Source organism: Aspergillus alliaceus (assembly GCF_009176365.1).
Source record: "Aspergillus alliaceus strain CBS 536.65 unplaced genomic scaffold BDW43scaffold_52, whole genome shotgun sequence".
NCBI classification, from domain to species: Eukaryota; Fungi; Ascomycota; class Eurotiomycetes; order Eurotiales; family Aspergillaceae; genus Aspergillus; species Aspergillus alliaceus.
Genome location: NW_022474735.1, coordinates 1 through 263,027, shown reverse-complemented (window position 1 = coordinate 263,027; position 263,027 = coordinate 1). Strand labels below are relative to the sequence as shown.

Here is a 263,027-nt window from a genome sequence, read left to right as displayed (position 1 = left end):
GCACCGTCAGTGTGGGAAAGGTATATGACGCTCTCTACATGTGGATGTTCGATAGGGCCAAAGATGCCGGCGAAGATTATGGCCAAATCTTGGAAAACCTTGGCATCCCCGTGGTCGGGGAAACTCTAGACTGCATATTGAGCGATATTACCCGATCGGCGGTGGAGAAGTCCCATGTGTATCAGGCGCTTGAACAAGCGATCCATAATCCACAGGTTCTGGAAGGCTCACATGGAGGAGGGACCGGCATGCGCTGTCATGCGTACAAAGGTGGGACTGGAACTTCATCGCGAATCGTCCCCGGAGAAACCAAAGACTACACGCTCGGAGTCCTTGTCCAGGCCAACTACGGGTGGCAGACTGATCTGCAGATCGGTGGAGTACCGGTCGGGCGAATCCTGAAGGAGGAGTTGCCCACGAAGCCTGTCCCGAGTACGTCTGGTGAAGGCAGTATCATTGTCCTTATTTTGTAAGCTTAATTTTCCTTTCGTCGAGAAAACTGCTGATAACCAAGTTCAGTACCGATGCGCCGATGCTACCACATCAGCTGCGTCGCCTTGCACAGAGAGCCACTGTCGGTATGGCTCAAGTTGGGGGCCATGGAACCGGCCGTAACTATTCTGGGGACATGTTTTTAGCGATCTCAACTGGCAATGTTCCACAGGAGCACCTGAAGTTAGGGGATCCGGGATACCGGCCTCGGGTGGAATACTTCGGGGTCGATACCATTCGGAATGATTGCATAGACAGCTTGTTCTATGCAGCGGCTGAGGCAACCGAGGAAGCGATATTAAACGCTCTTGTGGGCGCCAGAGAAGGCCTCACAGGGTTCCAAGGGAATAGAGCTGAAGGACTACCGGTAGAGAGAGTGGCAGAACTGCTGAAGACATATCGTGTCGCTCGGACTTGACAACTTACTTTTAGTCGTTAACACCCCTCCAGTCCCATGTGCCTATTCTAAGCTAGAAAGAGACCTGATAATCGTAAGTATAGATCAATCCCATGGTCCACGGTGTGTACTCCATGAAAGCTCAAAGTATATCAGTCCGTAAGATTCCATGTCACTCCATACGTACACTCACCCAGTCCAAGGGTTTGTTTACCCATCATCAAGGACGTTTGTTTCTTATCCTTAAATTTTCTGTCTTCCTCAGGCACATTCAAGCAAACACATTCAAAAATTTCGCCGAGCACTAGAGCCTCCAGATCAAAGCTACAGTTCCAGCAATTGCCCTTCGGTAAATCCATTTCTACTAGAGTTGTCAGGGACTAGTTATCATAAACAAAGGAAACAAAGGATATATACTGCTTTTCTGCAATTAATTTTTCACCATCAGTTGAATCCCAGTCAATACATTTGTTCAAGTCCAATCTTGTATAGCGAGGGAAATCTCCATCCGGCACGCGGCAAAATGTGGGCAACACTTGAACAGATGGTAGGTGGGCCGGATCCAGTCGCTCGCAAGTTCCCGGATACACCTGTGGTGTTGCACCTCTCAAGAAGCGGAACGTTTCCCATGCTCTTTTTAGGGGTTGTCAAGGCATCTTTACTCACAGCCGACGCTATGAGATATAGAATCGGGACGACCAGAACCCGACACATAGCTACAGGCTAGAGATGGAAAAGCATTTCGAGGATAGAGTCGTTTGGGAAAGGAACGAGCCTGCTAGTAGGATTGCACTGCTGAGGCCTCCAGAGAGTTGGTTTATTTGGACTCCAGGTGCCTTTATGAATGCTGGTGTAGATGACACAGTTGGAACCGCTCGTGAGATATGAAGTATCTATCTTTACTCTTTGTCTTTGTCAAGCTCGGCCGGGGCGCTGGGAAAATAGGCCAAAGGATAAATCCTGTCTTTCATTCAATACTGAGAAAGGGGTCTAAACGGGATAACAACACGAGCGGAGGGCTCTCGACTCAGGCTCAAGTCAGAAAGTGGCCTTAATACTGATAGGCAAACCATACAAATATATCCAAACACGAGGGCGTGCGATCGAATAGGAAGAGTCAACTCCATACAGACGTCCAGCTCAAACTTGAATCGCAGTATCAGCTTACCAGCGGTCTCCGTAGCTGGGTCTGCCACTTCTTTTCTTCTTCTCCCCCTTGTTAGCCATGCCAAGGCTCTGTCCTTTGGTCCAAAAGCAACCCAGACGCCCATCGCTCAGGACTCCTACAACACTGGCTAAAGTACAGGAGTTAAAAAGTCGTCTTACAGTCATTGTGGAGGATGACTTACGCAAGTTAAATGTTAGCTGACCTCCCTTTTGTTCGTTCGGTGTGCGGTCAGGCCTTCCTTTGAGTCCTCTCTCCAGAAATCCCCTACCCTTTCCTTTCTCCGTATCGTTGTTCCGGGTGGTTTTGCGGTCATATCTAAGTTCGTCACGTCCCAAGTGATACATATCGTAATTGGCCTTCTCTTGAGTAAGGCCGGTACCACAGGTATAGTCAACCATAAAACTTAACATAGAACAGGGTTAGATAGCTATCGCTGAACATACTGTGGCTGTGGAATAAGTTCTATCCGGTTCCAACCAATACAATTATTCAGGCCTAGGATGGAAATATGCCTAACCGACCGATCATAGTGAGGGTTGCATCTTCCTCGACACAGCTGCGGTGCTGGCGAGCCTGGCCGAGGTGGTCTTCAACGATTTCGAGTTTCGAGCCATATTTTCCCAAGTTGCGATCGATGTCGACCTACATTCCTCTAGCGTAAATCTCAGTCACATCATGGCCAGCAGCCAGAGAGGCCAGGAACGAAACAATAATAATGAAAATCTGATAAATTTTCGTAGTCACCAGTCACCAGGGCTAGAATCAGAAGCCTGATAGAACGGTAATGAGAAGTGATAGCAAGGATTGACGACGTATGTTGTTGAAATCTTTTTTTTTTTGCCGGATGGATGAGCAGTTTATAAATTCCCTGTCCTTCATGTTCTATAGACCTGCCAATTAACACGGCCGCTGCATGAATTTTTTTATAGTCTGTATTATCATTCTTCACTCATCAAGTCGGGTTTAGACGACAGTTCTTTCACGGATAAAAGGGCCTGAACATCGGGTCTGGAGCATCCTTGAGATGAAAGAAGCCAGAACGGCCGATACAACAGAACATCAACCCGATGACCATGGCTTCAATATTCGACATTAGCAGAGAATTGGTTGTCGTTTTTTGTAGGTTCCCATCGTCCGGTAGTTGCGTGGAATTCAGGTGGTGCCGTAATTGTGTAACTTATTTTGATGTTATGAAGGACATGGGAACTTTGCTTTCTCAAATTGACGGGATGGATGAGTGAAATAGAAAGTCTAGGCTTTGGTGATAGAAATAGAATATAGGAAATTCTTTGGTACCAAATGAGGTTATTTAGGAACGGGGCAAACGGTTGGAAGTCAACAGGAAACGCCCAGACAGAGTACGGCGGAAGCAGGTTAGACTACATGCGACCAATCTCCGGAAGGGTCAGATAGCATTGCCAGAAGGAAGCCCGGATCAACACCGATGTCGTTGTCTGTGTGTCCTGGTTGATCTTCAAAAGCAGTAAGCTCCGTTTCGTGTCGCTCTGACGTACTGCTGTGCTCTGCATGAAGTCGAACTGCGTCACGAGCATGGGGAACGTGCGACACAGGGTCTTCTCCACCGTTTAGAGTCCCCAGATATGGTTGTGTGTGAGACCCCACTATTCTATCACCTTGTGAAAGAGTAGCCAAGGCATTCACAGTAGTGGATTCGGGCTCTGCAAGGCGGTGCATACTGTCATGGAGGTCTTGGAACTCCTCTCGTCCCAGATGTGGGAAATTCTGCCCTTCAGTCTTGAGACGTGTAAAAATTCCCGCAAGCTCGCTCAGCATTTCATGCCAACGCTTCGCAACTTTCCACTTTTCACTGGCACTCTGCAGCCAGTCAAAACTCCATTGGTATTTTTCCTTGGCATTTTCTAACCCGGGTGCCATGTATGGCCAAGTGTCTGCATACACAAGTGCGGCTGCGGCACTAAATATACAAAAGGCCGAAAATGGGGTTTGGAACTGCACATTTCGTATCTCAAGATCTTGCATCAGCTGAACTAGAGTTGAGGCGGCCTCGAACAGTTCCCGTGAACTAAGATGCCACCAATCGGGGGGAGGTGGTTCCTCCAGGAAAGGGGGGTCGATTGGGCCGCATGGACATGAAACCCTATGTGGAAAGAAAGGGATGTATTCCCGGTGTAAGAACAAGATACTCACGTAGTATAACAGATTTAATACGGTAAATCGTTCGACTTGGCTGTGCAGCATATGGGCTTGCAGCTGTCCAGCGGTTCGTGCGTAGACTAATCTAGCTGAATGGGTCGCTCTCCAGGCCTTCACCATGACCATAGAGCGGTTCCATAGAGAGGTGTCCTTCCAGGGAGGCTCCATGGCTTGGGAAGATGGATATCTTCTGCCGCCCCTGCATATCCAAGTAGACAGGGTGGAGAATATGCCAAACCCCTCGATTATGAGGGAAAGCATCTGCTGAGATCCCCATCTTTCCTTATCATTACCTATCAGTAAGGATGAGCCCCCTGACCCTAACTGTCTTAGAAAGTGAGAGCTCGGGGCCGTCTCCGTTCCAAATTCGAAGTCGTCTTCGTTCATTGGCAGCGGAATGTCAGGCGTCTCTATTTCAGTGCCTTGCGGGCCATACCTTCCGCAACGCAGAATACAGTCGAGCACAAAGCAGGCCCAGGCGGTCCTGATGACTATTTCTTGCTTTGTGAAGTTTAAGGACGAAGCATCCTTTGCGTTTGCCTTCATTTGTGAATGTATACCTTGGGCCAATCTTGTAGCCATTCCTAGAAGCCTCGTTAGCATGTCTCGCTTACCCACGGCATGGTTCGCACCACATACCTGTATATATCCATGCCTGAAATCCATTACCCTCTCCCCACTCGTACAAACTGAGCAAAATCAAGGCATGAGCGGCATCAATCCCAGGATACTGGGCCATGTAACTCATGATATTCTCACGAACAACATTGGCGAAGTGTCCAAATATATTCGATAACTCGGGAAGATATCGAGAGCACAGAGCCAGGATTGCGCATAGCTTGATGCTAGGAATCTCATCCTGCAGGCCGTGCTCAAAGAATGTCGGCTTATGCACAAATCCAAATTCTGGAAATTGCTTTACAAATATTCGACTTGCATGAGTGACTAGCTCCGAGTTTACATTAACTAGAGCGTATTCAGGTGATAAAGGAGCTGCCACTTGCTGCGGTGCGACTTGGCTTTGCATTTCGCCACTGGTGGTAACACCGTCGACAGCGTCGGAAGTTGAACCATCCTTTTGCGGGCGTCGGTCTTGCTGATCAGCATGCACCTTGTCTGTCCTGTCGGGGGCCGAGGTTTCTGATATATGATATGTGCGAGTTTTGCTTGTCGGGGGAGGATAAGGAGCGTTTCTTTCCTTCCTCCGTAGGACTGGGGTGCTCAGGACACATTCTCTGCCCGGATTAGCCCTACATAACTGGCACGGAGGGGCTCCATTGTGATGGCATTTAATTTTTGACTTCCTAGTTAGAGCAAGCGTCAGGAACCAATCCACCAAAAGCATTTGGCCATCGTAGGACTCCAAGTTCTAGAAACTAGTAGCATATACGACACGAGGCAAAGAAGGTTCAAATATTAGGACTCTCATATCCAAGGTATCCGACTTACCGACACCACTGGCATGCTAATGTGGTCCTCATCCTTAAGAAAACATCCGGTATCATCCGTTGCTCAAACTACTACTGTGGTTTGAAGCTCATCGTCGGGGAATACGAACAGTTGGTGCCATCAAGTTCAGGCCGAAACCCGAAGCGCCTAATTTATTGGCCAATGAGAGGTCACCTACAAGTAAATCCTATCAAGAAAGGCGGTCCGGTCCGCCTTTGGCAGACCTCAAGAATCCCCGACCGTGGAAATTGGTTTTGTTGCTGGCATACTGGGATGCCGATATCTCGACTAAAATATATTATGTACTCCTTGAAAGTGTCCTGAGAGATGCAAAAGTGCATATCTGCTCTCTAGAGTTTTTTCGGTGATTTAAGATCGCTTTTGGTCACATTCTGAACCTGAGTTCTCGATCCTACAAAAGATGCACGATTAAATGGACCCGTTCAAAAAATGTTCAAAACATTCTTAATTCTTCTCTAGTCCTCTGTCTGTAGAATAGAGCGAGATAACTCGCTAGAAGAAGGCCCTTTATCCTTAAGCTTTATAAATCGTGTTAAAATAATAACCAAAGATTAACAGATATTCTATGTAGATTTAATATCAGAAATGCGGCATTCCGTATTAGTTACCTAGTAAGTAAATCTACCGCTGAATCCGAAGGCATACAATCATAAAATGAAGAGGTCTGATATCTAATCCAATGATAAAATGAGCAATATTTATAGGCCTAAAATGATCATTCAAAGTACCTGGTTTTCGCATCTCAGCATTCGCATCTCGCCAACCCTTCTATCACAACTATATCAACATCTAAAACCCCTTCAGCCAAAAGTGGATGGCTCCAAATGTTGGGTTCGATTTCCGATATCAACGACTGAAACGGTCCAAGAAACGACTAAGTCATAAATGGAATAACTATATATTTTCTGAATATCACAAAGCACCTCTTACCAACGCTACTGCAATCCTATACGCTTTGGTCACGGCCAAAACGATCTCCCGAATCTCTTTCTCTTGCACTGTGAATGGAGGCGCAATAAGAATGTGATCACCTTTGCTTCCATCTACCGTTCCCATACCAGGATAGATAGCAACACCAAGCTTGTGCGCCTGCTTCTGCACTACCAGTCCAAATTGGACCTTCGGGTCGAAAGACTTCTTCTCGATTTTGTCTTGCACGAACTCAACGGCATAAAACAGCCCCCGCCCACGAATATCACCCACATAGTCCTCGTTCCCCAGGTATTCCCACAGGTAACCTCCAAGAACATTCCCCATCCGGGCGCAGTGCTCGACGAGTTTCTGTCGCTGGACGACTTTTTGCACAGCAAGAGCTGCTGCGCAACTGATGGGATGTGCCTGGAATGTATGGCCGTGGTTGAAAGAGCCAGAGCCTTCCTCCAGTACAGTAACTACTTTCTCGTGGATGAGTAATCCTGAGATGGGGACATATCCACCACCTAAACCCTTGCCAATAGTCATAATATCAGGAACAACGGGTTCCCCAGCTGCATTTTTCTCCTGTTCCCAAGCAAACAATGTCCCAGTACGCCCCATTCCGCACATGATTTCGTCGAGAACAAGTAGCGCCCCATGCTTCTTGCAAACAGCTTGCATTGCCGCCAGATATCCAGGTACAGGAGGAACACACCCGCTCGTTGCGCCCACCACCGTCTCCGCCACAAACGCGATAACGCTATCTGATCCAACTCTCTGAAATTCTGCGTCTAACTCCATCGCCAGGCGAGCAACATAGCCATCGGTAGTCTCGTCACTCGTTTGGTACTGATACTGGTAGCACGGACTCACATGGCTAACGTATGGAAGCAGGATGTCACGGTATGGTTCCAGGCGAGACAGGTTGCTTGATATGGACATGCTACCGAAGGTGTTCCCATGGTAGCCTTGCCTTCTGGAGATGAAATGCTTCCGCTGCACTTCTCCCCTCTCGTAGAAATACTGCCGTGCTAGCTTCATGGCGCCGTCAACTGCCTCGCTACCACTCCCCACGAAAAATGCTTTACTCAATCCATAGGGTTTGTGTCCCACCAATAAGTCCGCTAGCTGCTCTGCAGCCGAGGTCGTGTATGTTCCTGTGTGGACGTACGAAATCGACTGCGCCTGCTCTGCGATGGCGGAAATGACCTCTTGGTTTCCATGGCCGATGATTGCGACCGCAGCACCTCCGCATGCATCAAGGATCTCTGATCCGTCTTCTAGAATGATTTTATGGCCCGAGGCGGACCTTGCCAGCAGAGGCTTCTCGCGAAGAGAGCGATGTAAAAGGGATGGCTATAGATGCTTGGTCCAACAAGTCTAGCCTGCTGAGGACATCTGCATGTCGATCCCAGATCCTGTCACGAAATGCGATGGCATGTTGTCGATACGTGACTATGTTGAAAGACGAAAAGGCCATTTGAAGCGAAGCTCAGATAAATAAACAACGTTGCAAAAACAATTCTAACCCGGGAGTTGTACGCAATGGATCCGGATCCCGCATTTCGCATTTCGGGTTCCGCGTATAACGGTGGCCAACAATGTTTCAGCATGGCAAGATTGTGTCTTCTACTCATGTGTAGCTCCGGCTCCTTTAATGTACTATTCAAAGAGGGAAAAAAAGAAAAAAGAAAAAGAAAAAGAAAAACAGACATATGTGATATCTGTTGTGCGGGATTACGACTGAATGCCTCAGGCGCCTGACGCCGACTCTTCCCAGACCGCAATCCAAGGCTGCCGCGGGCGTCTTGACGTGTTAACGGTCAACCTCTGGTTTTACTAAGTGGCGTGCTGAACCATTTCACGCTCGGTAGGCTATGCTATTATTATCTGACCAATAGGTACGGAGTCTGTGAGGCTCTGGCATCGTCGAAATAATAAAACAGGGCCAATATATAAATAAAATATAATATTAATATAATATAAATTAGCGTTAAGTGCCTTGGGGGCCAGATTGAGGGTCTTCAAGTATGCCGTCTTACGGCCCAGCCAGTGAGAATCTCCTATTTCTGCTCATCCTAGCACAATGGCAACACGGAGGAAATCAAACGGTCCAAGGTCTCGCTCTGGCTGCATCACTTGCAAGTGTGTCTTTCTACCCCGAACCATGCGTTGCCCAATAACAAGGCTCTAACTAATGTCTTCGTCCCCAGGTTACGACACGTCAAATGTGACGAAGCGAAGCCCTCATGCTCTCGATGCCAACGAACGGGACTCAAATGTGACGGCTACGACAACGCCTCTCAGTCCCAACTCCGTCAGAGGATGGAAGCTATCCAGCACCAACCGCGCAGGCCGCCCATTAGCGCGGACCATCAGATCATTCTGCGGCCGGAAACGCGGGAAGAGCGTCGGTGCGCGGATTTCTTCCACGCGGAGACGACGCAGGCCTTTTCCGGGTTCTTCGACTCCACTCTGTGGTCTTATTTGATTCCCCAGATTAGCGAAGGGGAACCGATGATCCGGCACGCGATGATAGCTATCGGTGCCTTCCATGCAGGCTTTGAAGATCGCGCACTCGTTGATACATCATTCGCCTTGCAGCAATACAACAAGGCGATTCGGCATTTAATAGATCGCAAGTCCGTGCCTAGTAGCCAGGACTGGGAGCTGGCGTTGGCTGCCTGCTGCCTTTTTATCGGCTTGGAGATCCTTCGAGGGAACAAGAAACAGGCATTAGATCACATAGACGCGGGGTTGAAAATGCTCTGCCAACATGAACTGAAAGGGGCCGCGGTTGGCCGCACCACGGAAGTGTATGGGGAGCTACGCCAGCTGCTCTCGAGATTGAACCTACAGGCTTCGTTCATGGGCCGCCTCTTGTATCCCTTAGAGTGTTCATCCCAGGATGCAGCGGCTACTGGGCCGACGTTAGCCAATCTGTCGCAGGCTAGAAGGCACCTCGATCGATTAATGAACAAAGGGCTTATGTTCATCCGATCAACCGACTCTAACAGAAACCCGCAAGATGTGCAGCTACGGCAAAAACAAGTGATAGAACAGCGAGAGCTTTGTCTTGAGTTTGATAACTGGCTGGCGGCGCTGAACAAGCTAGTCCAGAAGATGGGACCATGGATCCAACAAAAGGACCTTCGCGCATCGCTGGTTCTAAGGATCTACCACCGTGTCGCACTAATTTGGATACGTACAGTCTTAGCACCAGATGAAGGGATCTTCGATCTGTACATTCCGGACTTCGATGTACTTACTGGCTATGCGGAAAGGGCAATCCAACTCACCACGGCTATTGAGAAACAGACTAACAATCAATCGAGGTTTAGCCTCGAGGGTGAGCTTATTGCCACCCTTTACTTTTCGGCCGTTAGGTGTCGCAACCCCGGTATCCGACGGAGGGCCATTGACCTGCTGTCCCGCTATGGAAAGATAGAGGGCATGTGGAACGCGAAGCGATATGCAGCGGTAGCAACATATGTAATGGAGACGGAGGAGGGCGCATGCTCGGGAATTGTAAAGACTGAGAAAGATGTGGGGGTTCGTGCTCGTATCTACGAGTGTATCCAACCCTCAGGGATGGAACAGAACCCCTGCCAGGTAATACTGCTGTTCAAGCTGGATGGGGGCGGCCATGACTTCCAACGGCGCATAGGATTTGTCCATTGGTAGAGCTTATTTATGCGCGATAGTTATGGATATAGTATACGAGGACCCAGAATCTACCAGATATTTCGACTATTTTACACTGGCGTTGCAATTTCTGCCCGGTTTTGGATAGTGGATTTTTTTTTTTTTTAAAAAAAAAAAAAAAAAAAAAAAAAAAGGGCTATAGAACTGCAGTACAGCGTAGGCCTTATCGTCCATACTAATACAATATCATATCTGGCTTAATTTCCTTACTACTCGAGAGTCCCAACACGCCCTGTACATAACAGCCATTAAATTAAGTATTGGGGCTCATAGCAACGGTTAATTTAGTACACTTTGTGGCTTGGGTTCCTCTGGGAGCGCTAAATAGAGTAACGCTACTGCCTAAACCAATGCCTCCATACTAACCCACTAATCTCTAACTCGACGATGCCTAATTACTAGGCTATGTTGTCGATCCCCTTGTCTACACAGTTGAGGACAGAATCCCTGATTGGCTGGGAGCGCACGCTAACGTCCATGAATTACGGAGGAGCCAATCACGGCCCGATTCCTTCGAAGCCTTATGAATCTGGCCTTCAAACGGGTGAAGAACTGGAGTAAATAGATCAATTGCTACATATTACACCCAGGATGGAAAGATGACAAGGATGTTTGATGTTGGTACTCAATGCCGGTATGGATCTCTCATTGGCTGTTCCGTAAGTATACTTAGGATCCTGAAATCTATACAAAGACTTTAATAACAGAAGCATGGATATAAATCCAGGGCGAAGGTCCTTCAAGTAAACTATTAAAAAAAGCACTCCTCAGACTCAAACAAGACAGCATAATGCGGTCTTTCAATTTATTTCTATTTTCTATTATTTCGCCCCTTGCCCTGGGAAAACTGTGCCCAATTCTAGGGCCTGCGTTCCCAGCACCCACGGACGTTGCCAACAGTCCGTCATTCACAAAGGCCAAGCACCAACTGCTCAGCTATATCAACAAAGCGATTCATGCATCCAACACTTCGGAAACTTCGGGGGTCAACCCTGATACGGTATCGTTTGCTATCCAGGTCTTTAACACAAAGACAGACCAGCCGCTTCTTGAATACTACCATACAGCACCGTCGATTCAGAATAGCACGGTAGGGGTGACAAAAGTTGACGCTGACACCGTATTCCGAATTGGTAGTGTTTCCAAGCTGTGGACTGTTTTGCTTCTCTTAATCGAGAAGGGAGATACGTCGTTTAGTGAACCTGTCACAAAATACGTCCCTGAGCTGCGGGATGCTGCAAAAGAGCTTCGGGTTAACTCTACTGTTCGGAATGATGAGGTTGATCATCTCCGCTGGGATGAAGTCACGATTGGAGAGCTAGCAAGCCATATGACTGGTGTCATTAGAGAGTGTAGGATGCCCTTTTTGGTTCCTCTGCTATGAGGATTATTCGTCTAACTTCCATAGATGGGTCTATCGATATAGCAGCCGTTTCTTCCTCAACACCCCAGGGGTTCCCAGAGCTTCCCAAGTCGAATATCCCACCATGTGGAACAGTAGTTGCATGCACTCGCTCTGGTAAGCTCAACCCTCAATAACTGGCCGAAGTCCAATAATAACCCTCGAATTCTCCAGAATTCTTTGACGGCGTTCTGAAAAGCCACCCAATACTTCACACCAGCTCGACCCCTATCTACTCCAACCCCAGTTTCCAGATCCTAGCATATGCTCTAGAAGCCATGACAAACCAGACGTACCCATCTCTCCTCCAAAAGGACCTAGTAAAACCTCTAGGCCTGACACGCTCAAGCTGGGACAAGCCAGAAGACAACGTCTCCATCATCCCCGGACCCGCCATGACCAGCTTCTACGGCGTAGACGCCGCCGGTGAGACACCGTGAGTCCCCCAACCATATTCCCCCATTCCATAGCAACTGCAAACTGACACCCCTCAGCGCCGGAGGCCTCTACTCCTCAACCAGGGACATGACAACTGTCGGCCGCGCAATCCTCAACAACACCCTCCTCCACCCCTCCCTAACAAGACGATGGATGAAGCCCCACGCCCACACCTCCAGTCTCGACTTTTCCGTCGGTGCACCATGGGAAATCGTCACGCTATCTTCTCCCCGACTCATAGATATCTACACCAAATCCGGAGACCTAGGAATGTACTCCTCCATGCTCGCCCTATCCCCAGACCACGGAGTGGGCTTCTCGATCCTCGCCGCCGGAAACTCTACAACCGAAGCTGTCGCCCTCCTCACTGACCTTACCATCGCCTCTATTATTCCCGCCCTAGAAGCCGCAGGCAGAGAAGAAGCCGCGAAACAGTTCGCAGGCGAATATACCTCCGCGAATGCCTCGATCAAAATCACCACCGATGACGAACCAGGCCTTAAAGTAACCGAGTGGTCCAACGAGTCTGTGGATATGATGCAGTTTTTGGTGGCTAAATTGGGGTTAAAGAGGGCTTCTGATCTCAGTGCTCGGTTGTATCCCTCTGGACTTACGAGTGCGGGACGGGTTGGCTTCAGGGCTGTGTTCCGGGATGCGTCGCAGGGGGAGGAGGGCATTGGGCCTGTTACGAGGGCTTGTCAGACTTGGTTTTCTGCTAGTGGTATTGTTTATGGGAATGTGGGGGTTGATGAGTTCGTGTTCGAGGTTGGGGGGGATGGGAGGGCGGTTACGGTTTCGCCTAGGGCTTTGCGGGCTGAGATGGTGAGGAAGGGGGTGTAGGGGGGCTTTTGCTATGAAATTTGGCTTGTGGGGGGTTATTTTCTTGGGTATATTTCCTATATGTGTACAATTTTTTGTTCTTTTTATCTTTATCTTCCCGGCACCCCCGTAGCACTCACCTTATCCACCAACCCATCATGATCCCAAGAAAAGTCATCGGATAAAGCTACGGTCAAATTCAAATTGTAGATGCAGACTTGAGCACGTTTTCGACTCCATTAATCGCAATGGTGAGGTTGGCCAATTAATGGAAGGATCCATAGCTGGCTGTGTCTCCGTGCAGTCATGAATCATCTGAACCTGTTAGATATGTGTTTGAGGCGTCGCTAGTATAACTGACTACCATGCAAGATTCAATCGCCTTTTAACCCTTTCGTTCGGTCTCTATTTTTGCATCTCAGCCTACACGGCTACGCTGCATCATGCTTCTCCTCTACTGGGCAATTCACGGATAAATTTCCTGCGGGGAAGCTGTAGTTATGCCGGCTAGTTTAATTAATTGTATTGGGTTGATCTACGGACTTGCCAACAACATCCGATTCAATTGCACCAGTTACAGATATTCCTTTGGGTGGAGATCTGATCAACGCCGGATTTCCTCATAAACTGTGGGGATGGTTCTTCCAATGAAAGGTGTTCGACAAATAGTACAGCCTGCTCGTACTTCAGCGGTTCAGTTAATATGAATGATCTACTCCAGTCTCATAGATTCCAGTTCTGCGTATATAGTAAATTATTCTAGGAAGATGATTACTGCGCCTTCCGTCAGGCGTTTGATGCCTTAGGGTATGAGCTACCTTGCTTACTCGCAACTGTTCATGAATACGATGGATGATACATGATATTCTAGCGCCCACTTTAAGTCACCATCCCCATTGATGCACTCCATAGAGACTCCTTGTATTCGGGGACCGGTAGATGGTTCATGCGCGGAATTTCGACCATCGGTTCGGTCGCAAAAACGTATTCCGACTTGAGATGCAACTCCGGTCATGCCACATTTTGAACCCTAACTTGTAGGTATAGGTTGAGGCGACGTCTTCTGACATCCTATGATAGGCCTTCTCCATACGAATTGAGAGCTTCCCTAGCAATGCTGTATTGGAAACATGTATTTGTCAACACACAGGTGCACACCATCGATGTCTCAAGTTACACCGACAGAAATTTCAGGAGTTGAAATAGAGGAATACCATACCATGAGTTTTTTCGAGCATAGCATATGGCTTTCAGGGGCTCGTTCTTCCAGGCTGGAGACATGTTTATATGTACCCTCTCATACAGTACGATGCATCCAGGATTCTAGATGGTTGGATAGACCGATCTACAAGGCCTTAAACTAAGTAGGAACCACATGAGTGCTACCACTTAGTTTCCATTAGTAGTAGTTCTTGGTCTCAAAGCCCACAGCTGCAGAACCTATGAGCTGCCCCCACCTCTTTATATTAGAGACTTTTAGAATGTGATGCCAATGTGCTTACCCGGCGATATTCCGGCATCGAGAAGAGTCCTCCACGGCCCCTGCAAGGGATATCTAATAAAATGGCTGGAGTTCTGCGTGCTCTTATTGGCCGCCTAGCCCACTCTCCGATGATCGCCACGGTTAAGCCCGATTTATAAAGAACAACCATGCCCTACATTCCATCCTGACTCAGATGCCTCTTGGTCGGCATAATGGCGCCCAAAGACGGCGATAATTCAACTCCAGTGGTCCAGGATGCTCCCTCGGCACCTCACAGCATCTTTGACAGGAAGCAAAAGGGACTCATTGTCCTGTTGGTGTCCACTGCTGCGACTTGTGAGCTCTTAGCCTTCTCCAAGGACACCGATAAGTCTCTAATGTTCCCTAAGTTTCCACATTAGCATCGAACATTTATTTTCCAGCAATCACAACTATCGCTCACGATCTCAATGTTTCAGTGCAACTCGTCAACCTCACCATCACCTCGTTCCTCATATTTCAAGGTATCACGCCTAGCCTATGGGGTCCTATATCCGATGTCAAGGGACGTCGGACGGCATACGCATGCACCTTTATCGTTTCCGTCGGTGCCTGTATTGGCCTCGCGGAGACGAAGAACTATGCAACGCTAATTATTCTGCGATGTTTGCAGAGTGCAGGTAGTGCCAGCACGATCGCCATTGGATCTGGTGTGATCGGTGATATCACCACTCGCGCGGACCGTGGCAGCTACATGGGCTTCTTCCAAGGCGGATTCATTGTTCCTTTCGCAGTAGGCCCAGTGATCGGTGGTGCTCTCGCTGGCACTCTTGGCTGGCGATCTATTTTTTGGTTCCTAACGATCTACAGTATTGTTTTACTGTTACTCTTGGTTTTTCTGCTTCCCGAGACTCTCCGATCAATTGTTGCCAATGGAGGCTTGCTCCCACCGAACAGACTCGGAGTATACCCCCTCAACCTCTACCAACGCTTCACCAAGGTGATCTGGAACGCAGAGACAGCGCCCGAGCAACTAGCGCCCCGAAAGCGGATCGACGTGTTTGGTCCATTTCGCATCCTCACTAAACGATATGCGTTCCCCATCATCATCTTCTTCGCCATCTACTTCGCCGTTTGGCAAATGTGCAACACCGCCATGTCGACGCTGTTCAAAGAACACTACGGCCTCACCGAGATCCAAGCTGGCCTGACATTCCTCGCCAACGGTATGGGCTCCATTATCGGCACCATCGTCAGCGGTAGAGTCCTCGACATGGACTATCGTCGGATGCAAGCCAAACGCGACATGCAATCCCCGATTGAAGCGGAAAGGGGGCATTCGTCGACGGCCGACGACGATTTTCCGCTCGAAAAAGCGCGGCTCCGTCTACTTCCCATCTTCCTGTTGATGCAGTGTATGTCAGTGCTGGTTTTCGGCTGGACGATCCATTATTCCGTTCATATCGCGGCGCCTATTGTGGCGACTTTTGTCACGGGTTGGACCGCTGTGTCTACCCAGTCTATTGTTACGACGTATCTGGTTGATATCTTTCCGGATCAGAGTGCCGCGGCTACTGCGAGTCTCAACCTTGCGCGGTGTTTGTCCGCGGCTGGTGGTGCGAGCTTTGTAATGCCGCTGATCGACCGTGTTGGGACTGGGGTGGCCTTCACGATCTGTGTTGCGGTGCAAGTGGTCACAGCTGCTGCCTTGGCGGTGCAGTGGAAGTATGCCGGGGCTTGGAGGAAGATATCGAAGCAAGCGGAAGCTGGTCAGTAGATCGTGTCACAGAGGTTGTGGGTTGTGGTGAGTTCAAGGTGAATTTATGGTTACAGACTGTTCGTTGATAATCTCTTGAAGAGATATTCTTGGTCTGACAGTTCATCCTGCCTACTGCCGAAAAGTCCGTGCTTATTGTTCCTCTAGATTCCATATAGACAGCTTTCTCGATAGATAATATACCATTTTCTTCTCGAACATTCTACCAAGTCCTGAGGTTGTCGTACCCTGGCCCATTCCTCTATCTTGAACGTATACAGCCATCAAAATCTCGCCGAGGATGAACACGATATCCTACCCTCATCATACAAACCCAGTACATGTACAGTCACAATTAGTCAATTTTTTATATCTGTCCCTTAGTCAAGGGTAAAATCCCCGTGTTAATCCTGTTCTAATAACTGCGAGGTGCCAGGCAGGAGGAAGTACAGGCATAACATAAACGCAGTATGTGCTATACAACCGACATACCCTAACAAACAGCACCCCAGCGCCAAAACCCCAGCATATAAAATAATTGTATCTCAAAACGCCATCCCCAGCACACCCTGAACTAACTGGCAAATCAACATCCAAACCACATATCCCTCAGTAAATGATAGCATACTAGTAATACCTCCACTCGAAGAAAACAAGAAAAAGCACCCATCTGATTGGCCACCCGAACATCATCACACCGGGAAGCCCGCAATTTCAGGCCAGATTGATTTACGATAAGAGACACTGAATAGTAATACCCCTCGCTCGCTCACCTCGAACCACCACTCAATAACCCCCTCCCTTCCTCCCTCGACTATAAAATCAACGTCTAACTAACCCATCCAAGAAAAAATGGAGTGGGATCCCACGCAATTTTTCCGCGACGATCACACTACCCACCCGTTCGCCCTCTTAATCCTCAACCAACCAATCAATGAAAGGGCGTTCCGCGTCTTAAGAAAACATGGTATGTTCTACTATCACAACAATCTATACAACATGTCTCATAGACACAGGAAAGGGAAAAAAAGAAAAAGAAAGACTAATAAAATAGTCCAGCAAACCTAATAATCTGCGCCGACGGCGGCGCAAACCGCTTCTACGACATGATGAAAACGCACGACCAAGAATCAACCGACGTATGTTCCCTAAGCCCCTAAGTCCCTAAATGCCTTCTCCTCTGTCCCCCTAGAAAAAACCAGTAGTGTCGTTCTAATCCAATCTAACGCTGTAAAAAGCTCCCAAACCTCATAATAGGCGACCTAGACTCCATCGCCCCGTCTGTCAGAGCCCACTACTCCAATCTGGGTGTAACGGTCATCGAGGACGAAGACCAGAACTCGACGGATTTCACTAAGTGTTTGAATTATCTGCGGGATCATGTTGGGGAGGTTATTTCCCCTCCTCCTTCTTCTTCTTCTTCTTCTCCTGGTTCTTCTGAGGGAGCAGTGAAAGGGGGAGAAACGAAGCTAGATGTGCTTATTATGGGGGGTCTGGGCGGGAGGGTCGACCAGGCTTTTTCGCAGATTCACCATTTGTTTCTTATGACGAGGTCGTTTGCTGCTGCTTCTTCTGGGCGGAAAGAAGAGGCGGTAGGGAATCTGTATCTCATTTCCGAGGAGAGTATTACGTTTATTCTACGGCCGGGGGAGAATGTGATTTGGACTCCGGGGACGAATCGGCCTGATCTTCGGGATCAAGGGACGGGGATGGGGCCGGGGACGGAGTCGTTCCTGCTGGAGGAGAATGTGGGGATTGTGCCGTTGACAGGGCCGGCGCGGATTACGACCAGAGGGCTGGAGTGGGATGTGGAGGATTGGAGGACAGAGATTGGGGGGCGACTGAGTACGAGTAATCATATCCGGAGTGAGGTTATCACCGTGGAGTGTGCGGTGCCGGTGCTTTTTACCGTCGAGTTGGCCTCGAGGTTGAAGAGGGCGAGATAGGTTTAGACAGGTTTAGAAGAGTTGGATAACGTATAGACACAGAGATTGATGGTATTTGTATTGGATCCCCCTATATCGGTTTTCAATATCAATATTACATCCAGCAAAGGAGGAAAACAACCACAAAGGCCACGCCACAGCGCCTCCTGGCCAAAGAAAGAGATCAATTCAAAGCAACTGCGATAGAAACCAACCACACCGTTCTCACGCCTGAATCCAAAGAAAGGAGAGACAAGAAACCAAAAATAGTTTAACATGGTAAATTCCCGAAGCACCCTCGACCGACTATTATCCAGAAATAGATCCTTTCAAACCCTCTAGGCGATAGGAAAACCGCTCCCAACTCCTCCTCCTCCTCCTCCTGACACTCGCAGGCCTATCCCCTGCAGGCAAAACCCCAAGCTCGTCCTCCTCCTCGAACTGCGTCCAACCAGCGGCTCTGCCGAAAACAACGCATTCACATATGTACACCGCGTATTTACTTCCGGAGGATGGCCTCATAAAGAGTTCCGATCAGCCCAATCGCCGACCCCGTCACCAAGCCCGCCCACTGACCAGGAAGAGCGGCATTCACCTTGGCGATCGAGAGCCGGCTGTACAGGTCCCAGAAGTCGAATTGCTTAGCATACACCAGGTATGCGAGCCCCGCCTTGGCGATGTTATAGCTCAGCGGATCGAAGTTCGCTTGAGCGGCGCGGCTTCGACGCGCCCCGCCGCTACCTTGCGCGATATTCAGGCTGATATTGAAGAAATATGCGACCGTCAACGGCAGGATAATGCTGGTAAACAGCCAGAGCGAGAACGGGGCCCAGAATGCGCCGTCTACCAGGATAAAGACGTCGGGGACCTTCACTGGAATCTCCACCAATGGGTCGATAAATAACGGAATGGTGGTCACGAATCGCATCGGCATAGTTTCGTAAATGAGACATGCTCCTTCGAGGAGCAAGAACAAGACTTGGACCGCCTTCACGCTGCTTAGAATCGAGCGCACCTCATTCCGTCTCTCCTCCACCCCTAATCTAGCCCAGAAACTGCCCACACAATTGCCAAACGCGCTCGCCCCGCGGTCGATAGCATTCGCGACAACAGCCGGCGATGCCGGCAACGCCTGTTCGAAGTTCAGCGAGGGGCGTCCAGGAGTCTCGAAGACGGGCGGTGGGGACTCGCTAGATTCATCTCTGTAGCTATGAATCGGTCAGTCTATATCGTCGTGATTACAGAGGATGCGCATCGTCGCGCGCCAACTGCGCATCAAGTATCCATGCGCGCGACATCATCCGAGCACAATAGATTTACGGAGGGGACCGGACATACGTCAGTTCAGCTTTCTCCTTTGCCTCCTCCTTAGGCTTATCCTCTCTGGACGCGCTCTCTCTCAGTTCTTCCTCCTTGGCTCTCGTCTGCCTGCGGCGTGCAGATCGCGGCGCAAGAGGCGTCACTTCAACCTTGGGCTCTCTCTTGATCGGCGACCCCTTGCGCGGGGTCTGCGTCAGGCGTCGGTAATACTCGGCGAGTCGCGCATCGCTGGCGAAAATAGACTGATGGGCTTGCAGATGCTCATCCAGCGCCACCGCGAGTTCGGGTTTATTGAGCTCTTCGTAGCTGTCAAGTGTGAGCAGACATTGTTATCGGGGGGGTCGGTGGGGCGATAAACAACCGCACCGAAGAACTGACTTACTCGTGAAGATCAGTAGCTTCCGCCCAGTCCGTCAGTTGGGGCTTGCGCAGCTTCTGTAACCAAGGCAATGCGGCAGACATAACGATGCGCGGAAGGGGACCATGCAACGGTGATGCGATTGAGTATGAGGAATTTGGGGGGTGTTTGTTGTGGGGAGAGGAGGTAGAAGAGATCAGACGATACAGTAGGATTAACTGAAGGACCGGAGAAAATAAAACCAAATATGAGAGGAAAGAGGGAAAAACAATCATTTAATCATAATAATAAAGATCAGTAGGAGGGGAGAAATACCTGCGGGAGCCAATCAGAAGGTGAGAAGGGCGTGGGGCGTGACCGCATCCGTTTGTTTACATTTTCAGCCAAAACAACCACTTGACGTGTCGCCTCGTCGTGACGGTGGGAATAGAAGAGCGAAAGATCCATTTAGTCATGTTCCATTGTTGATTTGGTCTATCCATTTTATAATATAATGTACATCTTTGCGTGATTAGCCATGTCTAAAAGGTCTATGTAAGCCATCCAGGTCCGGAGCAGGGGTGTATGAACATGACAAGATGCGGCCATGCCCCAGACCCATCAAGGCGAATGGGTGATAATAGAAGAGAGAGAGATCATGTAACATCCTTGTACCAGAACGCCAAACACCCCACGTAGTCCCCAATGCCACGATAATACAATATTATCCACAAGTGTCGCCAAGACACTTCCCCTTCGTTGCGGCCGCGTATATGCAACAAAGAAGCCCGGCCGATTAAAGGGGGTTCATCTCGCCCATGTTCTGGTACGACTCCAGCTTTTTCAACAGGTACTGATACATGACCAGCATCGTCCCACTCTGAATGCTAGTCCATACTCCTCGTGGTCCGACTCCGCGGAACCAACCGGCAATACCCTCCGCTTGATAGATCATCTTGAGGCCTGTGAAGAACGACGATGTGTCCAGGCGAGGTGCGCCGGGCGGTGCCACCGAGGTCGAAGCGCCGCCAGTGGAAATGGGCCGCGAGTGCGTTCGCAGACTCGATGGCGTCTGGGTTGATGTGTGCTGTCGGGGGCTTTCCTTGATCGACGCATGTTCCGCGGCCGGTTTTGACGAAGCAGAACCCTTTTTGTCCGGGTTCTGCTGGGTCTGGATGCGGGTCTTCACAACATCCATAGGACACGTTATTACACCAGCCATTCCACCGGCAGTTGCCGCGGTCAAGATCTCCAAACCGAGACCAATGTCTCGGGATCCGACCCACTCCTTTGCCAGTCGGTGTTCCTGTTCGTAGAAGGCGAATTGCAAGGCAGAAAAGGGAAGGTCGCGGTAGATGGTAGCTCGGTATCCATAGAAGAGCGCGGAGAATCCTTCCTGTCGGACGATCGTGCGAAGAGCATCCCGAGTGGAGCGGTAGTTATATCCAGAAATAAAATGAGGGTTGTTATAGCGCCCCTGGAGTTGCAGTCGCGTCTTCAGGACCTCCGAAGGGACATAGACAATAGAAGCGGCCAGGTCCGCAAAGAAACCTAAGGATCCGTATCAGCGCATTGTGCACGCCACCACAGGTCGGCAGGGAAAATCGATAACGCTCTTACCTCCAGACAAATAGGCCAGATTTGCATTGATGCCGGCATCAATCATCTGTCGCTTGGTGAACTCGTACACACCGAAGAAGATCAAAGTGCCGGGAAAGGAGCCGAAAAATGCAGGGACCGCTCCACCGTAAAGACCTCGCAGAAGACCTTCCTGTCGATAAATGGTCGCATATGATGAGGTCATCGACGTATATCTAGGGGGAAAGGTTGGATCGCCTTGCTGCCTCGTCTTGACCGTATCTAGGGAATGCATAAGCATATCGCCACAAGTACCACCCGTACCTCCGGCCAGCATGGCCTACGTGAGACGATCCATGTCAGCTTGAGACAAGAAATTTCTGGGCACCGTGCGGCGAGTCCGCAACACGATCCGAATGTCCATTCACGACGTACATGTAGATACGGCGGTCGAGGCTCTTCCTCATCTTCTGACGGGGTACTCTGTACACGGTCGGAGCCTGCCCTTATCGGGCCAGTCGCATGGTAGACATGGTCGCTGGTGCTGGCGGTTTTCGAATATGAAACGGTCGGCGGGGAGTCCGAGGAGGTTGTCTCTGTCGGGGTAAACAGGCCAAACACGCGCGAGGTCAAGCTCATGGCAAGAATACCGCAACCCACCAAATCGTGGTGCGGACCAGACCACGGGGGGTTGGGATGCGGCGGCGAGGTTTACCGTACGGATGCCACCCCAGTGGAGGATGACGGTGGGGAAAGAAAGGGGAGGAAGGGAAAAATGGAGAAAAAAAGAAAAAAAGAAAAAAAAGTCTAGATTACAGAGAAAACAAAGAAGGTCGGACGGTAGGGAGTAGGAGCATGGCACCTTTAACAGTCGAGAGTTTACAAAACAAGAAAAAAAAGAGGTGCCAGTGCTCTCTCAAATGGAGCCCAAAATTTTGGTCGGGTTTTCCGCTTTCTCCGCGTCCGAGGCTGACCCTCCGCCTCAGGCACCTCCTTTACTCGGCTCCAGATGAGGGATTAAATCAATATATGAGACTCTTTTGCCACAAATAGGGGATCGAGGTCAGACACCAGGTGGTAACTCAACGAGTAATCTAGACTTGAGAGAATATTCCCATTAATAATCTCGCGCAAAATACAGAATGCAATGGAATTTATGCGGGCAAAACATCGCATCGGGAGCCCAGCATGTGCAGAACTTCCCGATTGGGCTCTGCCCAATATTGAACTAAAGAAATATGGCAATACGATGATTATATGAATACGACTCTCCACCCATTCTTCTCCGCGCTCCCTTCCTCCTCGTTCAATCAATCTTTCGCTTATCGTAAAAGGGCCACACCCCAACTCAACGGTGGGGACCAATGGCACATTATTCGTTATACGCTCATCACTTTACAACGAGAGCCCACATTGTAGAATACCTCCGTCGATAACCCTTCGGCAAATGGTCTTCGTCCGTTAAGGTCTTGTCCCACCTGTCTCAGGCCGTGGTCGCCCATTCGTGTCGCGGCCATTTATTGCGGCTTCTTGCCCGGGGCTCCAGCAGTCAAACGGCTCATATCCGTGTTCTCATAAGCCTGGCGAATAACGCCCTTGAAGGTCTCCCATCCTTGGCGCACCGCGGGGGGAGTGCTTTGGTGGGAAACCGAAGCATCCACCCGGGCAGTGAAATGGCGAACGGCCTGCTGAACAAACGAGCTCTGGGTGTATCTCGCGCGGAAGAAAGCCACGTAGATAAAGAAGAGGACAATGGCTCCCTTGGAGAAGGTGAGAATTCCCACAGCCAAGCGGAACAACAGCGCCATCTCGAGTCCAGCGACAAGATCCATGCTAGCATCATAGTACTGCTTGACAAATCTTCCAATGGTGTCCGCCAGAGGGCTGGAAGCGGGTTTGGCAGAGCCAGGAGAGGAGGGCGACGCAGGTCCGGCAGCGCCCTGAGCGGGAGGCTGCAAGGTAGGGATCAAGTGGGCGCGAGAGTATGTCGCAACATGGAATATCGAGTAAACACTGAAGGGAAGGAGGGCCAGCGGGACCTGACGGGAATAGAGCCAGACAATTGCCATGCCTGGTGTTTTTTTCGGTAAGCCTTGTGGCAATTTGACTTGATCGGAAAAACTACTAACCCAGATACTGAACATTTTCATCCCCGGCGAGCTTCACCACAATGCTGGGAACGCTGCCCTGAAGGCGGCCACGGGCGATATGTCCCTTGTACACCACGATACCATATGTCGCAGCAGCCGAAAGGAATGCAAGGCGGTAGGCCACCTGTGCCGACGAAGAATAGTAGTTAAAGGTGATCCACGACAGCGAATAACGGAAGACGGAGAGCAGTAATGTGACGTGTCTACGGACAGTCAGCGGGGTTGCCTTCAATCATTCTCGTAATTCTCGTAATGCGAATGGCGAGGGGATGGGGGGGGGGAGAGAATCGGGGAAGTGTTGACGCCGCAGATTGCAGCAAACACGGTTGACCGGACTCCGGGGGGCCGAGGATGCACCCTCAATCACAAAGGAACCTACCCAGCAAACCAAGCAAATCTATAAAACAGGCCAGATAGTCAATATTCAGCGTTCAGTCTCGGAGAAGGACAACGAGGCACTTACTGCAACGTCTGGGCCAAGGCCTTCAGCCTCTCGGCCAAAGGCAAGTTCGACGCAGGTGGAGCCATGTGAACGGTAAGATAAGGTGTGTGTAAAGGTAGTCAGAATGGAAGCGAGAGCGGACGCAGAGGCACAGCTATGCGCTAAGTGGGAAGAAGAAAACAGGAGAGAGAGATCGAAAAGTGCTGGAAGGGGACCGAATTGAGCGGTGGAGGTCGGCGGGCCTGCACTATTTGGGGAGGCTGGGCGGGGAGGGCGGTAATGGTGTTAGTGGTAGTGGGAGTGGGAGTGGTAGTGGGTTTTTTTCCTTTTCGGCGATGGGCCTTTTCTTGGGCGAAGTACCACTCTTTAATAATGCACTGTAGTCCTAGGACTTAGGAGATAGGTAGGCAGGGAATGAGAAACCTGAGGCAGACCTAGGTTGTCTTTCAGTGACGTTGAAAGCACAATACTCGGCATGATGCAAGTGGCCGAGAAGCTCGTCCTCCCGCACACCCGGCTAGGTGCTATTTTAACTATAATACTGGGTCCGTATTTATTATATTGATGAATTCATTTTTTTTTTTTTTTGGATTTTCTTATTTCAATTCTTTCCATGAATTTATTTCTCTATGCTGTTCAGTCGGATTGTTACCAGCATTGTTTCTACGTCACTCGATACACACACACACACACCCTCACATACACTCATTTGGGACTTTTTTTCAAGAACATCTGAGATTGACAACTAACGCACAAGAATCTGCAATAAAGTAGAATAGGAAGGGGAAAAAAAAAAAAGGAAAAGCGTCCTGAAATGATGGTCGGAGGGTGGGAGAGAGCTCACTAAAATGTGTAGAAGTTGGCAAAAGTGCACAGAGATAAGAAGGAATATGAGAATAGGCCACACAGGGGAATAGCAAACAGGCGGGAACGAGGTATAGCGTAGGCAAAAAGTACATGAACAAGAAGCGAAAAGAGGACATGAGGAGGGCCACCGCATATCATCTTGCAGAACCAAGGGCCAACCCACTCGAGCGAGCAAGCAGACCACCCGACTCTGCTCTGGTGTCCCAGCACATTCTCCTAGTCAAAAGCCCCCAACTGGTGTTGTTCCGACTCAGAAAGAAACAAAACGAGACATTTCTTTTCCTTCGGTCCACCCAATCAGCAAACAGAGTCATTACTGGCAACAGATACGAGATAGAAGAGATTGAGAGAGCGTGGGAGAAGACGAATAAACACAGAAATAAAAGGGCAGGCGAAAAGAGCGCTCGGTCAATCAACAGTCGTGGAGAATCCAACTCAGAACCACCAACGTGCCTCCATCGCCCATACATTACCTGGGGAGTCCATGTCATTGGGTTCCAGTCATTTGGGCGTGTGCTTAACGAAGGGAGAAGCCCTTTCGCTTGCCCTTCTCTTCGATCGGTCGTCCACTTTCGAGGCGACTCTTCTTGTCTTCCAGCTCCTGGCGTTGCCGCTCCAGTTGATCCTTCATCTCGCGATGTCGAGCGTATAGTTCGTCTTCGCTCTGTTTCAGCTTGCTCTCCTTCTCGGCCACCTTCTGTTGGAAGACCATCTTCATCTCCGTCTCCATCTTGGCGAGCTTCTGCTCGTGCAGGGCGCGTTCCTCCTCCTGCTTGACGGCCGGGTTGACCTCCTTGAAGACGCTCGGGTCCTGGGCGACACCCATCTGGGTCAGCTTGTCGGAACGGTAGTTCTCGTACAGGGAGTTGTTGGTGTGTTCCTTGAGCTCCTCCATGTGGGTGCGGATCAGCATCTGGCGCAGCTTGACGAAGTCGCAGTGCTCCTCGTTGTCGACCTCGATGATACCCCATGGGTAGCTACGGCCACGGACCTTGCGGCCATCGGCCGTGGCGACCTCGCTGTTTGCACCGACCACGGCGAAAGGGACCTTCGACATAATCTCCTGGTTCTCGGCAATGGTTTCTTCGTCATCAAGCTCGTAGCGGGGGCCCTCGAAGATCTGGATGGAGTGGTGTTGGATATCGGCAAGGATCTAGAAACAACGTTAGCGTCGGATTAGGGGCGCGCCAGTCCAGACAGGTTGCATACTCTCTGCTTGAAAAGAGAAATCTCCTCATCCGTCAAGGTATCAGCCTTCGCGATCACGGGGATCAGGTTGACCTTGGTGTGCAACCGGCGCATCACCTCAATGTCCAATGGCTTGAGGGAGTGACCGGTGGGCTGAATGAAGTAGACGCAGGCGTGGATACGGTTGTCAACGATGTTAGTCCGGTTGACCTTGTTCTCAGCCTCCAGGTAGGCATCGTATCTCTGCTCAATGTTCTCAACGATGGGGCGCCACGAATCATCGTTGTTCACGAAATCACCGAATCCGGGAGTGTCGACCACGGTTAGGCGGAGACGAACGCCATTCTCTTCAATGTCTGCGGAGATAGATTGAATCGACACGGTCTTCGGGATGATGTCGTGGCTGGGGCCCGTACGCTCCTTAGGCGGGTAGAGGGAGGTGTTGAAAAGAGTATTCACAAGAGTCGACTTTCCGAGACCAGATTCACCTAGAACACTTGTCAACTACGCCAATCGAACCCCCCTTGTCCTTCCAAGCGGGGGGGAGACTCACCAACAACCATCACGTTGAAGTTGAATCCCTTGCGAACACTCTTGCGGTGCCACTGGTTTGGCAGATTGGCAAACCCGACGTAGCCGGTCAACTTCCGGCGAACAACGTTCTTCATGTCGGTGGCGGCCTGGGCCACAGCCTTCGGGTCCTTGGAGCTGACGGTTTGGGCGTTTCCTGATCCCATGGGGTTGCTGCGCTCAACAAAAGGAGAACTGGGCTTGCTGCTGGCGGGAGACTCCACGGCCGGGGTGGGGGAGCCGTTGGTGGGGGGTGGTGAAGCTACAGCAGGCAAAGTAGAGTCAGTAACTGGTTCAGCATCGGGTTGGTTTTCGGTAGACAGAGTTCCCCGAATTGGCGAACATGACGCATGGCTCTCGGATCGGTGATGTTTCAAAACAGGAGAAGCACTTATTCTCCTCGAGTCCATCTGTGAGCGACCCTCCGCACTCCGATGTCTAGGATGTGCCATGGTGCTGTTCACCACGCGCAAGAGCTTGGGGCGGTACACGAATGGGTTGTCCGCCGAATTGAAGAGTGGAAAGAGAGTTGGCTGATGGAAATGGGATGTGGCCAGCAGCGATGAGCTTACCCATTGTGAATGCTAAGGATTTCGTTCAGGAAGCGAGCGTGGAGGGTGAAAAAAAAAAAAAAGTCGACGTAGCGAGCGTTGATGAGGAAGTTCCCCTGAGCAGATCGCACCTACTTCGTTAGCACAGAACACCCTTGCAGAGAGGAAGATCCAGGCGAGGGGTGGGAAATAGAATCAGGAAAGCATCTGGAACAAGACTATTTTCTTCCAAGGGGGAAGGTGGGTGAAGTGTGATATGTGAAACTGAGGGAAGGAGGGCCGGGAGGTGCCAACCATACCTTGAATCCCGTACACCTGGAAAAGGGTGAGGATCAGATGGTCAAACAATACGGCAGGGGGGCAAAGCTCTCGGAAACCACCAGTTCAATAGAAACCCGGTGCAAGAGGTCTAAGGTGTAAAAAAAAAAAAATACAACAAGAAGTAGAAGAAAAAAGGATGCCGAAAGAGAGAAAAAGAATAATGAAGTGAGGAAGACAGGGGAAGGCGAGAACGATTGGGCCTGCGGAGTGATTTGGGGTGGAGAGTCAAGTGGTGAAAGAGCCAAACCACTTCTCTGGCGGAAAAGAAAGGGGGCTCTTCATTCAATGGGAAGCTAACTCTTAGTAGGGATTAGTCCGGGCGACAACAGTAAATGGGAACAATTGATGATCTTGATTTAATCTAACACCTATAAAATCAAATTTCTTATGGAAAAGAAAGAATTGAAAGCTGAGCAGAGATTTGGTTCTTTTCTTTTCTTTTCTTTTCTGTTTTTGGATTTTTTAAATTAAAGAAATTCAAGTCATTATTATTTCACCTCCCACTCCCTCTCAGCCAGGCCAAGCATCAGGTAGGTTCTTACATTAATCATCCCATTGGACATGTCAAACCCATAAGGCGGCGATCCTAGGGAGAAACAAAAGAAAAAAAAAAAAAAAAAAAAAAAAAAAAAAAAAAAAAAAAAAAAAAAAAAAAAAAAAAAAAAAAAAAAAAAAAAAAAAAAGAGGGAGAGGAGATGAAGAGAGGGAGGGGGAAAGGATAAACGAAAGTAAATACATATAAAAGGGAAAACATGACGGATTTCCACATACAATTCGCATTGACTTCAAATGAAAAATCAAGAGGATATCATCCCTGAAGTCACATAATGTCCAATCTGGGACCATTAATTGACCTGTTACCCGAACGTCCATCCATGGATCCCACCTGACCCTGATCCAATATTTAATACATGGAGCTGTATCTTAAAACGCATGGCGTTTCCAGAAGTAGAGAGAGAATAAAACATTGCCCAATTTGCAGCCTGATTACTTTTCCAACGAAATACTCAGTTTTGGCGATAGGATTACCTTCTGATCAAACATCAATCCCGGTCACCCATTCTTCGCATGATTGCTATATAAGTCAAATGTGCCGCTTCAACCATATTTCCAGGGAATCCCTCATCATCCCAGGTATGTGCTGTAGTACATCTCTGGGGTAATACGAGCACCGTTACCTGTGGAATGTGCACTTGGCAGATAAGATGTACTGTGCTCTGGTACTCCGTACTTAATCTGTTTCTGTTTCTCTGGGTAAGACAGAATCAGTCAGGGGGGGGAAGGCAAGAAACGGATACTTACTTACTACTCCGCTTCCCAAACAGAAGAAAGAAGAGGTACTGGATATTTACCACTAGTAACAGGGTTACCCGTATGCTGCCACCGGTACTGAAAAGCGGAAACCAACTGCTGTCCCGTCGTTGCCGATACACCAACTGACCCATGGACGAGAGAATCAAGGGAATGAATTCCAGGATCGAACTCAATGATCACAACATGAGTCAGTATTCTAATTCCGGGCCAATTATTCTCATAAAAAGGGCGCCCTGCAAGCCCGATGCAGGGAGGAGATGAATCTCACTTCCCATCTACTCCCTACCTTGCCTAAGCTTCGCATCAAGTTCAACCCGCCATTGGGTGCTGTATCTAAATATAACTCTCCCTCTTCCCGATGGAAGAAGATAGAGTACCTTTGCGCCGGAAGCCAGGTAATCTCCATGCATTAGTACTCTCCCCAGGACAAGAATAGTGACATTCCACAGGGAATTAAACGAAACACCCGCTACCGAGGCATGCACGACAATAGCCATTGGTTTGGTTTGACATTCGCATGTAGACCAAGTTCGAGACAGGCTGTAATACCCTCAATACAAGCCAACCATGATTCTCAGAAAGAGGGCTGGAGCCCTTAGTAGTTGCTGACTGTCCAACTAATAATGCATGAGGATCTGCAATTGTCTGTGGAATCGGACTCTGTTGAGAAATTATCAGTCTGGTATGATATCCTTTTCTTTCTTCCTAGCCAGAGGGGCTTTTCTTTTCTTTTTTTTTTTTTTTTTTTCGCTCTTTCAATTCCCATGATCTGATCTTCAACCCTACCAACACCGTATATGCATATTAGGTCAACAGGAGTCCGCTAACGACGCCAGAATGAAGGATGCAAATGCAGGCGGGGCTCGATAGTGCTGTCAATAGCAAAGTCAATTCAACTGACGTGTCCATCATATGATGCGTCAGAATGCCCGAGGGTTGTCTGGGTTTTTTCCCGGCTGCATGTTCGCCGGTAGCAAACCATCAGGCCAATGATTAGAGGCATATTAGAGATTTTTTGGAAGAAAAACAAATATCTTAGAAGCTTTCAAAATAAAATGAGCAGAGTGAGAACCCAAACGTGGAGGAAACATGAAGTGGAATGTCGTTACACGGATTATCACTATGTGAGAAAACCCAATGATATCACGTTGGTCCGAGTCTTATTCATTATACAACCATAACTATTATGTCGGAGATGGCGCAAGCTTCCTTTCCCCTAGCTAAGGAATTTTTTAAGGCATTTTATTTCCCAGTCTTCGACTTTTTCTTCGGCCGCTCGGCTTCAGACATGTCCGCATCTCCGTCGTCATCGTCGCCCCCGTCAGAAGCATCACCCATTTCGGCGTCGCTACCACTGCCACTGCTTTCGTGGGCCGAGTCGTATTCTTCCGCAACATCCGATTCAGATTCTGCCATGAAGTCTTCATCAATAGATTCTTCATCCTCATCCGCTGAACCCCTATCAGCGCGTACACCCTCATCGTCGCTAGAGCCCATGTCTTCGTTGTTAAGGGCGGCAGCAAGAAGGGTCGAGGCCTAACGAAAGCGGTCAGTTTGAATTCGAAGTTATCAGCAAGTGTGAAGTAGACGTACATCGTCCGACATCTCATTCTTGAATCGAATGTTCTTCGCTTTGAAGAATTCCTCAAGAGGTTGTTGCTCCTCACTGCAGGCAGTTAGCAGTGATACATTGTCTTAGGTCATCCGGCTGGGACAACGTACCGGTTAATGTTACTAAATTGATGTTCTCCTAGTCCAGCCTTCAGGCTAACGGTGATGTCAAAAGTTCTACTGGCTGACACAGCACCACCGACACGGGACATTGTAATGATGGCGATATTCTCGACCTGAATATACGTGGCAGGCTTCGGGACGAAGATCAAGCTCTTATCCAAGAAGTATAGAAGACCTTCGTTGGCCTTGATTGAGCATTTGACTCCGCTGTGACCGTGATGGCTATGGAAAGTGTCAGCGACATTTCGTGTCGTCATCATGGGCCGAAGATAGATTATGACAAACCTGACAAAGTCTTTCGATGGCATGATGACCTTCTTGCCTGAAAGGCCGCGGAAGATCTTCGTTACGACCTGGTGGATCGGCTCCTCATAACGGGGCTCCAGCTTATCCTTGTAGCGAGTTTCCATCAATTCACTGGGTGCCGTGTTAGATAGCATCACGGGAGAAATTATCCTCACGCATCACTCACTCTGTCATGTTGACCTCCAAGCTGATTTCTTCATCAAGCTTCAACTGCATAACCAGGAATGGATACCGAGTCTGACCCTGTCGCAGAGGGGGGTCGAGTCCGAGAACAATGAGTGTGTGTGTGTCGTCATTCTTAGGAAGCAAGAAGAACTTCTTGATAGAAGAGTACTGAATCTTGTAATCGTATGTTTTGCCGCGTAGCCGGAACGAAGACTCGTACATGTCGATATCGAAACGACCTCTAAAACACTGGTTAATTCCGCACTTCGAAAATACGAACTGATGCATGCGTACCTGGGCGTAAGATGAAGAACATCCAAGAAAGTAGCGAATGTATCGCCAGCCACATCTCCAATCTCTGCCTTGTCCATAAGCATCTCGTAGAAAAGATTGGCTGCGTTCTGTTCTTCGCCCTCCGCTTCTTCTCCTTCTTCCCCATTTTCTTCTTCTCCATCCTCCTCTTTGATTCCCTTCTCTGTCTTCAATACCGTTCCGGGAATGTAAAAGCGCATCTCGACCAATTCATCGGGACCCGAAGCGGCCTTCCGACCACGGTTCTTGGTGCTACCTGCAGACTGGGCATTTGCATCGGAGCCATCGGCGTTCAGGGCGAATTCAACAGCGACTTCATTCTTTCCCGCCAGGTTGGTGTTGGAGATTTCGGAATAAGGAACTTCAAACGCAGGCCGGTTTTGGACGTTGAAAGATAGCTCAGCCTTAGTGAATTCTGCCTTGCCCCAGTTCCAGCCTCGAAGGGCATGCTCCCTGCTGTCCACGTTTATGCCGTACCAAATCCTAAAGGCCTTGCTCAATCGTTCGTAGTCCTGGTGAATACCGGATAAAAGTCAGGCAATAATCCTCTTGGAAATATAACACGGGACGCACCTCTTGATCGAATCCGTCGAGTTGGATGACGCCCGATGAGCGCGACAGAATTTTCAGCTCGAATCCCTTTGCTGCTCGACTCCATTGAGCCGCACCGATATTGCTGCTATCAAGGGTGAAAGTCTCGCCTGCACCAGAAGGTTTCCATCCCAGACCACTTTCTGCAAGCTTGCACTTTCCGGGCTGCTTGGAGAGGTCGAGGTAGATGTTATCGAAGCTCTCCCTGAGAAGAAGGTCAGAGTAATAGACAAATGGCATTTATCGCAGATGGGGGGCTCACATTTTGGAGAAGCTTTCAGGACGTCCAGTTAGGGGTACCCTGTATGAGCTTCGATGGTGGTACAGGGCTTATTCGGATGCAGCGACAAAAGTAAGATGGATTATATATGTGAGATTGTACGGTGATGGTGTTTTGCCTGGCGACGGAGTGGCAGGAGGCTATCTATAACCTTTTTTTTCTGGAGTCTCGCGTTGCGCGCGGCTGTCGATAGTTCACACGCGGTGCGGCAAGAGACTAGTTCCAGAGAAGTAAAGTACATTACCGCCCACGACCGCAATGGGTTACTGCCTGCCTCAGGCAATAAGGTCCCTCCACTGAGTTTTATGTGACTTTGAATGCTCCACAACGCCGTCTACTTATAATCTACAAAGAATATAAAATGAACTCATGATAGCGGATGTGCGGCATCTTATTTTATATAAATATATTTTGAGGTAATATGGACTGTCAATGTCTAGAAGGACAAACAGCCTATTCTATTCATAATACGTATGTGTGTATATTATATATATATATACATATGCGCTTTACCCTACTTTGGGATTATACTCTAGCAATATACTTCCTTCTTAGACCAAATTTGCTTTAGTGTCTACTCGAACACCTAATTTCCATTCCAAAAGCATTTTTATTGTATCTTTAGACCACCAACTCATACACAGGGCTAACACAACATAACATTAAGCTGCCGCGAATTGAAGATGAATTCAGGTGCAAATATTCGGAGAGCATAATCCATTCTGGACCTCACCATCTCATGACCTGTTCAAATTCGGGCATAAACACTCGTTAGGGAAGTCTCAGACGAAGTGATGATAAAGAACATGATCATGACGAATGAATGGGGGTGCACAAGGCTAGCCAAATCGGGGCTAGCTCAAATGGAGACTCCATACAGACCAGGGCACTAGACCAATATAGGCTAGCATTCCGCGGTAACTCTCTCACAGCTTCAATTATATGGAGTAGTATCATACCTCTTCTCATGTCTGATGAAGGAGGCTTCTATGGCTCGACTCTCACCCTTGAGCCCCTCGGACCAATTTTTCGGACTCGGAGATAGATGTGATCCTCAATGGCCAAAGGCACAATGTTCTTGTCTAGTTCAACTATAAAAGCATGGCATGTTTCAGCTTCAGGTCTAATCTATCCTCACCCATCTCAACCAACTTTATAGACCTACAGACATAAATCACACATCTCGAACTCACCTTCCTGCACGCTGTCCGACTTTTCGTTGGCTATAACTACATTTGTCATCAGATAGCCACCATGAGCACCCCCACCAACGCTGCTGCGTGGCTTACCACAGCCGAGGGTTACCCTTTCGAAGTCAAGGAAGCACCTGTGTGGAAGCCCGAAGAAAATGAGATTCTGATACGGAATCATGCTGTTGCTATCAACCCGGTCGACGGTAGCCTCCAGACTAAAGCCTGGTGACCTATGAATATCCCACGATTCTGGGACAAGACGTGGCTGGCGAAGTGATTGCGGTCGGACCAAATGTGGCACACTTTAAGCCTGGAGATCGCGTCGTGGGCCATACGGTTGGCATGGCCACTAAGCGCAATCAGGACAATGCATTCCAGAACTATACAATCTTACAGGTAAACATGGCCAGCAAACTACCTGACCATATTTCCTACCAAAATGCCGCGGTCATCCCTCAGGGGTTCTCAGCCGCAGCCTCGGGCCTGTTTCAGGATACCTTTCTGAAGCTGCAGCTTCCGACGAAGCCCAGCAACCAGCATACTGGGAAGACTCTTTTAGTCTGTGGCGGTGCATCCAGCGTTGGCAGCAATGCAATACAACTTGATGTTGCTGCTGGGTACGAAGTGATCGCCACCGCATCGGCCAAGAACTTTGACTATGTGAAGAAACTGGGTTCTAGTCAGGTATTCGACTACCACAGCCCAACTGTTGGCGAAGATCTCATCCAGGTCCTGAGAGGTAAAACCCTTGCTGGTGCCATGGACTGCATTGGCTTCTCTGCAACTCCTATCTGCATGGATGTGGTGCATAAATCCGAAGGAAACAAGTCCGTGATCACCGTTAAAGGTGGCTTTCCGACTCCCCCAGTCGGTGTTTCCGTGAAGAATGTCTTCGGTACCACAATCAAGGATAACTTTGTCGGTAAAGCTGTGCATGTAGACTTTCTTCCCTTGACATTGGCGGTGGGAAGTTTTGTCCCTTCTCTTTAGGCGTTGGTTGCAAGCAAAGGACTGGAGGGTGTTCAGGCAGAGGTTGATCTTCATGCTGCTAGGGGAATATCTGCGCAGAAAGTGGTTGTTATGCTGTGAAGCGGGGATGTACTGTATCTAATGTTATTCTGAAATTTTTGTCGATTGTCTTTGGTGAAGGTCCATGGGATACCTAGTTGTATCGTGATAAGCGTTATTCCATGGGACTTCTATATAACTAGCAATATCTATAGGTAGTATCGGAATTGATTGAGGGTTCGAGACTAATTACAAGATCAGATTGGTCATAATTTCTCCACATGTTCTTAGTCTGACATGACAAGCTTCATGCTCGGACCTCAGGGTCAAAGAGTGTAACTTCTAATTTTATACCGATTACTTTTTTCTTGGAACCTTAAATGAATAGAAAGCACGGTCACGTGGAGTGTTTGGGGGGGCCATTTCCACCCAGTGCCGCCAATCTCACTGATATGCTAATTTCAGATCTATCCCAACCTAGGGGATATTAGCTTAACAAAGGAAGCGATGAGGCCCGATGGTCTATTGTGGTCCCTCTTGTGCTTGTGAAACATGTAAGTTGCGGAAGAAAAAGGTCTGTCTCACCCGCTCATTAAAGACCCAAGCTAACACAGTATCTTGTAGTGTGACGAAACTCGCCCGGCATGTAAAATAACGTTAGTTTTGCTATTAGTTAGCTTTTGGTACAACGGATTGCGACCATGATGTATCCCAATCAGTGCTCTTCAGTCCACTCCCCTCTCTTATACATGTTGATCTAATGCGTTGCAAACCAGTCGTGTATACGATGTCTCAAATCCAATCGGACATGCAAAGGCTATGAGGTCCAAGCCAACACCAACCTCACATTTTGACAAGCTAAGGTGAAGGACAGCCTCGGTCTCCCACTCCAACCGCCGCTTGGATCTCTGGCGCGCAAGTGTAGTTTACCTGCTCGTGATCCGGCTCCTGGTACTGATGCCTTACCGGACGATGCGCATCCAAAGGAGGTTACCGGTGAGGTTGTCGAAGAATCGGGCCTGCGGGCATTCTTCTATGATTATTGTGTGGTTTCAACCCATCGTTCCCTATCCCGGGGTTTCTTTCATAAGCTCGGGGGAATGGTGCGCTTCACAGGGTTCCGATCAGACCTTGCCAAGGCATGTAAGGTAGTGGAATTTGGAGGCCATGGTCTTAAGCTAAACTGACCCTCTCTCTCTCGCATGGCAGAGATGTTGTATCAAGAACTCCTCAATTCCTTCGCTCAAACTATCGGGGAACGCTCGGTGGAGTCAGCCGGATTTCTGACGACAGTGAAGGTCCTGCTCTCTACGAGTGGAGTTTTTTTTTTTTTTTTTTTTTTTTTTTTTTTTTGGCTAGCTTATATCATGCTATATGGTAAAGATAGTCTTGGTTGGTGAGATACACCTTGGCTACCACAATGTGCACGCTGGCGCCATGGCGGCAGCATTGCAAATCTAGAACTCACCCCTGAGCCTTTTGGGAGCGGTACAGTCAGATCATCCGCTGCTTTGCAGCGGCATGCCGAAGGTAAAGTGATTCAGCAAGCACACGTCCCCAATAATTAAATTCTAACGTATTTAGAACCCAGCTATCTTTTCTTCACCGTCCATTGACTATACACACCAAAGGTTAGACCATCTGTTGCTCGCTCTAGGCCCTCTTTGGGAAAAGGCAAAAGTTTTTATTTTAGCCCAGATTCTATTAACCTGGACTATTTGCGCTTAATCCAGCAAGAAGCTATCAACCTCAATGAGCGCCTCACCGGTTGGCAGGATACTCTCACCGGCTGATTTTGAGCCTACAACTGTCGGCCAGATAGTTCCAGAGGCCAATGCTGCAATTCCTGGGGTCGGTTATTGGCCAGGGAGAGTGGGCATGTATTTTGACTTTTATGTTGCGGTAGTTTGGAACACCTCGCGTGTTGCTCGGTGTTTGCTCCTTGACCTAATCTTGAATGTGGCGAGTATACTTAATTACGGTAACAGGGACCACACCCGGAAGCAGCGAGATGCCCTTTGTCTTCTTGAACAAATCGTTTGTTCAATGCCATATCATCTGGCTGAAGACCTGCCAGACCTTCTTCGCAATCATGGAAACAGTACCAAGATCACGACTCCCGCAAGAGCTGCCGGGGGCTTACTCATGCATCCAATCTACACCACTTCCCAGCTATCCATTGTACCGTTCAACATGCAAGGACACTGAAGAAATGCCTAGCATAGATTGGAACACACATGGGTATTGGACAAGCCTTGATCTTTGCCAAGGTGAATTCTTTTATTCTTTCTAGCAGCTGGAGGCTGGTTCTCACTGACCGTTTGGTCTAGGCCGCGGAGGTTCATCCCCAGGATCTCGCTGGTGGCTGAATGATTGATTGGGCAGTGTTGCTCGGGTTGGGGGGTTTTTTTTTTTTGGCACCGAACGCTTGTAGTGACTGACACCCTCTTCAATTCTTCGATGAGAGGGAAGGCGAGCGATTGTGAGTCGTTATACTCCGTCGGTGCCAACGATCTATGATTCTTCGTCGGGGTTGGTGGAGTAGTGGATTGCTTGCGTGGCAATGGCTATGACTTTTTTGGAGGTGGATACTACTACTACGTATGTCTATCACATTCCCGACCTCCCTAGTAATGTACATATATTCGCCCCGTAGTTCCTGGGAGACTTAATTTTCTAAATGATTAAGGACGAATGCTAGTTGGTCTCGCGGCACTCTTGCATTAACCTTGTCAAGTGTTGGTTGGCTATACGATATGGAGTGGCAGGTTGCTGGAGGTAGCAAGAGAGTACATACAGTATACACATAAAGGGGCGTGGTGAACATGCCATGTACGACCCTTTGTTTTGGTGAATCTCCCTGGTTAGTCGAGGAATTACAGGACCTCCTTCAAAATGACACCCAAAATTGGGACATCCAATAGAATGTTACATTTCCGGTATTCGTGCTGTTTCCACCATTATATTATTGAGGTCTGCTATTGGTAGGAGCCCTGGTATAAGTATCCGAGTCCCATCATGGAAAAATCCAAACAAAAGGAATGTTCTCCTTACTCCCCCCAAATACATCTATTAATATATCCAGACATAATATGATGTCAGGGGAGAGTCCTGTTCTCTACTCCAGAAGTCACTCGAAAGAATCTCTCCCCCAGTTTTTCGGTATAAGCTAAGACTTGAAAAGGGCCTAGACTATCTTATTGAATGTTAGTGCTTAGGCTCAACTCATCCTTTCCTTAGTTTAGTGTTGACATTTTTAACTTCAGTCTTCGCTGGTCATTAGTAGAGCTTGGCTTGACAATCATGGCGAAAGGAAACAAATTAAGTTAGATGAATCGTTCAGGGTATCTTATCGATTCCAATTTTAATTCCAATTCCAGCCAGATCCAGATCCATCTGGGAAAATATGAGACATGACTTGGTGCTAGAGGGTGGAGAAGGTTATCAGGCAGAATCCAATCTCTTGACTATTAATAACCCCCCACTAGTGGGAATTAAACACCACGCACCTCCCGTGTCATTTCCCGTAGTCTGTGAAAAAATACCGTTCCCGTAAGTAAGCTTGAAGGTACAGTAAGTAACTTTGGGAAAGCTGCAAGGAGAAAACAAACAACCAATCGCTCCTGCCATGTCACTCTTCATCCACCCTCACTCAGTCATTCGTTAATTATCAGTCATTCTTTTTCTTCCCTCTTTTCCTTCGCTCGCTGCCCATTCGGTCCTCTTCGTATTTATAACGAAGTGCGCTTCATTCACTCCTTTACCCTTCCCTGTTGCCGAATTTTTGTCTTAATGTTTTTGGCTTTTCGGTGTTCTCAGACCACATTCCTTTCTCACCAACTCCTTTTCCAGCATTATTCGCGTACCTCGTGTTGATACATCGACTGATCCAATAATACCATCGATCATCGTCCAATCCTTTTGCTCCCCTCCGCTTCTTTCACCACCTTTGACCAAGGATAAAATTCAACCCCTAACCATCTAGCGACCCTTTACATTGCGGCCTGTCGTCGCGTACCTGGACAATGAGGACCTCCTCACTGTTTAGGCCTGCGACGGCTGGCGTATCGACTGTCCTCTACCTAGGCGCTCTACTCCAATCGTGTTCCGCCTCTGGACTCTCGTTTACACCGGTCGCACAACCAGACTTAGATCTGAAGCCCCTCGGACAGGTCGCTTTCACCGGAGACTTCGATGCGGTCTCGTTTTACTCGTTCAAGGAACAGTCGGAAACGGCCTCGGTCAAGAACGGCTCCCAATCGATCCTTACGCCCCTCCCCAATGGCATCATCACGACGCTGTCAACCTCCGATGGCTATATTCAGGCCATGTGCCCATTCACCCAGAAGGATGGAACGTATGCGGGAATCTTTGTGGGAGGAAACTTTACCAGCCTGGGAGGAGTGGAGACCCAGGGCGCAGCGTTGTTCAATCCCGACACCAAAAGGGTGACGGCATTGCCAGGTCTCTCAGGGTCGGTCTCCGCGGTATTGTGCGACAAGGAAACGAACCGCGTGTACGTGGGCGGCGAATTCAAATATGAGAATACATCGAACGCCGTCGCGTGGGTTGGCAATGAAGGCTGGAAGAGCTTGGTTTTCGGTGGATTCAACGGACCCGTCACCACGATATCGAAGTCCACCGACGACCACGTTATATTTGGCGGCTCGTTTGATGGCATTGGCAATTCGACATCGTCTAAGAAGAATCAGCAAACCGTCAATATACAAAACGCTACCATTACTTCCGACGCCGTCTCTTCCAAGAGTGGCTATAGTGATCCTCGAAATATCATCTGTCAGACGAGTGGGGATGATGGTGAAGGGAAGACATGGCTTTTGGCGGATAACTCTCCGGGCTACTGGCGTGCGGACATGCGGTTCGGATACAACCCAACAAAAATTCGTCTGTATAACACCCACCTGGACGGAAGGGGTACAAAGAACTTTTTGCTCAGGAGGCTACCGGACAATGGCATTATGAACCTCACCTACACTGACCCAGATACTGCAGAAGACGTCTACTGCGACCAGAACTGTTTGCTCTCCGATAAGAAAGACGAGAAATATCGGGAATTCAAGTTCGTGAACAGCGTCGGCATGAAGGGCTTCCAGATAGAAGTCCTGACCTGGTACGGAGACGGTGCTGGTCTTAATGGAATCGAACTTCTGCAAGATGGTAAGTTGATATATTGAACTCAGGACTGTTGACCTTGCTGACTGTCGATCAAGACATCTTTGCTTATGCTATCAACGATTTCAACGAGCCGACATGTGCCGACCTCAAGTACCCGTCCAAGGCGACGCACTCGGGTTCGTGGACTTCGACTGAGTCCGATCAGAGCCAATCCGACTACCTAACGGCGAAGGTCAGCGACTCCACAGCGTCTGATACTTCCGTTGTCTTCGAGCCAGACGTTAAGCAGTCTGGAAATTATTCCGTGGTTGTTTATACGCCCGGTTGTACCCAGGATGGCACCTGCGGTTCGCGCGGTATTGTCAACGTTACCGCGACTCTGAAGAGCAACAGTAAATCGGCAGAGCCTATCCAAAAAACAATTCACCAGACCAATTTGAACGATAAATATGACACCCTCTACACGGGCCATGTGGATTCCAGCGATGGTTCTTTCCGACCCAGCGTAACCATAACTCCAGTAGCAGGCCAGGGGGACGTAACTATTGTTGCTTCTAGGGTTAAGTTTGCGCTTATTCGGGCGTCAGATGGCCTGGATGGAGAGTTGAACGGCCTCTATGACTTTGACCCCGCCGCGAAAAGCACCAATGCCAATTTTACCCAGTCCGCGGTTAATCGCGCTGGGCTGCAATTGGACGAAAATGCCACTGTAAGGAGCCTAGTATTCCATGACGGTGTGATGTACGCAGGCGGAAATTTCTCGAGCTCGGGGATTAAGAATATCCTGGCTTTGAAGGACGAGGGAAACGCAACGGCTATGCAGCAAGGTGGGTTGAACTCGGAAGTGGCTTCGATGACCGTGTTGGACGATCTTTTGTACGTTGGAGGAAACTTCACAGATACTTCTGACCGTAGTAACAGCGATTTGAAACATGTTGCAGCCTATTCGTTTGGCTCTAAAACTTGGTCAGCGTTGGGAGGAGGTGTCAATGGGCCTGTCTATAAGGTTACTTCGCTTACGCTTAACATCTCCACGGAACTCAATGAGACGACGATCGCCGTGAGCGGCGACTTCAACCAGTTACTTGCCTTCGATGACAACCCGCTCACTAACGTCACTGGCTTCGCCGTTTGGGTGCCGTCCCGGAAGAATTGGCTGCCAAATTTGAATGTCACCCAGATGGCCTTCACCGGTCAGTTGTCGGCTTGCACCAAAGTGGACAACACGACTGTTATTGCCGGGACTCTGTCTTCAGCAGGAATTGCTGCGGCAGGTGCCGCGAACCTACTTCATGAGGGTCCACTGAACATCAAGCCACTGTTCGCCAATGCGAACTTTTCGGGGCAGACTTACGCTGGGGTTTATGATACGAGCTCCAAACGTAACCTCACCATTTTGGGAGGCCACTTTACAACTACTGGGAGTGACGGGTCTTCCGTGAAGAACCTTGCTCTGGTTGATGGCAAGGCAGGTACGATCAAGGGTCTTGGGCCAGGAGCGGACAGCAACTCTACGTTCCTGGCCTTGACTGTCTGGAAAGATAAACTATACGCAGGAGGAAACGTCACTGGTACTGTAGGCGACTCTAATTTAAACGGATTCATCATATACGACCTCCAAAATGGAACCATCGCGCAGAAACAACCTCCGCGGTTCACAGGGGGCACAGTGACCGTTAATTCCATCGCCGCTCGTCCTGACTCGAATGAGATCTATTTCGGGGGCCAGTTCGAAAAAGCTGGAGCTCTTCCTTGCCCAGGTGTTTGCCTTTACGACGCCGCGGAACACCAGTGGAACAGACCCGGTGCGACTCTAGCTGGCGATGTTTTAGCACTGAAGTGGATGTCCAATAAAAAGCTACTCGCCGTCGGTAATCTCACCATTGAGGGCAATAGTTCGGTAATTGCGACGTACACTCCGAAAAAGCAGAGTTGGGAATCCTGGACAATTGCCTCTGAAATCCCGGGAACTGTGACTGCATTCACCCCTGCCAGTGTGGATGTGTCCAACTTCTGGCTGGCAGGAGCTTCCACCAACGGCTCCGGCTTTCTTGCCAACTATGATGGGTCGAAGTTCCAATATGCCGGGGATATCTTTGGCAAGGGCACTACGATTCGCAGCCTTGAAGTTCTTCCCCTCTCGAAGGATCATTCCGACGTTAGCTTTCTGCACGACGACCAGATCCTCTTGGTTACCGGTCAACTGGTGATCCCTAACTTTGGCAACGCGTCCGCAGCACTCTTCAACGGAACCGACTTAACTCCTTTCATGCTTAGCTTGGATGCCGACGGTCAACCGGGCAGCATGGCCCAATTATTCTACGAGAAAGAGAATCCTTACAGCAGCGAAGGTGAGTGTTGACCAATACCTGTCCCAGACATTTGGAAGGCTTGTGTGTACTAACTTCTCGTAGTCGGTAAACATCGCTCCAATGGGATCGTTGTCTTGATTTCATTCTGCTGTGCACTTGGCGCGGTGTTCTTGATTGTCATCGCCGGGGTGATTTTCAATAAGATCCAGCGACGCCGTCAAGGCTACATGCCGGGACCGCAGGCGTACGGGACCGATCGGCCGTCCAGCATGCGGCGACTACCTCCGGAGTACCTGTTTAGCACTCTGAAATCACCAAACCCGGGCACCCCGGCGATATGAACGCCTGAACATCGTATCTAAATTGGGATTTGATTTGGACATGTCAGAACGGCGTTGGGAAGAAAACCGTCTTATACCCGTAATCTAATTCGTTTTATCTGCTTTACATCTCTCTCTGCTATTCTTGTGGCCGGGAGTTACCCCTGGCGCTTTCTTCTGCCTCGGGGCCATCCTTTTAGTGTGTTTGTTCATCTACGTTTGACCGGATAAGGACTTGTGGATAGATCTCCTTGGCGGTCCCGTCGTATCTTTTATGAGCTGTTTTGTTGTTATTGATGTGTGTACTGTACTATAGTCCTGGACCCGGGAGGCTTTTACCCTGTTTCGAAGGGTTGCTCGGCGGACATGTACATAACTTGCGCGAGGTCGCGGTAACGACCATAATGTTAAGTAGTGATCTTCTTTTCTTTCTCTTTTCCTCTTTTTCTCTGAATTCTTTCTTTTTTCCCTCCCAAGACCAGCTGGAGCTACTAAGAGTGGATCTTTCTTGACCGTTGGCTGTAGTGTGAGATGGTATTGGTGGGAAGACGCACAGTCATGACAACCGTGCTCATGATCTTAAATTAACCCACCATGCCATGGCCGATCGGTGAGGTCATGCTGCATACACCAATTGTTGGGGGCTATTTCCAGTACTAGTTGTAGTAAGTGAACCCGGAGAACAAGCCGATTAAGCGAAACGAACACGAATGGTAAAATCCGAGGGTTGGTACGACAGCGGTCAGGCCATAGTGGAATCATAAGTCGGTGGGAAAGGGAAGGGGGAAAGGGAAAAAGTAAAGGTCGAAATTCAAAGATGGAGCAGGTGAGTGGCTCTCCGAATCTAATTTAATTACTTACACAAGCAAACACAAAGAACTGACTGGGATGTATGTTCTGTACCCGGGTATGTACATGCATACCGCAGAATAGTAGTAATAGTGTACGTCTGTATGACTGTCCATACGGTGGTGGTGGTAGGTAAGCAATTAATTCCCCAGCCAACAAAACCCCAGAACCTCTCCCCGCAAGGACAACACGAATAAGACCGGAGGAACACTATCTCCGCCCTTCCTGCCCATCTGACTCGCTGGGTTGGTTTTTGTTTAAACCCATTCCTGCCTAGCCTGGACCCCAATTTGGCCCTCAATGGCTCATCCCATCATTTCAATCCCCGCTTTCTCTCTCTTTTTTTTCAATGAATCCTTTCCTTTCCGCTTCGCTTGTCGCCAAGTCGCAAACAAAAATTCCGTTACGGAATGACTCTCCTTTTTTGGCTTTCTGCGACCCTTTGCCGGCCGTCGATTCTCCCGTCCTTCTTTCCCAACTTCCCTCGCCTCTGTTTCCCTCCCCTGCGCATCCCTTTCAGATTGATATCCCCTTTCCGACCTAGTATCTATTCCCTTAGATCGGTTTGGGACTAGTTACTTTGTTCGATCAACCGACCCTTTTTTACCCCAGTTATCTTATTGGTCCACACCCGCTATTCGGATGCTGCACCTTAACCGTCAACCTTAGCATCCGGTATGCGATCCCGCACAGGCTGGTACGTTATCCCCAATATACCCTATCCTCTTCGATTACTTGAGAGACGACGACGGAAAACCTACTACGACTTCTACTGTGCCTACGCAACCATGTCGCCTCCCACCCGTCTTTCTCTTTTTTTTTCCTTTCTTCCTTTTTTTTTTTTTTTTTTTTTTTTTTTTTCTCTTTTCCTTTCCTTTTTTGCGGTTCCGACGGAGGGAAAAGAATGATCAGCGACTGACTTTGTCCCGGTGCCGTGCAGTTTGACGTGTCGTACTCGAAAATTAAAGTGTACGTTTTTCCGCGCCTCATAGCCATCCCGTTGATGATTATTGAAGACGAAAGACTAAGAGAAAGTCATGGATAGGTGATGAGCAAAAGCCTGAGTGTTCGCAGTGTCGCAAAGGCGGCCGGGAATGCCGCCCGAGTGAAGGGATCGTTTTCCGTCATCAGCAAAATGCCTCGATGAATAAGGACCTCGACGATCCTACGGGTGGGCGGGGAACCCTGAAAGGCTTCTACTCGTACAAGAACACCTTTGATGAAGATAGCGTATGGCTGGATATTCCGAAACATGGTACGAGCAACCCCCTCCGGCTAGTGGAGAGTGGACCTGCCGATTATGCGCACAGCGCTGCGTCAGAGAGAGTGTCTGACTGATGGCCCGTTTTTCTTTAGTGATCTTTGTCGACAACTCGGACCCATATGTAGAAGACCTCGAGGCGGCCTTAGGGGAATCTGAGGCTGCTCTCCTCGCCGCCAATGCACAGAATCGAGAGTGGAGCGACCACCGGACCTTATCGGTGGACGGAGAGACCCCTGGCCTGAAAGCGCCATCCGCTGCGGCCGTCCACGACCGATTACCCTATACTCCCCTATCCATCGACCCGCAGCCTCTGCCAACTCCCGATAGTGGCGTATCGTTCAATGCATCGACTGTGACTACTGGCCCCTCTCCGAATCAGGCGTGCAATGTGATCCCGGGCCAACCATCTCCATCAGTCTCTATGTCGCCTTCTAACAGCACCAATAATAATATCAACTTCCTTCTTAATCCTTCTCAGTCGCTTTCCCCACAAATGGACCCTAATATGCAGCATGCAACGGCGCGTAGAAGCTCTTCACTGACATCGAGGTCGATCGCCTCGCGAGCCGCGGGTGCTGGTGATCCCAAGTCCGATGTACCGGTGGAGACAGACCATGAAATTATGTTTCTTCTTAGACATTTCTCCGAGTCGCCGGGGCTTTGGTAAGTCCGGGAGGGATTGCCCTATCTTGTGCGACGACCATTAATATATATATATTAGGATGGATTTGTTTGATCTAGGAACGTATTTCGCATCATACGTCCCGGTAAAGGCGCGGACAAATCCCCTACTGAGATACGCCGCCTGTGCGTACGCCGCGAAGCAGTTGGGCCGCGTCAAAAAGACGAATCCCACGGCCTGCGAGGCCTTCACGCTGGCTCTCATGAGACGATGGCCGGAGGCGAAAAACGTAGACTGGATCTGGCGTGGCGCCAAGTATTATGAGAAAGCGATCCAACTTCTCATGAAGGAATTGCAGCCCAACAAAGGTCCCCCACCCCTAAGCACCCCCGAAGCATTTGGTCAGTGGCAGGCGGCGGAGCTAAGTGAAGGCAACGATCCTAATAACCCACGAAAGCGTAGAAGGCGTTACTCAGAGAGCCGATTTTCAAATGGGGTTCGCTCGGACGAAGTTCTTGCTGCAACGGCCATTCTGTCGGTGTATGAGTTTCTCGATGCTACGGGTCCCGCATGGAATCGACATCTGAGTGGCGTCAAATCCTTGTTGGATGTGGCAGAGGTTGGCATGATGCCCCTTGAGCAACACCCTTCTCCTGGAGAAGCCCTACCACAACCATTGAAGAGACCCGGTCTCTCTAAGGCGAGAAGAGCCACATTTTGGAATTTTGCTCGGCAAGATTATCTGGCTGCTTGTAAGTATATCGAGTGATCCTCTGTGATGTTGAGATGCTGACCAGAATGTTGTAGTCATCAATGAATGTAACACGAGGTTGAATACCGATGACCTGGTACTCTGGACTGAAGCTGGCCTTCAAATAGATAATATGGGCTTCATAGTTCCTAGTAATACATACGCACCTGGTTACCCTGAAGGCGAGGATGCGATGAAAGAAGATCTTATCGGAAATGGCCTCATATGGATTCTTTCCAAAATTATCAATTTCATCAGCGCGGGTGATAAGGTACAGTTGGAGACCGGCCCGGTCAACACGGGCCCTCTGGGCCTCTCACAGCAGGTTCTGCTTGAGCGATGGTATCGCCTGGAAACCGAGCTAGACGTTTGGTACAACGGCCTCCCAGACACCTTCCGGCCCTGTGCCCGGCTGGAGCACCCTTTGCGCCAAGATGGCGATGGTGACAGCGGCTCTTTGTCAGAGATCTGGTACAGTATTCCCGTGTGCTCGTCAGCTATGCAACATTACCACATGGCCCGTATTCTTCTTCTCATCAATAAGCCGCATGAGTCCACGAGTATGCGGAGTACGATCTCCAACAGACTCAATTCATATCGTTCCATCGAGAGCGAGATCCGATTTCATAGTCGTGAAATTGTAGGCATCTCAATGGCTCACCCGGAAGGCTCGGTGCGAATCAACTCTCTTCAGCCGTTGTTTGTTAGCGGCCAATGTCTCACCGACCCTGGCGAACGCCAGATGGCCCTGCAATTGTTGCGAGGCATTGAGCTTGACCTTGGCTGGGCGACCGAGTATCGCGTAAAGCAACTACTCCGGGAGTGGGGTTGGAACGAGCAACCTGATGTTGGAGTTCCTTGATATCCCCTTGGCTCTTGTTGCTCATTCAATCTCCAGCTCTATCGAGACCCAAGAGGGGTTGCGAGCCTTGGGTATTATCGATCGGGCCCTGCGCTGCCACTGATCACAATTGATGATCATATATGCGGCTTTAGATCGGTCGTCCACCGACAACACCCCGCCCGGCCGTCTATCTGGATGATGCTTGTTAGGGCATAATCGGGACGACTACGACCGCGTCCGCCCTCGGGGGTGATGCCAAGGCTACTTTCACGTCAGTGTGATCGCCTTAAATGTTAATGTCGATGATTCCATGATACCACTGTATATGTATATCTGCGTTAATTTTCGTCCTGATTCGTTTGTGTTTGGGTCGTGCGTTTTGGATGAATCCCCTGGCATGAGACCAAGAGTGAATAATGATATCCCTCCTTTCTTCCGTTCCTTTTTATCAGTTTTTGAGACTGTTTTATGTTGTTAGTGATGTCTGTTCGGGTGGAGCCCCATTAATTCCCCTCAGGTGTTAAGAAATGGACAGATGAGTCGCAAACTGTATATATTAGCATTGAAGCATTTGGCAGCAATAGATGAAGAGAGAAAGTCAAGATTTTCCATCGAGAAGAAAATCTGTCGGGACCCTCTTTTTTTTTTTTTTGAAAAAAAAAGTATTTTTCGTTACTCAAACGGCCGCCGTGCATGATCTTCATAATTGAGACTGGGGGGTTCTATGACCGGTTTTTGTTGTCTTTGAACTCGGCTGAGTTGCCTGAGGATCATCAAATCACACGTGCTCTGATACCGTTTAAGTTTCCACGCCAATAACTTGGCATTAGCCCTATCCAACGGGAATGAATAGACTCTCTCGGCTTTTCTCCCAGATCTCTGTGAGATGTGTTGGATTATGCCGGCGAGGAAACTTTTTTCTCGCCCACTGATAGGGGTTTCATAGCGTCGAAGCGTTTATGCACTAACCTCGGCCTTATCGTCATCTCGAGCCTGCTGCAGAACAACATCTCTCATTTCCATGGAAGGTCTTCCGATCAGTGCCCCGCCACCTTGCCCTGACCGAAAAATTTGGTTCTGCTTCTGGTTCTGTTGACTGCATATCGTCATTAACCCACACTGATCTTCAGGATCGTGAGGATCTTCCTTAATTCCCTCCCGTTTCGGGCGGCTAGGCGGGTTTCCCCATCCGATCATCCCAGTTTCACTGTTCCTCGAACTTGACGAGTTTGACTCAACGTCCAGGAAAGTAACCCGATTGAGGGAATCTTTCTTGAGACCGCGGCTGTGTGTTTCCCCGATGCAACGGAAACTGCTCTGCAAGTGTATGAGACTAATCGAGCCCGACCGCTGGGGTTGCGATCCTCTGTCCCCTGTCGGACATGGACACAGCTAAGGAACTTGAAGGGGCTGATTTGCGGGTGAGATTTGCCAATATATGAGGCACCGGATCCCAGCGGACGAAAGCGCACACAAGTTGTGCTTGTTTCCACAATTTTCCTGCTTGTTGGGGCTGTCGGTCTAACCACCCTGAGGTTCCTTGTTCGTCTGCAGAAGTACCCACAGGTGGGCCTTGAGGCCATTGCAACCGAGGATGTAAGAGATGTGGAGTGTGACGTATGTTGACAATCTGTGCATTGAATACTGTGTACTCCTGAGAAAGCGAGCACCTACCTACATGTGTTCGAATGATGCTGAGTGCTCAAATTTACATTGCTTTCTCCGTATCCCCGACTGAAGTGAAGCTCTCCGTAACCCGCACGGAAATTATGCGAAAATTAATGGCGTCCTGTCGGCCTGGTGCACATCCGTCCCATTCGATCCCCACTGGTAAATGCCTGATGGGGCTTCTGCCTCTAGTATATGAGTTGTCACGATTGATCCTCGGCTACCTTACCCAGCCCATGGCGGATCTGGGGGTGGCTTACGGCTATCCTATGGGTCGCCGGCCCTCCACCAGATGACGATCCTCAGTGACGAAACTTCAACCGTCTACACAGTAAACCGAATAGCTCGTTCAGCTGATGTCTGAGAATCTACCCTGCTCATAAGTCATCCGTATCTTCAGCATCGTGTGAATTAAGATATCAGTCTACAGAAAGCTATCTTCAATACGGGTGTTGTCGACAGTCTAAACTTTTAGATAAGCTATGGGGGCCAATTTTCGCTTTTGTGGCCCTGGAAACTCTAAGAGTTCCGTTCCATTTAATGAGATTTAGGGCTAGATAATAGACGACAATGAATGTTTCCTGCATAACCTTTCTTGCAATTTTTGAATACTTGAAGATGGTATTCAGGGCGAAGCGGATGTACCGAGCTGGGGATTAATACCATTATGATCGGCATGGGAGAAGTTGTGCGCTATGGGCTCGTAAGTATGTCTTTTAATTATTAACAGAGCTGTTCTATTAACAGCTACACACAGATGTCGTGACTAGAAATTTATTGGCGAAGATTGAGTAAGGAGAATTCTAGAAGCTGGGGATCCAATTTCTCGAGGGGGACTAAAATTGCAGTAATCTTTAATACGCTTTTCCTGTTCAATAGATATAGAGCAGAGGTACAACTGACTACTGGAATGGCTCTGCTGAATCTAACCTGTCGCGGGGACTACAAAATGCAGTGTAGAAGCACAGCCGTTCGTGCCTTGTTACACATTAATGCCGTCTATGAAGCCTTATAGTTCAGAATCTAGTAATATGCACTCTGCCTTCGAGGGGGTAAGATGGCAAAATAGCCCAGGGGAGACTGAAATTGCAGTACGGTAAGTCATCGACCGTAAATTGCGAGGCTGAAAGCTGCACTACGCCTCCGACATAGAAACTGACCTGGATTCGTCTGCTTTGGTACTGTAGTTGATCTCTTGTAATATTACCATATTACTGGATGGTCTCTTTAAATTCCATCTCTATTTAGCAGTTCTGGACTGTACAGGCTGGAAATCTAACACCCTAGGTATTGATCTGTATCCACCGGCCGGTCGAATCGGCTTACTTTGAGATATAGCTTATAGCAGAGACTTAAAATGTAGTTGGTGTCCTTTATCAACATATTATACCAATTTGTAAAGTATGGTACGAAGCATGTATTATAATCCAAGTTTAAGTTATATAGAATTACTATTTTATATGCAAGAAAAGCTGACACTGTCTCTAGGGAACATAAATCGCATTGCTAGACACCAATGGGCAAGGATGTAGTCGAAGCTCGAAGTGATGGTGGTGGCTTCGTGGCTGATGGTGCTAGCTGAACTAGGAAAGCAAATAAATTTGTTTTCTATACTAGCTGGCTGCCTGGTAAACCACCTTTTCCTTTCCTTTCTTTTCTTGTAGTTCTATTTTTGGGTCAAGCAGCTCAGCCTTCTGACTGAACAAAAATAGCCAATGATGTCTGACCAAGTCAGGAAGTAATTCCATGGAAGCAATAGGTGTACATCGTAAATTGGCGCTTCATTCCTGGAGTTGTCTCTGTAGTGGTATCGTTTGTGACGCCTGTGTATAAGGCCCCTCTGCTGACCATGATAAACCTCAGGGATTGACCGAGAGCGGCTGATGAGCATTCGAAAGCGATGGTTGCTCTAGGTAAGGAGAAACTCAACCAGGAGTAGGGAATCAGCGTAAGCTAACAATGCCTCTGGTGGGACTAGATTTGCAGTGCTGATGATGGCACGTCACGGTGAGGCTCACCGAGGCATATCCGATTCTTGACTGAATTGGTCTGCCATGGAATTGTAACTGATACATATTAGACGCTCTCTCCAAAGCCCATGTCTCTATTGACCAGGTCTATTCTTCAGGCTAGGTATCATAGGCGTATGAAGCGGCTTATTTTGGGCGAGTATATCCAAAGCCAGCGATTGTCTGATAGCAGTAGCAGAGTTAGGCATCTTGTATCTGGGGAGAATTATTTGTTACACTGACTGGTCTGTATACTATAGAGGTAGCCTATAATTGCTTAGAAGACATAAACCTAATATCAAGCTTGTAATATACAAGGGATAACTTCTCCCAATAGAGGGAATCTACTAGAGCTAGTCTTTTATTTGTGCATAACTTGTCTAGCAGACATAATTACAAACGGGACCTCAAGTCGTAGTCGTACTTTGTATGTACTGTACGCATGCAGATGCTTGAGCAAGAGTGAGAAGCGCACGCACCGCAAGCCCAAGGTGCCGCGAATTGGTACAGCTCTAGAGCTGACACTGTTTCGAGGGGGCTCAAATTGCAGTGCAATCACGCGGGCTGTTCCAGACCTACGACGCTCCCTGTTGGACCAATAGTTAGCTAGGAAGAGATATGGCTGATGTAGAGGTTGACTTGTCAAGATAGCCGTCCCTCGCATTCCGCGATATTATATACACGAAATTAAATGCGGGTGCGCCTGTGACGACGCCGTCGAAGTCATGAGGGTATTTCTGAGTGGATTCGAAACGCTGACGGCCACCTGTAGAACAACCAAGATGATAAGGTTTGTTGAGTCCCTGTTCATAAAAGAGCTTCGTGAGCTGTTTCCCGACCACAACTCCAGTATGATTTGAACCATAAGCAAAATCTTTGTTAACATCGGGGTTATGGTAGAAAGGTTCACCAGACGTTCCATTGTTCCCATTATTTGCTCCTACTGTTGCGAATCCCAAGCCAGAAGTATAAGCAAGATCATAATACTGAATACCTAAAAATAGTCAATATTGTTTCACATGGGGAGAGTTATAGATACCCAGCAGAACATACATCCAGAATGGCCGCTGTTGTGATCTCAGGAGAAAGATGGGCAGAATGATGCTGTATCAGCTACACGTACGTAGCCTACTGAGGACCGGATGCCATTCGGATAGATACTCAATTCTATGGACGACTATATCAACTATCTTGAGCGCTTTTTCTCTTCAATCAACTACTTAATGGGTAAAGCCTTCAGGGGCTGAAGGAGTGGGTGATCCGGCCAAGCCGCTAGGCAATCACATGTCTCCTATAGATTCATATCACTCTCCTTCGTTCAATACCCCGAAATGAATGAAATGAAGCTATTATAGCTTCCTAAATAGGAAATAAAGCAAAAATATAGAACTGGTATATAGGGGTGTTAAACACCTTTATCTTATTAGTCTGAGGATCTTGATGTTATATTATAGAACCTTATTTCAACTCCAGCTACAGTATTCTGATCAATTACTTTAAGCTATCAGCCTTAATTGCCTTGGTCAGCCTATCTGCAGCCATCTCAGATGTAGGGACGTAGAACGGTTTGATATTGCCATACTTAATGAAATCATAAATAGCATAATATCGTACATGTATGTGCTTACTGTGTAGGTGATTGACTGGGTTAGATACTAACACCAAAGCACCTTGATTGTTGATTCCCAATCAGGTTGGTAATTCGCTGTCAATCCCTATATTGGTTGGCTCTTTGGGACACTTCTGGATAGCTGCTAGGAAATATCTGATCCAGATAGCCTGCTTTGATGCCTCTGCAGCTGTGATATATTCCGCTTCAGTAGTAGACATAGCAGTGATAGATTACTTCCTGCTACACTAACTAATCAGTCTGCCTGCCATCATGAATACATAAGCACTTGTTGAGCGATAGTTTGTAGTATTCCTGTATAATAAATCTGAATAGTCCACTAGCTCATCACTCTTCTTTACACTGTACATGATGCCATAGATAATGATTTCCTTAACATAGCACAAGAGTTATTTTGAAGCTCTGAGATAAACATCTTAAGGATCTGCAAGATACTGACTTAATCAGTTAACAGTAAACTATATATCCAGTCTAGTATCACCAGCAAGATATATAAATTATCTGATAATCTTCCTGAACTTACTATATAGATCACGGGTAAGCTTCCTAGATAATCTATTATCCAGATTAATACTAGGGCTAAGTGGAATAGCTTGGAATATTAATTCAGTTATTCTAAATTCTTCTAAAATAGATTATATATAGAACTCTTGGTTGAGCTGTATAGAGCCCTTATTCCAGATAATCTATATTTCCAGTATCTTTTGGGCAAGTTCTTGGTCCTTTATAGGGTAAAAGTGCTTCAATTAATCCTTTATAGACTTAATATCTTTAGTATCCTTGCCAAAGATAAGGATATTATCTATATAGAGCGCTATAATGACTCCCTGGTCATTAATAAAGACTCCAGGATCTGCAGTGCTTTATCTGAATCTAATTAAGGTAATATATCTCTTGACCTTCTGATTCCAGAGATAGGCTGATTGTCAGAGACTGTACAATGACTGTAGGATCTTATATATATTATTTTGATTATGGGAACTGGGACTAATACCTTCCGGGATCTCTATATAGATCTGCTTATTAATTCTTGATCTAATATAGGCATTTGTTATATCAAGTAAATATACTTTTAGACTATAGGTTACTGCTAAAGCAAATAGGATTCAGAGACTTTCTAATCAGATAACTGGAATAAATATATCTTTATAGTCTAATCCTTCCTGTTAAGAGAAGTCTTGTGCCATTAGTCAAGCTTTAAATCAATCGATTTATCTGTTAGCTGAGTATTTAATATTAAAAACCTATTTAGTTAATACCACAGCTTAATCTTTAGGTCTTTTGATATATCTCCAGGTTCCAAATTAAATTAGATTATTCAGCTTCAGCTTGATTACTTCTTTTTATTTAGCTCTATAAGTGGGATTATTAACTGCCTCTTTATAAGTCTTTAGAATAGAGATAGTATGTCTATTAAACTTCTCATTAGCTTTGGCCTTAAAAGTATCCTGATCACTGAGGTAAAGCTCTAGTACTATAGCTAAATTAGTTACTTTATTAATTCACTGCTGCTCTACAGTAAGCTATAGAGAAGGATCCTTATCTGTCTCCCTCTCTTCTCTACAGTGCTGGGCTCGTGGCTTTTGCCTATATATAGCCTCTGTCTGTTTTGACTTAATAACTGCCTGAGTAGGCTTTTAAATTCGGCTTGGTTATGGTGTATCAGAGGATTTAATTGATATCGGGAATGGTGGTGGTGAAATTGGCCTTATTAGGCTTAGTTAAATAGGTCTGTCAGATCGGCTTATCAGTGATTTAATCTCTGGATCCTGATTAGTTAAATCAGAACTCTGACTGTCTTCAGATCTTATTCTGCTGCTTTCAACTTCAGTTTCATTATCAATATCACGCTCACTAACAGTACCTCCAGCGCTTATATTGACTACACTGTTAATACTTCTATCTTTATTACTTACACTATTTCCTGCACTCTCTATAGGCACCTCAATAATGCCTTCCCCAGTTCCTATACTAGGAATCTCTAAATTTCTTTAAATTACAGGTTTATCCCTGATATCTTGAACTCCTGGTTCCTTACTAATAAAACCTTGCTTATTTTCAAGGAATATAGAATTTATTACCCAGTAGATCTTTTAATCTTTCTTTGCCATGACCAGATAATGATTTTTACTTAATTTATATCCTATAAATACTTCCTTAATAGCTTATAACTCTATCTTATTATTAGTTTTTCTATGGAACCATACTCTAGAGAACAGAATTTAAAGCTTTAATATATCTAGAAAATATCTTATCTATATCTTAAAGAGTGTTTTCTTGGTATCTTGCACCCGGACTGTTTAATTTCTAAGATAGATGGCTATTCTAATTATATACAGCCAATACTTCTTAGGAATATTTATATCTATTAGAATTACTTATGTTATCTCTAGAAGATATCTATTTAATCTCTCAGCCATACTATTCTGCTGAAATATATCAGACTCTATAAATTTAATTATAATGTCTTTCTTTAAGATTCATAGCTTTAATACTTTGAATTCCTTTGCATTGTTAGTCTGAATGACAAGCAGTTTAATACCTTTCTTATATTCTGCCTAAGCTAACCATTTCTCTAAGATAGCTCTTACTGTAGCAGCTTTCTAATTCTTTATTAGATAGATCTATGAGAACTGTATACAGTTATTAGTCAGGGAGAGATAGTATCTCTACTTCTTATAAGTCTTTGCCTTACTATATAGATTCTAAAAATCTATATAGACTCGCTTCAAGGGCCTTAATGCCCTAGGGACTGTCTGATAGTTCTGTTTCTTTATACTCTTTGCCTGTATATATATCTTACAGGTCTTCAGTTTCTCTATTACTTCTTTCTCAGGAATAAGTCCCATTCTCTTTACTATATACTTAAACCTGGCCTTTTCTGGATAGCCTAATCATTAATAAAGTAGTTCCTAATCTATCTACTTTACAAGCCTTACAGATTCTCTTTCTGACTTCTCAAGTCTCATGACTAATATATTCTTACTTTCTACCTAATTTAGATAGCTTATATAATTAATATTATATTCTTTTGCTAGAATATCTTCTCTTCTCTTAAAGAATCGGTATTTCTTTCTTATATACTTATTCTATATACCCGTATTCTGCAGTACTTGGATTAATAGGAGAGTCTGTCTTATCCTAGGCATGTATAATATATTTAAAATCTTTATTACTTTCCTACTGCTCAATGAGATTCTTATTATATCTCTACCGGTAATTTCTATAGATTTCCCAGCTGTTCCTAAGCTGTCTCTATATCTCTGATCTAATGACTTAAATAGATTAATCTTGCCGCTGCAGGTGCTTGTTACTCTGCTGTCAATAATAGGATTATTGCTCTTCTTTATTCAGTAGGCTTTTTCATTGCTTTTATCTCTAAGTAAGTGTTCAAATCAATTACTGATTTATTCTTTTAATTAAACTCAGTAGGTACTTTTATATGCTCTATATGCTCTTTTTCTATAAACTTAATGAGTACTATCACTGGCAGAACTCCTGTTGCTATCACTTAAGCTACTATTAATATCAGATCCTTTATTTACTGTACAGGCCTTGTCTCTCTGATATTCTCTATAGTCTCTATAGCTTCTGCGTCACTTATCTCTGCTCTTTCTCTATAATTTCTCTTTAAATCTTAGTTCTTTTATCTATTTGTTTTATCTTGCTCCTGATCTCTCTTAGAAGCCTTACAGTCTCTTGCAAAGTGACCTATCTTACTATAATTAAAGCATGTCCTCTGCTTCACGCGATTTACAGTCTCTTCAATATTTCTAGTCTCTTTAGCAGTTTCTATCATGCTCTCTTGCTGCTGAAGATATGACAATACTACTCTACAGGTCAGATTCTCCTGTGCTAGAAGTGAAAACTTTATAGAATTATATCCTGATAGTAATCTATCCAGGAAGAAGATAATAATAATTATACTATTAAACTTCACCTTTTTGCTGCTAATATCTTCTAACTCTGTATAGTATTGATCCAGTTACTATATTGTCTTCTCAAGGCTTATCTTTAGATCCATTTGCCAACATATCATCTTTCTGATTGTATTGGTGATATTAACTTAAGATCTTCTTTCATACTTCTCGAGCAGGTATGCCCACATGTCCCTGGATAATCTTAGGCTCTATACTGAAGCTTTATTCTCTTGCTTCAGGTTCTGCAGAATATAGAGCTTGGCAGTTGTATCAGATATTTTCTATCCTGGATTCTCCAATAGTCTTATGACCCTTGCTGTATTTCCTCGCCAATTATATATATGCTTTACTACCCTCCAGTAATCTTGTATCTCCAGGAAGATCTTATACTGTGCCTTCCAGCTGCTTACATTTGTCCGGTCCAGCTTCTCTATACTGAATATGGCAAGCTTCTGCAGTGTCACTGCTATATAGGCAGGAATCTCTGATTCTTCCAGCATCGCGGATATCAATTCTCCCTGTAACTGTCTATTAGGGTCTTCCTCAGGCGTCTCTACCCTCCCTAGGGATCCACCTGGCAATATCTCTATCAATTCAGATCTCAGATCAATTATCTTAACTGTCTTGTCTGTCTCGGCCGTCTTGTTTACGGTTGCCTCATCCGTCTTAGTTAGCTCAGGTGTCTCCAGCGTCTCCAGCAGGTCTTCTTATCAATTATCGGTCTTGAATGTCCCTGGCACTATACTCAGCTCTCGGGTGTTCTCACGGCTCAATATATATCTCCCTGTTCTAGGATCTTGCTCACGCGGCATCCAACCTATTCAGCTTTCAAGACATAGTGGTTCGATAGCCTGATCAGGGGTAGATAGGCAGGTTGTACGGGCCTGGCTATCTTCAACAAGATCAAGGATCAACACGCTGCGTACAGCTTCAAATCTGCTGGATTAGGCAAGGTAGTTGGTCTTACGTAATCCCCCAAGGTGCTAGGCCTGTTGGTCAGACACGACATAGCAGCCCGGGCTCATAACCTATGTTGTGATCTCAGGAGAAAGATGGGCAGAATGATGCTGTATCAGCTACACATACATAGCCTACTGAGGACCGGATGCCATTCAGATAGATACTCAATTCTATGGACGACTATATCAACTATCTTGAGCGCTTTTTCTCTTCAATCAACTACTTAATGGGTAAAGCCTTCAGGGGCTGAAGGAGTGGGTGATCCGGCCAAGCCGCTAGGCGATCACGTGTCTCCTATAGATTCATATCAGCCGCCATTGCCAGTACTTAAAAAGCGGCCGTTGTAGTCACGTGGGAGCCAGGCTTTTAAAGTGTTTTCGTCGAAGTTTGAGGTTGCGACACTCATTGTGACTCGACATAAGTCCAGTCACCGGTTGAAAACTAGAGCCACAGCTAGGTGCGTTATCCACGAGGGAGAGGTTCGTGCTGCCCGCCTGACGAAATTTACATTAACATCAGGCAGATGGGCATTGTGAGCAAAGTTAGTACATTTATCTTGGAAACTCTCCACGTGCGAGGACGCCGAAACCAAACGTGAATATGGGCGCAATAAGGCGGATATTGACCATTGTGATTGTGGTATCTCGGTCTTGCTGTAGTCAGCTCAAAAGTTCATCCTGCTCTCTGAGAACCCCGTCAAGCTATATAATCATTCTAGTTGCCTAGACTTGCAGTGGGTGTCATTCCAACAGATCTTCCTATGTGAAGTACGTGCTGGGATCAGGAACTGTGGGATAGGGTCCTGTGGAACTCATTGTGGCTTCTCCGAAATAACACCGGAGATTGTTCAGGGCCAGGAGACGTGCAGTTAAGAAGCAGCTTGGATACGGAGTGCTGCAGGGATCAGCTCTGGATCATCACCCGCCTCCACCATTGGGAAAGCAGGGTCTTGTCTTTCAAGGCTTAATCCTCCACTGACTGCTACTTCTCCCCTCTCTCCTCCTTTTGACAATCACGGCGGCATAAAGACGTAATCCCCCGACGCAATTCTCCACAGCTCGTTGATTATCTGTTTTACACTTCTGTTCAACGAGACCAGAAGAGGGAAAACTACGGTACTTCGGGGCTGGACTCTGAATTCTACTTTCTATGGGCCCTATGTACTAATGACTTCCACAACCAAGCTCCAAAGTAGCCTTGATAGGACCACACTGTAGCGTAAAGACTGCTGGGTCATGCACAAAGATGGAACTCACTGCGCTAAATAATGACCTAATGCAGGAGGACAATGTTGCTTAGGTAGGGAAGCATCATCAAAACTGGGTCGTCTTACCAACCAATGGTGGACTAGCTAGATGACACTAGACGGCCTGTCAGCATTTCATAGTGAAACCGGAGAAGCTTAAGTCCCCGGCGGAATGCAATCCTCGTCTTTGTAGACCGCGTTAATGTACCTATGAACTCACTCGGTACATGGCTAAATGGAAACCGCGGCATGCTCGTGGGCTCTAGCTGTGCGGTTTCAAGTTGTCAGAACACTTTTTATCTGACCTCTACCTTAAACTGAGCTCGCCTGGAAGAGACCTACTGCAGCCCAATTGCATCCTATCATACGCGCCATACTATATCATGCTGGCTACTTCTTTGGACGTCCCAGCTGACCCGGCTCCTAGTTGGAAAGCCACATCTCCCACTCTGCCCTCTTCTTTCCGGCAACCAGTCTCACGTCTCTGCTCTGCTTGTGATGCTTGTCGCCGGTCTCGTGCCAAGTGCAGCGGAAGCAGGCCATGTCAACGCTGCGGAAATAATGGCACGCTCTGTCACTACAGCGTCTCTTTGCGGAATGGAAGATTGAAAGCAAATAGAGAACAGAACGCTTCTGCCCGATCACAACTATCTTTCAACGCTACTCCTACCCTCGACCCTGGAGACTCAAGTGACACAAACGTGGACAGGGGACTTAACTCAAGGTCTATTTATGGGCCTTACCATGGTAAGGAGATGGATGCAATCAATGCACATCAGACAGGGCCATTAATGTTTTTATAGCTCACATTTACTGGTGTCGTTGTCTTGGCCAATAATGTGGCTCGGGTCACTACTGACCCGATCATCCATGAAAAGCCCGCGACACTATATATTGAAGATCTGGTGGTCTGGGGGAACAAGATGCTCCAGATACAAGTCATACGACAACGCTTTCTTATCCTGCCGACAGAGAAATAACACCTATCAATCAATTCTGGCCTTAACGGACTGGAGAAAACTCGTTTAATATATTTCAAAAATATTTCCTACATCGAAAATAGATTGGCCAGTAGAAGCGAGAGCGTGTAGCATATGTATTTAGCTTGCCCCCCCAAAAGACGACTGTTATAGCCTGAACTTAGACCTTTGGCAGCAAGAACAACTAGTTTATATAAAATAGCGGTAACATAAATGGCGGAATAGGGTCAAGAAACGTGCGACTAGTGCACTAGCTTAATACTACTGGTAATCCCATGCTTCCCTTTCTTGTCTCATTCATGTTCCCTTCCTACCGGCCTTCCTAGATTAGTGTCAGTTGCTCAGGTGGATGTGAGCAGTTGAGCGGAGTATCCTCGGAAGAATGCAGGTTCATGGCATGCGGCGGGACCTTTGCTACTACAATGAATGGGCCAAACCCGTCCGTTGACCCTGGACGGGTTCCACTTTTCCATAGGGTGTCCTGTTGTTAAGTTGAAATAGTACCTTGTACAGTTCCAATTGCCCTCGACCTATAGTGCAGCTGCAATTGTGCTCCACCATACCCACCGGGAACTGGATGCAAACTAGCCTCAGACCCATAGGAAATAGAAGGGGCAAAATCGGCCTGACGGCCCTATATAAAACTTATAAAGGGATAAGAAGGCCTTAACGGCAACTCGCAGTGTTTCTTATCTATCTTTCGCAGACTCTCTTTTCCCGAAAGGAGCTATCAGTAAACAAAATGCATTTACGTTTGTAAATATGTATTCACTATAGCTCGACGATCCTATTGAACAATATGACATTATATTGGAAGATAAAATAAACACGCAGAGTATGAATCTACCATATTTAATCCTATATAGCTCTGGCCATAATTATACAATGGATTTGCTGTATGCTTGGCCATGCAGTTAAAGGCTGGCAAGCTCGAGGCATAGGTGAGGTTAGGGCCTCGTCGGAGCCCTTCACAGTACGTGGAAATATCTACGCCCCCTTATGATTACCTTACTCTATTGACGGTTTGCAGCCAGCGTTCTAAATATGCTGATATAGAACCGCGAAGAGAATCCGAAGATTTCGCTCATATGTAGTATGAGAACTTGAAAAACTGTCGAACTATGCTATTGCTAACCTGAAAGATGGCTCAACTGCGCGTTAACTAATGTCTCCAAGGCTCCTGCTATTCAGTTTATCATAGATATATCTCTCTTGTGGACACCATGTATGATGAACGTACTCGACCTGCGCTGGCAATTGTTGAGCCATTGGGTTTATAGGTGACCACTGATGTTCTGGCTAATATCTCGCCTTGATCTATCATAGTTATGAATGGAATTGAGTCCCTCAATGAAGAAATCTAAACAATGATACATCTGAGGTTGAAATCAGAACGCTGGCACAAGAAATAAGTTACAGTATAACATGACGTGGATACTACAATGGATGAAAGAGGTGATGACCAGTAGTGCCATATGCTGCTCCTTGCGACGCACCCAAGAAGGCCTTATACCTCTCTAAGAACGGATGATCTCCCCCGTGGAGGCTGCTTAGGAGGAGGAGAAAGTCCTTCGCCATTGCTGGACTGTCAATGGCAGCACCTGTCTCCGACGATCCCTTGAAGCCTTCAGGTTGCGAAACTCCTGGGTTTGAGACCGCCTCCACAGGGGACACTAATGGAGGTTTATGCTGGAAAGAACACTGGGCATTGGATAGCATACTGATTGCGCTGATAGCGATATCATACAACTTCTCAACCTACTTAAGTTAATGCAGTCAGTAGATTTCCAGCAACGTTTGACACAACTTACCATGCCTATGCCGTGTACTTCAATAGAGTCGGGGCGCAGTGACCGGCATAATCTGAGGGCATCCTTCGCAACTGACATACAGTAGTTGGAAGAAAGTTCATGGTGATCTGACATTGGTTTCACCAGTCCGTGGTTTAAGCATAGAATCCATACCCGATTTTGGAGCCACTTCTTTGTGATAAAGATATCGGCATATTGAGTTTCTCGCAGCTCGCTTGCAGGCCAGTTTATACGGCTGTCCCCCGTGTACGTCATATATTCAGACCAGATATAGGCTTTGCACCATTCAGACATACTGACATTGTTGAGATTCTTGAGGATAATCAAGGCCTTTTCTTCTGTAAGCGTGCCACAATAGCCGGAATCAATGCCGCATTGCCGATCCCAACATGTAACAAAATCTTCATCAACGTTCAAAAATAGTTGCATCAGAAGGACCAGGCCCAGTATTTCATTGGCATCCTTCTTTCTGCAAATGGTGATCCTGGATACAGGGACATGGTTTGTATTACCAATAAGGCTATGCATAGGGCGCATGATGAACGCGGGAGGACCCGTTATCAAATGCCTATATTGCAAAGTATATGCTCTGTTTTCCAATGTGGTCAGCAGAGGATAAACGGGTATTACTAGAAACCATTGCATTCTTACTCAACGGCACTCCATGGGTCGTACCTTTCAGTAATAAATAAAACCAAGTAGATTCGTAGACGCTGGCCCTTCTCATCATCTCTTGATAGATCGTGATGTGGGCTAGGGTCGTTTATGCCCAATGTGGCAGCGAGGTCCAACGCATCCTTCAGATAGGACCAGGCAGATTCATGTTCATTGATGCCGAAAAGGCTGCAAAAGAGGAAGAAGCTGGTTAAGACAGCTTCGATTGTCGGGTTTACCCAGGTGTTAGAAAGGGACCGCATTGTAATAGCTTCATGTATCATCAGTCTAGCCTGAGTCGCTCGGGACTGTAGAGTCGTTCGCTCGTATATCCCAACGGGCTGAGTGAGAGAGAAGGCAGTCAGTGACAACAGCATCGAGCCAAACTGGGGGTTTTGGCGATGCTCCTGGTATAGCATTTGGGTATATAGAGAGGATCGATTTAATACTGGTAGATCCGGCTGTAATCGATCAAAGAAAACATCAATCCATGGGACTATATGTGATTCAGGAACCGAAAAGGGCCATATATCTTTTTCACCGATCTCTGACACTGGTGTTAAAGTATTCCTTCCTTGCAGTGGGATGCCCAGTGGCTCCGAATGGTGCCATAACTGCGGGGTTGGCGTACCGATCCTGCTTTGGGTGCTCGGTGGAAGAGAAGATCTTAGATATGTCCCAGCGCCAGGTGTATTCGTTGTGGGAATCTGCGCCCCTGGACTGTCGGACTTCCAATACCCCATACCCCGGCAGAGAGAGAGCCTGACTGTTTGCGTTCGGTGAAGCGGCTCCTATTCGATAAGCTAAAGGTTGTGTCAAGGTACTGAAGTCTGGGTGGGCTTGAGGGCTGTTGTTTAAGCCTTGGGCTTGCAGCTGGTGGATTTGCGACTCTCGGCTGTTCGAACGATCAGTTATGATAATATCTTCGTAGTCATCCATCAATGTTGGATGGGGAACGGAACGGAGAGGTGGAAAACAAGATGATGGGGCGGCCCTGGACTGGATTAAAGACAGAAGGCTGAAATACATTAAGGAAAGACTCAACTTACAGCTCAGTCGGGCCGCGCTTCTCCTGGAGTTGCGAGAAGGTGCAGTTAAAGTCCACACGAAGGCAAATCCTGCGTGGTCGCGATAGGCTACACTGTACAGTATAAAATCATGTTAGCATGGCCATCCCTGGCTCTTGATTTTTGGCTCCAAGAGAAGAGTAAGGAGGGACAAATGCATAGATGGGATATTGATTGCCTTGATCTTTCGGATCCTGCACTGGTCGCAGGCCCTTTTCGCGGATCTCTTCCTTTGGGACTCCATCCGGTGGCTTCCGGCGACCGGAGTCGTCATGGGATATTCTCGGCGTGAGCAGTGGTAGCAGAGCAGAGAAACAGTGACGTTAATGGCAAGAATTGCTCGCGATGGACCACCCAAGTGCAAAATGATCGAGATCGTGGCCTCTTATAGGGTGCAGCCATGACAACTCGACGCAGTGATCATAGTTCTACCATTGTGTATATGTTCTCCGCGAGTTCCTAATGCGTTTGGTTGTACTCTAATTAACTGCTTTTCGACATTTTGGAGATCTGCAAAAGGTCCGCATAAGCTTTGGGGCTTGGGCATCCGACGGCACTCTACTCTTACCCCTGAATGGGATTTTCCGCTGACATCCCGACGATGGGGACGGCTTCAGTCGGTACAGCCCGTACTAGACTAGTCTTCATTTATGGAGCATTCGGCCAGCGGCATGGTTAATCACCTCGTAGCCAAGAGCATATCTTTACCGACACCCTAGGTTTGGTGTAGTGGACTAGGCTGAGTGGCCGGTCATATGTAGAGGCCCAAGGGTTGAGGATATCATAATGTGTTTCAGCCAGGTTACCGTGCCAAGATCAACCGTTTTCTGCCCACAATTGTCTAGTTTCTTTCATACCTCACCTCCAGGTCAAGTCAAAAACGGATGCCGTGGGTGGTGTGGTGTGGTAGATCTCCCTCGCTTGAGATCCTCTGATTATGATCATCCGCGCGAACGAATCAGGTCCCAGCCGGCGGATACGTTTTTAGACAACGAGAGTTGGCAAAGTCATTTCTAAGCCACACATACGTCGTTATCTTCCGGCTTCCTGGAGAAATTCTTAAGGGGGCGGTGGGCCTTGGGCTGCATGCAGGATTGCCTTGGTGCGTCCTCTGTACCGGTTGTGTCTTGGCGATTCGATTCTGTCCGAAAACTTACTCTGGTAAAGAAATGTATCTCGGCTTTTTAGTTTGTATGGCTCTTTTTATTTTAACTTATATCTTAATTCTACAACTGCTGCAACTTTTATAAAAGAGAGAAGTAATTAAAACTGTTACTTATACTTTCTCGTAAGAGTTAAAGAAGTTAAATAAATCCTAAATCTCTCTGTATTGCCCAAAAGAAATCTGAAGCTCAGGATATATTAATTGTAGAGATAGTATAACACTGACTAGCTTTTCATAAGAGTCTTCAAATATTAGTTACTCAGATATCCTTTAAAGATAACTGTCAAGAATATCTACTATTCAGGGTAGAAGACCTGTCAACTAGGTAAGGATACGTTGGCCGAAAGAGATAGGAAGATCAAAAGCAGGCAGTAGATACTATTCCAACAGGAGACTGATTCTTGCTCCCCTACTACTACTAACGATTCGCTAAATTATAGTCGAAGGCTCTACGCCTAAAGGGTTCAGAATTCCCATTGAAGACCAAACCGTTGCCTGGCCTGATGTTCGTCATCGGCGATCGATTGTCCATGCCCATGCACCTGGGCCAGGGTATCCTGTACGGTCATCAGGCCGAATCGCTATTCGATCTGTGACAATTTTTATAGACTAAATTTACTTCTCTTCTTACTTTCTTTGCTTGTTGTCGGTATAATGCTGTTACTAATTCTGCAGCAGCTGACAGAGCGTTTTTGTAGTTGAATCTATATTATATAAAAACTCAGAATTACCTTAAGACCCACCGCGTTGAGAAGTTGCTCTATATACAGATTAGCAAGAGACAGTTTCGCACAATCCCACCTATAATTACTCAAGGGATACTTATTAAGAAAGAAAATAAGGAAATTAAGAGAATTCTACAGTAATAGTATATACAGGATTACGTGTTAACTACTTTTGACAGTCTAGATTTAACAGCAAATTTAGTATTAAATTTAGCTATAGTCCCTACTGTTTCTACTATTCCGGTTGTCCCTACTGTCCCTACAGCTCCAAAAATTTCTTTATATTCCACGTCAAACCCTCCAGCAATTACAACTGCGATAGAGACAAATAGTGGGATTACACTTAGAAGCCATAATAAGAGAGGGAAGCGCCCATCCGAGTTAGCTTATGGTATTGCAGAGCACTCCCAGAAGCGAACTCGGTAGCAAGCAGATCCAAAAACCTAGGAATTTACACAAATTCTCCCCCCCAAGAGATAGATTTTTTGGCTTTAATCTTACTTTATATTTTATATTGTAGACCTGATTGTAATGACAGAACCGTTGTAGAGACTTTAACTAAATTAAAAAGGTGTTAAATCCTGAAGTAGCCTACCGGCCCTATCCTGTTTTTCCCTTTTTTGAAATTTCAATTACTAAATAACCCTAATAGACAAGCTATGTACATGCAGCGCAAATACCAGCGAGTTTGTCACAGTTTCTCTCTCTCCCTAACCTGGTAATTCAGAAACAGTCGCACGAATGGGGAGTTGGTGCCTCCCGTCCTGTCCATCTAAATCGTGTCTTTGTTAACGGCCGCTTCCTCATGGGGATCTTTGTGATAGCCGTAAAGGCTACGACTGTTATACTGAAGGTTATTGTAGATAGCACGAATGGCAGGTTTCACAGAGACTGGAGACAGTAATATCAAATGTTTACCAAGGTTTTCCTGCAGGGTGATCTTACTAGGTCTTACATGATTGTTTGCTAATCATCTGTCAAGAAATAGTCTAATTAAATAGGCCGTGCCGTATACAAGGCAATTAGGTAAGAATTGATCATGACCGTATAATCGATATGAAATTAATTGGCCAAGAAGTGACTAGAGCGCTGTAGATGTAGTTTGTTACTTTCCAGGAATAGTATAGATTAAATCGAATTTTCAGGTACAAAAGGGTCGGGAGATCGCAATGTCCTTGTACTCGATCTTTCCCACGCACTTGGGAGTCATATGTTAACAATGTTCATCCTTCGAAGCCTGAGCCTTGGGCTCTATGCCATGACTTTGACCATTATCACCCCAATACTAGCACTGCCTTATGCCCCAAGGACAACAGGCTCCCCCGTATCGGTCACGTTTCAGTTCAATAGGAACGGCACATGGCTTGAGAACCTTGCCGTCCGACCCAACGGAGAGCTCCTCGTCACCCGCCTCGATGTCCCCGAACTTTGGCTGGTCAACCCAGCCACCAACAACGCAAAAGAAGCCGGCTCACTACTATACAGCTTCCCGAACGCCACCAGCCTCCTCGGCATCACTGAAATAGACACCGATGTCTACGCAGTAGTCGTCGGCAATTTCTCTATCTCAACGGTCACCAGCACACAGGGCTCCTACTCCATCTGGAGCATTGACCTCTCCAGCTCAAAACCTACCGCGAAAGTCCTGGCCCCGATCCCGGAAGCCAAATTTCCCAATGGCATCGTGCGCTTTGGACAGGACCTCCTCCTCATCACCGACTCCGCCAAGGGCGTCATCTGGCGTCTGAGTCTGTCAACGGGAGAATTTTCGCAGGCCCTGTCTGACACAACAATGCTCCCTGCAGAGGGTCAGCCAAATGCTGTGGGAGTCAATGGAATTGATGTGCGCGGGAAATATGTTTATTACACAAGCACTACGCAGATGCTATACGCGCGGGTTCCTGTTGATGAGAAGGCGACTGCGACTGGGCCCGTCGAGATCATCGCTAGTAGCTTCACGCCAGACGACTTTATGCTGACACGTGATGGATCGGCGTATATCTCTACCAACCCGCAGAATGGGGTGGTGAAGGTTGACCCCCACGGCAGAGTGAAGCTGCTGGCTGGGAATGCATTTAAGATTGAGGTCGGGGGTTCCACTGCGGTTGCTAGTAGCAGAGATGGTTCAGTTCTCTATGTTACTACTAGTGGGGCGCAATTCTCGCCTATCTTGGGCAAGACGATTGAACCAGCTAAGGTTGTGGCTGTCCGTGTTTAGGGAAGTTGCATGTATACGGTATATGTGGTTATACGTGGTGGAATAGGCGGGGTTTGGGAGGATTATAGATCAACAAACGTAGATCGATGTCATCACAGAAATTGGAGGCTAATTTAAGGACGGGCTTGCATGGCAACTAGTACCAACGAGATAGAAAGGAATACGAGGTGGCTATCATCTAGTCCAAGTAGTTGTGGGCCATTTGTAATGATTTGTAAGAATTACTCTAAAGATGACTAGAATGTTTCATAATCGTGACAATCTGTGGATTAGGGTTAGACGTTAGCTCTTTCACCAAGCTATACCACATTGATTCGCATTGTATAGCAAGGAAATCAGAGAAGACCTCCTTCGAAATGCTTGATCCTGTGACAAAGATGGAGATCATATATGCTACTCGCTTACTTCTTCTGGGACAGAGCGAGAATAGCCTCGTTACCATATGCGGCAGCAACATCCTATAGAACGTTAGTATGGATTTGATCAAAAGAAGAAAATACCTCACCACAGTAGTCCGTTGCTTGTTATCCTCTTGAAACGGATCCAAACCCAACTCCATTAGATATTTAAAAGGGTCGACGTAACGCTCGTCGCCTGCAAAGATGGATGGGAAGCCAACATGGGAACACTGTAGCTTGGCTGCGACATGTAACAAGTTCTCGCCCTCATTATTCTGCGTAAATAGGTTTGCCCCACCCTCCAGGAAGCTTTTTATCACGGCGCCATCCGCTTTCCTACCGTACGATGAAACGGGAAGCGAGGTTTCATAAGACCCTGCGCCAACATAGCTGAATAATGGAGATTCGCCAGCCTTGTTCTTTGCGTTTATGTCTACTCCCAGGCGGAGGAAACTATCGATGATTGATGCTGTATGTCCTACACGATCCTTTTGTATAGCAATAGCGAGATGATGAAGCACAGGGTTGCCATCTGGTTCTACCTCTCGAGAATTTGCCCCTGCGCCCAGCAACGGTTGGAGCATACCGATAATTCGTCCTTTGGCGGCGAGATGGAAGGGTTCATAGCCATAGATTCTGGCATTGGCTAGCAAAGTGCGACACCAGAGACGCATTTTCTGCGTGGTCATATTTGTCACTTCCGGAAATGAGAACATGCCTGCAGGATATTATTTCCTTTCATGTCCACAGCAGACAGATCAGCACCCATACGACACAGCTGACGGATAACCTGCGGTCTACGAACGGAAGGCAGTGGATACTTCTCAAGATTATCGAATCGCTTGACAAACCAAGCAGTTCGGTTCTCCTCCTGGCAAGCCGCCAGTAGCAGTGTCCGTCCCTGCTCATTCCGGTACTCGAGATTGAGGTCCGGTAGGTCCAGAAGTGGTTCTAGAATACCTCCTTGATGTATGACATTATGAATTATCGTCGTCCCTTCTTGACAGGAAAGAAAAGGGCTGCATGCTTGAGCGAGAAGGAGCTCCACAATAGCCACAGCCTTGTATCTCTCAGCCGCATTATTGAACCTGGAACTACACGCGAAATGGAGAGGTCGAGATAGCAAATCATTGCGGTCGCCTTCCTCTTTTTGCCTTCGCATACTACGCGGCTTAGACCCCCGGCTAAAGCGACCTCTCCCTAGGTCATCATCGCTGTCGTCTTCGTCAAGGAGCTCTGGAAGATGCTCTTTGAATGGTTTCTGACAGTCGAAGCCCGCCTCAATAATGACACGAACAGTCTCAACGTCCTGGCTTAGGATGGCAGTGTATAGTACAGGATGCTCTCCCAACGCAGGGTCAGCCCCATACTGGACAAGCAGCAGGACCATTTGGCTATTTTGAACAGCCCGATTGACAGGGATAAATCCTTCGTAGTCTAATACATTTGGATTGGCTCCATGTTCCAGTAGAAGCTGGACCATACCAAATTGCCGATATCCCTCCCCCTTTTACCGCAATGTGCAATGGGGTTTCGCCCTTAGGATTCCGTATGTCGAGGTTCGCACCACGCTGGAGCAGAAACCGCATGGCATCCGTATTCCACCAATGTTGCCCTTCTGCTAACGTGTGTAGTGCACTGCGAATCGGCTGATTGTCGCGGTACTGGCCACGCGTGTAGGTGTTCTTGTACACTTGGATATTAATGTCGGCGTGGAAGGTGTCTACCACAACTCGTAACATCTCTAAATTAGGTAGCTTGCGATCCACAACTTTCAGAATAATGGGCACAGGAGCAGAATGATATGAGTATGTCGATACACAGCCATTGATCCAACTGGTTCCTTCTCTCATTTTCCCGATTGACTCAAAGAGATCCGTAAACCCCCAGCGGGCAAGTAGGTGTAAAATATCTTCCTGGGCTTTGCTACCTTTTGGATTTACCGTCAAACCCCGGGTACGTGCGGCTAGCTGTTCGACTATTTTGTACGATCCTAGCTTGAGGAGCCAGTGGCACGCTTTAACGATATCCGCCTTGCCGTCCAATAATTGATCCACAATTGAGTTGACAGAGTCGTTATGGCTCATCCAGTACAACCGGCCAGGAAGATAATATGCGGGGCTGGTGTTGGGTTGAGGGGGTTAGCTGTATCAACGTGCAGCGCTGCAATCATCTCCTGGTTTCCATTGTCCACAGCGAGCTCGAATGGGGTATTGCCTGCTTGATCACTCTTGAGAGTGTCAGCTCCGTGGGCACGCAGAAGTTGAATGATCTCTGTCATCCGCAAGGTGTCGTCGTCACCGATGAGATGGTGCCAACCTGGGGGATCGCAGCGGTTATGGTCCTTCTCGGGCCGGATAATTATCTTTCTGAATGCTGCACACACATATAACGGTGTTCTACCGTCATAGTAGGTAATTACCGGATTGGCTCCTGCGTTCAACAAAAGAAAAACACTCTCCAGTCGCCCAGAGAGACACGCATAATGCAGAGGAGTGCAACCCGTCCGATCCGGTTGATTGACAATCATCTCTCTCTGGGAGTCATAGTAGCTCTCAAGTAGCAAACCAACTGTATTACTATCTTTCGCAGACGCCGCAATGTGAAGTGGATTGGCTCCTTTGTAGGTCGTCGCAGTGAGATCCATCCCTTTGTCGATCAGCCAACCCACGAGGTACTCGGACTTAGCGGCTGCTTCGTAAATGGTCGCAAACCTTGATTGTCACTCATTTCCAACATGCTATTGACCTCTGATGTAGGAAGATGATTGACGGGATTTTCTATCGCTTCAACTAACTTTCCTGGGAATGATGGTACCACGCTCCACAAGGTATGTAGAAGCGTTTGCCCTTTGTGGTTCCTTGCGGTCAGAGGAATGCCCGTTTTCAGGAGCATGTATGTGATGGATATGAGTGACTTGTAAGTGAAAACGTCTTGCATCAAAGCAATGGAATAGGATATCCCCATTATTGTTAACACGTAAGGGATCAGTTCAATCTCTCGGCAATTCCGTACGTAATAACATATTCATCTCCTCTTATCTCTTTTGTTATTTCCTGTGCAAGAGGGTTGTATGCCTTAGAAGGCATCTGCGTCTTAAACTCATGTGTACTGGGGAATGGCATATCTTGGAATTTGGGTGCCCGTGGACTACCAAGTGACGACGGCACCTCATCCTAACCATGTCTAATTGCGGTAGACCTATAAGCGATTTAGTCCCCCACAACCCAACAAGGTGGGATGTCCACTGAAACAGGGGATGAAGTAAGAGTTTCACTGAAACTAGTATGACTGGATCGCTATGTCGGAGGTTGGGGGAAGTGGCAATAAATCTCGAAGAAGAGATCGAGTTGAAACAACCAGTTGTGTAGCTTCACTAGTGAAGCTCAGTGTCTACAGGCAAAGATGCATGACGGGCGGCACTACGTAGGAACGGCTCTTGCCGCGGCTCTAACCAGCTACGGAGTCGGGGTTGTTGACTCTCAGAGGACATTCTCAATTTAGGCTGTGGCATTGTTGGCAATCGACTGGCATTTCGGCAACCATCTAAATCGAATCTTCGGCACACAAAGTTATGCATCAAGGAGAGTGCCTACAAACTGTAGGTAGTGCATCAAGCAAGAACGGGTCTTGTTTCAATCTATCAACTCATCTATGAACACTCCTGTATTGCAGTACTATTCCGACCCTGATAGGCCATGGGACGTAGCAACTACAAGCCCGCCATACTGGGTATGGAATCATGATACACATTCCACATCTCGAGGGAATGAATATACATTTCTTCAGGACAGAATAGTCTAGTCTACGCAATTAACAGTGTGAGATGAAAATTTACAAATATTTGAAGGCTTACGCCTCTATGCGGCGTTGGATGACAACAGGAAAAAAAAAAAAAAAAAAAGAACCAGAAAAACGCATCTGTCCGGAATTCCAAAGCCGAAGTCGTGAGAACTTTCCAGTTAGGGGCACGCAGTGTTGAATGGCAAAAGGCCTCGCTTTCCAACCGAAAGAATGGATCTGGAATGCTGTGTAGGGGGATATGAATATCGACATGCAACATTGCCGTGAGACATGCCCAATCAAAATCAACAGTCCCTTCTCACAGATGAACATAAATACCACCCTGGCGTGGAGCGATAATGTAGCAGGCAATGCAAGGTCTACTCAGTCAAATCTTCAGTTTAGCGTCAGGATGGGCCGCTTGAACCTTCTATTCACAGCTCTATTGAGCGCTTCTGCACTTTCCTCTACTTCAGCTTATGATGAGCCTATTTTAACACCCCTTCAGCAGCCCGAGGCCCATGACGCGACGACTGGACCTTCCAGAGGTCCACTTCCCTGGGGAAAGATCAACTTTATCCACACTACTGATACTCACGGATGGCTCGAGGGCCATATGAACGAGCCTAGCAGTGGCGGGGACTGGGGGGACTTTGTCTCGTTTGTAAATCGCATGCGTGACAAGGCGAATGACTTGAAGGTTGATCTTCTGGTTGTTGACACTGGCATGTAGTAACACCATGGTAGAGTGGGTACTAAGCTAATATGACTTTCTGTAGGTGATCTACACGATGGAAACGGTCTCAGCGATATATCGAAGCCCAAAGGCGCCATTTCCGATAGCATATTCGCCAATGTGGAGTACGACTTACTCACAATCGGAAACCATGGCGTTCAGCAACTGGACGAAGCGAGAAATATTCAGGCCAATATTTCGAAGGTATTCGCTGACCGATACTTGACTAGCAATGTCTACATCAAGGAGGAATCAGAGGAGCCAATCGGTGAACCATACCGATACTTCACGACGAAGAATGGAATAAGAATCATGGCATTCGGCGTATTGTACGACGACAAGAAGAACGATCAGAAGATCCAGATTGACAGTGCCGCGCAGATGATGCAGCGGTCCTGGTTCACCGACGCTATGGCAAAAGAGGTTGATCTGTATATCCTCATTGGACACGGCTCACTGCGAAGGACTCGCAAAAATCCAAAGGGAAGCGATGCTTTCTTAGATTTCGAGGACGAACTTCGAAAGAAACTCAAGTCGGCGAATAAGAACATTCCCATCCAGGTGATTGGTGGCCACACACATATACGCGACTTTAGATGCTTCGACGAATTGACCTCAGGCCTGCAATCAGGGAAGTACGGAGATACAGTGGGATGGCTTGCTCTTGACAACATTGAAATCAAGAACTGGAAAGGGGCCACAACCCTGACAGGTGTTCCCACGCCGACCAGAACGTGCCCTCCTACGTCAATGATGACCTTCAGTGCAGAGCCTACGTCCTCCAAAGTGCCTCACCTCGATCGCCGATACTTAGACTGGAATGTTCGGACATTTATGTATCATGCAACGGGCCCTAATGAAACAGACAAGGGCAAGTTTGACACCCCACTCGGCAGAAAGGTCACTCACGATATTACCTTCGCGCGCCATGCCCTCAACCTTACATACGTGTTGGGATGCGCTAAGCAAACGTGGTGTTTGTGGTGCGTCAATGAGACAGACAAGGGCAACATTATGACATTGGCAAAGCCAGCTTGGAAAGATACTGTGGTGAATTCTAAGCGTCGCAACAATCCACGAGCTGCCATAATAACCGGCACCACATTTCGGTATGACCTCTTCAAGGGCCCTTTTACCGTCGGGGATGCCCTGGCTGTAGTTCCATATACAGACACTTTCTACTATGCGGAAGTCGACTTTCAGACCTACTTAAGAGTTCTGACCGAACTAAAAATTACACGGTCATCTACGGGCAGCACTGATGAGCCGTTGCAGGATAACGAAGAGTCCGACTGGGATCCAACTCTTATGCTGCAGGGAAGCCATTCTAAACAGCATGCTCTATTGTCAAACGTCCTAGGCGAGCCTCCATTGACTCCTGGGTATGTCACAGTTGATGACTTTGGTGCCTACGGGGATGACACCAACCACACCAAGTTTAAGAGTATAGGTCCGAATTTAAACTTGACATACGTTGAGGCCAACTTCCCTCCGCAATGGTCCCCGGGTCAAAAGCTTGACCTGGTGGTTACAGCACATATGGAGAAAAAGATCCGACCAATCGTGCAGCCTAATAAGCCAAACGATCGTCTCCCCTTGTACATGGACGACAAATTTACAACGGGGGATATCTTGCCCGAGTATGCGAGGCGTAACTGGAACTCTAATACAACCCAGAGTTGTCCAATTGGTAGGTAGAACTCCCAGTGTGGAAGGTGGTAACAATCACAATTTATGGTTGTATCTAGCTTTACATCATGTAGAAGCCCAATTCGATGAAGTGGAGGCATATTGGGACAGTCCGTTGAGTTAATTGATAATGATAAAAGTGGCTTGTAGGAATTGCGGGTTAATCGAACAAGCTTATTCGAAAGTTGGCGGCGCTCCCAATGATTAATTATCGCGGCGCCATTGCATGTCAAGTAGGCTTGCACCGTCGTATACCTCAAATGCAAAATTCCAAAGAGATATGTGCCAAACATTTAGAGTGTGCTGTTTGCCAGGCGTACTCTGGGCATCCCTTGTTGGCTATTCCATCCCTGCTGGTTCTAGAGAATGGTAGAGAAATGTAGACATTGCTTCCATCCTCAACGTCCCCTTTGTAACGTAGATCGCTGTGAATACGACCGTATTGACCGTGATATATAGAATTCCCGGCCAGCGAAGTTGCAAGACTACAGTCAAATAATCCCACCCCCTATCCTAATTCTTATAACGTGACCCACGACCGAGCCGGCAGGCTCTCTCTACACCTACCATCGAACATCATTCAGCGCGTCTTTTCTTCTCCACTACTATATATGATACCGCTTTCTTATGCAAATAGAATACAGATGGCTAATCTGCATATAAAAGCAAAAATGCCAATCTCAATTTAAAGCTGCAGGTATCTTTGGAGTACGTAGAAGCACCCTTCAAGACCGGCTACGCGGTGTCAATTCACGATCAGAAATACGCGCTAATGAGCATGAATTGATTATTTCTGAAGAGGAAGTTCTTGTAAAACAGCTGCTGGATATAGATCCAGGTGGTTTTTCTATTTGACCGGAATTCCTATGTGGGACGGCACAGATTTCATTTCGTGGACGACTACAAGATCAGTATCCAACAAACAACCCATAAGGATCAGGTATGTAAACCACTACAAGAGCTTGAAAGCCTGGGGCTGCAGGAGCTTTTCCTAAATCAGGGCTATGGTCTCCTTGGACTACACCCAGGAGGGTGACATGTCAGAAATTTCAGCCCTAAAATGGCCGGAATGGTGCGGGATGTCGGTCAGATCAAATTGGGCCCATTCCTTATCTTTATATGTAGTATCCTTAAATATATTATGGCTCTCCAGATCTCAGTAGTAAACTACTTCTTAACAGTGTGTTTACTAACTTGAACGCTTGTTTGTGTCCACGAGTCACGATCAGGCCGTGCGGACGAGGCTATAAGTCCTTGTCATCATACCCATGTCTTGTAGAACCACACTTCGTGAAGGGGATCTTTCTCATGAGGTATGTCTTTCCTTTTTGTCAGGCTACCTTGGCACGGATAGGCTCACTACATCAGTAATATTGATTTACCATACTGCCTTGCCTGAACGATGGTTCTTAGGGCCTGTTGTTCTAGTAACTCTATTGTGAAATGTCTAAACCTGTTAGACCCAAGTGGTATCCGAAAGGAATATTAAACTACCCTGGTCTTCCCTTCATTGAGGTTCTTAAGCTGTGTGTAACATTGTAGTGAAGGTGTATAGGGGACCTAGATTGGCAATAGGGCTTTATGGCATAGCAACCTACCTATAGACCCCGTTTGGCGAGACTCTGTTTTAGTAAAGTAGCGTAGGGAGCATCAATAGTAGAAATTGCTATGGCGTAGCCTTCAATATACCAAATAGAAAAGTTGATACCCATCGACAGTACAGCACAAGATGACGTACAACACTTGCATTGATATTTTGTTCGGCTAGAAGGCAGATGTATAGTTAGCACCGCTAGGTGTCTATATATTGCTAATGAACACTATTATACACTAAATCTCAAACTACCAACTAAAGGATTCCTCAACCAGAGACAACTTCACTGTCGGGTTCTCTCCCATCAATCTTGTCACGATATTTCGCACCTCATCCGCCATCTTGGGGGGACCACTGACGACCACCGCAACCTCTGTTCCCGCACACTTTGAAACCTCCTCGCGAAGGATTCGAGAAATATCCATGCGGCAATCATGGAACACCTCTGCATTTAGTCGACCAAACCTGTCTGCACCGAGCGAGGACGCCATGGACTCAACCAACGGCTTGCTACGCACCGCCCAGAAAAGCCTATGCCACCCATCATGGCCTAGGAGCATAGGCGTCAAGGCCGTGACGCCAACACCTCCCGCAATCGCGATGATATTGGTCGTATTTGACGCGTTAGTTTTGAACAGAGATACAGGATGGTACGCTGACTCAACGAGGACCGGCAATTGCAAACGTGGACCTCGGAGAAATTTGGTGATGCCTGAGTGCGTTCGGATATATATTAACAGCGATCGTTGGTAACGTGCACGATCCGCTTCAGCCAGGAACACTTTTTCCGGGGTGAATGGTGCATCCGTTGAAACTATGGTGACTCTAGCCCTGTCGTCCTTGAGCATGGTAGTGGGGGCCTCCAAATCGGCGTGACCCCTCAGATCCGTCATGACTGAGAAAGGATGGTTCTCCCAGACTCTCCACGTCAGAGTTGGGAAATAGAGATAGACATGACCCTGGGCTTCTACACCGGGGATCTCCATCTTGATATAATCATCATCAACAACGCAAATGTGAGCAGTCCGGATCCCGTATCGTGCGATTCGTAGGATGCGGAACACTCGCTCAAAGCCCCATATCGCCAATGCCATGTAGATCCAGTTCTGGTACCCCCACTGAAAGGTATACCGATAGTAGATATGCATAATGCATCCCGCTAGGGCCAGGAGAAAGAATACCACGTGCCATGCAAGGAATAGCTCATAGAACCTCTGGCGGATCGGTAGGATAGACGCAGGGATTATGATTGCCATCGCCAGCGTCGCAATAACACCCCAGTACCAGTATGGAAGCTTGCTTTCTGTGACATATTCTCCTTTGGAATCGTATATTTGTAAGTAGATTACGGAGTGGAGGCAGGCTTCAAGGACGCAGATAGCAGCGACCCAGCGGTGGAGTAGTAGGAAGGTGGAATGAGACCAGTCGGTCAGCCAAAGGAGGAAATTGTTACGGCTCGAATAGAGAACTAGCAGCGGGATATTGGCAAAGCTTAGAATACCAGCACGGTTGCTGACGTATGTGACGACCTCGCGCTGGTTGGAATCATACCACGTACTAGGACGAGCAGCCTCGATGCCGACGGCGCACAGGACCACGTTGATGACGATCAGGTAGGCTATAAACAGAGCCTGCCCTCTTGTGGGCATGAGAAAGGTGTTGAAGAATGGGACCTGGTGTCGGTTGCCTATCAGTGGAGGGGCGATCATGTATGCCTCAAAGCCCGCCTTCCATCTTGCGGGGACTGGAACGAAGCGGATAAGCGAGAGCCCGATTGGGATGATCGCGCCGGTGAGGAGGAGAACGAGACTGGATCATTTCAGAGGTTTATATTAGCAAGGCACAATCATCCCCCCGGTGGTCAGAACCTACCCATATCTTTCGTGTGAACTTTCTACCTTCTCAAACACCGACAGTGTCCGATAATTGAGAGTGTAGAGATCTTGGGATACAAGCGAAGCTGAGTCTAACACGATAGATGAGTTTACCGTGATATTTGGCGCAAAGCCTATACTTAGAAGGGCCTCGTGGTAGGATGCTTTCGGTTGCGGTTGGTCTTGCTCGTTCCCGACGACGTACTTTTCCCAATATCTTTGCAGGCTGGAGTTTGCCGAGGTGTGACAATGTGAGTATATGCAGTACGCCAGGGTCTGTAAGAAGGCATCGTTTTCCGCGTAGCATTCTGGGCTTGGAGTCTCCTCGGTCATCCATGACATGCGCATGCCATCATCCGAGCTCATGGAGCAATTCAGGGGGTTTGTTATTGATGAGCGGCAGGCATGCGCACATGGGGGCTGATACATCGAGATTCCATACCCAACAAACCCGTGCCCTGGCCCTTCTGTCATTTTAGAGCAAACTGTGCCAGCAAGCGTCAGTAGCACAATACTGGTGGCGCGAAAACAGCTTTGATGGGACATCATGTCGGTAAACTATGGGTACGCATCTGCCCTCTTCTCGGCCTGCGAGTTTTGCAGACAGCTTCGCAGAGGGAAGACGCATTACGGGTCAAATATATCACGAATTTCGTTAGATTACTCTACACATGTTGAAACAAACGCATCGAAAAAAAATTCCCCGCTTGCAAGCCAAGGCTTGATGCCTCGTTCTTGGCGAAAAGAGCTGGTGCGTCAAGATTTGATGCAGGAGCACGACAAATCCTCATTTCTAAGAGTATGATTAGGCGATATGTGAGTGTACTCATGAAGAAAGCCCCATTTTCTTAGGGCTTCATACGTTTGGAGAAAGGACGAAACCAATTGAGCGCAAATGAGCACATTTTCTCCCAAGTCCAAGTGGGTCAATGACTGAGCGGGTTTATAAATCTGTAACCTTACTCAAATATTTGCTCAAATTCTACGATAAATTGTCCTAACACTATTCATTCCCAAACGTGGGCTATAATCTGCCTTATTCCAATGGTATCAACATGCTCTCACCTCTACTGATACTCGGCCTAAGTCCAATGACCGGCAACAAACCTAGTGTGGTCTGGGACCCGACCCACTGCATTCAGTGTTTACAGCATTATCTGCAGTTCCCTGTAAAATTCCCCTCTTATGAAAGGTATCTTAGACCAGTTCGGTCTTCTAATATCGCCAATGACTCCACTATATGGCCTGAGGTACCTGCTCAGTGGGGTGGCCTCCTCATATCCCGTATGCATTTCGGTATTTTATAACGTAAATCATTTTTCACCCTTTCGCGGTCCCACATATTAATATTAATCCCTGGTTGCGAGGGCTGTGTGTCATTAGACTGAAAAGACTAACTATTTTGTTGTGCCTGCTCAGTATCTTGAGCATCTAAAGCATATACTATCCTCATTAGCTATTCGATATCTATTCGAGTGTTTGTTACCTGCTTTTCCACCATGACTCATTTCAGTGACAAGGACAATATCGTCGATTTCTTGAACCCCCCCCCCCCCCGGCCCCCCAACAAGAAAAAGAAACAATTTGATCATAAGCAGCCACTTATTAACTGCCCTTTGACGCGTGAAAACAAGCATATTCTCTCCCTCACTTAGCCGCTAGGGCGCATGCACCAATCTACCTATGTATATAAATAGGTATTGCAAGGCCTAACCTCAATAGATCAACCATTCTTTGTCCGGTCTCTAACGAGCAAACAATAACACCCATCTTCGGATATCATAACATTCACGTACAACGTCTCTGAGTGGGTGTCGACATCTAGTGCGCATTACGGCCGGAAAGCTTTCAAGGTCCGAGTCGCAAGAGAGAGTGTCAGTATTGTTTCGGGGTAATACTACAGTAAGGCAATGGCGACGGATCAACAGTTTCGCTTCCAGACAGAATGCTATAGAACCCCCGGTCGCCTGCAATGACCACGATACCTTAGACCGTAATTTAGTTTTCCGACCCTGTGCACCGGTAATCCACCCGACACAATATCCAAGCAAGCTCTACTTCTGTCTGGGGCTCGCTGTTTAGTCGGCATTGTGAGAACAGGGCCTTCTCTCTCAATTATTTGCAATGGCAATGCGCTGTCTAGGCAATTTCATGTTCTGTATATTCTTTCCAGAGTCTAATGAAATAGGTTTTCATTCCCTGTCCGGGTTGTCAGTCTTCGTGTGCAGAGTATGGTCCATGATTGCCACAGAGGTATCGAACAACGGCGTCCGGCACCTTTTATTTTCCGGGCTGGGTGAACCATCAAAGTGTTAAGTAATTATTGGTGCCTTGTGAGACTATACGTTAGAAGTGGTCTGTGTTTATCTCAACAAAGCTAAAGTTGACTTGGTGGGCTAGCGGAGTTGTATAAATCGCCAACCAGGATGGATGACTGGTTGACTAGTTCCTGATATCTCGTTAACTCAAAATATATATAATAATAAACATCAGATATGTAGAGCGCATATTGTTTCCCATCCTACCTTAGCTATCTTGAGAATTGCCTCGACTATTCGCAGCAAAACTCCAAATATAAGATGCTTGACGTACTAGTTATATATATTTTGTCTGAAATCGACTTCAACGTGATCAGTGATCACGCCGGATGTCAATGCAGGGCTTACTGCTCGTGGTAGATGATCTGCAGATGGAGCGGGACTAGCTAGAGTTCAGGGACATTAGGGTCCAATCCACTAAATTATTAGAGTAAACAGTGCAGGAGACAAGCACACTCCCATCGCCGAAGTTTGGCGAAGTCATAAGTGCGAGTTCCATGGGACAGGCCTGTCGCTGGTCTGAACCTCATCGTGTAGAGGGTAGAGATTGGTATTTAGGCTACTATGCTTATTTATGAAATCCTCAAAAGAGGATAAGGGGTACTATCGAATCAACCTATAACGTATTTCACCACCGAGTCGGCCACGTCACGCGTTTTGACCGTGGTCGGAAACCTCACTCAATTCAACCACCAACCATGCCTCCAAAAGCGCATCAAAATTCAAGAAATTCAGCTGAGAAAGAGGAAGGATTATACTTGCTATCTCTGTTTTAAAAAATCAGGAAATCTGTAATATTCGCGAAGCAGCGCGTGTTTATAATGTGCCTTGCTCTACTTTACAAGATTGATTACGCGGAAAGACATATCGCTCAGAAACACGCGCCAACAGTTATAAAATAACCCAAAATAAAGAGAAATCGCTTGTACAATGGATTCTATCACTAGATTGATGTGGAGCGCCTCCCCGACCATCCTATATACAAGAAATGACCAATATTCTTCTTACTGCGCGCAGTGATACATCTATTCAGACAGTTGGAGAGAACTGGGTCTCTAAGTTTATTAAACAACGAGATAAACTAAAAACCTGCTATAGTTGACACTATAATTATTAACGTGCTAAATGCGAAGATTCTAAAGCTATTAGAGAGTGATTTAACTGTGTACAAATTACTATAATACAATATGGGATCGCGCAGGAAGATATCTATAATTTTGATAAAACTAGCTTTACTATGGGCCTAGTAGCTACTGCACAAGTAGTTACTAGAGCTAATTACTATAGAAAAGCACTTCTTGTACAGCCAGGCAATCGGGAATGGATTACTTCAATCAAATATATTAACTCTACTGGTTAGGTGCTTCCACTATGTATTATCTTTAAAGAAAAGGTCCACATAGAGGGTTGGTATCAAGATCTAAAGCTTCTACCTGATAGCAGAATTGAAGTTAGTCCTAATAAATAGACTACTAATAAGATAGGCCTTTACTGGCTTAAGAATCTCTTTATTCCTGCTACTACTAGCTGTACAACTGGGAAATACTGTCTTCTGGTTCTTGATAGCCATGGTAGCCATCTTATGTCTTAATTTAATCAGATATACAGTGAGAATAATATTATTCCTATCTGTATGCCTGCGCATTCTTCTAATAAGCTGCAGTCTTTAGATATAGGCTGTTTTCGCTCTTTAAAAAATATATATAGAAGCTTAGTAGAGCAGAGAGCACGTCTTGGTATCAATTATATTAATAAGCTTGATTTCTTAAAGATCTTTACAGAGGCTCGCAAAAGCGTCTTTATAGTAGAGAATATTCAGAATAGCTTTACAGGTACTAGTCTTGTTCCATTTGATCCTGATAGAGTACTTAGCAAGTTAGATATCCAACTAAAGACCCCTATATCACCAGACAGTCAGTCAATTAATTCAGTATCTAAAACACCTTATACTACTAGGCAGCTGGAGAAGCAAGCATCTACAGTAAGAAAATTACTCAGGAACTATATTCAAAGCCCTTCATCTTCACTAGAAAAGCAATTAAACAAGATTATTAAAGGTTATAAATTAATACTTAATAAGCTTGTTCTTGCACGGGAAGAAATATATAAACATCGCGCTAATAACGAATAGAAACGTCAAAAGCAAAAGCAATCTACTAGACAGCTAGCTATTGCAGAGGGGATAGCTGTTCAGGATAGTGTAGAGTAATTCCAGCGCGAGAATAAGGTTGATGAAGCTCAAGATACACTTTCTATAGATCTTGCACTTTCTGCAGTTGGGCCGCGCGTACGAGCCCCCCCAACATGTTCTAATTGTCATCTTCAAGGGCATACTAGGGTTATATGTCCTAATCCACTTAGTAATTAGTTTTCATTTAGAAATGCAATTGTTTGGTTGATAAAGGCCCTCATATTTAGCCCGCGGGCAGGAATTGGTAAACGGTGGCCGACTCGGTGGTGAAATACGTTAATAGCACTTGTCATGAATAAGACAGCACTCACGTGATGAGACGTTTCTCATCGCCACGTTCCCTTAGGCTTGACATCATGGGTCTTTTTCCTGTCCACCACAAGGATTTTTGAGATATCCACTGTAAGAAGCACAATCGCTCTGACTCTGTTCATTTAAAACAAAGCCTTCGAGATAACTAACTCACTGGCAGGACAGCTACCGTTGCACCTCGACAAGCCCAAAGCCAAGAATTGAATGAATGTGGTTGGTCAATTTAAATCACTCACGTTATATCAATACTTGATTCACGTTTGCGCCTCTGCTTCCCAAATATCTGAGCTCTAGTAGCCGGGTTATTCGCTATTCGGAACTTGCATATCGCCAAATGGTGCGGTAACATCTTCAGTCAACCACGAAACTGAAGGCCCGCAGGGGAACGTGACACCCGTGTGGCCGACTTATCAGGCAGCCAGGCTTCCGCTCAAGGGTTACAATAAGAACCACCAGACAACCTCGGTTCAACCTCACAACCCTAATTTTATTTCGGAATATGGGAGGTTTTGTGAGCACCGTGTCCGTTTACGTACCGACCCCTTCTGGTAAATAGTCTATATCTTGTTCATCTCAAGTCACGCGCTAATACAGGTATAGTTCTCCCCACCAACCATTTCACCCCCTTCCGCTTCTGCCAACTAGGCGACATCCAACTAGGATTCGGCGAAGATGGCTGGCGCAATGATGTGCACAGAATGCAAGTCGCCGCGCAGCAAGTCAATTCCGAGAATTTCGACTTCTGCATCGCCGTCGGCGACCTAACACACAACCGGTAAGTGCACTACATCCACACCCTAGCAACCAACGAACCGCCATCAAAGTACCAACCCAATCCAGACACCCGCACGAGATCACCGCCTTCCAACAAACCTACAGCAACTTCACAGTCCCAGTCCACCTCCTTCCGGGAAACCATGACATAAACAGCCTCTCCACCCTAACCCAATTCACCCACGACTTCAACACCACCGACCACAGCACCTTCGCCCACAACGGCTACCGCTTCATCCTCCTCAACTCCATCACAATGATCACCGACAAGCCTGAATTTAAAAACCACACAAGCAACGAATGGACCTGGTTCGAGCACCAGCTCAAAACCGCCGCGTGCGCAGGCGAGCGCATCGTCGTCGCGCACCACCATCTCCCCTTCGAGAGAGCCGAGGACGAGCCGGACTCGAACTGGACTTTTCCGAAGCGCGTGCGCGCCAAGTATCTGAAGCTGATTCGGGAGTATGCTGTCCGGCATATTCTTGTTGGGCATCGGCATGAGACGAAGAATATTTATCCCGGAGATCGATTTTATACGATCTATGTGGTTGCGGGGACGGCGAGGGTCTTTGATGGGAATGGGTTTGGGATTAATTATTTTAATGTGTCGTCGAAGGATTCGGCCCGGCATGTCTTGCAGGAGTATGTGCACCTTAAAGGTGTTACGCATATGAAGAGGTCGGTTGGGGAGCCGACGGGTTGTCCAGAGATTTTTCAGCATCAGGAATGAGGTATTTCGGTCTTGGGAGGTGCGGTTATGATGGTATTTTCCGCTGGGCTGGCGTGTTGGGTAATGTTAGTGCTTATGAGTTCAACAATATATGCAATGCAGATACGAGTTAGAGATGCTTAAAGAAGATATGACTCTTTCAGCAAAAACGCGATATTGCTTGATCTCATGAGGGGAACTGTTCTACTAGTTAGTTTGACTGCTCGTATAAGGATTCTTATAGCCACCGATCTCAGCATCGGGCTGCTGTCGACAATACTATATGGCAATGGAATTCCTGTTGAGCTGGTCCCCAGGCAGGCAGCATCGGTGTCAACAGGCATGATCATGACTTGGCGCGTTTGATATGTTTGCCACTTTATCTGACAAGCTTCGCAAAGTCTAACGTTAGTTCTTCGACGCCATCATCATTTAGCGATATCGCTAGGGCTAGCTACCCCAACGGCAGCACGTGGTCCATCGATCGTCACGATGCAAGCGAGTGGCTCTTATAGTATTCTTTGTCCCACCAGGTATCCATTTCCGAGATGTAAACGAAGATATAGATCTAAAGAGTAAATTCGCTGCGCCCATTTCGCTGGTATTAGGAGCGGAATATCGTCGTCATCGCTATGAAGCCCCTCATTATGCGTCCACGTTAGAGGGTAAAGTTGTTTGTAGTTCAGTATGCAAGTAGGATGTTGAGATGGGACTGAGTCGGCGAGTTCATTCCGCCGAAAAATTGAAGTTCAGCGTATCCTTCAAATGTATAGGTACCATTTTCAACCAACTTCATCTGTCATAACAAAACAAGTCCTGTTGGTTTCTGGAATCTGTTGCCGGAGGTCTTCGATGTTGGCTATAGCTCCGGCCCCCGAGCTCGTTGGCGGACACAATAGCGATTGGTACGACTAACCGAAGACAGTAGTAGTCTATCATAGCACCAACGTCTCAATACTAAGGCGTGATCAAGGGTGTAAGAACCGCGGTAATGTGATGAGAGAGTCCTACGAGTATATCTACTCGTGACAGTGTGTTCACGTGATCAGAGATCCTCCTGTGCTAGGATCAGCACTGAGCATATTAGGTAGTCGCACCGGTGAGTCTATTAAACACTTTGATGGTCTTGTTTATGAGCCTTGCCGTAGGTATCAAGACTATGTCATGTTCATGTCTCAGTGCTTTCCATCTGCATTGATGGTGGTATCAAACTGGCAGGAGAGATTGGATTCCATAGGTATTCTGCAGCATTATTGCCAGGTGTAATGCAGACCGTGAAGCCTGGGGGCTCTGGCTGCTCTGCCGGATTGGTAATAGCGTCCCAGTGGGGCCGAAATATATCTTCGCCTTGCAATGTCTCCAACCAGAGGACGCTCTTGATGCGGGCGAGAGCGTCGCTCCAATTATTCAGCTGCAGAGAAGTAGCCACGGTGCGTGCCCTCCTCATAAACCAGTGATATTGTGGTGTGCCGGTCGAGGCTGTCATTCCAATTGCCAGACACCAGACATTAAGTGAATCATAAATACGCGGTGTCGATTCGAGCTGCTTGAGATGTTCCATGAATCGATTAACAATGGTGTTTAGTATGACGGCATGCGAGTAATAAGTTGGCCCCTGGGTGATAAACATATAGAGTACGATTCCGTAGCGAATGCATTCAGTGATGGGCGACGATTCCGAGTCTTCTGTAATTGACGCTGAGAGTAAAAGCCTATGTATGACAAAGCATGTGAGGTCATGAAGTCGTGCTGGCGGAAAGGGAATCTGTTGCGCGATCTGGAAGGCGTTGCGGAGACGGATGAAGACATTCCAGACTGCAAAGTCGATATCCATACTGCTGAACTCGGGCAAATTATCATGAGGGGTGCCCAAGTCTAACTGCCACTCTGGAATTGGAGGTATGCCGTCTCCAATGCCGGCGTCATCTTGGGTCTCAAACTGAGGGTGACCCTTGACAATCATCGATACCCTATGAGGCATGTGAATGGACTTCACTCTTGGTAATATAAGTGTGACCTACCAGCTAATCATTCTCGCAGTAAGTGGGCTTGTCTGCCGTACTGAATTGATCCCACCTCTCATGCTTACGAGCTTTTTCACTCCATTAACATGCATTTCGCTAACGTCAATATTGCCTTTACCGAACTAGGTAGTGAGAGATCAGCGATGTGCTAGAAGGATGAGAGAAATGGCGATAAAGGATCTCACTTCGATAGCTGCTAAGGTAATGACTGAGTTCATCGTTCCATCTTGTACAGCAAGAGATGTATCCTCAACTTTGCGCCGGAGTAACGACACTGAGTCAGCCATGAGAATTTCGGAAGCTTGGAAGCCCCTCTGGGCCAACAACTCTTCGTCAAGACATGCTGTCTGCAGCGAGACGTGAAATAATGCCGGGTCACCCAAAGCCAGTGGCCACCACGAGATGAGAAACGGATTCGAGGTTGGGCTCAGGTCTAGAGGGTAATATTGGAAAGCGATCTTGTGGACAACTATATTGGTAAGCAAAACTTTTGGTCCGCAGCGTCGATCACCAAGGTACATACAGCTATGGATGAGGCGTTGAACTCGTTCTCGAGGAAGTCGTGTCTGAGGATACGAGTCGAATGGATCGAGAGAGCCAAACCTGTAGCTGGTTAAAGTGCCGGGTCCTTCGAGGGGTGTTAGTGATCCGCCATCGTCCCGCCCGGGAGCTGCCGGCGCCGTCCAAGGCTCATTCGCATACACGCATTGGACTTGGCGCTTAATACAACGAGAGCAGCGCGGTATGCGGAGGTCGCAACTATGTTTGGATTTGGCACATGCAGCACACGACCGACGAAGCGTTTGGCGCATTTTTTTTACGAGAGAGTAGTCGAGTTCAGGTGCGGTTCCGTGGAATTGAGGAGTGTGTGGGTGGAGATAACCGTCTGACATACATTAGAGCCGCGCCAAGACGATACTATCGATAGTATCTCGGCTTACTTAAGATCTCCTCTTTGGCTTGATTCTGTCTATTAACGGGTAGAACTAGTAGATTCTGTAGAAATATACCGTAGAGTGCCATTTTACCTTCTACTATACGCTAGAGGCATTTTTTTTATATTGAGCTACTGGACCCCCAGGCACCACTATCATCGATATCATATATTATCTCTCCCCACGTGAACTTTCCCACTTCCGTAGCCCTTCGCAGCTTGGGGTACTCATCATAGTATGTAGCAGTAAATTTCTCTTGAAGAAGCGCAAGATACATCCGTACACTGTTTCTTCGATTATTAAACAATCCGAGTCAGATCTTTAAAGGTAGACACGCGTCAATTGGCCAGGATGCTGGGCCAGGGGCGCTTCGACACTACTGGGAATATTCTCTTGGTAATAAATAACCTCCGGCTGACACATCAGAGGACTGGCTAATCGGGGCTTCACGAGAGTTATTTGAGGAATGGATGAAGCGTGACTGGCACTCTTTTACTGGGGGGAAATTGAGGGTTTTATCCACAAGCCCTAACCATAAGAGAACTAGATCCAAAGAAGACTAGACCCCGTTGCCAGGAATTCGAACGTCCTTCGGAGTCTAGTCCTCATGCGGTATAGCGTGGATATATACCCATGCGAGGGCAATCACATATCATGATTCGTGTCATTGGCCAAGCACGACATTTCGAAGGACTGGCAACCAATTTGTTCCTGGCAGTAGTTCGAGGATCCTTGTCTCTTCCCCTATCCTCAAGAGTGCTGGCCCTCTAATTGGCCGAGTCAGAACCTTTGGAGACAGAAGATGGCGTACAAAGACCCGACCCATGCCCGGGTTGTTGCCTCTTTATTAATTAGATCGTTCCACCCACGTTGTCGCAAGACCTTATAAAAGAAGCGTAAAGTACCCATTTCTTATTGACCTGGACGTTTCGACGCCTGCCTCGACCATTAAAGACTCTAATATGGAGATTGTGAATGCCACCGGCGCTCAGCCTGGGCTGCAACAGACATGGCCTGCCAGCACCTCGCAGTTGCAAGGCGTTCTGCCAGGATTTCTGGGGGGCTGGTCCACCTGGCAATACATAGTGACCGTTCTGGTGGGAATGGTGGTCTATGACCAAGGTAATAAGGAGGGTCAAACCTATGCAAGATTTTATTCAACTGATATTGTCGCCAGTGATGTACCTCTTGCGAAAGGGCCCCATCGCGGGACCTCCTTTCAAGATTCCGTTCATGGGTCCGTTTCTTCAAGCGATTAATCCCAAGTTCGAAGGATATCTGGCACAGTGGTCAAGTGGTCCTCTCAGCTGTGTATCCGTCTTCCACAAGTACGTGCTTCTAGGTTTCCGTGTACACGCCTGTGCTTACCCTATTGCATCACAGATTCGTTGTCCTCGCCTCCGATCGAGACCTAGCTCACAAGGTGTTCAAGTCGCCGACGTACGCCGAACCATGCATAGTACCGATCGCAAAAGACCTCCTCGGCCACAAGGCCTGGGTGTTTCTTCAGGGGAAGGCCCACACCGAGTACCGGAGGGGATTGGCTCCTCTATTCACCAACAAGGCTATGGCTACCTACCTTCCCGTCCACCAACGAGTATTGGACGACTATTTCAGCAAGTTTGTTGCCATTAGCGAGGCGAATCAAGGGAAGCCAGTACCTTTTATGTCCATGTTCCGTGAAATTAATTGTGCTCTTTCTTGCCGCACTTTCTTCGGCGACTACATATCCCAGGAGGCAGTCAAGAAGATTGCAGATGATTTCTACTTGGCTACGGCGGCGATGGAGCTGGTCAACGTCCCTCTGTCAATGTACATCCCCTTCACCAAGCAATGGTTAGGGAAGCGGACGTGCGATGCAGTCCACGCCGAATTCGCGAAATGTGCCGCGGCGTGCAAGGCAAAGATGACAATCGGCGCAACCCCCACATGCATCGTGGACCACTGGGTTCTCCACATGTTCGAGTCCAACCGCTATCGCGAAAGGATCGCAGCGGGGGAGACAAACGTAGAGAAACCATCAAATCTGATCCGCGAGTTCACCAACGAGGAGATCTCGGAAACTCTCTTCACCTTCCTATTTGCATCCCAGGATGCGTCCAGCAGTGCCACCATTTGGTTGTTCCAAATCCTCGCCCAGCGGCCCGATATCCTCGACCGCATGCGAGAAGAGAACTTGGCGGCGCGGGGCGGTGATCGAAACAAACCCTTCGATCTGCCCATGTTGGAGTCACTCACCTACACCAACGCCGTCATCAAAGAGCTCCTCCGCTACCGGCCGCCCGTCATCTTCGTACCCTACCTTGCGACTAAGAACTTCCCGGTCACATCCCACTACACCGTTCCCAAGGGCTCCATGATCATCCCGTCCTGCTGGCCGGCTCTACATGACCCGGATGTTTACCCCAACCCCGATTCCTTCGAGCCGGAGCGCTGGATTTCCGGGGACGCCGAGTCCAAGAACAAAAATTGGCTTGTTTTCGGTGCTGGTCCACACGACTGTCTGGCGAGGAGATATGTGCCCCTTTACCTGGCAGGTATGATTGGCAAAGCCTCACTGGACATCGATTGGAAGCACCATGCGACGGACAAGTCGGAGGAGATCCGGGTGTTTGCTACTCTTTTCCCCATGGTAAGTTCCTGCTATTAATCTTTGTTATTCATATCTTTCATCGAGTCGTTTATGCTAATTGCCAATCTAGGATGGGTGCCCCTTAGTTTTCACGAAACGCCCCTAGACGTTGCACTGTTGTAAGTTGGGCCGTAATGTGTAATATGATGAGAGCCAGATATTCTTATAGATAAGAGATTAATGCACAAAATTGTCAAATTTAGCCAGCTAGGGTAGAGTGCTGCTAACTACACAGTCACTCCCGAAAGATATATTGTACCCTCGAGAATCACAGACTGCCTTGAGATATTTGTATCTAGGATGTCCGTTAAAGGTAGGTTGCTATTGCCTGTCGTTTCTACCCGGAATTCCGCTATTTAGAGGTGGAGTAGTTGCTATTGGACTTACAAAGAACCCGACATTTGCTGAAGGTTGTAAACACACGAAACTACATTTTGCAATGGGTGGTCCTCATTGTAGTGGATCAATCTTGAAAAAATTCTTACTGGCAACTTGTCGGGTACTCGTACCCGGAGTATTGCAACAGGTCAAAACATTTTGAATGACCACCATCGATTTCCTCTTTATTTCCCCCACGTATTTCTTTACACTATAGGCAAGTTGGAATGGAGCTCTCTTGCTGGAGGGGGCTGAGGCGTCATTTTTAACTGTCTCCACAAATTTGCCACTGGAATAAGGAAGACCTGGTCCTGGCACCGGGTGTTCCTTCACCTACAGTTGGTTAAAGCTGTCCTTTCCAAGCCTAATCTTCGGGAACACATTATTGATCCATACGTCTATGCATAGAAAGTATTCTTTAACATTTGGTGACCTGATCACCCCATCTCAGGATAAGTAGATCCTCAAAGGGCGTATCTGCGATGTGAGAATGCGACCTTGGTAAATCTACGGTGGGCCTATATGTTACTCGGGCATCGCCTTAGGACACAGTCTACGAGAACTAACATGAATGATTGTGGGCTCTCTCTACTGCCGCATAGTGTACCAAGTAGCATATATGACTGACTCGGGAGCATGTACCCGAATGTGGAGAACTATCCGGAATCACCAGAAGTATCAAGGATCAAGAATACACAGCTTTCCGTCTTCGAGTGGGGTATGAAAAGCTTTTCAAAGCTATGAAATGGAACATAAGGAGAGATCTATCAGGAGAGAAAAATCCTTTCCTTTTAAAAGGTTCATGGTTGCCCTTGCCAGACACGTTTATACCCTGTTCGCAGTCGCACGCGCATAGTCTACAGTCTATCCAGAATCTACAGCAAGATGACATCGAGTTCAACCACCTCCCACAATCGCCACCAGCGAGGTGGACGTTCCGGTCCCAAGATATCAATTGAATTTTCCAACTCTTGCCAACGATATACCACATGGGAGCCAATAGAGGGAACAGTGACAATTGGTGTGGATATTGAAACTATTATCACCAATGTTGACATAAGCCTGAAAGGTGCGTTCATCATCCCAGCTGTCGATTTTCGGTCTCAAAATGACTTGGGACGTTTCTAGGGGCATCTCATGTGACGTTATTACAACCAATATCTACTTGCCTAGAGGCCGGTGCTTCTCATATATTTTTAACGCGACGTCAACGTATTGACGCCGAAAATCTACCCCCATCTGGTGGTTTTAGACCGGGAATATCTTATCAATTTCCCTTCAAATTCCTCATTCCTGACCAGCTGCGTTTGAGATGCTGTAATGATGAAACAAGCCACAAGGATATCAAACACTCACACAGAGGAGCCCTCCCTACGCTAAGCTTGGGGACCTTGTCACAACAGTTGTGCGACATAACATATTTTGTTCATGTTACTATATCTCGGCAAAGTTCCAACAAAACAAATGCGAAGGAGATAATCGCGGATGAGAGAAGAGCCATTCATTTTATACCAACTAACGGGGAACGAGCATCTATCAGCAAATTAAGAACGTCCTACGCTTGTCGGCCCCGTACTCAACAAACAATACACAGCTTTTGGACAAAGCGAGCATCAGGGAGACTTGAAATGGTGACTTCAACATTACAGCCGATTCGAGTTCTATATCCGCCATACTTATCTACAAATGAAAGAGACACGCACGTTGAATTGCACCTACGGTTCGATCCCGTTAGGGAGGCTCAGCCACCTTTACTTGCAGAGATATGCTCTTTTCTAAAGCAGTCGACAGTCTTCAGCACAAAACCACAAAAGAGTCATCTCATGATTGAGAACGTTCTCACAGACCAAAGATCGCGTGGAGCATACGTGAAACTCAGTTCGCTTCCGCCACTAAATGTTTCATCTGTCAAATGGACAAAGCATGCGTTGCTCCATGATTCTTCCAGATCCGAGCAATATTACTACACAACATCGGTAGTCATTCCACTCACTATGCCGAGAAATCTCGACTTAGTGCCGACGTTTCACTCATGCCTTATTTCGCGCACTTACTCTCTCGAGCTCCGTCTTTCGTACCGTACGCCAGATGCGAAATTCCTAAAGCAGACAATAATATCAGAAGTCCCTGTTGATGTTGTCGGTGTGTCGACGCGTGATGGAAGCACTAGTGGTCTTCCTCGTCCCAACTCAAACATATCTGACACCAAAGGTATGTGACTACCAATTACGGCAGACGAACAATGCCCACCGCCAAGATATGACTATGCTTCCGCAAAATGAGTAGAGTGCTCTTAGTCACTCCTTGTGGTTTCAATTGGTCTGTAGCCTGTATATCTTTCACCTACTCCGGAGTAGGCGAGTGGGTCAAATAGTAAGGTTATGTAGGGCATAGCCCGAGTTACTATAGTAAGTTCTTCATTATGCTTGTCGTTCAAGAGGCTCAATCTCGGGAAAGTTCATGTATTTAAGTTAATTCAAGAATTTATGCTGAATATATTAGCTCAAAATATATTTAAACAAAATTTTAGTCTAGATATCCGAAATCCCTGCCTCAAGAAATCATATTAAAAAGAACCTCTACATCCATTGCATATCTCGCTGACGGGACTTCCCTGAAGATATACCTTCACCACATCCGACCAGTCCAATAGGAGATCATATAGCTCCAACGAGAATACAACTAGAACAAATGTGAAGTCACACACTAGTTTTCTCCAGTCGGAGCTACCTTAGGGGCGCTCTTTAGACTGTGCGCCAGTGCCAAGGAAATCGAGCCTGATCATGGGTGGCGATACCGGGGGACACTCTACTTCCAGAGGTCAACCGTTCGCCATGGCCTTGGATTGGAAACCATAAATAAGTATGAAGAGGTGTCGGTCTTAGCACCCGCCAGGAAGAGTGATGAGGACACGCTAAAATGGTGCATACGAGTCAGTCTCGCCCAAACTGAACTTACTCCAGAGTAGTTACAGCTAGTAAGCCATATTTAGACTATTTCTCATCCTTCGCCCCCACAAAACAGGAGCTATGAGATGGCGCTACCAGGGAGGACACCGGCTCCTCACCAGAGAGGGTCCCATTTCGCCCATCAATGGTCTTGATAGGCTACCTGGAAGTTGAGAGCCAATGTCAGCGCCATGTCAGTAGATAAGGTGGATTAGCAAAAGTTAGTAATACGAGCTTAGCCTATCAAGAAGGATTACAAGCTACCAACAAGTCAGAAAACATTAAAGAAAATGGGTATGTTGCTGTGGTTGTCCCATATGTGCATGTAAGCTAGGCGTCCTATCATTCCTTCAGCTCAAGATACTATGTTCGATGAAGAATCGTATGCTTATCTTTCCAAAGACTAAGTTGCGTGCGTGTGTCTGACATTGAGTAAACTATTTACGGTTCTCAGATAATACCAACACTTCAGCCTGAAGCAAGTGGAATGCGATTTGTACTTGGTGACATGTGCAATGTCCACTTGCCGGCCCACTGTTCTCTGATGCTGACTTGGAGCCGGACATCGCGCTTTGGATTCAACACTGTGATAGGGTCATTGAAGTCCAAGGTGGGATTATTGTCCCAAGCGCCACTACCAGGCCGTAGATTGGCTCGCATGGCTAGAAGGGCAACCAGAATGAGAATCTCAGTCGCAGCAAACTGTCGTGCAGGACACAGATGTGGTGGTGCGCCCCATGCCAGAAAGGCACTGGCACCACATTTGGCCGAACTTCTGCCCTGAACAAATCTATAAGGGTCAAAGTCAAATGCAGATGGACCCCAGACGTTGGTGTTGTAATGGATTAAATTTCCTGGCATTTGAAGGTAATTTCCTGCCTTCAGCAGGTATTTGCCGTCCAATAGGGTATCCTCCATTACCTTGCGAATAGCGGCGTGGATGTGACGAACTCGCTGTGTTTCTTGGAACACCGAGAGTAAAAGTGGGCACTTGGTTTTGAGGGCTCCGATGTCAAGAGCAAATTCGCCATCTTGTTCGACCACAGCCTGTGCTTCCAGCTCTTCTCGGACGTGACTGAGAATATCCTCTCGGGAAAATAGTTCCCAGATGGTCCAGTAAAAGGTAGGTACGGTATTGCTTAACATACCAATAGGCAGCGTCGCCTGTTGCTTGACACAGTCCATCTCCGAAATGCCGGCTTCACGCAAGACGCGCCACCGGTCTTTAAACAGTAGTGACGCATCTTGAGGGATATTTTTGCAGTACTTTATATGCGCCTCGAAGACCTTTTGGCGTGCCGCGTAGCCACTCCCAAGTAGATCAAAATTCAATCCCGAGATGTGTGCGGATAGGTGGGCGTGCCAGTTCCTGAGCACCGCATACACATTAGCGGTCTTATATTCTCTACAAGAAAGCTCCATAAATCCGGGAACACATACCAAAAGGCCTTTTCAACTTCTAGGTCACGAAATGGGTGTTCTGTTCCATACACACCACAGCTCGATGCCTGAGTGACAGCGTGCCGAGCCCAATCTAACAACTTGATTTGGCAGCCTTGCTTCTTGGTGTCCAAGCCATTCAACAATATATCAATTTCTAGCAAAGCCCTATTTCCCATTCTCTCATTCTGTTCGTCAAGGTGGGGTCCAGGTGCGAGACTCAATCTCATAGCGTGGCTGAAATCGGCTACTAGATGTGGGCCGCCAAAGATGTGGTCAGTCTCGTCACTCGCGTCTCCCCATCGCCGAGCGACATGCTGGAGCATCGGTCGGAATGACAAAGTCTTGGAATGCCTTTGAATAGCGGGTAGGAGCCGGGTGGAAATGGAAGTGTAGAGCTTCAACTTGAAAATTCCAAGGGTGTATATTTCCGCATCGGTGACATTTCTGTAGTTCATTTCAGGCAGATGAATTTTTTCTCATTCTTTCCATATCCACAATTCTCTCCGGAAACAATTGGCATACCTCAGCTTGCTATGGTACGATGTACCGCTTGTTAGAAGCCCAAGGACATGGCCGATCAACGGCACCTTCGATGGTAGGCGAGGCGGCTCTCGGGGGTCATCTTCGAGGCTGAAGGCATACTCCGTCGCATAGGCAAGCAAAGCTAGTGCCACGAGTCCGTACATCAACTCTTGAAGCATCATTACAAAATAAAGGGTACTTCTATCCTAGGATCAAGAAATAGACTTATCACACATTCGCCAAAGGGGAAGTTGATCAACCGAGCGTGAGAGGCTACCAGAATAAATGATCTAGGGAGAGAATCCTGCCAAGTTTCCTGTATATCCCACCATACTAATCGAGGTCAATTTCTCCACTGTACCCTACACTAGGCCAGAGGCTGATGGGGCCTGTTTGCATTGACCTCCCTTGGGCCAAGTACGGGTCTCGAACTCACTGACAGCAGATTTGATAGAACTCAACACTCTTCACGAGAAGGATACTTGTAATAATCGCCAAGCCTTCACTGGATGCATATCGCTACATTTTAGATTTACTACTAGTGCTGACATCAGAAAACGATAATATCTTCCACCAACGGTAGATATGGACATGATGTCTACTATCTGCCGGCATTAGCTCCACGCCACTTTGACACACTGAAGGATGTCTGTCGTATTTCTCCTAGATGTCAGCCTCCAAGTCCACTTCCACTGACAATTTGCCAGTGTCCACTTAATTTAAATGCCTTGGTGAATCGTACATACAACTCTAGTCATATGAATGGGTCTACTAGCTCTCACGTAAGGTTGGCTGGGCTGTCCACTAATCCATACCCCCACACCCTGGAAACGTGGTTGACAACTGCACGCCTAAATGAAACGAGATGACTGGCATCAAGCCAGGCTCGTATCCATGTGTCTGAGAGAAGTGGCTAACGTTTCAAAGTTTGCTGGTAATTCTAAGTGAAGAGCGAACCAGATGGAAGTACCAAGGGAAGTCATTGATATGGTAGGATGGTAGATATATAATTCCGCCGGTCGCCTCAATCGTGGAAGCCATAAGACCTGGCTACACACCACACAATACAACACACACCGTGACAAAAAAAAAAAAAAAAAGCTCTATATTCCAGCATGTACAATTTCACCTTACACCTGCCTGCTGCCAATACTACCGAGACGGCTGGGGATCCCACTATCTTGCACACTTTATTCTACTCATCCCCAACATTCACTGCCGTCATAGGGATCCTGTTAATAGGATGGTATCTAAAGACGATCGACACCAAAGATTCCCCTAACATCTACGGTAACTACAATTTCGATGCGCCAATAGTAGGGTACAAAAACAGGGTTCTAGCAAGGTGGCAGTTCTTTCGAAACGGCCCAGCCCTAATCCGCGAGGGGTACGAAAAGTATAGAGACACCTTTTTCAAAGTGTCGGGTAACGACCTCCTTATCGTCCCCAATAAATACCTAGCCGAGCTGGCAAGCATGCCACCTGAGAAGCTCAGTCTCAACACGGCCATTGTGGATGCATTTCAGCGGCTCCACTCCATCACTGCCGTTATCACCGATCACAGCCTACAATCGCGGATGCTCACATCACGACTGACACCCAAGCTCGGTTTGCATGTCCCGTTAGTCCAAGAGCAATTCCGCAAATACCTCCCACAAGAGCTGCCTGCAACCGAGAAGGAATGGACAGGCGTTAACGCGTTACACTTGTCCCGTCGCATGGTCCACAGAGGAGTGGCTACGCAGTTCGTTACTGAGCTAGCGGAAGACGAAGAGTACCTGTTGACAGCGATCAGTTACTCGGAGAACGGCTTTAGGCATAACTTTCTCCTGCGCGTTTTCCCTGATTTGGTCAAACCAATCGTTGCTCGCCTTCTCCCAACGAGCTGGGGTGTGGACCGAGCCCTTAGGAAGGCAAAGCGTATGGTCATCCCTATCATACACGAACGTCGTCGACGGGAGCAAGATGACCCTCTCTACGAAAAGCCTGATGACTTCCTCCAGCATCTCATGGATGGAGGCCTGGAACTTCACGATGATGTCGAGACAACTGTCCAGCGTTTGATGGTGACGTATCTTGGCTCTGGCCCCTCGACCATTATTGCCGTAGCGCAAGTCTTGTTCGATCTCTGTGCACATCCGGAATATGTCGAGCCACTGAGGCAGGAGGCACTGGAGGCCCTACACAAGGGAGGCTATACCAAACAAGCCTTGGCCGACATGAAGAAGATGGACAGCTTCATGCGAGAGTCCCAGCGGCTGAGTCCACCTACACTACGTCAGTTCAACCTATCCTCTGCTACTTGTTACGTTCCATGATGATATTAACTACCTCAGCAGTGGGTTTCAACGCCATTGTGCGCCAACCGCTAACTCTACACGACGGGACCATCCTCCCGGAGGGTGCCCATATCCAGATGGCAACCTACGCGATCGGCGTCGATCCCGAGCGAGTCCCCAATGCGGACAAATTTGACGGTCTACGCCAGTATAATAACCGGAGACGACCTGGCGAGAGTAATTGGCACCGTATGTACCTATTGAGAACCTAACTATAGAGTGAACACTGACACCTGACTATAGAGTTTACTACCACAAGCGAGAATAACCTGCACTTCGGTCATGGCAAGATTGTATGCCCGGGCCGTTTCTTTGCGGACCACTCCATGAAGATGATCGTTTCCAACATCCTCTTGAGATACCATATTCGCTTTCCAGGGGGATCCACGCAAAGACCGTCGAACTCAAGCATTTATGATGTGGTGGTTCCTGATTTGAGCACCTGCGTCGAGTTCAAGTTGAGAGAAGATGCATCTCAATGTGTTTTCTAGGTTAGAAACATTTGTTCATTTCGTTATGCTGTGGCATGGATATAGGATCAAGAAGATATAGATAAGTAACAGCAACATTTCATAAGGATTATCGCACTAAAAGGATTGTTACACATTCGATATGAGATTTAAGAAGAAACACAGAATCAGGAACAAATACATCCCAGAACCAAAACTCGTCACTACGAAAGATAAAACTATTGTTTTGGGCCTCATCCACAATCACTGATCCGGCTCTCGATGAAGGAGATGTACCGCTTACTCACGTACGTCCGGGAATTGCTTCATTTGGCATGATCCAACTCATCTACGAATTTTTCTAGTAGTGGCACCTCGATCGTAGTGGCCTCATCGTCGCCTTGATCTAGCTCCTCGTCAGAACCATCTCGTTATCTTTCGAGTCCTGTAGGTTCGGACGATTCCTCTTCGAAGAGTCGCTGTACCCGGGTTGGGTCGTCCTCTGGCCGCAGGCACTATAGGCCATGATACTGATAGGGGTGGTGCGGCGGTTGGTTGGTCGGGATCACTAATGTTGTGCTTCTTGGACTTCTTATCATCAGGGCAGGTAGCCGTTTCTGCGACCTGATCAGCTCTCGCCGCCCTGGGACGTTTGGATTCCTTAGGTGGCCTCGTGAAGTCAAGAATATGTGATAAGGTATGTGGTGTAGGAATAGCAAGCGTGTAAGAGGCAGACAATAGGAGTAGGATAAGATGATAGACAGGGGAAGGGGTGAGACGAAAGTAGAAAGCTACAAAACGTGAGAGTAGGGAGAATGTCAAGCTATCAACAACAGTCAGCTTTACTGCCATGGAAAAATAATGAGATCAAAGGGGCGTTTAAAATGAGCGTTAGTTTCTAGTCATTATGCTCCCCATTAGAGCGGCTCGTGCAGTGGATCAGAGACAAGGCTTGTATTGTCTTCCCGAGGTAATCATCTGGAATCATGGACGAATACCTTTTATATCACCTGGAATTCAGCCTCGGGGACTGTGATGGAATGATTTGGGTTAACGCCAGAAGGGGAGGACGGACATGCTGTCCAATATCAGTTGGATCGGCAGGTGCAGAAGTGTTACGTGGGTCTAGCTATTGCTCTGGCTGTCATAGTCTGAGAATCTTATCGTAACTGGTTTAGTCTTTCTAAAGAGCCAATTTCAATAACAAAAGATAGGTGATCCTAATAACCTCTAGTTTCCGGAGAGTACAAACCATCTACTTCTTTTGGAACGCCACTCAGAAGCTCACATCGGCCCAATTTGTAACTTTTCAACGGCGGGAGTCTGATCCCCGACCAACACATATTTGGATGATAGAAATGTTTGTTTAACGAGAGTTCTGTCTGTACTATATGGGAATCCACTAACTATTCAATGTAAGAATTCACAGAGAGTGTATGGATATAAAAATGCTGAAAACTGTGACAGGGTACCTACGGAAAAGGGGCTCTTCACCGTTCAACATATTCATCGAGTGCTCCCAGCTTTCAACCATTCAGGCAATTGTATACCACAACTGCTGCAAGAGGAAACCGCCTGGACAGCGTAGACGAGCCTCCACTGAGCGGTAACTCTTTCTCGAAGGACTGCATACAATCAAAGACACCAGAAACATAAAGCGATAGAGGGGGACTGAAAGAGCCCCGAGGGACCATTTAGAGGCAGTGTCCTAAGCCAGTGCCTAGGCACATGTGTCTGCCATAGCCAACTGCTCGATACGGACGTTAAACTTGATTAATAATAACAATAATAAAGACACCAAAAGACATTCCAGAAGGCCTCACATTTTCATTGAATAAGACCTGTTTCAAACGTTAAGGTTTCGTCATTCTTCATGAGAACCCAAATGTATATACGATATACAAGATATGGATGTTTTATTCACGTAAGCAGTAGCCCTAGTAAATTACAGTAAAACCTGCCCGGGAAGGTTCATCTCCACCTTTCCAATTGCACCGTTGCCAGTCACCCAAATGGTTTCAAAATTGCTCCCTGTCCATATGAAATTCTGAGCATTGAAACTAGTCTGTACCCGAAGGATCAGCTGTCCTGTCTGGTCAATAACATCCAGACCAGCTCCAGTCGCTGTCACGATATATCCGTTCCGGGCACAGCGAACACCATCCGTAGCACCATTTCCAGCGGTATAAAGCGGCCGTTTGCTGACTGGATATGTGTAATCTTCCGATAGCTTGTACTCATAGATTGTCCGCTCTCCAGCAGAGTTCCATGTATCTTTCTTCCCGCGGTCCGCCGGCGCGTCGGAACCGGAGTATGCGCCTAGGCGGGAGTTGAGACTTGAATGGGTCTATTTTCGGGTCTGCACTTACCGCTGTCTCCGATATACAGGATCTTTCCATCAGGACTAAACCCGATGCCATCAGGTTGATGAAGCGAATCGTCAACTATATGAGTTGCTCTAGTCTTAGGGTTGAAACGCCAGGTGGCCGTCTTCAGCTGAGGAGCGGTGTCTGAAGTACCAGTGTACCACGAGTAGTCTTTATGACGGTTTGTCAGTCATGGCAAGTAAAAGCGTAGGGCTGTAAGCTACTTACTCGGATCAGTGAACCAGACATCACCTGTTATTGGGTGCACGACTAAATCATCGATCGTGTTGAAATAATACCCGAAGTAGTTATTGAGCCAGACTTGGCTTTCGTTCGTCTCGGGATCCCAGGTCTGTAGGGACGGCTTGAACTCCTTGCCAGAGGTGTGATTGCCCCCGGAGGCGCCAAACCATACCAGGCCATCCTTGAAATAAGCACCGTTGGGAACGTAAATGGGAGGATCCGGCAGGAAGTGTTCTAATACAGGAGGATGTCGATTTAAATCGACAGAAAGCAGCGGTAGATGTCCGACAGCTAGTTCGGCAAAGACCAGCCGGTTTTGTGAAGGGATATAGACTGGAGCTTCGTGGACGTCATCGCTGACGTTGAACATAATTTCGACGGAAGGACTAGGCCCGAGGATCTCTAGTCCGCGCTCTCTGTCAAATACCACAAACGAGGCATCCTTGATAAGGTCCCATGAGTGGCCCGAGTCGCTGTTAATCGCTACTGCACCCAATGATTGGCCTGCGCCTTCAGCCGATGAACGTTCAAAATGATATCTACAATTGGTTAGAGGTCAAACTTCCTTAGCTGAGTGGGCCATTAAAACACATACGGAAGAGCCGAGGCATAGTCACTCACGCATACTACACCCGTAGGGCCGCATCTCTCAACCAGGGGTTTTCCCTCTAGCGCGAGCCTCCCAAGTAATGCTTGAGTGGTGAAGAAGATTGATTTGATGTTTGTAGTACGCACCATGGCAACGTCAGTGCTTCCAGGAGGTATGGGGTGCTGCCGCTTAAAGTAATAGAACTAAATATAACAACCGAAAGCGATGCTTTATCTATTTTATTTGGTTGGGTTAGTGGTTGAACCAGTGTCTTTGGGTGAGGGGGAAAGCTTCAATTACCAAATTCGGTAATTCAATCTTCCTCCCCGCCACATCTTGATATCCACTGAATTGACGTAAAGGCTAACGCAGCTGGATCTTAACTTAGATTTGATAAACTATCCACGGATCCCAAACCTGTTCCCCCTCCAAACTTGAAGCTCCTGCCGCAAACGTTGTACGAATGTTTTTACAGCTTCCAATTCTTTGGATGCTTTTGCCATTAGTGTCTTGATAACTAGCTGAGAAACAGCAAAAATGCCAGTTGCCTGCTATGGGAGCGTGGCCGGGGACATCCATGATCAAGATGATGCAGAGCTTGAGGCAACTGGATATCAGAGAGAGATGCCTCGGCAGTACTCCATGATGTCACTCCTCGCATTGGCATACGCGCTTATATGTACCTGGAATGGGTTTGGAAGGTGGGTTCAAGTCGTCCACAGAGTAGCTGAGTCTCGGAAATGTTTTGACCATTTCCTTAAATTATACAGTGCATTGGGGACTGGCCTGAGAACAGCCTCAACCGCGGGGAGCATTTTCATGCTTCTACCAGCGGCAGGTTTCATTGGTGTAGTCTCTCTCGGAATGGCAGAGCTTACTTCTGCGTACCCAGTAGCCTCGGGTCAGTTCTACTGGGTTTATGCTCTCTCCCCGCCAGAATGGGCCCCATTTGCATCATATATGTTCGTTCTTACTCTGGATCTATTAAGGCACTGGCTAACCGCCAGGATTCCCAGGACTGGTGTTATTAGCGTGATTGGCCTTTGGCTTGGAGGAGCCAGCACTTACAACTTTATTTCGGGGATGACACTTTCCATAGCACAATTCATACACTCCGACTATGAGATTGAGGCATGGCACAAGTATCTTGTCTATGTCGCAGTAGTTTGGCTGTCTGCGGGGATTAATATCTTTGGGTCCCGCGCGCTCCCCAGTTTTAACAAATTTATATGTGAGCCATGACCGTGTCTCCCAATTCACAAGAATGTGGACAAACAAATGCTTACATACTTGGTGGGATAGTTTCCTTTTCTCTAGCAACTTTTATAATCAGTGTGGCTGCTATGCTGGCGGGATCGTACCCAAATTATCGGCCTGCAAGATGGGTGTTCACGGACGTTACAGACTCAACTGGATGGGGTGGCAACGGCGTTTCGTTGATTTTCTGTTTTATAAACGCCCTCTATGGCTTTCTAGGGACCGACGCCGGTGTTCATATGACAGAGGAGATCCCCAATCCATCAGTGAATGGGCCAAAAGTTATCGTGTGTGGCCCCTTCGTGTACTGTATGACTGCAACGTGTTCAACTAACTCGATGAAAGCTATATCCAGTATTGATTGGCTTAATGACTGGTGAGCCTAGGGCAATTGAGGCTCGCTTTGCCAGACGATGGGCTAACATCTAAATTCAGTTGTCCCCTTCGCCTGCACTTGCATGTTTGTAATTAAGGACATGGATGCGATCCTCCACGCACCGAGCGGTCTCCCACTTATTCAGGTTTATTACCAAGCTACTCAAAGCTCTACTACCACTGTCCTCCTGATGGTCGCTTTTACCGTTTGTTTCTTTGCGTGCGGTGTTGCAAATATGACTGGGGCTTCCCGTCAGATATGGTCTGCAGCCCGGGACGAATGCTTTCCACTATCAGAGTACTGGAAGAAAATCAATCCGACTTACCAAATGCCGCTAAATGCGGTGCTCGTTCAAGCTGTCTTCAATACCGTATGTTATTCATCTCGCCAATGACGAGTTTCCCTAGATTGATCTGAGATTGACGTTGCATTCAGGCATACGGACTTATCTTCCTTGGATCCCAAGTAGCCTTTTCGTTGATGGTTAGCGCCTCCATCATCTTTCTTGTCGGCTCTTATGTTATACCCCAGGCTATACTCACGTTCAGGAACCGGGAAAGGCTACTGCCTCCGCGTGCTTTTGATCTTGGGCGGTGGGGATATATCGTGAACATGATGTCCACTGTTTGGACTCTGTTTCTTTGTATCGCCTGTTGTATTCCTACGGAGCTTCCAATTACCAAGAGTAATATGAATTATAATAGGTGTGCTACTCCAAAACCTTACATCCCCTCTCTGGATTGCTCCCTCTATGGTTACTTTTCGATAAACTAATTCATTCCGGTGAACTTTGCAGTGTCGTGGCCCTGTCGCTCCTTGCACTTGCTTATGCAGGTTGGATCTACTCAAGGAAAGGGGTGTTTAAAGGTCCCAAAATTGATACACAATTGTTATACAATGCCAGGGTAAAGGCTTTGCAGGCTACGGACGAACAGATCGATGAGCGGACCTATCTTATACAACACAATTCCGCCTATGTTGATTTTTAGCAGAGCTCTGTATGCCATGGCTTAACCAGGTCTGTTGTCCACTGATGTATGTTATGTGTAGAAGGCAATATCTCTCATAGTAGATTTAGAAGAATGGACGATATGTCAAATGGGCCGAATGAACTTAAACGAACCGCGCATTTTGTAGCGTCGGGTGTGGGAGTTAGTTGACTACACTTGACCACAAAGAATCTAGTTAAGAGTAAAAATATTATTACTCATCAGGTTTTATTAGTTCTAGGCTGAAAGGAATTACTCAAGATGGGATATATTAGAAGTGGGGCCTGACATCTCGTATATTCTCTTGTTTCATCCCACCCTAATATATCTCCCTGATTCGACCATTCCGCCTTGTCCCATACCTCGCTAAGAATGGAACCATCCTACGGGTGGCATCATTCCCGCCGGAGCGAAGATGCTGGGTGTTCACGTCCCACGGAAAGACATATTCAGATGACGCGCCGGATAAATGCCCCACCCAGAGGCCGTTACAGCCCAGAGACCAGTATAGGTCGATTTAAAACTGCTTAATGAGATTCTCGAAGGACATCACAGACAGCACACCCAGATCTTTACTACCATACATATCAGACAACTACGACATCAGCTACGCGAGTGTTTCCCTCATCTTCGTTGCGAATGGACTCGGCCATCTTGTTGCCACGCCCCAGGCTTATTTTGTAGTCCAGAAAGTAGGCAGGATAGGGGGGCGTACATAATTTTTTAAGCCCTCATGGCTATGAGTTTCTTGATTCTGGCCTGCCATCGTGGTTTCCCTGTTACCGTTGTCGCATTTTGGTTCGTTGGAATTGGCGAAGCCCTCAACCTGGCTCTCAATAATGTCTACTGTGCTACGCTCCAGGGCAGAATATCGGCCTTTAGGGCTTCTCCACGACAGCTATGGTGCAGGAGGAACCCTTCGTCTATTTCTGGCTATGTCCATGGTGTACCGTGGACCCAATTTTACTGTGTTACTTTGGCATGCACAGTAGTAAACGGCATTACCTCATCGGCACTTTTTCGCGAACACAAGTCAGGCGAGAAGGATTCAGAATGTGAGCCTCTGCCAAGTGAGGATGTAGAATCTCGACAAATAACCAAAGCTCTGCGGATTTCCAAGCATCCCTCAGCCTGATAGCCCAGGCCTATTACAAGTTGTCATCCCAAACCGCACCACACTTCTCGGGTAAATTTTATCTTCGCCTATCAGGGAGTCGAAGTGTCCATGTTAGGCTGGATGATCGAATTCTGATCACGTACCGCGCGGGAGATCCTGCAGCAGTTGGCTATATCACCGTCGGATTCTGGGCCGGGATATCACTCGGATGTCTCTTTATCTCCCCCTTCGCCCACCGCTTTGGATAGAAGCGTTCGGTGTTGTATTTCATCGTGGGATGTATCTTGCTCCAAGTACTCGTTTGGTGTGCATGGACTATCATAGGAAACGGGATCGCGACGGCCGGGATTGGCCTCCTGCTTGGACCGGTCTATCCGTGCGCAGTATCCTCTTCGGTCGCGTCCTTCCCCATGAGTTGCACATTACGAGCCTCTTGTGGTATCAGTGCCATGGGGAGTAGTGGTCGTGCCGTAGTTCCCCTTAAGGTAGGCTTCGTAGCGCAGAGGTTTGGCACGGTCATTCTTCATCCACTGTATGAGATAATGTATGGCATAATGCTCACAAGTTGGGTGATGTTACCCAATTCTACGGAAGCGGATGAGAACTAAATATAAGCAATGGGACGTAGACTGATGTCTGCCATGTTCTATGCGAGGATCTGTTTTCGGACAGTGGTAATGGTGTGAAATAATAGGCCTATTGTTAGGACACACTAGATGATTTTTTTTCTCTCCTACATTCTATTGCTTTTGCATTGTATATATTGCTGCAACACTCCAGCTCCTACGTACAAATTCTTAGCGAAGATATGAGTATTCCATCTGGCACGTGTTTTTAACTATTTATTATGAACAATTTGTCGCCACGAGCGGAAAAATTACCCTATTTGGTAATTCTGGATTACTGCAGAATGATTCATGATATTTGAGGTTATTTATTCGGCTGATCAACGCTATTATTGCAATTTAGTATTCAAATGAACACAATTCAGCCTATGTATCTGGACCTTTCCTATTCAAACCCAAAAATACCTTTGCCACAATGGCGTCGTCAATGGGAGAAATATTTACCGGCTACGAGACCCGGCTAGCCACACTGAAGGCAAGCAACAACCCGTTTTCCAACGGAGTCGCCTGGGTAGAAGGCCAGCTCACCCCACTATCAGAAGCTCGGATCCCATTACTCGACCAGGGGTTTCTGCGGAGCGATTTAACCTACGACGTGCCAGCGGTATGGGATGGACGCTTCTTCCGCCTCGACGACCACCTCACCCGTCTCGAGGAAAGCTGCCATAAAATGCGAATGCGACTTCCTCTGCCGCGCGAGACAATCAAGCAAATACTAATTAACATGGTTTCTCAAAGCGGTATTCGCGACGCCTTTGTCGAACTGATCGTGACCCGAGGCTTTAGATTTGTCCGTGGGGCCAAACCCGAGGAGCTCCTCAATAACAACATCTACATGTTCATCCAACCTTATGTCTGGGTTATGGATCCAGCCCTCCAACAGACGGGAGGTAAGGCTATTGTTGCGAGGACCGTTCGACGGATCCCACCCGGGTCTATCGACCCTACCATCAAGAACCTGCAATGGGGCGACCTGATCCGGGCCCTGTTTGAAGCTTCGGATCGTCATGCGACATATCCCTTCCTAACAGATGGAGATACCTACCTTACTGAGGGCGCTGGTTTCAATATTTTTATTGTCAAGGATGGGGTACTTTATACTCCGGACCGTGGTGCACTACTAGGAATTACCCGTAAGAGTGTGATTGAGGTTGCTTCTGCCCGTGGGGTCGAGGTCCGAATCGAGCCTGTTCCCGTGGAAATGGCATACCATGCGGATGAAATCTTCATGTCGACTACGGCTGGAGGAGTTATGCCTATTACTACACTTGATGAGGGTCCTGTCGGTGATGGAAACGTGGGTCCTATTACTAAGGCTGTTTGGGATGGATACTGGGCGATGCACTATAATCCGTTGTACACTGTGGAAATTGACTATGGGCAAGAGAATGGTTTCGAAAGATGTGAAAGATCAGTTTTGTGATTGGTGTCTACTACTTTACCTTGTTGTTGCCGCTTAGTTGGCATATTCTCTTCTGTTTTATTAGCCCAGAAGGCTAGAAAGAGTTCGTCCTAATACTAGATGGCCATAAGAATCACGGAGGATTTATCTGAGATTGCTGCAAAGAGTAATTTGAGTGGCCAAATTACCCGTCTAGAAAGGCAAAGGAAAGACCTGAGGTCCTTGGTAGGAGTAGGGTTGCTGGTTGTCATTTGACGTAATTCGCCTTCTATACATCAGGTCTGGTTCGGGGCGGGGAAGACTTAACCAGAATTGTATGTACATTGCGGGGTTGAAACCCATTTAAAAGTGAGTATAACGTATTACAGGTTGCTGTATCAATGTCGTATTTTACATATACTTGCACTAGCTTTATGAGAATTGGTAAGTGATGCTTTGTATAGACTTATAAGATATTGAATAGGTTACAAGCAGAATATTCACATCACTTGACCCGTTTTCCCACAAGAATATATACAATAAATTTAAGCGGGGTAAGGTGACCTAGAGTCACAAGACCAGGAGATGCCCCCAGGCAAGGTTCTTTCGGTACCTGATAATAATACTCCTCTACTCGCCACACTGCCGTATCGTCACCTGGAATGGGAGGCCTGAATCCCTAGCGATCCGTCCCGGTTGCAATACAACTAAATCTATGTCTAATACAGTAAACAGCTATGGTGAAAGAAGAACAGAAGCCTGGGGCCGGGGCCTTTCGCTTCGTTAACCCTCGGCCCCGGAAGAAAAGACGACCGAATCCTTTCTGGGCTAACCAATATAATACGAAACAACATGGAGTCCCCGGGAGACATAGTCCGGGCGCAACAGAGGATTCGTATACTTCTCGCCCGAGCAATGCCATGAACAGAGGGATCTTATCACCGGAAAATGAAAATAGTCCCACGGAGACGAGGGACTGTGTCTATCAGGAGCAGCATCGGCGATCGAGCATAACCCCAGTTGACATAGGAATGTCAGCGCCATGCGACTCCAGCGCCGAATTGCCGGATCATTTGATAGATACGTTGGACACCGAGACTCTTTGGGATATAATGGACGTAAGAATGTCAGATAACTGGCACAATCACCATGACTTGTCCACATCCCATCTTGCCCTTCCGTCTCCTATGCCGTCTGGTCCCTCATGTCTCGATGAGACGCTAGCTCTGGAAGACCATGACACATATGGTAGGACTGGACTCCACGAGAAACTCAGCCCTGACAACAGTTCAAACCGGCTCTCTTTGACTCCTGTTCCGGATACATTTCCCGGCACTGGAGCCATAGAGCAATGCCCGAATCCATCCCAAAGAACTACACACTCTCTATTCAATTTAGGGCCGTGGCCGCGGAAAAGTTCGCCTCTCGCCTTTTCCATGCAGCCAAAGTCTCCAGATGTAAGTGTGCAGACTCTTATTGACAGATGTAAGTGGAAGCTGGTCCTGGGCATAGATAACAAGATAGAAAAACTTACCAATCGCGTAGACAACCGCCAGTTCTGTGCTCTACCCATAACGTCAGACTTTCCCTATAATCCATTCCGTTGCCAAACGAGGGGCTTGGATACCTCAACTGGCCTTCTCCACGCCTTTCTAGCCATAGCGTATTACCACATAGATCGTGAAAGCCCACATGTGGAGTACAGCGCGGAGATGAACTTTCACAAGGGCGCCGCAAGGAAGCTCTGTGAAACTGAGCTGAAAGACAAGACTCTCCTTCGGCCTATCTCAAGCTTCAGTAATTTGATAAATACAATTGCTGTGTTATTCACATTTGAGGTGAGCAAGGACATTCTCTAATATGATATATCTCACAAATGAGTATGGTAGGCAGCTCAGTCGGCCATAGGCAGGTGGTCGCACCACCTAACATGCATTCATGATATCCTTGAACATTCTGGGGGGGCGTCTGCCTTATCCCGCTCCCCAAAGCTGCAAACACAAGTTATCATATGTCTCTGGTGAGTAACCGCGAATAAAGAATTACTCGGGACTTACTGTGTGAGATGTACTAACAATTTTGCGTAGGTGGGACGTGACTGTGGCGATGACTTCACGTGAGGCCCCTGTCTTTCCCTACAGCTATTTCAATGAGCTCCTCTCGTTGGAAGAAGAGTCCCTTTGGACTTTCTTCGACATGACAGGCTGCCCACGTGGACTACTCGTGGCCCTGGTTCAGCTTGCGCACATGGCTGCGGAACGAGAGAGGGTCCTTGGCATGCGGTTTGCATGCTTTAACTTGAAATTAGTTGATGATATCGAGGATTCAATATACAATTGGTCCCCTTCTTCCCACGAAGAACCACTGGACTGGAAAGATGAAGAGGAGATGCACCTTGAGCAAGATCGGATTCATTGTTTTGAGGCGTGGCGGTTTGCCCTACTCCTGTATATCCAGCGCGTGTTTCGGTGGAACAGGAAAACTGCCCCGTGGGGTAGAATTAAATTCCTGGCCCGCAAAGTTGTGGACCATATCCAGTCATGTCGACTCTCGTCTTTCGTATCAAAACAGGTTCTCATGCCAGTGTTTCTCGCTGGCGCTGAGCTACAGAATCAGGATTGCCATGATACAGTGCTTCGGTATTGCCATGAATGGCACAAAAAGAGTGGATATAAACCGTTTGGAGATACTAGATCCTTGTTGGAGGAGATCTGGAAGGAGCAGGAGGAAAGCGATTCGCAGTTGGTCTGGTGGGGGTCGGTTATAGATGCAAAACATAAGAATTTCGAGTCATGCGAGCGCTATAAACTGGGATGATAAATTTAACGGATAGCATTTTGCTTCAAGAATGATGTTTGGATAGCCATGAGCTGTCATAATCTTCATCGGACTCCGAAGGTATTATTTCTTGAATTAATTCTAGAGTAATTGCATTTAGTAGGCTTGTTTCCCTGCTTGGAGTGGTTATTGCTTGACAAACCATCCATAGCGATATTGAGGGATGTACTCCACCGAAATAGGAACGCCAGTCAGCAAACCGACCCTATCCTAGGCTCCGGTGATGATAGGTTTTACGTTTGTAAACAAGATGGCCACCAACTCAATTACTGGCCGATTTGAGATCCTATAAATATCAGACAAGGAAAATGCCAAGCTTTGGCGAGTGAAAAGGACAGAACCTAGAAGAATTAATTACTAGGGCCAGTTGTATCAAAAGGCTTCTCATTGCTCTATATACCAACCACCAAATACCCCTCTAATCCTAGACCTATAAATCCAATATATATCTTCTATAGCCGTGCTTAATCGTGATACCGCCCTGGCGCCAGATCGTAGGTGATCACGCGCTCATCACAACGCTGAAAGTTAATACGTGTGAGTTTCTTGCTGCAGACGGATATTCAATCATTTTGGAAGGTATAACACTTGAGATATGGAACATACACTCAGATGACAATATGCAGATGTAGCCTTCCTTGAAGCGGGGCACAACTGGCATTTCAGTATTTGACGGCAAGGCCGAGATGTTTCCAGACCTGAGGACGGCGCTTAGATGCTACTCGACATGCGAACGGCTGCACATAGATGGTCTTCGTGACAACCCCGAGTATCAGGCCTTTACAAGTGCCTTTGGACAAACGCACTCAATGCTAGACAGCGCTAGGCAAGGCCGTGAAGAAAGCGGGACGTGCTCTACCCTGTGACTGATTATGGCCAATATGATCTGAGAACTTGGTTAATATTTTCTGGTCAAACGTTTCTGGAGTTGGTGTCTGGGCCACTATGTCGCACTTGCAAAATTCGGTATGGGTACCGTAATGTTTGATATGATATGGATTACAATCGTACAATGTGTCCCTGACTTTATAACTCGTGTTTTAGCTGCAGGGTGCCGAACAGGCCCACTGATGTTCCAATGATGAATCTTTCTTACTTTCATGTAATGCGTCCACACTACAGTGCCATTGCGAAGCCAATAGCAGGAAAGTACGGTAGCCGATAACTTAAGATGCCCTCCAATTTGTCATGAAAGTGAGGTCACTCTGTGTGCATATCAAATCATGGTTTATGCTCAAGGGCTTTCTCAGGGTATTTATCAACATTGAATGCCCGGCTTGTGTTGGTCAGTAGACATTGTCAGTAGACATAAAAACCATACTTGCGAAGCTCGGATCAAGGCTGGTATAAAAGCTGTACATCCGTCTCATTCGAAACGACTTTGCCATCATAAGTGCAGTATAATGTCCGTAGCCCTTGTTCCATTAAGCTGTCGTCGATATCAGAGGACATTACGGTAGAATATATGGTGGAGCTGACCGAGCATGATTGGGCTATTTGGCGTCAGTATTGGCCCAATACTGACCACGAATATACATTGGAAGATACATTTCCAGTCTAGAGTATTAGAAAACAATGAAAACGGGTTCAATATAGCTACAGGGCACATAGAATATCATACTTATGATTTATCACAACTGAGGGAATATTGCCGATTACGTTAAAATGCCGCATTCCAGGCCACTTGCCCACATCCACATATATCGAGGTCCGGGAAGTCAATCAACCTAATCTCTATGCACGTCTTTATACCAACTACTCAGCATGTCGTGCAGCAATTGTCCCTCTGATAATGGAAAAGTCTCCCCGCCCTATGTTGACGACAAGAGTCTCTCAGTACCTGAGGGATCTGCTTTATTGTCGTCGTCTTGTTGCTGTTACCGGTATACCTCCCCAATTGATCATAATTATTCCATGCATTCTAAGTTGTGCTAGGCTGTCTTTGATCTTCTCTTTGCGGGCTCAGTTACTACCGCTGGCATTGAAAGACTACGCCATGTTTTGTTCGCCATCTCGATCTTAACCCTCGTGTAGAGCATTTTGCGTGAAGGCTTCAATCGCAGTATGCAAGGCCGAGCGGTGATTTGTGCTGGTCTGATAGCGTGGGAGCAGTATAACCGGAGAGTTCACGCTGCACAGGAGCATCACAGCTGCCACTGACTCTAATTAGTTTCGGGTTGAAAGTAGCGACGCGAGGAGTATCATTTGAAAGCTGGTTTCCATGTGAACAGTGTGATCGTATCCAACCTGGGTTTCAACTGAATTTCGCTTTTGCAGCCCAAAAGAGGTGGAGGGATGGTGTCAACCAAAATTACCACTAAAGCTCTGCCATCAGCCACCACTGCTCCATTCAAATTAGTGCCTTGATCACCATCTAGGCCACGATTCCACCATACCGCCATGAAATCGTATTGTTCAATGAACATTTTGAGGCCTATAAGTATTGCTCGTTTCATCATTAGATCAGAAATCAGACCTTTGCATTTTCATCTCTGCATGCCTTTGGATTCAGCGGTAGATTAGTAGGCAATACGGAATTCCACATTCTGATAAATGGGAAATTAGACAAGGAAAGGTAGTGACCACCATTACATATTCGGATTATGTATATTGGCCTCATTTCTGGCTGATATTTGATTTCAACCTACAGGAGCCCCTTCTACTGCCGTCTAGTTCGCTGTTGGGCTTCTCACAAGTCCTGCCATTATCTGGGTAAGTTCGCTTCGTAGGGGAATAGGTCACTTGCTATCTGAGGAAGTAATTCTAGTGTCCATGGTATGATGGGGAGTATAGAGTATGTAAAATATCTGACTTCGATGGATCCCTTCAAGCTCTCCTCCGCCGTTTTGCAATAGACGACATACTACAGTCTAATAATTGGAAATTCCCATCTTTCACCACAAGCAAAGCCCACATTTCTCAAGCCTCCTAGCTCCATACCGACGGGAGAGGTTTGTAGCTCACTCATTTTCACCTTCATCTGATTCCAGAACACTGCCCCCGTGCCCCCAATTCACTCTTGCCAAAGATCTTTGAAATCTGTCTATTCCACTGGTAAGGGTAGGATCGCTCTCAATGCAAAACTCCCTACTCTCTCCAGGTTCGGTAAACGATGACGGCGCTGTCACAAACAACTCGTGTGTCCGGTTTTCGTCGGCTGAGCCCTCATCCTTAAGCAGTGAAGATGCTCCATAGTCTTTATGGCTATCGCTTTTTGATGCCTCTGTCGCAAAAAGTCTTCCTGGAGTTGTACCGCCTGAAAAAAGGCTCCCACCGAGGGAGTCGGAAACCTTCGATAAATCAAGAGAATGTGCTGCCATCAGAGAAGCTAGGCGATTTGAAATTTCATCGTCACAGGGTTCAGTCTCTGTATTTTCCAATTTCATCAACGCCAATTCTGATAGTTCAGGAATACTCCCTTCTAGCAAAACACTACTGGAGACTTCAACTTGTTCGCGCAGAACCATTGCAAAGGTTCCGCAAGCAGCTGGGTGGTTTATTGATAGAGACTCAATCAGTGCCTCTGGGAGGTGCTTTGAGTAACTTATATGCCTTTCATTTATATCACAAGGCACGACCACTTGCAGATGCCCAGTTGAGTAGTCCATGTGTAATCTACCAGGTGTTTTGATAGATGTAATTAAACCAGAAGGCAGCTGCAAACTACGCACTTCTGTAATATCGTCACTGGTATAGACGGTTGCATACCTGGATATTCGGTGCAACTTCTGGGTGGCCTCATTGTTTGTTGCACCAACATAATGTACGGCACATCTACTATAAGTTAGTTGGGTTCGCAGATTATAATAAAGGCGTTTAAGGTGTGGCTCACGAACCGACACAATACTGTGGCTTTTTGCTGGAACTCTCGAGTAAGATCCGGAGAGAAAACGGCGCAAACAACGGATGTTTTGCTCGTGGCGGCGGTAGATACAAATCGACCGCTTAACCCTAGAGCTTCCAGGAACGGCCTCAACTCTTGGGCTTCTTTGGGTGTAAGTTGAAGCGTTGGCGCCTTTTCACGGAATAGAAGTGGCCAACCATCACGATCAATGATAAGAAAGTCGTCCCTGGTTGAGCCATAGTGAAAGTTTCCGTCTGGCGTAACTATCGGTAGAAGCTTGACATCCCTGAGTGATTCAAGGGCGGACTCTATGGGTTTATATTTGCTTATATGACGGATTGCTTCGATAACCATATCGGCAGGGATGTTGTCTTGAGTAGACAAGTACTCGATCTGCGATATGTAGGTGTTCATTGACGGTCGTTGTACACCCATCTTGATGAAAAATTTTTTCAAATCTGGGTATATTTCGCTTATCCCGATTTTTTCGCCTACTGATGTTGCAATCCATATACAACCCTTGGGTGAATACCATTTCTTCGAGGCCGGCTCGTACAGTAACCCGTAGTTATCAAATTGGTTGCTAGTCATTATAGTGTGCGATTAGCGTCTATATTTTCTCTGCTCCTCCCGAGTACTTACCGCAAGCTCTTCCAATCCTCGTCACCTTTTGCATCGTGAAGGATAGCCTTGTACACGTTGTAGATCTGTTCGAGGCTCCCGGCGCTGGTAAGTTTCAAGAAGACCAAATCGTCGAGGTAAGTTTGCAAGTCAGCATCTCTAACCCCAAGTAGGGTTTGGAAAAGATGCTTCACTTTCGCGTTTTGGGAATACTCAGAAAATGAGGCAAGGGCATATGAGGCATGTAGCCACGGAGGTCCGTTCCACATGCACTTTTCCAGCTTAACGAGTAACCCCTCTTTGCTTCCGGCCGGGATGTATACAGCTGCTTCAGTATTTAAAAAGACCCTGTGATAGTCAGTCCGAAGACCCCTCACTGGCTTTAAGTACCTATACATACCGTATTTCCTCACTCCAGTTATCTTTCATTACTTTGTATAGTGAAAAAAAAGCCCTTTTTCGATCACTCGGTGTCATGCCTGTCGCCTCCGCCACAATCTCCTTCAAGAATGGCACTGTAACATTTCCAGTTGAGCCAAATATACCCAGGAAGCACGCTTCCTTTTCAATATACGGCCCCCAGTTCTCGGGTTCAGCTAGGTAAGGAAACCTATATCCCAGGCCAAGTACTTGATTAGATATCCTGCGAAGTTGTGGCAGGGGGATGTAAGTCTGATCAAGCCTTCTGTCACCGGCACCTGTTGGAACAACTGCTTGCTTTAATGCAGATACAACTGACGGCGTCATCTCCTTCTCGTAGGTTTTCCAATGTGTCTTGAGGATTCCCAGTATGATATCTGGGCAATGGCTCACAATTGCCTCAAAGAAATTGGAGAGTCTATTGGGAGCTTGCGGATTTGTTAAGCGTGGGATTTGACGAATTAATGCTACATCCTCGAGCCATTGTATCCACGGATCAGAGACGCCATGTGTCGTAGTTTCTATCGAGTCATAGTAATCTGGGTGAAGGAAGCGGACATATTTCTCGTAGGATGATCCTTTCAACTTTTGTAAGATGTTTTTGAGTCCGTAGGCACCCTCCGTCTGAAAGTAGACGTCGTCGGTCTCATAATTGAATAGGGTACAATTTCTCCTGAATGGAGTCATGGCCTGATCAAGGAGCAATAAGCAGGGGCATTTCCCATTCGCGCCGGTGAGTCGCGTTTTATACATATACTTCAGGATTTTGACGGAGTCAGTAACAGGTACCCTGCAGGATATTCTGTGGTTAAACGCTACTATCATATCCATGACAACTTTTCGATCCGGATATTCAACACCAAGTAAGTGAAACACTTCTTTTCTCTCCATAATACGCACCGCTTCAGGGGTGATCACATGAGAAAGGACGCAAGTCGGAATAGCGTTGCCATCAGTATCGATCGGAAAATAAACCTTTTGTGTGATGCTATTTGTATGCTGACCTTGTGACACCAAGTTCGTTCCGAATGGTTCTTTTAATAAGGGAAGAAGGGGTAGGTCTCTAACTTTAGCTATCAGGGTAGGATCCGATGTTGTGGTCAACCATGATATCAGAAGTCGGGCAACGCACGTATGCCAATGATCGTTTTTCGTGCAATTTTGATATCTGGGTGCTATGCCATTCATACATGGCCTGAATCTTTCTAATAGTTCATGATTCGATATCTCTTGGAGACCTAGAGATTTCAGGTAGTCGAGATATTGTGTGTATTGAGTCGAAAGATACACGTCTTGGTCTAGATCATCAAATAGAGGCTTATTATCATTGGTACAGTGGCTGGGCAATAGGTATCGAAGAGATAGAAGGTCTTTTTGACTTCCTTTCTCTGTTATGAAAATTTTGCACTCCCGAAGCCTTTCGCATAACCTCTTGAACATGTCCCGCCAGAGTCGCGAGGCGATATTCGTGTTGGGAATATACTGAACCCAACAATATTTCATACTCTTTCTCAGAGCATTGCCGGTAAACGCGTGGTATACAGCGTCAGATATAACGTCCAAGATACCTTCAGCGAAAAAAGCCTTCTGGCCGTTGCCTCGAAACTCAAACGCCCAGCAAATCGCGAACTATAGAATTAGACCTTTGCTGTATATATTGTACAAGCACTGTTTAGAATACTCACATTAAAGCCGACGGAACCAAGAGGGATTCCACAGCTTCCAGACAGGTGATAAACATCTTCAGTGGAGAGAGAAGGTTTCGACTCCTCATCAATGGGAAAGCATAAATACACGGAGTGAAAAATTGGAGGGTACTTATGTACGAGGAAACGCTTATAGGACATCCCCTTGCTGGTGTCGGTAGACCAAGATATAATGTCTTCATTCAATTGAATTTGATGATGTATCCGGCTTGGGGCTTCATGAGGTGGATTTAGCTTAAGGAAGAAGTTGCTGCATCGAGGCTGGAACATCATGAACCCCTTGAGCAGAATTCCGCTTATTCCTTTAGCTATATCGGCAGACAATTCGGGTCGATAGAGGAATAGTGTAATCCTGGTTCGGACATTCTCTGGAAGAGACTCCTTGGCCTCGTTAAAGGGGGTCATCAGACCCGGGCGTTGAAAGGCAAAGCTAAACGGGCCTGATTGGATGTGCACTTTCCATGCAATATGGAACGCATTTTTCAGAAACTTGCCCTGGATCCAGTTCACGCCCCTCGATACAGAGTGTTCAATATCACAGAGTATCCTTACATCTCCTTCAGTGCATCCGTCGTCATTAGAGTCAACCACGATACGATCTGAAAGCACCGCAAACTCAAGAAATGGTTCAATCTCTGGAGTTACACGAGAATAGTGGAACCTCTCCGTGCTAGCAATCAAATCATAGACAAATTCGGTGTTTGTGTTACCGGTGATGGAAGAGTCTTTGGAAACCAAGAACATGCTCAGCTGCCTGTGAACATTCTCCAACGCTTCTAAGACTCCCACAGGCGTTGCAGCTCTCTCTTCGTCAGTTATTCCACCATTCCGATGCCGGATATCATCCACGATCTGACCTGCTTTCTCGGGTGTAATTTCTGCCATGGTGCAGAACCTGGGGTACTGATCCGTGTGTAGCGAGTTGAATGCACAGGAAAAGGAAAACATGAAAGAAAAGGGGGAACAGCTGATCGACCATCGCAGACGGGTAAAACCAAAGGAAATGCAGGGGTAATGAGGGGAGGCACTAGCATGAGAGACGGACTCTCCGACAACCCTGGTCTGTATATCGCTCATAGGCTCTCGACCCCGGCGCCAACTACCCCCTGGCCAGTTTAGTATATTTCTGCGCTGTAGAGGTACTTATGACTTGTTGCGCCTTACTCCCCGCAAGACTTAACGAATAAACCCCGATTGTTCCCATCTTTTACTCCTGAAGCTAACCTGGTCTAGCCATAGGTATCTAATTAGATAACCTGTAACTTCCGTAGCAGTCATATAAGTACTACGACAGACACGTAGACAATCAGCAGAGGCTCCGAGGCATAACTGCTAGATAACCTAAATCCCAAACGTTTTCCTTGCCTATAAGTCTGCATATCTGACCAATATAATATTTCCGGACTTAATTATGTTCACTGGATCGCACCTCGATCATTCAACTTCATCATGCGAACCTGTCTAGGACTCTTACGTATGTATAGTGAATCCACCAAAGATATCTTGAAACTATGTTAGCACTCCTTTTCCCCTCCCTCTTGCTGTACATCCTCCGGCCACAGCATCCTCCGCGTCCATACAGCCCATATCGTCCCCAAACCTACCATCAGCCATGCCACAACCTGCAGAACTGTCAAAATCGAAGCAAGCCACAGAATCGCTTCGGACTGCAACACCTGCCCAATTCTAATCGTCGCAATCACGAACCCAGTGTTAGGAAACACCATACTCCAGTACGGAAGTGACATGCCCGGTGCCCCAGGACCTCCAAATATTCGGCACGGCGCCAGGACACTGATAGTCGCAATGCAAAGACAGAAGAAAGCTATCGCCCACAAGAATATTCCAGCCAGGGCCGCAACAACAAGTGCGATGTCACCCGTCGTCACCGTGATCGTCTCGCTTGATGAAGAATCCGCATACGATATTATATACCGTGAAGGAAACTGCTCAACCGCAGCATTTGCCATTCCAATTAATGCAATAGCCGTGAAACTCCATGGGCCGACGGCGATGAACATTTCCGGTCTTTCAGCTGGCTTTGGGAGACCGCTTTTGTTAACCCTGTAGAAATACTCGCTATAGATGAAAAGCGACATCAGGAAGCCGAACCCTTGCAATGTTGTCCCGCCTATGATGATAGGTAAGGCGTGCTTTTGGGGTTGCTTAGATGCAAGGACCGATGCGATGGTACCGGAAAGCATGGCTGGGAATGAAGGCAAGAGTCTCACAAGAGCAAATGGTTGCCGACTGGCCATGCCGTGGTGATACAAGTACCAATTGTGGAAGATAGCCTCAATAATGGAGATCGTGACATAGATCCAGAACACAGTGCGCAGGGCAACTTGGAGCCATGGACCGCACGAGCTTGAACCGTAACTCTCTGCTCCGATGATGATAGTTGCAAATGCTAGAAGGCATGTACCTCCAAAGTGGGTCTCATTGGGGTGTTGAAAGGATTGTTTCAAGGCCGATGACTTGCGCAGAAAACGGACGCTCAGGCAAAGTGTGATTAAGACAAAAAGGACCAAATTGAAGATGTATACAATCTTTCCGATCGTTTCGAGGCCGGAGAATTGATGTGGCGTGTTATATAGCAGAACTGCAATGCCGCCTGTAGCCATGGACATAGAGTACCATCCCCAGGTAACTCGACATAGTCGATCTCTAATGCATACCTTTCCACCTCTTCGAGATATCGTGTCCATTTTAGTGTCGGATTATATGTAAGAGCTCAACAGACGGAACCTTCATACCTCGCAAGGAAGGATCCCCTGCGGATACATATTTAAAACAGTTAAATAACATTGTAAGCATTTCTTAGCGTGGCTCCACCGTCTATTATATCATAGCCCTTCCTTGGATGGGATTTTGGCGTCATATGTGGGTCCCATCGGGATAAACAAGGCCATTCCCGAGTACACAAAATCGGGCCGACAGTTAATGATACCTTCTTTACGCCGATGCCGTGCCTTGTTTGTGTATAAAGTCTATGTACGTGTACTTTGCATCCGAAATGAACTATATGTAGAAATTCTGGCACTCATCGCAATATATTTTTGGCTGATATTCATGACTGGTAAATATGGACACAGGGATTTATCACTCATAGTAATACGATCATGGTTGTCTCGAATTTACTAGCGGACCCTTCTCAAAATGCATGAAATTACTGAGTTGCTTTGGTTCATTCAGATTGCAGTAGGTGAGGTCAGTAAAGGCAGTAAAGGTTTTCATCGACTGGATGGTTTTTCAATGCTTCACCGTTCATTAACCCGTGGCAGTAGCACTCGCCAATAAATCACTGATATTCGCGTGACCCTCGGACGATATATGGAACGTTCCCTCCAAATAACACACAGATCTCATCTCCGGGAACGGTACTAGCAGGCCCAAGACCAACATAACCATTTTCAGTCATTATGAGTTTTCTCGCCGTGCTTGCTCCTTGGAAGCGGCTCCTACTCGACGTAAACTTAGCTACAATAATCCCAGTGAAATTTACTATCATCAAGCTGTTGTTTACCTTATCCTAGCAAGCTGTATGAGACGGTCAAATCCAGACCCCTGCGGGAATGGCACGTCAAGTCCTTCTTCGTTTTCCTCATCTAGGTCCGCCACCATGGTCTTGCAGATCGCCTCAAGGTAGGTTTCATTAGGGCCAAAATATGAAGACCACCATCGGACGCCTAGTAGGTTCGAGATGTGAGCAGGATTTGTCGCACAACCAAGAATATCTGTATCGAGGTTCAGTACTGCTTTGATCTCGGAGATGTGTACCCCTTTTAGCCTGAGCTCAGTCGGTTTTCCAACAAATGACATGGATAGAGGCTTGCCACCCGCAGCCTGAAAGCCTCGTTGATTGTTCTCAATGGGCCCATATGAAATGTCGTTTGTGAAATCAAGGAGCTGCACTCGCCGCCTCAAGAATGACCCAGCCCCTGCTATGTTCCGAGGGTCTGAGCGAGTTGATGTGCGATATATAATAGGAGGAGCCACCCATGGCCTGCGCCAATCTGGAGCCCAAGATGGAATATCCGAGTTCGGATTGAAATGCTGCACAGCACTTAGAATCCGCAGGTCTTTGCGGGATTCAATCACAAACCTAGCCACATTCGTGAGGACCTCCGTTTCTGAAAGGCTATAGTCGGCGAAGAGACGGCCACTCTGACCTTCTGTCGACAGCCCAAGAACAGCGTAAACTTTGTCTACTGGTACTGAGCTTTGGCAGTCTCGCCTGCTCTCTAGAAGAGAAAGCAAATCTAGACCTGTACTTCTGGATATTAAATACGCACTCCGTCCTCTTACTAGAGGTCCAACTCGGCTAGTAAAAGAGCCAAGGCGGTCGTACTGCCCCATCCGTCTCTCGCCGAGAAAGTTGTAGTATCTGGATAAAGTATCCCAAGGAATGGAATATGTTATTTTAATGTCAGTCTCAGAGGTGCCACTGTATATGGTGGCTGAACTGGCGCTGACAACCTCCTGGTAGATCCATGCACGTTCGAAGTATACGTTCTCCAGGAAGTCGGCTATTTTAGGATTCCATCTCACGTAGTCTTGGACATCCCCGCTCTCAATTATCTCCTCCATCTCTTTATTCAGCTGCTGCATTATACTAAATGTAGGTCCTAGCTCATTGTTCAGCCCAAGCCAGATCAAAACACAGGATGCCCTAGAGTATATTGCGGTCATGTTTTGTACTTGAAGGTTCCGCTCAGGCATATTGTCCTGGTCAATGCAAATGGCATCAACCCATAGCACCCTGGGGGTTTCCCGATGCCGAAGATGCCGAAGCCCCCAAAATAAGTTCCTGCGCACGAATACTCTCTGTCCTGAGATTCTAATTTCCTCGGAGGGACTATCTGTTCCCCAAACATAGGACAGAGCCTCATATCTGCAGTGATAGGATTTGAAATTAATCAACTCTAGAGAGCAATGTATTTCGTCGTGGAACTGACCTGGTTGGAGGACTAAAATCCGTGTACTGCGGGTACCAGGCAACGGTATATAGGTGAGGTGTGAAGATGGGGATGATGTACGAATGCTTTCCGCTTGAATGAGGAGCAGTTGTTTTCTTCGTTCTTCCGACAGGAGATGAACAACTCGATCCTGTCCGTGCGCCTTGGCCAAGCCCCACACCGAGCGTTCATTACGATCCGCAAGATCTATATTAGCTCCAGCGTCAAGGAGCAGTTCCACCACGGTGACATGTCCATTCATCGCCGCCAGGGCTAATGGCGTGTTTCCATTTTTATCTTTAGACTCGAGATCGCCACCGCCTTCTACCAACAATTCTACTGCTTTGGCATGGCCATTCTCGGCCGCCAACGATAGTGGGCTTTTCCCGCTGTTATTGGTAGCTTTTATATTAGCCCGCATGTCGAGGACTGTTTCAATCACCTCATCTCTGCCACCAGCCGCTGATAATGCCAATGGTGTATTACCATCGTTGTCCTTGACCTCAAGTCCCGGGTTCCCGAGAGAAGAGCCTTGCTTCAAAAGGTATAGAACCATATCTCGGCTGCCGGAGAGGGAAGCAGTAGCTGCCAAGGCCAGTGGAGTTTGGCCGTGTTTATCGGCGATCACCAACGCCGACGGAGCAACCCGTAGAAGGTATTGAGCATGTTCAATCCTGCAATAGAGCGCTGTCAGCGCCAGTGGAGTACACCCACTATCATCTTGGGCTATTACACTAGCACCCGCCTCTACCAACTGTTCCATTACTTGTATAGATGCACGCCCTTTAGCCGCCAAACCAAGAGATGTGCACCCTTGGTTATCTCTGGCGTGGACATCAGCTCCTGCCTTCAGCAGAAGTCGAACCACTTCCGGTTTGTCCTCCTTGGTGCACGCCTGGCCCAATGCTGTTCGCCCATCATTGGCCTTTGCGTTTATATCCGCACCACTGTTCAACAGAAGCTGCACTGTTTCCCGCCTTCCACTGTAAGCTGCAAGTATTAAGGCAGTTTCACCAAGAGATGATCTAGCATTCACCTCGGCACCGTTTTGTAGCAATATTCCCACATGGTCCACGGTTGACATCAGCGCTGCGATGTGCAAAGGGGTTCGCCCATATGGCTCAGCTGTGGTTGCAACATCTGCACCTCTGTCAACCAATATTTGGATTGCACTGGACCGACGCCATCCACTTGCCGCATAATGCAAAGCTGTCCAGGATCCGGGTCGCTTTTGCCAGGTTACATCTGCCCCTTCATCGACGAGCTGCCGTATTGCATTCAAATTGTTTAGCTCCGCTGCCCAGCTCAAAGCGTCTTGAATGCCAAATTGTTCACCATTATCGTCAACACCTCTCTCCAGTAGTTTATCCATTTTGTATAGGGCATTTGATTCTCGGATGCTTTCACTATCACTTTCTATCTCCATCTCGTCGTCCCCTTCGTCTTCCTCATATCGGTCGAAGGTTGGATACGGTATATGATCCATCTTTAAAAGGGTATAGTGTCACAACGCATCAGTCCTACCCATCATATGACGATTAGTCTCCCTGGTGCCGTTTTCTGTAACTAGGATAATCAAGCCTTTCTAGTCTCGGCGTCTGAAGCTTTCGGCTATTTATTATTTTAGACTTGTTAATCGAAATGACATTGTTAGATCCGTTTATCACTCGCTAGACGACCCCTCTCTTAGCTCCGGGGCTTAACCATTGCTGACACGAGACGCCACATTTGTACCCAACGCGCCATATATCGATGGAAGTCTTCCCAAAATTGGCTAGCCACCTGGTGGCTTACTCATCACAGTCAAAACACCAAATGTACTGGCTAAGAGGAACCGATGAAGAGATTACTAGTAGAGGGAAAGCAATAACTGTCTGCATGCAACCGATTCGCTGCTTAATATCACAGATGAAAGACACAAATCAAGCAATTATAAACAAATATCCACCGCGTAATAATAACGGCCCTCCAACTCAAAAGCCCATGAGTTAGGTTCGTGTTTCCTCGCTCGAGCCGCCTACCTGCGCCAGAGCCTTTGGGCTATGCCCTCCTCAGTATTCATAGCTTGCTGGGCCTTATCTAGGCGTGTCTAGATTGCCCTTTCTAATATTCTTTCTCTCTACTCTCTGCTTCTTTTACCAGCTCCTAGGCCCCAAAGATTATCTCTAGAGGCTCTATCTATCTCCCTAGCTGTCTTCCCTAGGGAGCAGCCGAGATATGTTGTTGCCAGGAAGGTCATTAGGTCCTTTATAGCACTCTGATCTTCAAAGAGACAGTATTCTGGGGCTGTTTCTTCCTATCCAGGCGGTAGACGAAGTGAGGAGAAGCGGCCGATCCTTGGCCTTATCCTTGAGTTTAATCAGGCAAAGGCGCTTGAGGATGCAACTGTTGAGACAGTTCGCCTTGCTCTTTCTACAAATGTTACTGAAGTCCGCGATAATGCGGAAATTTGAAGGACCCCAGTTTGCACAAAGAATCCGTCCTCCATTGAGTTACCCGTATCATACTGTATAACCCCCGATATATACCTGTCGGCTGGCTTACCACCAGGTTGCTAAGGCGAATATCGTAGGCTTTAGAAGGAGCGACCCCAGTTTATATACGACAGCAATGCTATAATATTCAGTGTGGGGGGAGGAGAGATATAATTTATATCTTTGCTGCTATTCGGGAAGTGTAAGTTTTATCATTCCAAGCTGTGGCTTGCCAACGCATTTGAGGTGTAGCGGTGTGCATATAACGAGCCTAGTTCAAAGTGCATAAGCTTAGAATTTTTATAAAAAAAAAACTCCACAAACGTGATTAGGTGCTTGTGCTTCAAGTTCAAATGTCAACCTCGGCGGCAAAACAATGCCAAGAGTTTCTATTATTTCCCAATGCACGACTTTTCTCCCGATTTTGGCAAGGGATGTGCCCTGATTAGGACAAGCGCCACCCGCCGCTACCCTGATAAGCCCAAGCGGGAAACTTCGGGATGATAAGTGTCTTGGAGTAGAGTTGGTGCTGTTCATGGATATATAATGGCTATATAGCGAACCTATTTCCAGGAGGTGGCGGATACCAAATATCACCATGGCAGACTTACTAGCAGAACAATTCGGGACATCCTTATTATCCTTTTTATCTTTCGGCGCTTTCTCTTATATCGGCCGCCATTTATTATATGCTATGCTTGACATGTTCCCGATCTACTGATCAAAACAGTCAAAGCATCATCAGATATTCTACCAGGGAAGGAGGGGAACAGAAGCAATCATGCGGAGAAAGAGACCTGAAATCGAGTCGATCGAGTCGTGTGGGGTTTTATCGCGGCCATGTGAGCTCCATTCGAAAAGCTTCCTTACCCTACATAGCTCAATGATCAACAACAACTCTACCACATATCTGAGCTTGAAAGCTCTATCGTTCGATATGCCCGTTATTCTCTCGTCGGAAAAGATAGCCGCGGGAAGGCCGGGATGTGGACCGAAAACTTAGAAAGGCTGAGGGTTAATATATACGTGGACGCCGAGCATTCCCAGCGGGTACCATGGATTCTCGATTTAATCGATTAATCGAACCGGGGTTTACTCTCGCGGGGAACCAGTCTGATCTCTTTACTACCCATAATGTCGGATATTAATTTTCAGAACTTGTAACCTGGTCAACCCTAGGGCTATTGACAAGTGCATGACGTGGTGTCTCAGTCGTCTCTTGCTGAACACAACTCGACGAAAAGCCACAAACAAACCTAGATCAAGTTTCATTTACTTCATATATCATATAGTACAATATATGACATGGTGGGTCTTGCCCAGACCGGCTTTACGGCGCATCTAGACTCTCAGTCAAAAGTTCCCATCGCCCAATCACACGTCAGGCTCCAATGGATAATCGATGTCGAGAACTCTCATAGATCTAAAAGGGAAACTTATAGCTGCTTGTTCCCTCATTCTAAACCTCTTCCATGAGAGATGAGCATACTCTATACATTCAACCGCAATACCCCCAGAAGCTTGGAGCCCTCTGTATATGAGCCATTCTCGAAGATTGGTGTCAAATTCTGCATTGATACTTGATTAATTGTCGACCTTACGGCGTGTGTGAAAGTTATATTTTAGTAAAGAGTAATGAGTCGACTAAGTCACGACTCTATACCAGACCCGAGTCAGCCGGCCACAGTTACCGTACAGGGACTAGAAGCTGATTATTGTCTCATTCTATAGGTACTACACAAGGCTTGAATTCCAAAATGTCTAGACTGAAACTGTGCTGTGCAAAGGATGTCACGACTAATGCTAATCGCGGGCGAGAAGGGCCTCAAGTATCGCGGTGGTAGCTTGTGACAGGATACTTAAGAAGGGTGTCGGTTCTCCCCGTCGGCCTTTTTGATCAACTCATCCTCATCGCCTCTTCTCCTCTAGCACCCACCAAGGCTCTTAACAGTCAAAAGCCCTAAAATGAACTTTTCCACTTTTCTTCTTAACGTCTGTTACATAATAGATCCGAAGACTTTAAAAGCAATAAAAACAATACGCCAAATATACTCTTTGTTCCTGAGTGCCCATGATATTTTTGTCTCTTTGACTTCCACTAGTCCCAGAAAATTGGCTAGCCTTGCCGTATGCCTCCAGAGACTCCTGCTCCTTCAAGGACCTGGTCCAGACATGCTTATTCTCCGCCATTTTAACCGAACCTGGATCCAGGGAGGCCTCACCGCCCCTCGGTGAGGCAATAGCAAGCTCTACTTATCATGTAATACCCCCCAGAAATCCACAAATTCCGGCTATTAGCATATTAGACACTTATGCGTAGTGTACCGAGACTGTCCACATCTGTTTTGCACATACCAGAAACCACCCTGTTGGATAGCCATTGGCGGGAATCTTCTCTCGTAAAGAACGACGAGGACTTTCGCAGGCAATTTACAATATAAATGCGCTATTATAGCCTGCTATGGATGGGACCTGACACAACCACCCGTAGTCCGCTCTATATACAATCTTCTTAGAAAGGAGGGAGAGATTTTACAACCACTTTTCAATTGGTCTCATTTTGTTTTAATAATTCTATTAACGAATTTGACGGAAGTTCATCCGAAGCCATTGGATTGAGAGTCAAGTTAACAGGGCCTTGTCATCGCTCTGCGCAATCACTAAGCCCCATAGCAACCAAAAGGGACTATATGTGCTACGTGACTTTGAAAGGAACCTTGACGAAGTATTTGGAAAGCAACGGACACGGATGACATTCCATGTCGTAACTGTTTAGTTAAGTTGGAATCGGGCAAAGAGTGGAGTAGGACACTTTGCATCAAATGGCGTATGACATATACGCGTCATATAACCAATTTATGTGGTGTTAGATAAATGTTCCATTTTATTCGTCACTTGATACAATTCTATAGTATCGAACAGCACTACCCTACTACAACCGGCGCACTTACAAATCCGCTGTATCAAAAAAGTGAATAATCAAAATCAGAACGTGTTGGGGGGAGGGGGGGTGAGAGGGTGGGAACAGATTGCTGCGTCTCAGGGAGTTTTTGGATGATCATACCGCAGAGGCGCAGGAAGACACAGCTGGCGATCGCTGCGGCAACTGTAGCTCCCATTCTGGGTACTTCCGGCTTCCAGATGAAGACTCTGAGGTAATGATGTGCCGTGCAATGTCGATCAGAACCTAGCCGTACCTGAGTTTATTGATGCCACGGGCCGCTATTTTGGGGCGGGTTCTAGAATTTGGACCTCGAACACGACTCGTTAGCAATACTATTGATAATAACGTTTCTTAGTAGTTTCTTAGAGTTAACTACTAAGGGTCTTAAGATAGATCTTAGTAAAATTATATAGATTAGGCTTCATTCGATTTAAATCTGAGTTGAACCTAATAGAACTGTAATCTGACTCTGGGGTCAAAAACTTGGAACCTGCGAATCTCTGGTTCAGATTCAAGGTCCCGGAACTTTAGAACGTGAGTCGGACCATTTCAAGGCCTAGCTCGCTATCCTACATCTGGAAATGTTGGGTCTAGGATTGGGGTCCCAAAGTACCCCAAGGAAATCCTGGGGTTTTGGCCAGAACCCTATCCCACTAAAAGAGCCAATTGCTTGCCATGTGGCACAATGCTAGGATTGCCGAGAATGGGGGCCGTTCTACTTAGCCCTGATTAGGCCATTGTATTGCTCGTGTTCCTCATGCACAGCGACTAGCATGGGCACTAGTGTCCACACTGTCTGGTGGATACGATAACAAGTCGGAATATACTTAGCGTCCGTATGCCGTAGTGGTTTAGCAAGGCAGCGTAGTACATTCACCAGTTATAATAGGCATCTTTCCCATAAGCACTTTCTCAGCATAAACAGGTGTGTGGGGCCTAGCCAGTTTAATTGCCATATCAGGAGTTCCCTTGTAATAGGCCATGCCGCACGTTTAGCCAGGGAAGCAAAGATATACTTCCCCTTGCCCACTCTACGCGTTTACGATCTGCTTTCATTCCGTTTGCTTGTCTATGACCGGAGAGAGTTGGCCAATAATTCTGTGGGGACTGGGTAGCAGGTCAGACATCCTGCGAAAATCATGGGTGACGCCTGCTGCCGTGCATCGCAACCTCATAGGCTCATATTGTATAGAGGCCTACCTACCTTGGCGGCCTTGATCCTTGGCGTTTCAGGGTTGCATGATGGGAGGCTATGGGTGGCATGAGACATGCATACAGACTGCATCTACATCTGCATGAAGGCCACACCCCAACGCAACCCAAGAGCCACTGTTCCCCGCATGTAATTTGGTTATTGAGGTGTATTCCTACTTGAATACTTGTAAACAGTGTAAATTACTAACGTGGCTCAGAGTTTCCAGCCCGTAACCAACTCCAGCACTAATCGATTCTGGGAGTGGAAAATAGGAACACTAGTCTGCAAGGATGCCCCTGAGAAGAATCTTTTATGAGATTGAGAGTCAGCCGGTTAGGGCCCCGTCTCGATAGCCGATGATATGCCACGAGGCACTACGGCTCACGCACTGCATGATCCGCCTTGATAAATGGATCCTTCGTTGCAGAGCTTATAATATAAGGAAGTGAAGGATTGTGGAAGAAGGAATGCAAGGTGGTATTGTATTATATATTGTCTTAATCCATACTTTCTCATTCAACATGGAGAGTCCTCGCGAAACTACTCCAAAGAAAAGGCTGGCGTGCGATAGATGTCACGCCCGGAAACTACGGTGCTCCAGGGACCCAACTGGATGTTTGCGCTGTATTCGCGACGGATCCACTTGTATCTATAGCCCAGCGCTTAAGGTCGGACGGCCAAGCAAAGCATCTATGGCCGCGAAGGATGTGCAGTCAGGCCCCTCCCGGACGATCGCAGATGCTGCGCTCTTTACCCTTCCGGGTACCGAGTCCGTCAGTACAGATTCTGGCATATCGCTCTGCACACCTCAGTCACACATGCGGGGTGAATTGATCCCAGGTAGCTAAGCCACATCTATACCGTACGGTTAGACACATTATTGACTCTATTTAGGGAGCAGTTCATTTTTCTTTGACTGTTTGGATTTGACGAATCATTCCAGCGCTGGTGATGATAACCAAGAATTCTCTAGTATTACAAACCACGACGAGGTTTGGACGACCTTCGCTAGCCCTACGCTCAATCCACATGAGGCCATTCTTGACCCTCGTCTGGGATGCACCTCCCCTACTAAAGAACCTAGCAATGTGACGAATGCTATCGAGAGATTGTCCCACCTGCAGCAGGAGCTATTACGCACTAGGATGGCCGCCCCCCAGTCAGGAGATACTTCTATAGGCAGGAAATCTGTAGAAGCAGCTTTGAAACCAGGACAAGAGACGTTGGATGTTGTGAGGGACCTATTACATCAGGCCCCGCGAGATAATGGCCGTAACTCGAATTTAGCGTGTTCAGATTGGCAGACGGCCCTCCATCTCGTCTTAACCCCTCTCTCCCTGCTTCTGTCCACATACAATGAAATAGTCCGCGAGATCCAGACTGCAGTCATATTTACCACCCAGGGCTCCTTATCCGGAAGCCCGTATTCCGGTCTCTTCGACGCAATGGATCTACGACTAGGAGACTTACGGCTGGATCGGCAACTACGCTTAATACTCCTAGCCACGGTCATTGAATACCAGTTGAACCAACTACATCATACCCTGCGGCTATTCCAAAATAAACATATGCAGTCGGAGATGAGCATGGCAGAGGGTATGCAATCGTCAGCAATGACGGAGTTACAGTCTACAATTCGAACGTTGTTGTTACTGATACGAAAGATATTGCAGCAATCGCCGGAAATATAGTTTTTGTCGGCGAGGCATTCTCGAAAGGCTGGAGAAGAAGTGCTGGATACGAGGAAGACATATATTAGTCGTGTTTTGGCTGGCCTGAAGACGAAGTTTGAATTATAACAACGTGATACATCTAAGCTGCTGTACAATAGTGTATATCTTGAAGGAAAATAATTCTTTAGTATCCATACAACAACATACTTCGACATACCTGGCGTCATCATTGTTGTCCAGTTGACATGATTCCCAATTCCAGGACTACGCGTCTTGAGCCTCCTTTCGCAACGCAGCTGGCAATATCTTCGATTTTAGGGCAATGTCTCCTGCCAATGCCATCACTGACCCTTTGCCGAGCACCTCAAACACGGCCACGTCAGCCTTGGCCTCGCGGAATAGCCAGTTGCGTAATTCCACCGCAACTAGTGAATCCAGCCCGTACGCCGCCATAGATTGCGATGAATCGATAGACTCCGCTGGGACTCCGAGCATCTTTGCCATCTTTCCAACGATCGCATCGCAGATTATATGGGTTGCCTCGTTTAGTGATTCGGCTGCTGGGATGGCTTCGATCAGGCGCATCCCACGGTCTGAATCCTCTTCTTTTGTTTGTTTGCGGCCCATCTGAAGTAGATGTGAGAACTTTGCATCATGGAACCAGAAGGGAACCTCGTCGGCGCTGGTGTCTCCACCTGCCTCGACCATTCCTTGAGTCCCTAAGCCGGTAATCACTTGACAGTCGGTCTGCGACCGTTTGGGCTGCAAAATGGCCTGCTTGATCATGGAGAAGAATTCGGCTTGGGCAATGGTGAGATAGCCCCAGCGCTCGAGATTCACAACGTAGTCTTGGTTTTCTGCTACAAAGCCAACGTCATCGATACTACCGAGATCGAGCGTGACGGCTGGAAGTCCTTTAGTTGTGCGGTAGTGTGCAAAGGCGTCCTGGAAAGCGCCTCCGGCAGCGTAGTTGCCTTGGCTAGAGTTGCCCACGATGCCGGCTGCTGAAGACAGCATGATGAAGAAATCTAGATCCTTCGAGGTAGTAAGCCTGTGGAGGTTCTTAGTTCCGGTAACTTTGGGCCGGAGAGCATCTTGGAACTGCTCGTAGGTCATAGCTTCGAAAATGGAATCCTAGTAAACAGTCAGCAATTAAATCTTCGGCCTCTGCAGTCACTCCACATTAGGATCGATTTCGGGGAAACATACATTCAAAACCATGCCGCCATGGATGACACCGCGGATCGGGGGCATTGCGGTCTCTGCCTGCTGGACAGCAGCAGACAGCTTATCATAGTCAGAAACGTCACATTGGAGGACGGCAACCTCCACTCCGGCTTTCTGAAGCCGCTCAACTAATGCCGCTGCTTCGGGCTTAGCTGTTCCAGACCGAGAGACAAAGATAAGATTCTTCGCCCCATGCTCCGCCATCCACACAGAGGTCGCACGTCCTAAGCCTCCAAGACCACCAACGAGCAGGTAGGATGCATCCGGACGCAGCTGAAGCGTCTCTTCGCGTTTGGGTAGTGCCTTCACAAGATCAGTGGGACTGGTGGTGATGATAAGTTTGCCCAGATGCTTGCCCGCCTGCATCATTCGGAAGGCATCCTCGATCTGTGACACAGGGAACGTCGTAATGGGGTCAATCTCATGAACCTTACGTTCGCGCAGCAAGTCCATCACGGCATTGAGTGCAGCCGCACCGAGTGGCTTCCGGTGTCGGAAGATGACCGTCAAGTCCACGGAAGCAAACGTGACATTGCGGATGAAGGGGGACATCTCCAGCTTAGTATTAATCTCGATGTCTCGCTTGCCGATCTCAATGAATCGGCCAAACATAGAAATACAATGCCATGTTTCTCGCAATAGCTCTCCGGCTAGCGAGTTCAGCACAACATCAACTCCCTTGCCCTTGGTCATCCGTCGAACTCCGTCCGCGAAAGAGCTGTCTCGACTAGAGAATATGTGGTCGTCGGGAATTCCGTACTTCTCCTGGAGGAACCGGCGTTTCTCTACAGTTCCAACGGTGGCATAAATTTCTGCGCCGATCATTTGCGCCAGCATAATAGCTGCCTGGCCGACACCACCTGCTGCGGCGTGAATAAGAACACTCTCGCCCTTCTGCAGCCGAGCAGTGTCCACGATCGCAAAGTAAGCGGTACAGTATACGATTGGCAAGGATGCGGCAACCTCATATGACATGTCGTCGGGAATCACTTGCACCAAGGCTTCCGGATTCCGCACGTAGGTGCTGTAACAGCCCAGCGTCCAAGTGCATACGCGGTCTCCTGGCTTGAGTCGGGTAACATTCCGACCGACCTGGGTAATCACACCACTGCATTCGCAACCTAGGAAATTATCGACCAGCTGTCCCATGGACACCATGATATCGCGAAAGTTAACACCGGATGCAGCGACATCTATATCGACCTCGTCATCTCCGATCGGTGACAAAAACGTCGGATCGTCGACGAACCGGAGTGTATCTAGCAAACCGGGAATGCCAATTTCTAGCTTCAATGGCCGGCCAGGCTGCTTGAAAGGCTGCAGTTCAGGGGTCGCTTCCTTAGTCTCCCGTGCGATGAACTGATTTGCGACTACATCCTCAATCATACGTGGGATTTGGAGACGACCATCACGTTCACGTAATTCCCAGTCTCCTTTTTGGCCTTCCTCCTCGTTTCTAAAAGAGCATTGGAAGACATGGAAAATTGAGGTTGCAGCTTCTGTAGCAGACAACGGGCGCTCGCCATCCAGATCAAGGGTGATCAAGCGCTTGCTTTGATCTTCGGAGCGGATGGATCGAGCCAAACCGGCAATCAAGCTGGCATTAGGCACGTCATCATTTGTAGCTGCACTGCGGACGACCCAAAGAAGGCCTTTGCTAGATGAAATTGCTTTACGGACTTGGTAAAACCGTTCGGCATCCATCTGGTGAATGAGGCTCTGTGAGGTCTCATCAAGACAGAGGCAGACCTTGCCCAATAAGTCTGCTGAGGCACAGCCCTCAAGAGTATAGATCTCGGGCTCAACGGAAGTTAGATTTGCTAGGGCCTGGCTCAATTGCTTTGTGGCCACCGACTGGGTTCCAAAGGAATCAATAATCACTGCCGGGGGATAAGAGCTGTCTTGGCCCCCTTCTGCCGTGCTGACCATAACACTATACATGTAGTCTTCCTGGTCAGGGAAGTCCCTAAGACAGATATCAAGACCCGAGAATCCTGTATCACACAGGAGCTCACCCCAAGAATCTTCGGTAAGTGTTGGCCCATGCGTACGACCTTCCTCCGCGCCCAGCCACCATCCAGGGAGATTACCGAAGATGACTGAACCGCGCAGCAGAAGACGAGTGACCTCCATTAGGATCAACTTCCCACCAGGCTTCAGCAGCTTCCGAACATTCTGCATGGTCTTTTTCATTGTCTTCGTCGCATGTAGCACGTTTGCGGCGACAATCACGTCGTACTGGCCTTCCCCAAAGTCTTGATTCGCGACGTCTTCCTCGATATCGAGACGCTTGTATGATACGAGGCCCGCCCACGCCTTGAAATTCTCCTGGGCCTTTTCAAAGAAACCATTCGAGATATCAGTAAAGTCATAGTGCAAGAATCGAGGGTAATTATCTCCCTGTCCGCCCAGCGTCTCGAGGATTGGTTTTGTAGCTCCGCCGGTGCCAGCACCGATTTCTAGCACTTTCAGATCCGGCCGCTTGTGCGACAGCTTCTGCATGATCCTAGACATCTGCTCGTAACAGCGGTCTGTACCCAAGGCTGTTCGGTACAGATCATACAACAGATCGTTCTTCAACATAAGCTCCAGCGGGTCAACCTCCTGACGCAATATTGGCACCAAGTTCTCACCCATACGGCACACCATCTCTCCTTCCGCACCGAAGGATGCAACCATTTGGGTCAGTGCCGAGTGTTCTGAATCTGAGCAAGCCATCAATAATGATGATTGGCGTGCGAGTGCCTTGGCCTCTTCCCGTTGACAAATGTCTTGCATTGAAGCATAAAACAAGCGATGGTGACTGGACAATTTGTCAATATCTTCGGGCGTGAGCGTGTCCACCGCCTGCTTCATATACAAGTATCCTGCTGTTTCCATCATCTCGATTTGTCTCGAGAGTTCAGCATTGCGGCAGCTTGGTGGTAGCACCTTTGGAATATTGCTTGGCTGCAGCAGATCGAGGTCGTCATCCCATACCATATTAAAACACAGCTTCCGACTATCAGCTGCCGTGTCGGAGGTAACCATGTGCGCAATAGTGGAACACCGCAGGCCTTCTATCTCGACCACTGCCCCTATATCCTTTCTGGAAGTGTCCGTAACTGTGACCTCGGCATCAGCATGCCGGAAGCCCTTCCACAAGGCAGACGAGGCGACTTCTAGAACCTGTCCCAGGGAGGTACATGGGTAATTAGCAATATTGATCCGTCGAATAAAGGTCGGTACTAAGGGGCTCGTGAGATCCTTCCCACCAGCTGTGAGTGCCGGAAAGATCGTTTGCAAGATAGTGTCTAGGGTCGCTGGATGTAAAAGGTGTGGGTACTCGAATTTATGCGGCATCAGCTGCGCGGTGTCGGGGACAGCAACACTGGCAAATACGAGATGATCTTTCTCTGCACTTCTCAAACTTGCCAGATTCTGGAATGAAGGGCCGTAACTCAGTCCAACATGTGTCAAGTCTTCGTACATGCGCCGTACATTGACATTAGAAGTGCATACTTCTCTGTGGTGGTTGATGAGCTGCTGCGCTGCTTCCACACGTAGCTTGGACTCTTGCGCGCTTCCCAGCTCCCTAGGGCCCGTTGGCTTAACAGCGGCAATACATCCACGGCAATGCTCGCTCCAACCCTCGCTCTCCGTGACTGAAAACAGCCGAAACTCATACCAGTAGGTCGACGACCCAACAGATGATGTGTTCCAAGGTCGCAGTGCGAACATAGTTTCGATATCTTCTCCTCCCTCATTGACCATGATTGCCTTCCCGATTTGGATATCCCGGAGCTCGAATCCAGTAATGTCGTCAGAAGGCGTGATCTGGCGCATAGCTTCGACTGCCATCAAGATCATACCAGCAGCAGGATATAGGATCTTGCCTTCCACCTGATGGTCCTTGATCCAGGGGAGCTCTGACATACGGATAAACCCACGCCACCGTGGCTCACTTGGATTAAAGTCTGATACTGGAGCACCAAGTAGGTCTCTCCGAGGCTGAGATCGCAAGCGGTAGTTCTTGCTAATGCGGGACTCGTGCCAATACCGATTGGTGTGATTCCATGCATAAGGGGGCAAATCGGGCAAAGCTTGGGGACGTGGGCCATCCACTGGCTCATTGATACGGGAGAAGTTGACTGGATAACCATTGACGAACATATCGCCCGCAGCTTTAAGTATAGTTGAAACAGAATCATCATTGCGGACGAGGCAGGATGTATAGGGAACCTGGGAACCGCTTCTAAACGATGGGTCTTTGAGAATGTTCTTGATGGGACCAGCGAGAGCCGAGTGTGGGCCAACCTCCAACAGCATCTGCACGTTGAGTTTGTTTCCGCGGACAATACGTTTGCCGTCCTGCTTGATGCCCAGGCACATACTGCGCATAGAGGAAGAGAATAGAACAGGGGAAACCATGTTTTGTACCCAATAGTCAGCGCCTAACTCAGAGTTTGAGATAAAGCTGCCTGTGACGGAGGAGTAAAACTGCACTTGTTCGTCGTTTGCAGTAGCGTCCGGCTGGGGAAGGTTCTGCAGCGCGGCACGATAACTGTCTGCAATCTGTTGCATGTGGTGAGAATGGTATGCCACAGTGACCTTCAAGCGACGGAAGAACACGTCTGATCCTTGCAGTGCAGACTCGAGCTCGTCCATAGCAGCAATGTCCCCAGATACAGTGACATTTTTAGGCGAGTTATAACACGCGATACAGAGCTTTCCAGTCGTCAGTTTGGCCAAGTATTCTTCAACTTCAACTGGAGACAGGCCAACAGAGGCCATGCATCCTGCAGTATTAGAATCAGCAGCAAGCTGAGAAGAAAGCAAACCACGATAATAGGCAGCCATCATAGCTGCTTCGTGTGTCAGGGCACCGGCAGCGTATGCAGCAGCGATTTCACCGCTGGAGTGGCCAGTGACTGCTAACGGCTGGATACCCCATGACCTGAGTAGGTCAACAAGCGCAACTTGCAATGCGGTGCAAAGAGGTTGACTGTAAAGAGGCTCATTAATGAGGGTGCAGCTCGAATCTTTGAGAAGTTCCTCTGTGTCCCCGACATTAGTTGGTGTTCTGTATATACCTTTTTAGCGGGTTACGCCTACCTCTAAGATTCCAAGCACACCCCAGCCCCTTCAATGTTCGGCTCGCACGATGTACGCTATCTGCAAAAACAGGGTATTGGTCCAGGAGCGCAGCGCCCATCTGTGCCGACTGGGCTCCTTGACCTGTGAAGACGAGGCCTAGTCGTGGAGCCCTCAACGACTTCCGGATTTGAATTTGTCCATTCTCCAGGGCATCGGTTAGTTCTCCGACAGAGGAAGCGGAGACAGCCAGTCGATAAGCGAGTTGGGAACGACGTTGCGACAGGGTAAACGCTAAATCTCGCAGCGTGGCCGTCTCGATCGGACTAGGAATATCCCGCAAATAGGAAGCCATACGCTTGATAAGTGAAGTTGCCGCAGTTTCATCGCTTGCTGTAAAAACAAAAACTCGAGGCCCAGAATTGGAATCGCCACCATTTGCCAGAGGATGGCCAACTTCAGTCCGCGACGTGTTATACCCATCAAGGACCACGTGGGCATTTGTGCCCCCATACCCAAAGCTATTGACAGACGCTCGTCGAAGAATTTCAGTTGGCCATGGCGTGAGTTCCGTTGGGATCTAATTGTCAGTCAGCTTTAGGCCCACAAAGGTCGCAGGTGACACAAACCTTCAAGTTCCACTTTTCCAAGTCAAGGCGCTCATTAGGCTTCTCGTAATTGATATTAGGCGGAATTAGTCCCTTTTCTAGACACAAGATTGCCTTGACCACACCAGCCAGCCCACTGGCACCTTCTAGATGGCCAATGTTTGTTTTAATTGAGCCTACATATAATGGTTGGGAGCGCTTGCAATTGGCTGTGAAAACACGATGGATAGCGCCTGCTTCCATTGGGTCACCAGCCTGAGTGCCTGTTCCATGCGCTTCAAAATAACCGGTGTCGACAGGATCAAGTTTGGCATTTCTGTATACCTCGCGAATCAGAGCCTCTTGTGCATCGCCGTTCGGGAGAGTAATGCCCGCAGTTCGGCCATCGGAGTTCACCCCAGTGCCGCGGATTACAGCCCGAATGGGATCACCGTCACGCATAGCCTTGTGTAGTGGCTTCAAGACGAGGGTAGCAACACCTTCACCCCGGGCATAACCTTTAGCTCTATGATCGAATGCATATGATCTTCCGTCAGGAGACAGAAATCCGAGCAAACTCATGGCGACCATGATATCCGGACTGAATATCAAGTTAGTACCTCCCACCACAGCCTGCTCGGCCTCGCCAGTCCGAAGGCCCTGACAGGCAAGGTGAAGGCCGACTAAACTGGATGAGCACGCCGTGTCCACGGTAATACTTGGCCCTTTCAGATTAAAAAAGTATGATATACGATTCGAGAGGATCGATTGCCCATTGCCCGTCGCTTGATATAAGGGGCCAGTTTCAGGGTCGCGACCCATGATGTCAGCATAATCTTTATTGAAGACTCCTATGTATACTGATGTCCTTGTCCCTGCGGCCTGTTCAATGGGGATGCCAGCTGATACACGTCAGATATTTGTCAAATATGCGGGCGAGATACCGACCATTTTCAAATGCTTCATATGCGGATTCTAACTGCAGTCGCTGCTGCGGGTCCATGGCCTGCTGTTGTATCAGCATCTTCATTGTTGAAGGGTTTACCGGAACAGCTCACCTTCGCTTCATTCGGGCTGATGCCGAAGAATGGAGCATCGAAGCATGCGATATCATCTTCTAGGAAATGCCCACCGGTGACATTCATCTGGCCAGGTCAGTGCATGTCAGAAAATATCAGGTACAGGATACATACAGTGCCATTGCGATCTGGATCAGGATGGTAGAATGAATCTAGTGCAAATCGGTCCTCCGGGACTTTTGACCAAGCACTCTTTCCCTTCGAGATCATCTTCCAGAGTGCTTCCGGGCTGTCAGCTCCTCCGGGGAACCGGGTGCTAATACCGATGACTGCAATTGGCATATTGGGATCAGGGAGGTCATGTTCGACCCCGTTTGCTTTCCCGTTTGTACCATTGTTCTGAGCAGTTCTGTGAGATCCATTTCCGTTGGCGCTCATCTTGGATTACAGGATCTCGTTTCGACCTCGGTTCTGCACCAAAAAAGATAATGTAACAAATGTAATTGAAGATTAATATGAGGATGTGGTGTCTGTCTGTCTTTCCATATTGCATACAGAGCGGCGTATGTCATTATATCAATGCCCGGTCAGATTAAGATGTATAGATCTAGACTCTCGGGCCTGGCCAACATCATTGGTTAGGCCATGCTTCCGCTCTAAACCGTTAATGGCATGATGCAGATCTGGGCTAGGGCTGAGTGAACTGAATGAATCTCCCGTCAGCATCCTCGGACAATTTCCTTTTGGACTTAGCTTCGGAGGTTTTCTTTCTTGTCCGAGGATCTCGTGATCTCAATTGCCCGACGTTCTTTCATTTCATTTCATTTTCGCCAGGCTGAGGGAGTCAGCCTAGAACAAGCTGCGCATTCTCCAGTCTAATTACTCAACCAGATAAACTTTTTTTGATCCTTCTTCTCGTATTCAGTCTCGTTATCTTTGCGACCATGAGTAGCCACAACCCACCACGTAAGATCCTCATGGTAGTGACCGTGGGCGGTTTTACTCACGCTGGTAAGCGCTCCAACCATAGGACGAGATTTGCTCGTGCGAAAGCTGATGTAGTCTTTCAGCCCCCGTACTCGAAGTGGGAAAAGTCCTTTCTACTCGTGGACATATTGTTGATTTCGCCACACTCGAAGGCCAGGAAAACTGGACAAAAGGTTACGAATATGTGAACCAGCTTCATTTGATGGGCCCCGGTCCCTCTCACGAGACGCTTGAAGCGCATTATTTGCGCATGCGGCAATGGGATGCCTCAAAGGGCTTTGCCGGCGTGATGGATTCGAAATACCTATTCGACTCGTTCTGGACACAGACCTATAAACACCTCAAACAGATAGTGGACGACCCTGCAACGAGGCCTGACTTGCTTCTGGTAGACTTCTTTGTTGATGCTGCGAAGGACATCCTCTATCAATACAACCTTCCCATCGCGATAATGTACCCGCAAATGCCGGCCTTGATATGCCCTTGCTCATATATTCCGGGCCAACCGGGCTTCCAGATTGATGGCACGCTTACCTCAGAGCACGCGTCAATCTGGTCGCGTATCAGAAATGAGCTAGTTATGGTACACGCGTTGCCGTCAGTTCTGCGCTGGATAAAGTGGACTAAGAAGATGCGACAAGCGGCAGGTGTTACCTATAAACTGCCGACGCCCAGCAAGCCCAACCACCTGGTGTTGATCAACTCCTTCTTTGGCCTTGAGGTGCCTAAAGACCTACCGCCGCTTGTCGCAGCGGTCGGACCCATTCTCGCCGATGAGTACCCAGCGTTAGAAGAGCCCTATGAATCTTTCTTGGCTCAACACTCGAAGACGCTCTACCTGGCACTCGGCACCCATATTATTCTCTCTAATACAGACGCGGTCAAGCTCGTCAAGGGCTTGTTAGCAGCTATAGCTCGGGGGTATATTGACGGGGTGATCTGGTCCGTTTCTCGAAATGGTCGCCGGGATATTGATCTTGAAGAAAGATTCACTGACAAATTCGGTAAATCTATCACCTTCGCCTCCTTAATCAATGGAGAGGATTCCAACTTTCTCTTTACAACTTTTGCACCTCAACGGGCCATCCTCGATCATCCGCATACGCGCATCTACCTAACTCACGGGGGCGGCTCCAGCGCCAACGAAGGCCTGTACCATGGAAAAGCAATGTTAGCCATGGGATTCTTCTTTGACCAACTATCCAACGTGCCGCGGCTTGTCGCAAGCGGAACCTCCGAATCCCTAGATAAGTTCCGATTCACGCCAGACGAGGTCTGTCGTAAAATTGGCCTCCTCTCTGAGGATACAAATGGGGAGTATAAGCGGAACTGCGAGCGAATGCAGCGTATCGCGCACATCGCCTGTCGCCGAAAGGAACTAGGCGCCGATCTCATTGAGGAACTGATCTATGATACCGAGGCACGATATGACGGGGGCCGGGAGCTGAGACCTATGCACCTTCAAACGGCCGATATGCGAATGTCGGCATTCAAAGCCAAGAACTGGGATCTGTGGCTTATTAGTCTGCTTACACTTGGCCTCGTACCCTTGGCTTCAATTGCGGCAGGGAGGTGGGCGTGGGCTGAAAGGAGGGCTTTAAGAGAATGGGCTGGTGCGGTCGCCAATATGTGGAAGTAGATGTAAACTACGAGTAGAATACTTTAAATCTATTACCAATGGTGTCTCAAAACCTCTTTCGTACCGTTATACCCAAAACTGTCTTGTCCTTTAGTTCTCTACTTCTATATAAATTACATATGTATCACCGTACACTACTAAATCCAACTCTGCAGGCATCTCACTTATCGGCCTTCCATTCTTCACACCAAGCTGACGGTAGAAGTAACCCGTCGATCCCGCGAGCTAAACCCAGCACTAATTACTATCTCGCCGCTCGGAATCTTCCAGTCCTGGGCAACAACATCCCAGTAACTCATATCACGGCGTGTCAATGCGAAAGAGACTTTCTTTGTCTCTCCAGGTACAAGCTCGACCTTTTCGAATCCACGAAGTACGCGAACTGGAGTGCCAGCCGGAACATTACCTTCAGGCAGAGAGATGTATAACTGGACTACTGTAGCCCCTGTGAGATGGCCAGTGTTGGTTACCTCAGTTGAGCACACCACTAGTGTCTTCCAGAGACTCGGGTTTCCACCCAATGCAAGCGTTCCGTTTGTCACTGGTGGACGTGCAGGAACCTTCGACGTCGGCGCGGAGATTGTCAGATCGGATACCAGGTCAAAGGTCGTATAGCTCAGTCCAAACCCGAATTCGTAAAGTGGAGTAGTGTTCTTTTGATCGAAGTGCCGATAGTCAATAAAGAGCCCTTCCGTGAAATCACTTTGCCACGCTGACGAGTCTTCAGCCTCAGGCCCTGTGATATTCACTATGGGGGTATTATAGTCTGCTTCCTCAGCAGCAATCGTATATGGGAGTTTCCCAGAGGGATTCACCCTCCCGGTCAGTATATCCATAATGGAGTTTCCAGATTCTTGGCCGGGGTAATGTGCCGCAATGATTGCACTGACATTAGGGTTCGTCGCCCATGGCATAATGTCTGGCCCTCCGGAGTGAGTGATCACGATAGTCCTACCAGGGCATAGTGAGGCAATCTTATTCACGGCACTTGCCGAGTTGTCGTCCGGCACTAGGGTGCTGCGGTCGACACCCTCTGATGCCCAAGATTTCAAGAACATAAGGCAGACTTCGGGCAAGGGATATAGACCCGTGAGACTTCCCGTTACGATGGCAGTATTATTTGTGACGTACTGCACCCGTGCCCCAATCCCTTGTGCATAGACTCTGACTGCATCCAGAGGGCTGACAATATAGCTGGGCCGGCCACCGCCGGATCCTCCTCCCACGATGACCGTCCCAATTTCTGCTCCATCGGTCTTGGGATACAAAAGCCCCATCGTTGGATCGGCTGCATCGTTGCCGAAGACACCTATGTTCGTCAATGATTTATTTAGGGGAAGGATAGAGTTCTCATTCTTCAAGAGAACTGTCCCCGCTGCAGCTATATTGCGTATGAGAGTGGAGTGATTCCCTCGGACATCGCGACCTGCTGGTGTGAACCCGCCTGGAACGGGATATCCAAAGCTATTGTACAGAAGTGGGCCAGATGATGGGTCAATGGCTGGATAGTCTTTGTCTTGACCTAGGTAGAGATAAGGAGTAAGAACCCGACGGACCATGTCATCTAGTCTTGCCTCCGCTAAAGTGCCATTTTCCACAGCGGCCGCAAGGTTCCTTCCCCAGTAGGTCTCAGTCAATGGCAGCAGAGATGCTGGCCCAGGTTGGTTCATATCCAGTCCCGCTTTAATGGGGTCGACACCGTGAGGTGTAGCAAGGAAATCAGACATAACATATCCCTGGAACCCCAGCTCATCCTTCAGAATTTTGTTCATAAGATGCGCATTCTCGCAGCTGTAGGACCCATTAACCCGGTTATATCCACACATCACTGACGCTACTCCCGCATGGACGGCGTCTGCAAAGGGCCACAAATACAGCTCATGTAGAGTGCGATCGTCAATATTGGAGGATACTGAGTCAACCATCTTTCCATTGATCATGGTAGGCTTTCGCATTGTCTCCTGTTCGTTACCGATAAAATGCTTTGCAGTAGCCTGGACGCCTCCGTCCTGAATTGCTCGGATTGTGTAGTCCATGGCTGCACCGGTCAAGTAAGGGTCTGGCGAGAATCCCTCCCAATTACGGCCGCCCCAAGGGCTTCGTCCAAGGGCGCCTCCGGCTGGACTACAGATTGTTAGTTTTTTTTTTCAAAAAAAAAAAAAAAAAAAAAAAAGGACTGAAAGGTAGTACACACCCAAGTAAAACGTGTGCACCTTTTGCTCTGAACTCAGAAGCCATGGCTGACCCTCGCTGATACATCAACTCTTTGTCCCATGTTGCCGCCGTAGTCACTCCAGCGGGAAAGACGCTGGCCAGATCAGCAAGACGAATACCGGCTGGACCATCTTGGAGGCATAAGCCTGAAAACCCAATACTCTTAATTGGTGCTATATCCTCAATGCAAGTCCCTGAGAATGTACCAGTCACAACGAATGCTTTCTCGGTCGTATCCATTGCTGCTATCCATGAATCGACCTTGGCACGCGCGGCGAGCCATTGTGTGGTGTTTATGAAGGCTGTAAACGTAGCTTTTAGCGACAAAGTTATGAAAAGAACTACCGGGTCAACTTACTATGAGACAAATCCTGGGGGTTTGTTTCGTCGCTTTGAACAGCGTTCGCCGCGATGGGTAACAGAGTTGTGGACAGAGCCGTCAGGAGATACCAGTACATTATCACGTCCCTGTTCTACTGCGATTTGGTCCTGCCTTGTCTGAGGCGACACGGATAGCCCTGGGCTACATTGTGTACGGCTATATATTCTCCCCCACTCCAGTAGCAGGGACTATGCTCAGGCAACGTCGACAGAAATTCCCCGAGACGGGCCCATATTTGACCAAGGATCTCTTGGCAGGGAAAAGTAAATTGCATTGGCTACGGTACCTAATCACCTGCCGCCCACCCTCCCCCTGCTGCCTGATTTCCTAGGGAAACCAGATTTTGATATGAAGCTCTAGTACTATAAAATTAATATTTTTATAAGGTATTTCTACAGTTTTCCTAATATATCTAGATAGAATCTAAAGAGCTATTTTAATAGTTTTAAAGATACTCAAACAGGCAGAATATCGTAATAGTTTAGTATAAAAAAACATCTTTATAGTATTAATAGGGTTATATTATTTAAATAATAATAATAATAAAAAGTCAGTATATATCAAACAATCGGGTACCAGGTACGGCCGGGCGTCAGGTGATAAGATACAGTACTGGCTGCTACAGTAAACAAGGAGCCCTGGGGCTCTCTCCTTTAATGGCCGAGACGTAGTTTCTGCTCTAGTCAGCCTTTTGTGCGCTCGTTAGCCATGCGAGCCGACAAAACTTCATCTTCACCAGAAATACTCTGCAAATCCTTCATCTATATCTGATGTAACCCCCTCCACCAAGGAAGTTGCCTTGCCTCTTGGTACCGCTACTTGAGCCTCATATGCGAACCTCAAGTCGTCACTCCCTTGGTGGTCGTTTGCGCGGTAAATCATACACCAGTTCCTAACTGGTAAATTTTCCACCTCCAATGGCTGACAAAACAAATCTTGGTGGAGGCCAAAATCTACTGATTCCACTGAAATTTTCGTCCAGTCGTTGACATACAAGGTATCCGGGTCAAATGCAGGAGTGAGCATCATCAGACCGTTGGCCGACTGGATCGCCTGGATCCAGTCATCCCCTGCTCTCAGAGCCTCTGGTGATAACGATAGGATCCCGTCTCTAACCGCGAGAGCTATCTCAGCTAGTGACTTCGATGCTGGTAGATACGGTGTATCTACAGCAGTAATGCAATTCCCGAAATATGTCTTGGATACTTCGCGCACCTTCCTTGCATCTACAATTGTGACTATACGAGTAATGCGTGGGAGGGCTGTGAGACCATTGTAGACAAAACGATTCAGGGCCTTCAGAAGATATGCCTTGAAGGCGTCTTGAGTTGAACAGGTTGCTGGCAATAGTCGAGACTGCACCTTCTCTGATAGTATGGCTAGGTCACTTGATGATATGCGGAATCTTGCGTATTCAAGCGTTTTAAAGACGACTGCGTAAGCCAGCGGACCGTATGCCTTAACTTTGCTTAACATTTTCGGGGCAAATCGCTGTGAGCGGCGCGGCAGTCGTTGTGGGATTTTGTCAACTGGCGTCGGTATAGCTACTGCTTCGGTGGAGAACCTTATTCGCTCCAGAGCCGGAGGACTGTTCAGCATCGTACCAGTGGTGTATATGTCCGACCATGCCTTAAGAAAGGAGCAGAGAGATGACGCATCTCCTAGAAGATGACAGAAACTCACACCTATGACTGACTGCGACGTATCTGGTAAATGCGTCACTGTCACTTGTAGCAATGGTGTGCCTTGGCCCTTGATAATTCTGCTGGTAGAAACACTTTTCACAAAGGATTTCCAGTTGTAGCGGCGAAAAGCAGACTTTGAATCTGGGAGCCAGAAGATCGGGACGGAGTTGTAGAGTTGTAGTCTCAGCTCTCCTTGCGTGGTTTGGGAGGGCCGTTGAAAACGGCCACATACTGGGTAGTAAAAAGACAGGGTTTCAGATAATGATTGGCAAAAGCGGTCTCGATCCAGGTTGCCTCGGAGTACGAGAATAAGATCGATAGGCATAAAATATGTGTCTAAGAAGCTTAGGGGAAAGTCACCGTCAGGACCCCCATTCTTGCTAGGTCGGATGTGAATACACTGCGTCATTGATTATGAATGGATTGATTGTCTTTCAGTGTCTACAATATTGTAACACGCATCGAAGCACATATTAAACATACAGTCAAATCGGGCGAAAATCAAATAAGACGTTATGGTATCCTTGACCCCACATCTGGACTACTGTGCCCTAGACATATCGGCCTATTTTCGTGAGAAATACGCCGCTTGGCCCCCAAAGCAACAATGCCAACAGTCCGATGGCCATAAGGAGCATTTTGGCCGAGATGCTGCTGGTGAGCCAAAGATTGGCGACCTCCATTCCATAGTCTCGCAGGGCAGCACGGAAGGTGGTCGTGCCGAAGAAACAGATGTTCATGACAAATGCGCTGCGTTTCCTCTCCTTTAGCCGTCTTTCCCGCATAGTATTAACATACTGTCGCAGCATGAGTCGGCGGTCCTGAGCCGTTGCTTGAGGCAGACCTATTATTGTCTTGGCTAGGTCTATAGCATCCATCATAGCACAAGCGGCGCCTTTGCCTAGAAATGGGGCCATGCTGGCATGTGTGAGTCTCCTGGACGAAGGATTTTCATCGGCCGGTATGTACTCACTTGAAGGCCGCATCTCCTGCAAGTGTGACTCTATCCGAGTCCCAGGCCCTCGGAACATCAACCATCCTGAAGATATTCGTATAACATGAGTCCGTAACTATGAGCTCTACCAATGCCTTGATAGAAGAGTGGGTCGGGTGTTCATGGACTCTCGCAATGCACTCCTCCTTAAGCTCACTCGAACTCATCTCAGTCGGTGGTTTTGACCGATTGATAAAACTATCTAGTCGGCTTCCAAATCCGACCATGACATAGGAAGTTTCCGGTTCAATATGCTCCGGGTCAAGTCCCTTCGCATACGGCTGCTCCGGATTCTGCCACGTCATAATCGTGATTTCCTGGCCATTCGGGTACAGGACCTTATTGTTTAGCATCAACACCTTTTCGGGGGAAGACTCCACCTACTAGGCAACCAGTCTTATACGGGATCATACTTTCCACCTCCCGGGTGTACGGCACCTTGAAGTAAATGATGGCCATATCAGTTTGCACTGTTTTTATGTGCGGTAAAAGCTTGCGTCGCACGCGCGATGATATGCCATCAGCACCAATAAGAAGGTCGCAAACACAACTACTTCCATCCGTAAAATGAGCTCTCACTAGCCCATCTTCCAACTCTTCGTACCCAGAGAATTTCTTTCCCAACCGCAAGAACTTGGCGGACCCATGTAGTAGCCCCTTCCGCAGCCTCAGCCGTGAAACTGCTGCAGTAGATCGAAACTCGTCTGGCAAATACGTGTAGAAAATATGCCCGTCGGGTCGCATGAAACAGGAATGGTAGTACCCTTCTTTCGGAGTCTTACCAACGCTAGGTAGAACTCTGTCCCAAGTTTCGACAGGCAAGTGGGTCTTCAACAGTTCGAGCGTTTCTAGACTCAGTTGTATCCGATACCCGGCTAGGCGATCCTCGCTTTCATTGTTCCGCTCATAGACTTGCGCTTCGATGTCAGGGCTAGCCGAGAGTAATTGTCCGAGTATGAGACCTGCAATGCCCCCTCCAATAATCGCTACACGGAATCGCTTCGGTCTGTTGGTCATTTTGGGTGTTCAAAATATTTGCAATTATGCTAGCTCGCTAGGATGAAGTAAACAAGTGTCCAATAGCAGGTTTTTATATGTTGATACGCTAGTGCTACAGCCTCAGTATTGTGTGCTGCCTCGGAGAATTTCCAACCCCTAAAATCCCCTTTGACCACCGACCCGGTGTTGCCCACAACCTCACCCCATCCTCTGCCGTATGCGTACTAAATACTCACCAGATTTGATATACAGAACGCTATGATGCCGGAATTCTATATTCTGATCCGGTACAAGAGAGATGTGAAATCGGCGTAGTAGAGTGGCCAGAATTAGCCGAACTTCTTTTAACGCGAATCTGGGACGAAATTAGCCCTGATGATTAGATTTTGACTGTAGGGTATGGGGTCCCACTGTTTTCCAATGCATGTCCTGGAGCCTGCCGAGAATGGGTACCAGTTCCTCTCTGAGGCCCGCACGCCTTTATGACCATCGATCCAGCGTTCTGGGATGAAAGCATCAGGATCCGGCCACACGCGCGGGTCTCGGTGGAGGGTTGTAGTGTCTGCTGTTACCAGGGTCTAGTTCACGTTAATCAGCGACCTTATACGAAGACAGACGTCTTTGATACTTACTCCCTCTGGAAGAGCGTAGTCTTGTAAGACAATCGGTGTGGAAACTTGTCTAGCAAACCCTACACGGGACTCAGTCATACAAGAGATAATACAACTAGTGCTTGAGTGTGGTGCTTACCTCCGGCTGCAGGAGGAAGGAGTCGAAGTGTTTCGTAAATGACTGCATTTAAATAGGGCAAATTCCGAGACCTCTCATCCACGATCAGATCGTTACGACCAGGCAGAAGAGTTTCCAACTCTTGTACTAGAGTCCGATGGGTAGTAGGATTCTCGAGCAGTTTCATAAGACAGAACGTTGCTGTGGCAGCAGACGTGTCACTCCCGGCAAGACTTCCAAATCATCAGCATAAAAATGTGTGGAAATCTAAAAAGGGATGGAGGCATCTATGTATAAGAAAGTGAGATGATGGTAAGAACTTACAGAAAAACAAACATCTCTGCTTTGATATGTTCCTGGCTCAGTGTATCCGGGCTCTCGGCGCTGGCCTCCAGCAGGATCTGGAGAAGGTCCTTCCGTCCGTCCAATTTCTCGCTATGCAGTCGTTTGTCAAGGATAGACTGGACAGTAGCATCCAATTCTTCGTCTCGCGGCGTAGAAACAAGGTTCAACAAGGGGATCGTTTGGAACAAAGCTGCTTTTTTCATGTAGTTCGTGATTCTGGTCTTCAGTGGGTGGTGTCCGTGTCTGACGAGTCCGAATGAGCCTCCAAAGGATGATTCACTCATTATGTCCTGCACATTGCTATTAGTTTGTATCTATTTGGTAGCGTTCACTGCAGAGTTTTAGTTACAGATGCGAGACTGCTGATTAAGTCATAGATGTTCACGACGGCCGCACCGTCCTCGACTGAACAGCGCTCTTCCAGGACATCTTGCAATACCTGGATGCAATCCAGCATCAACGGCTCAAGGGCTTTTAGATAGCTTATCGAAAATCCGTTGGATAGTAGTCTCCGCTAATAAATGTTAGCCTGTTAAAAACCCTCGGGGTTATCCTTTTAGCTCATCAACCTTACCCGGACCCTGTACTTTGCCTTATCACGTTCCGTAAACAATGTGGCAATATGAGGTTTTTGTCTATATTTCTCATATAAAGGGCTCTTTTGCAGGTCCAACTCGGAAAGAACTTTATGTACGGAACTGGCGTCTGACACCAGAACTAAGTTTGGTGCTATGCGAATGTCAATTATCGCTTACCCACGGTCGGTATGGACAACTCACCTACTCGCACAATGTCACCGTATTTCCTGTGTAGGTCTTGAGCCAGAAGAAATGCAGTTCCCCGGAGAAATTCCACACGCCACGGCACGGGCGATATCTTGTTCCAAAAGGGGCCAGGGACCTTGGACAGGGGTCCGGTGAACCCTATAGTCAACACTTTATACAGACGCCGGAACAGCTCTGCGCAAACAACTAGGAAAACAAGTCTGATATACGGAGAGTCTAGCATGATAACCTATAGCACCTCAAAATACAGTGGCTGCTGAACACATTCATAGTACTTTAACTGCCATGCCGGAAAGGGTTCATATGTACTAAGACCTCCAGACGGGCGGTCTGCCCTTTATAAACCCACCGAGCCGGAGTCGAGAAAATAAAACTTGCCGAGTTCACACCACCCGGGTTTCTACGCAAATGGTCTGAAAGAATATCATATACAAACGGATCCAGAAATAACGCACTAGATTTCTGTCTTGGATTGATAACATACTAGCGCAGTCAGGAAAATGTCACAAGTCCTTACTGGCTCGCAAGATGACCCTATGCCGACCATACGCCTGGAAGGATACAAGTTACATCTTTCCGTGCTAGGGTAGAGAAACAGTAAGAGCTTTTTTCTATTTGATCCGTACTAACCATATGTCTAACGGTAGATTGGCTCTCGCACTTTTCTTATCCGCCCTCGAGACTACTATCGTTGCCACGGCCCTCAGCACCATCGCCGAGCATTTCGATGATTTTCGCCGGTACACCTGGATAGTAACGGCATATATGGTAGCTTTCAATGGTGGGGAGAAATCTGTGATAGTTCTTTGTTCAACAATATGCACTACGCACAGATTGCTGAGCCGTTGGTAGGCTTTTTACTACTACACGCCAGGCTTAGCGACATTTTTGGCCGGTTCGCAGTCTTCTACAGCTGTTTAGCCACCTTTGCTCTTTTTTCTGGCCTATGCGGAGCCGCGCAGTCCATGGTACAACTGTATTCATACCTTTTCAATAATTATAGGCAGGATTTAAAACCTAACGCGGCATAGGATCATCTTTCGTGCCCTCCAGGGCGTCGGCGCCTCCGGGCTCTTCTCCTTGACCATGGTGATTGTACCTGACATCACACCTGACCGCTGGTTAGGAGTATACTCCGGCCTCATTAGCTCCGTTTTTGCTCTATCGAGTATTCTAGGGCCTTTGCTTGGCGGTCTGATTGCTCAGCATTCCACATGGAGATGGGTATTTCTCCTGAAGTATGAACCATAATATGACTATTCTTCCCCGTGCCTATTCTTATTCTAATATCACACTTCATTATCAGTGTACCAGGTTCTGCCATATGTGCGTTTATGGTAGCGCCTGCCGTACGATCTCACAACGCGTTCAAGTCAATTAGAGGAAAATGGAAGCAGATTGATATACCTGGCTCCATTTTCTTCTTAGCAGGGACCATACTTTTAATATACTCTCTACAAAGCGCAAATTCGTCCGGTAGCAATTTTGGTTGGTCGAGTAGAGTCATCATCGGCTGTCTAGTCGGATCCGGTGTCTCGCTTATATCTTTCATCATCTACGAGTTGATTATGCAGCGATATTTCTCAATATCTCCTTTATTCCCACTTTCGTTGCTGCTTAGGTTGGATATTGCTTTGCTTATGGCGTGGGTACTCCCACCGAAAGATATACCTGTCACATCTGTTTGATTGTACTCACTCAGTCTCAGATCAGCCTTTTTCATGGGCAGTTCGTTCTATTCGACCATCATTCAGCTACCTCAGCGATTACAGCAGGTGAATTCCAAAAGCCCAACTACATCGGGCGTGCTTCTTCTCCCGGTACTACTACCTTCAGCGGCGTTCTCTGCCCTCTCCGGGGGGCTTTATCGCAAGTTTCCAACTTCTGCAACATTGCTACTGACTCTCGGAGGCTGCCTACAAGTCATTGGTGTTGGGCTTTTATCCACTTTGTCCATTAAGCAATCCGTGCCGGCTAGACAATATGGTTTCGAGGTGGTAACAGGTGTAGGCTTCGGACTCATGCTTCCGTCATTTATGATTCTGGCAAGGGACTGGGTTTCGAAAGAAGAATACGGTTAGTAGCCCTTTAATATTATTCTGAACAGCAAAATCGTGCTAAACTTCAAATAGCTACAGCAATGGGTCTTGTGAATACCTTCCGCACATTGGGAGGTTGTGTTTCTATTGCGGTCAATAATGCAATAATGAACGAAGAACTTCCGAAGAAAGCTGCCTTCTTAAGCTCAAAGCAGCTTGAAACTATAAAAACGTCATCTTTGACACTACTACATCTCTCACCGGACGAGGTTCTCAAGGTTCGTGCAGCTTACGGTGAAGTGTACAATCAACAATTTTTTGTGACAGCTATGCTTTCAATTGTATCCGCTATAGCGGCAAGTGTACTTCTGGCTAGACAGTACAAAACACCGAGACAAGTTCACGCTAGTGTTGGAAGTCGCCAAGAATAATAAAAGGCGGGGACAATATTGCTCCTTTGTGGTTGGTGTCGGTGGGTTTCTAGTCTGGACACGAAGAAATTGTCCGAGGGGACTCACCAATCAGTTGCGTGGCATATTATCAGATTCGGATGAAAAGAACTGGGTTGAATATTATAATGATTATATTAGAGCAGGTGTATAGATCCTTACAATCTTACTACTCTTTATCCCAGCTCAACGAATCAGGTACCAACGTACAACAATATGAGGCTACTTTATCTTCACGGTGCCGGGACCAACTCTGATATACGTGTGTATAAACTACACAAAAGCTAACATGACTATACTAATAACTCTAAGTATAGATCTTCAAAATACAATTAGGTAAGATTCGATCTTCTCACCCTTTCTGGCATAAATCCGCTACTAAATTACTTAGGACCACTCATCCACCATCTTCTCAAAGAAGACTCCACATATTCATTTGAATTTGTGGATGCAGAGGTAGATTGTCCTCCAGCCGAGGGTAATTCCTCTCATACCCGCCCTCTACAGTATAACGTCTAACCCTGAGAAGGCATTGAGGCACTCTATCTAGGCCCATTTCGAGAATGGTACACGTGGGACTTCGTCAAGCGAGTACCTCCAGGAGAAACGGTCACCGACGCAATAGAAGGTATACTCTCCATAATTGAGGAAGACGGCCCATTTGACGGCTTGATTGGCTTCTCTCAAGGCTGTGCAGTCGCCTCTGCTCTCTTAGCACACTATTCTACTCTGCACCCATATGAACCTCAGACTAATTTGTTCAAATTTGCGGTGTTTATATGCGGCTCTCGTCCTTTTAACTACGATGGGTCTGAGTTGTTGGATGCCTCGGTACATGGGCAGGTTATTCAGATTCCTACAGCGCATGTTGTTGGTAGGAACGATCCGTGGCATAAGGAGAGTTTGGGACTCTATTCGTTGTGTGACGGTCAGTCGGCCAAATTGTATGACCATGGTCAGGGGCATTTACTCCCTGTGAATCAGAACACCACAACCATTGTCGCAGATATGCTAAAATACACAGCATCGAGAGCTTTCCTGACTTGTTAGCACTCTTAGATAAGAGTGAATCTAACATGATATGAAAGTGGGGGGAATTTTCCTCATTATTGGATTGTTTTACTTGAATTTCAAAAGTCGGGGCTAGTCTGCACAGAAAGTATAGAACACGAGGTTGAGAGTTATAATTCATAGAATAAGCAAGCTTATTGTTACTAGCAGATTAGAACGACGTAGGATAGAGTAAGTCCTGCTAAGGATCAAGTAGACATGGACGCGCATACTACTTCGGATTAGCCTGACTACCCTATTGACACAATTCTAGCGAAGAATTGATTACAGTGCTCTGTTCCAGAGAAACACGCATATCACTTTCATACTCTTGTATTGCGTTATCTCCTCGAGGACAGGAGAGATACAGGACAATATGCGCCCACAGTCAGGGACACGAATTTAATAATTAAGCTTAAATACTAATTTTTTTAATAGACAGGGTTCAGGGTTACTGCAGTTGGAGGTGTTAATTAACAAAAGAAATTAAAATATAGACTAAAAGTCGGCTGTGGCCGCGCCGACGATGACACCATCGCAAGCATATCTGAAGCCATACATTAGCAATACTTCGGCCAACCACCGACTACCTATCATACCCCTTCAGTCATAAATCATGTGGGATGCTCTAAGCTTTCCCGGCTTGGTGCGGCTTAACTATGTAATATCTTACTCGTCACGCAATTGCATGGCATTTCGTCTCATTGTGGGTAAAGTTAGGCTACTCCTATATAAATGCAAAACAGACGCGACCCGAAGAATCCGTGAAAAGTTAGAGGACAACTTGCGCCTGCAAAGTGACGAGAATGGGGCAAGGCGATAACACAATAACTTGGGGTAAGTTGAAGTCAACCTACCAGAAACGAATATCTGCTCATTTTCTATCCATAGTTCATTCACGGAATGAAGACACCGACCATGACGACCTCAAAGTGCAGGACTCCTTGAAAGTGATCGAATCGCATATACTTCAAGAGAGGCAAATTGGTGTATTCGGGGCTATTTCACTAATTGTGAACAAAATTGTTGGCGCTGGGTATGTCCATGCTTCGGTGTCTTCAACGAAACTCCAGTCTAACTTGTTCTCACAGAATATTCTCAACGCCAGCAACAATTTTCAAACTCAGTGGGAGTGTCGGCATGTCTTTGATGCTATGGATTGTTGCAGGCATGATCTCTACATGCGGCGCTTTGGTAATGTTGGAGTTTGGTACCGGCATTCCGCGATCTGGAGGCATTAAGATCTACCTTGAACGATCATTTTCTCCAAAACTCCTACAAACTTGCATCTATCTGTTCTACTGCGTTTTCCTCCGTGAGTGACATATCCCGAAGCCTTAAAGGGCCTTCCCACTTACAGAATTATTGGATAGAGGTTTCCGCAAGTAACGCCATCACGTCCTCCTCCTACCTTCTTTTAGCCGGAGGAGTCGAGTCAACCACCTGGAAATTGCGAGGCGTGGCTATTGCTGCTGCTGCCTTTGCAGTAAGTATCCATACAGTTGTACCAAGGGTAGGAAGAGGATTGCAAGATCTCCTGAGCGCAGTCAAGCTCTTCACATTACTTTTTATCGTATGCACTGGATTTGCTGCTCTTGCCGGTCATCGCAGAGTCCCTGATCCGCGGAACTTCGATGTCAGCACTTCTTTCAAAGGCACATCTAACAATGGCTACAATATTGGTACTGCGCTATTAGATGCGATCTTCTCTTTTCAAGGTTATGATAATGTCAATGCGGTATGAACCACCCTAGCCGCCGTTTGACGTCCTTCGGCCTTCTAACTGGGTACTCTACTTGTTTAGGTTCTGTCGGAGGTGAAGAATCCCAAGAAGACCCTTCGTATTGCCCTGCCATCGGCGATGGGTATAATTACCGTTCTCTATGTTCTAGCAAATGTAGCCTATGTACGTCTTTATCTCCATGCTCTTTCAAGAAGCCCCGTACTGATTACATTATGGGGACAGTTCGCCGCAGTGCCAAAAGAGGAGTTCACCAACTCCAATATTACGATCGCAGCATCACTATTCAAAAATGTTTTCGGAGACTCGGCCGGATCTAAGGCTCTTCCTGCCCTTGTTGCCATCTCTGCCATTGGCCATCTCCTCGGTATTGCATATACAGTCCGTAAGTGTGTCTATGCATACAGCATCTTCGGACGCCGCGAAACTAAAATGTTCGACGAATAGCCCGTGTCCTGCAGGAACTTGCTAAAGACGGCATCACACCCTTCCCTAATATCATGATGCAGAACCGCCCATTCCGGACACCCATTATCGCACTGGCTGTTCATCTAGGCATCACAGTGCTATTCATCTGTGCACCACCAGCAGGAGACGCCTTCAACTTTATCGTCAGCCTTAGTTCGTACCCTACTACCTTCCTCTTGACAGCCATCACAGTGGGTCTAGTCAAGCTTCGCCTATCCAAGCATGAAAATTGGACCTCCGCATTCACCGCTCCATGGGTGGTGATTGGATTCTATCTCGCGGGTAATATCGTATGTGCACCACGCCCTTAAATCATCTGTCTCTGGTATACATCTTTTCTAACATTGCCAAGTTCCTAATCATCATGCCTTTTATCCCGCCGCCCAACGGAAAGGGAAACACCAATCTTCCCTACTGGCTGAGCCCGGTTGTTGCTCTGGGCATATTGTCATTGGGTATCATCTATTATTTTCTGCGGTTTGTCTTGTTTCCTTGGGTCTTTAGGTACGCATTGCAGCCTGTTGCTGTGGAACTCAGCGATGGGTCACAGGTCACTAGGTATAGGATTCGGAAGATAGGTGATTCCAGTTAGACATAGCGATGGCTTAATATATATATATTTTGAAGCATTTCACACTTATAAGGTTCTACTATATGCGTATACACTCTAGTATCTTCACTAATAGAGCAAGATATCAACTCTGATTAAGAGAGGAAGTGAAAGAAGAAAAGATACAGAGCAACAACAATTACAAGTCAACCATCTCACACTCTTCAACTGGCCGAAGGCCAAACGTCTTCAGACCACCTTGCCAACTCCTTCCAACAGCCATCTTCGCAAACTCCCTCATCTCACTCTCATAACTACCAATAACCTTCGGATCAACCTTGTCAACACCACCAGCCTCAACAATCTTCCTCGCTAGTTCCGCTGAATCCCTAAGGGCAGTGACCAGACCCATCGCCCCGGTCGGTGGCATAACATGAATCGCATCACCGAGCAGCGTCACCCGCGGCGAAACCCCCCAGGCAGGAATCTCCAACGGAGCGGACGAGATCCGCAGAGTCGACGTCTGCTCTGCCCCCTGCATATCAAAAATAGCCCGCAGCCCAGGACTCCAATCCTTCGTAAGCTCGACCGCCAAATCCGCAGCTTCCTCATTATCAAGGTACAAAAACTTCTCATCCGGAACCTGTATTGTCGAAGAATGCGCCCCAAGAACCCAGTACACATACGGACTAGGGAGTTCCGGCTCCGAAACCCCATCCAGATTCGGAAACCACGTAGCCTCAAAAAGCATAGTCTTCTGCTGCCCCGGAACACGCTCATCAATGACAATATTCATGCCCCGCTGGTACTCCTGCGGAAACCGCTCGAGAAACTCCGGCGTCATGGGCGTCTTCCCGTACAATGAGCGCATGCCGGTATCAATGACCTTGAAACCGGGGATAAGTTGCTTGCGAACGCGCGATCCCACACCATCTGCACCAACTAGTAGCGCGCCGTGCTCGACACTCCCGTCTGTGAAATGGGCTGAGACACCATCATTGTGGAGCGTGTAGTGATCAAGTGCCTTGCCGAAAAACACGTCGTCTTTTAGCCCCGTGAGAAGGACCTTCCGGAATGTCGTCCGGTCGACTGTATATGGCTTAGGGCCCTTCAGGGGAGGGGGCCCTATACGGGTTGTATCGTCCACGAGTGACCCGTCTGCTTTGACCTGGACGCCGAATGCGATAGCGGCGGCGCAAGTTTGCTCGAAGAGGGTATATAGTTCTGGTGTTAGGGCATACTGGAGGGCGTAGATACCGTGTTCCATGACGCGGAGTCTGTACCCTTGAGGGCGGAAGTCGATTTCTGCATCTTTTTCGAAGAGCTTGAAGTGGATGTTGTGCTTTTTGAGGGCTTGGGCGAGGCAGAGGCCTCCTAGCCCGCCGCCGATGATTAGGATTGGGCGTGACATTTTATACTTATTTAAGGGCTTTAGTTCTTTACTTGATGCCGCAGTATATCCAATGCTCAATAGTATGTATATATGTGTTTGCTATATAGCTCAATCGCAAGAGCGCAGCCTAGCTTTATATCCTCGAGATCCATACTCCTTGAAAACTATGGCTTCATCGAGGCACATATGGGGCTGACGACCTCCGTGCCTCCGATCTAGATATTAAACATAATGGCCGTAGGCGGCCAATGATGGCTCCCGATCGCATGATTGCATCGGGGTGTTTGTAGCCGAGTGTCCGACATTTCTTAAGGTGGGTCAGTTCTGGGCGCAACATTCATGTGTGGTTTTCGTGCAGGTAAAGTGCCAAAAATCGCTCGACAGGGGCAACATGAGATTCTTAAAGACTAGGAGCAGTATGATTATATAGTAATCAGAATTCTGCCAGATTGTTACTCGGAATTCATTGTTTTAGAGATCTATTGTCATTTCATCTAGAAACCTCCACTATTATGTACACTGCGTCATGATCAGCCCTACTTAACGGAAGCGCCACCTGATTCGCGGAAAGATCGCCCTTCAGTGTCCAGTCCAGTCCAACATTTCATTGGTTGGCTGTTACAAGAGTCGAAAGCTGTATGTCTACTAGGAAAGCATCATATACCCGTGGAATTTAACCACTAACTGCCCTACCAGATCGCTGGCTCTAGGGTTATTCCTCATTGGACTTGCCCTTCAAGAACTAACCGCGAATAGTATCAAAGAAAATGATGGCTGTGCTCTGCGCCCGACGCGGAACAAGCCGCTAGGCCCGTATTATCCCAGAAGCAGTTTTGAGATAACTGCACTTGCCGTGATTCCCTCAAGAACAGACGATGAAGAGCCTCCTCAAGGGTTGCAAGACCCTCGTGACCATTGGATATCACGTGGCGATGGCCATGGATAAATTGTCAGCCTTACATCTGACGTGCATATCACCTTCTAATAATTCAATTCTTCTAATCGTTTCTCACTCATACCGAGAACAGAAGTATTGAATATACAATTTCCAACCAATATGTCCAAGGCAGAATTTACGACTTACGAGGAGGACATCCCTTCCTACGAAGAAAGCATTCGCTCACCCCCCACAGAGAAGCCACTCTCCACCATCACACCCAACATAGCAACATCCCTCCATCGCCATCTCGATACAAGTCGAGTTCGACGCGTCCACTCTATCCTCTCCCAGTATGTGGATCCACTCCTAGCTCAGCAAGCATCGTCAGGCCTGTACAAAACTACCTTCATTCTCATCCCCTCCAATGTCACATCACTACATCCCAGAACGCAGAATAGCTACTCCACTCCGAAAGAGCCCGAGCCGGTCGGATTCCCGACCTCGACGGTAGTAAAGCTCGTCCAACTAGAGGGAGAGGAACATACGATCGAGTTCTGGCGACAGCCTGCCGTGTTGCGGGAACTAGAGTCGTCGCTTCGAGCTAGGCTTGCGGCGAGTGGTCACAAGATTGAGGGGCAGGGTGCGCTCCCTGTATCTATCGGGGAGCCGCAGTCGCCGAGCTCAAAAGATGAGAGTAAGTCTAAGCGGAGGCGGTCGCTATGGTCAAGACTCACGCAGGGCCCGTCGGATGCGGTGATTGTGGATCGGAAGTTGGGTTGGCGTGCCGATCACGAGGAAGCAACCGGTCGCAAATTGCCGAGGGATCAGGTCAGGGTTTCTGTTGAGTGGAAGGAGGTTTGCCTGCGCGTAGAGAATGACATGGGTCTATACGAGAATTGCTATGCGCCGGGGATCTGTCTCTCAGTAGAGGTGGGAGAATAGAGCGATCAGAAGTACTTACGCTTCAATACTCTGCATGGTATCTTTTTGCAGAAATTATGAGGAGCCACAGAGGACGGTATATGGTTGTTTAGTGTCATCGATATTTAGACAGTCTAGTTTCGAACCTAGACATGGGTGCGTCGACAGATCCCTAGTGCAGCCGCAGCCATTCTCCAGGATATGGGTAAGCCTTAGCCTATTCAATGGGAAGATACACGAGACCGTTTCGGTGGAATATGATCGGAGAATAAGGCATACTATCTACCTCATTGTTTATACATCCAGCTTTGGGTGTTGTGTAATGCATTATTCTGCCACCGCGGGGCCACTGTATTCTACGGCTGTGGTTGAAGTTCCATCGCCTGCACCTTGTCCTCCGCTAACTTGTGCGAGGAGTTCTTGAATTACAGATGCGGCCGCTTTAGCATCCCACAGCCCGTCTCGGCTGGGCAAGTTAGGATGTTGCAGGAGAGAAATCGCCGTCTCCAACGTTTGCTTACTGGTCGTTTTGAGGCAAACATGCAGCAGTCCCCCAACAAGCTGGGTTGAGAGAGTGAAAGGTCGGTTGTAGCTCGTAGTAGATCCCGGGGGGGTATCAAGAAGTGTCGATATCTCTGAGAGGGCAGTGTCCAGCCAGTGGTCGCTAATTTGCCGGTGAATAACTGAGGTCGAGGACGATCCCCGATCAGCGGTAACGGACAATGCTTCCGTACACGGCCAGGGAAAGCGCTGTAGAAGGACGCCGTAGTACATTCGTGCTTGTATACGCAGTAGCAATATGCGCTTAGCAAATCTTTCCTCGCTGGCCTCATATAGCTCCTCTATCGCAGTCATAAAGCGTTCGAACTGCATCTCAAGAACCTCTCGCTCGTGTAGTACCTCTAGGGGTATCTGTGCTAGTGGTTTATGCTTGACATCGGCATAAATTTTGAGGTGACGCGTGAACCAATTCTCAAGTTTTAGAAGCACAGCCTCACCCTGGGCAATGTTTTGCAAGGCCTCGGGGACAACATGGTACACGCCGTGGACCTCGTTCGATGAGACCAGGCTGAGCATCGGAGGACCTCGACTAAGATCATAGACACTAGCTTGGATGTCCAGACACGAGAACAAAGCTGTGATATGAGGAACAATATCATCAGGCCTAGACATGTGTGAAGAGGGTGAGTCCTTTTGGCACCGCTGCAAGAGTTTCAGACCAAGGTCAAGATGTCTTATCGCTTGCTGAGGATTGCCAATGAGAGTCTCGAAGGCATAGAATACGGTGCTACATGTAAGCGCGACTTCTGGCGAAGCACCAGCCGTGGAAAGATAGGACCTCAACTGTCGATGACACTTCGCGATACGCTGTAAAACTCTCGGCGGCGGGGGGCTGGCGGTATTGTAACGAGATAATTCCCCCGATAGATGATCCTGATATAGTGAACTTAGCGTCACTAGTGCATGACGGATGACGGGCTCATGGTAGCTTCTCTGCAGGATCAGAGTGGTCCACAACGTCGGATCAGTATAACTCGATAAGCTCTCGGCAGCCTGGCAACAGTAGAAGTGTAACAGCTGCCTATCAGCCTGGCTACCCGGGACTTTGAATGGGATGCTATACGAGGTTATGGGAACGGATCTCCCAACTTGGGTCTGCACCGCAATTGAGTTCGAGAGAGAGTATCCATCGCAATTGCGGCCGGTGCTGGTACATCGGTGGCAATGAGGTTTCTGCTCGTCACATTTTACCCGACGAATCCTTGGTATTTTATAGCCTCAGTTAGACAACAACTCATGCAGTGGGGAATATGTTGTCGATCCCTTACTTGCACGTAAGACAACCCGTCTTGACTTTTGGCGCACTTCGTCGAGGCTTCTTCATCACTTCCGGCATTTTACTATAATTCCTTGCAACCCATAATTTGAGTAACATGGATTAGAAAAGGAAGATCACGTTTACAGGGTTTCGTCATCTTTTGGGGCCAAAAGAAATCCGAGGCTAAAAATAAAACTCTGGCCACTTTACTCTTCTTGGCCACGTGCATCCAGAATGTCAGGGCTAAGTTATACAGTAGTTGAGTTATTGACAATACACCACCCTATTTTAGTCTACTTGAAGCGTGACAAATTGATGTCATCCTCTCTGGCAAGCAGTGGGTTAATAGAAGAAACAATTGCAAAGACCCTGTGTGCGGGAAATGCCCCACCAAGGCATATATAATAATGTCTTAAGAGTATTGCTCCATACTACATACCGAAGAGGCGTGCGATGAATAGCCGGAAGAGGAATTCTGTCCCAGGGTGTAACACCGTGAAACTGAATCAGAACAACCTCAAGTGTATATTTTACTTCAAACCGTCTACTCCTGTGCAACAATCATCTACAAGAAGATCCACTTCGTCGTGGATCAGATAAATAGCGTGATTATCGACCATCCATTAAGATAAACAGCAAATGTCTTGGCACCAAAGTATCGCCACCAAAGGGTATCGAGGGTATAAAGATCCTTCAACTTGAACACACAGCATCCGGAATAAAATTAACAGCAATCAGCACAACAGAAGCAACCCGTTGGGAAACTTGAATATTATGTCGTTAGTGGGATTATTCCAGGAGAACGAGAGGCAAAGGCAAAAACTATTAATAGTATTACTAACCATGAAGAGCCATGTTTTACATCGTCTTCCCCCTTCTTGTGGACCAGTTCATTTTCTATGGCTTGTATGGCCCTCTCATAATGTGGATCGTTTTCCTCCTTCAGGATATCTTTCGCCTGACGTAACTCGGACTCTTTCATCCATGTCAAGAGAAACTGTCCCAGGCGTGGTCTGTGGAGGTCAATAGCATCTTCCATTGGCCCTAGGGGACTCCTTTAGTACACACTGAAGATTGGAGATCTTCCCAGAGAACTATAAGTAAACCTGGAGGGGACAAAAGGAAGGAATATAAGAAGGAGAGAAATCTAACGTACTGTCTACAGTTTTCATCTGCCGGAATGACTTCCAGATCTTCATCTGTTCTTCTTCCTTGGTATGCAGAAAGACCTGGAACTTAAATTTCTTTTTTCCGACGCGTAAGTTCTGCCACCAGAAGTACTCGTCGCACGAGAGGTATTGTTCCAACACGTCGCCTAAAATGTACCTGGCGAGACCATCATCTGGGTATCCGAACCGATATGGTCCGAGACTGCGGTCCATAGCGGGTTTCTGTGAAAAGGGGGTAGAATATACACCGAAAGTGATTTACAGAGAGGCGTGTTTGATCTTGACCTTTGGGGGAGGATAAATGGTAATATGTGACGTCGTTTGAACAAGCTCATCCCCTTAAACTATTAGACTTAAGGGATCCCCCTGAGAGAGGAAAAAGAGAATATACGTATGGGGAGGGGGCTGGTCAATTCTCCAGGTCGGGTGCCAAGCCCTAGTACCTGACTAAGAAAGGTCAAACCGTACTCGTTTATCATAGCTTTTTATTCCGTCTTGTACGCGGCAGGGTCCCACTGATCGTCTACATGGCTACTGGACTTGGCTTGAACCCTAGAGCTTAGTTCTGCTGGCCCCTCCTTTGTGCCCGGTTTGTTTCTTTTTTTGAGTAATTGTTCCCAGGGACCCTGCTCGACACAGCCTTCTCTCCTACACCAATCATGACTCCAACCCAACCTTTAACATGCGGCACACAGCCCCCGTTTCACTTGGCCCGTATTCCCCTAGAATAATTTGGTTGACTGATCTGGATTCTATATTCAAATTCAAACAATTAAAAAAAAAGTCAATGCTTTTCATGTCCCACTCGTTTCAAGTTACAAATGGTGTTCCCGCCAACCGTTGGGTGATATCAAAAAACTAGAAACATGGCCTCCATTCCCAGGGCGATGCCGTTCCCACTCGTGGGAAGCTAAGACCAAGAGAGACACTGTAATACAACATCGTCGCACCGAGAAGCGTGAAGACAAAGCGCAGGGCCCAAAGGGGGAGGCGTAAGATTCTGCCCGTCTCTCTCTGATTCAGGAGATGAAGACTGCAAATCCCAGCGGAGAGGGACCTGTTCATCGGAATGGCTGGGAGAGACGATCGTAGTCCCACCTAGCATACGTCAACCTAAATCTCTTTTAATGTGAGCTGAGGTAAACTTCTCGCCCCAGACTCCGCGAAAGTGACCTCAAACGATCTCATCGCTCGTGCAGTCGACACAAATGACCGATTCTTCCCCAGGAAATTCATTCTTTTTCGTGCTTTGATTTCGTACTGGTTCCTTTTTATTTTTTTCCTATTCTCTTTGTCAGTTCTCAGTAGACATGCTTCTAATATCAATATTGTCAGTACTCACTTTTCTTTGCTCGGTGCCTGTCTCGGCTTCGCGAGTGATCAAATCCAACTCCCTAGACCTATGTACCGACAACAAGAACTTCACCGCAACCTTTTTCAATGTAACGTTTACGCCTGATGACCGACTCCTGTCCGTGGGCTTCAACGGCACGGTAGCCATCTCCGGAAATGTTGTCGCGGACCTCTCGTTGACGGCCTACGGCAAAAAGGTCATCACGAAGACACTGGACCCGTGCAAGATGAAGGAACAACGCCTGTGTCCCATGAACATCGGCAAGCTGGAAATCCCGGCGATCCAGACGACTTTGCCGCAAAGCGTTATCAATCAAGTGCCGAGTAAGAATGATCCGCTCACGCCTCTCGTCCAACGCAGACTGACACATGTATCCCGCTAGACGTTGCATACACCGTACCTGATCTCGATGCATCGGTTCGCGTCTATATCAATTCCACGGATACGGGGGCCCCGATTGCCTGCATGGAAGCAAGCCTCTCCAATAGTAAAACCGTATACCAACAGGCGGTGGGGTGGGTTCTTGCATTGTGTATCGGGCTGGGCCTGGCTTCATCGGGGATTGCATCAGTTCTTGGTTATTCCCATGCCGCGTTGCATGTCGCAGCTAAAACCCTTGCGCTCTTTGGCTTTGTGCAGTCCCAAGCCATCCTCGGAATGACCAGCGTCCATATGCCCCCGATCGTCGAGTCCTGGACTCAGAACTTCCAGTGGAGCATGGGCATCATGCATTTAGGCTTCATCGAGATAATCGCCACTTGGTACCTTCGGGCCACAGGTGGTACCTCGTCAAATCTGCTGTCTGACCTGGAAAATACGTCGGTCAATGTGCTCAAACGGAAGCGATCGTTAGGTGTTAGCGCCGGCGCGTTGATGAAGCGAGGCTCCAGTGACGAAGGCGCACCCGACGGATCCAAAACCATATACGGCATCGATCGTGTTGGGTTCAAAGCCGGCATTGAACGAACTAACATTTTCATGACCGGGTTCATCTTCGTCATTATCTTCATTGGATTTACGATGCTAATCGTAGGGCTCGTCCGACTTATCTCTGGTCTTCTTGCAAAATCCGGAAAGGCCGACAGTACCAAGATGGACAGCAACACATGGGCGGTTAGTATGAAGGGCATTCTGCTTCGCCTGATCCTCCTGTGCTATCCCGCAGTGTGTATTCTCTGCCTCTGGGAATTTACTACCCATGATTCTGTCGCCGAGGTGATCCTCGCCGTTGTCATGCTTCTATCGATGACCGCTATATTAGTCATGGCAGCTGCACGAATCATCCTCAAAGCAAGGCGCTCGGTCGAGATCTACAAGAGCCCTGCCTTCATGCTGCAGAATGATACGGTGTTCATGAACAAATGGGGCTTCCTATATGCACACCACCACCCGCAGGCGTATTACTTTGTCGCGCTTATGGTTGTGTACATCTTTGTCAAGGGCGTCTTCGTCGGGCTATGTCAAGTATCGTCAGCCGCTCAAATAGCAGCCTTGTTCGTCATCGAGCTTCTCATGCTGGTCGCCGTCTGCGTCATCCGACCATGGATGGACAAGAAGACCAATATCATGAACATCACCATCGCATCCATCAACACCCTTAACATCCTCCTACTCCTGATCTTCAACTTCCGCGAGCGCGACATGGCAACCAGTATCATGGGCGTCATCCTCTTTGTCTACAACGCCATTCTCACTCTCGCCCTCCTCATCGTCATCTTAATCGCCTCGATCATGGCCCTGGTCTCCAAAAACCCAGACAACAAGTACCAGCCCATGAAAGACGATGGCTCCTCCATCATGTCCCGTACGCATATGACAGAACTGGACGCCTTAGGTGCCGCAGCGCGAGGCTCTCCGGACCCAGGCCAAAAGCAAAACCCCTTCGCTCATAACGAAATTCCTCCGAACAACGCCCCTGGCCTCTACCCCTCAAATCCAAACTCTCCGAACCATATGACCGGTGCAGCTCACTCCCCGTCCTCTCCCCTCGACCCATCCGTCCCTCTCTTCCCCTCCAGCGACACCCGGAGTGGTTCACCCTACCAGTCTGGCGACCATAGCCTCAGCCCGTCTGACTACAGCCAGCCCAGCGCCTCGCCAGTCAATCGGGGATACAATGTCTCGCCCGTTCGCACACCCTCGCCGCATGCATACAGGACAGCCAACAACGCCAGTCCATGGCAACGAGGAGCCGGATACGAACACTGAGATCCTATCCTGTATAACAAACAAGCACATAGCCCTCGCGTATCCTCGCGTGGTCTTTGCCGTGGATACGTTAGACACGTACGAACGACAATTGTCTATATAGACAACTGGCGATTTGCCTGGATGGGTCCCCCGATCACCGGTGAGATTCGCCATCTGTACAAACATTGTTTTCTTCGCACTCGGACATACTTCTTAGAGATATATATAGCATATCAGCAATTGACTCGCTGGACAACAGTACTTGGAAATCTTGATATGAGTTTAATCATGGAAATTTGGCTAGGAGTTATGGTGTACATAGCAGGTATTATAGATCTTGTCAATGATTACTACTTGAGTAATTCGAACCTTGTGCTCGAAGCAAACAGTTGCCTTTGGGAAGAGGCTCCTTCCACTCTTCAATTAGGCAGTGTTCACGGCCAACACACTATTCCCGACCTTGTACGGCCTAAATACGGCAGAACCCTACGTAAAAATTTAAAATTCGAGACCCCGACGTCGAACCGTCATTCAATACAGTGAAGGAACCTAACGATGCAAGATTGAATTACAAAACTCGATACAGGCAACAACTCAGGGTGGTGTACCTAGTCTAAGTGGGAAACGCGAAGGAGCTAGATCCCAGTATACCACTAATCCTGCGATCCACTGTTGATTAAGGAAAAAAAAAATAGATATCGGTCTTAGAAGGCGGCAATTTCTCCTCCACGGTAAAGTGTGCCTAGCGGTGAATTGTCAACCGGTAGTACATTGATTCTATTAAACCGCTATTATTATATACTGCTCAGAAACGTTATTTTCAACAACTGGCCGAGTGGCGCAATGGTAGCGCGTTGGTTTCCGGTACCAAAGGTTTGCGAGTTCGAGTCTCGTCTCGGTCGGATTCTTCTTTTTGTCTTTTTTGTATTTTGCCGGGGATGGAAATTTTTGGGGTATCTTTTCGCTGTTCTTTTTAGTCTGTATTTGAGATTGTTTTATAGACGTGAAACGATATCAGATAGAGAGGTAAGGGTTGTAATGCCAATGTATTGGGTTGGGCTGTGGTTGACGAACACAGCCGATAGAAATATATAGCGACAGATGATGCAGTCAACCCTACTTTCGGCATACCAATAACCAATAACCAACTACGCATTCCCTTTTCAAGTTACAAATCGTATACATATCATCTGAAAATCACCCAGAACCCCGGGACGAGACCATACTAACCAAGAGGAGGATCACTGGAGAATTGTCAATGTATGTGCGGCTTGTCGGTCAGCGAGTAACATCTACGGCATGGAGAAGTCGAGACCACGCTCCCGCAACTGGAATGCGGTCTAAGGAGCGAATCGGCATGAGAATAGTATACAACTAAGACTTCCTGTCTCCTTTCGGACAGTGGACTTGCTATCCAACACCTGTACATTTAATGTCCGAAGATCTCCCATTAATCTATACGAAACGCAAACAAATAAAGTGAACTAAAGCTAAGCGTCACAGACCCACTTCTCCGTACGCTGAGGCAGCCACCCGCTTGTTCTAGGCAGTGAAGTCTGCCGGCGGTTATCACCGACGGGGATACCCATGCCGAGCAGAAGATTCTCATCCATGCGGCACTGGTCCTCGTAAAAAGTCCACTGGACACAATTCTCCCAAGCCACGCAGGCAGCCTCGCAGGCATCCACCGACTCCCAAGCCTTGTGCCAGATCTCCTTGGGCACTTTCTCGGGTGGCTGCGCGTCGGCGACATTGTCCGACCGGAGCTCGTACCTCGAGGACTGATTGTCCCACCATTCCACCCGACGACGCATATACGGCTCGACCATCGCCTTGAAGAAATCGCGAAACCTCATCTGGCCCTTCTTGGCATAATCCCAGCTCAGCTCCAGATTATACAGCCGCGCTACATCCTTACTGTGCATATGATGCCAACTGTAAACGGGATGACACCAGCTCGCCCGCCGGAACCAACCCCCCCAGTGCGGCTCGGGGTTAAACCCCCATGAATACTCCGACTTCCCATGCGTCTGCCCGAAATTAATCCCGTAGTCCTGCATAACATGCCCCAGCACATGGTCCCCGCACCCATGCGCCTCCGTAAACGCCGCATACTTGCCCACCATATCCTCCTCCTTCCCGAAGCTCTGCTCCCACGCGCCCCGCGAAAGCACAAACCCCGCGCCGCCGTGCGCGAAATAGTCGCCGTGCTTCCACGCCAGCCCGCCGAAGTACCACGGCTCCTGCGACGAGAACTTCTCCAGGTGCAGGAGCAGGTTGGGGAGGAAGATGTACCCGTCGTCCTCGAGGTAGATGTACCATTTTGCGTCGGGCTTGGCGCGCCCCGCGTGCTGGATTAGGGGCAGGAATTTGTACTTGTCGAGTTTCCAGCCGCCGGCGGGACCGTTGCCGTCGCCCTCTACGTTGGCCGCTTCGGCGTAGACTTGGCGCGCTTCGTGGTCTGCTTGGGCGCGGTAGGGTTCGTAGTTGTCGGATTGGCGGACTGTTTCGGTTGAGTTTTCGAGGACGTCGATTACCTGCCAGGGGCCGATTGTTTCGGGGTAGTCGGAGTATATGAGGATGTTGTTGGCGGAGATACGGCTTGGCGCGAAGGTTGTGGATAGGTGGATGGGTAGGCGTCTCCAGAGCACGGAGGCGCCGGTTTTGAAGAGCAGGACAACATCGTCTGGGCTTAACTGTCCCGGTTGCTTCGGTTGCTCTTTTGGTTGTTCTTTTGGGCGCTGTTGTTGTTGTTGCTGCTGCTGGGCGGGTTTCCGGTCGTCAGAAGTTGGAACCTGAGCGGCTACAGGGACAGCAGAGGGAGAAGGTTGGGCAGAGGGCAGTGGCTGTTGCTTCGATTGCTCTCTGAGTGGTGATTGCCGGGAAGAGAGATCTTTAGGAAGATCAGGAAGGCCGTTAATCGACGGCTCGGTGTGTTCCAGATCCAAATGGTAGAAGAATAGGAACAGGACAAACAGCATAATCCCCAGAGGGACTATACGGTTCTCTCTATGGAATAAAACCCGCGCCATCTTGTGATTGCCGGACCTTTTCAGCCAGCATGGTCTGGAGGAAGGAAAGAAATAGCGCGCTGCTGGTGGACCTTTCAGAAGGAAGCGGCACGAGACTCATGCTGAGTGACGGCCATATTATTAGAACGAGCTCTTAATGCTCATGTTTCGGTCGATTGAGGCTGAGAGAGGCATGAGGTATCACGCTTAGACCCCTATTTTTTTTTCTTTTGGTAATCCTTTCTAATGTGAATAGTGGAGCCGATTGGAAGTGGAGCATCAAGGAAATGAGCAATTTCCTGACTTTCCAATAGTTAGCGGGTGATTAACTTTTCTGTTGGTCTAACTAAGCGATAAGCCGTTAGTTGACCTCGTGAAATGAACTTCTAAGGTTCTTACGGCCCCATAACCTCAATTCAAGTGAGTCAACTTCGCTAGTAGTTCAACGCCATTGAATAGACCACTGAGACACAATGTAACATTTTCTTTCACGTGGGTCATCCTGAAGAATGTGAACTATGGCGATTGGTCGGAAAAGCATTGTCAACCAAGGTTTCCAATCCTCAGTTAGGGCAAGGGCCCTCCGACAGCCTCCGACAGAGCCTCGTTTTTGACTACAATCGGATGGACAATATGGTATGTCACTCGATGATTTGGGATGTGATGCCTCTTTAGGAGATGGGTCTAAACTTCTCTTGGCTTTCAGCGGCGCTTGGTTCCCTTTCTAGTGGTGGATTTTAGTGTTAGTTTTTGTTTTTCTTTTCTGTTCCTTTTTTTTTTTTTTTTTTTTTCTCTTCTCCTCTCCTGACTCTAAGTTGGGGCTGAAAATAAGACCCTAATTTAAGACACGTAGGTTTTGCATGCGCTATAATTAGTTATGAATAGAAGGTCATGTCCACCTGTATGCTGCGTCCCCGGGATTGAAAAATATCTCATCGGTTACCGCGAAGGGTTCTTCCAGCCCATTCTCTCTCCGTAGCGATGGAGTGGACGACAGAGAAACTCTCTACGAAATTGCCCATCTTCCAGCAGCGGGGACCTGATGTGCCCGTCTGGAGACAATTCCTCAACTTCGTGGGTTGCGCATTGATCCTCCCCGTGTACTACTTTATCACCGGCTACAGTCGCCATCCCTTGACCCTCGACATCTTGATTAGCATATTCGTGGCCGAACTCAACAGATATGCCAACGAAGGGCGGCGACGCCGGCTGTACGGTCTCGATGCGCCGACAAAAGCTAAGGAAGACCCCGAAAAGGCCCTCATATCTCCCATCCCGCATATGGGCCCCGAATGTTTGGCGGTGGTGGTAGGCTACCGCGAAGACCCAGAACTCTTCCGTCGTGCGTTGGACAGCTACAAACATGCCGACAGTTGTCGGTTCATTCTAGTCGGCGTGGACGGTGACGACAAACCCGACATGGATATGGTTCGAGTCTTCCAAGAAGCTTATCCGGAGGACTCAGCCATCGTTCGGATCGAGGAACCATTTGGCGAGATTGCCATGCGCACGTACAAGAAAATCTCCGATACTTGCTACGAGACTCCGGAGCGCTGTCAGGAGATGACGATCGCCCACTGCTGCCAGCTGGCGCGGGAGATAATCGACGAACAGGACCTCGGACTGGGTGAACTGGGAGGAGTCAGCCGTCTGTGCTTGTACCAACCGCATATGCACAAGAAGGGGATTATGTTCACCTCGTTCATCTTCTCGATAGTGATCTCGGACATTCTCGGCATCGAATACATGTGGTCGTCCGATTCGGATACCATCGTTTTCCCGGATTCTGTCCGTCGGACGATTGAGACCATCGCCGGAGATCCTACCGCCGGCGGAGGCAGTTCGGGATTGGTGGTGCACAATGAAAACGACTCGCTGACGACGAAGCTCGGAAGCGCAGTATACTGGTGCGAGCTGTACATGACGAGATCAACCTCTGCATGCTCCGGCACAAGCGACTGCCAAAGTGGTCCAAGTACCGCATTCCGAGTATCGGCACTGCCCGCAATCTTATACCCCTGGTACACACAGACAGTTCTAGGTCGTCGAATGGTCAGTTCATTTCCCAGATCCCTCATGCCGTATTCAGCCATCCAACTAACAAATCCCCAGATCGTCAACGAAGACCGCCACCTCACCACCAACCTCCTCCTCCGTGGCTGGACAGTAACCTACGTCTCCGACACATTAACAGCAACCGACACACCCACGACATTCAGCCGCTGGCTCCTCCAGCAAGTCCGCTGGGGCCGAGCTACTCACATCGAAACCTTCCAACAGCCAAAAGTCTACCTCCTCAACCACCCCATCTTCTTCTGGGCCGCTATGAAAAAAGAAGTCGGCCCGCTCCTCGTCTTCCTCTGCATCCTCTACTACCTCATCACTGGCACTCGCTTCGCCTACTTCTCCGCCAACGACGCTTTCCTCCGCGTCGCCTACACAATCGGCTACAACTGGCTGCGCAACCCAGACCGCGGCCCACGCAACGCCTGGGTCTGGATCGCCCCCGCCCTGGTCTTCTACAATATTCCCCTCCCCAGCATCCATCTCTGGAGTATGTTAACAGTATTCGAGCGAGGATGGGGTACCACGATGCGGTCGAATGCCGAGTTGTCCAAGCGAGAGCAGTTCTGGAAACGCGCGTATGATCTGGGCTTCTTTGTCGTGTGGATGGGTATTGTTGGAGGTACCGCGGCACGGATAGTGTCTGGGTATGCCGGCTGGGATGCGGCGGGGACGGCGAAGGCGATCCTCTTGGGTGTTGTTGTTCCGTCTGCTGTCTCATTCTACGGGCTGCTGGTTAAGGAATGATCCCTTTTCCGGTATATATTTAATTTAATAATAGATTTATTTTGGTCGGGAGACCAGTTGAGATATATTCTACCTCTTGTTGGGCTTAATTTCTAATGCTTGATGTTGACCTGAATAGTACTGGTATATGAGAGAGTGCTACATCACACACAATCACCTCTGCTTGGCAACTCCCACTCAGTTCTGATACAACATGAGCGTTCCCTAAGATATAGTACATGTTCCCAGCTAGGGGTTGAAGGTAGGTATATATGATAACTCTGATCTGCCTTGCATTGCATCATGTCTCTGCCAAGGTCTTTTAATATGTAGAGCCTTGACAATGATATTGTTTGGGTTCTTTTTTGTCTTTCAGTATATATACCGCACAAATTGATATCAGTTAGAGGTTGAAAGCAATGAAGAATCTGCAATTAATTGGAATTTTAAGTCATTTCGCGCGGAGAAAGACCTTCTATAGAAATAAAGATCCCGGCTGTAAATGAGACAGACATTCCCATCTGATATGCTCAATATGTGATATCGTACTGCAGGAACATGCGCTCCAGGGGGTTAATTTGCGAGGTGAGAATATACCCTTGCAGATGGTATAAGCAGGGTAGATCCACCATAGCAGATACGCACGAGATCCACTGGTCTAAATTTGGATAAGCCAACTGCTGTAACTTGTTTTATTCCTAGTCTAACCTTCCTCTTACTCTGCATTGTCTATACTGTCCTTTGTAGAAGCTGGAGAGCTTCCAAGGCTGTCCTAGATGGTCTTCACACGTGTCGATTGCTATTCATCACGTTGATATTTCCTTGTGTCTTGCTGGGAGGATAGTTTATTTAATCATCATAAAAACCGTTATCTGTAGATCCTATTGAGCTATCATCGAAGCTAGGGACCTCATAGGGCTGAAACGTCGAGTTATGCACATTATCATAAGCAACGCATGCACAGCATAACTGACTAAGCGAGCTATCAGACCAGACCAGGTGATTTATCAGTAAATCACGTGCACCATCCCGCTGATAACGCCCAAAATTTTTGGAACCAAAATTCCCACGGAGACAAAATATCCCGCTCGAATTGCGCAGAGAAAATGGGAAAAATCGCACGGTCGAAGAAGAACAGCGGTGCCAAGTCGCCATACCAGAAGCCTGACCAGGGCCCACTGGGAAAGGCATCGTCCGCGATCTTCAAGTTCAATACCGATCTCGGTCAACACATTCTCAAGAATGGAGCGATCGCCGACGCCATCGTCGACAAGGCGAATGTGCAGCAGAGCCAGACGGTCCTTGAAGTCGGACCCGGACCTGGTGTGCTAACGAATCGGATTCTTGCGAAGGCGAAGAAGGTGGTGGCGGTTGAAGTGGATCCTCGAATGGCTGCTGAGCTCACGAAGAGTGTACAAGGGACGCCGGCGGAGAAGCGACTTCAGATTGTTCTCGGTGACTTCATTAAGATCGATTTGAATCAATTGCCGCCGTTTCAGATTTGCATTAGCAATACCCCGTATCAGGTATGTGTCTTTTGCGTCTGGGGATAGTGATTTGGGTTGGATGTGGATTGGAGAGCTAACGGTTGCTTTGATAGATTTCCTCCCCGCTTGTTTTCAAACTCCTCTCCATGCCTAATCCTCCGAAAATGTGCGTTCTGATGGTACAGCGCGAATTTGCCCTCCGTCTTATTGCCCGGCCCGGGGATTCCTTATACTCTCGACTGTCTGTGAACGTGCAGTTCTTCGCGCGCGTCTCGCATATCATGAAGGTCGGCAAGAATAACTTCCGCCCCCCGCCACAGGTCGAGTCCAGTGTGGTGCGAGTTGAGCCCAAGGCCGATCGCCCGGCGATCAGCTGGGACGAGTGGGATGGTATGCTTCGGATTTGCTTCGTGCGCAAGAACAAGACCCTGCGGGCGGGCTTCATGGGAAACAAGGTGCGCGCGTTGATTGAAAGAAACTGGATCACTTTTGCCACCATGTACCCGGAGAAAGTGTCGCAGGTAGATATAGATTTTATGCTGGGCAATGGGGAACCCGAGCCCATGGAGGACGTGGAAATGGACACTAACAACGATGTTGAAGACACCCCATTGATGGATGAGGATGACGTTTACATGGATGACATGGCATTCGAGAAGAAGAACGTTCCGGAGATTCCCAAGGGAGCTTTGCTGACCATCGGCAACCATAAGGTGTCTCGGGCCATGGTGACCAAGTTAATACACACGAAACTCCAGCGGGTTTTGGATCAGACTGACCTGTCCACTGCTCGTGCGCAGAAGTGTGACGAGAATGATTTCCTTCGCCTTCTTCATGCCTTCAACAAGGAGGGCATCCATTTCTCATAGTCAGGTGATGCGCAGTGATAATTTGTTTTCGACGAGCAACGAGATTCGTGTGTGGGACGCGCACTCTGTTACGGGATAGCAGTCGGTTAGCGAGCAAGTTTTATAGATGTTAATGATATCCTAAAAGTTCTTTTTTGCGCTATTGATACTATTTTTTATTTCGCCTGGTGCAATAACGACGGTAGAGCTGTGACGCACACGTGACTGTTTGTCCCTATTCGTAAATGACAGACATCAGATTAACCTTGCTTTAGCTTTTCCTCATTCTTGTTCATGTGCTACACACAGTGAGAAATAAATTAGAATGGCAAGGGTTATGTGTTCCTGGCTGGTGGCTTGCATAATTCCGGGACTAATGTAGTTTCCATATGTACACCCTCAAAACAAGGCAACGTAGCATCCTCATGCAAGTGAGAGCGAGAGTCCCTTGGCACTTCCCAGGTAAAGCTTCCTGGACGAAAGGAATGTATGAGAAGGATCAATTGACCCCTACTATCGTATAAAGTATTGCCATTGGGACCCCTGTCAAGAAGTATACTCATAAAACCTGATAGAAGTGGATTTGCTGATAACACGAACAGGCTTGAGGGTGGCCTGCTGTAGGTGGCAACATACGCACTCCAAGGAGCATCAGGAAGCTCAGTTCAAGTGCCTTGACCTGTATTGAGGAACTTTCCTACGTATTTGGAGGGAGTAACTAGCGAGGCCTCGTTTAGTCATGCATGGTAGTCATGAAGCTCTCATGGCTGAAGTCAAATCCACGTATATTTCCATCGCTGATTCATAGACATCTATTATGTGATTTACAGCGCATACGGCCTTACGTGGAAATTACATCGCCTGTGTTGTTCTCACTACTATAAAATCTGGGTCACCCTCTAAGCCATTGTGCTTGTAGGTAAAGAAGTAACATTTCCTGTTGAAATGCAAGATATGGACCCTCTACAGTATGACAAGATAGGACCCCTGCTTCGATGGCTTTACAAACATCCCTAGTTTCTGGTTGCAACTGGACCTCTTGATGACACATATTGGTCCGGTCAACCGACTCGACGTACTGGACCTAGGCTGTGGAACGGGATATTGGCCCAGAAAGATCCTCGACTTGGGGCGCGAAAAAAGTTGTCGGCCAGGATATTTCCAAGACCATGTTAGACAATGCACGATCCCAGACCCGGGCAGATGATCAGTCGGGGTTCCATGTGGTAGACAGCACCAAGCCATTCAACGAGGGAACGTTTGACCTCGTACTCGCTGCCTGGCTTCTTAACTACGCCGCAAACAAAGAGGAGTTATTAGCGTTGTGGCAGAACATTTTTCACAGCCTGAAGCCCGGAGGGCGGTTTATTGGCGTCATTCCCAGTTCCGGAATACTGCAGACCCCTTCCTCTGCACGGAGATATTATTTCGAAGGAGTCAGCGCCGAAGCGCTAGAATGCGTGGCTGAAGGGATTCGAACTAAAATTACTCTTCACGCCACCGAGCCGATTACCTTTAGCTGTTACGTACTGGAACACAGGCTGTATAAGAAATGTGCGTGGCAGGCTGGGATCCGCGACTTGAAATGGGAACCGCTTCCAAATGATCTCCGCATGGATAGCGTGGATTGTGGAGGTTATGAATGTCTTCCTTCTTTCCAAATTGTTTCTGCTTCACGCCCTAAGATGAGCGTCAGGGACGGTGTATCTCTATGACTGGTAGGTATGAAGAGAGACACATCAGTATTCTCCAATTGTTTGAGGTACCTACACTCGGCACAGCAATATAAGCCAAGTGGTTTTCTTCCTTTTACCTCTCTTTTCTTTTCAAAAATCTCCTATCCATGGGATATTAATCGAAAAGGGCGAGATGAGCATGATGATATCAAGGAATTGTTCCGTGCGTGAATTATTGATCGTGGCATAGTGTTCGGAAGAAGGAATTATTGGGTGTACTAGTCTTCAGCACCTCTATCCATTCTACGTAGTATCTCCTTACTATGTCATGTAAGTACCTGCATCGAGTCCAAAGGGTCTTTCATGTTCATTATTAAGCAGAATCTGTTAACTAAACATAGATGAAACCGAGGGACCCAGAACTACAATGCGAGCCTCGCGAGTTCTACTAGTTTCATTCAGGCTTGATGCATGTAGCGCGCTAGCTGGCCTGGATGAGCATGTATTAGTGGTACATCTTGTCATCGTATTTAGCCTATTAACATTGAAAATCTTACCAAAAGTCCCGGTTGAGCCTGCTTCATCCGGCCTTGTATGGTTTAGGGTTTCTGTCAACTACTGGAGGAGTGATTATAGGGTTGTATTGGGTCTAAAATCACTGTACGGCTGGTCATCCCGACCACTTGGTGCAGAAATGAGTATGTTCCAGTTCCTCGCCCAGAGGGCCTTAACCTCCGCGGCATACCGAAGATATATTGCGGAGTAATGGCTGATATACTATGGTTGAGGCTTTTTCAGCCGTTGGTGAGGAATTATCAAGGACGCTACCAGGCTAGGCTTTTTCTGTTGAGGTGTTATGAACAATGATGATATCAGAACTACCGAGGGGTAATTTTAGAGATATAAATACATTCATTGAGACATAGCCTGTGGAACAAAGAACTTGTTGAACCCAATTATCTGCACACCCCCCCTCTCTATGACAACCTATTCTATCTCCTCTCACTACCACTGTATTTCTTGACACCGCTTCTCCCCAAACACACAGTCCTCTTTGGCATTATCCAAATACTCTTCATCATGGAGAATAAGGAGCTATTCGATGGCTCTTTTATTGGAAAGATTGTCTCCTTCTAGAACCCAAATTCCCAGTGAAAGCTGACGAAGAAGCGCCATGCATGAACGACCAGATCGATCCTGAATTGTTGAAAGAATACCCCATGCGATAAGTGGTGCATACGGGTCCGTCCTATGCGAAAATGTGGATACTCCAGGCCAGAAGAATATAATGAGAATCGTCACGCAGTGCGTCGGAATCTACTCGTTCTTATGCCTACATAACGAACTCACTAATACATTTGCATTTAGTCACTTACGCAGGTTCTGAGATCGCAACCCACGCTGAGCGAGCTTGCTAAGCTTTTGACACCCTGCCTCGTTATGGCCAAGAGATGTTGGAAGCTTATATCACTTTGACTGAGAAAGGTTGTATATCAGCTCCCCGGCTTTTGAATGACTAAAGGGAAAAGCAGGGCGATAAAGAAATGGTACCCGGTGGACCTATTGTCTTTCTCCTTGAAAAGCTACCGGGAAGGCAGCTGGGGCTTTGGCTCTGGAGGTTGAGGCTAGACGAGCGGGAAACAATTCGTCAAGCTTTCAAGGGTGCATGGAAGTTAGTTTTCCAGATCTCTTTTCGACTTTAGAGACCTGAATCTCGGTCCAAGTTACTGATTCAGTACTCAGCGAGTGCGTGAGCATTGGGTCCAGACTAATTACTCTCTCTTTAGGTTGTTCTGGCATGCTCCTTCCGCCACAATGGAGGTTTTTCTCTCTGCGTGATATAAGCTAGGTTGTTCCTCACAGGCTAATTGGAGAAGTGCCTTCTATAACTTCCTACCGGCGTACAAGTGTGACCCGGACAAACCGTGGACAGATGCTCTGTGGATTGGCTGTGGTCTAGCCGTCGCACCTTTGGGATATTACTGGATTGAAGAAACTGCGGGACACCCAAACATGTATGGCTGGAGACTTTGATGATTGTAATTGGCAGCTCAAGCTCTACTCTGGTTCCTGACGAAGGTCCAATGAAATGATTGTTACATGATCCGACTCTATTATGCTCACTATTAGAATTTGTGATATTGTTTATTCTCCAGACACCTGTACACAAAGCTTCGTACAGATTAGACCCGTCGAATGAACTTTGAAATATTGCCCTGAAGTCACACACCTAAAACCTCTCGAACTTTAGAAAGACAGGCCTGTCACCAAGCAACCTTGTCAGTGGCGAACCTCAAGCCTCGCGCGTAGTCCCCAAGTCGCAGTTCCTGATGTCAAATTATTAGCCACAGCTTCCGCATCGAGGCCGCACATACCACGCAATACCAGAATGCGGAGAGATGGGGGTAGACGCGATAAAATGAACTGACTAACCTCGGGAGAATATTTACTAAAGCCACGGATGAAACAAATGTGATGATACTTGTCAAACAATTCGTCTAAAGGCGGGTCGCCAGAGACGATGATTCTTGCCACGGACAACAACGATTAGAAACATGCTCGGTCCGTGTGCCTGGAGACTTAATTCGTCCTACCGGTGGAGTCCCTCCGTGGCTGGAGGTTTTCCGGGGTCGTATTTGGCAGTGGTATCTCTGGACACAAAAAGGCTGGGACCATCGGCGGTTTGACCGAGCGTCCCAAACAAACCCTGTTCTGTCCCTGCTGAGGGTTTAGTGGCATCTGCTTTAGAGAACGGCTTCGTGGTATCTCTGGACCCAAAAGGGCTGGAACCACGGACGGTTTGGCCGAAGCTGGGTGTCCCAAACAAACCCTGTTCTGTCCCTGCTGAGGGTTTAGTGACATCTGCTTTAGAGAACGGCTTCGTGGTATCTCTGGACCCAAAAGGGCTGGAACCACGGACGGGTTGGCCGAAGCTGGGTGTCCTAAAAAATCCCTGTCCTGTTCCTACCGAGGGCTTAGCGGCATCTGCTTTAGAGAACGGTGATGAGCCGAATAATCCTTCTGAGGGTCTGGGAGTATCCGTTGTGAGAGAATCCCCGAAACCAAATAGAGACTTTTCATTGTTGGCATTTTTAGCATTGGAATCATCTCCAGTGCCAGAGCTTCCGCTGAACAGATGACCGGTACTGTTGGAGGAGGGTGTTCCGAATGTTGGGCCTAGATTATGTGTTGAAAAAGCTGTAGTGTTACTGTTGCTGTTGCCGCCTGACGCCACAGGCGGAGGAGGACCGCTCTTTGTAGGAACCGAGTGTGCTGCTTGATAGGTTAGCACGGACTATAATTTGGCTTGGGTCTAGGAGATTTACGTTTGGAGTTTGGCTTGCTCTTCCTGCGTAGAGCAATTGGATCCAGGCTTGGGAAAAGAGATGGCAGGCCTAAGGCCGGCTTCTCAAATATAGGCGGTGGCTGTAATGTGGAGCTCTCAGTGCTGAAGATGTTGAAAGTGTTCAAACCTGCCTGTAGCCTGTTCAACTCTTGATTCAGACGTTGTCGCTCTTGCTGAACATGTGGCGGCTCTTCGGCAAGCTCGCGAATCTGCTGGTCCTCCATGTTATTGACAGTTTGGCTGGTGAATATTCGTTCTAATGGTCCGAGAAGGCAATTCTCAATGGCAAGGGTTGCAATGTTGTCTACGAAGGTGACAATGCTCGTCTATCCAAAGTGGCTTGTTAGAGTAGCTATTAGGATGTCTATGCGTCGAACTTACATCGTAGTATGCCTGCATCTGGTCGATGATCTCTGCGGCTGCGAATTGATCGCTGGACGATCGAAGCTCGGAGGCAGCCCTATCTAGATCATCGGCATCGAATGACTCAGGACTATCCTTTCGTGCATAAGCTGGATGAGAAAGGCCTAGGCCCTTCCTCAGCGCCGCAATCTGGCGGTGCGTTCGGGCCGCTTGGATTTTAGACAAAAAGCTCTTTCCAACGGGCAAGGGATGGCCGCGCTTCGTATAGGCTGTCAGCTCCCCCAGCTTGTTTAACAAACCATCCTTCATCCGCTCCAGCTGGGGGGCAAGAACCGTGCCCACCAGTAGTGTGTATGTAGGTTCATTTGTAAGGTGCCGGAGGAGAAGGCAAACAAAGTACTTCACCGACTCCCAGGTATTCAATAAGTGTAACCGAGCGATTTCCTCCCACGGCTTGGACTGATCCCGGAACAAGCTGCCTACAAGTAACTGGTTTGCACTTCCTGGCAGCTCGATTCCACGGTTCTTGCGTGCCTGTTCGCCTATTTCCTTCTCAAGTGCTTCACGAGTGATGTATTCTGGTGACCAGTTTTCCATGTACATTTTTTGCTTCTTCTGTTCTAAGTCATAGCCCTGGTCAAACCACCCCTTAAAAATCCGACGAGAACCACGAGTGTTCATGGCGTCGGCAAAGCATTCATTCAGCTCCCGGATAACTGCTCGGAGCCGACGGAAGTCCTGAGAATCCTGCGCATCATCGCCAAATTCACCAAAGAATTCGTCCGCATACATTCCATTCAGGGCTTGACTCGTGATGCGTTCAAAACTGCTGCTTATACCAAGGAGAAAGCCTCGTTGCTGCTGGAGGGTCGACCGTGCAGCTCCCAGCTTCGCCAACCTCCGCTGCCGGTCGGCAATCTTATCCTGGATATCAGCGATCAGACCTGGAAGATTGCGACGAACGTGCTGCAGTAAAACGCTGCTCAGCCGGCGTCGGAGACTATCGACTCCCACGCAGTCGCGCGAAAGTGACGCCCACCGGCCCTGCTCGAAGAATATCCTTTCCCTCTCATCTCGCGAATCGTCGGAGATGTCGCGTGTTTCAAAGGACCGGTTACGCAGCGTATGCCATCCGAGGCGCAAGTCTATCTTCTCGTTTCGCATGAACTGCAGGTAATTGCTTTCCTCCTCCGAGTCGGCTTCGAGAATGTCCGGCTGCGTGATAATACCCAGCGTCCGCTCGCGTTTGCTGTCAAATCGCTCTGCTATGTTCAGTACTTCCTGCAGATGATAATCCGTTTTCGCACTGATTACCGCAAGGATGATGGTGCGCGTATTCTTCATGTACTTCTCCGTCAAATCTCGGACGATCTTGATCCCCCTTGCCCCCTGATCACGACTAGTTGAGTAGTATAGCCCGGGCAGGTCAACAAGAGTCAACTCCGGTTTATCGGGGCCTGAGATTGCGACCTTCAACACGTCATCGCTAAACCCGGAGTTGACTGTGTCTTCATCACTGATGCCCATGCATTCCTTCGCTTGTTCAATGAGCCTAGGCAGATCCACACTGCTGGAAAACGCCTCGGGCGCGAAGTTGCGGAGTTTCTGGCGTTCTGCTTCGTTTGTTCTCGACTCGCCCGGTTCGATCGAGACCTTGATTTTTGGCTGTTTGCCGCGACGAAGAATAACCTCGGTCGCAAAACGCGTGCAGACGTTACTCTTTGCCGGGAAGCGTACTCGCGAGATCGCCTCGAGAACCGAACTCTTCCCACTGGATTGGTTGCCACAGACAATCAATTGTGGCAATTCGACGAGACCGCCGACTCCGATAGTGCGGAGTTCGTCGATTTTGTCCAGTAATTTGGATTGTTGTGACTGCAGTTGATGCATTGCTTGGTCTTCTCGCGACGGCGACATTGTGGCGAGGGTGAATTGGTCTGTACAAGTGATTGATTCAGAAACACAGAAAAGAGGAAAGAAAAGGAAGAAGAGGGGAAGCGCATTCAAGTAGGAGATCAATTTCCTTCCACAGCAAGCCCTGGTTTTTATAAGATCCAGTAAATGGCTGGAGGCCATGGTGCGGCGCAGTTGCCTTGCATTAGTGGCGGGTATTTATAGCATCACGACGATTTAGTAAAGGACAAGATACTCATTCACTCCCCGATCAATTGACTCTTGTTCTGTTGTCTAGTTATGGTACAGAGACCCTCACAATTTATAAGTCGCTAAGCGTGTATCATTAAATGGCACAATAGTGGTGCGAAGGATAGGCTGTTCATTCGACCATTGCCCAATTCAGTAGTGCAGTATTAGATAGCTCCCTAACTAACGCGCGGGGGAATTATTAGCCTATAATCCTCTATTATGTAGTATACCCAAATGCATCTTCGCCTACTACTATAGTAAACCTAGAAGCGAAGCTATACTCTCGTACTTTTCGTAAATCTTCTCACCCAACAGCGCTTAAGATACCTTCTGGTAAGGCAATTCGACCCAGGAAGGCAACTCGCTCGCCAATCCCTAACCTCCTAGTGCGGCCGTACCATACTATCTCGAATGCCTTCCATGAACTAGACTTTGTTGGCTCGCTGGCTCGCTGACCCGAATTCATGAAAGACGTGCGGAAGCACACTGATGATACAAATTGGAAACGCCACCGCCAACCTGTGCTCTCATATGGGCCAATGCAGGAAGACCCGGGCCACCATAATCTGTGCATTGAGCAGATCTTCGTAGAAGATGAAATGAGGATATTGGGCGGCTTTCTGTCCATATATGCGTGGACCATATTTCTTCGCCAGGAACTTGTCAACGGCGAATGGCGGTTGGAACATAGCCCGCCCATTGCCCACTCCGATGAGGCGAGTAAGGAATTGGGGACTGTTACTATGAGGTAGGCATTCTGGTTCATAGCGGGAAAGGCTATAGGGGGCGATGCCCGCCATTAATACTGTGGTGATGCCTAATTGGATCGCGAGGGCTTAAGCGGGTTACGGCTATTATCATGTCTATTAATGAGCTTAAAATGTCAGATGGAGCACTGCCTTGATATCCAATACGAGGCATTTTGCAAGTGAGAGAGAGAGAAAGAAAGAGCATAAATTCTTTTTGCGAGAACCGCTGTGTTGAGCGCGTGTACCTCCCTCTATGTTAAACTAAGCGCTGGAGAGAATGGATACAACCAGTAACCTTAACCAGGGCGGAATAACTGAAGAGAGTGCCAGATTGATACGACAGCTACTTGAAATCGAGACAGACGCAGCCGAGGGAAGCAATTACACAACTAGAAGCGTAAGAGGAGATAATCAGGGTTGCTCGCCAGGGCCTTATCTTTCTCGAGTCATTCGAATGCACGGTATCAAGGGCGCCACAAATTACCCAGGCCATGTTCTCACCAAAGGAGCCTACCCTTGTCGTGTCCAGCGGGGCGATCGCGTCGTTACTTCATGTGTCACCTATGGATGAACAACGGCCGCCTAGCCACCTGCACGGCATGGCCCAAGGCTCTGCATTTTCGGGAGATCTATTGGCATTGGAGCCACCAACCGCGGAGATACAAGGTGCCGGGCATGATGAGCAGTCCATGTTGCAATACCCTAGATCTAGCCAAGATGGCATCACTCTGCAGCGGAGTGCAGGGATCTCTGCCATCGCGGCCGGCATCAATGACTGGGCTTCCCAAGGCATCGACATGGCATTCTTCAATAGCTTAATGAAAGGGACGTCCTGCGTCGATGCTGCAGGTTCAGAGCAGTTAGTGGGCTGAGGATTCGCTGGCTTTGTACTGATTTTATAGTGGCACTACAATTTCTATTTTTTTTTCTTACTGGCACTGCTGACCTAGATAGGTACCTTCACTCCTTAAAGCGTATAGAAGAGCCAAACTCGGTTTACAATTTTCTTGGAAAAGTATCAATTTGCTAATATACGGGATTCTTTCTTTCACAAAAGCCATGATTGAACATAACCTAACGGCCCAACAACAACCTCACACTGACCTGCGACAATTCTCTTGAACGTCGAATAGATGAAGGGCTATACAACGCATTGGTATATTGGGGGTCACTGTGGGGAAAGTCATCATCCAACAATGACTGGGTATTTCTCGAGCCCCGCGGTGTCAAATTGAATAAGCTAACTTCTGGTTGTTGAAGATATGGTGTATAGCCGGTGTATAGCTGGTGTATAGCTAGCGCCTTGGTAAGCGTGTGGGGTTTTAACCCCTGAGAATCTCTCCTTCCTGTGTCTATTCAGGCAAGATACTGCTCAATTTACGTCTCGTCTCCTTTCAAATGCCATCTCTCCGTGAAATCGCAACACTGGTATTGTATACTCAATTATCCTTATCTTATACAGTGGCCAATTGAATATAATTCTATTATATATAATACCACTCACGAAATAGCATAGATAGTAGTAATCTTTATATTCAAATATAGAAGACTTTTTGCAATGCAGTTACTCGACTTCGCCGACACGTCGCTGGCGTTCTACCTCACTATGTAGCCTTATATCCCTGGAAATATATTATAGATAATCATAGGGCGTGAGGAGCAGGGCTTTATATCCGTTTAGCTAAACGTAAGCCTTTTAATAAAGTTAATTCTGTTAAGTTGGAGGCCATAGATCTATCACCCCAGCGCAATAAGGGTTTTGCAGTCCCTAAGGAACATGGGGGTTTCTAGACGTGTACCCTTTCATACTTTGGTACTGAGATCGGACACCGTGACAACCACTAAACAACGCCTTCTCGCTCCCCCATGTAGAAACGATGATCCCACGATGAAACTGGTTGTATTTGACTAATCTTGACTTCGTTGATTGTATGTAGACTAGTTGGGGGGTATGGATAGGAAGAAGACGAGTGGAGGCGGTTTCAAGGGGCGGCCAATTTAATTGCCTGACAGTACTACGTGAACTTAATTCTGGGTCTACAATGTAACCTTTGTAGGGTTTAACAGACCAAATTGCGACCAGTGGGTTCTGCTATACGGACTCGTAGATTCGTTACGAGATGAACAACGCCCCGGATTTATATACTCCGTAAGGAGCACAACTGGTACAGGGCAAATGGAAAGGTGCGATATCTACTGACCTACTATACGAGCTTTATAGTCTTCGTCTCTGCATTTGCCCTGGAATTGTAGGGCACTATTTGCACCCCAAGCTGGTTCCCATTCTGGGGTTGTTTAGCAACGCCCAGCGGTAGCTGAGGATGACTCGGCCAGACCGTTAACATATGGCGTCGCCCACCTCCGTTGCCCATTCGGCTGGTAGTCGGTACTCATGAAACGGAGAGGTTATGGACTGGCATGTTTTGGGGGGCTTTCCTCGGGGAGGTATATATAGCGACAGGTATGCCTTCGCTCTTACCGTTTCATTGCTCCGCTCAAACGGCTGGTACGTTCACTAGTCTTTGGTGGTGAAAGAGTATAGTCATCGTCGTCTTGTAGACAAGCAAACCGCTGTCGTCGGCCTCTTCTTCCAGCTCACAGTACTCGACGGATCCGTTACCCCCTTCGAATCTATTTTCTCTCAGCTTGATGATATCGCCCATGCCGGCGCCAGGACTGTGACTGGTGAACTGGACTTCCAGGTGCTTACCACCCACCTCGCCCACTTTAGAGTCATTCAGTACACCGGCTCGCTTACTACTCCTCCTTGCACCGAGGGCGTTGCCTGGCATCTCAGTGGCGGCCTTTGCCGCTCGACGTGAAGAGTTACAGTACGGTAAAAAAAAAAATCATCAAGTACAACGCGCGGTATACCCAGAATGCTCCGGGCCAGGACAACCTGTTGAAGGTTGCTGCTCAGCAGCAGAGAGCTTCGAATGAATGAGAGGGGGTCATGCGTACGGCGGACTTGCTAGCATACATGGGAGTATAGATTTCGGGCAATGTGGTGCTTTTTGTTTGATAGCGGTATGACAGTGAAGGCGTTTGCAATTGCATCTTGTAGGATAGATGATAAAGGTACCGTGATCCTTTAATACTCTTCACAGCCTAGGTACGAAGCCCTTCCTGACCAGATCAAACCTGTAGAATGCTTTTATCGAGTCCGCAGTGAGTGCAAAAGGCCATCACCTCGTTATGCTTTAAGAGATCTTCGAGCAACCTCATGATTTCTTTGCCACCATAAGGCTACTCGAGTTATGTCATGGTTCTGATTCGTGTATCATTCAGCTTGTCCACTCACTGGAAGCCGCGATTTGGTGTTCTTGGCCGTCTGACGACGGGAATTGCGGTGATACAGAGGCCGAATCCAACCTCAAAGAGATGTAGCTGGAAAAAAAAAAAAAGAAAAAAGAAAAGAAAAGAGAGAGAGAGACCGAGAGAAAAAAGAAACTATATAACTTTGTAACAAACCGCTGCACCTTGCGCCGAAAGATTTTTGAAATCCCTTTTAGGGCTCTTCACTTGAGGATAGAATTCGAATGCCAAATAGAAAATCCATCGGTTCCCAGGACTGAAGACTCCTTTAGCACAGCTGGCTGAGGAGAAACCTAGGCGGAGGGGCAGGTTTCAAATAAATAGAATTTATATGGAATAGTGTAGTTATTGAGAACCAATGGTCAAACTAGGAATACTATTATTCCACTAATGAAACTAGTTCGAATTGATCAAGAGTTGAATTCCAAGCCATACTTGGTATGACAACCATCAGATGTTGTTGTTTCAACTATAGTTCGCAAGCAAGCCGGATCAATCTAGTGCTTAATTTCCGCCGTTAAACTATGTTATCAAGCTTCTCATGAAGAGCCGAGTAGATAATAAATGTGGAACAAGCTTCACCCTCCCTTGTTTCAGTATAATATTGACAGGACCCACTCCCTTCAATCGTACTTTTAAAGATGCCAAAGCCCACAATCCCAACGTCTCCCCAACTGTGCCGGTCGCATTGTCCTGCCGTTTACATTCATTTTATTTCTACTTCTCACTATGCAGTCACTCATTACTCTTCTCGCTCTTCCTGCTTCCACGCTGGCTGGATCCGTGCTGTGGAGCGGTATCTCCGATTCTTCGCTTACCGTCGACGACATTGACAAATGTACATAAACCTCCATCTTCTAACAAGGTCTTCACTGACAGCTCTAGGGTCTTGGTCTAATCAGGTCGGTGCATGGCAATGGTACATTCACGGCTCTGGCAAAACGTCCGAGTATTTGGGCGTTTCCTCCGACTTCAAGAACCCAGCGGCTAGCGACGCCCAGGGACTGCGGATCACTATCGTGGGTCAATCCAAGCTTGTACATTTTCCTGCTTCAGTTAACCATGGCCCTTAGGATGGAACATCTTTCTGGAATGGGCAGACCATGGAACGCTCCGAGCTCATCCCTCAGACTAAGGCTAATCTTGGCTCGGGCCACTTGTATTATCACTTCTCTCTTTCCACCAAGGAGACTAACCGCCCCAACCCCTCGTTCGAGCACCAGATTGCATTCTTCGAGAGTCACTTCACTGAGCTGAAGTATGGCGCATCTGGCTCTTCCGACAATACCCTGAGCTGGAACGCAGACGGCAAAACACATTGGTCGGTCCAGCTGGAGGCAGGTAACTGGTACAACTTCGCCTATGACATTGACTTCGACTCCAAGAAGGTTGGCCTGTGGGCATCCAACGGTTCCGAGCCCTTGACTCAGGTTGTCGCGCCCGTTAGTGCCTCTACCTCCTCCAACTCCGCTGACTGGCATGTCGGCCAGCTGCGTCTGCCTGGCAGTAAGTCCGATGACGCGGCGGAAGACTGGTTCTGGTCCGGCGTCTACGTTGAGGAGGGCCCTATTACTACTGAGATCGGCTCTGGAAGCTCCTCCGGCTCTTCAAGCTCCGCTGGCTCTTCTAGTGCCGCCACCTCTGCGACTGCTTCTGCCTCTTCTACCGCGCAGTCCGCTGCCCCTACCGAAAGAACAGCAACTACTGCGACCAGTGCGGGCCCGACTACGGCTGCCACACAAAGCCCTTTTTCGACTGCAGCATCCTCGAGCGTTACCTCTTCCACCTCGACTGCGGTTATTGTCCCCGCGTCGACCGCCCAGGATGGGACATCGACTGCAGCTCCCACCGAGAGCACTGAGGTGGCCACGCCCACTTCCTCTGCGGCTGCCTTCGCCAGCCCTACATCCGCAGCGGAGCTCTTGACTGATATCCGGTCCCTTTTGAAGGTCCTCCTGTCCCGTTCGGGAAGCGTGCATGCGCGCGACTTCGCCCCCCGTAGATGAGTTCGTACAGATGTAGCAAGCCGCTTTGAATGTATCATCACATATACTATGACAGCAAAATAGACAAGAATCAGGAACAGTCTATATTAGAGTACCTTATCGTCACTATTTATGTTTATAATTATTGCAAAAATGGTCATAATAGTTCACATATCTTTCCTTAATCGTTTAAAACTTAGACAACTATATCTAGCACTAGATGGTACTGTCAAGCATAAAGTAGACTGCCCCAGTCACCGCCCGTCTTGATCATCTCTTTTGACTGTTTTCCTTCTTATTTTTCTACTAGTATAACAACAAAGTCAAGTCTAATTAAATTGACTAATTCCATCAATGAATCGTTGCCCTTTATTAGGGAAGGCAACTAGGAGGTGTAGAGACAAGAATTAACCAACTCTAGAATCAGAGATCTTATTTAGTGAACAATACAGAGAGTAGGACTGCCTGTAGAACTATTCTATAGTCTATAAGAGCTATTTTTATTACCATTTATCTCTCTTTGTTTATCTTTTTTTCCGTTCTGTCTCCCTTTTTATCAGTTTCTTAGATCCTATCAATTAGAGTGGCAAACTGGAAGGGGAGGTGAGGTTAATGGGTGAAGCTTCACCACCCGCAGCGGCTATGGTGAAGGTATGAAAATATATATATCTGCAGCGGTTAACCTCTCAGGCACCAAGGCTGTAGGGACCCTAGCTGAACCAATGAGTTGATTAGGTAGTCTGAGCTCCTGTGACGTGTTGGCAAAGTGGCGATAGAAAGCACACCTGATAAGGCTGCATATATATGCCTGTGCCGACACGGGGCTGAACCTGCAACCTCGAGTGAGCTTTAAAAACCCACAGCAAGAGTTAGTGCAAAAAATGAGTACTCACGATAAGCATATGAAGGAAAACGGGCAGCACAGACTTACTACTTTGCGAGGGGAAAAAATATAACAGGATCAAGTGACAAGGGAAGGCCCGAGGCTGCTATCAAAGCAACTGCTCCATTGAATAGAGCTGTATGTCCCGAAGAAGTTGCGGATCCTATCGTGTTCCTGTGCAGCTCAGTGGCAAGTTACATGAATGAGCCACACTGATTATCGATAGTGGAATGGCACTCACCATACCCCGAACCAGTTTGTAAAGCTTTCTCGGAAAGGTTATGCTGCTGATCTTTACATTATCTTATCCATCTGGCTTCTTTCGTGTACTTAGACAGAAGATAGATATATTAGTCCATAGTACGAGTCAAAGCCTGTCTTTTTCAAAACGCTACAATCGCTTTGCAAGAGCTTTTCTATGCAAATTCTTTGAAACAACATTACACAGCTGTCCCTGCTCTTTACACTCGGCGAGGCGGAATTTGCTGTTATGTGAGTGTGTTCCTGAATGGGGATGCTGAATATGGAGTATGTTATCCACCTTGCCTAAGCTCGCACCTGATAGGTGACAAGTTTGGACTGCCGGACAGGTCATTGGCTTAATCCATGACATTCCTACCTGTTCCCGGTTGCTTCCTAGCATAGAGCAGGCGGCATTGAGAACGATGGACGGCACCTGCTTGATTTACGCCCCTCAGAGCCAGGTTGAAAAGTTCTATATTCCGGTATTGTTTTTATTGTCCTGTCAATTACACGTCTTTGTACTATGCAACACCTGGATGGCTAAAGGACGTACTTGTAACCAAACGGGAATGTGCACAGCTAGAGTTGAAACTTGCTATCACCGTTTCCCGGGGTCTTGACTTTTACTGGTGTACGCGATACGTGGATTATACCTACGTGTGTCGAGCTATTACAGGGCACGTTTATCCGGGCTCAACGTCCTATGCTTGTCCTCACATTGAAGCGTCATTCATCCTTGATGTAACCGAGATATAGTGATGTTAGGAAGTAGACCACGCACGACTGTTGGCGCCTGTCCCAGTGTATTTGTAGTCAAAATGTACTATGGAACCTTAGTCAAAAGTTTTCCATCCAGCCAGGCAGTAGACCTCTCGCATTAAATGCCACAACATCTATATCTATGTACTCCGCGGTTTGGACTATTTGTATAAACGTATTCTTAAATTGTCTTACTCAAAGTAAAATAGAAGATCGTATAGCAATCTAACTCCCTTCAACAAGCTCCGCGTATATTCCTGCTACAACGACGGAAAGTATGCAAACACGTAATCCCTGACTACCGCAATTTCCATCATATAACCACCCCTTGCATGTTGATAATCTTGTCGCGTAGCATAAGTGTAGAGAACCTTCTTATGCGGTATCCACGACGCATAGATAAATCTTAGCAAATAATGACTACAAAATGTAGTTAGTGTGTGACCCATTGGCATAACAGAAATCAGCACATACTTCTCCCTAGTTCTTTGAAGGGCAATTGTTCAGGGCCACACAGCCAGACTCTCTTGCAACCAGAGCTTCTCTCTTTTCGGGACATGTGTTCAGAATGATACAGCCTGCCTCTGGTTCAGACAGGCCGTTGAAAAGTGCCCGCTTTTCAGGACATGTTCCAAGAATGATGCAGCCGGTGTCCCTCTCAGACAAACCAGTTGCCTCTGCTCTCTTACCAGGGCAGTTGTTCAGCGCCACACAGCCAGACTCTCTCTTATCAGGACAAGTACCCAGAATAATGCACCCTGCTTCCCTCTCAGAGAGACCAGCAAGCGCTTCCCTCTTTTCCGGACAGTTGTTCAGAACGATGCAGCCGGCTTCCTTCTCAGAGATGCCTTCCAAAAGCTCCCTCTTACCCGGGCAATTGTTTAGGGCAACACAGCCGGACTCCCTCTTATCTGCCGGAAGGGCAAGGACGAGGGGAGTTACTACTGCAAGAAGTGTAAGGAGACGCATAGCTAAGCGGAAGTAAAGGGGATATGATAGTCCGACTGAATGGAAAGTATTTGAGTAGCTGGTTTTTCTAGTGTGTGACAGTGCACTTGGTGGTCAATTTATATGTTCGAGCGGAAGGTGCTTTCTCCGAACCCTGATTGAGCACAGATAAATGATGCAAATAAGCTTCCAACAAGCCCTGTTCAAGCAATCCAACCTAATCTCCGCACTTCAAGTTAAACACCATTGGCTCAAAACTTGCGAAGGAAGGATCTCGCAGGCGAGTCACTCCGGGCCAAAGCAGTGTGAAGTCTTTGCCTGGCGACCTGCTGAATCGGACTTTATTTTGCACCCGCTCCGGTGGTGATCAGCATCGCGGCCTTGGAAGGATCTATTTGTTTCCCATCAGGGGAGATAAAGGGATGTAACATCGGCACTATGAATTATTATGGCCATCGTGCTGTAGTCGGTGCAGATAGTGTTATTAAGCTCCCTCTATAAAAAGCATATTAGAGACAATGATATTCAGCTGAGCCGCCACACCGGGTAGATACAACCGGCCCGGTGATTGTACCCTAGGAAATTGTGCCAATTGGTAATTGATCCAATGGTTTGAATCCTTAGCGACCGAAAACCAGTATTAGGCTAAATCAATATCAGCTAAAACATGGGTGATGTGGTCCTTGAGATGGACAAGTGCAAGAAGTTGCTCAACAAATCCGTCGATGATTGTGATGTGGGTGGTTAAATCACAGTGTAGATGACTGGATCCCAAAGTGAATTTCATAAGAGATACAGGATACTGATGTTTATTATAGCTGCAGACAGTATTGTAAAATACTTCCAAGTATAGCCCTAAATGTTACTGTTTATTGCATAATATCTGGCGCTAAATGAGGAGACAAGTCTACTTCATATAACACCGCGTTGTGATTATAACAACTACTTAGTCTGATGTTAGATTAATAGGATCTCCCAACACCGAGAACGCACAATAAACGATAAATCAGTTATAACGCGTGTGCTTGCGCTTTTGTATGCGTCATGTTAGCATTGGAACATCGGCATTGGGGTCAGGCAGCGGTTGAAGACAACGTCAAGCGCGTTGACCAGCGACGTACAGGAAAAGAGAAAATGAACAGCAGCAACGTTGCATATAGACACGGCATATGAAATAGATAAAGAGCAATAAGCCCCATGTAAGATCACGCCCCGTTGTAAATACTAGTTGAATACCAAAGCTCCACGTTCACTGTCACTCGAGATACAAAGCCCAAGGTTAGCACAAGGCTAGCTGAGGTTGGTTGTACTCTTGTTAATGGATTTTCTAGAAACGTATAAGCCCGAGCCATACTAATGAACCATGTCAACCTCCTAAGTAGGCCACGTGTGACGTAAGGAAAAAGGATGCGTACAATGGTAAAAGGATGATCAGTATGATATTGGTAATAGTTAGCACGGTTTTGGCAAGTGTAGAAAGCTAATGGCGTCTGACTAGGGGGTTATTTTTTCACAATACCAAAAGGCTAACATTATTCTCAGTTGGCTGCGAACACCCCTAAACCCATATATAAGTAGCGCACAGAGGTAGAACGGATCCAGGTGAGCAGCTGCGATACGTACACCGCCTTTATTCAGATAGAGCCCAGAAACAGCGGAAAGTATATATAAAGAGCAACAAGAATCCAACAAGGTATAGAGCAAAAAAGAGAGAAAAACATACAACAGGCGGGATTCGCTGGTGGTCACCCACCCAACTACTAACCGGCCGGCGTGTGGCTTAAGTACGGCTGAGCGGACGGGAAGCCCTGTTCTCCACACCTTGTGGTCGTATGTGCTTGGTTTATTGACAATATGGAATATTTGCGACGCTTGTTGAATGCACTTAGCTATAGAACCATCTATTTTAGTTTGTGTAAGAAAATGTTGAGTATACACAGTGGGGCTACAAATAACTGTAGATGTAAATTTCAATTTCATGTCTTCATTGACCCCATAAATATCTCCCCAAACGATAGCAAGATAAACAACGACATGCAGCATGTGTCTAAAGCCTCGGTTCCTGACCTACAACATGCTGAGACACAGGGTACTACCCCTTCTTGTCCTTCCGAACATGCCGATCTTAAAACTTATATATATATCAGTACAATTCGCAAGCCCTTGTTAAGATCACAGTACAAGACTTACCAACCACATTCTCAGCTCAACACCAGAAATTTCCGCGGTAGGTAATCTGGGTGCATTGGCACGGTACATTACCACCACAGCAATTGTACGTCACTTCTGAGCCAGGCTCAACGGGTACATCTAAGTCGTATGACCCGTGAGGGGTGTCATAATGCAGCTTTCCAGGCTGATGTCTCCAATCGGTGGTCGTTGTCCATTTGGCCCGATAGCCATCACTACAGCTTGCGTCACAGGTGGTGGTGACAGCATTGCAGTTAAAGCTGCAGGTTTGGGTCCCGTCGTCCTTCAACTGGACGTTCCAAGAGGTTGAATGGGAGACGAAAAGAGTGCCGGTGACTTCGAGGCATGCTTGAGCGCATGGGAGGAAGATGGCACAGAGAGGGAGGAAGGCTTTGGGAAGCATCTTGATGGCTCGGAAGTGGGCTTGTAGATCGTATTGTGAGAGATAGAATGGAGACTTGATGCTTTGCTTTAGGTGAAGAGGACTTTTGCCGGGTTTAAATAGGTTTGCTGAATCTTTTCAATTCCGGAGCTATCCTTCTGAGGGGTTATGTCTGAACCTACATCAACGCTTCAAGCTTTGCAGGGTTGCATTGTGGGAAGGGCTTGTAGAGATCTATACCGAACCTATGGCTCTACGACATTCCTGAAATGGAAAGACTGAGTTCTGAGGACCCGAGTTACCCCAGATTTAGCGGAGGGAAGTAAATTCCGATGGGCTTCGGTTAGACTTTCGTATGCTAAACTATTACTTTTGGCTCTTATTGGAGAAAATGCGTGGATCTTTGACGCTAGGGGCTCGGTTGTGGTAAGCGAGGTTGTGGATTTTCTTAATACCCAGATGAGTGAAGTCAAAGAGGCAAGAAATGCAGCTTGCATCATCTCATGTGGAGGACGGCACTTCTTTACTCTGTGTCTTTATTTCTTTCCCGTTTTCACGCCACCCTATTCCACCTTAATTCTTGGCCGCTGTCGATCCCTCGTTTTATTCCCTCAAGGTTGGTTAAAGATCGGCAAGTTGCCGATGCTATCGGCTTTTCCGATGAGAAGGTGAGATGAGATGTCCTACTCAAAATATTGATAATCTGCGAAATAGTAACATTTGCTGAAAGCTACATTGGATCTTTCGTAGACATCAGTTTATATTCTAGGGGAAAAGTATTTCGCAAAGACACAGCGAAAGAACACGACGTATGAACAGGTGTTGGTCTCCTTTAGCTCCCCTAGGCCTAACAAGATTGATTCAGAAGGGCTATGAGAGGTTTCACACACATGCAGGCTATCAATGCTGAACATTAAGCTCATAGAAGTGCACCTCCGAAGCCGAGTCCCCCTGATTGTAGTTCCCAGCCTTGAAGTACGATTTGGGCGAGTCCAACTCATAAGTGTCCAATTTTTGCGGCGACCCGCCATCGATGCTGACACTCAGCTCGTCCGACTCATAGCGAATCTCGTAGGAGAACTTCTTTCCAACAGGAGCATTGCCCACCTTAGTGAAGATACTCTTGCCCCCCTTGCGCGTCTTTTCAACTCCCATGACAAGGTCGCCCTCTGTGCTGTAATAGAGCTCGCACACCGGTTTGGTGGAGATGGTATCATCGATATGGATCTGGCCGATGACAGTGCCATGGGAGCCATCGTCCGGCTTGGGTACGGTGACCGTGGCACTTAGCCGGTTCTTCGACGCAGAAGGACTCCAGCTAGCCTTACTACTGCCATCAGAATTGAGCTCGCGCAGCTCGGTACGGCAGTGTCTGCTATTAGGCGTTGTCACGCAGGCACCAGAGGAAGGGGAGCCAGGAACTTTCATCACTAGAGCACCATCTTTTCGTCGGTGTAGAAGACACTGGAATCTTGATACCCTTTGCAACCTTTAAGTTTCGATGCAGTGATGGTCGTGGGATGCCCGCTTTCGCCAGTGGGGAGCTGGAGATTCCAGTACGACAGATCAAAGTTGCCCCCAGGAGCACATTTAGGGTCGAGGGCCATGGCCCTTTCAAGAGTGAGGCACAAGGCAGATAAAAGAGTTGGCTTGAGTATCATTTTGCTAGGTGATGCTTGGTGATATCTAATTACTAGTTGACAAGAAATCTAATGCCGTTGATCCCTGATGAGAATGCTTAGATATATAGATCAATGATTGTGGAACCGCCGTACGCTTCTGCTTCAAATAGTAAGCTGAGTTCCTCCTCATGGTGGGGCCGTATTGGACCAAGGTGGGAAGATCGTCGTGGCGCTGAGAGGCGTCTGCACCATTTTCTACATTAGGCGTGTCGGGTCTTACTTCGCATCCGAGTGCCGATAATGAACGAAGTATTGATTTATGGAATCCCACCATGGTTTAAGCTGGTTACATTGCATGTGCTAGCACGCCGAACGGAGACAGATATACAGCTTTCCCCTTATCAATTTATACACAAGCCCTCAGTTACAATAAGCCTAATGAAGCCGCTTGTGCTAATTTACAAAGTTGTGGTTGGTCCAAAGAAGCCGTCACCAGTGCTCTAAGCCTTGAGGCCAGCAACCAGTTTATCTCCCAGCTCCTTGATACTCTCCTCGAAGTCCTCTGTCTTGCTTGCCTTCCAGTTGGCGCTCTTCCCAGCTACCGCCTCTTTACCAGTGAAGCCAATGTAGAGAACGTCATTCTCCTCATGACCACTATCCCCAGAGGGTTCCTCTTCAGGGAAGCAAAGCTCCGCCATTGAAAGCGAGGCTTCTCCAGTTGCAGTATGGCCATTGGTATCGCCCCAGATACCATAGAACTGTGCAATAAAGTATTAGACCCATACTTGCCCATGGGGCGTTTCAAACAGCACTTACCAGTTTTCCATTGCATACAACGGCCATCACACTCAATGGTTCCATTCCAAATTCCCGAGGATCGAACTTGGGATCATCACCATCGTCATTCTCATTTCCGAAGACCACGTAAGGATGGATGTTAGCGTCCAGGTCATCAATGCCGAATTTCTGAACGTCATCCTTCCAGCGTGTTTCGCCCTGACCAGAGTGGTCATCAGAACACCTGCCTTCGTGTCTATTCGCTCCATCACAGTCAATATCCATGTCGGCGTACTGGCCTCCATGTTTCGACGAGTGCAGATAAATCGCGTTGGGGATGTCGCCGCAGTACGAGAAGGACTTTCCATCCTTGGAATGGCCATTGTCATAGCCCCCTTTCAGTTCCTTGGAACACTTTCCGCTCTGGATTGGACAGTCGTGTTACTCAGAGTGACAATTGGTTATGTGCAAGCGGTTACGCAACTTACCTTGTGCTTCTCGTAGATCTGCTTTAGGTTGTCTGGCAGGTCATAGGCGGCGGCACCAGCGGCCAGGGCAACGGTGGCGATTCCCAAAAAATGCATATTTGCTCAGGTCGAGAATATATCAAGGGTGTACTGCTTGTAATCGAAGATAAATAGTAATTGATTCTATGATGTATACTGGCATTGCTTGACCCCTTTTATACATTGGCCTCATCCACTTGAGCCGAGGCTTTGGAATACTCGTCTCTAGTGTCCAGGCATATAGTTCCCCCCCCCCCCCCCCCCCCCCCCTTACCATGTGCGCCCCTACGTTACATTGTGATATGCAGGACTAGCAGGAGACAATTCCATTTTCGAGCAACATATCCACATTCCTAGTGCAGGGTGAGATTCCCCTGAAGAAGATGTATTGGTCCTTAGTATTGTTTCTGGGATGTAGGTCTTTCCTGCTGGCCAACCGGCCCGGTGCAGACCAATAAGAGCATGGACGTTTAGATGATTGATAGTGATCGTCCAAATTCGCCCTGAAGAGTGCTTAGCCACCGGGTACTCCGGTGATCCTGCACGACGGCTAGTTCATGTTGAATCAGCCCACAATGAAACTCACAGACTTGGCGCAGGATCCGGGGTACGGATTACCTTAGCCCATTGGCCCTGGTGGAGCTGTTGTTCAAAGGACAGGGAAGGCCTGATATATTGGTGATGGCATAGGTCAGCTATCTGACTACCATGACTGTCATAATCGCTACTCTACTTTCACTGGGGAGTCATACCTCTTGAGTTGCCCGAGGGCGAAAGAACTCAGGAGAGTCCTTTTGTATGTAAAAGAAATGGGCGCCATAATAGGGCCTCATGACCCCACACGTGATCACTATATGTGTTAGTAAGGTACAGCGCAAATAAGACTGTTCTTCTTAATAAATGCCAAAGGTCTATTGAGAAGCTTTGATGGCCTTATGAATTTTGAAACGCTCGCGTCGGGACTAATCCTGCATATCTTCAACAGACTGCTGAAAAGGGAGGTCATCGGTATTTGCCGACGGTCCAGGTATCTCCCAATTGCTCAAGTGGTGTTCGGCATCTACCCGAAGATATCGGTTCTGCCGATGGGGGCTAAATCCGGGGGTGGACCAAAAGTGGAGGTAAGCGATGGACTTTGTGTTCTCACTCTCTGAACCCTTAGTAGATACACGAACGCGCTAATATTGAACTCCATAGTGGGAACAGGGGCATGCTGATCGACAGGGGGTTCTTCCTTCAGCGACATGGAAGGACTGCGAAAAGCAATTGCTCTGCCCTAAGTACACCTCCCAGAGTCCATTCCATGTCGCTGTTGGCCATAGTCCTTTAGACCTTTGAGTTACTGTATGTATATATTCGAACTGCAATTATAGTACGTAGTAATTCTGCAGCCATCCTCCATCGTGCAAGTGGGCCCGATGCTGGACTGGACTAGCGGCTTGCTAACGAAGTATTCCTCCATGCTCGTGTATCATATTCCCACATCGCGTCCTTGTTGTCCATTCCGTTTCCCCACCACGAGAAGCCCTCTTTTGGGAAAGAAGATTCAGAATCAAAGGATATCTGCCTCCTCTGCTTCCCTATCATTCAATTGAATGAAGTTGTCGTTTTATTGTCTGGTCACCTCTCAACATGACGCGGACCTGCATATCATGATTAAGTTTTGCCTTCCGAGGAAAATATTGTTCTGTCCCCTAACAGTTGCGCAGGATCCTGCAATCGGATGTCGTTCAATTTTGCGTTGGTAAAGACCAGAAGCGATTCTCAATTTACCAGAAATTAGAGAGTTCTTTTCCAAGAAAGGCTCTTGAGCCAGCGATGATTTAGGATATTGATGAGGAAATTTTTGGCCGTTGTTGTGAGTATGTGTACTCTGGGGATTCTTCTAGTCCATGTCCTCTTCCCGAAGTGTGATATCTCGCAGCCTGCGGGCCACGAAACACAATGCCACCAAGGTGCGAAAAAAAATGGGATCCTTCCAACTTAGATTGGAACCTTTTCCACCCGAACGGGCTTTCGCGTAATTATGAAATCCTGCTAGCAGAACTTGGTCATACTCCGCAACCGGGAGCCGAAAAGGATCTTAGCAACGACCCTAATACAAGCTATGCAGCAGTGTTTCTGAGCCACGCTGAAATCCATCGTTTCGCAGCCAGAACTGGCTGGCTTTCTCTTGACCTCCTCTCTTTATATCGGTTACTACGATTGCTTGAGACGGTTACTCTATTTGAAGAACGAACGGGGGACATTGTTCAGTTATTGGTATCTGTTTTCGAGGAAAGTGAGCACATGAAGAACTTGGGAAAAAATGCTGTGCGACTACATGGTCTGGAATGTGGAGATGTTGATGCACAATGCCGAGTTCAAAAGTTTTCTTGAGCGAAACCCGCCATTAGAAAACATTGTCTTTCGTTCAATGTGGGACTAAAGTAAGTTCAGATCAGATTCTACTGCAATCGGTCTTTTCGAGAGATTTGACTTCCGGAAAATAAATGGCAAACTCCGCAGGAAAAGATTATACCACCGTTCCCATCCCGGATTGATGATTCACCGCGTGCTTAGATGTCGGAACCAAATTGCCAAGATAGTTACAATACGGAAACACCTCGGAGGAGATGGAAGGATGAATAGGATTTTGATCGTTATTTTGTTCTTGGTAGGCTTTTTATGTCTATCAAGTGCTTGAGATCCTCCCGTTATATTAAACCTAAAGCTGTCTGTATGAGTTTCGTGACAAGGTGCCGAAGACCATTGAAGAACTTCGTTAATCGTAACTCGTGACTTACGAACAAATGAGATTGCAATTTACTAAATGTATCTACCATGCCATGGCCCGTCTCTTTCCACATATGGCTTTTAGGGTCCAGTGACTCTTGCGCGGAAGAGAGCGATAAGTCGACCCAATCAACCCAAATTCAGCTTGCTGGGCCTTTGAATGGTGGTGTCCTAAGAGTTTCTCGTAGCCTTCAAAAGCCCGCTTATAAAGATTTTGAGCCTTCCTATGTTTACCAAGTGCTTGATATAAAGCCCCGAAGTTGTTGGCCATATCCAAAGAGGAGATATCCTTAGGGCCAATAGTTTTCTCGCGTCCTGTCATAGCCCGCTTGTACATATGCTTTGCTTTTATCGGTTGACCCATGCCTTCATAGAGACACCCGAGATTGTTGAGAGTGTCAAGAACGACCATGTGGTCTGGACCAAAAGCTTTCAGTCCCGCTGTCAAAGCTTGTTGATACGTAGCCTCAGCTTGCTCCAGCGCACCCTGCCGGCGATGGATGATTCCAAGATTATTCATTGTCATCAGGGTGGATACATGCTCAGTACCCAGGGATTTTATTTCACATTGCCTGATAAGACGAGACGATACAGCATTTCTGCATCATCTGTTTTCACCCTGGTCGGCGTAGAATTTTCCGATGTTATGTGCCGTCATGAGCGTGGAACGGTGTTCAGGGCCGAAGACCTTCAGCTTGCTCTCAAGAGCTGAAAATAACATCCTTCTAGCTTCATCGGGTTTATTTGCTGCGGAATATATGATTCCAAGACTATCCAAGGTTTCCAGCGAGGAGACGGCATACTGCCCCAAGGCACCACGATAGCCCTGCAACGCGTGCTGGTACAAGACCTCGGCCTCTGCCAGCTTCCCCCGGTCAGCATACCAGTTGCCAAGTTCGATTATACTATCAATGGTGGAGACGTGGTTTGGTCCAGACATTAGCTTGGATCGGTTTTGACAAAGAAGCTCAAAGATGCTAATGGCCGGGCCATCTTGGGTTGAACATTGGAGGGTTGAGTTCATGGTTCCGATGCTGAAATAAGATATAGCAACAAAACAGCGAAATTTTGATTCGATACTGAAGTGAACAGATGAAAAGATCGAGGAAGGGGGGGATCAGCTGCGTCGCTAGGATCTGTTGCTGGTACAGAAAACAAACGGCCAGGACCAGATTGGAGTCACTAGCTAGAAAAGTCAATGGTGACCAAAAAGCATGTCGCAGCAATAATTGGATGGATGTTACTATTGCATGCCAGTTTGAGAGCGAATGAGCCGACAGCCGTGCTTGCACCGTACACGATAAATGGGGTCGGTTTCACTGAAGGTACCCATGGGGGTGGGAAGCGATGGTGCGCGTACAAGGAAATAGCAGCAGTCAAGGCTGCAAGGGGGATCGTTGCAGCTTCTGTTTATCTTGATCAGATATATACCGATCCAAAAATAGGTATCTCGACCGTACCTTCAAACGACGTATGTTTAGGCAAATGGAAAGTTGTATGACTCCAGGCTATTGCATACTCAGCATACGAGCCACCGGGCGTACACATTTCGTGGAACGCTGCGACACGGTCGCCTGTCTTGATAAGAGGTCAGCTTATAGCAATATAAGTCTGGTTAGGCGGCTCACCTTGAATTCGACTACATTCGATCCGACTTTTACCATCACGCCGGCAATATCATCTCCTTGGTTCAGACCCTTCTTGGCCTCAAGCATCATTCTAAACTTGGTGTCTCAGTACAATATCTGACAACTGCTACGAATTTCTGCGTAATATAGAATCAAGGCTTCCTCCTCACCGCTACAAATCATCTAAATTGTGAATAAATGTAACCACAGTTCTTCATTATCCGCAGGCGTTACCTGAGACAGAACATGGTTACATGGGACATGCATCAATTCATTTCTGCTTCTTGCAAACCGCCATAAAAGGCGAGGACAAAGCCCCGAGGAATAGTTGGCCTGAAACAGGGTCATATACTGCGCTCGTCGTAGTCGGTAGGATCCGTGCCTCCTTATCTTCCACAACTTTGATAACCTCATGTGCTCCTTTCAACAAAGATGCCTCTTTACTCTTTCTGATCATCATGACCGTCGAGGGTGAATTCGTGCCGTAAGGGTCATGGAACGCCCGAATAAGTTGTTGAACATCAGGTATAGTAGCAGCAAAGATGTTCCCATCCGTATCGATCGACAAATTGTCAATTGCCATAGATAATGATATTTCATCAATCTCGACGAGCTGCTCATCGTCCGCCAGCCGATGAACGGTAACGTCACCCCGGGCTGGTTGCGCGACGTAAATGAGGCCTGATGACGGGTCCCTTGTGATGCCATTGGGCGAGGAGAGGTTCTCTGCGACAAAATGACAATTTCCCGTAGCAGTGCGACAATAGGCGATATTTCCGCTTATCTCGCTGTCGCGGAAAGGGCCGACTTTGGTGCTATGGTCATTGGTGAGCAGAAAGTCTCCTCTATCTTCATTGTCATCGATGACAACTAGATTGTTCGGTGAGATGATCCTCGGGCTCACGATGGTCTTGACGTGAGCCAGTTCAGTCCCGTGAGGTAGTTCAAGGTCATACACATCGACTGTCGAATTAGCCCCGATCTTGGTCGCATCTAAAAGCGGTTCTCCGGTCGATGTATTCAGCGGTGGCCGGTGGTTGATCAGCCAGAACCGCAGCCGTCGGCCCTTGTCAATCACGCGGGCGTCGAACCCATGCATATCCAGCTCCTGAATATTGCCTTCGCTGTCGCGGAATTTCAATGCTCGCACACCATATAAGCCATCAGCTCCTGGACGATCGACATCCAGCACTGTTATATGATCGATTCCACCACCGCCTGCTGCCCGCTTCTGGATATCGTAGCTGTTCGCAGCTGGACACCAGGCTAGGCGAGCCAGCGGGTTGGCGCAAGCGGCATAAAGCTTACGGCCGCTAGGATCAAACCAGACATCCTCACAGCTCTCTAAGAGTGGGTGTCGCATTCGGCGACACTGATACTCAGGGAAATCCTCGAGAGGTTGGATGATCCTCTTAACGCCTTGGAAGAGCTCCACCGCATCGTGAATATAAACTTTGTAAAGACCGAGGGCAATCGCCAGGAGAGCAATGAGGACGGCTTTAATAGTAGGGGCCATAGTTGACAATGATTTTTGATGTATGTCTAAGGTGAAGAAAGAAATGGAGCTGACGGAGGACAGCCCCCAAGTCAATAAAAGCAGCCTTCCCATTACCATCCGACCTAGTACCCACCGGCATCCCACCGGCATCCCACCCCAGTATCATCTTTTCGGTAGCTCGGGTAGCGTAATAAGACCCGCAAAAAAATCGACTATATGGTACGGTTCCGGGGACAAATACACCTCTAGTTATCATGTCATTAATGGGTCTTCCAAAGTCTCCCTTAATAACACCGAGTAACACAAGACACAAGTCACCGCCACAAAATGACTCTTTCGTCCCAGCAGGTCCAGTTGGGCGATGTGCTCCAAGCTCTGCCCCTCAAGACGGCGGGATCAACGCTGAGTACGGCGCATAGTTACTGCGTCTCTAGTCATCAAAAGAACGAACGATCTAATCGACCCACCCCACCTCTAGTTATGCTGTAAGGTTCAGTAAGATAGTAACGCTGTTACGGCCATTTGAAAGAAAAAATGCCGGTGGTGGGATACCGGTGGAAAACTCAATGGGGGTTGAAACACACGGAGTTCCGGGGCATCACTCGGAATGACAAATCGTGATATAATGATGTATTCCGTAACTGAATGGGCCACGTAAATGACTGGGTCGCTGATACACCCTTTCATGAGAAAGCATTGTGTCAGCAAAATAGACCGGAGAACGGAGATAGAAAGATCCTGGTCAAAATTTCAATTATAACTATTATGAAATAATACGTGTTCAGATGGTGCTGACGAGCGCATCTCCGGAGACCATCAATCTGAGGACCTGCTTTCTAGTTGCACGCTTTCTAGTTGCACGATACCGGTTGAATCTTAGGGCTCCAAATGGAAGGAACTGCGAATATATGAATCCATATATGACTTTCCTTGTGTTTAGGACCAGCCCAATTTAGCTAACTTCTACCACATCTCGCGGTCTCCACATGTACAGAATTCTATGCACCGCATAACTTAGGGGACGGGAAAGCGGGGCGGAATACGGGAGTATTTGATCACCCTCTGTCTAGGCTGTAATAACTACTCAGCTTAGTGTGACGTGGTGGAGAGGTGCACGGAGTGCCGGATACTCAGATATCAGTTAGACGGAGGACAACCTAGATAGTCTACATAAATCCGTACATTTCGGGAGTCTCGGCACAAATCTTTATGCAATGGAATTCTGTCCACCGGAGCAAACGGGTACCTAGTTGATCAGTTCACACAGGATACAGTCAACCACCGTACGGATCAATGGGAAAAGAGTATTGAGAACCCCCCGGTCCCGGTTCGCAGTGGAGGTTGTCAAAACCATTGTGGATGCGGCAGGTGCCCAGCGCACCGTGGTGCGCTTGAGTCCATGCTCTACTTACCACGGGATCGGTAAGCTGAGTTTAGCTTATGTCCATGCCCTGGAGGTAAAGATTTTGGGCGCCGCGGACGTCACTTGTCGCTGATGGAGACGAACAGACTCTTGACTTTTTCCTTGAGATTTACAAGGTTTTAGGTGGCGGGCCCGTCATCACCGGTGGCTACATGGGACAGTCGGCGAAAGAAGCTGTCGAGGGCCGATATAAAGGGTACGATGTTGTGGTTGGGGTTGGGCTGCCGTGGACGGCGAACCTGGATCCGGGTGTTTAGGATCAACGAAGATTTGCCCCTGCGGCCTTACGAGTTGGGGCATTGCTATCCAGTGTGTGTGAGACAAGAGGATACGCTGATTACAAGTTCCATGAAGAGTACAGAGCTACCATTGCTCCAGCTGCAGCAGCTTGAACTTCATGGTATTTCGTGGTTTTCAACTGGTTACATAAGCTGAGGACGTCGAGCAAGAGCAATAGCTAGCAATTTCACTTAACAGAGTAAGAGGGCAGAGTTTCAGTATCCATGATTATAAATCGACCTTCCTCACTCCCAGAGGGCGTACCTGAGCTCTGAATGCCAGTCGTCGTGAAGAAAGGCACTACGTCATTACCGGCATGTCCACTGGCGATCAGAGCGCCGGTAGTGGGATACCGGTAGGTAATGGCAAACAATCATCAGTTTGGAGGGCGGGCATCCTGTGGTATTCTGTGACATTCTTCGGGTGGTGAGTCATGATATAATGAACAGATGAATCCAATTGTCAAGCCTTTTTCGTGTATTTATAGAGAGGGAAAGCTGGATAAGTCAATGCTTACTTGTTCGATCTATTTTTCTTTATCATTAAACCATCACCAAGGACTTAATTCGCATTGGTATAATTGGCCTTTCACCTGGTGCATGGGCAGCTAATGCTCATTTACCCTATCTGCAGAGCCCCGATTCAAAGTTCAAAATTGTGGCTGTTTGTAATTCATCTGTGGAAAGTGCTGCGAGGAGCGTCAAAGAACTCAAGCTTCCAAGTGACGTAAGAACATATGGAAATGTGCAAGGCAAGTAACAAAAGTTCTCTCCCTCTGTGTATTCCCGTCAGTAGAGTCAAATATCTAACTCCTATGACTAGATATCGCTGATGACAAAGACATCGACCTTGTTGTTTGCGCTACGCGAGGAGATCGCCATTATAAGTCCATTCTTCCTTCTCTAAACGCAGGCAAGAATGTCTTTGTCGAGTGACCACTTGGAGGTAGCCTTAAGGAAGCAAAGGAGCTTCTCGGTGTCGCAGAAGAAAGCAATGTCAAGCTCGCTGCAGTTGGCCTTCAGGGCCGGTTTGACGCCACTGTCGAAACTTTGAAAGGTGTCTTGGCAGAAGGAAGGCTTGGCAAAGTACTAAGCACTGCAATTACTAGTCAAGGATTGATTGCAGGACAGACGGAGCTTGAAAGTCAAACTTACCTAGTTGACCGTGAAAGTGGAGGCTCTTTGCTCTAAATTCCAGCTTTACATTTGCTCGACACCGTTCAGGAAGGTCTGTCTTAGGGCCCAACACTTTAGGGAACTTGTCATCAGTTGCTAATCGATCGCAGCCCTTGGCGAATTCTCAAGCTTTCAATCTCTCCTTTCAAACCGACGACCAGTGGCTAAAACTGTCAAATCCGATGGCTCTGTGGCCAAAGAGAACGCCAAGAAGACAACTCCGGATCATGTAATGATTCAGGGTTCGCTTAAGTCAGGTGCCGTCCTTTCAGCTATGATTAGAGGTGGAGCACCATTCAAAGGATCCCCTGGACTTGAGTGGAGCATCTATGGCGAGGAAGGAGAGATTAAAATCACAGGCCCCAGTGCCTTCATCGAGATTGTCGGTACAAACAGCATTCAGCTTCACGACTTTGCCAGTGACGAAGTTGTGGAAATTGCGCTTAAGAACGGGGCCCGATGCTGGACTAGCGGCTTGCTAACAAAGTATTCCTCCATGCTCATGTATCATATTCCCACATCGCGTCCTTGTTGTCCATTCCGTTTCCCCACCCGAGTCAGAGTAAGAGAAAAGGTGCTGCTCGGCGTTTGGACAGCTATACTGCGTAATCTGACTCGAGTCGGCATCCAAGCGACTAATTGTAGAAATATGGGCATCCCCAAAACTTGAATGCATTTCTAGATGGACTATATGAGATATAGTATAGTCGTGTGGCAGTGACCACAAGACAGCAACGCTTCGTCCCATGAACGAGAATGAAGGGGGATATGCTGCTTGAGAATTTCATTACTCGTAAAGCTAGGTACTGGAATTCCTCACCCACCAAGACGGAAATTATAATACAAGTGAATTATTTGGGAGTGTATCAACTGGGTATCAAAAAGGAAAGACGCGTGTGGATACCGTCAAGTATGACCTCCATGTCCCAGAGAAGCCCTAGATAGCATAGAAGCTGTCAATACCAAAGGAACCCATAGGATACTCAAACCGGTCGTGTGTCCGGACGTGCCATTCATCATTATTGTTTCGGGACATGGTTATGTGCGACACGATAGAACATCTGTCTAGTCAGAGAGACGTAAGCGAGGACTGTGCCAAGACCCAGCCAAAACAGTTATGGTGCTCGAAGACAAAGTTGCCCTGGCTAAGCGTCTTAAGCCTTGAGAAATGAAGGCCAAAGAGGAGCCAGCCACTGGCGGTGCAGGTACCGTTCAAACACCCGGATTGCAATACGATATGTATCCCCAGTCGGGTCCGGCTCTTCATACTCATCTACTACCATGAGATGCAGAGCGTCGATGCCCTTCGTGGCTCCTCTGAAGAGCTCCGACGATGTGAACTCTGGTAGCGGAGCATTTTGCAGGTTCTCAAGTCAATGAGCGGATGGGATGCGTGCCGATTTTGTTACTTGGTCGCGTCTGTATTGCCTTGAAGATGGATTCGAGAGTATCTTGGCATCTGAAGATATCTTCGACAACCTCATCGCGGTGAAAGTTTGCTTCTGTCCCGCCGCAGTGTCTGGAAAGCCGGAGATGCAGCGTGTTGATGCTGTCCAGTTCGGCGAAGCAGCCTATAGATATGTTGCAGATTGTCACGCCGATCTGAGAAAGCACTTGTTCTCTCGACCAGTTGACCTATTATAAGGCTCAAGGTTTCTAGCGGTAGGTCTTGCAACCCCATGATAACCGTGTCGATGAATGAAGTCAAAAAGCAATATAGTATAACGCCAAGAATTCCAAATTCAATGTCATTTTGCCCAAGTGGTTGATTCAGTCTCCTGTACTACCTACGCGTTTTCAGGAGACGCGCTCAATTTACAACAACATCGATATTGTAAATTATATCAGCATGGTGTACCTCTCCTCCGAACTCGTGTTAGAAATCCTGAAGTATGCAGAACCCAATATAGCTCCTTTTCTGCGAATAAACTCCCAATGGTTTTTCTGTGGGATTTCCCTTGTATGGCGACATGTATGGTCCGGGGTCCTTCACCGAGTCCCAAAGAACCGAAGACAGATTTATACCTCCGAGATTCGAGGATTTCGCATTTATCCGGAGGCCACCAAGTATCTGGGAGAACTCAGTCATCTTCCCTGGCCGAAGTTAGAAATGCTGTATATCGACTTTGGATACGATGACAAGCTCGGACAGTCCGTGGCTCTAACAGATAATCCGTATTTGAAATGCTACATGCACCGGGGGCTTACCGGTATTCATCTCCAAGGAGCATTTGACCCCGAGTTACTTCGCCTTTCTCAAGTTTCCTGCCCTCGTATCCAGAGATTTTCGATTAGCACATCGGGCACTCGTATTACGCCAGAAGTCTTCCTTGAATATCTCCAGGAAAGTCCATCGTTAACAGACATATCTATTAACTCCGAAGAATTGGTAACTCGTGAGATACTCAATCATCTAGCGGGTCGCGATGGTCTACAACACCTTTATCTTGAGGGTATTATCGACATAGACGCCATCAAAGCTTTGAACATATCATCTCCTTTCAAGACCCTGCAACACCTCACTGTGTCAGCCACGGAAGCAGCACTTCCATTGCTGGTCGGCGTGATCGGATCGGTCCGGAGCGTCCACCTAACCCTAGATGGGCCACGCGACCCCCTCCGTGACGTGACGTTTGACAGTGTTGCTCTTAAACATATTTCCAACTTGGTCGAACTACGGGTCCTGAATCTGTTCGTCTGGGGTAATATGAGGATCAGGAATGAGGATATGGTATCCCTCAAAAGTCTGACGCAATTGAGACGCCTGAGCATCAGCGGGGCCTGCGCAACTTCTCTTATAGCGCCGAGACTCCAAGACGCTGATTTTGAAGAGCTGTTCAGGAACCTCGGCCAACTGGAATCCCTCAATTTTGATGTCTTTCGCTCTGACATAACCACCGACTCCCTAAAGAGTCTGGGCAGATGTTGCCCGTCACTTCAACGCTGCGAGATCATGGGTATCTATGACATGGCGGCTTTCAGATATGAAAAGGCACCCTTGTTTCCGACACTCGTGCTTCTCTCCATCGGGGCTTTTACTAACCTTGAACGAATGATGTCGTCGAGGTAACAAAATTTTTACTGTACGCTGTGTCAACAGGTTCGCTGACTTCATATCCCAGGCGACCATATGAACACGTCCGACAAATTGAGAAACACTTCCCAAATCTACAGGAACTCGATTGTACGTTCCGTACATTTCCCATTGTGCAGGATGAATTCCCCGAAAAGGTCTTGCGTACATGGTGGAAGAGGCAAGAGGCTAGAAAAACCAAACCATGAACGGTAGTCCAAACCACCGTAACTACGAACTATGTAAAATGTTGACCTAGTCACTACTATACCTATGCTACGACCAAAGCATAAAGGACGAGACTAAGGCAACAAAAGCTTCGAGGCGGGGTTTACGGCTGGCCTACACAATTCGCAATCGCTACGGTGGCTATTGCAGCTTTGATCTTCCTTATTTTAACCACAGCGCCTATCTCAGCAGGGCTCTTCCTCAGAAAGAATTTGAATGCCGCGTAACTTGGGTTTGCAGTATGGATAGCGTATTCCTTTAAGGTTATAACAGCTTAGATTGAAATTGATAAGATTCCCAAAATATAAATAAAATGAATATCACACAAACGACTTGGCTGGGAAGATTTGCAAAGATTTTTTCACAAGCCTCCCATTCAGTCAATCACTTCCAGAATGGCAAAGTTTTGTCTCATCCAGTCCATAATATCCATTCACAAACGTACATTGCCACTGATAAAAGTAAAAGTATCTGTTTGCGGAAGGATATATTAAACCAATAGATGAACAACTAATGTTGTCAAATACTAATTCAACTATTATATAAGCTTGTGACGGCGCGGCTTATACAGATCACTGAACAGAAAATAATACATAGAATTTATCATATTATCCTTCGATCTCCCGCCCCTCTTTTCTTTAGATACTAGATCAGATTACAGAGATATGTATATGATTTTTCTCTTTTAAACATCCCTCTTTAATATAAGGTATCTAGATAGTCTTTGGGTCCGTTACGTTTGGGTCCTCTGGTTAGGGTACGTTCAAAGTTGCAGCCTTAGCGCTGGTTTTGACATTACGTTGTTGATAGGTTGAAGCTATGCTTTACCTTCTGTTTGTAGACCTAAGAGCCTTCTCTGCAGCTATCTTAGCAGATTGATCGAACTTCATTTCCTAGCGTACCCTGATGTCCTGGGACTTATTGGACAGTGATTTGATATCCTTATTTCTCAAGTCTTCGGGCTATATCTTGGGATGAATTGCTGAATCTTGCTCTAGGCCAGTTCTATTGTCTTGTAGCCGAGCTATAGCTGCCTGGGAGTTTAATGGAACCCTGATAGGGCCTTTATATCCTAGCTACTCAACTCTTTCAAGTGCTTTATAAGTACCTGCTAGCTCTGCATCAAAGACCTCTTTCCCCTGCTCTAGAGATACCCCCTTGATCCTCTAGGTGCCTGAGGGCTCTAGCCATGCAATGCCTAAGCCAGTCTATCCATTCTCTAGGCATGACCTATCTGACCATATTACTAGGCCTTTACAGGGTCTAACTGCCTACTAGAGTGCTTCTTCCCCTATAGGCACTAGTATAGTGCCTGGAAATGCCTTAGAAAAAGCCTCTATTATATCTTTAAATTCTGCTGAGGGATCTCTCTTTAAGATATTTGCTATCTTAGCTGCGAGATACTGATCTAAACTCTATAGGCCTCAGGTCTTAGGGTCTTCCGTCCTTAGTCGGTTATCTATAGACTATATCTCAGTCTGTGTGTAGCAATCTTCCTTGCGAAAGCTAATAGATAGGTTCCCCTTAGCTAAATGGCCCTTAGGTAACCCTAGTAGTCTTAGGATATATTACCTCTGGCATCCATCTAGCAGGGGTTCTGCTAGGTATAGGGCTGCTTCCTTGATGAGTGACCCAATTGTGATAGTTTTATGTATACCTGTAATTGAGAGTGTCTGTTGATTGACTATGTATTAAAAACGTCTCGCCCAGTTCTTTTGACCCTGCCACCAGAGTTCTGCTCCATATTGAGCCTCTGTCTGTATAGCAGCTACTTGAATACGTTGTACTAGGCCTGGTGATAAGCCTTGCTATCGGCATAGTGCTTGCATCTACACAAGGCCCGCAGGGTCGAAGTGTAGGTATACATGGTGGGCTTTTAAGATTAGGCCATTACCCTACCCCTAACATCGTATGGCCTCGTAATTGAAATAAACCCCATGTCTTTCTACCTAGATTTCAGCCTGTTAAATGTCAAGCTGGATTGCCTGTTGCCTGCCTTGCTCGATAGCTATACTGGCAGGCTTGTTGTACTGAGCTAGCCAATATTAGAAGACCTATATTATCTGTATATGATAAAGCTCTGATACTAGGAAGTGTTTGCTCTATAGTTTGTAAGAACCCGCCAGGTTGATGGTGAAAACAATTGGGAATCCTGGCGAGCCCTGTAGAGCCCCTGATTCTATCGGGTTATTTTGTGGACACCTAAATAGCCCCCATACTAACACCAATTGGAAATAAGCAAAGTCTATGTCCAGTATTGAAGAAAGGTATCATGCTACATATCGTCCAGAGTATGTAACTGTTGATCACGCAACGGTATTAAATTGAGTATTACACATTATCCTATTGAAAGGGAATGATTTCCAGTTACTTGACTAAACGTATTACAGGGGCTTTTACTATAGGAATAAGACGCACAGGCCCGGTAGACCGTGAGGCTGAGATAGGCTTTCTTATACGAGGAAAAAGTCAAGAACGAACTATGAGTTTAAGAAAGAGCTATGATTACTCTCCAAATATGACCACACATTCGCTCTGTCATTGTGTTGCAGACGGAGATATTCTCAAATATTACTTCGATTTTCCAAACTAGAGGTGCAAGGTTGGAGAATGTTGTCAAGTTCACTATCTCTCTCAGATATTGGTGGCTATGAATGAAGTACATCCGATCTTGTTTTCTAGGATACCTCAACTTGCCTACCAGCCTACCACGCGACTGCTCGATTATCGAAATTGCTCGTTATTATTTACTAGCTTGCTTAAAGTATATAGCAGCCATGACTAGCAAGAACTAACAACATTGACTGAAACATTAAAGAAGTCTACTCTATCAATGCCACAAAGATCCTTCATTTTTAAAAAGGTGGTGGCTCCTAGTATGGGCAATTTTCCAGTAATGAAGCCGTGAAAGTACTACGATATTTGTCCTGACCCCAGTGATGCCGACGACACTCTCGACAGGCTGAGCATACCGAGTGCATAGGGCCCCATTGTTGTACCTGCTGACGCAGTAGATCGACGGGGATGAGACTGGCGGCGGTTCGTATTGACTTGGTGATAAAGGTAGCCAGTTGATAGTATCACGTCTGGTATCCCTGCGGAAGACTACCGACATCTTGAAGGTTCGATGGTACGGAAAGTGGCACGCCGGACATGGTAGGGACGGACAGCGGAGAGGCCCCGATGCTGAAATCTTTGACTAGGGTGAGTGTGAATGCACGAGCAATTTGATATTCGCCCTGAGCATTTGGGTGAAGGCCATCATAGCCCACGGGACATGCGATTGTCTCGCAATCATAATTCTCTCGCAGCTCGACTAATTTGACCGGTGAGTCTAGAGTGCTCCATCCGGGAATCGCCTCTCGCAATAATGCATTGTATAGGTTAGTGCTGACGGGGAGGTCTTCCCGACCGCCGATAAAAGTTCGCTGGGGAACATTCGCAATAGCAAATTTAAGTGTTGGATTGGCTGCACGGGCATTGGAAATAAATGCCTGCATACTGTCCACGGTACCTGCGGCGTCGGTGTGGAACCAGGCCATGTCATTGAAGCCCAGCATTAGGAGTATTAAATCGGCAGGGTAGGCGGCGAGTACATCATAGATTAGCGCTTTGTCTATTGCGACTGGGCGACCCCAAATCGCAAAGTGGTCCTTGTCAAAGTCCTGCGACACACCGGCTGCGTATCCTCCACTCGTCCTGATCTCGCTCGCCCAATGCGACTCTTTGTCTGAGGGTGTTTTTGGTAGCGAGGGCAAATCCGACTGTGCTGTGCCATTATACGGCCCTACAAAGTCTACAGGAAGGCCTTGGTCTTTGAACCACTCCCAAATGCGAAAACGCCAGGTCCAGTCGCCCTCTCGGCCCTGAGACATGGAGTCACCCACAATCATGACCTTGAGGGTGGGCTCTAGAAGGCCGTGTGCTGTCATCCCACTGCCCGGCTGCTCCTCGATGGTATCTCTCATGACAGCCATCATTTTCAACATAACCAAAAGACAAGTGATCGCCAAGCAGACGAAGAGACTGGAAACAAGCCTTGGGGAAGAAAGCCGCCACAGAGGGAGAACCATGATGAATCGTACTCGCAGATATGGGATGGCATTTTCGGGGAAAGCACGGGGCTTTGATTATTTGTATTGGGTAAAAGAGTAAAATTTTTCAAGGCAAGAAAAATAGTGAGTTGGGCTCATAAGCGCTTGCAAGGGTGGCTAGAACAAGACTCATATCTTTCCCCGGCAATGTTACTCTCGATCGTGTGGGCACGGATGTTTCGTTACACTCTAATGGTATAGGTCTCTCCGTTTGCCCACACGAGTCATTAATCGCATTCGCTTCTGAGCCTATAAGCTAGGGGTCAAAAATTGAAAAGCGCGCGATGTAACCACGAACGCTATCTCAATGATATGATTGAGCATTGAGGGCCACGCTATCGCGACGTTAAATCACATGAGAGAAAGCCTAGAGCCTAACTCGTGCTACAAATGAGACCACACGAACGGGGATAATTAGCGGGATTTAATATCGAAGAAGACCCGACTGGCTTGCCAAGAAAGAAAGGAACCACTCCGTAAAAAATGGCGATCCGTAGTGGAGCTGCAAATATTTGTTCTTGTTGTGATCTTAGGGGAAAGATGGGCAGAATGAGGCTGTATCAGCTACACGTACGTAGCCTACTGAGGACCGGATGCCATTTTGATAGATTCTCAGTTCTATGGACGACTGTATCTACTCTCTTGATCCCTTCTTGTCAACTACTAATAGGTCAAGCCTTCAGGGGTTTTTGATATGAATCTATACGAGGCACGTGACCACCTAGTGGCTTGGCCGGATCACCAACTCTTCTGCCCCTGAAGGCCACGCATCTCAAGGGGAATAGAAAGACCCCTAATACCACCTATTTGACCTATACTGCCTACTCTGATCGCTTGCCCCCTCCTCCTGATAGAGGTGGATGACCCTCCTGCGGAGGGTGCACCCCCGGGGACCCCACCCGTACCTGAAAACTCTGATCTCCCCCAGGGGCCTACCATCCTTATCCCTTTCCCTTATATCTCTCTAAAGCGGAGAGCTCTATTCTTCTCTCAGAAGACTTCTACAGTGTATTCTGCCTGTATACCTGACAGGGCCTTCTCCTTGTCTATTTGCTAATAGATTAATACAGTTACTAATAACTAGCTTCTTCTCTTCAGTGACTGGAAGCTAATGCTATCTTCTTTTATAAAGATACTGGATTTAACTGTCTTCTCTTTACAAGACTGATTAAAGGAACTTGCCTGGGGTCTGGTAGCTAGATTTATTATACTAGCTAAGCAGGATTTCCCCTAGTAAAGACTATTAAATCCTGCAGTAATATCTTTTCTGCTAACTAAGTAGTCTATATTAGTAAAGTAAATAAAATATATCTCTCTAGCTAGTCAGACTATATAGATATTTTTCTAGGCCTTACTAGTAGTATCTGATACTAGCCAGGTAAACTGGTAAACTATTGTCTATAAATACTATACACTGACTAAATAGTAATTAATATAATAGAAGCTATAATAGCTAAGGAAAACAGATTTCTGTATCTTTTTCTAGCTATTAATTTTCTTTAGTTTATATACTATTAGATTATATAGTATCTATATTACTCTCTCAGAGTAAATCCCTAGCAGGATTAAGTAGATATAGACTATATCTACAGGCTTTACTATCTCTATTATAGAAGAGAATAGGGCCTTTCTACTCTCTATACAGGCCAGGAAACTAGCTGGAGACAGATTCTTTAAAGCTGTAATAGAGTATTATTAAATTATTATTCTCTAGATTCTGAGATAACTCTGGTCTCTAAATAGATAAGCAGATACTATAATTAATAATATTAATATAGAGATAAAATAAGTCTCTAATATTAAGCTACTCTTAATTAAGCTCTTTAAATATTCTGTTAAGAAGAGCTCTATTACTATAGTTATAGTCTTTCTAAAGAAGCTATATTATATTCTATAACTCTTTAACTTCTCTAGCCTGTCCAGGCTAATTAATTCTAAGTAAAAGTCTCTTCAGTACTTCTGCTACTATTACTTCTATAATTCCTAAATCTGCTACTCTAGTAAGTGCTATATCTTCTATAGATTCTCTAAGTAAGACTATATCTGCTATATCTAATATATTAATTGCTCTGGACTCTATACAGTAGATTATCTAAAGTACCCTGCTAGGCTATAAGTATAAAAGAGCACTATTATCTATCTCTTCTAAGATACTTTAGCTACTATTTATAAAGCTGGCTGGCTTATCTTCTAATAATAATAAGTTAAATAATTCTCTACTGATTAATCTACTAGCCTATATTCTTTAGGCTAATTATCAGCCCAGCTTCTTAATCTATTACTAAGCTAACTATTAAGCTAGCTTTTCTAAGTACTTACTAGCTAAGTTCTCTCTTAGCTAGAACTATAAGAATAATTTAGGCTAATATTAGAAAAGACAGTACTGTCTATAATTTACTACTATTATTTAAGACAGATATTATTCTTATTCAGGAATCTTAAATAGATAAAATAAATTATTAAATAAAAATATACTCTTACTATTAACTTTTTAGCTTTATTATATATTGGAAAACCAGATCTAGGGCTCTAATATATATATACCAGAATCTCTCAGTATACTTACTCTCTTAGCCTGTCTTACCTAATATTATAGCTATCTATATAGTAGGCCTTACTATTATTAATATCTACTGCTATCTATATAATCTAGTTATTCCAGTCTAATCTAGATTAATTTTATTAACTTTCTATATATTACTTTAATACTCTTCTCTATAGAATATTATTCTAGTAAAGAATTTTAATACTTACTATTTTCTCTAGTAGCTAGATATTAGATTATAATTAATCTTAGCTAGTTTAATAGATTTAATAGAGTGACTTAAAATCTATAAGCTAGTACTTTATTTTAAACTAGATATTTCTATTTATAGATATAATACTCTAGATCTTATTTTCTTAAATCTGTCTATAAGAACTATAGTTAAAGATTATCTAAGTATCTCAAGTAATTATATAACTATTTTAATAATAGTAAACTGGAATAAATCTTTATCCTGTCTAAAACTAGACTTTACTAATTAGAAAAAGGCTAGAGCTATTCTAACTCTACTATTTCTAAATCTTTCTATTAATATACTAGTAGAGAAGCTTATTAGTAGAGTATAGCTAGTAATTTATAGTATATTAGAATATAATATCTATAGACTTCTATAAATCTCTTAATAGACTCCAGAACTTACTATCCTACTATAATAAATATAGTAGCAATAAATTCTAGACTATATCTTACTTTAGAAAGCAGTCTTCCGTGTAAAAGCTAATTACTGAAAAAAATAGATTAATTAAATTATATTATTTATTAATATCTTTATCTTTATAAAGTAATATAAGTATTTAGACTAGCTTACTGCTTTTTCTCTAAATATCTAGAATATCTAGATTATAACTTTATAAAATAAAATAAATATTTTTCTCTTATATCTTTTAGAAAAGAGAGTCTTTTTTCTAGATTAGTAGAAAAAAGACTCTTCTATTAAGTCTCTAGATTTACTAGATCTTTTATTTAAGAAAGACTGCTAGTCTACTCTCTATACTCTTGCTTTATCTACTTCTAGAGAGAATAAACTTACTACTATAGTCTAGAAAAAGCTTTAGTCTATTCTAGATAATTTAATTACTCTACTCTACTATTACTATCTATAAGAAGACTGCTATCTATATATTCTTAAGACTATAAAGATTATAATACTGCTAAAATTAAATAAAAGAGATTTTATCTAGCTAAGTATCTGGTATTTTATTAGCCTGCTATCTATCTTAGATAAGGATCTTAAACAGCTCCTTATATAATATATAGCTATATAGATAATTCAGGTAAAGCTACTATTACTCTATTATTTTAATATATTTCTAGATTACTCTATAGTAGATCTAGTCCAGGTTCTTATTTACAGAATAGAGAAAACTTTTTAAGCAGGAAAGATTATTTTACTACTATTACTAAATATAAAAAAGATCTTTAATACTATAATTTACTAGTAGCTACTCTTCTAACTATATCTATAAGAATAGAATAATAGTCTAATCTAGCTAATCCAGAATTAGCTATTAGACTATTTAGTCTTAGTATAGATTAGAGATACTATAGTAATAGACTTATTAAAGAAAGATCTATTATAGAGATTCTTTCTTTTCTTAATTCTCTTCTTATTATATATAGTAATAATATTTACTGCCTATAAAGAGTTCTTTAGTTATATAGATAATCTAGAGCTATTATTTATTAAATATATCTTTAAGAAGATCTTCTAGCAGCTTATTAAAATTTATTAGTTAATTACTATACTCAGTATAGAATCAGGCCTTCTCTTCTCTTTAGAAAAGATAGAGATATAGTATTTCTCTAAATAATAGAACTAGTCTTTTTCTACTATTCTTCTTCCAGGGCTAGATATAATTAAACTATCTAGTTATACTTATTAACTAGAGATTCTGCTAGATACTAAGCTTATCTTTAGACTATATATAAACTATATCTTTAGCTAGGATAAGCAGCTAGTATAGTATCTCTAAAGACTAAGTAATACTTAATAAGGTTACTCAGTTATCTCTATATAAGCAGCAGTTATATAATATATTATATTAGTAGTACTCTATAGAGCAGAAGTATTCTATACTGGTATTAAATAATAATAGATTATTAATTCTCTATATTTCTTATTTTACTTAGCTGCTTTAGCTATTCTTCCTATCTATAAATTATTATCTACTGTAGCACTGTTTTATAAGATAGATCTGCCTGATCCAAGAGCTCTATTTAATAGTACTCTCTAGAGAGCATATATTAGATATATAAGCTTGAATACTAAGTATTTAATTATATATATAGCAGATAAAACTGGACCTAAATTTAAAACTAGACTTAATACTATACTCTAATATATTTCTATTCTTATACTAGAATATACTTAAATAGAGATATCTCTCCTGCTATTATCTATACTTCTAATATTCTGTAAAGAATATACTCCTACACTACTGTAGATATTAATTTATTTAGATAGCTTATAAACAGGATATAGCGCTGGTTATAGATATATAGTATACTATAGTTCTATTCTTCTTATCTAGGGATCTGGCTCTACTAGCCTGAAAACTGAGATCTATAATATAGAGCTTATAGATATAGTAGAGGGTCTCTAAGCTATAATTAAATAGCTATATATTTAATATACTATTTACTTAACTATCTTACTTAATAATCTAGCGGCAGCCAGTCTCCTTATATATAATAGACTGATTCTCTACTAGTATAGACTTACAGATATCTTCTAATAGCTCTTAATATAATAGAAAAAAGCCTTATTTCTCCTAAACTTATTATATAAGCCCCTAGAGATATACTGGATTCCAGGCTACTCAGAAATAGCAGAAAATAAACTTATAGACTAACTTACTAAATAAGATATAATAATTAATAGCTTCTATATTTTCTTCTCTCTATCTTATCTCAGGCAGAAAGTAAAACAGTAACTCTATATAGACTTCTCAGTAATATATATAAAGACTGCACTACAGGCCTATTATAATCTGAATATTAGGCCCTATATAAAGAGTAGTTACTCCCGGGAATATAGTCTTCTCTACTGGATTCTAGGCCAGCTAATAGCCACCTATATAGGCTATAGAGACTTTATAGTATATTATAAAAAATACTACTATCCAGACTATCTAGTAATCTACTTCTATAGCAGGCTAAAGTCTTCTGCTTACTTTTTCTTCTGTCTATATACCAGGAAGCACTGGAGAGATAGATAGAAGTGCCTAAAGACTAGTCTGTTAGAGATAATTAACTGGCTTCTTAGTACAGTTACTGAGACTGAAGAGTTCAGCTATATTATATAAGTTTTATTCTTTTTTAAGAATATATATTTAAACTAGGCCCGCTCAAGCATTAAATAGTGTAATAGTCTATATTTCTATCTAGATAGAGACAGACAGCATCCCTTTCTATCTATAGATAGCTAAAGCAGGTTCCCAAGCCCAGAAGACCTGGCCAGGATAGTGCCAGGTACTTCTTTCACCCTTCTCTAATATATAGTATTCAGATTTGCTGCTTCAAGCATATACTTAGCTAGTTCCTAGTGAGATTTCTGTTTAGGTAGCACGTCCAGTTGCCCCTAGGGAGGCCGCGGATCACGTTGCCGCGTGACCCGCCGAGTGACGTTAAATAGTAGCCATAGCCATAGCCATAGCCATTGCCCCTGAAGGCTTTACCCATGAGCAATAGAGAAAGAAGAAGCACAGTCAAGATAGTTGATATAGTCGTCCATAGAATTGAGATCTATCGGAATGGCATCCGGTCCTCAGTGGGCTACGTACGTGTAGCTGATACAGCCTCATTCTGCCCATCTTTCCCCTGAGATCACAACAGTTGGGAGTCGGTGATCCGGCCAAGCCACTAGGATCACGTGGTATCGTATAGATTCATATCAGTTCTTTTCCCTGTATCTCGTCGCTTCAAGAATATTATCCGCCAGCGTCGGCATTTCCTCCATGACTTGAACCTGCAACAGAATAATCGGGTTTTCACTGATACCACATTACACATGCTTTTGGTAGAATTAAGCTCCGGGCTGAATAGTTGCCAACCATTCCTCACTATTCATGGTGAGTCAGCTAGCGACTGGTGTTTCGGGCAGAAGTTTGTCATCGTCACTACTCATGCAGCCATCGAAGCACCGAGACTGGGTGAAGGGATACACAACCAACTGGACAGCACGATGATGCTCATCCCGATCATACCATCTAGCCAATTCATAAATCCGACTAGATTGGCAGCATTTGTTGCATTTGTGCGCATTCTTAAGAGGAAACCCCTCCCGGCTTCCCAGGTCCCTCGGAGACCAAACAGAAAAATGATCCACGGCTGTCCCTTGTATCCACCCCTCACGTAAACTAATTGTTACTTTCGCAGCTTTCCCCTGTCTCAGGAAATTTAACGTTTTCTCGGTACCTCCAATTCGCTGTTCAAGAGCCGGATTGGGCTGCTGTACCCATGGTCTGCGCACTATCCGCTCCCGGATGCCAGCCACTAAGGCATCAAGATTAGGGGTGGGTCTCAATTCAGTCACAATGGTTCGCGGTTGATTCACAAAGTCTCGATCTCATGTCTTGACGTCAGAGACCTGGCATGTGTGGTTTTTAGCTAGTGTCATAACTTCCTTACTATTGTAGTTCTACTAGGGGCTACTAGCACGCATCGAAGACAAAGTCCTCGGCACTGGCTGGCATATACCGAGCACCTATATGTTTCTATAGATGATTTAACTCTCATAAGAACATTGGTTCGGCCAAGCTTGCGGCCTACCGGATCATCAATTCACAGAATGCAGTGTAAGCCATGGGTTGATCTTGGTACACCCGTAACTGCCCCCCTGATTGACTTTTCAATTGCGGCTGACTTTTCAATTGCGGCCCCCTCCTTTCTTCGAACTCCAATTCAAATAATTCCATTCTCGTTCCTTACTCACAGTTCTATTCATGGGATCTGACCTAGGACTCGGTCGTCCGATGCTTACCACGCGGGCTCCGGACAACGAGCTTCCTCAGCCGAAGAACGGTAGTTTCAGCTCCGTGGAGAAATATGTTATATCAGTGTTTGTTGCGATCGCCTGGTACAATGCTGCTGAGCTGGTCGTCCTCTGCCTATCGACCTTTAAGTTATACCGGGGGTGGTACTTCTGGAGCTTGTTCATTGCGTCGCTTAGTCTCTTCCCGATTTGCCTGGGTTACATATTCTTCATTTTTTACCCCGGAATACCTCATTATCTCTCGATCTCATTGATAATTGTGAGCTGGTCCTGTATGGTAACAGGTCATTCTCTTATTCTATGGTCGCGATTACACCTTATCATACAATCACCAAGAGTGCTCCGCCTGACGCTCACAATTATCATACTTGACGCAATCTTATTGCATACCTCCATTGCAGTCCTCCTGTATGGGAGCTTCTCCAAAAATGTGCACGTGGCGAACCGGTTTACGAATGGGTACAATATCATGGAGCGTGTTCAGCTAGTAGTGTTCTGCGTCCAAGAATTACTGATCTCCGGCATATACCTGTGGGAAACGGCAAAGATGCTGCGCTTGCATCCCGGCCCACTTCACTATAACGTTCTCACTCAATTCCTGATTATTAATATTTTTATCATTGTACTCGACGTGGCTGTTGTCGGGATTCAGTTCGCAGGGTACTATGCCCTTCAAGTGACCTTCAAACCAGTGGCATACAGCCTTAAGTTCAAACTTGAATACGCTATTCTGGGCCGATTAATCGCAATTGCCACGAGTCCCTCCAATTCTGAGCCAGCCCCATCCAGTTCGCTGGGGCCGACCGGCCTAGTCGAAAGCGAGCCTGCTCATGGAAGGCGACATAGTGTCGTTTTCTTGGAACCCTGCGCGCCAGGGCGGAAAAAATGAAGGCTTTGATTTGGACTTTTTCATAGACAAGGGGCAACTCCGGAATCTCAGATTGATCACCTGTTTAATGCATAAGCTAGTCAAAGAGGGTACAGTCTAGATATCTTTGCAATGCAGTAGACGTCTGGTCCATTTAATACAGGCCAACTCTCATAATCATGCATCTGGCACGGGATTAAGTATATCTGGGGCCGAAAAATCTCCGGGACAACCTGTATTTTTATGACGTACTTGATGTCCCTCTGCTGGAAGACGTTAATGGTCCAATATATCAAAGACGAATATGGAGAGTATGACAAAGGATAAGGCCATCAACTCTTGTAGAATATCTGGTAAAATACTCATATGAAACGATATCAAACCGGTCAGATTTATGATCCCCATCAAACTTATCTCGAAGGGCTATCTAGGTGGGAATTATGAGGCCTTGTATATGTGGCCTGATTACTGTAGTATTCAACAATCCACATACTTCCGCAAGTAGTTTCATGGGCGTATTCAATAACTCTGAAACCCATGGGCTGGATTGAGTGGTTTTATGTTGTATGTGATATATATATGTATCGTTATAGAGAGAATTAGTACAATAAAAATGGATCTTCTGTCATTGGTCACCAGCATAGAAGACGGATCCCTTCACAGCGCCTAATGCTTTAGCAAGGTCTTCCGTTCTCAAATGAATGTGTATATATTAAGTCTCACGCAGCAGGACAGCCCTACGACCCAACCACTAAGCTTAGACCTAAAGAATTTGGCATACAGCACCACGTAATAGTGTTCGATATCCTGAATTGGCGACGACACACCTAACCTCTGCAGAGATTCTGGCCATTTTCGATCTAATTAGTTAGAATAGTTTGGGCCGAACGTTGTAGGATTAGTGATCCGCAACCCTGACAGTAGGGTTAAGATCGTCGGAGAACTTTAGGCGGGATTCCCCCACATGCCGCGACGGGCCGAGGAACAATCCTTCGAGGCTATATATATAGATAGCAGTTGTCCTCTAGTAGTACGTAAAAGATATTCTTTCTTCATCCTCCCGCAGTGATTGTCATCCCGTCAATATGTCGGACAAAGGCTACAGATACTTCAAAGTCACGGTTCCTGAGCCATGGATAGCTCACGTTGAGATCAATCGGCCGAACCACTTAAATGCGATTTTCCAAGAGTAAGTGAGAGATATCAATTTGGCCTTTATTCCAAAGAACGCAATTTTAACATCACTTAGCGTGTGGAGGGAAATGAGAACCGTCTTTGAAGACCTCTCCACTGACCCATCCGTCCGAGCGATCGTTTTGTCCGGGTCCGGCGAGAAGGCGTTCTCCGTCGGCATAGATCTCAAATGGGCTTCGAAAGAAGGCTCGCCATTTATCCCCGCGCCGAACGAGGATTTTGATCCGGCCAGACGTGCCACAACCCTCAGGAGATGGGGGGTTGAATTCCAGGAGTGTATCACAAGTATTGAGAAATGTGAAAAGCGTACGTATCTCTCTGTTCGATTATATAAGTTTTCCCTCGGAGTGCTTACGACATGACATCTGTACAGCTGTTATTTGTGCTATGCATGGGTATGCATTAGGAATGACGACCGACATCTGCTCGGCCGCAGATATGCGAATCTGTTCTAAAGACACGGTCTTTTGTGTCAAGGAGGTTGACCTCGGAATTGCCTCGGACATAGGGATTCTCTCGCGACTGCCGAAAGTTGTAGGGTCATACACCTGGGTCAAAGATGTGGCAATGACTGGCAGGAACTTCAATGCGGATGAGGCACTTCGTGTTGGGTTTGTGAGCAGCGTCTTCCCAACGAAGAAGGACGCCGTTGAGGAAGCATTTAGGGTTGCAAGGAATTTGAGTGAAAAAAGCCCAGTCGCCGTACAGACAGTCAAACATTTCTTGGATTACAGCCGAGACCGCACTGTTGCGGAAGGTACTTGAATACCTGTTGCCGCCCCTTGTTCTCCGGTGAACGTACTAACTCTTTCAAAATCTAGGACTCCAGTACCAGATCGCTTACAACACGTCCGCTATTCAAACCAGAGATGTGCCGATTGCTATTTCATCGATGATGTCAAAGAGGAAGCCTACATTTGAAAAGCTCTAGAAGGCATAAGTAGCTCGTGAATGATTGGAATTCTCCAGAATGCAAGGTCAGACTCATTTTGTATATATCTTAGTCATCCTTGCAGATGACTCCATTGAGTGTAATATCCGGTGCAACAACTGTGTAGCTGGGAGTGCTCGCTAATATAATTAGAAGTATCATAAGATTGCATCTTGGTCTATACTCCAGCTTCAAGCGTTTTAGTGTTGCATCTTGCATCCTCTGCGCTTGGGGCAGTCCTCATCTTTGCATCCCTCACAACTCACCACCTGATCAATCGTTTCCCTTTTGACATACTCTCCATGGTTGTGAAATGCTAAGCCGTACCTGTCGGTAGAATAATCTAGGTAGTAAGGATCTGACATTGTAAAGCAGGGCGGTGGCACGTTTGGTGCTACGCCGGAGGCATTTTTTCAGCGATCAAAGAAGAAGCGAGAGGAAGAAGGGAGACCCAGCCTTGGCATCAAGCGGAGAAAGAAGCAGTGTGTGCTGCAGTGTTTTACAATGTTCGTTTGAGTTTTCCTTCTCTCAAACATTCGAAATCATTGTGCCTTTTCTTATAAAGTGTAGCGGATGCCTCCAACTTTTCACTATCTCCGGGTAGTGAAATGGTATTGTGCTTCTTTGCTCGCAAACTACCTACAGGTACACAGTCAGAGAGGAGACATGCAGCTAACTACAGGATTAAAGGACCTCCAGTGCCATAATAATTTGCAAGTGCTTCTTCGTGGACAGCTTTAATCATCATTGCCACACGGTAACAAGAGCTCCTGGACCCGTTATCTGCCGTCGAGATCAGCAATCCTTGTGCTGAATACAATGCGAAAACCTAGAAGTCTAAATATTGACAAGTAATGGTCGGTAACTACTGATTTCAAGTGTTAGCGGCCTCACCATCCCTGCTAATAATTCTATATGTACACGGAATCGGAAGCAGCTGAAACAGGGCGTGACCGAACGCCCGTACGAGAAGCCTATTTCCAAGTATTGCTATCTAGTAAGCTTAGTATAATCGTGTTCGGACTTCTAAACTTAGCACCGCGGGTTCTTGTAGATCAAATCAAACACTCTGAGAATTCCCCAGACATGGATCGCAGCGCTGAGCAAAACGAAAAGGTGAAAGATCTGGTGTGATGCTCCCCAGATATCGAACTTCTCAGGCATTCAGGACTCGGGGAAATGTGTCTACATTAGCTGCGATTAGCTGGGTTCGACATCATCTTCCGTCCTCGGCTGTGCCAATGCATGTAATCGCTCACTCACCGCATAAAAGACCACCCCGATAATGAGTGTCAGGCCCTCGACCAGGTAGTGGCCCAAGCCCGCCTGCTGGTTCAACCGGGCATATGGATAAATTGAGGCGGCATGGATGATGGGTAACAATCCTGAGAGGTCCGTCGCAACAAACATGGAGAGCCGAAGCATCCTCCAGCGACTGCTCTGGAACCGAGGGCTAACGAGGATAACTGAGGACAGGGGCCCCAAGACGCCAATTCTACAATAGGGACACCATCTCTGTTAATCAAATGTTCATAGGAAGAAAGGGAAGGAAGAGAACCTACTATGGCCTAGTAGAGTTTCTGCAGGCCGGAATAGCAGTAGAATGTGACGTAGATTCCCGAAACGAACGACCCAATGGTCTGGAGAATGATAGCCACGTAATCCAGGCAGCCCCAAAGATCCGAATAAGCTTCCGAATGGCAGAGAAGGGTGTGATAGATGGATAAGGTCCCGAGGCAAAGGACCGAGGTAGTCAAGTAGACGTATAATGCCAGCTGGCCCACCAGGGACGCAGTGGGGTAGCGGCCACGGAAGTACTGGTGGAGGAAGCCATTGTTGGAGAGGGCGATTGTGGCTGGCACCAGGTGGGAGTAAACGTTGACGGTCTCGTTATGGATGGATCGCAAACTGTCGACGCACAGCCTGACTGACCCGTTGATGGGACGATAGCCAGTGCGAGGATTCTGACAGTGAGTTATTTTCCACCCCGCATCGTTGCAAGAATGGCCCTTTTGGAATCCCCTTCTGGTAGCTCTTGAAATATTTACTCAGACTTCACCGTCTGCGGCAACGTCAATAACTTCTGGGCGTTAAAATTAAATTTGACGTATCTGCAACGCAGCAGCTGCGGCTCATTCCAGACCCATTTCTGTGCGGAATAGACAGGGTTTATTCGCTTTGCAGCCTGGTATTTAGGACCTATGCGCTGCTTATGATCAAAGGCACAGCCTACGAGATAGTACCGTTTCAGGCGCCCTTGCTCTGGGAGGCGATATTGGGGCACGTAGTCGCACATTGTTGTAAAGCACGCACGACTCGAAGGTGCCATCAATTGATCGGTTGCCTCTGGCAATCCCACAAAGCATTTCGAGATGATCTGGTGCAACCCAAGATAACTATGAGATTGAACCTGTTCTTGGAGATCCTTCTTGGCTTGTAGATCACGGGACTAGGCCTGATCCGATCCCGTGTAGCTATTCTTCCCCATGTGTTGCCCGGCTTGTATGATTTTGTTTCCTTGATGTAGCTCCACATGTGTATAGTTGTGAAGAAGAAACTAGACCTGAGCTGTCATTCATGATCATTATGTATTCTTCCGATTTCTTATCGATAAGAAAGAAAAAGGTTTCCTTCTTAGGAATGGTGGCTTCCGCCATCGATGGCTTTATTATAGCATCCAATCAGAGGCTGCACTTTTCAAAGTCTAGTAGAAGCTTGCACCAATGGTATTACATTAGAAGATCCACCTGGCGGAATTCCGCCAGAGAGGGTGATAAATAATGATGTGAGCAACGATACTTCAAACTACGCAGTATAATGTTCTATTCTTGATCGTTACTATTATCATTGCTTGTAAACTATTTCTTTTATTTTACTCAGTCTACTCCTATCCATTATTATATTCCCGAGCTCCCACTAACCAATCGCTCCTAACAAAAAAGAAAAAAAAAAAAAAAAGATACAATAGCTACCTCAAAAGATGACTGAAATTCAAAACGTCGCCATCTTCGGCGTAAGTTAATCATCCAACATCCAACATCCACAATAACCAAACAAAAACCACTAACTTCCCCACCGGCCTCCGGCAACTTCGGTACCCCTATCACCGCTGCACTTCAGAAAGCCGGCTTTACCATAACAATACTCACAAGAGAGGGCTCACCATCGACATTTCCTCCTGGGATCCCTGTCATCAGAACAACATATACACTTGAAAACCTTGCCTCCGCCCTAGCAGGACAAGATGCTGCTGTCTGCGTTGTGGGCCCTGCAGGCGTTGGCGCTCAGATTACCATGGTCGAGGCCGCAGAAGCGGCGGGTGTAAAGCGGTTTATTGTCAATGATTTTGGCTGGGGTCCTGACTTCCGCGGGATGCCGGAGTTCCGAGCGATTCATGCTCGTCGCCGCGCGGGTTGGGACTATGCAAAAGCCAAAGCGGAGAATAATAAGGAATTTACATGGACGGGAATTACCACGGGAAACCCGATTGATTGGGTGAGTTATGTTATTCCATCATTCAGCGGTCTTCGATGTGTATCTGTAGGTGCTCATTGATCCATTTCTTCTAGGCTTTGAAACGATTCCCCATGATGGGCTTTGATCTCATCAACCAATCGGCCATCATCTACGACTCGGGTACGGAAGGGTTTACCGGAACCACTTTGGAAGGCATCGGACAAGCGATTGTAGGTGTATTGCAGCATCCTCGGGAAACTGCCAATCGATTTGTCAAGGTTCGGTCAATTATGACTAGTCAGAACGAGTTATTGGAGGCCTTCCAGACCGCAACGGGGAGGCAATGGGATGTCCAGCGGAGGTCTACGCAGGATCTGATTAAAAGTGGGCAATCGAAGTTCCGGGATGGGATTAGCGGTTGGGTTTTGGACTTAGCGGTAGCTCAACTCTTTGAGCCTGGTCAGGCTCGATGTGTTGTCGCACTCTCAAGAGAGGAATCTGATGCAGAGCTATTGGGAATTTTGGAGGAGAGTCCATATGACGTAGCGAGGACATGTTTGGGACTTTGATGGTCACCTAGCATAGCTCCGTGGAAGCTCTGGAGATATATTGAATTGAGTGAACTTGTATACATACTCCTACCCATGTAAACTTTTGTGACGTTACTCATCAAGCTAATGAAAACTTAACTCCTAGGACCCCGTTCATATGGTAGGTATCCTACTGAGCATATGTGCATACCCCAATATCGTAAGAAGGCCACGTCCTAAGCACTAAATCAACTTCTCTTGGGAGAATGGCGAGCCCTTTCTATTTTTGCTCTCAGGAATAGGCTAATATCGACCCTATGGCATCCTTGACTTGCCAGCCTTTCTGCTCTCACTGAGAGCACCGGAGAGACCATACTGAGATGGAACACCGTTGATGCGATGGGTCGAGTTCAGATTCTTGACGACAAGGATCTGGAAACAAGTGGCGCTACCTTGGCGAGAAGCAATGACGGACCAAGCCAGGAATAGCTCCCAAATCTATCCAACGTTAGATCATATTAGACTTGTAGAGGTGGTAGAAACTTACTCTATACCACCGCTGACCATACTTGGCCTTAACTGCGTCAGCATTGCCGAGCCAATTCCGATACCATCTCCAGAGTGTTCCGGAATAGTGGACGCCAACGGTATCAACACTGGGGTATTTTAGCGTCAGACTTTGCGTTAGCCACGGCTGGTCGGATACGATACGCACCTCTTGATCTCAAATCCGGCTTGTTCCAAGCATTTCACATAGTACCACAGAGGGGTAGATGCATCCGCGCCCCGGAAAATGTACTTGTTCAGATAGAGACCCCAGACGAAGTCCTCATACTGCCACGCCTGTCGGAGTCCAGACAGCTGCACATACATAGAACCATCATCGTTAAGCATGTCGTAGCACTGGCGGAAGAAGGTCGTGAGTTTGCGAATGCCAACATGCTCGCCCATCTCCAGCTGCGTGATCTTATCGTACCGCGTCCGGGGGATGTCCCGGTAATCCATACACAGAATGCGACTCTGCGACTCCGGGACACCAGCCTGGCGGAGAGCGTCATTGCCCCATGCCGTTTGGTGTCGCGCGATAGTGAGGCCGGTGACCTTGGCTCCGTAGTTCAGACTCGCAAATTTCGCCAGCGTGCCCCAGCCGCAGCCAATGTCGAGGAGGGTCTCGCCTTCCTTGAGGTTGAGCTTCTCGCAAACGACCGCCATCTTATTGTCCTGCATTTCTTCTAGGGTCTCTTCTTTCTCGGTGTCCGAGATGATCCCGGATGTGTAGACCATGCGGGGACCAAGGAACCAGGCATAGTGATCGTTTCCGCGGTCGTAGTTGGGACGGATCTGGTCTTCGTCTTGGGATTTGGTGTGGAGCAAGATGTCCCGAAAGAACGTAAAGACAATGAACTTGAAGAGCTGCCAGGTGAAGCGGAAACTGGCCCAATCGTGGCGGTATTCCATGATGTCGAGACAATCTCCGTTGAAATCGACCTGGCCGTCGAGGTACATTTCGCAGAATGTTTGCAGGGGAACGCGGTTCCGACCATGCCATTTCATCCGATCCTCCTCGTTCTTGAAAGTCACGTATTCTTCAATTGGCCGACCTGGCATTTTGACCTTTTCGTTGGTGCGCGGGCTGCAGGACGAGGCCCAAGTCCAGAAGACCACGAGAATTGGCAAAGCCATGATCAGCGCAAGGCCAATGGCCGTTTTTACTCCACCGCCGAGTACATAAGTCAGGAAACCGGGGACGGCGACGAGCGCCCCGACTAAGAGAGTGTTGGAGAAGCTCTCATTACCAGGCCCATCCGCTGGGAGAGGGCCATTATGAATGGCTGCGGACTTGGGGTTAATTGGTAAGTATTTGGACTTTCAAAGGAGCATTTGGGACTCACATTTGTCAACGGCACTCCGCAGTCCTCGGTCTTAAACATCGAGGGTTTGGCTGCGGGGGTTTGGATGAAGTCAATGTCGCTGACATTGGTAATTTCGGCGGCCATTGTGGTCGCGTATCACCACCGATGGTTCTTATCCGGTGTTGAAGGTGCAAACGAAAGGATTATTTAAGTATGGTGAAGAAGAACGACACGGTGTTCGGATCCCTTTCCCGCGTTGTTTGGAGATTTGGAGGCCCACTGCGTCGTCATCGCAGTCCGCGGATCCCGACCATGTCCCGTTAAGGGCCAACCCTTACAGCTAAAGAACACTCATAGGTGTTGTTTAGACCACACATTCTCTTGGTTACTTTCCACATTCTAAATGCAGTCTCTTTGGAACAAGATTGTAGGTTATATGGATGGTGAGCATATAATGACATTAGGATCGGCGCGCGACTTCGTAGATCCTGCGCATTGGCAGTATACTGGACCCGGTCGCCCAACATCAATCTTGGCTTAAAGGGCGGGCTGGACCCTAATCGAATTGGTCCGTGTGTAATACTCCCCCCATCAAGCTCATGCCACTTAGCCCTTGCCTCCTCGGGCAGTTGTCATGGTGTCTTGCCCGCCGTATTTGGTTCGTCCTAATATTAGGCTGGCCTTCCATCGTCCACCAGGGCTGCAATCATCTCATCTTGCACCTTCATTTCATCATCTAATGTCGCCATCTTAGACGTTTCCGTTGGACTTGGGTGAGGGTAAACACGTCCGTCCATTGTTGCACAATGGAGGGGTGTGTTCCCATCTGGGCTTTTGGCGTTGATATCGGCTCCTCGGCCGATGAGATGCCTTCCCGCCTTTGACTCCGGCAGATTCTTTGCCAGGAGGTGTAAAGGAGCGAGCACCTACCATGCCCGACCTCAATGGTCGGGAACGACGGCTGGCTATCCAGTAGGAAATGCACCGTCTCAGGCTGCGCGTACCGACAGGCTATAGCCAGCAGCGCATATCCGCGTTCTTCGAATGCATCATCCCTGACTCGGGGGAGTAGATATTGGCGAAATATCGGACCAGAAGCACGCGAAGTGATTCGATGCTTCCATACTGAGCGGCGACGTAGAATGGGTCCAGTTCGCGTATATCCGAAGGGCAAAAACCGGCTCTCGGGTGTTTCTCCAGGCATTGCTGCAACATGGGTAAGTCATTCAACTTTACAATTTCTCCGAGAAGACCGCCGTACTCGTCGTCGTACAGCTTGGAACAGTCCCTGTGGATAATCAGCACACCGTAACCATCGGGCTGAAGGACGCGGAAATTGGCGCCTGGACCTTTCTCTTCGCGGCCGGGCGTTCTGCCTTGACTTCTCATATTCATTACCACCTATGGCATCAAATATAAATGAAGTATTGAACTTGGAGAGGGTGAAAATATGATAAATCATGTGGGAGAGGACATGGGGAGCATTTATGTTTGGGAATACTTCTCTTGGTCACCATATAACCCTAGACAATAGAAGGTGCCCGCACACTGGATGCATGCATAAATTTGATTGAAACAAAGGCCCCACCAATGGGATTAATTGCCTGTGCATTATCTCTCAGTTTGATCCTTGTCGTGGAGTTGCTTTAAGTAGGGAGGATATTTTTAATTGTGGAATTTCAAAGATCTCAAAACTTCTAGCCTATAGTCTATACAGTATCATATCATATCACCAGTTCGTAAAGCAACAACAACTTTCACGCTTCGAATTGCCGGTTGGGCTAGCTTTATTGCTTCCGGCCAAGACCCTTCCTGGTAGGCCGCGTCGTTCTAGAAGCCCACCTGGACATCACACTCATGTCATTATATTGCCTAATATTGCTCTCTAGACTCTCTGCGCTTTCGCGTGTTTGCAGTCTACGCTTTTCTAAGACCTGTTGCCCAAATCTATCTCATCAAATGCTTGGCACAGAAGAGAAGCAGACCGCTCAGTTTGTGCCAAAGTAAATGTCCTCTGCTCAGTTCCAGGGTATACGGTACCTGATCCAGACAGAGTCAATGAAAAGATTACATCCAGTAATACAAACTTTAACCGGGGTGGCGTGAAGATAGCGAAGCTATCTCCAGATATTGTTGTGAAATTCGGATCCCATGTTACACTCAGCGAAGCGAAGAATACGATATTTGTCGAAATCACAGAGGCTATACCGGACCAAAAGATTTTGCCTGCTACTTTTATGGTCCAAGACGTCCAGACGTTGAAGAACACGGTAGTCTGTTTGATCCTTATATATTTATGAGCTATGTCAAGGGTCAGAGCCTAGATAAAGTTTGGGGAGCTCATGATAATATCACAAAAAGTCGTATCACTATTTAACCGAGAGGGTATCTCTACCAAATGAGACGGAAATTATATCAGCGCGGCCGGACTTGGCCCTATCATTGATCGAATGGAGATCTATCACATCAAAGGTTGTAGTGTCTACACCGGAACGTTTATTAATACTAAGATATACAAAGATCGTTTGTGTCCGAGGTAGCCTTTAATAATATAACTATCGAGGCATATCAAACAAAGGCACCAAAACGACACATTAAGGCCATCTTGGCCGGTATGCTTCACCAAAGAGCCACAAAATCGCGTTCACCCATGTAGACCTATGCCTTCAGAATATTATAGTCCACGATGGGTATGTCAGTGAGATTGTGGACTGCGAGATTAGTGGCTGGTATCCGATGCTCTCTATGTTTGGAAGTGGCAAATGATACGACCGATTACCTGGTCCAGGTTCTTGAGCCTTACTATTCCCAATATGCAGTCCATTCTTTCTTGACTGAAACCCTATGTGACAGTGATTATGTCACACGCCCACCCTCATTCATCCCCACTGATGTCGCAGGATCAGAGTCATATCGCTATATACTCCTAGCCCAATCTACCAAAAAGCAAATTTCCTCCAAGCCTTCCATGTGTCCACACGAACTTGAGCATTGCTTCTCAGTGTTTTCACCTCAGCCAAGACGTCATCAACCCAGTTGGAACAACGCGCCGCCGTTCGGCCCGAACCATTAACTGGATTCCCCACTCGCCGTCCTCGGCCCATAGCGGGTATATTCACTAATGAAGGAGATGGATCAGATTTTCAATTCCATGTGACATACTAGCGCCTATTGTATAGGCCGTTCTGAAGCTTTCATCCACTAAAATGCATGCTGTCCCTGTCGATCCGTGGAGCGGTTCGCATTATTTCTCGATGGCTCCAAACAGTCTCGAGGCCCCATCCAGATTCTTTTTTGGCAACAAATTGATCGATCATTAATCATCTGTGACTTTCATGGACAGTGACCCGAAAATCACATAATCTCCACCATAACCAAACCCTCCGTTCCTGATCAATCAGAGCTAGGATTACTGAACCAGTGCCCTCGGAAAAGATAGCCCAATTCTGCTAATTGAGAGAAGACATTGGAGGGACACCTGAAATACATCGACAATCCTACACCATCACATTACCTCCAAGGCCGCAAAGGATAGTTATAACTGTCGTTGGGCACTCAGGACCAGTCTTCCAATTTCAGGGTGACCGCGGCGGGATTCGGCCGAGTAAAATGGATGCTATCGTCAATCGCCGATTGAAAACCATCTGCAAGCTACGGCATCACCAACTATGTGACAATACTACAACGTTGTGCATTGCATTGGCTACTAAGTCTCATGCATTATTCATTAATATATATTTAATAATGTACAATAATACTAAATTCCAACCATCAACTCGCAACAACAAGCCTATCCCTAGCCCTCTCCCTCCACTCTGACCAACTCCCATCATAAACCCTCTTCTTCATATCATAACCACCCACCCGCAACGCAAGCTCCAACACAGTAGCAGTCACCCCCGAATTACACGACAAAACAACAGGTTTATCTTCCTGAACCCCAAACCCCCGAAACACCTCTCTTAACCGCCCAGCAGGAAGCATAGTCTTATCCAAACCCAGCACGGAAGAAAATGGTACATTCAGCGCAAATGGCATATGTCCCGAGATATGCGGCCCTGTGCCCTCCCCGGAGAACTGACCTGCTGGTCTAGCGTCGAGGATTTGATATTGCCGTTGGTTTTTATCGGTCGAGAGTAAAACGTGTAGCTCCTCGAAGGTGATCACGTCGTCTGGGACTGGAGGTTCGCGCTCTGGGTAACTTTCTTCTGCTGGAGGTAGGGTTGGTTGGCCCTCGGATACTGGATATCCATTTTTCACGTAGTGGGGGAAGTTGTTTAGGACGTGGACGTCAGTGTGTCCGAAATGGCGGCATACCCATGCGACACGGGGGGAGAAGTACATTCCTGCTTCCGGCGTGTCATAGACGACGAGGATGTCGTCTGAGCGGAGGCCGAGTCGAGTCACGGAGGTGGCGAAGTGCGATGGTTGAGGTAGCATTTGTGGGTATGAGGAAGTAGTATCTCGGATTTGGTCCATGTTGAAGAATCTGAGTCAGGTGTGTTAGTCGAAGAGTTCTCGGGTCATTATGTATTGCGTGGAGGATTATACATGGAGCCTGGGATATGCTTGGCTTTATAAGATTGCAAGGCGGACTGGCGTCCTGCTGCCACCGGGACAATGCGACGAGGTGAAATGGAAGTTCTGGAAAGCGCGAGATGAAGCTCGGAGGGGGAAACAAGTAAAGATCGAAATGGGTTGTATATCGTGCGGGCCATGGTTATAGAATGGTTCGTGAACTATTAGGTCAACTTCCGTATCTTCCCACAAACACATATAGAGAACGTTGAGGTCTAATGGAATGTTTGAATACGGCGGCTTCTCGAGAAGATATACACAAAATATCTTGATAATTCTCGTAATTCTAAGGCACTTTTTATCGGACGAAAGCATCATCAAACGCCCCCGAAGATTTGCACTTCCTAGGGCTGTCGCTACATCTCGGCCGGAACGTAAGTTAGGTCGCCGATTGAAAATCCCCTGCCGCGGCTTGATATTAACATTCGCTCCCCGCCACTTGCAGCAATTCATATACCGTAGGCCTGTTGTTGAATACCAGGAATATTTACTAAAAACATTTCCATTAGTCATTTGTGCTAAAAGAAGCATCGGGTCATTTTCATATTGCAGGAACCCGGTCGATTTATATACCCTACACATCAATACCCGATCTCCCTATACATCATCATAAATCAAGTGGAGGAATTAAAATATATTTAAACACCAATGTTCTCTCGAATCCACTCTCTCCTCTTCCCCAAGGCAGTCACCAACACTGGATCTCAGCTGCGCGATCACCTCGCAAACGAGCGAACATTTCTATCATGGACTCGCATGGGACTAGCCTTCGCCGCCATGGGGCTCGCCCTCGGACGCTTGAGCATGATCGACCACGTATTCAACACACAATGGAACAATCAGCGGATAGAATCCTCGAATGAGACCGCCAAACTGACCAAGCCGACTCAACGACAAGATACCGAACGGGAATTCAAAAGCCCGGGCCGGAACGACATCCTAGCTAGTCAATTCTGTTGGACGATCAGCGTTTGGTCTTTCGGATATGGAATCTGTCGCTATGTTTCCGTTCGACGGACTCTGCTTCTGGGGCGCTTTGTCCCGGCTATCTGGGGACCTGTCTTGATGACATGCGGGTCGCTGGGATCTCTTGGTGTTTTGTTGCAATCGGATTTAGGGCCTAAATCAGAAAATGAATAATGATCGACCCCTTGTGTTCGTTGACGTACTTGAGTGTTGTGATCTCAGGGGAAAGATGGGCAGAAAGATGCTGTATCAGCTACACGTACGTAGCCTACTGAGGACCGGATGCCATTCCGATAGATCTCAATTCTATGGACGACTATATCAACTATCTTGACTGCTTCTTCTTCTCTCTACTAATGGGTAAAGCCTTCAGGGGCTGAAGGAGTGGGTGATCCGGCCAAGCCGCTAGGCGATCACGTGTCTCCTATAGATTCATATCATTGAGAAAGCTGGTTTCTGAGAGTTGAAGCCCGGAGGATTAGCTTCCAAGGATAGGCGCAATGCAATGATAGGAAAGTTTAGAGCCAGACTGTATACTTATCACCATTCCTTTGCCTATCTAATGTTGTCAAGTCGCCCTAGAGGACTTCGGCTGATATTCGGGTGTGGAAATCTGACCCATGATTTGAACGGAGGGGAACATCCGTCTCAACTATACGTTTATCCTCTGGCACCTATGCAAATGACAGTTTCACTGTGATACGTAACATCTTCGGATGGCTGGGACTGACAGGACTTGGAAAGATTGTCCCTCAGCTGGTGATGAACAGTAGCATCGGACCTTTGGTTAAAACGAGATACCGTATATATTCTATACCATAGTATGTTAATGAATTCATTCAGTTATGCGAAGTCAGAAAGATATATAAGTCTAGAATTCAAGTGCACTAATGTTCTAGATAGGTATGCATCACATGACGAGAAATATATGATGAACAATAGTGATGAATTTGACTAAATGCGTGCCATTATATATGTCATTTTCTCTAACTTTAAACGGGATTGAGTTGAGCTAGTCTATATAATTGTCAATTATGAAAGTAGCGTACACCACGATTGATCGACCAGTGTGAAGATTTAATAAACAAAGATAAATAAGTCGCCCCTCTTCCACCCGTTCTTCATTTCTTTCTACCAGAGATGACACTCCCTAATCGCATGAAACCTTGGGATCAAGGAAAATTCCAGGAAAAGCACAGGTAAAACAAACCCAAAAATGTCCGCAGACTGATTATCCGCAGCATTAAGCAAACCCTTCAACCATCCAACCAGGGCGGAACAATTCTCCCACCCAGAGTTCCAAGACACCAAAAGAACGCTTTCAAAGATGGAGGTAATCAGCTTTGGTACAATTAACAGGATCGAGAAGCTATCTAGTTTAGAAACCCCCCCTATTCCTGGCTGTGGGGGTATGTGATCTATCGGACAGTGTATACCTCGGAATCCGACGAGCTTCTTCTGACTGCGCTAGCGAAACTGGACCGATTGATCGAGGTGTGAAACAAAAGGAGCCTGGGATTCCCGAGAGACTGCTTCATGAAACGCACAAGAATCTGGTTTTGTGAGGATAAGGAGCGATATGACGGGGCCTCGGTGAATGACATCCGGAGAGAGTTTTTGAAGGTTTTAAGAAGCCTAGGGTTGGAAGAGTGGGAGATCAAACCGCGGTATACCAATTGCCTTATTCTCTATGAGAAGGGTTTACTGTATCATCGAGGCACCGGAGCTAGAGGATGTGTACCAAGCTGGGGCACCGAGAATGGGGTTTATTGTCATGATTAATACTTCTAGTTCGACTAATGCCTATTGTATCCTACGTTTGTACGGGTCGAGATTGATCGTTTATGGAGGCTGACGGTTAAATTACCGCTTGCGCTGATGGATGATCTATGCCCGGCAACTCCGCCGGGGATGATCCCCGTTTATGATGCGGCGGAAGCCAAGTTTGACGTGGAGAAAGATAGGGTGTGTGACTTAAAAGTAGTAGACCTGCGAAGTGCGCTTCTGTCGAAATTGGGGATGCAGAGGCCTCCAAGGATGGGCTTGCCAGATGGCACGACTGTATAAATTCATTCATATTTCTCATTGATTGCAATAACAAACAAAAATATCACGATCCTCTATTGCGGATAGTTCTTCATTTCGTGGTCACTTTAATGCATTATACTCGACTCTGCCATCTATCGACCCGACTCGATTATATCCAGCCCTCCCATGCCATCTGTCTCGGCACTCTGGCTACAGGCTCAGTCGATGATTTCAACATCTATCTGCACGGATATGTGTTGGGGAGGAATGCGTTGACTGAAGCACAAAGTGGTGGATATCAAGACCTCTTGCCTTGATTTATCATCCCAAGTCTACACTGTTTCCACAGTGCCAAGTCTCCTATTTAGTAAACAAGTTCTAAACTTTTCTGATTAGCTCTCAGTTTCCTTCTTAGCATCTTCCTTGAGAGCCACGATGCGATTGAGCACAATTGAGTCTTCAGTGCTATCCGAGTCCATCGCCTATATAGTGAATCATAATTAGCAACCACCTTCTTAAGAGGAGCTGATGTGCTTACAAAGTATGCCACCCGCATAGCCTGGAACCGGACGCTTTCAGGTCCAGAATGAGTCTTCTCGCCCTCAGCCTGAGGCCAAGGAGCACGACGGCGAACCTCATCAAATCCGGCGTTGACCATGGCATTTGGGTAAATTGTCTCACTGTTGGGGTTAAGGTCGGCGAGGAATCCGCCTTCCGCAGCGGAGGGGTTTTCTGATTTGAAAAGTGCATTGTGAACCCGAACCGTGACCTTGCGTGAGCCTTCAGGAACCCAGTGGATGAATGCCTTCGGCTTGGGGCCGTCTCGTACTAAGACGGCTTGAATCTCTGTGACTTGATCGGTCGTCGGATCCTTGGAGAAGGAAACAGCCTTGATCGGGTGGGGCACCTGGAGCAAACCGACGGTTTGGCCGGGTGACAGACGGAAGAAATCCGGGGAAGAAACCTCGCGGAAGTCAGACCGGTCGATATAGACGGTGGACGTCATATTGAGCTTATAGGAGCCAAATTCAGGCTTCTTGGGCGAAAACGGCAACACGAGCTCTTGTCCCTCTAGGTCGCCGATGTCCTGAATCACGACACGAATGGGGTCGAGAACTAAACAGAGACGAGGGACTGACGTTTCAAGGTAACGGCGAACAGACTGTTCAAACCGCGCGGTCTGAATCACGGTCTTTGAGGTAGTTACGCCCAACTCGTTTATAAAGGAAAGAATAGCTCCCGGCGGCACGCCACGCCGGCGAATCGCAATCAAAGTGTAAAGTCGAGGATCATCCCAGTCGCGTACATACTTCTTGTCAACTAGCTCTTTCAAAGCTCTTTTACTCATGACAGTGCCAGTGATATTCAAACGGCCTGACGTTGCGTCAGCTGGATCCTGGAATGTTCAACCATAGAACAAACTCACCATATTCGCGCTGCATTGGCTCATAAACCCCAAGGGTCTTGTTCAGCCATTCATAGCTCTCTCGGGCAGTGACGAATTCGGTCGTGCAAAGACTGTGGGTGATGCCTTCGAAGCTATCGCAGAGACAGCTTTTTCTTAAGTTAGCAACTATATATCTCATGAATCAACGTCTTCACGCGAAAGGAAGGACTCACTGAGCGAAGTCATAGGACGGATAAATGTGCCACTTCGACCCAGTGCGGATGTGGGGGGTGCGGTTCTTGGGAATGCGATAGGCGGCAATGTCCCACATCTGCGGGTTACCACTAGTAAGGAGACTTTGCGACATACGCAAGAAGGCCGTCTGCGGCTCGTATTTCCCATCGCGCATATCGCGGAACTTGGTCAAGTTGGTCTCCACGTCCTGGGAGGCATGGACACAATTAAACCGTGGTGATTTACCATCTTCACCTCCGCGTTGCAACTTGAGATCGGCCTCAGTGCAATGGCAGACATAGGCCTTCCCCATCTGGATCATCTTCTCGGCAAGGTCGTACAAACGCTGGAAGTTGTCGCTCGAATAGGTAATCTGGTTTGGAGTGAATCCTGATCGAAAGAGGCAAATTAGCGGAACGCACTATATGAAGCCCAGGCGGGGAACAATACCCAGCCAGCGCACTATATCCTCAATGGCCTGGAAATACTTCTCCTCCTCTGCGTCGGGATTTGTGTCATCGAAACGAAGAATAGTCTCGCCTCCGTGATACCGCGCAAAGCCGAAATTGATAGCGATGGCCTTGGCGTGGCCGAGATGAAGATAGCCGTTGGGCTCGGGTGGAAACCTCGTTCTCACTGGTTTCGAAGGTCGCAGGTTGTAAACGTCGGCGAGGAAGCCCTGTTTGAACATGGCATCTGGATCGATGGTGGGTTCGGCGGATTTAGGAGTGGCGGCAGTGGGCTTCTTCTCAGCCTTAGGCGCCGCCGCCTTGGAAGCTTTCTTGGCTCGCTTTTGCATTCGTTTCTTCAGCTCGCCCTTGGAGACCATCTCCCCGGTCTCCGGGTCGAGCTGAAGCTTGGCAACTCCCTCAGTGACTGCGTCCGCCATGATGAGTTGATTCGCAGGTAGTATGGTGGAGAGAACAGGTGAGGGCGAAGATCAAGTCGGTTATCGCGGGGAAGAAGTTTTGGGTGTTTTGACTCACATCCCACCCATCCGGAGTATCTATTCTTCCGCCCTGCTTACTAACCTTAGCCCTATTACGTTCATTAGTTAACTTTTAACTTACGATAATATTTAGACAACAATAATATTTGATGATGATAATATTATTACCATTCAGTGTTATCACTGATTTATGATGCTAGAATGTTATTTTGGTGAATTGCTTCTCCGTCCTCTCCGGCTGGTCACATCCCTACTGATAATCTCTATATGTACTGTAGGGAAGGAAGGAAGCACCCGGTCATGTGACCCCATACATTAACCATTTACTAATCTATATCCTCTATTTTCATTCTTTGAAAGAGTAGTGGTTTCTGGAGAGCCTAGTTTCCGAACAGAGAATTCATCATCAGACTATTATTTGATCATCATTTCCATAGCCTCTACCTCCTATAGGGTGAGCGTCCACCTGTTCTCAACCAGTTCTGGCTTTTCTCCGCTTAGTACTTGATTTTCTAGATACCTCATCCTCTTTCCCTTTCTGTTTTAGTGCTCTCTCTCCTAGCCGCGTAATCGGTCTCTTGGTCACAATCATTATATGCTTCAGTGCCTTTGTCTTTGGCTTTGGCTTCAAGAGAAGATCTCTGCGTCCAGATAGCATTTGCCAATATTTCACCAGAACTGGCATTCTCCTTATTATCTCCCAGCTTCGCGCGCGTACAGAACAAAGAAGCCGGATTCTGAGCCTCAAACGCAGGTGCTGGAGATGGTGATGACGGAGTCTCTGTTTTGACTTTCCTCGAAACCAGCTCAACGGCCTTCGAACTGCTCTTGCCGCCACTCTTACTGCTCCTGTCCATCACACTATTACTATCCGTGATCGGGATATCGAGGCCTACCGCTATGAAGCGAAGGCCCTAGAGTGGTAACTGATAGGAGTCGAGAAATATCGGTTGTCCCATCTCTAGCAAGGGTGGGAGTTTCGTTGTAATCCCGTAGTATGTCATTGACAACCTCTCCACGGCCGGTTGCATTAATTATCCTCGCGATCAGGTAGTGCGTCTCGATAAGGATTGGGCTCGGAAGAGGATATCTGCCGTCCTGGGCTTTTAGAGTGATGATCCTGTCTTGTGGGAAGCTGTGCGCGTACAACGGTAGCCCCGTGGTGAAGGAATGCCAAATACGGTACTGGCTTTCGACAGACGTGGGCTCCAGAGCGAGTTTAAACCGACCGAAATGGGTGTGCACGGCATGCCTCTCTAACATCATCACGTTTTGCATGTCGTTGATACTGGCCTGGGTAAAGTTCAACCGCGACCGAACACCGGGAAAGTACCGATAGAAGCATTGCCATATCTCCCCAAGCCCCCGGAGCTCATCATTTGTTGAGAATGAACCAAGACAGAAGGGTATTATGTGGGCGGCGATGAGGTTTCCGACAAATGGTATTTGGGGAGGCGGGTTTGCTGTTTCTTCATATGCTTTAGTGATGACGCAGCGGTATCCATCCCGTGACAGGCATTGTGTCCGTAGGCGCTCTTGCTCGCGCACAACAGGATCGTCGATTTCGCTAAGCAAATCCTCTATGGAATCTTCAGTGCCAAAACGGGGGGAAGGAGTCAGGGGCTTGCTCTTCCCACCGACGGCCAAGAATGGTCGAATAAGGGCTGTGTCAATGTGCTTCGCAAGCTGCTGCAATTCCTCATCAGAGCAACAGCTTTCGATATCGTCGGCCAAGTTAGCCTTACCATCAGTTGGCAAATATTGGAAAGTGTTTTGGAGGAATGAGAATGTATCATCATTTGCATCTTTCGGTATGTAAGCAGCTAGTCTTTCCTTAACATTGACCTCTAAGAGGTAGAGTGTTACATTGCTCGGCGCGTCGCTGAGGGGGGAGTCAGACAAAGATCGCTCCATATTGCAGGGAGCGGACAAGAAACGTCAAAAAGATACCAGTCACAGGAATTGTCGCAAACGAAAGTTATGGCTGATCGACGGCTTGGTTCGACGTGACAGATCGTTATAGTAGTGGGGAAGTTTAGTGGGGTTAGATGGAGGCCCCTTACAGTAGTCGGTAATCACTCTTGCATTAACGTTAGTAATGTAGCACAGCGTACAGAGCATGTTGAAGCTAGTACAACTGAATCATAGAGAAAGGAGGTCGATAGTATTATTATTTGACTTGCAGTGCAACTAGAGGGAACCATCAGATAAACAACAGAAGTAAACGCGGGGGGATTCCAAAAATTTAGATATACCGGAGAACGGCGATGGTCTCTCCGAAGGCACGGACAGATACATGCAAAGGCGTTGCTCTGGTGCCTGAGTCTGTCAACGGGCCGAAGGGGAAATCCTTCTCACAGAACAGAAGTACCCCAGATGTCAATCTAAGATCAAAGGAGCCAAGATGGCTTTGGATAGCGGCGAGAGTATGTGTTCTGAGTGGATAGAGAGAACAAATCGGCGTTTGCGGGTCGCACTAGTCCTAATCCGGTACGCCAAGCAGCTCGATTTTGGAGGAAAGTGTATGTATTTAACGGCTGTGGTTCAAGGCCGTGGCACATGACCCACCATCCCCTACTGGAATGCTGAGGATGATGCTACACATGATGGTTGGATCTAGCGTCAGGAACAAAAAATGTGGCCCTGCGTGGAAGTTAGGCTCGTGGCCGTGCGAGTTGATACACGTGACGCCAAGACGGATGTTGGCTAGAGTGACTTGTAAAACGGCCGCTGAAGCGGCCATTTTCGGCCGCCTGCTAACCGTCACATCATTAAATAGAGTTAACTAAAGTTAGTTATTTAGGTAACTATTAACACTCTTTTATCTACACTCCCATAGCACTATTTTTAGATCTAGATCTCTTTAATACTGCCTTGAGAGCAATGACAGCTTCCGCAGAGTACGCGAATACTGGGCATACCGGTTTTAGCAGGAGCATCGGAAGTGGGTGACAATATAGGGTCATTAGCATGGAGTAGGTATCCCGCAACAGGACTCCTGCTATGCGACGCGTGCCCGTGATATGTACAAGCATAAACCCTATACGCGAAACCAGCTTAGAATACATAATTTGAGACAAGGACTTCGTATTCTATCACTGATAGCGTGATGCGGTACCAGTGAGCTTGCTGTTGAGGTAGATGGCCACTCTCAAGTCATTTTCCAACCCTGTAATAGATCAGGCTACTATACGACGGTATATGGTTCTAGCTGGACAATCTGAGAAGATGGTTATTGACTGCAGAGTACAGCCGTCATTAATCGTCATAAATGATAGGCAATGAATGTGGCTATCAATTGAGTGAGTTAGATTGCTTTTTCCATAGCTGGTAGGTGCGAGGTTCTCAGCTGAATGCAACATTATGGAAAGGTACGATATGTGCCACTACTAAGGGGTCATGATGGGTCATGCATATACCCCACGGGATAAGTGAAAGATGATTAAGATGGTTAGTCTGCCGTTTCACTCTCGTTATAGTATCTTGCACCTGCATCTATCCATTGACGCAACGAAATCTTGATCGTCGAAGTGATTAATATCCCTACAGGCCGAGGCACGTCCGGGGATAGGGATCGAATAACCAATTGAAGCATCACACTACCTACTTCCAGGTACGGATTCTACAGAATACGGGTAGTGCATGTAGCCCACTTTTAGACCGTCTGTTCTTAATGTATGTACGTGGTGGGACGCTATTTTTATAAGGGAGCAAACATAGTGATGATCACATTCAAGCTTCTGTTGATGTTGCAGCATGTTTTGCATATTACGTGAGCCTCATCCGAGTTTAATGGTATGTATTCCTTGGATCGGTAGGATGAACCATGGTTTGACCTTCTACCCACAGCAGAGTTGTATCCCGCGCAGTGACATAAGGTACATTTCTCATGATATCACCACCAGGGAGTGAATATCTATGAGATAATGTACGGTATGCTCCTCTAAAATTATCTCAGACTCCTTACAATGTGCTAAAAGATAGGGTTACATCGAACTTTGAGTGAAGCTTCTAAGGTTTTGGTACTGTACCCTGGTTTTAAACAAGGGACATAAATCCTCTGCCTGAGATTTCAATGTTTAGCAGCATTGCTTATATTCCTAGAAAGAGGAATTGCATTACGTGGGGTGATTCTAAGGGATAATGCAGAAGGTCACAGAGTATCGCTAAAGTCAAGACTTACATGATGGGATAATTGCAAATTCAACAAGAGTCAAAGCTAAGAGTACTTCCGCTCCATGCTTTCATGAAAGATTATATGAAGACGTCATTGACTTTCTCTCGATCAGAATCTCTTACAGGATTGATGCACTAGGAATATGGGCTATTCTTGGTATAGGCAAGTCTAGTATGTCATCGAGTCTACTTGAGGGTCTAGTCAATTATAAAGTCAATTGGTCACCCCATACTGCAAAGTCTTCTTCGTTGCCCTGAACAAAGACTTCAACTAATTTATAGGACAACTATCTATCTTACAACCATAATGCGCGTCTCCTCTCTTATTGCCGCTTCTACAATTGCGCTTTTGGCAAGCCCCAGCTTGGCAGACCAACCTATCGCATCGGTAAGTTGATTGATCTACTGTTCACCTACATCTAAAATGGCTAAGAATGCAATCACTAAGACATCAAATTAGGTCGGAATATGGACTTACCGCTTGGATGGGCATCTTGTTAGAGGTGATGAATGTGTAACTGTCGACGAGATGTATGTGGAACTAAAAACTAAATATGGGACAATACTAACATTCCGCAGATTTACGCACCAACCTGTGCGCCGTGTAGATATTAAGCCAGTTATATCTGGTACTGAAATCAGATGTACCTTCTATAAGTACGATGTGCCCCCTTCTAAATGTCTCGAAAAGCTCCAGCTAAAACGAAGCAAGGAACCCCGTCTGCCATTCAGATAATTATGGCCATCATCGTGATGATTACACTCTAAGGGATGGTAGTCATACTTTCAACCGTCCTTTCTATATTACCAGCTTCAAGTGCGTGGAATCGGAAAGTAAGCATGGATCCCTGTGATATGTCAACTAAGACCACAGGAAAGAGCAGTGGAGACGTGCGGTGGAATACACAATAGCGGTATCCATGTAACCCAGCCTCGCTGTAATTACTGTAGCTATTTAATCCATGGGATATTCCTAATAAACCCTTTGCTATACCGCGTTTTACTATCTGTGCGGGGGTTAGGGCTGTAGAACTCTGCAGCAGTTCTGTACATTCTGCGGTTGTTTATCGTTATAGGAATTTCCAGATGATGCTTATTTCGTCCGTGACAGGTAAGATGGTCTAGGCGTGACAGAGGGAGGAAGACCAAATCAATCTGGACCTTGATTTTTCAATCATAGCAAGTTAAGAATGTACTAAATCGGATCCAATTACACACACACACACACACACACACACACACCGCTGGAGCTGATTTGATATACTGTGAGATTTAAGTACCAGGGTTCCCTCTAAGGTTTGTTAGTTGTGTCTTTGCTGTGTAGAATCATCATAACAACTAGCCCTTCGAGTTTTATCTTACAGAAAGCCACGGACCTTAAATTCCTATCCAAAAATGTCCGAGCAATAGTCCCAAGGCACGCGCCTACCAAGGTAGCGCGGTGGCCATTTCACTTAGCTGACCACACTAGAGTGATATATCTAGAGTACAGAACTTGTATGGTATAACTATGGAATCAAATGTGTAGGTGTAAAGCGTCACTCGGAATGCAGGTGCAAAAGCAATAGCTGTGAATGTTGTTCTGTGGACTTGCTTTGTCTTACCGTCTAATATTACTACACTATCAATCCTTCAATACAGCTTATGAGTCCACATCACCCGGTCTCTTTACCTCTTGGAAAGATGGCAAAACCTTGCACGACAGTGCCAAACCCTACCACCTGTTCAGCCTGTAGATTTACGACATACCTGTAATCTATCTGGCAAATAGCTTTGCCTGGTGTTGCCCGACAACGTCCATGTTACTCCCAATCTTACAAGCAAACGCTGGCCAAAAGCATATGGGCGTCAGTGTAGGCACCCACTATTCTCCTGCTTTGACGAAAGAAAGCACTCGTAAACACCACAAAATGCCTTAGTCTGAGAAGCTCGTTCTTGTTGATCTGAAGAATGAACCCAAATTGTGTAGAGATGGCCGCAGCCCGAATCGGACTCCTTGATCGCACAGAGTCCGTAGTCATAAATATTCTAGAGCCGCTTCCAACTAGCTTGAAGGAACAGAGGTTCAATTCACGTTCACTCATGTATTTACTTTACTACCTCCCTGGTCGATCGGAAAGAAAGGCCATGGCCTTCTTGCGCCTCAGGCCATTACTCATACAGCAAGGAACATTCTTTAGTGCAACCATCATGGGAAAGGGCGTTTAGCGAATTGCGTTGCCTCATTATTACAATGGTTTTACAATAACTTGGAAATATTTGATAACTACCAAGATTGTAGACACCACATTATGAGCTCTGTCTCAAAAATTCGGGCAGGCGGAAAGCGCAGTAGTAGGATGTGTCTTAATTTTCAAGTCATGTCGCCGGCAAGACATAATATCCCCCGAGTGATGTGAATCAATTTGGGCCTCCATAACTTACTCTGTCATAGGTTCACCATCCATGTGTAATCCAAATACCCGTTTTTAATTTCTAGTCTGAAAGATCTCGATGAAAAGTAACGCGTATCGTCTTAAATGCTCAAAATGTACCTAAGATGGGCTCTCTATGCAGTTGATTTTGTATGAGCTTCCTAAGACAAATTAACCCTTCTAAAGAACGCGCCAGCAACTGCATATAAACTTCTATATAATCAGCTATACGATCAACAAGTGAGCTTAGACATAGCTCTCCAGGCACCTACAGGAAATGTAAACCCAGTGTAAAGGAAGTCGATCATGACCAATCACCTTCATCAACCACAGGCTCATGCCTGTCGGAAGCGTCCATGAGCTCCTTGACAGTCCAAGGCTTGTATGTATAGCCGGGAGGGACATTTGTGTTCCGGAAGGCAGCCCCGGTGAGGATATGATTTGCAACCTTGCCGTAGTTTTCGTAGGCATACTCCTCAGGGTTATGGCGCATAATCCAGGTAGCAGTAGTCTTACTGAATAGATCGGGGTTCTTTGCCACCTCGTCCCAGTCAGTGTTGTGGTACTTTTCCCGGTGGTGGAATCCCATCTTTTGAGCACATGACACTCGTTCAAACCTGTGTAGGCGTGTTAAGTACAATGTCTGTTTCGAGCTAGGCGATCTTTCAAGACATACCTCAGATGGTTATGGACTCTTATGGCTAAGGCAAAGTTAGACTTTCCGCCTAGCTGCAGACATGTTGCCAGAGAGTATGCGTCTTCCATGGCCATGGCAGCTCCACTACCCGAGGTTGGTAGAAAAGAGTGTGCAGAGTCCCCAAGCTGAATGACTCGAGCCTTAGGCGACGCCCACGTGGGTTGAGGGTTGCGCCACAGCAACTTCCAGTCCGTACAACGGTTACCAGGTGTGGCTTTAATGAGCTCCGTCAGGAAGGGCTCCCACCCTTTAATGTATTCCAAGGCTTTATCTGTAGGCACGGTCTTGTCCCAGTCTTCTTCGGCGTTGTGATCATCCTAGATTGGCGCAGTTGTTAGTTAGTGTATGAAATAGTAATGCTGCGGATCGGACTGCCATACCCTGTGTGTCATCATATAGCAGATCTGCCTGGAGGTCTTCCCCACAGCCACATGTGCTCCAGGGCCGGCATGGATCGAAGCACGATCGACGTAACCCTCAAACTCTTTAGCAATTATTGGGTTCTCTAACGCTGGCCCAGTGGGGAAGGTCGCCCTATAACAAGCAAATCCCGAGCTAATAGGAAAGTCTTTCTTTCCTAGGACCAAGGACCATGCTTTCGAGCCAACTCCATCAGCAGCAACGACTATGTCTGCTGTGAGCTTCCGACCATCATCAAGGATGACACCTCCTTCGTTGTCCGTCTCAAAGTAATCCTCCACGGTAGTCGAGAAAGTCACTTGAATACCCAACTCACAAACATACTCCCAGAGCGCACCATGAAGCTCAGAACGGTTGAAAGCCAAGGATTCATTTTCTCCGTCACCTAGAGGCCAGCTTCCAATCCATGTTCCGTCGTACTTCTTGATGTTTCGCTCGGACTTATACGAGATGGCCTTTAGCTTCTCGAAGAAGCCAGGCCACTTCTTGATGCTATGAAGGGCGTTACATTCTATCAAGAGAAGGTCGCCTGTTGTCATTCCTTCATTAGAACTCCGATTGCAGAATGCCAGGTTAGTTGCTCACCGTAGCCTTGAAAGTTGGGACGCTTCTCAATGATGCAGACATCATGGCCTTTGCGATATCCTTCAATCGCAAACGTGAGGCCACCAATGCCACCACCAGCAATAAGAATAGACAGCCCAGTAAGGGGGTACTGATTCCTAATTGTAGAAGCTGCTGGAGTTCCCATTGTTGCTGCTTGGGTTCCTCGCTGTGGTGATTCGAACTGTTGATTTGACTTGCTGGACCGGATGCTGGTATGAAAGACCGCAGAGCTACACGGTCTTTATATATCTTGCAGAATGCATCTTCACCCTGTGCATCTCCGGAGTGCTCGGAATTAGCCTCAATCCGGTAGGTCGTGCCAACCTGTGTGAAACTAGTCTCTATAGATTGTTGTTCCATAGTAAGCGTTTATTTATCGAAAATTATACCAAGTGTGGATGTGATCTTCATGTGTGACTGTTTTGAGTAGGGGTGGCTGAGTTTTGATACGTAACTATGTACTACGCTATCAAAAAGCCTGCAGTCTCGGAACCAGTAACCCAGGACCCGCCAATTCAGCCAGAGTCTTATATTACTATATTCGTAGACAGGAATAAATCATCGCTAGAAGAGGCAGTTCTCGTTCAATCTATTTATTCCTGTCCGTTTGAACCGTATAGTTTATCTAGATAGAGTCGAACAGGGTTCAAGGCAAACTTTAACCTCTGAGGTTTTAGACTTGATTTACCATGGCTTGGACTTTTGGTTACTCCGTAAAGAATTGAAGAATTTAATATCATATCAGCAGAGGCTTTTGCGACTAAGATTTTCTCTTTTAGCAAGCGTGCTAACGAAGCCTATGGTGGGGTAATGGGCGGAACTTCGATTCCTACTTCCGCTGAGTCAGCAGTGGTCTAGCTCTTTTATCAGATATTCTATTCGCGAACAAGTCGAAGACTATGCTGCTTCGTGTGAACACATCTTGGATTGTGCTACTCAAATGATCGATGACACATAATGGAAACGGCAAGGGTTCTATCCAGCCCGGCGTACCTGAAATTACAAGCAACCTGCCGATTAGGCCACGACTAGACGAAGTTCTGAGACATAAGATGAGAGATTCCGTACACGATCTTTGCAAAATCTTCCCCTGTGTACATTTGCCTTCATTTCAACTTCTAGTTAACAGAGACCACATAAGCATGTACATGAGTGGCCTTCAAAAGACCTCGATACCACGAGCTCAAGGGGCACGCAGATGCTTGACTCTTTGTTGCTGCTACATATAAGGCAATGTCGACGTCTATCGACTACCTTTCTCGTGACTTTTGATTTCTCATTTATTAGTATTGACCATAGTCGGCGACTGTGTCAAGGTACCTGGAGTGACTAGGAAGTGCCAATACTTCCGTAAGAAGGGCAATAGCAGAGAGCAATTTCACAAGATTCGGCGGGATCCGCCAGTGTTGCATAGCAGCGCGCTGGAAGTGGTGCCTGAACCCTACCCGAGCTCTAGATAAACTCCGCAAATAAAAAGATCCTTCGTCTTCCGGGGTTTAAGTGTGGAGACTAGAGGTACCATGTACCCGACATCCCGGGCATCCCTCGACAAAATAGTCGCAGATCCCCTGAGACGGTTAATACCACTTTTTGCTGTTTGTCGAAGGAACAGAGTATCACCAGAGTGGTATACGCTTCAGTCCTATGCTCTTTGACAATCTCCCTAGCTCTTTCTTCTCCTAATTTGAACACATGTATAGTATTATCAATAGGAAAAAAGAATGGAATGCTTTACAGGCACTGTAGAATAGAAAACAACGACGGCAATAAGATACATGTATGGTATGACTACGTTGGGTGCAACTACTCGGTAGCGTTGAACTATAACTATTGTGAGATATTCTTAACTAAATTCAAGGGCGTGGTGGGTCGATGGTATCTAGAGAAGAATACAACCTGTTTATGGCCATACTACTTCCTACGCCTATAGGCTACATCATATACCAGTTTACTAGCCGTGGGCATTTTTATGGCGTTTGGTTTTGCTCCCGCAGGTATAAGTGAGCTCCAATGCCCCTCAAGTACCGAGGAATGACGCTGATGGTGATGTTAGCCGCACCGAATGTTGTAGGTGAAATTTATTTTGCGCAACAAAGGGCAATAGTAGGATACCAATTACTTTCAACAAACATTTGAGGATCGGATAGTAAGTCCCTGCCTAAGTGCTTTATACGATCTTCATCTGCCCGGGTCTTATGGTCGGCGGGCTTACCGGTCGTTGCGTTGCTAGGTTCTGATCATAAGATGGGGCAGCCAGCTAAGCCTCGGTGATTTGAGGGACAGATAGAAGGAAGATTCTCACGCTTCTAGCGATGCCCGGTAACAGGGGCACAAGCTCTAGACAGGTCTATCCAAACCCGTGATACTATGCGGGGACAGGAAGGTTTTGGCTCATATATTCGCATTTCGAGAGCTTGACTTTCTCCTTCGTAGGAAGCATCTGGCGTACTCTAGCTATGTTTAAGACTCTTCATCGAAGGGGAGTAATCGACGCACACCCATGGGGAGAAATAAGGATGAATCCCTCGCAGATCATCCTTGGCATTCAGGCGCTGCATCGCCCAGCAGACGCAGGTGCAGAAGTGGAGAAGTGAAGTAAGGTATGTCCTATTCTTATATCTTTTCACTGTAATGTCTCTGACAGTGCGTATCACGAAGCATTGTTGCTGTCCACGGTCTCAATGACCACTCCATAGGAACATGGACAGCAAGCCCGGAAAATATTTTTGGTTAAGCCACTCGGACTTCTTACCAAAATATATCCAGAATGCACGTATCCTAGTTTGGGGATATAATTCAAACGTGTCATCCGTTAAAGGCCCGACGACTTCAGATCGGATATTGCAGCACGCGCTTACATTTGTTCATCAACTTGAAGCCGATCGAGATGTAAGTGAATAATGTTTTCCCGAAGTACTTGAGCCAATGTTCGATTATAGGATAGACTAGCGCTTAAAATATGCTATCCAGATTTGCTGGCTGACAAACGTTAATGGAGCGAAAAAGAACACAATCAGGCTACATGCCATGCCATGCCACCATATGGCGTTGCCTTGCTTCGCTAGACTTTGGCGGACAAGATCTATTTGCTACTTGCTTTTCTGCGAGGCAGGGCTGACAACTGCCTGAAATTGTTTTGATACCTGATGACAACGGCATAAAGACTAGATATCACAGACTAGGTTTGTATAAGATAGCTATTGAGCTGTTGTACCTAGAGCATAGTTAGCTACAGGGATTAGAAGCCTCCGAGGAAATCTACGAGGGTGGCTTAAAGGTAGATTTAGTGCTAATGCTCAATGCTACTCTACCATGATTCTAAGAGCACCATTCGTACTCTTTCTTGGGTTACATCAGCATATATACTATCTGATCAGATTACTCCGCCTGCGGAAATTAACCGAAAGGCTGAATGATAGACCGGTCTCAACCTTAAATGGTATGTTATCAGATTATTCTGAAACAGGAGGATTAGGGCATCGTTGCCTAGCCTGGTCCAGGCCAAAGGCCAAGATAGGCCGGATCTCGACTCTTCTTGGCACGTTTTTGACAAATCCAACGAGAGTACCACGCTTGGCCACCTAATATTCTGCTCTAGTTCAAACTCTGGTAGTTCCGTTACCCACACATTGCAGACGTGGTCCCCTTGCACCTATGTACGATATTTCCCTGACGCCTCACTCCGTGCAATTAAAAGGGGGACTGGGAAGGACAGAAAGAATGAATTTCAACTGCCGACGCGGCTCTAACATTTGTACGATCCTACAAAAACTGCGTCTACTACTTAGTTAGAAGAAATGGCAGTCTCAGCTGAGAGCGAGAAGAAAAGCAACCACGTTTAGCCACCCAACCGATGGCAATACCCTAACACTCAATCTGCTAGTCTATACCACTTTCCATGTCCCGTACGCTTGTAACTTTGGACGTTCCGCAATCACCTGTGTCAGCACGCACCGTAGCCATACTCATCTATTTAGGAGATGGCTAAGCCTTCGGTGGAATCTCTATTGACCTGTCAACATCGGCCCCTGTGTAGGAAGAATCCCTACAATATTAAGGCCAAATACTTACTGCGAATGATTTTCCCAACCTAATCCTTCGGTTAGCACATTGCCAGACACAGCTTCCTGAGAATATACATACATCCTCAAAAGTACCCACTTTAAGGAACTTTCCGGTGTTTCCACCCACCTGATGTCGGATAATTCCAATGGCTTCCCACTCACCAGTTGCAGTCCGTTTTGCAAATCTGTGATCCTGAGGTCAGCCACTTAGCAATACCTGAAGGTTGGTCGGTAGAAACCTACACCGTGCGGTAAAGGTCAGGCTGCATGCCCGTGTTGAAGACAGTTTTGGTCAAGGGGAATTCCTGAAGGTCTCTCATGTTGAACTCCCCTGGGTTTGGTAGCTCAAAGTCGATATTTTCAAAATTGGAAAAGTGATGTGGAAATTCTTTTGAGAACATTCATAAGAACACAGCAACATCGTCGAGGAGGGGTGACTCTTACTGTTATTTCCATCCTTTGCAACATAAGTAGTACCATCCTTCAGGGAAGACGTTCCCCGCTCTATCGATCTTTCAACGTTCCTCCGTGAGAACGGTGTGTTCTTCAAGAACTCGGGCTCGGGTTCGGGCTGTTTCTGTGGCTTGTCCTGGGGTCTATCCTGTGGTTTAGGCTGTCCCTGGGGCTTAGTCGGTTCTGGCTCTGATTCTGATTCCGTCTCCGGCTGTGTTTCTGGCTCAGACTCCGGTTCTGCCTTCTTGTTGATCCTCCTATTTCTTCTCTTCTTCCTATTCCTACGAGCCCGGCTCCGGGCAGCATTATCCGTGGGCGCCTCTTCTGCTGGAGCCTGCTCGGCCGGCGAGCACCACCAAGACATCAGGGAGGAAGTTATACCACGTGGGCAGAGCTTCTTGGCTTCCTTCTCTCCATCGTAAAATGCTTTATCCGCAGCCTTGGATGCCTCATCGGCCTTTGTAGCCTGTTCCAAGGCTTTTGCCTCTTGTTCGGTGCCTTTAGCTGATCCTGCTGCGGCTTCTGCTGCGTCTGCGGAAGCATCAGCTTTGTCTGCCAATTTGGCTATCTTGTCGAGATCAGAAGCTACTCCATCGCTTGCAACCACGTTGCTTAATCGTTCTGCAATTTGGGCTGCGTCTTCCGCTCCTTTTACTGCTTCCTCAGCGAACTTGATGGATTCGGCAAACTCCCCCACTCCTGGAATCGCCAACAAGACATCGAGAATGGTTGGGTGCTCTATTGTGTCAATGCCTAATGCCAATAAGAATCCAAGGGGGTTCTGGGTTGGATGTCGGATGCCATCATCTGCACAAGATTGAAGGGAATCCCGCAAGGATTTCGGTACCAGATGCTCGTAGGTCCAGCCCTCTGCCTTCCCGACGGTTTTGAACCACAATCCTATCACTGGAATGTCCTCCAAGCGCGTGTTGAGGAACTTCCACCCCTCTCGTATGCCTGGATAGCTTAAAAACTTCGTTATCTCGTCTCCGATCTCATTGAGAATAGATTTGAAGCCAGTCTCATCGGATACCTTGATGAACTCTTTGATCATGGCGTGGACTACCGGCATGAGCGTTTCTGACACCCCTTCGCAGGTGTTGCCCTTCGCCAAATCCATGATTCCCTGCAGGAACGTCTTGACAGTGTCTTCTACCACTTCAAATGGTGCTTCTATGACATCGAGGAATTCCTGTTTTCGTTAACTAGGATACTTGAGCGGCATCTCTAATCCTGTGTAATCCTCACCTTAAGCGGGTCTACTGTTTTGGCAGAATCTTTTTTTATTTCGTCTTCTCTTGATTCTTCATTTGCCCACCATGAGGCATCGGGTGCTGGGCAATCATCAGGGAGATCAATAGCAATTCCTTTACCTTTGTAATATGGGTTGGCAGCAGCACGCTTTCCCAGGTCTCTGTGCGACACATCCTGGTTAGGGAAATTAGTCAGGCTTTGGTGCACAATCACTGAGTAGCTTAGACCTTACCGGTATAGCTGCAACTGCATACAGTGTCTTGGCTACATTAGGCTTATACAGCGAGAGTCCGGTGGGCTCAGATAGCTGGGTCTCTTTGGGTGGGAGCTGAGGCGCCGCAGAAGTACTCTGCACCGCCAGCACAAGCAATGCGGCTTGGACTCCTATGAAAGACTTCATAGTAAGAAGAAATCATGTACAACGTGGTAGCAATGAAATGAATAGGCTCTCTGTTCAGTGCGATGTGATCCGAATGACTGGATTAATAGATAGCGGATGAAGGTGACTATCGTAAGGATGTCCAGGGGGTTTATATGCAGAGTAAGGTAGTAATGAATCCTTGGTTATGGGAGTATTCGATCGTAGGTTCAAATTCGCTGTGTATTGTACCCACTCGGAGCTCTAGACCATCGAAAACGGTTCATGATCCTGAGTCCCACTATCTATTGGCATCCCAAGAATTATCGACCCAACCATGAAACGAAGTCAATGTTCCTGCTCAACATCGTTATCACACTCACGCAGTACATCTATTATGTTGCCCAGACGCTGTCCAAGCCCGTTTGATGCAAACAAGGACAGATAATGTTTTACTAACTTGGGTTTCAATCCTCGTGTTCATTGTGCTGGCTGGTAAACCTGAGAAATCCTGCAAGTCCTAGAGTGGAGCAGCAGGTACCATATTCACCCGTCTCAATAAAAGCTATACTTGCATAGCCCGGTGTAGTATCTTTTTAAGGTTTGAACAGCCTGATCTCCACCAGCGCAGTCAACTGCCAAGTCATATCAAACCACAATCTGATGCTACGGAATGCTCTGGACTAACCTTTTGACCGTGCCACCACCTTAATATCCAGGCAACCGAATATTTTGTATACGCAGGAAGGCTCCATATAACCCAGGTACCGGCGTGGCGTGACATCCAAAGTGGTTATTCAGTGGATCCAAAGGATAAGCAATGGTGGGTGGGTGGTATTGAAGGATTCTATTGACTTTACGGTTGTTTCGAAGCCCAGAACCAGCACAGAAGGGACTATAAATATGCCCATTTGTAGTCCAAAAGCGTCTTGCCAGTGCAGACTGATCTCAAGTAGTGCTGACCTACGTTCACTTTCATCCGGACTTTATAGTTTCTCCTCAACTTATCTGGAATTCCGAAATGAAAGCTGTACTTTCTTCCTTCTGTAATACATTCCCACTTCGGACGGACCATTATTGGTAGTGAGGACTAACTGTTGAATAGGGGTCTTGGGCCTTACGATGGTGTCCAACGCATGGTCACAAGACCAGACTGCAACTTCAATTGATATACAAGGGCCTGCATTAAATCCATCGCACGAGTATAACCACGCCCACTCTGCGTTCCCGGATGAGGGTATGCAATTGTTGGAGGCATCCTTCTCACCGCGCTTTGCTCTCATGGAACGCGATAACAACGCTGGAAAGCCTCCAAGCCATTGTCTCCGTGCCAGGGAGTTTCCAGCGGAATTCGACACTCTGTTGATTAGCCTCAAGCTGGCTAATGTAGACTGGGCTGGAACCAGTTCTGATGTCACCATCAGCATTACTGTTAACGACAAGAGAAAAGTTCCAGTTTTCGCTGGCAACATTAGCCCGAGCGTTAATGCACATCAGACCATTTCGTTGAAGTCGGCAGACTACTTTGGGGCAGAGAAGGTCAGCTTGACGGACTTGAAAGTGTTAAAGATTTATGCCTACCATAATGGCCATATCTTTGACGCCCTGGAAGGGCTGCAGTTTAATTTAGAAGGTACCGCATATCTTGAGTCACATTAACTTTTTCAAGGTATTAATACTTGACTAGGGGTTGTTCTGATCGCCAACGACAACACACGGGGTATTTCGTACAATAATGTGCAATACGAGTTGATAAATGAATGGATCAGCCCATCGTCGCACTCGCAAGCGCGCAAAGAATGGAACCTCAATGACGATCAGTGGCATGCCAGCAGGCCCGGAAAGGCGAGTCCATATGGTAACTAACTTTGGCGTTTCAGAAGAGAGACCATTGAACCAGCTGGTACGCTTTGATGGGTCATTTGCCAAGCATCTTACTCTCGCATCAAGGGTAGTTAGTGGTCAAGCTCTGAGGCAATTACCACGTTACATTCTTTTCTTTTCGTGTGGCCCTACGACCGCTACTTCCAATCCAATAAGGCCAACCTTTACTACGTACGCCTGTAGCCTTCCTCTTTTGCTGTACTCCCTTGTGCGCTATCTGGCTCTCATAATTATCAGCTATGCTTGAGCTCAAGAAGAACTTATCTTATGGTGTGGAATGTTGGGATATGGGCTTTTGCCCACCGTGGTTTACTACTGTCTGTGTCTTCGAAAGTAATTGGCAATCTGCTTGTGTGGGCTGTGTTTGATAACTGTTTGTGATCCACCGGGCAGCAAATAAGGTGATTTACTGACCCGTTAACTATCTGATGAAAAGTGGAGCGCTTGTTCAGTAGTGTGAGACGTTTGAAGAATTAGGCGCCAGAAACGACAACCTTCAACAATTCTCCAGCGTGAATATAATAATCTAAATAACTGTTCTGCAACTAACCTTAAACGTATGCCCTCTCTGGTAGTCGACGCAGCTCTGAGACTGTGGAATATCATTCATGAATCCCGCCATGTCGTGTAATGGGCTCGAAATGTGCAAACGTTTGAACTAGTGAATCCTTCGATAGAAAGTTCAACCTCGACCGCCTTGGAAGGTATCCACTGCGTCTGATTACTGGTTTGCCTAAGACCTCAAATGCACTCAAATTAGGATGTGTCCGTCAAACTTACCCTCTAAGGCTCACCATCGGAATGATGACGTCTAATATCTATTAATTAGATCAAGAAAATCAGACCTCATCCTTCCCTCATTGCGAGCCTTAGGATGCAGCGCTAGATTACTAGATAATACGGAATCCTGCTTCCCAATAGGATGTCTATGGTTACACTAGGAACCCACCATCTGAACTACCCACAACTTTATTTGCCGAATCCCAGCTTAATGGTGTATTGCTACTCCCGTGAAGAATTCTAGCGGCGAACTATCCACAGCCCACGGCACGGAGTTCCGCCGTTTCTAAGATAACCGCCAAGGCAAACAGATTAGTCTAGATCCATGTTGGCAGATCATAGCTCGGTGGCTGCTTCAATCTAAGAACTAGCATCTACATCCTTCACACCACAGCCAGCCACAACCCAAAACACTCTTGTTGAGACTGGATTTTCGGTTTCTGTTTTCTTCTGCTAATACTACATCGTCTCGGTTAGTTTTCATGCAAGATACTTCTGAATACTCTATACAAGAGGTTTTTGAGAAGCTATGTGGAATCAACATGATTATAACCCTTTCTGATTTGAGTAATTCTTTTATAACTATTGACATAGCGTGGGCATGACATAACATATTAACAGAAATGTAGAAGTCCATTCTGCCTAGTAATTTAGCCTGATCCTAGATACTCGCAACGATAACGAAATAGGCTTGATTACTTGCTCCAATCTAAATGTGTGCTCTATATATAAGGATATATGAATATTTGATCGATTTTCCGTAGGTTTCTATATGGAGGAGATTGTTGGTGGCTGGTCATCACGAAATAGCTAATTCTCCTCCTGCATCTAAGATGCAGTTTATCTTGCTTACTCTCTTACTATATAGGCCCTGATATCTGAAAAGCAAATACATACGACCACAGGGTGTGGAGAACAGGGCTTCCCGTCCGCTCTGCCGTACTTAAGCCACCTGTTGAACGCAGCCGACTGGAATATGTGCCCTTTGGAGGTTGCTGCTTTATGGGTGAGCGCCACTAGGTCGCAGGGTGAGTGTGGGTGATTTGGGTGATGTTGTCGAGAGCGCGGGTGAGCTGGGTGAGCTGGGTGAGCCAGTGGGTGAGCTAGACAACCCGGTGGGATTTTTTGTGAAGTTAAATAGGGGCGCTCGACCTGGTCGTCCTTCAGTTTTTTCCCCTTTCAAGATACTCGTTCTCAAGAGGCGGTTTAATGTGTGATCCTATACGGAAATCATGTTGGGGGAACAACGACATCCATTCGTATAGGGCCCTGGGAAGCAAGGCCTCATATAGGAAAGCTAACTACTTATGATAGTAGCTTATTAACTAAGAAAGACGTTTGGATTAGTCAGAAAGTAAAAATAACATAAAATAGTCCCACAATTCTAGGATGATATATATAGTATTTCCACTATATCTAGTTGCGTTATTTCCACACTTTCTCATTTTTCTGTTAACAGCGGCCTTGAGGGGCCGCAGGTAGTGAGGAATAGCGTGATACGGCGCCGCAGAGAGTATGAGCGGGTCGGAATATTAATAATGATAAATGCACCCCTGTCATTTTTCCTGCGGCAAACGACTCGAGCTTCCCTACCTCCGCTATATGTCAAAGCGTTGTACACCCGGCACTGCTGCCGTCCAAATCTCGTTCCTTGACATGCATCCATCTGTCTGTGATGGGGCCTAAGGCCTATGTGTCTGCGACTGTCAACCCGTACTATTTAATATGTTACATTGATGCTTAAGTGAAATGCACGTACTGGAGGCTCGAAAGTCAACGGACAATTAAGCCCTATCGCGGATCGCGGAGTTCTCTTGCGGAACTTTTGAATGCAAGTCTAGCCTCCAGGGTAAGCGTTCGTTGCCAAGAGTACATACACTAGCTGCCAAGGCACAATCAATATTGTCCACCGGCCTATAGATGTAACCCCACGATTGCTGCAGGTTATTTTCGCTTTTCATGAATAATTTTACTTGTAGATATCCACCATAAGTCCCTACAATACGACCGCGCTATGACTATTGTAGCCCTCTGGCTACGCCGCAATTCCAGGATACCATGGGGCCTTAGCAGGTAGAGCATGGATAGTAAACCACAACACCATTAAGTCGCTCTGTGACCACACTGGGAGGGTCAGGTAGAGTTTGCTTCGCTGCCTCATTAATAATCAAAATTCACCAGAGAACTGGGATATAGTATCCAAATGACCGCGTGCCCGGTCACACCGAACCTTTCTCAGCCTAGCCCCTAGTACTGCTCAACTATTGCCTGAATAGGTCCTATCTGATAGCTAGCATGTGTCTCATCAACATAAGTGACGTTCGGGTCATATTGAAAGGTAAATATCTGTATGCGCATTACACGCCTCCATACTAAGAGGTTCAGTTGGGATCCAAAAGGGATGCTAAGATAAACTAAAGCGGAATTCATTTTGAGGGCATATTATTAAAATGAGAAATTCTATAAAATAAAATCTGGCTTTTGCTAGTGCTTTCATTGTTAGTGTGATTTTTGGTCCTATTACTTCCATATGGCTATACAGACTCTGTTCTTCCTGTTCTTCTAACGATCTAAAGTTCCGGTTCTTTCAATGATGGTAAGTTGTTCGAGAGCCGCGTCTCGATAGGTCTTGTGGAATACAACATGTTGGAGGCAAATATGAGAGGGGTATCTTTCTATATAGCCTAGGAAAAATAGGTGAACACTACTCAGCTTTGACCTTAGAAGTTGGAGTATATAGATATACGCTATTCAAAAAAAAAATGCCACTAATGATTTATTTGAAAACCCAACGAGCACTTGCCATAGTAGGCCAATGTTTCTCCCACTTAATATTCCATGTTTTTCCCCGTAGACCCTGTAGAAACCAAATTTCGCCTAAAATAATACGGATCTCCCGGACCAGAACTGCATCAACTTCAATCACATAACATCAAGGGTCGCCTGATTTCTCCAATTCGCTAAGCAAAGCTTAGCTGACAATTGTCGGGCTCTACGCCAAGACTATTTGTGGCCTTCCTAATAAACTAATATAATTGAAGAAAAGGTCGTCGTAATGTACAAACGGAATATATAGCAACAGTATATGCTAGTTATAAACTGTTAGTTGTTCTCAGTGATGCCTACTGGATCCTATGAGCTAAGCCTGGTAAATCCAACAGGACATGGAAATTTACTAAGTGCGAAATTCTACCCGGATACAGGTGGTTCAGAGACAAGAGTGAGAGTAGAAAGCTGGAACAGTTTCATAGAATCTAGTTCAACCGATATGACATAGATCATACACACTCGGCGAATTGCCGAGCCATGACAGTCTATCAGTGTATAAGCTAACACACGATTTTTTGTTCATCAAAAGGATTCCTCATAACATCCCCAGTGTCCCTCTAACACCACCATCCAGGAAGAGAAGACTTGGGACCAATAAGAGCCCATGGGGGCTGGCAGTTCATTGTGTCCTCATTGAACTGATAGAAGAGGCCTTTAACTGAATAAGTATGTTCCAAGGCTTGTGTTAACAAGGCCCTCTTACCGTCCTTGCATTGACAGAAAGTCCCAACAACACCGCAGCGCGGGTTAGCGCTAGAGTTTTTGTTAAGGGGGTGATCCAAGACAGCCTCAATACAATGATAGAGTACTCACTATGCGGTACATCCACTGTCACCACGGGAAACAATATCTTCTGTAGCGATTGGAACTGCTGACACGATAGCTGTGTTGAGGAGGACTAAGATAACTGCAGCGGTCTTTATCTTGCTTAGAAAGGAAGTTATAGAAATTAGATCGCGATCTGAGAAGATTGAATCAACCTGTAGTGGATAGTGAACATGAAAGAAACCCGCTTATGGCAGTCGCCTCGCTCTTTATATTTTTCTCAAGACTATGGTCTAACATGTTTTGCTGGGCGCTTGAGGAGTGGAGATCTCACGGAAGCAATATATTAAAAGAAGAGGTAGCTGTGACGTTGCCATTAAACAGATGAGTTTGCCCCGGTGTTGGGGAGAAGCTAGAAGCTCCTTTGGTATGGCTAGGATGCCAGTTTCTTTCTGGCTCTCGAAGAATGGAACTAGAGCATGCGAAACGAGAACACCCTAGTAAAGAGGGTAGAACCAAAAAGAGCACAGCGGTGGATGCATGCTTGCGCAAATCAAGTGGCATCCAAGACTACATGGACGAGGAAACGTGATCAGATGCTTGGCCAGTTTTAGACAAATGCCGGTGTCAGTATCACAAAGGATGAATATCGCTCAAAGGTCAAAGATGGCAGTAGTAGTCCGCTAGCCCTCGGCGACAAGTGTTGCTACCTTCCTTTCTTGGTATATTATGCGGTATTGAGGAAAATGAAGTTGGTACTTTATTATGTTTTTAGGATGGCTCGGAGTACCCTAAGATAGTGGCATACCAGTGTCAATGGTCGTGCTTGGAAGTTACGATTACATTAGCAATACTACCTAGCGTTATACAGCCTCAGGGAATGGGATTTTCAAATTCTTCGATCATGTCAAACCAAGTGGGACGAATCCGAGGCCCCGGGCATCATATCTTCCAATAGCTTCCGTCAGACGCGCGAACTAACTGACTAGGATCTGCTCTTAGCGCAGTCCATCGCTACTTTAGCGACCCCAAATATCGGCGGGGCCCTGAACAGACCCGACTAAGAAACAGATTAGTGTATCTTTAGAGAAACACGTGAGGAGCACTTAAGAAATGAGGGGTAATATTGCTTGGATTCTTGAGTCATCTCATACTTCACTGACTTCACTAGAGGGCGATCCCAATATTTGTACTACTCTCTGAATCCCAGGCAAACTATCTTAGAGACTATGCAAGGGGTTAGATCAGTATTTCATCAATCTAGCAAGTTGTTCTGGTCCGTCTAAGATGGCCGATGCCTCCAACCGTACCAGTCGGGGTTGCCTATCCCAACTGCCGGCTGAGCTACTCTATGAAGTCTTCCAAAGATGTCCGGACTTTTCTGCTCTCTGGAGTCTACTTAACACATCATCGCGGATACTAGCTGTCTTTAATACAAGGGCGCCAGAGATAGTTAATGCTGTATTGAACTCGACCGTGCCAGTCCAGACGCGAGTTCATATGCGTCAGGTTCTTGCCATCCGCACCGGCACGTATTCCTATTCCAGTTATGTTCAGGCACGGCGTAGCAGGGTGGATGCATCCCAGCTCTGTACAAAGATTATTTCAACTCCTGAACAGTTACGGAGCTTTGTGAAACTAGCTCACAAAATCCATGTTCTGGCACATCTCTGTATTGACAGATGCCTTCAGCGCTGCCTGGAGAGTCCGCTCGGCCTAAAAGAATATCCCATGGGATTCAGATTTCCCACATGGACAGAAGAGCAACGAACTATTCTGTCATTCTGGCGTGTATTATTTTTTAATGCACTCAAAACAGAGGGACACAAGGGAAATTTAGACTGGTCGCCAAGAGAGCTTAAAAAATTAAGAATTCACGGTCCTTACCAGCAATTTGTACCACTCACTCCAATTTTTCAGGCTAGAACTGCATTACGGTATATTTACGAGGAAATAAATCCAGAAGGCTCCGAGGATGACTTTTCACGCGATACTGGACAGTTATTTCAGCTGCCCAAGCTTCCAGAGGCCATGGAGTTCGGCTGGACGTGTCAGCCGCCTCCATCTTTATGGGCTGTGAATCAAGGCTGGGATCCTGCTGACCCACCCACCAAATGGACGAGGCAAATTTCAGAGCGGAGAACACCTTGGGATTATGATTCAGACAACGAAGTACGCTATAGGAATCGCTCCAGTGATCAGTCAGAGGGGGAGGAACCCGAGAGTAACGGCCGTGCGAGAAACGAGTCTGAGAGTGACGAATCGCAGCGCAATGAGCTTGAGAGTAGTGAATCGGAGAGTGATGAGTCGGAGAGCGACGAGACTGACAGTAAGTGATTAAACTACCGTTTTATTTCAAGGATAGAGCCTAAAGAGAAAGTAATAGCTGCACGGAGACCTCCAAGTGATCCAGATATCATACCCGCGATGCCTCTCCCAATTCAGTATCTTGAACTGGTTCCAAAGGGGGAGGAGTGGCGAACACTCCATGGAGAAACGATTGGTGTTCAATTTTGGCGTTATATGTCCGGTAATCCCAAGGCTGGCCCAGGTCAATATATCAGGTCAGGGGCGTATCTTAAATATGGCTTCGCTATTTGGGAGGAGCAAAGAATGGTCGATATGGGACTGTGGTCAATCGCTGCTCTTGTCGATGCGTCTGACTATCTCCTAAAATGGTATAGCTTTTTGAGTGAGGACGATATTGAGTGGTATGACTCTCGACGGCGGTATCCCACTCTCTACATTTAAGCAAGAGTTATATTAGATTCTTAATCAGTACTACGCTAAGCATGAGTAGTATCCCTAATTTACGGGTAAAGTAGCTAATTGTCGGTTTGAGAACAGACTCAGACAGTCTCTCCTAGTTATCACGGCAATAGACTCCATAGAGGACGTATCTGGATATTATGTGGAGACTGAATATACAGACAATTTCCATAGTCTTAACAAGTAACCAACGTAATACATACATTGATATAACGGAGACTATAGATAGTGATAGGAGAATTGAAGGTGCTTATCCCGAGGATTAATATTTTGGATAGTGCCTCTCATTCCTCGTGCGATAGTTTAAATCAGCGCCACTGGACATAGATTCCACAGTCACTGCCTTGGTGAGGAGAGATACTAAACATGATATGTAGCCCAACCAGTGTAAAATTCAATTGGTACCACTAGATCCTCCCCAGGACCCTCATGATCCTTTAGCACATGATTCACATTCTGTGTATAGTCGTATCCAATACTAAATACGTGTTGTTAGCGCTAACAGAGAGTCAGTTCACAGAGAGGGGAGTATCCATACGCGGTGTAAACATAGTTATGCGGATTTTTCATGGCCTGTCCCTTGGAAAAAGTCTCCCGTTTTTTATCCTCCCCTTTTCCGACTGAACGCCGCACTACACTAGTCATCCGCTTAAAATCATACTCCTCTCCATTCTCAGGATCCATTAACTTTGTCCACAAGAGATGAAAGAGCTCGTGGTACAAAGTTGTCGCCCTAGGGGACACCTCCTCTATGGTCGTACTTTGTTTGGGAGGTTTTTCGTCATTGTCCAAGTCACTATCAGCGAAGGGTTTAATGTTAACTGTGCGTAACCTGTCACCGTTGAAAGCTTTATCGCAGAGGGTAATGGCGCCGATACCCGTCTTCAACTCAAAGACAGTATATCCAGAGACCGATGAACCAGTGCTGCACGGGCCTTCTGTGGGATCTTTAGCATATTTCTTGTCGAATATATAGCTTTTAAGCCCAGGACACCAGTACTAAGGACAGCCTGTCAGCGCTTGTTGAGTATGGTGTGCCGTTAATCATCTCTCCTGCATGAGGGAATATACCGGATAGATAGAGCGCAACTTTTGGAATCCCCAATCCTCCTTTGCGGCCTTTTGACGCTTCTTCATCTGTTTGTCATCCTTAATAAGGTACGGAGAGCCTTCTTCATCTTTCATAAGCTCGCCCTTTGCGTCCCTCATTTGGCTACTCATGACCTCACGGATTCTCCACGAATCGCCGCAAAAAAGGTAAGGCTTTTTATGAGATCTATCGTGGAGAATCGGTACTGCCTCTTTGAAAAAGTTATTGACAGCTTCGAATCTGTCTACCAGCCATTGTCAGTTCCCATTCTAAGTGTTATTTGTGACGCTTTCAACTTACTTCGCACTGAACTCTATTCCTCCTCTGACGGGTTTTGGAAAAGAACGGTCACCAGTCTACCCGCCTCTTGTCTCGTCTTTGAATTTTTGCGTGTAATGTCTATAACTGCCTGAAGGCCAGCCTCGGACAACACAAAGGCATCCTCATCGATCTGGTCCAATTTATCTTTGCCATGGGCAGCACAGTTACCTGGGATGCTTGGATCGAAGCTAATATGAAACATGTCTGTGATATCTCTGGGTGAATTGGCTTGGGCAAATGCAAAGTGCCAGGTGTTTGCCCATGCTGAAAGCACCAATACCAGGGATAGAAACACATGTAAACCGGCCATAGTGTTGCGATTGCTAGGAATGGTCCGGGGCAATGTTTTGCCGTGAGTGTGGTTGAAAATACAGTGTTTGCTCTCTTGTCCTGCTCTTCCCCATGCCAGGTAAGCGAGAAATATGAAGCAAACGCAGTCGTTATCGCATGGTACCTTTCTTAGTCTGTGACCCATTTCAGCACTGTGCTTTCTTTCTCCCCCGTGATAGCCGATCTTGGCAGATATAATGGATCCATCTCTATTGTCCCACCGAGGAGCGGAACCCTCATTTCGCATGAGCAATGACAAGGTAACTCCGAAGTTTGTTCGGAATCAAATTAGAAACGAGCCGTCTAGCGGGCTTTCTATTGATCAGTGGATGTATGAATAACAAATTTGAGCAATAGCTGGGGCCCTCTGAGCTCGTTTGATCCTGGCAGAAGGTTACATCGGCTGCAAGCTTTGGGGCGTATACACTAATTAAATGGAAGTGTGTTAGTAGATTATGGGCTTATCATTTTACTAAACAGCTTACTCCTGAGCTTAAATTAAGTCCTGTAATTCAAAAAGCAAAGAAGAAGAAGAAGCGCTTAAATATAGAGAATATTAAATAGCTTTAATTCTGGTATAATCAGCTTATAAACTTGTTTAAAGCAGTTCCCGCTTGCCTTATATACAACTTTGATAAATATAGCTTTTAACCAGGCAGTGGAAAAAACCAAAAAAATGCTCAGCACATAAGAAAGCGTCCCTGATCTTACTAAATCAGAATATTCAGGGAATATCCCTGCGCTTGAATATATAGCTACAGATAGCTGGATTATAAAGCTGCTTTTATCTTTAAAGACAAGAAGTTTATGGAATCATGGTATAATAAAGAGCTACCGGACTCTTATACTGCTGTGTCAGAAAAAGACTATATAAATGATATTCTTGTAGTTGAATAGCTTTAATAATTTCATGAGAAGACCAAGAATCATATAAAAAAAAGAAAAATATATACTTATCTTTGATATTTATATATCTTATAAAACAGTTAAACTTCTTTAACTCTATAAGGTTCATAAGATCCTTCTCTTTTGCTTTAGACCTTATACAACTCATGTTTGCCAACTGCTTGATAGAAAGCTATTTCTCATATATAAAACATAACTTTGTAGTGCGAATAACCTTATCGTGCAGTGAACCGGGGTGTCACGGTTAAACCTTAGGCTTAAGGCAGGATAACAAGTTGTAATACTATATATACCGCGCCTGGGAGATCAACTCCGATCGGAGTTGATCATAGTGGATCTTTTTACCTAGTGGAAAGATCCTACGTATTGAATAGCTAATCCCAGGAGTAATCCTTTACAATGAATTTAATTCTGTAGTAATGTGATTCCATTAGCCAGCCACCTAACCACTAGGCTTAAAGCTCAGCAATTGACTACTTTTCAAGTAGTCAACCTGTTAGGTGGTATATATATATAAGGTGGTCCTATCTCATACTAGGAACCACAGTAAATTAAAGCTGTTTAGGCATCTCACTGCTGCTGTATTACTAAGTAAGAGATTTAATGTCTTAGAGATAGTGGTATACTAGCTGTACAGGACATAAATTGCTCTATTCGCTGATAGAAGGGCCAAAGAAGAGTTAAATAAGAGAAAGACAGTGAATAAGATATATAAAGAGGCCTACAGCCACTTCCCACGTAGGCTCTCTACAGAAAATAATTCTACGGGTTCATACACAGAAATGGCAGGGAAATCGGCTGATCAGCTTTATTTTATCGATTCGACAGGCGTTTAATGGTGATAATACGAATTGCTTTATTTTTTTGCTTTGTGTTGAAAATTGCGTTCCGCTGACGACCACCCACTGGCGAAAGGCGGGTGGGTGGTCGGAGCACCACTAATAACCTTAACCCGGCCCAAACCCAACGGGCTGGATTGCACAACCTGAAAACCCTGGCCCAACCAGCGGGCCTAACAAGCCTACATAGGCCACTGCCTAGGCACATGTGTCTGTCATAGCCAACGGCTCAATATGGACGTTAAACTTGATTAATAATAATAATAGTATGGAGCAGATTATTGGTGGCTGATCATCACAAAATAGTTAATTCTCCTGCATCTAAGACACAGTTTATCTTGCTTACTCTCATACTATATAGGCCCTGATATCTGAAAAACAGACACATACGACCACAGGGTGTGGAGAACAGGGCTTCCCGTCCGCTCAGCCGTACTTAAGCCACACGCCGGCCGGTTAGTAGTTGGGTGGGTGACCACCAGCGAATCCCGGCTGTTGTATGTTTTT

The 263,027-nt window shown here is 47.0% G+C and overlaps 86 protein-coding genes and 1 non-coding gene across 87 annotated transcripts in view; 43 read left to right on the top strand and 44 right to left on the bottom strand.

Moving 5' to 3' along the window:
• Positions 1–1,027, top strand: part of BDW43DRAFT_188913 (P1 family peptidase) — a 1,457-nt gene extending 430 nt beyond the window's left edge. Inside the window, exons 3-4 of the mRNA XM_032038987.1 lie at positions 1–469; positions 520–1,027. The exon at positions 1–469 is cut by the window's left edge and continues 16 nt beyond it. Coding sequence (XP_031896375.1) covers positions 1–469; positions 520–910 — 860 coding nt within the window. The 3' untranslated portion in view covers positions 911–1,027. The remainder of the gene's footprint in view (positions 470–519) is intronic.
• A 2,404-nt stretch (positions 1,028–3,431) lies between these two features.
• On the bottom strand, positions 3,432–5,713 carry BDW43DRAFT_303108 (uncharacterized protein; the record flags this gene model as incomplete). The annotated part of the gene is made up of 3 exons (XM_032045366.1): positions 3,432–4,051; positions 4,872–5,536; positions 5,682–5,713. The coding sequence occupies 3 exons, from the start codon at positions 5,711–5,713 to the stop codon at positions 3,432–3,434; spliced, it is 1,317 nt and encodes a 438-aa protein (XP_031896374.1).
• Positions 5,714–6,614: 901 nt separating this feature from the next.
• BDW43DRAFT_322166 (pyridoxal phosphate-dependent transferase) lies at positions 6,615–8,188 on the bottom strand (the record flags this gene model as incomplete). The annotated part of the gene is made up of 2 exons (XM_032049507.1): positions 6,615–7,973; positions 8,147–8,188. The coding sequence occupies 2 exons, from the start codon at positions 8,186–8,188 to the stop codon at positions 6,615–6,617; spliced, it is 1,401 nt and encodes a 466-aa protein (XP_031896373.1).
• A 491-nt stretch (positions 8,189–8,679) lies between these two features.
• BDW43DRAFT_288185 (Zn(II)2Cys6 transcription factor domain-containing protein) lies at positions 8,680–10,432 on the top strand. Its single transcript, XM_032043251.1, has 2 exons — positions 8,680–8,762; positions 8,831–10,432. Exons 1-2 carry the CDS (start codon positions 8,704–8,706, stop codon positions 10,299–10,301), a joined length of 1,530 nt encoding a protein of 509 aa, XP_031896372.1. The 5' UTR covers positions 8,680–8,703; the 3' UTR covers positions 10,302–10,432.
• A 680-nt stretch (positions 10,433–11,112) lies between these two features.
• On the top strand, positions 11,113–13,002 carry BDW43DRAFT_322165 (serine hydrolase domain-containing protein; the record flags this gene model as incomplete). The annotated part of the gene is made up of 4 exons (XM_032049506.1): positions 11,113–11,674; positions 11,731–11,841; positions 11,899–12,160; positions 12,219–13,002. 4 exons carry the CDS (start codon positions 11,113–11,115, stop codon positions 13,000–13,002), a joined length of 1,719 nt encoding a protein of 572 aa, XP_031896371.1.
• A 1,674-nt stretch (positions 13,003–14,676) lies between these two features.
• Positions 14,677–16,220, top strand: BDW43DRAFT_322164 (putative MFS multidrug transporter; the record flags this gene model as incomplete). The annotated part of the gene is made up of 2 exons (XM_032049505.1): positions 14,677–14,800; positions 14,854–16,220. 2 exons carry the CDS (start codon positions 14,677–14,679, stop codon positions 16,218–16,220), a joined length of 1,491 nt encoding a protein of 496 aa, XP_031896370.1.
• A 480-nt stretch (positions 16,221–16,700) lies between these two features.
• Positions 16,701–18,145, top strand: BDW43DRAFT_322162 (thiamine diphosphokinase; the record flags this gene model as incomplete). The annotated part of the gene is made up of 3 exons (XM_032049504.1): positions 16,701–17,166; positions 17,259–17,338; positions 17,438–18,145. Exons 1-3 carry the CDS (start codon positions 17,052–17,054, stop codon positions 18,143–18,145), a joined length of 903 nt encoding a protein of 300 aa, XP_031896369.1. The 5' UTR covers positions 16,701–17,051.
• A 33-nt stretch (positions 18,146–18,178) lies between these two features.
• On the bottom strand, positions 18,179–20,071 carry BDW43DRAFT_288181 (uncharacterized protein). Its single transcript, XM_032043250.1, has 3 exons — positions 19,827–20,071; positions 19,463–19,750; positions 18,179–19,332 (listed from the first exon to the last, which is right to left on the bottom strand). Exons 1-3 carry the CDS (start codon positions 19,904–19,906, stop codon positions 18,624–18,626), a joined length of 1,077 nt encoding a protein of 358 aa, XP_031896368.1. The 5' UTR covers positions 19,907–20,071; the 3' UTR covers positions 18,179–18,623.
• Positions 20,072–20,265: 194 nt separating this feature from the next.
• Positions 20,266–22,222, bottom strand: BDW43DRAFT_288178 (putative mitochondrial carrier protein). The gene is made up of 3 exons (XM_032043249.1): positions 21,795–22,222; positions 21,402–21,699; positions 20,266–21,332 (listed from the first exon to the last, which is right to left on the bottom strand). Exons 1-3 carry the CDS (start codon positions 21,996–21,998, stop codon positions 20,578–20,580), a joined length of 1,257 nt encoding a protein of 418 aa, XP_031896367.1. The 5' UTR covers positions 21,999–22,222; the 3' UTR covers positions 20,266–20,577.
• A 605-nt stretch (positions 22,223–22,827) lies between these two features.
• Positions 22,828–24,390, bottom strand: BDW43DRAFT_188848 (uncharacterized protein). Its single transcript, XM_032038986.1, has 4 exons — positions 23,973–24,390; positions 23,889–23,906; positions 23,504–23,712; positions 22,828–23,445 (listed from the first exon to the last, which is right to left on the bottom strand). The coding sequence occupies exons 1-4, from the start codon at positions 24,035–24,037 to the stop codon at positions 22,877–22,879; spliced, it is 861 nt and encodes a 286-aa protein (XP_031896366.1). The 5' UTR covers positions 24,038–24,390; the 3' UTR covers positions 22,828–22,876.
• Positions 24,391–25,134: 744 nt separating this feature from the next.
• aspB (septin AspB) lies at positions 25,135–27,198 on the bottom strand. The gene is made up of 3 exons (XM_032038985.1): positions 26,560–27,198; positions 26,028–26,494; positions 25,135–25,971 (listed from the first exon to the last, which is right to left on the bottom strand). The coding sequence occupies exons 1-3, from the start codon at positions 27,026–27,028 to the stop codon at positions 25,336–25,338; spliced, it is 1,572 nt and encodes a 523-aa protein (XP_031896365.1). The 5' UTR covers positions 27,029–27,198; the 3' UTR covers positions 25,135–25,335.
• Positions 27,199–28,406: 1,208 nt separating this feature from the next.
• On the bottom strand, positions 28,407–29,125 carry BDW43DRAFT_188706 (uncharacterized protein). Its single transcript, XM_032038984.1, has 2 exons — positions 28,751–29,125; positions 28,407–28,690 (listed from the first exon to the last, which is right to left on the bottom strand). Exons 1-2 carry the CDS (start codon positions 28,891–28,893, stop codon positions 28,492–28,494), a joined length of 342 nt encoding a protein of 113 aa, XP_031896364.1. The 5' UTR covers positions 28,894–29,125; the 3' UTR covers positions 28,407–28,491.
• A 377-nt stretch (positions 29,126–29,502) lies between these two features.
• Positions 29,503–32,339, bottom strand: BDW43DRAFT_288160 (FACT complex subunit POB3). The gene is made up of 8 exons (XM_032043248.1): positions 32,133–32,339; positions 31,853–32,075; positions 31,262–31,791; positions 30,969–31,208; positions 30,782–30,913; positions 30,485–30,718; positions 30,356–30,428; positions 29,503–30,298 (listed from the first exon to the last, which is right to left on the bottom strand). Coding segments are annotated over exons 1-8 (1,728 nt in total). The 5' UTR covers positions 32,135–32,339; the 3' UTR covers positions 29,503–30,004.
• An 804-nt stretch (positions 32,340–33,143) lies between these two features.
• Positions 33,144–34,576, top strand: BDW43DRAFT_288159 (uncharacterized protein). The gene has a single exon (XM_032043247.1). The coding sequence runs from the start codon at positions 33,686–33,688 to the stop codon at positions 34,331–34,333; it is 648 nt and encodes a 215-aa protein (XP_031896362.1). The 5' UTR covers positions 33,144–33,685; the 3' UTR covers positions 34,334–34,576.
• Positions 34,577–34,868: 292 nt separating this feature from the next.
• Positions 34,869–37,036, top strand: BDW43DRAFT_322158 (putative C6 transcription factor; the record flags this gene model as incomplete). The annotated part of the gene is made up of 10 exons (XM_032049503.1): positions 34,869–34,925; positions 34,976–34,993; positions 35,128–35,175; positions 35,215–35,521; positions 35,561–35,649; positions 35,735–35,773; positions 35,813–35,886; positions 36,127–36,532; positions 36,577–36,621; positions 36,682–37,036. The coding sequence occupies 10 exons, from the start codon at positions 34,869–34,871 to the stop codon at positions 36,718–36,720; spliced, it is 1,122 nt and encodes a 373-aa protein (XP_031896361.1). The 3' UTR covers positions 36,721–37,036.
• Positions 37,037–37,886: 850 nt separating this feature from the next.
• Positions 37,887–42,548, top strand: BDW43DRAFT_288151 (putative cellular morphogenesis protein (Rax2)). The gene is made up of 3 exons (XM_032043246.1): positions 37,887–39,529; positions 39,583–41,838; positions 41,902–42,548. The coding sequence occupies exons 1-3, from the start codon at positions 38,377–38,379 to the stop codon at positions 42,138–42,140; spliced, it is 3,648 nt and encodes a 1,215-aa protein (XP_031896360.1). The 5' UTR covers positions 37,887–38,376; the 3' UTR covers positions 42,141–42,548.
• An 886-nt stretch (positions 42,549–43,434) lies between these two features.
• On the top strand, positions 43,435–46,613 carry BDW43DRAFT_188538 (uncharacterized protein). Its single transcript, XM_032038983.1, has 6 exons — positions 43,435–43,665; positions 43,909–43,937; positions 44,014–44,223; positions 44,325–44,895; positions 44,954–45,606; positions 45,662–46,613. Exons 1-6 carry the CDS (start codon positions 43,646–43,648, stop codon positions 46,465–46,467), a joined length of 2,289 nt encoding a protein of 762 aa, XP_031896359.1. The 5' UTR covers positions 43,435–43,645; the 3' UTR covers positions 46,468–46,613.
• Positions 46,614–50,487: 3,874 nt separating this feature from the next.
• Positions 50,488–51,275, bottom strand: BDW43DRAFT_314912 (tannase and feruloyl esterase-domain-containing protein; the record flags this gene model as incomplete). Its single annotated transcript, XM_032047942.1, has 4 exons — positions 50,488–50,713; positions 50,808–51,120; positions 51,180–51,193; positions 51,259–51,275. The coding sequence occupies 4 exons, from the start codon at positions 51,273–51,275 to the stop codon at positions 50,488–50,490; spliced, it is 570 nt and encodes a 189-aa protein (XP_031896358.1).
• A 9,024-nt stretch (positions 51,276–60,299) lies between these two features.
• Positions 60,300–61,746, bottom strand: BDW43DRAFT_314911 (fungal specific transcription factor domain-containing protein; the record flags this gene model as incomplete). Its single annotated transcript, XM_032047941.1, has 3 exons — positions 60,300–60,620; positions 60,674–61,262; positions 61,325–61,746. The coding sequence occupies 3 exons, from the start codon at positions 61,744–61,746 to the stop codon at positions 60,300–60,302; spliced, it is 1,332 nt and encodes a 443-aa protein (XP_031896357.1).
• Positions 61,747–65,429: 3,683 nt separating this feature from the next.
• Positions 65,430–66,640, top strand: BDW43DRAFT_288144 (uncharacterized protein). The gene has a single exon (XM_032043245.1). The coding sequence runs from the start codon at positions 65,495–65,497 to the stop codon at positions 66,500–66,502; it is 1,008 nt and encodes a 335-aa protein (XP_031896356.1). The 5' UTR covers positions 65,430–65,494; the 3' UTR covers positions 66,503–66,640.
• Positions 66,641–66,903: 263 nt separating this feature from the next.
• On the bottom strand, positions 66,904–68,753 carry BDW43DRAFT_314908 (ankyrin repeat domain-containing protein; the record flags this gene model as incomplete). Its single annotated transcript, XM_032047940.1, has 4 exons — positions 66,904–66,960; positions 67,008–67,618; positions 67,672–68,294; positions 68,386–68,753. 4 exons carry the CDS (start codon positions 68,751–68,753, stop codon positions 66,904–66,906), a joined length of 1,659 nt encoding a protein of 552 aa, XP_031896355.1.
• A 230-nt stretch (positions 68,754–68,983) lies between these two features.
• On the bottom strand, positions 68,984–69,547 carry BDW43DRAFT_314907 (ankyrin repeat domain-containing protein; the record flags this gene model as incomplete). The annotated part of the gene is made up of 1 exon (XM_032047939.1): positions 68,984–69,547. The coding sequence occupies one exon, from the start codon at positions 69,545–69,547 to the stop codon at positions 68,984–68,986; it is 564 nt and encodes a 187-aa protein (XP_031896354.1).
• Positions 69,548–71,095: 1,548 nt separating this feature from the next.
• On the top strand, positions 71,096–73,117 carry BDW43DRAFT_322153 (Ser/Thr protein phosphatase family protein; the record flags this gene model as incomplete). Its single annotated transcript, XM_032049502.1, has 2 exons — positions 71,096–71,408; positions 71,463–73,117. The coding sequence occupies 2 exons, from the start codon at positions 71,096–71,098 to the stop codon at positions 73,115–73,117; spliced, it is 1,968 nt and encodes a 655-aa protein (XP_031896353.1).
• Positions 73,118–74,950: 1,833 nt separating this feature from the next.
• Positions 74,951–77,005, bottom strand: BDW43DRAFT_303090 (putative ferric-chelate reductase (Fre2); the record flags this gene model as incomplete). The annotated part of the gene is made up of 2 exons (XM_032045365.1): positions 74,951–76,511; positions 76,575–77,005. 2 exons carry the CDS (start codon positions 77,003–77,005, stop codon positions 74,951–74,953), a joined length of 1,992 nt encoding a protein of 663 aa, XP_031896352.1.
• A 4,891-nt stretch (positions 77,006–81,896) lies between these two features.
• On the top strand, positions 81,897–83,470 carry BDW43DRAFT_322149 (metallophosphoesterase family protein; the record flags this gene model as incomplete). The annotated part of the gene is made up of 3 exons (XM_032049501.1): positions 81,897–81,945; positions 81,992–82,172; positions 82,238–83,470. The coding sequence occupies 3 exons, from the start codon at positions 81,897–81,899 to the stop codon at positions 82,899–82,901; spliced, it is 894 nt and encodes a 297-aa protein (XP_031896351.1). The 3' UTR covers positions 82,902–83,470.
• Positions 83,471–84,048: 578 nt separating this feature from the next.
• On the bottom strand, positions 84,049–85,716 carry BDW43DRAFT_314903 (Zn(II)2Cys6 transcription factor; the record flags this gene model as incomplete). The annotated part of the gene is made up of 4 exons (XM_032047938.1): positions 84,049–84,850; positions 84,902–85,026; positions 85,090–85,373; positions 85,428–85,716. 4 exons carry the CDS (start codon positions 85,714–85,716, stop codon positions 84,049–84,051), a joined length of 1,500 nt encoding a protein of 499 aa, XP_031896350.1.
• An 843-nt stretch (positions 85,717–86,559) lies between these two features.
• On the top strand, positions 86,560–88,788 carry BDW43DRAFT_288141 (cytochrome P450). Its single transcript, XM_032043244.1, has 4 exons — positions 86,560–86,961; positions 87,017–87,167; positions 87,223–88,471; positions 88,542–88,788. The coding sequence occupies exons 1-4, from the start codon at positions 86,802–86,804 to the stop codon at positions 88,575–88,577; spliced, it is 1,596 nt and encodes a 531-aa protein (XP_031896349.1). The 5' UTR covers positions 86,560–86,801; the 3' UTR covers positions 88,578–88,788.
• A 3,477-nt stretch (positions 88,789–92,265) lies between these two features.
• BDW43DRAFT_322148 (cytochrome P450) lies at positions 92,266–93,941 on the bottom strand (the record flags this gene model as incomplete). Its single annotated transcript, XM_032049500.1, has 3 exons — positions 92,266–93,166; positions 93,238–93,684; positions 93,763–93,941. 3 exons carry the CDS (start codon positions 93,939–93,941, stop codon positions 92,266–92,268), a joined length of 1,527 nt encoding a protein of 508 aa, XP_031896348.1.
• Positions 93,942–94,845: 904 nt separating this feature from the next.
• Positions 94,846–96,703, top strand: BDW43DRAFT_322146 (cytochrome P450). The gene is made up of 3 exons (XM_032049499.1): positions 94,846–96,039; positions 96,102–96,290; positions 96,345–96,703. Exons 1-3 carry the CDS (start codon positions 94,878–94,880, stop codon positions 96,590–96,592), a joined length of 1,599 nt encoding a protein of 532 aa, XP_031896347.1. The 5' UTR covers positions 94,846–94,877; the 3' UTR covers positions 96,593–96,703.
• A 1,792-nt stretch (positions 96,704–98,495) lies between these two features.
• On the bottom strand, positions 98,496–99,897 carry BDW43DRAFT_322143 (SMP-30/gluconolactonase/LRE family protein; the record flags this gene model as incomplete). Its single annotated transcript, XM_032049498.1, has 4 exons — positions 98,496–98,869; positions 98,920–99,087; positions 99,145–99,698; positions 99,755–99,897. 4 exons carry the CDS (start codon positions 99,895–99,897, stop codon positions 98,496–98,498), a joined length of 1,239 nt encoding a protein of 412 aa, XP_031896346.1.
• A 388-nt stretch (positions 99,898–100,285) lies between these two features.
• Positions 100,286–102,370, top strand: BDW43DRAFT_322142 (amino acid/polyamine transporter I; the record flags this gene model as incomplete). Its single annotated transcript, XM_032049497.1, has 8 exons — positions 100,286–100,449; positions 100,519–100,710; positions 100,765–100,979; positions 101,051–101,292; positions 101,351–101,381; positions 101,441–101,751; positions 101,817–102,085; positions 102,178–102,370. 8 exons carry the CDS (start codon positions 100,286–100,288, stop codon positions 102,368–102,370), a joined length of 1,617 nt encoding a protein of 538 aa, XP_031896345.1.
• A 323-nt stretch (positions 102,371–102,693) lies between these two features.
• Positions 102,694–103,287, top strand: BDW43DRAFT_288139 (uncharacterized protein). The gene has a single exon (XM_032043243.1). The coding sequence runs from the start codon at positions 102,901–102,903 to the stop codon at positions 103,087–103,089; it is 189 nt and encodes a 62-aa protein (XP_031896344.1). The 5' UTR covers positions 102,694–102,900; the 3' UTR covers positions 103,090–103,287.
• A 1,241-nt stretch (positions 103,288–104,528) lies between these two features.
• Positions 104,529–105,641, top strand: BDW43DRAFT_322140 (aminotransferase class IV; the record flags this gene model as incomplete). The annotated part of the gene is made up of 1 exon (XM_032049496.1): positions 104,529–105,641. One exon carries the CDS (start codon positions 104,529–104,531, stop codon positions 105,534–105,536), a length of 1,008 nt encoding a protein of 335 aa, XP_031896343.1. The 3' UTR covers positions 105,537–105,641.
• Positions 105,642–106,084: 443 nt separating this feature from the next.
• On the top strand, positions 106,085–108,371 carry BDW43DRAFT_188399 (transcription factor domain-containing protein). Its single transcript, XM_032038982.1, has 4 exons — positions 106,085–106,979; positions 107,040–107,332; positions 107,384–107,514; positions 107,582–108,371. The coding sequence occupies exons 1-4, from the start codon at positions 106,232–106,234 to the stop codon at positions 108,309–108,311; spliced, it is 1,902 nt and encodes a 633-aa protein (XP_031896342.1). The 5' UTR covers positions 106,085–106,231; the 3' UTR covers positions 108,312–108,371.
• Positions 108,372–111,064: 2,693 nt separating this feature from the next.
• Positions 111,065–115,862, bottom strand: BDW43DRAFT_188385 (uncharacterized protein). The gene is made up of 5 exons (XM_032038981.1): positions 114,903–115,862; positions 113,198–114,846; positions 112,819–113,145; positions 112,169–112,759; positions 111,065–112,106 (listed from the first exon to the last, which is right to left on the bottom strand). Exons 1-5 carry the CDS (start codon positions 115,806–115,808, stop codon positions 111,293–111,295), a joined length of 4,287 nt encoding a protein of 1,428 aa, XP_031896341.1. The 5' UTR covers positions 115,809–115,862; the 3' UTR covers positions 111,065–111,292.
• Positions 115,863–116,336: 474 nt separating this feature from the next.
• BDW43DRAFT_322138 (tellurite-resistance/dicarboxylate transporter family protein) lies at positions 116,337–117,690 on the bottom strand. The gene has a single exon (XM_032049495.1). The coding sequence runs from the start codon at positions 117,629–117,631 to the stop codon at positions 116,438–116,440; it is 1,194 nt and encodes a 397-aa protein (XP_031896340.1). The 5' UTR covers positions 117,632–117,690; the 3' UTR covers positions 116,337–116,437.
• A 4,520-nt stretch (positions 117,691–122,210) lies between these two features.
• BDW43DRAFT_188371 (uncharacterized protein) lies at positions 122,211–122,602 on the top strand. Its single transcript, XM_032038980.1, has 2 exons — positions 122,211–122,389; positions 122,454–122,602. The coding sequence occupies exons 1-2, from the start codon at positions 122,261–122,263 to the stop codon at positions 122,559–122,561; spliced, it is 237 nt and encodes a 78-aa protein (XP_031896339.1). The 5' UTR covers positions 122,211–122,260; the 3' UTR covers positions 122,562–122,602.
• Positions 122,603–126,527: 3,925 nt separating this feature from the next.
• Positions 126,528–128,308, top strand: BDW43DRAFT_188335 (Zn(II)2Cys6 transcription factor domain-containing protein). Its single transcript, XM_032038979.1, has 3 exons — positions 126,528–126,658; positions 126,712–127,334; positions 127,389–128,308. The coding sequence occupies exons 2-3, from the start codon at positions 126,962–126,964 to the stop codon at positions 128,183–128,185; spliced, it is 1,170 nt and encodes a 389-aa protein (XP_031896338.1). The 5' UTR covers positions 126,528–126,658; positions 126,712–126,961; the 3' UTR covers positions 128,186–128,308.
• A 123-nt stretch (positions 128,309–128,431) lies between these two features.
• On the bottom strand, positions 128,432–136,511 carry BDW43DRAFT_314891 (type I polyketide synthase; the record flags this gene model as incomplete). The annotated part of the gene is made up of 7 exons (XM_032047937.1): positions 128,432–129,301; positions 129,377–134,430; positions 134,489–135,047; positions 135,097–135,956; positions 136,003–136,060; positions 136,113–136,199; positions 136,248–136,511. 7 exons carry the CDS (start codon positions 136,509–136,511, stop codon positions 128,432–128,434), a joined length of 7,752 nt encoding a protein of 2,583 aa, XP_031896337.1.
• A 363-nt stretch (positions 136,512–136,874) lies between these two features.
• BDW43DRAFT_288124 (glycosyltransferase) lies at positions 136,875–138,751 on the top strand. The gene is made up of 2 exons (XM_032043242.1): positions 136,875–137,084; positions 137,144–138,751. The coding sequence occupies exons 1-2, from the start codon at positions 137,018–137,020 to the stop codon at positions 138,697–138,699; spliced, it is 1,623 nt and encodes a 540-aa protein (XP_031896336.1). The 5' UTR covers positions 136,875–137,017; the 3' UTR covers positions 138,700–138,751.
• On the bottom strand, positions 138,714–141,405 carry BDW43DRAFT_288122 (beta-glucosidase). The gene is made up of 2 exons (XM_032043241.1): positions 140,894–141,405; positions 138,714–140,823 (listed from the first exon to the last, which is right to left on the bottom strand). The coding sequence occupies exons 1-2, from the start codon at positions 141,151–141,153 to the stop codon at positions 138,882–138,884; spliced, it is 2,202 nt and encodes a 733-aa protein (XP_031896335.1). The 5' UTR covers positions 141,154–141,405; the 3' UTR covers positions 138,714–138,881.
• A 462-nt stretch (positions 141,406–141,867) lies between these two features.
• Positions 141,868–143,693, bottom strand: BDW43DRAFT_188197 (uncharacterized protein). The gene has a single exon (XM_032038978.1). It carries the CDS (start codon positions 143,387–143,389, stop codon positions 142,028–142,030), a length of 1,362 nt encoding a protein of 453 aa, XP_031896334.1. The 5' UTR covers positions 143,390–143,693; the 3' UTR covers positions 141,868–142,027.
• On the bottom strand, positions 143,532–144,991 carry BDW43DRAFT_314887 (FAD-dependent oxidoreductase; the record flags this gene model as incomplete). Its single annotated transcript, XM_032047936.1, has 3 exons — positions 143,532–143,898; positions 143,954–144,312; positions 144,359–144,991. The coding sequence occupies 3 exons, from the start codon at positions 144,989–144,991 to the stop codon at positions 143,532–143,534; spliced, it is 1,359 nt and encodes a 452-aa protein (XP_031896333.1).
• Positions 144,992–145,317: 326 nt separating this feature from the next.
• BDW43DRAFT_314886 (cytochrome P450) lies at positions 145,318–147,055 on the bottom strand (the record flags this gene model as incomplete). The annotated part of the gene is made up of 7 exons (XM_032047935.1): positions 145,318–145,551; positions 145,606–145,664; positions 145,724–145,935; positions 146,027–146,337; positions 146,397–146,561; positions 146,622–146,776; positions 146,827–147,055. 7 exons carry the CDS (start codon positions 147,053–147,055, stop codon positions 145,318–145,320), a joined length of 1,365 nt encoding a protein of 454 aa, XP_031896332.1.
• Positions 147,056–148,215: 1,160 nt separating this feature from the next.
• On the top strand, positions 148,216–149,656 carry BDW43DRAFT_188082 (major facilitator superfamily domain-containing protein). Its single transcript, XM_032038977.1, has 2 exons — positions 148,216–148,908; positions 148,965–149,656. Exons 1-2 carry the CDS (start codon positions 148,554–148,556, stop codon positions 149,300–149,302), a joined length of 693 nt encoding a protein of 230 aa, XP_031896331.1. The 5' UTR covers positions 148,216–148,553; the 3' UTR covers positions 149,303–149,656.
• Positions 149,657–150,960: 1,304 nt separating this feature from the next.
• On the top strand, positions 150,961–153,205 carry BDW43DRAFT_288091 (amino acid/polyamine transporter I). The gene is made up of 8 exons (XM_032043240.1): positions 150,961–151,207; positions 151,262–151,406; positions 151,462–151,685; positions 151,744–152,108; positions 152,175–152,276; positions 152,337–152,496; positions 152,559–152,869; positions 152,932–153,205. The coding sequence occupies exons 1-8, from the start codon at positions 151,177–151,179 to the stop codon at positions 153,169–153,171; spliced, it is 1,578 nt and encodes a 525-aa protein (XP_031896330.1). The 5' UTR covers positions 150,961–151,176; the 3' UTR covers positions 153,172–153,205.
• Positions 153,206–153,328: 123 nt separating this feature from the next.
• On the bottom strand, positions 153,329–154,540 carry BDW43DRAFT_322133 (FAD-dependent oxidoreductase; the record flags this gene model as incomplete). Its single annotated transcript, XM_032049494.1, has 1 exon — positions 153,329–154,540. One exon carries the CDS (start codon positions 154,538–154,540, stop codon positions 153,329–153,331), a length of 1,212 nt encoding a protein of 403 aa, XP_031896329.1.
• Positions 154,541–155,405: 865 nt separating this feature from the next.
• On the top strand, positions 155,406–156,497 carry BDW43DRAFT_187963 (uncharacterized protein). The gene has a single exon (XM_032038976.1). The coding sequence runs from the start codon at positions 155,580–155,582 to the stop codon at positions 156,342–156,344; it is 765 nt and encodes a 254-aa protein (XP_031896328.1). The 5' UTR covers positions 155,406–155,579; the 3' UTR covers positions 156,345–156,497.
• A 153-nt stretch (positions 156,498–156,650) lies between these two features.
• On the bottom strand, positions 156,651–159,524 carry BDW43DRAFT_314881 (uncharacterized protein; the record flags this gene model as incomplete). Its single annotated transcript, XM_032047934.1, has 3 exons — positions 156,651–158,031; positions 158,985–159,186; positions 159,299–159,524. 3 exons carry the CDS (start codon positions 159,522–159,524, stop codon positions 156,651–156,653), a joined length of 1,809 nt encoding a protein of 602 aa, XP_031896327.1.
• Positions 159,525–160,089: 565 nt separating this feature from the next.
• Positions 160,090–163,265, top strand: BDW43DRAFT_288085 (uncharacterized protein). Its single transcript, XM_032043239.1, has 2 exons — positions 160,090–160,988; positions 161,048–163,265. The coding sequence occupies exons 1-2, from the start codon at positions 160,622–160,624 to the stop codon at positions 162,871–162,873; spliced, it is 2,193 nt and encodes a 730-aa protein (XP_031896326.1). The 5' UTR covers positions 160,090–160,621; the 3' UTR covers positions 162,874–163,265.
• Positions 163,266–163,684: 419 nt separating this feature from the next.
• On the top strand, positions 163,685–163,757 carry BDW43DRAFT_t199. The gene has a single exon. It is a non-coding gene; the product is annotated as a tRNA-Arg (tRNA).
• Positions 163,758–164,109: 352 nt separating this feature from the next.
• Positions 164,110–166,127, bottom strand: BDW43DRAFT_187939 (uncharacterized protein). Its single transcript, XM_032038974.1, has one exon. It carries the CDS (start codon positions 165,885–165,887, stop codon positions 164,346–164,348), a length of 1,542 nt encoding a protein of 513 aa, XP_031896325.1. The 5' UTR covers positions 165,888–166,127; the 3' UTR covers positions 164,110–164,345.
• A 444-nt stretch (positions 166,128–166,571) lies between these two features.
• On the top strand, positions 166,572–168,749 carry BDW43DRAFT_187941 (glycosyltransferase family 2 protein). Its single transcript, XM_032038975.1, has 3 exons — positions 166,572–166,608; positions 166,720–167,918; positions 167,979–168,749. Exons 2-3 carry the CDS (start codon positions 166,848–166,850, stop codon positions 168,675–168,677), a joined length of 1,770 nt encoding a protein of 589 aa, XP_031896324.1. The 5' UTR covers positions 166,572–166,608; positions 166,720–166,847; the 3' UTR covers positions 168,678–168,749.
• A 936-nt stretch (positions 168,750–169,685) lies between these two features.
• Positions 169,686–171,276, top strand: BDW43DRAFT_288081 (dimethyladenosine transferase). The gene is made up of 2 exons (XM_032043238.1): positions 169,686–170,182; positions 170,257–171,276. Exons 1-2 carry the CDS (start codon positions 169,763–169,765, stop codon positions 171,010–171,012), a joined length of 1,176 nt encoding a protein of 391 aa, XP_031896323.1. The 5' UTR covers positions 169,686–169,762; the 3' UTR covers positions 171,013–171,276.
• An 884-nt stretch (positions 171,277–172,160) lies between these two features.
• BDW43DRAFT_314876 (class I SAM-dependent methyltransferase) lies at positions 172,161–172,706 on the top strand (the record flags this gene model as incomplete). The annotated part of the gene is made up of 1 exon (XM_032047933.1): positions 172,161–172,706. The coding sequence occupies one exon, from the start codon at positions 172,161–172,163 to the stop codon at positions 172,704–172,706; it is 546 nt and encodes a 181-aa protein (XP_031896322.1).
• Positions 172,707–174,597: 1,891 nt separating this feature from the next.
• On the bottom strand, positions 174,598–178,384 carry BDW43DRAFT_288079 (P-loop containing nucleoside triphosphate hydrolase protein). Its single transcript, XM_032043237.1, has 5 exons — positions 176,395–178,384; positions 175,994–176,339; positions 175,101–175,940; positions 174,898–174,994; positions 174,598–174,839 (listed from the first exon to the last, which is right to left on the bottom strand). Exons 1-3 carry the CDS (start codon positions 178,291–178,293, stop codon positions 175,258–175,260), a joined length of 2,928 nt encoding a protein of 975 aa, XP_031896321.1. The 5' UTR covers positions 178,294–178,384; the 3' UTR covers positions 174,598–174,839; positions 174,898–174,994; positions 175,101–175,257.
• A 1,377-nt stretch (positions 178,385–179,761) lies between these two features.
• Positions 179,762–180,142, top strand: BDW43DRAFT_314874 (uncharacterized protein; the record flags this gene model as incomplete). Its single annotated transcript, XM_032047932.1, has 1 exon — positions 179,762–180,142. The coding sequence occupies one exon, from the start codon at positions 179,762–179,764 to the stop codon at positions 180,140–180,142; it is 381 nt and encodes a 126-aa protein (XP_031896320.1).
• A 1,591-nt stretch (positions 180,143–181,733) lies between these two features.
• BDW43DRAFT_314873 (alpha carbonic anhydrase) lies at positions 181,734–182,092 on the top strand (the record flags this gene model as incomplete). The annotated part of the gene is made up of 2 exons (XM_032047931.1): positions 181,734–181,776; positions 181,830–182,092. The coding sequence occupies 2 exons, from the start codon at positions 181,734–181,736 to the stop codon at positions 182,090–182,092; spliced, it is 306 nt and encodes a 101-aa protein (XP_031896319.1).
• Positions 182,093–183,314: 1,222 nt separating this feature from the next.
• Positions 183,315–184,591, top strand: BDW43DRAFT_303066 (glycoside hydrolase family 131 protein; the record flags this gene model as incomplete). The annotated part of the gene is made up of 3 exons (XM_032045364.1): positions 183,315–183,423; positions 183,471–183,604; positions 183,659–184,591. 3 exons carry the CDS (start codon positions 183,315–183,317, stop codon positions 184,589–184,591), a joined length of 1,176 nt encoding a protein of 391 aa, XP_031896318.1.
• Positions 184,592–186,935: 2,344 nt separating this feature from the next.
• BDW43DRAFT_314871 (uncharacterized protein) lies at positions 186,936–187,424 on the bottom strand (the record flags this gene model as incomplete). The annotated part of the gene is made up of 1 exon (XM_032047930.1): positions 186,936–187,424. The coding sequence occupies one exon, from the start codon at positions 187,422–187,424 to the stop codon at positions 186,936–186,938; it is 489 nt and encodes a 162-aa protein (XP_031896317.1).
• Positions 187,425–189,609: 2,185 nt separating this feature from the next.
• Positions 189,610–189,996, bottom strand: BDW43DRAFT_303065 (uncharacterized protein; the record flags this gene model as incomplete). The annotated part of the gene is made up of 1 exon (XM_032045363.1): positions 189,610–189,996. The coding sequence occupies one exon, from the start codon at positions 189,994–189,996 to the stop codon at positions 189,610–189,612; it is 387 nt and encodes a 128-aa protein (XP_031896316.1).
• An 879-nt stretch (positions 189,997–190,875) lies between these two features.
• Positions 190,876–191,582, bottom strand: BDW43DRAFT_314869 (polysaccharide lyase family 7 protein; the record flags this gene model as incomplete). Its single annotated transcript, XM_032047929.1, has 2 exons — positions 190,876–191,350; positions 191,407–191,582. The coding sequence occupies 2 exons, from the start codon at positions 191,580–191,582 to the stop codon at positions 190,876–190,878; spliced, it is 651 nt and encodes a 216-aa protein (XP_031896315.1).
• Positions 191,583–192,068: 486 nt separating this feature from the next.
• Positions 192,069–192,958, bottom strand: BDW43DRAFT_322128 (glycoside hydrolase family 75 protein; the record flags this gene model as incomplete). The annotated part of the gene is made up of 3 exons (XM_032049493.1): positions 192,069–192,355; positions 192,414–192,797; positions 192,863–192,958. 3 exons carry the CDS (start codon positions 192,956–192,958, stop codon positions 192,098–192,100), a joined length of 738 nt encoding a protein of 245 aa, XP_031896314.1. The 3' UTR covers positions 192,069–192,097.
• Positions 192,959–195,698: 2,740 nt separating this feature from the next.
• BDW43DRAFT_314867 (tetratricopeptide repeat protein) lies at positions 195,699–196,175 on the bottom strand (the record flags this gene model as incomplete). The annotated part of the gene is made up of 1 exon (XM_032047928.1): positions 195,699–196,175. The coding sequence occupies one exon, from the start codon at positions 196,173–196,175 to the stop codon at positions 195,699–195,701; it is 477 nt and encodes a 158-aa protein (XP_031896313.1).
• An 84-nt stretch (positions 196,176–196,259) lies between these two features.
• On the bottom strand, positions 196,260–196,679 carry BDW43DRAFT_314866 (tetratricopeptide repeat protein; the record flags this gene model as incomplete). Its single annotated transcript, XM_032047927.1, has 1 exon — positions 196,260–196,679. One exon carries the CDS (start codon positions 196,677–196,679, stop codon positions 196,260–196,262), a length of 420 nt encoding a protein of 139 aa, XP_031896312.1.
• Positions 196,680–196,837: 158 nt separating this feature from the next.
• BDW43DRAFT_314865 (chaperonin 10-like protein) lies at positions 196,838–197,370 on the bottom strand (the record flags this gene model as incomplete). The annotated part of the gene is made up of 3 exons (XM_032047926.1): positions 196,838–197,061; positions 197,116–197,233; positions 197,284–197,370. The coding sequence occupies 3 exons, from the start codon at positions 197,368–197,370 to the stop codon at positions 196,838–196,840; spliced, it is 429 nt and encodes a 142-aa protein (XP_031896311.1).
• Positions 197,301–198,799, bottom strand: BDW43DRAFT_322125 (uncharacterized protein; the record flags this gene model as incomplete). The annotated part of the gene is made up of 1 exon (XM_032049492.1): positions 197,301–198,799. The coding sequence occupies one exon, from the start codon at positions 198,797–198,799 to the stop codon at positions 197,555–197,557; it is 1,245 nt and encodes a 414-aa protein (XP_031896310.1). The 3' UTR covers positions 197,301–197,554.
• Positions 198,800–199,108: 309 nt separating this feature from the next.
• Positions 199,109–200,461, top strand: BDW43DRAFT_314863 (uncharacterized protein; the record flags this gene model as incomplete). Its single annotated transcript, XM_032047925.1, has 3 exons — positions 199,109–199,266; positions 200,049–200,238; positions 200,291–200,461. The coding sequence occupies 3 exons, from the start codon at positions 199,109–199,111 to the stop codon at positions 200,459–200,461; spliced, it is 519 nt and encodes a 172-aa protein (XP_031896309.1).
• A 338-nt stretch (positions 200,462–200,799) lies between these two features.
• BDW43DRAFT_322123 (Gfo/Idh/MocA family protein) lies at positions 200,800–202,408 on the top strand (the record flags this gene model as incomplete). The annotated part of the gene is made up of 7 exons (XM_032049491.1): positions 200,800–200,838; positions 201,042–201,234; positions 201,306–201,409; positions 201,440–201,647; positions 201,681–201,710; positions 201,769–202,144; positions 202,366–202,408. 7 exons carry the CDS (start codon positions 200,800–200,802, stop codon positions 202,406–202,408), a joined length of 993 nt encoding a protein of 330 aa, XP_031896308.1.
• A 1,099-nt stretch (positions 202,409–203,507) lies between these two features.
• BDW43DRAFT_314862 (uncharacterized protein) lies at positions 203,508–204,940 on the top strand (the record flags this gene model as incomplete). Its single annotated transcript, XM_032047924.1, has 2 exons — positions 203,508–204,724; positions 204,781–204,940. The coding sequence occupies 2 exons, from the start codon at positions 203,508–203,510 to the stop codon at positions 204,938–204,940; spliced, it is 1,377 nt and encodes a 458-aa protein (XP_031896307.1).
• Positions 204,941–207,605: 2,665 nt separating this feature from the next.
• BDW43DRAFT_288076 (SGNH/GDSL hydrolase family protein) lies at positions 207,606–209,219 on the bottom strand. Its single transcript, XM_032043236.1, has one exon. The coding sequence runs from the start codon at positions 209,030–209,032 to the stop codon at positions 208,040–208,042; it is 993 nt and encodes a 330-aa protein (XP_031896306.1). The 5' UTR covers positions 209,033–209,219; the 3' UTR covers positions 207,606–208,039.
• A 7,324-nt stretch (positions 209,220–216,543) lies between these two features.
• BDW43DRAFT_322119 (uncharacterized protein) lies at positions 216,544–217,580 on the top strand (the record flags this gene model as incomplete). The annotated part of the gene is made up of 2 exons (XM_032049490.1): positions 216,544–217,379; positions 217,507–217,580. The coding sequence occupies exons 1-2, from the start codon at positions 216,572–216,574 to the stop codon at positions 217,578–217,580; spliced, it is 882 nt and encodes a 293-aa protein (XP_031896305.1). The 5' UTR covers positions 216,544–216,571.
• A 932-nt stretch (positions 217,581–218,512) lies between these two features.
• BDW43DRAFT_187863 (ClpP/crotonase-like domain-containing protein) lies at positions 218,513–219,684 on the top strand. Its single transcript, XM_032038973.1, has 4 exons — positions 218,513–218,648; positions 218,709–218,959; positions 219,027–219,410; positions 219,475–219,684. The coding sequence occupies exons 1-4, from the start codon at positions 218,545–218,547 to the stop codon at positions 219,582–219,584; spliced, it is 849 nt and encodes a 282-aa protein (XP_031896304.1). The 5' UTR covers positions 218,513–218,544; the 3' UTR covers positions 219,585–219,684.
• Positions 219,685–220,616: 932 nt separating this feature from the next.
• BDW43DRAFT_303057 (uncharacterized protein) lies at positions 220,617–221,950 on the bottom strand (the record flags this gene model as incomplete). Its single annotated transcript, XM_032045362.1, has 5 exons — positions 220,617–220,736; positions 220,848–221,050; positions 221,143–221,152; positions 221,195–221,548; positions 221,828–221,950. The coding sequence occupies 5 exons, from the start codon at positions 221,948–221,950 to the stop codon at positions 220,617–220,619; spliced, it is 810 nt and encodes a 269-aa protein (XP_031896303.1).
• A 569-nt stretch (positions 221,951–222,519) lies between these two features.
• BDW43DRAFT_288066 (aromatic alcohol reductase) lies at positions 222,520–223,659 on the top strand. Its single transcript, XM_032043235.1, has 3 exons — positions 222,520–222,597; positions 222,663–223,079; positions 223,154–223,659. Exons 1-3 carry the CDS (start codon positions 222,565–222,567, stop codon positions 223,607–223,609), a joined length of 906 nt encoding a protein of 301 aa, XP_031896302.1. The 5' UTR covers positions 222,520–222,564; the 3' UTR covers positions 223,610–223,659.
• A 1-nt stretch (position 223,660) lies between these two features.
• Positions 223,661–225,645, bottom strand: BDW43DRAFT_288065 (S-adenosyl-L-methionine-dependent methyltransferase). Its single transcript, XM_032043234.1, has 4 exons — positions 225,463–225,645; positions 224,286–225,409; positions 224,118–224,226; positions 223,661–224,068 (listed from the first exon to the last, which is right to left on the bottom strand). Exons 1-4 carry the CDS (start codon positions 225,565–225,567, stop codon positions 223,886–223,888), a joined length of 1,521 nt encoding a protein of 506 aa, XP_031896301.1. The 5' UTR covers positions 225,568–225,645; the 3' UTR covers positions 223,661–223,885.
• A 709-nt stretch (positions 225,646–226,354) lies between these two features.
• On the top strand, positions 226,355–228,628 carry BDW43DRAFT_303054 (uncharacterized protein; the record flags this gene model as incomplete). The annotated part of the gene is made up of 8 exons (XM_032045361.1): positions 226,355–226,370; positions 227,428–227,558; positions 227,588–227,735; positions 227,827–227,895; positions 227,934–228,035; positions 228,080–228,145; positions 228,180–228,269; positions 228,603–228,628. 8 exons carry the CDS (start codon positions 226,355–226,357, stop codon positions 228,626–228,628), a joined length of 648 nt encoding a protein of 215 aa, XP_031896300.1.
• Positions 228,629–228,845: 217 nt separating this feature from the next.
• Positions 228,846–230,395, bottom strand: BDW43DRAFT_187652 (sulfurtransferase). Its single transcript, XM_032038970.1, has 2 exons — positions 229,975–230,395; positions 228,846–229,912 (listed from the first exon to the last, which is right to left on the bottom strand). Exons 1-2 carry the CDS (start codon positions 230,139–230,141, stop codon positions 229,195–229,197), a joined length of 885 nt encoding a protein of 294 aa, XP_031896299.1. The 5' UTR covers positions 230,142–230,395; the 3' UTR covers positions 228,846–229,194.
• On the top strand, positions 230,396–231,306 carry BDW43DRAFT_187807 (uncharacterized protein). Its single transcript, XM_032038972.1, has one exon. It carries the CDS (start codon positions 230,650–230,652, stop codon positions 231,139–231,141), a length of 492 nt encoding a protein of 163 aa, XP_031896298.1. The 5' UTR covers positions 230,396–230,649; the 3' UTR covers positions 231,142–231,306.
• Positions 231,307–233,220: 1,914 nt separating this feature from the next.
• On the bottom strand, positions 233,221–235,769 carry BDW43DRAFT_187701 (glutamine--tRNA ligase). The gene is made up of 5 exons (XM_032038971.1): positions 235,067–235,769; positions 234,616–235,006; positions 234,422–234,549; positions 233,534–234,369; positions 233,221–233,477 (listed from the first exon to the last, which is right to left on the bottom strand). The coding sequence occupies exons 1-5, from the start codon at positions 235,503–235,505 to the stop codon at positions 233,388–233,390; spliced, it is 1,884 nt and encodes a 627-aa protein (XP_031896297.1). The 5' UTR covers positions 235,506–235,769; the 3' UTR covers positions 233,221–233,387.
• A 196-nt stretch (positions 235,770–235,965) lies between these two features.
• Positions 235,966–238,018, bottom strand: BDW43DRAFT_288054 (HNH endonuclease signature motif containing protein). The gene is made up of 2 exons (XM_032043233.1): positions 237,704–238,018; positions 235,966–237,645 (listed from the first exon to the last, which is right to left on the bottom strand). The coding sequence occupies exon 2, from the start codon at positions 237,477–237,479 to the stop codon at positions 236,433–236,435; it is 1,047 nt and encodes a 348-aa protein (XP_031896296.1). The 5' UTR covers positions 237,480–237,645; positions 237,704–238,018; the 3' UTR covers positions 235,966–236,432.
• A 2,030-nt stretch (positions 238,019–240,048) lies between these two features.
• Positions 240,049–240,477, top strand: BDW43DRAFT_314850 (uncharacterized protein; the record flags this gene model as incomplete). The annotated part of the gene is made up of 3 exons (XM_032047923.1): positions 240,049–240,129; positions 240,202–240,272; positions 240,321–240,477. 3 exons carry the CDS (start codon positions 240,049–240,051, stop codon positions 240,475–240,477), a joined length of 309 nt encoding a protein of 102 aa, XP_031896295.1.
• A 1,982-nt stretch (positions 240,478–242,459) lies between these two features.
• Positions 242,460–244,023, bottom strand: BDW43DRAFT_303050 (FAD-dependent oxidoreductase; the record flags this gene model as incomplete). Its single annotated transcript, XM_032045360.1, has 4 exons — positions 242,460–242,772; positions 242,832–243,169; positions 243,284–243,801; positions 243,858–244,023. The coding sequence occupies 4 exons, from the start codon at positions 244,021–244,023 to the stop codon at positions 242,460–242,462; spliced, it is 1,335 nt and encodes a 444-aa protein (XP_031896294.1).
• A 3,839-nt stretch (positions 244,024–247,862) lies between these two features.
• Positions 247,863–250,049, bottom strand: BDW43DRAFT_314848 (uncharacterized protein; the record flags this gene model as incomplete). Its single annotated transcript, XM_032047922.1, has 7 exons — positions 247,863–247,882; positions 247,950–247,968; positions 248,022–248,127; positions 248,186–248,330; positions 248,387–249,587; positions 249,644–249,823; positions 249,882–250,049. 7 exons carry the CDS (start codon positions 250,047–250,049, stop codon positions 247,863–247,865), a joined length of 1,839 nt encoding a protein of 612 aa, XP_031896293.1.
• Positions 250,050–250,969: 920 nt separating this feature from the next.
• Positions 250,970–252,150, top strand: BDW43DRAFT_187574 (uncharacterized protein). The gene is made up of 3 exons (XM_032038969.1): positions 250,970–251,053; positions 251,113–251,640; positions 251,695–252,150. Exons 1-3 carry the CDS (start codon positions 251,029–251,031, stop codon positions 251,871–251,873), a joined length of 732 nt encoding a protein of 243 aa, XP_031896292.1. The 5' UTR covers positions 250,970–251,028; the 3' UTR covers positions 251,874–252,150.
• Positions 252,151–257,383: 5,233 nt separating this feature from the next.
• Positions 257,384–259,092, top strand: BDW43DRAFT_288045 (uncharacterized protein). Its single transcript, XM_032043232.1, has 2 exons — positions 257,384–258,594; positions 258,652–259,092. Exons 1-2 carry the CDS (start codon positions 257,553–257,555, stop codon positions 259,014–259,016), a joined length of 1,407 nt encoding a protein of 468 aa, XP_031896291.1. The 5' UTR covers positions 257,384–257,552; the 3' UTR covers positions 259,017–259,092.
• A 302-nt stretch (positions 259,093–259,394) lies between these two features.
• On the bottom strand, positions 259,395–260,755 carry BDW43DRAFT_314845 (uncharacterized protein; the record flags this gene model as incomplete). Its single annotated transcript, XM_032047921.1, has 4 exons — positions 259,395–259,512; positions 259,573–260,033; positions 260,106–260,364; positions 260,454–260,755. 4 exons carry the CDS (start codon positions 260,753–260,755, stop codon positions 259,395–259,397), a joined length of 1,140 nt encoding a protein of 379 aa, XP_031896290.1.
• Positions 260,756–263,027: the final 2,272 nt, after the last annotated feature.

Coding starts and splice junctions, on each gene's coding strand:
- BDW43DRAFT_187863 (XM_032038973.1), top strand. CDS start 218,545: ATGTCGGACAAAGGCTACAGATACTTCAAAGTCACGGTTCCTGAGCCA. Junction 218,960..219,026: donor TATTGAGAAATGTGAAAAGC/GTACGTATCTCT, acceptor ACATCTGTACAG/CTGTTATTTGTGCTATGCAT. Junction 219,411..219,474: donor AGACCGCACTGTTGCGGAAG/GTACTTGAATAC, acceptor TTCAAAATCTAG/GACTCCAGTACCAGATCGCT.
- BDW43DRAFT_288091 (XM_032043240.1), top strand. CDS start 151,177: ATGGGGCAAGGCGATAACACAATAACTTGGG. Junction 151,208..151,261: donor CGATAACACAATAACTTGGG/GTAAGTTGAAGT, acceptor TTCTATCCATAG/TTCATTCACGGAATGAAGAC. Junction 151,686..151,743: donor GTTCTACTGCGTTTTCCTCC/GTGAGTGACATA, acceptor ATTATTGGATAG/AGGTTTCCGCAAGTAACGCC.
- aspB (XM_032038985.1), bottom strand. CDS start 27,028: ATGGCACATCCTAGACATCGGAGTGCGGAGGGTCGCTCACAGATGGAC. Junction 26,495..26,559: donor CTTCAACGTGATGGTTGTTG/GTGAGTCTCCCC, acceptor CAAGTGTTCTAG/GTGAATCTGGTCTCGGAAAG. Junction 25,972..26,027: donor TTTCTCTTTTCAAGCAGAGA/GTATGCAACCTG, acceptor CGTTGTTTCTAG/ATCCTTGCCGATATCCAACA.
- BDW43DRAFT_187574 (XM_032038969.1), top strand. CDS start 251,029: ATGAAAGCTGTACTTTCTTCCTTCT. Junction 251,054..251,112: donor AGCTGTACTTTCTTCCTTCT/GTAATACATTCC, acceptor ACTGTTGAATAG/GGGTCTTGGGCCTTACGATG. Junction 251,641..251,694: donor GCTGCAGTTTAATTTAGAAG/GTACCGCATATC, acceptor ATACTTGACTAG/GGGTTGTTCTGATCGCCAAC.
- BDW43DRAFT_288151 (XM_032043246.1), top strand. CDS start 38,377: ATGAGGACCTCCTCACTGTTTAGGCCTGCGACGGCTGGCGTATCGACT. Junction 39,530..39,582: donor AATCGAACTTCTGCAAGATG/GTAAGTTGATAT, acceptor CTGTCGATCAAG/ACATCTTTGCTTATGCTATC. Junction 41,839..41,901: donor GAATCCTTACAGCAGCGAAG/GTGAGTGTTGAC, acceptor AACTTCTCGTAG/TCGGTAAACATCGCTCCAAT.
- BDW43DRAFT_288045 (XM_032043232.1), top strand. CDS start 257,553: ATGGCCGATGCCTCCAACCGTACCAGTCGGGGTTGCCTATCCCAACTG. Junction 258,595..258,651: donor GGAGAGCGACGAGACTGACA/GTAAGTGATTAA, acceptor AGAAAGTAATAG/CTGCACGGAGACCTCCAAGT.
- BDW43DRAFT_188848 (XM_032038986.1), bottom strand. CDS start 24,037: ATGGCTCCACCTGCGTCGAACTTGCCTTTGGCCGAGAGGCTGAAGGCC. Junction 23,446..23,503: donor GAAGCTCGCCGGGGATGAAA/ATGTTCAGTATC, acceptor CACAAGGCTTAC/CGAAAAAAACACCAGGCATG.
- BDW43DRAFT_187807 (XM_032038972.1), top strand. CDS start 230,650: ATGTTCTCTCGAATCCACTCTCTCCTCTTCCCCAAGGCAGTCACCAAC.
- BDW43DRAFT_188082 (XM_032038977.1), top strand. CDS start 148,554: ATGGGCAGTTCGTTCTATTCGACCATCATTCAGCTACCTCAGCGATTA. Junction 148,909..148,964: donor GGTTTCGAAAGAAGAATACG/GTTAGTAGCCCT, acceptor AACTTCAAATAG/CTACAGCAATGGGTCTTGTG.
- BDW43DRAFT_288124 (XM_032043242.1), top strand. CDS start 137,018: ATGAGTAGCCACAACCCACCACGTAAGATCCTCATGGTAGTGACCGTG. Junction 137,085..137,143: donor GGGCGGTTTTACTCACGCTG/GTAAGCGCTCCA, acceptor GTAGTCTTTCAG/CCCCCGTACTCGAAGTGGGA.
- BDW43DRAFT_188197 (XM_032038978.1), bottom strand. CDS start 143,389: ATGACGCAGTGTATTCACATCCGACCTAGCAAGAATGGGGGTCCTGAC.
- BDW43DRAFT_187701 (XM_032038971.1), bottom strand. CDS start 235,505: ATGGCGGACGCAGTCACTGAGGGAGTTGCCAAGCTTCAGCTCGACCCG. Junction 234,550..234,615: donor CCGTCCTATGACTTCGCTCA/GTGAGTCCTTCC, acceptor CTTAAGAAAAAG/CTGTCTCTGCGATAGCTTCG. Junction 233,478..233,533: donor CTATGCGGGTGGCATACTTT/GTAAGCACATCA, acceptor TTCACTATATAG/GCGATGGACTCGGATAGCAC.
- BDW43DRAFT_288085 (XM_032043239.1), top strand. CDS start 160,622: ATGCTTCTAATATCAATATTGTCAGTACTCACTTTTCTTTGCTCGGTG. Junction 160,989..161,047: donor CGTTATCAATCAAGTGCCGA/GTAAGAATGATC, acceptor GTATCCCGCTAG/ACGTTGCATACACCGTACCT.
- BDW43DRAFT_288054 (XM_032043233.1), bottom strand. CDS start 237,479: ATGGAGCGATCTTTGTCTGACTCCCCCCTCAGCGACGCGCCGAGCAAT.
- BDW43DRAFT_288079 (XM_032043237.1), bottom strand. CDS start 178,293: ATGTCGCCGTCGCGAGAAGACCAAGCAATGCATCAACTGCAGTCACAA. Junction 176,340..176,394: donor AGATGCAGGCATACTACGAT/GTAAGTTCGACG, acceptor CACTTTGGATAG/ACGAGCATTGTCACCTTCGT. Junction 175,941..175,993: donor GAGCAAGCCAAACTCCAAAC/GTAAATCTCCTA, acceptor CCTATCAAGCAG/CACACTCGGTTCCTACAAAG.
- BDW43DRAFT_288185 (XM_032043251.1), top strand. CDS start 8,704: ATGGCAACACGGAGGAAATCAAACGGTCCAAGGTCTCGCTCTGGCTGC. Junction 8,763..8,830: donor TCTGGCTGCATCACTTGCAA/GTGTGTCTTTCT, acceptor CTTCGTCCCCAG/GTTACGACACGTCAAATGTG.
- BDW43DRAFT_188371 (XM_032038980.1), top strand. CDS start 122,261: ATGCAACTGTTGAGACAGTTCGCCTTGCTCTTTCTACAAATGTTACTG. Junction 122,390..122,453: donor TGAGTTACCCGTATCATACT/GTATAACCCCCG, acceptor CGAATATCGTAG/GCTTTAGAAGGAGCGACCCC.
- BDW43DRAFT_288065 (XM_032043234.1), bottom strand. CDS start 225,567: ATGGCCGCCGAAATTACCAATGTCAGCGACATTGACTTCATCCAAACC. Junction 224,227..224,285: donor GCCGGATTTGAGATCAAGAG/GTGCGTATCGTA, acceptor AAAATACCCCAG/TGTTGATACCGTTGGCGTCC. Junction 224,069..224,117: donor ATGGTCAGCGGTGGTATAGA/GTAAGTTTCTAC, acceptor AACGTTGGATAG/ATTTGGGAGCTATTCCTGGC.
- BDW43DRAFT_188399 (XM_032038982.1), top strand. CDS start 106,232: ATGGTGAAAGAAGAACAGAAGCCTGGGGCCGGGGCCTTTCGCTTCGTT. Junction 107,333..107,383: donor CTGTGTTATTCACATTTGAG/GTGAGCAAGGAC, acceptor TGAGTATGGTAG/GCAGCTCAGTCGGCCATAGG. Junction 107,515..107,581: donor CAAGTTATCATATGTCTCTG/GTGAGTAACCGC, acceptor AATTTTGCGTAG/GTGGGACGTGACTGTGGCGA.
- BDW43DRAFT_322146 (XM_032049499.1), top strand. CDS start 94,878: ATGTACAATTTCACCTTACACCTGCCTGCTGCCAATACTACCGAGACG. Junction 96,040..96,101: donor GCTGAGTCCACCTACACTAC/GTCAGTTCAACC, acceptor CTACCTCAGCAG/TGGGTTTCAACGCCATTGTG. Junction 96,291..96,344: donor TGGCGAGAGTAATTGGCACC/GTATGTACCTAT, acceptor ACCTGACTATAG/AGTTTACTACCACAAGCGAG.
- BDW43DRAFT_187963 (XM_032038976.1), top strand. CDS start 155,580: ATGTCCAAGGCAGAATTTACGACTTACGAGGAGGACATCCCTTCCTAC.
- BDW43DRAFT_322138 (XM_032049495.1), bottom strand. CDS start 117,631: ATGGACACGATATCTCGAAGAGGTGGAAAGGTATGCATTAGAGATCGA.
- BDW43DRAFT_288160 (XM_032043248.1), bottom strand. Junction 31,209..31,261: donor GTTCTTCATCTTACGCCCAG/GTACGCATGCAT, acceptor CCAGTGTTTTAG/AGGTCGTTTCGATATCGACA. Junction 30,429..30,484: donor CAATTTAGTAACATTAACCG/GTACGTTGTCCC, acceptor AACTGCCTGCAG/TGAGGAGCAACAACCTCTTG.
- BDW43DRAFT_288141 (XM_032043244.1), top strand. CDS start 86,802: ATGGAGATTGTGAATGCCACCGGCGCTCAGCCTGGGCTGCAACAGACA. Junction 87,168..87,222: donor TGTGTATCCGTCTTCCACAA/GTACGTGCTTCT, acceptor ATTGCATCACAG/ATTCGTTGTCCTCGCCTCCG. Junction 88,472..88,541: donor TTGCTACTCTTTTCCCCATG/GTAAGTTCCTGC, acceptor TTGCCAATCTAG/GATGGGTGCCCCTTAGTTTT.
- BDW43DRAFT_288159 (XM_032043247.1), top strand. CDS start 33,686: ATGGCCACTAAGCGCAATCAGGACAATGCATTCCAGAACTATACAATC.
- BDW43DRAFT_288066 (XM_032043235.1), top strand. CDS start 222,565: ATGACTGAAATTCAAAACGTCGCCATCTTCGGC. Junction 222,598..222,662: donor AAAACGTCGCCATCTTCGGC/GTAAGTTAATCA, acceptor ACTTCCCCACCG/GCCTCCGGCAACTTCGGTAC. Junction 223,080..223,153: donor CGGGAAACCCGATTGATTGG/GTGAGTTATGTT, acceptor CATTTCTTCTAG/GCTTTGAAACGATTCCCCAT.
- BDW43DRAFT_188538 (XM_032038983.1), top strand. CDS start 43,646: ATGCGATCCCGCACAGGCTG. Junction 44,224..44,324: donor GCTGGATATTCCGAAACATG/GTACGAGCAACC, acceptor GTTTTTCTTTAG/TGATCTTTGTCGACAACTCG. Junction 45,607..45,661: donor GCAAGATTATCTGGCTGCTT/GTAAGTATATCG, acceptor AGAATGTTGTAG/TCATCAATGAATGTAACACG.
- BDW43DRAFT_288178 (XM_032043249.1), bottom strand. CDS start 21,998: ATGAGCTTGACCTCGCGCGTGTTTGGCCTGTTTACCCCGACAGAGACA. Junction 21,700..21,794: donor CTCGACCGCCGTATCTACAT/GTACGTCGTGAA, acceptor CGTCTCACGTAG/GCCATGCTGGCCGGAGGTAC. Junction 21,333..21,401: donor TCTGGCCTATTTGTCTGGAG/GTAAGAGCGTTA, acceptor ACGGATCCTTAG/GTTTCTTTGCGGACCTGGCC.
- BDW43DRAFT_188335 (XM_032038979.1), top strand. CDS start 126,962: ATGCAAGGTGGTATTGTATTATATATTGTCTTAATCCATACTTTCTCA. Junction 127,335..127,388: donor GCGGGGTGAATTGATCCCAG/GTAGCTAAGCCA, acceptor GACTCTATTTAG/GGAGCAGTTCATTTTTCTTT.
- BDW43DRAFT_187652 (XM_032038970.1), bottom strand. CDS start 230,141: ATGGCCCGCACGATATACAACCCATTTCGATCTTTACTTGTTTCCCCC. Junction 229,913..229,974: donor AAGCATATCCCAGGCTCCAT/GTATAATCCTCC, acceptor CACCTGACTCAG/ATTCTTCAACATGGACCAAA.
- BDW43DRAFT_288139 (XM_032043243.1), top strand. CDS start 102,901: ATGAGATTCTCGAAGGACATCACAGACAGCACACCCAGATCTTTACTA.
- BDW43DRAFT_288076 (XM_032043236.1), bottom strand. CDS start 209,032: ATGGTTCTCCCTCTGTGGCGGCTTTCTTCCCCAAGGCTTGTTTCCAGT.
- BDW43DRAFT_288081 (XM_032043238.1), top strand. CDS start 169,763: ATGGGAAAAATCGCACGGTCGAAGAAGAACAGCGGTGCCAAGTCGCCA. Junction 170,183..170,256: donor TTAGCAATACCCCGTATCAG/GTATGTGTCTTT, acceptor TTGCTTTGATAG/ATTTCCTCCCCGCTTGTTTT.
- BDW43DRAFT_187939 (XM_032038974.1), bottom strand. CDS start 165,887: ATGGCGCGGGTTTTATTCCATAGAGAGAACCGTATAGTCCCTCTGGGG.
- BDW43DRAFT_187941 (XM_032038975.1), top strand. CDS start 166,848: ATGGAGTGGACGACAGAGAAACTCTCTACGAAATTGCCCATCTTCCAG. Junction 167,919..167,978: donor CAGTTCTAGGTCGTCGAATG/GTCAGTTCATTT, acceptor ACAAATCCCCAG/ATCGTCAACGAAGACCGCCA.
- BDW43DRAFT_288181 (XM_032043250.1), bottom strand. CDS start 19,906: ATGTCTGCCGCATTGCCTTGGTTACAGAAGCTGCGCAAGCCCCAACTG. Junction 19,751..19,826: donor GAAGCTACTGATCTTCACGA/GTAAGTCAGTTC, acceptor CACACTTGACAG/CTACGAAGAGCTCAATAAAC. Junction 19,333..19,462: donor AAGGAGAAAGCTGAACTGAC/GTATGTCCGGTC, acceptor ACCGATTCATAG/CTACAGAGATGAATCTAGCG.
- BDW43DRAFT_188385 (XM_032038981.1), bottom strand. CDS start 115,808: ATGGCAGAAATTACACCCGAGAAAGCAGGTCAGATCGTGGATGATATC. Junction 114,847..114,902: donor TTGGTTCCGTCGGCTTTAAT/GTGAGTATTCTA, acceptor CTAATTCTATAG/TTCGCGATTTGCTGGGCGTT. Junction 112,107..112,168: donor AAAGCCACAGTATTGTGTCG/GTTCGTGAGCCA, acceptor AACTTATAGTAG/ATGTGCCGTACATTATGTTG.
- BDW43DRAFT_288122 (XM_032043241.1), bottom strand. CDS start 141,153: ATGGATACGACCGAGAAAGCATTCGTTGTGACTGGTACATTCTCAGGG. Junction 140,824..140,893: donor GGTGCACACGTTTTACTTGG/GTGTGTACTACC, acceptor AACAATCTGTAG/TCCAGCCGGAGGCGCCCTTG.
- BDW43DRAFT_188706 (XM_032038984.1), bottom strand. CDS start 28,893: ATGGGTCAGTTGGTGTATCGGCAACGACGGGACAGCAGTTGGTTTCCG. Junction 28,691..28,750: donor TTTGGGAAGCGGAGTAGTAA/GTAAGTATCCGT, acceptor CCAGAGAAACAG/AAACAGATTAAGTACGGAGT.
- BDW43DRAFT_288144 (XM_032043245.1), top strand. CDS start 65,495: ATGTTAACAATGTTCATCCTTCGAAGCCTGAGCCTTGGGCTCTATGCC.